General features: G+C 44.0%; 3 protein-coding genes and 1 pseudogene across 7 annotated transcripts in view; 2 read left to right on the forward strand and 2 right to left on the reverse strand.

Moving 5' to 3' along the window:
• TGS1 (trimethylguanosine synthase 1) overlaps positions 1-64,052 on the forward strand; it is a 123,763-nt gene extending 59,711 nt beyond the window's left edge. For 2 of the 3 annotated variants that reach the window (XM_069731360.1, XM_069731358.1), the window contains exon 14: positions 12,967-14,884. In XM_069731360.1, coding sequence (XP_069587461.1) covers positions 12,967-13,074 — 108 coding nt within the window. In that variant the 3' untranslated portion in view covers positions 13,075-14,884. Of the gene's footprint in view, positions 1-12,966; positions 14,885-63,899 lie in introns of those variants that run through there. The other variant, XM_069731359.1, reaches the window with a different exon arrangement.
• A 43,527-nt stretch (positions 64,053-107,579) lies between these two features.
• LYN (LYN proto-oncogene, Src family tyrosine kinase) lies at positions 107,580-233,833 on the forward strand. 3 transcript variants are annotated; one of them, XM_069731365.1, is made up of 14 exons: positions 107,611-107,715; positions 107,982-108,072; positions 165,023-165,156; positions 181,831-181,873; positions 181,969-182,074; positions 182,771-182,869; positions 182,947-183,050; positions 209,189-209,338; positions 209,797-209,949; positions 211,859-212,041; positions 212,471-212,547; positions 226,105-226,258; positions 228,839-228,970; positions 231,805-232,974. In XM_069731365.1, the coding sequence occupies exons 3-14, from the start codon at positions 165,028-165,030 to the stop codon at positions 232,005-232,007; spliced, it is 1,533 nt and encodes a 510-aa protein (XP_069587466.1). In that variant the 5' UTR covers positions 107,611-107,715; positions 107,982-108,072; positions 165,023-165,027; the 3' UTR covers positions 232,008-232,974. The 3 variants fall into 3 exon arrangements, with proteins under 3 accessions (XP_069587464.1, XP_069587467.1, XP_069587466.1); XM_069731363.1 differs by lacking the exon at positions 107,982-108,072 and having other exon boundaries at positions 107,580-107,715; positions 231,805-233,833; XM_069731366.1 differs by lacking the exon at positions 107,982-108,072 and having other exon boundaries at positions 107,580-107,715; positions 165,023-165,093; positions 231,805-233,833.
• A 22,857-nt stretch (positions 233,834-256,690) lies between these two features.
• LOC138643413 (uncharacterized) lies at positions 256,691-257,059 on the reverse strand. Its single transcript, XM_069732328.1, has one exon. The coding sequence runs from the start codon at positions 257,057-257,059 to the stop codon at positions 256,691-256,693; it is 369 nt and encodes a 122-aa protein (XP_069588429.1).
• A 7,521-nt stretch (positions 257,060-264,580) lies between these two features.
• LOC138641445 (kinesin-like protein KIF20A) overlaps positions 264,581-288,358 on the reverse strand; it is a 74,180-nt pseudogene continuing 50,402 nt past the window's right edge.

The following is a 288,358-nucleotide window of genomic DNA, read 5'->3' on the forward strand; positions in this document are numbered from 1 at the left end:
ATGGCTGCAGATCACAGCATCATTGGTATAGGTTTATTGTATTAAATATCGCCTGAAACAGAGGCCTCAGCCTTTAAGCATAGAACAGCGCCTTTTACACAGGGGAAAGAAGAGAAGTAATATGTTGTGAATATTTTTTTAACATCATGTCAATCACTTCCTTATTTAGAGAAATAGGTCTTATAACTGAGAACTGAGACATTAAAACCTGTTTATGTAGCACCACACTAAAGTACTCCAGTGTCAGCGTCTGTGGCCTTGTAATTGCCGCCTTAAAAAAGGGTGTACATGAATCAGAATTACAGGTTTTTGTAATTCCGCCTTGTTAAATGACTGGCAAAAATGTGAAAACTGTTTTTCTTTGAAAAATCAACAAAAAACTCACTATGGAATACTAGTGTAAAAAGAGAAAAGACTTGTCAGCTCCCTGACATCTGTTTCAGTAAGTAGCCTTTTAATAAATCATGGCTATAGGGACAAGAGTTATTGACAAGTCATTTTCAGGAGGAACAGCACAATATACCATTTTAGGGCTGTTTCAAATGTCCGTGATAACTGGTCGATTTTGGATCGCAATGCACGAGCTGGATACACATTTCTTGATCCAAGTGTGGCAGCTTTATAGAAATATATGAAGCTGTCACGCTCGAGTTAGATGTGCAGCCTGTCCGTGCATTGCGATCCAACATCGACCGACTATCATGGACATCTGAAACAGCCCTTAAGAAAAGACGTTTGCTAACAAACAAAATCCTGTCTGTTGTACCCGGCACCAGTCATTGACTGCTCCTGCCAGAGATTCAGCTGATCCCTGTCAAAAGAGCAGATATTTCTCTACCTGATGACAGGGTGGGACTTCTGGTGTCCTGTAGTGATGAGCGAGGAAGCTTGTTAATCGAGTTTCTCTGAGCACGCTCAGGTGGTCTCCCGAGTATTTCAGCGTGCTCGAAGATTTAGTTTGTTGACGCAGCTGCATGATTTGCAGCTGCTAGACAGCTTGACTTCATGTGGGGATTGTCTAACAAACAGGCAATCTCCACATGTATTCAAGCTGTCTAGCAGCCGCGTCGACATAAACTAAATGTCCGAGCACGCCAAAATACTCGGAGACCACCCGAGAATGCTCAGAGAAACTCGAGTAACAAGCATACTCGATCATCACTAGTGTCATGCTGATTGACAGCCATCTTTCCAAATTAGGCAGTGGAGAGACTGCTGTCAATCAGCATGATACCAGTAGTCCCAGAGGCGTAGCTAGAGCTTTTGCCGCCCGGGGCTGTTCCCGAGTTTGGCGCCCCCCCCCCCGGCTCAATACACACAAAGGTTACCAAAAACGGTTTTCCTGTTTTGTAGAACTTAAACTGGGCCTAATGGTGTCACCCCCACATGCCACACCTGTGACTTAATACCACCACACCATGACCAGGCCACGTAGTGACCGAATAATACTACATACAAGGGACAAATACCACAACACCATTTCCAGACCACATATTACCACCACATAGTGACTGAATACTACAATACTGATCAGTAATAAAAAAAAACCCACAATACTATCACCATAAGTGCCAGTATTCACAGGAGATCTGTACTTAGTATGCAGTGTCTGTGTAGAGGTAATACAGAGATCACTGGTGACATTATACACAGGACCTCTATATAGTATACAGTGTATAGTGTCAGTGTATAGGTAACACTGACTCACCAGTGACGTCTCTAGGTGAAGTCCTTCATCTTTCAGCCAGCACAGACCGCCATCATTCCTTCCAGCCAGGACTCGTTTCTGCAGGAAATAACACAGTTATCTCGAGCTCCGCTTGCAGAACACATTACTTAATTTTTCACAACTTCTACATTACATCACATGAAGAAAAAAAGGTGATATAGTGTCACTCTGCACAGTAACAGGACCGCCCCCCCATTTAAAACAGTATACTCAAAAAATAAAATAAATACATCACTGCAGTAATAATATCCCTTAATTAGCCCCTATGGTAATAATATTCCCCACCCTGGCCCCGTTTCTCATTCCTGGCTCCAGCCATATGTTCTCGCATCCTGCCCTCATGAGTATCCATTCTAACCCATATGATCTCCACATCCTGCCCCACCAGCCTCCATCGTATCCGTCCTGCCCCATGATCCAATCCTGCCCCGTGTCTCCAATCATGCCCCGTATCTACATTCTGCCCATGCCTCAAGTCCTGCCCCCAGTGTGTCCAGCATATTACCCCCATGTTGTCCAGCAATCTGCCCCAGTGTGTCCAGCATATTACCCCCATGTTGTCCAGCAATCTGCCCCAGTGTGTCCAGCATATTACCCCCAGTGTGTCCAGCAATCTGCCCCAGTATGTCCAGCACTGCCCCCAGTGTGTCCAGCAATCTGCCCCAGTGTCCAGCCTTTCCCCAGTGTGTCCAGCAGTCTGCCCCAGTGTGTCCAGCATATTACCCCCAGTGTCCAGCATTGCCCCAGTGTGTCCAGCATATTACCCCCAGTGTGTCCAGCAATCTGCCCCAGTGTCCAGCATTGCCCCAGTGTGTCCAGAAGTCTGCCCCAGGGTCTCCAGCATTGCCTCAATGTGTCCAGAAATCTGCCCCAGGGTCTCCAGTATTGCCCCAGTGTGTCCAGCAATCTGCCCCATGGTCTCCTGTATTGCCCCAGTGTGTCCAGCATTCTGCCACATTGTCTCCTGTATTGCCCCAGTGTGTCCAGCAATCTGCCCCATGGTCTCCAGTATTTCCCCAGTGTGTCCAGCATTCTGCCCCATGGTCTCCAGTATTTCCCCAGTGTGTCCAGCATTCTGCCCCATGGTCTCCAGTATTGCCCCAGTGTGTCCAGCAATCTGCCCCATGGTCTCCTGTATTGCCCCAGTGTGTCCAGCATTCTGCCACATGGTCTCCTGTATTGCCCCAGTGTGTCCAGCATTCTGCCACATTGTCTCCTGTATTGCCCCAGTGTGTCCAGCAATCTGCCCCATGGTCTCCTGTATTGCCCCAGTGTGTCCAGCATTCTGCCACATGGTCTCCTGTATTGCCCCAGTGTGTCCAGCATTCTGCCCCATGGTCTCCAGTATTGCCCCAGTGTGTCCAGCAATCTGCCCCATAGTCTCCTGTATTGCCCCAGTGTGTCCAGCAATCTGCCCCATGGTCTCATGTATTGCCCCAGTGTGTCCAGCAATCTGCCCCATGGTCTCATGTATTGCCCCAGTGTGTCCAGCAATCTGCCCCATGGTCTCCTGTATTGCCCCAGTGTGTCCAGCAATCTGCCCCATAGTCTCCTGTACTGCCCCAGTGTGTCCAGCATTCTGCCCCATAGTCTCCTGTATTGCCCCAGTGTGTCCAGCAATCTGCCCCATGGTCTCCAGTACTGCCCCAGTGTGTCCAGCAATCTGCCCCATGGTCTCCAGTATTGCCCCAGTGTGTCCAGCATTGCCCCAGCCCCAGACAGTCAGACATAAAGAAAAAAAAAAAAAAGTAAAATCCTCACCTCTCCCGTTCCTAGCGCAGGTCCGGTGCAGTCAGCGTCTCTCCGGCTCTGCGACGCTCAGGACAGAGAGGCTGAGCGGCGCGCACAGTAGTGACGTCATCGCGCCCTCTGCTCTGAGACGTCGCAGAGTCAGAGGACGCTGCAGCTGCCGGCGCCGCAGGAACCAGGAGAGGTGAGTATAGAGCGGGGGGCGGGGTCCGGTGGTGGGGGGAGCTGGCCCTGGTCGTGGCGGCGGACGGCGCCGCCCGAAGATTTAAAGGGGCGTCTTTTTTTTTTTTTTTCTTCTGCAGCGCCGGCCGCCCCCTGCATTGTGCCGCCCGGGGCGGACCGCCCCCCCCGCACCCCCCTTCCTACGCCACTGAGTAGTCCTGCCCTGTCAACAGGAAAACAAACTGCCGCTCTGCTAACCTGACATCATGGGAAGTCTCTGACCGCTGTGAAATACTCTTAATAAATAATTTATTACGTGTACCATTGTTCTGTAGACCTTTTGAAAAATGTCTCTTTTTATGTTATCATATATGGTCCTAAAGAATATCAGAAAATTGCCTATGGTTTATATCAGAACTTTATGTTCAATGTATTTGTTTTAAAACTTTTTTTTTTTTCATTTTCTATATCAATATATAAAAATACTAGCTTTAAAGGCATTTTGAAGTGTCTGTACGTGACAATATTCTAACAGAGCTAATAAAGTCTTCTGATGCAGCAGTCAGTGTAAGAAGGGAGATGCTATGGCAGTGGAAACAATCGTACTATTGCACTCAAACCTCATGCCTCCAAAATACTACTGAATAACCTAAAAAAGACTGTTACTGCCTCACTTTGACAAAGACCTGACGGAAGAACAAGCAGGATTCAGAAAAGGCAGAGAAATAAGAGATGTAATGGAAAAGACCTAAGAATGCAACAAGGAGATCTATTTTTGCTTCATCGACTACAGCAAAGCCTTCAACTGTGTTGATCACCAGAAATTTTGGAATAACATGAAGGTTATGAGTGTGCTGAACCATCGGATTAGCCTCATTAGTAACTTTTACACTGACCAAGAAGCAACAGCCCGATCAGAACATGGCGACACTGCATGGTTCAAAGTAGAGTGAGGCGTCATTTATCTTCTATTTATGTGTAGAAGCTATTGTCAGGAAAGCTGAACTTGCTGGAATAGAAGGAATCAGATTTGCTGGATAAATTGTGAACAATCTTAAATATGCAGACGATAGAACATTGATCGCAACAAACGTAGATGGAATGAAGGACTTATTACAGAGTGTCCAGATGGAAAGCTGGAACATGAGACGGATTCTCAATACAAAGAAAACAAACATATTGACCAGTGTTATGTACGGCCGACATTCATTTGAGATGGACGGCGACAAACTAGAAGTTGTAAAGGACATCAACCTACTTGGATCAATGATTACTCAAGATGCTGCTATGTTATCAAGTCAATAGGAGAATGGCTATGAGAAAATCAACAATGAAGTCACTGAACAAGGTCTTCAAATCAAGGAACATTTCACTGGCAGTGAAGACACATTTTCTTTTCTGTGGCAACATACAGATGCGAAACCTGAACAATAAGGAAACAAGAATCAACACATTCGAAATGTGGTGCTAGAGAAGGATGTTATCAATACCATGGATGGCAAGAAAAGCAAACAAATCAATTTTGGAACAAATCAAGCCAGACATGTCACTCGAAACAAGTAGCACCAATTTATGACTTGCCTACTTTGAGCACATCGTAGAAAGAGAGCAATTACTTGAGAAGGACATCAAGTTCGGAAGAATAGAAGGAACAAGACAATGACCAGCAACCCAATGGATTGATACTATCAAAATAACGGCGGCGAAGACCCTGGTGAACCTATCTAGGCGTGCATAAGATTGATCTTCCTACAAATCGATCATCCATCAAGTCACAATGGCTAGAGACTGAATACTGGGCTCATACTTTCTGTTGTTTTCTAGCTGTATGGTCATAGGCAGCAATAGACTGGCTCTCAATCATTGATTTTTGACAGGAGAGCCAGACATACTTTGATCTGTCCAAAGGTCATTGTGAAGGGAGGGAGAAAAGGTGAGCTGTGACTTCTGAAGTGTTTGTACAGAACAGGAAGTATGAGACTAGTATTAGTCTTAGTAACCAGAATTAAAACCTGCAAGTTTTCTGCTGTTTGGATCAGGAAATTACACATATTGTGTGAATGAGGGTGCCCACCTAGTGAGGGTGAGAATAATGCGGCTCAGCTGTTTTTTTTTGTTTTTTTTGTCATATATACTCACTAGAGATAAAGGAAAACAATATGGCAGCCATATCACGAGGCAGGATTTGAGGCAATGGGTCACTGATTTTGGCATAGGGTGCCTTGTATACCCAGTACAAAAGTTTTTCAGCATATGAATGTTGCACATATTTGCGCTTGAGTCTTTGGCTCAAATGCAACCAAAGGCAATATCAGCAAGGAGTTGGTATGTTCTCCCCGTGTTTGTGGTTTTCCTCCAGGTAATCCAGTTTCCTTCCACACTCCAAAGACATACCAATAATGAATTTACTGATAAATTCTGATCGAGTCCCAATGGGGAAAGTAATGGCAATGTGTGTAAAGCTCTGTGGAATTAATGGCACTACATAAGCAAATAAAATAAATATTTTAGTTCAGGGCAGAAAGAGAAACCTAGTAGATAAGTACCTGCCTGTCCTGCAATAATCTGTATCGGCTGAGGTGGTGGTTCTCTGGCTTCGTTTGACCTCGTCAACAGAGCAGCTCTTTCTCTTCCGCTCTGCTCTGTCAATGGGGCGTCACTGTCTGCGTCATGTTAGTTGACAACTGGTTTCCCGTAGTCTTGCAGGAGAGCCAGCTATCAGTCACCTGACATTGGCAATGGCACCCCATCAACAGAGCGGCGGAAGAGAAGGCACATGATTTATGTCATCTGAAGTAGAAAAGTCATTGGTATGATGGGTCTATGACCATTCTAAGCTGGAATAGTGCAGAATAGGCAGGTAGCTATTTTATGGCACAATATTGAGAAAACCTCAATGTTCCAGATAACCCATTTAATATGAAGTTCAACAACCAAGAACTGGCTGAAAAAAAATATTTAGTCAGCCACCAATTGTGCAAGTTCTCACACTTAAAAAGATGAGAGAGGCCTGTAATTGACATCATAGGTAGACCACAACTATGAGAGTCAAAATTGAGAAAACAAATCAAGAAAATCACCTTGTCTGATTTGGCAAGATTTATTTTTCAAATTATGGAGGAAAATAAGTATTTGGTCATTAACAAAAGTTCATCTCATTATTTTGTTATATATCCTTTGTTGGCAATGACAGAGGTCAAACATTTTCTGTAAGTCTTCACAAGGTTGGCACACACTGTTGTTGGTATGTTGGCCCATTCCTCCATGCAGATCTCCTCTAGAGCAGTGATGTTTTGGGCCTGTCGCTGGGCAACGCGGACTTTCAACTCCCTCCAAAGGTTTTCTATGGGGTTGAGATCTGGAGACTGGCTAGGCCACTCCAGGCCCTTCATATGCATCTTACAAAGCTACTCCTTCGTTGCCCTGGCAGTGTGCTTGGGGTCATTATCATGCTGAAAGATCAATCCATGTTTCATCTTCAATGCCCTTGCTGTTGGAAGGAGGTTTACACTCAAAATCTCACAATACCTGGCCCCATTCATTCTTTCATGTACAAGGATCAGTCGTCCTGGTCCCTTTGCAGAGAAACAGCCCCAAAGTATAATGTTGCTACCCCCATGCTTCACAGTAGGTATGGTGTTCTTTGGATGCAACTCAGCATTCTGTTTCCACCCAACACAACGAGTTTTGTTTCCACCAAACAGTTCCACTTTGGTTTCATCAGACCATGTGACATTCTCCCAATACTCTTCTGGATAATCCAAATGCTCTCTAGCAAATGTCAGACGGGCCTGGACAAGTACTGGCTTAAGCAGGGGGACATGTCTGGCACTACAGGATCTGAGTCCCTGGTGGCGTAGCGAGTCCCTGGTGGCGTAGCGTAGTTTGTTACTGATGGTAGCCTTTATTACAGTGGTCCCAGCTCTATGCAGGTCATTCACTAGGTCCCCCATGTGGTTCTGGGATTTTTGCTCACCGTTCTTGTGATTATTTTGACCCCATGGGGTGAGATCTTGCCCCAGATCGAGGGAGATTATCAGTGGTCTTGTATGTCTTCCATTTTCTTATTATTGCTTCCACAATTGATTTCATCACACCAAGCTGCTTGCCTATTGCAGATTCAGTCTTCTCAGACTCGTGCAGGGCTACAATTTTGTTTCTGGTGTCCTTCAACAGCTCTTTGGTATTCACCATAGTGGAGTTTGGAGTGTGACTGTTTGAGATTGTGGACAGGTGTCTTTTATACTGATAACAAGTTCAAACAGGTGCCATTACTGCTGGTAATGAGTGGAGGACAGAGGAGCCTCTTAAAGAAGAGGATACAGCTATGTGAGAGCCAGAAATCTTGCATGTTTGTAGGTGACCAAATTCTTATTTTCCACCATATTTTGCAAAATACATCTAGCCAAATCAGACAAGGTGATTTTCTGGATTTGTTTTCTCATTTTGACTCTCATACTTGTGGTCTACCTACGATGTCAATTACAGGCCTCTCTCATCTTTTTAAGTGTGAGAACTTGCACAATTGGTGGCTGACTAAATACTTTTTTCCCCACTGTATATGTGCTGACAAATGATTTGACTGTGCAGTTACATTGTGTAATGACTTTTATTGTACTTATGTGACTTTCCTAGAAGTCACAGTCCATTTCAACTAGCTCCTTCTATATTTATCTCAGATAATGTCTTCCTTGGAATAATGACTTGCACACCAACAGATCTGCCTCTAAGGACTTAGAAATTACCAGATGAATGATATCAGAGGGAAATTCCCATCTTTTAATGTATTGACATATCACTATTTCTGGGGAGAATTTCTGGTAATCCAGTCCAACTTTACTAGAGCAATGGCTTCACTTAGATATATGCAATCACATTTTCTTATGGGAAAACCCTAATACCGTATGTATAAGATCTGTTGGCTCCTGAACAAAAAAGCACATTATGTTTCAAAGGAACAGCAATGAGAAAATGAGATTAATCTGAAGCAATATATTTCAAGTTCAAATGAATTTGGGGATTTAGATGATATTTTAATACATTGGTAAGAACCATGTGACACCTATGTATAGTGAATATAGAAATTAGGCTTTTATGGTTATTATTTGACGATCGGTTCAGATTATAAAAAGAAAAAATTACCAGACTACTCTGTTAATATTTCCCTATAAAGCTTTAGAAGTCCACCCTTATGCCATATTGCAATAAAAGAGGACTACCTTGTTGGCCGTTAACATTTTTCTTTGTTTCATCATCTCCACTAAGACCTGTGGAAGTCAGTAAGCCAACTTCTCATGCTTTTTTTATATACGCTCACTCCAACGTCATAAATGGCTCACGTATACTAATTAGTAATGACTGCAGCAAAATGGTAAATTGATCAAAACAGATTGTTTTATTAATACAATTTCTAAACTTTGCTAAATTTCTAATAAAGTATGAGTCCAACTTCAAAATACAGAATTTATTAAATGCATTAGCTTGTTAAAGTCAGTACATTACAGCCACTTTTGACTCTACCAAAAACTGACCCTGACTCTACTGCCTTGGCCATTTCATATATCTTCCATCCATTTATCTTTTCTGACAAATCTGATCCTGTTATTTTCTGTTGTGTCTCCATCAGACACAATAGACTATTGACTTCTCCTTGATATGAGTTTTTAGAAACTTTCTCTATCTACTGTGGGTGGTGGACATGTTCCGAAAGCGCACAACTGTTATCATTTGAGTACATTTTAAAATGAAAAGATTGGGATTGTCGTTTAGGAATATAAACCAGCTCGCCCGTGATGCATAAGCTGAGTTTCGGGAGCACGGACCCGCTGTGTCCAAGCGTGTAGAATCCAAAAGAAAAAAATGTCCAGCTTCACCGAATCCGTGAAAAAAAGTTTTCTTTATTCACAAACTTAAACATGGAGGATACAAACTTCAGAACAAACCATATGGGTACGAATCTCAACGCGTTTCTGGAGACTAAGCTCCCTTAATCATGACATTGTCATTAGGCCTTAGACTATATCCAACTTTGTTCTCTGCATCAAACATAAGTATATTTGTTTGCTTTATTTTTTATTTGTTTTTTATAAATTAAAATCGCATGCTGCAATGTTGATTGATGCATTAAATGGGTTGTCCTGTTTCAAATTTTATGTAGAAGATCATTGCGTTTGGCTTTGCAAGCACCTTCTTGATTTTCAGGAGTGATATCCTTCTCCAATTAGGACCTAGCAGCGACCTCCACCTTCTGCTGCTTATTGACACACCCTTGCTAGATGTTTAAATACCCTGAGTCTCTTCAGCTAGATGCTGGTGTTAGCTCTATTTACCTTCTTGTTGGAAGTGCTAGAAGTCAACTAGTTTCTTCCTGGAGCCTCTCAAGCGAAGTGTATTCTCTCGCTTGTCTTCCTGGTTTGCCTTTAGTGGTAATGGGGGCTGACAAATGCTAATGCCATCCCTTCCCTATCCAGGGTCTATGTTTAGGGGCAGTCAGGGATTAGGTTCCTGCTCGGCGATAGGTGTGGAACCTATTTAGGGACGCTGTCAGATCTGCCTAGGGGTCTCCACTCCCCCCTTTCCTAGTGTTTGGGCTTACCCTCCCTCTTCCCATTGTTGTGCACCTACCTTCTCCCTCACCCAGTGTGACAGCCACATAACTTTGCATACATATTTAAGGTACAAATATGTATACCATAAAGTGATGTAGATCAAAGCCATCATATGATTAGCACCTAACCATTTCATAATGTTGTTGTCACGAGGGTATCACTTTCCCCTGGAAGACCTGAAGTTAGATGGTCACGTCGGTTAATGAATCGCAAGTCTTCTTTAGACATTATGTGATTTGTGTCCCATATTAGATGGATTTAGTTTCCTCTGGTGCTGAAGATGTTAACAACCCTTTTTATTCTGGTCCAAAACACGCAGCTCCATTTCAGCTGCTTCTGATCTGATCATTACCTCTTTCTAGAAAAACTGGCCAGACCTTCTTGTCCCTACCGGTGAAAGAATCATCTTCCTGGGCTGAGTGCTAAAGCTAAGCCGTTGGAGTAGTGATCTGTAGTTTGCTGTACTACTGTGTGCTTTTATTTCCTGGTCCCTGTTCTCATTTAGTTTATTCCTCCCTGTACCCATCCTCCTTCTTATTGTGGATTTGTGCTTTTGTATGATAGAGGTTTTCTGTTATCGCTGTTTTGTCTGTGTTTTGTTTACCTTACATTTCTGTCTCATGCCTCATGGGGTGAGAAAGGGGACAGATCAGGGTTTAACAGGAGCATAGTAAGGTTGAGACTCCAGGCCTCTCTACCTTCAAGGGTACCCCCGGGACCGGGATTGTTAGGGTCCCAGTTCCAGAGACAGTTTGAGGCCTCCCTTCCTTACCAAAGACCGTCACAGCGTGACAGTTGTATTAACATATGCTGTATTTTCTCTATGGTATAGAGTACAATAATACAGTCATGGCCAGAAGTTTTGAGAATGACACCAAAATTATATTTTCACATGATCTGCTGCCCTCTGGTTTTTATTAGTGTTTGTCTGATGTTTATATCACATACAGAAATATAATTGCAATCATATTATGAGTACCAATAGGTTATATTGACAGTTAGAATGAGTTAATGCAGCAAGTCAATATTTGCAGTGTTGACCCTTCTTCTTCAAGACCTCTGCAATTCTCCCTGGCATGCTCTCAATCAACTTCTGGACCAAATCCTGACTGATAGCAGTCCATTCTTGTATAATCAATGCTTGCATTTTGCCAGAATTTGTTGGTTTTTGTTTGTCCACCCGTCTCTTGATGATTGACCACAAGTTCTCAATGGGATTAAGATCTGGGGATTTTCCAGGCCATGGACCCAAAATCTCTATGTTTTGTTCCATGAGCCATTTAGTTATCACCTTTGCTTTATGGCAAGGTGCTCCATCATGCTGGAAAAGGCATTGTTGGGCGCCAAACTGCTCTTGGACGGTTGGGAGAAGTTGCTCTTGGAGGACATTCTGGTACCATTCTTTATTCATGGCTGTGTTTTTAGGCAAGACTGTGAGTGAGCCGATTCCCTTGGCTGAGAAGCAACCCCACACATGAATGGTTTCAGGATGCTTTACAGTTGGCATGAGACAAGACTGGTGGTAGCGCTCACCTCTTCTTTTCCGAATAAGCTGTTTTCCAGATGTCCCAAACAATCGAAAAGGGGATTCATCAGAGAAAATAACTTTGCCCCAGTCCTCAGCAGTCCACTCCCTGTACCTTTTGCAGAATATCGGTCGGTCCCTGATGTTTTTTCTGGAGAGAAGTGGCTTCTTTGCTGCCCTCCTTGAAACCAGGCCTTGCTCAAAGAGTCTCCGCCTCACAGTGCGTGCAGAAGCACTCACACCAGCCTGCTGCCATTCCTGAGCAAGCTCGGCACTGCTGGTAGTCCGATCCCGCAGCTGAAACAGTTTTAAGATACGGTCCTGGCGCTTGCTGGTCTTTCTTGGGCGCCCTGGAGCCTTTTTGACAACAATGGAAGCTCTCTCCTTGAAGTTCTTGATGATGCGATAGATTGTTGACTGAGGTGCAATCTTTGTAGCTGCGATACTCTTCCCTGTTAGGCCATTTTTGTGCAGTGCAATGATGGCTGCACATGTTTCTTTAGAGATAACCATGGTTAACTGAAGAGAAACAATGATACCAAGCACCAGCCTCCTTTTAAAGTGTCTAGTGATGTCATTCTTACTTAATCATGACTGATTGATCGCCAGCCCTGTCCTCATCAACACCCACACCTGTGTTAATGGATCAATCACTAAAACGATGTTAGCTGCTCCTTTTAAGGCAGGACTGCAATGATGTTGAAATGTGTTTTGGGGGTTAAAGTTCATTTTCTGGGCAAATATTGACTTTGCAAGTACAGTAATTGCTGTTAAGCTGATCACTCTGACATTCAGGAATATATGCAAATTGCCATTAGAAAAAATGAAGCAGTAGACTTTGGAAAAATTAATATTTGTCTCATTCTCAAAACTTCTGGCCATGACTGTACACCCGTATGTTGCTAGACTAAAGGGCTCAAGTCACCTCCTAGGTAAATACATTCTTAACCTTTCTATATGCTGCATTCTTTCTATATATATTTGCTTTAATGTTTCCAGAGACCCAGCATTTACCTTGTCCAGAGTGCATCAGGCGTCAGCAGTGCCCCAAGTGCACAGTATGCAAGGTGGATTAAACTGATTATTTTTTTAGTATACGGTACAGATTTTGCTAATCGAACTGCTTACTCATAAGAATCATCATTTTCAGCTGTGCGGATGATTGTCCTAATAACATGTCACCCTTGTCCTAGGTGGCGTCCCTCGCTGGCCCTGGTGGACAAGTTGAAATAGAGCAGAATTTCCTAAACAAGAAGTTGAAGACCATGACTGTCTATTTTGGAGAATTAATTCGAAAATGATGAATGCAAATGTCTCTGGGAAGCCTAGTTCTGACCTGACTTACCACAGAGTAGGGTTTTGTTTTTGTTTTTTTTAAGGTCTGCATTAAAGCGGTTTATAAAAATTGGTTTTAATATTCTATTTTAAAATAATGTTATCACCCTGAGACATTTTACTAGCCGTTCACCAAAACTATCGCAGGATGCTGTTTCTGGGAGTAATTTACTTGTTGAGCTTGTAGTATGAAGTATATGATATGCTTTCAGTCAAAGTCCCATCTTTCACCGTTCAGAAACTGAGTTTTATAGGGCGAGAGACTCCGGCTGCACACTGTTGTCTGCCCATATCCATCCTGTAGCTCTGTGCACAAGCATCAGGAATAGACTTCAGTATATACATCCACTCTATGGATATGTGTAAATGGGAGGCATAGTACATCTAGACTCGCTCACATCCTGACTTTTGGCTAAGGCAGCTAAAACATGGATGCTTTCTTTGAGAAACAATGTCACTTTTGACCGTAGGTTGTGTGTCTGTTCAATCAAATGGAGCAGGGCTGCAACGTTTCCCACAGCCCATAGACAGAAGTAGGGCTTCTTGAAATAAACATGTTTATTAGAGATGAGCGAACATGCTCAGATAAGGCGTTGTCCGAGCATGCTCAAGTGCTAACAGTGTCTTCAGCGAGCTTGAAAAATATGTTTGAGCCCAGCGGCTGCATGTCTCATGGCTGTTCGTCAGCCTCAACACATGCAGTGATTACCTAATAATAAGGAAATCCTGTTTGCGGGACTCGAACATAGTTCTCAAGCCCGCCGAAGACACTCTGATAGCGCCCGAGCGTTCTTGGATAACACCTTATTCCAGCACGTTCGCTCCTCACTAATGTTTAACTAATCTCACTCTGCTCCTTTAAAGAATTTATTTTACAAAGCAACAACATTTACATTATAATGGGACATCATTAATATGAGAACTGATTTAGATATGATTCCAAAGAAATAGTTTATTGGGATAAAAGCTCAAATAAAAGATCCATTCAACTGCGTTTATAAGCCTGAATGATGTAACCCCCCATCTGAGATTGCCAGCCGTCAGCAGGGGAGAGCTGGGCTTGTGAATACAGTGGGCTCACAACTAATTTATGACAGACTGGCTTTAAAAGGAATCGGCCACCAGGATTTTGCCACTTTCAGAGCAGCATATTGTTGAGACAGAAATCCTGATACCAGTAATGTATCACTGAGATGCTTGGTGTAGTCTTTGATAAGTTCCTGTTGATAAAACAGTGATTTTATCAGTAGAGGACTACTAAACCCGCAGCCATGCAGTCCAATCCCACCCTCCCACCACCACTGATTGGCAGCTATCTGCCAAACACAGTGTTCACCTAAAGCTGCCAATCAGTGCTGTAGCGGGGTTATACAGAGCTCAAGATTCAGAGCACTGCTAGATCTGCAGCAGACAAAACGGTATCAAAACTGCAGAAGCCTGTAAAGTAAGTGATACATCACTGGAATCAGCTCTGTCCCTACATCATGCTCCTCTCAAAACCTGGTGGCCCATTTGTTTACATGCATTAATAGAAGATTTGATCATATTTGCCATTGGCATTTCACTGGTACAGTTCCAGCAAATGGTTACATCTAGTTTGCATTTGTGTATGTTTTTATTGTTTAGTGTTTTTTCTTAATAGATTGTACATGTGACTGTTTTATGGTGGATAAGCTTTATCTTACAACCATGGTGTTTTCATTTTGTAAAAAATATTTTGATATGTTGAAAAGTAACATTTTTGCAAATAAATGGTTATATTGCCTGTTAAAATGATTACTTGTGTAGTCATTCTTCTCATGTTATTTTTTAATACTATTGCAGATTTTAGCTATTTTGGCTGCAGTATTCATATCTGATAAGTCTGTTATTGGTATATAAAATTGATGTAACAAAAGGAGACAACAAAAGGACAGGAGATCCAACACTCTCCTTATCCACAGGTATCCGACAGGGGATAAGCCATACGAATCCAAGATAGAGGAAAATCAGTGGGGATTGTATTATTCTAAAGGTACCTTCACACTGAACAACTTAACAACGATATCGCTAGCGATCCGTGACGTTGCAGCATCCTGGATAGCGATATTGTTGTGTTTGACACGCAGCAGCGATCAGGTTCCTGCTGTGATATCGCTGGTCAGAGCAGAAAGGCCAGAACTTTATTTCGTCGCTGGATCTCCCGCAGACATCGCTGAATCGGCGTGTGTGACGCTGATTCAGCGATGTCTTCACTGGTAACCAGGGTAAACATCGGGTTACTAAGCGCAGGGCCGCGCTTAGTAACCCGATGTTTACCCTGGTTACCAGTGTAAATGTAAAAAAAAACAAACACTACATACTTACATTCCGGTGTCTGTCCCCCGGCGCTGTGCTTTCCTGCACTGACTGTGAGCGCCGGCCGGCCGTAAAGCACAGCGGTGACGTCACCGCTCTGCTTTACGGCCGGCCGGCCGGCGCTGACACAGTGCAGGGAAGCTGAGGCCAGGGGACAGACACCGGAATGTAAGTATGTAGTGTTTGTTTTTTTTTACATTTACAATGGTAACCAGGGTAAACATCGGGTTACTAAGCGCGGCCCTGCGCTTAGTAACCCGATGTTTACCCTGGTTACCCGGGGACTTTGGCATCGTTGGTCGCTGGAGAACTGTCTGTGTGACAGCTCTCCAGCGACCACACAGCGACGAAACAGCGACGCTGCATCGATCGGCATCGTTGTCTATATCGCTGTAGCGTCGCTTAATGTGACGGTACCTTAACTTAACTTTTATGGTTTTTTTTTTTTTTTTGTAACTTATTTTTATTAAAGCTTAACAAACCTCAAGAACACAGTAAAATTACACAGCGTATGAGACCAATTAATCCAAATATAATGCTGATAAGGAACATTGCAACAGACCTTTAGATCCCTACACGGTCTTCATGAACCGGTTTGTCACGCGGGTGTTGCTGGCGCGGGTTCAGACCCTGACTGGCACTGTATTGGGGCCGGCTGTCAGTCTGTATCGGGGGCCGGCTGTCAGTCTGTATCGGGGGCCAGACTGAACCAACGCCGCCCCATGACTGAAACCGGAACACTGACGAGGAAGGTGGGGGGATTTCCCCGCAGCGTTCAGCTAATTGAAGATGCTGGGCAGGTTAATTACGCTATTACCCTGCAGATTAACCCCATATGTGCAGGTCTTTACTTCACTCCATGGGGTGATTACTAGGTTGCTCTTTGCTGGCCTTCTCCACATCACAACTACTGAGAACAATTGGCTAAACACTGCCTTGTTGCTGACTGCTACATTGTACAGGATGACAGGGTCATTTTTATAGACAGATAGATGGTAATTTCAGCAGTAAATGCAGATAAATTGCTAATGGACTCTGACCTGAAAAATTCTTACCTTGTTGACATTGGTTTTGCTGCAGAAAATGCTGGGTAATGGCCAATTTATAGAAAGCTACCTCCACAAATACACCTGGACTGATGCAGTATCGCCAGACATGTCTATCTAGTAATTATGTGTATATTCAATTTGTCTTTTTTGTATGAAGCTTTGCTAACAAATCACTTAAAGGGAACCTGTCATGTCCTTTTTAGCATGTAAACTGTCCCCAGTGCGTTGTTAGTGATGCAGTGTGCATCACTAACACATTTTGTTCATTAAGAATGGTGGTCTAATCATGAGCAGAAAGCACTTTATATAGTTAGATCGTACCTGCTCATTTAGTCATAGAAGTGTTCTTCATTTTATTCAGTCACGGTTGGCACCGCTCTCGTTGCATCACGCATCGGAGACAGTTTACATGTTGAAAAGGACATGACAGGTTCCCTTTAATGACGTGTCTCCTGTGGTGTTTGGAATGGATACAAATATGTGAACAATGCAGAAGAGGCACTTGATCATTTCACCTGGAATTTCCCTTATTTTCTATTTCCTTGTTGAGAATAGCATTACTGTATGTTCCTTAAGAAGCAGAACGTACAGTTTGGAGCAAATATTCTGAAGAACACAGCTTTGGTCGACTACAACAAACAGGACTATCTGCTGTCTAATGCATCATGTCCTCCTTCTATTTGAAACTGAATTTTATTATGAAACTAAACTTCTTTTCTACTATTGTATCTGAACCTGATATTTCCATGTCCATGTGGCAGTACCACAGCTCCCATGCAGCATGCTCAGTCTTGCAATTATTTTTGATTCATATATTTTCTTCACATCTGAAGTCAGTCGCATGATCATGTCGCCTGCAACTCCAAAACCATCTCTAGAATCATCTCTTTTCTTACCAAATTGATCTTCCTTTCACTACACTCTCCCCTCTCAAATCTGTCTCAGGCCTATGTAAGTCATTGCACTGGTTGCCCATCTGCTTCATGATACAATATATAATGTTATCATAATTGCTGTGGTAGATCGGCTCACTCAGCTGTGCACAGAGGTAGACTCGGGAACACTATCTCTTTAAGATCTTCACTGGTTTAGTGGTAACACAAAGCACATTCCTGGTGGTAGCTGGGATCCGCCTGCTCATGGTTAGCAAAAAGAACACCTGGTTCAGATCAGCACAAACACTTCTCTGGAGTTAGCCTCTCGAGACACACCGAACACAGAATGCCTCAGGAGGCTGACTATTGAAACCCCAGACCACACCCTGGGGTGAAGATAAGGTGGGCAGCCTCCCACCTGCTCTATGGTTGTCCACAAAAACCCAGCCCTTAAAAACACGATTAAACCTTCTCAACACAGTGTGTTGGATTTAACTTATGGGTTTTAAATCACAGAAGCTAATAGCCTTAATGAAATGTATCTCCCCTCCAGAATTTTGTCACATCCCCCCCCCCCCCTCCTGCTCAAAGACTGGGGTTTTGGCACCTTTACTCACTAATCGTGGAAGTCTGGACAGGGCATCTGTGTTATGATGTAGATTCCCTAGCCCATGCTGCACATGGGAATTGAAGTCCTGGAGTGCCAGAAACCACTTGGTCACTGGGGAATTTTTTCTCTCATTCATCTCAGGGGTGCTTGGTCTGACACTAACCTGAATTTCCGGTCTGAAAGGCCAAGCACTCTTTTTTTTTTTTATATGTTGGCGTAGTTTTTCTCACAGGCAGAGAGTTTCCTGCTTAAGTATATAATGGGATGTTCCTTGTTTACTTCCTGGAACAACACGGCCAACAACACGGCCTCCAACCCGACCTCTGAGGCGTCAGTCTGGACCACAAATTCCCTACTGAAGTCAGGTGCGATCAAGACCAGCTGCTTAGACAGGATGAGCTTCAACTCCTGGAACACCATCTCTGCTTCAGAGGACCATTTGGCCATTGACGTCTTTACACCCCAAAGATCATCAGTTCAGCTTCTGGTGTTGTCTATTGGCCATGAGTGGCTTGACAAAAGGAATGCGACATTTGTAGCACTTGTCCTGGATACGTCTTTGTGTGGTGGCTCTTGAAGCAATGACTCCAGCAGCCGCCCACTCTTGTGAATCTCCCCCAAATTTTTGAATGGCCTTTTCTTATCAACCTTTCAAGTCTGTGGTTATCCTGCTTGTGCACCTCTTTCTACCACACGTTTTCATTCCACTCAACTTTCCATTAATATGCTTGGATACAGCACTCTGTGAACAGCCATCTTCTTTAGCAATGACCTATTGTGGCTTGCCCTTGTGGAGTGTGTCAATCACTGCCTACTGGACATCTGTCATGTCAGCAGTCTTCCCCATGATTGTTGAACCTACTGAAACAGACTAAGGGATCTTTTTAAAGGTTTAGCAAGCTTTTTCAGGTGTTTTTGTTAAGTATTCTAATTTACCGTACTGAGATAATGACTTTTGGGTTTTCATTGGCTGTAAGCCATAATCATCAACATTAACATAAATAAACACTTGAAATAGATCACTCTGTTTGTAATGACTCTATATAATATGAGTTTCATTTTTTTTATTGAAGAACTGAAATAAATTAACTTTTTCATGATATTCTAATTTTGTGAGAAGCACTTGTAATTAGTGCCTTGCATGTGTTTTTTTTTAAAAAAAAAAACCAACATGCAGGTTCAACATAGTCCAGGGAATCTGACATAGTCCACAAATCTGGAAATCTGAAAAACATAAAAGTGAGAAATAAAAACCAGACACTGTCTATTGTTCACCAATTTATTATATAAAAAAAAAAAGTTCTGTGGTGGTTACTGGATGTAGTGCAACAGCAATGATCTCTTTTTGGGAGCCAAACTGGGACCCCTGCTATATATCCTCTTTATAGACCCCTCACTATACCACCTATTGCAGACCCCTAGTTTTAGGGAACTTATGGTGGGCTCTAGCGAGTTACCGGTTGCTGCATTTGCAGATGATATTCTGCTGGTAGTAAATAACCTCAAACAGGTCCAACATTCCCTTATACGAGAATTAGATGTGGGAGGCTTATTGGGCTGTCAGTTGGGACAAGACAGGTGATGATGCTACGTTGCCCCTCCAAACCGTTATGTGCATCGGAGTTCCCCTGTCAATGGGCTACTTGCTCATTAAAATACCTGTGAGTACAGGTGATGAGGCATCCAGCTAAATTGTACAAAACAAATATCAATTTACCGTATATACTAGAGTATAACCCGACCCGAGTATAAGCCGAGACCCCTTATTTTGCCACGAAAAACTGGGAAAACTTATTGACTCGAGTATAAGCCTAGGGCGGAAAATGCAGCAGCTACTGGTAAATTTCAAAAATAAAAATGGATACCAATAAAAGTAAAATTAGTTGAGACATCAGTAGCTTAAGTGTTTTTGAATGTCCATATTGAATTAGGAGCCCCATTTAATGTGCCAGAAAGTTCATGATGGGCCCCATAAGATGCTCTATATTAAAATATGCCCCATATAATGCTGCATAAAAGGTTAATGATGACCCCATAAGATGCTTCATAGAATATTATGCCCCATATAATGCTGCACAAAGGTTGATGGCCCCATAAGATGCTCCATAGAATAATATGCCGCATATGCTGCTGCTGCGATAAAAAAAAAAAAACATACTCCCCTCTCATCGCTGGGCGCCGAGTGCCGGGGGCCTTAGCAGGTGGGGACACCGGCGCACTATGGGCACCAGGTGTGGGAGTCGCCGCTGGCTTAGGACACCGACACTTGCGATATTCACCTGTCCCCATTCCACCACCGCACACCGCTGTGCTTCTGGGTCTCTGCAGTGACTGTTCAGGCAGAGGGCACGCACTAACCACGTCATTGCGCCCTCTGCATGGCTCACCCTCCCCGTCATACTCGCCCCATCCTGGCGTGGTCTCTCTATATCCCTGCTTCTCCGATGGTCTCCGGCGCGCGCCAGCAGCTTGTTCCTGTGTTCAGCGGTCACATGGTACCGCTCATTAAAGTAATGAATATGCGCTCCACCTATAGGAGTGGAGTCGCGCCCATATTCATTGCTTTAATGAGCGGTACCACATGACCACTGAACACAGGAAGAGCTGCAGGCACCGGAGACCATCGGAGAAGCAGGGATGTGCAGAGATCATGCCGTGAGCAGGTATGATGTGACAGCCGCCACTCCTGCCGCTCCCTCTCCCCCGCCAACCCCCTGGGACAATGACTCGAGTATAAGCCGAGAGGGGCACTTTTAGCCTAAAAAAAATGGGCTGAAAATCTTGGCTTATACTCGAGTATATACAGTATGTTAAATGGAAGGATTTTAGTCTGTCATACATAGGTGTAGCCAATTTAATTAAAATGACTGAATCTCTGCGTCTTCTCTCTCTTTTTCATACTCTCTCAATCTAACTTCTAACGAGGAGAAACGGATCAACTTTTTATACCGTTTATTTTTCTTGGAGGGAAAAAAGCCCCATATAACCTTTAAATTACTCCAACAGCTGAAGGGAAATTTGGGGATAAATTTCCCTGATGTTAGACACTACAACCTACTTTAGCATCCCTATTCCTGGTGGTGGTGGTGGTGAACTGGCTTGGAGGGACATTCTGCTTTGCCCTATACGACCTGGAGGGACATTCTGCTTTGCCCTATATGACCTGGAGTGCTGTCTCACACCAGGGCTGGCTCTTCCTGCCATCTTACACCTTGTACTGAATTGCCAACTGAGGTAAGAGCAAACCCACTCCTGGTGTCTACATGGAAGGCATGGCAGAAAATACACCGACAGTTTCAGCTATCCCCCCGGGCATCTCTCTTCCCACTCAATAGTAACCCCCATTTTCAATATGGACATTCTCATCCTGTATTTTATAAGTGGCTCTATCAAGGTATAATATCTATTATACACCTGGTCCACTTAGAGGAACACCACATGTGCTGAATAGAGGAGATACAGTCTAAATACTCTACCGCCATATTCCCATCTTTCCAATACTTATAAGCTAAGAGTTATGTAACACAAATACTAGCACATCATCCTGAGCAGGAGTAGAGACCATTAGTGATGAGCGAACATACTTGTTACTCAAGATTTCCCGAGCATGCTCGGGTGTCCTCCGAGTATTTGTAAGTGCTCGGAGATTTAGTTTTCATCGCGGCAGCTGAATGATTTCCAGCTACTAGCCAGCATAAGTACATGTGGGGGTTGCCTGGTTGCTAGGGAATCCCCACATGTAATCAAGCTGGCTAACATATGTAAATCATTCAGCTGCTTGTTGTGAATTCTGTGGCAGAGCTCCCTCCTGTGGTCACAAGTGGTACTTCGGCTGATTCTCTCTGGGAGCTTCCGTTTGTGGAGGAAAGTGGTACTGCGGCTTCTGAGTTTCCTCCCTCAGGTGAGGTCGTTAGGTGCTTCTCTACTTAACTCCACCTAATGCTCTGATCCATGCTTCCTGTTAATGTTCCAGTGTTGGACTTGTTTTTCCCTGGATCATTCCTGTGGCCTGCTGCTCTGCATAGCTAAGTTCTTCTTTGCTATTTGTTTGCTATTTTTTCTGTCCAGCTTGTCTATTTGTTTTGCTGGAAGCTCTGGGACGCAAAGGGTGTACCTCCGTGCCGTTAGTTCGGTATGGAGGGTCTTTTTGCCCCCTTTGCGTGGTTTTCTTTAGGGTTTTGTGTAGACTGCAAAGTTATCTTTCCTATCCTCGCTCTGTTAAGAAAGTCGGGCCTCACTTTGCTGAATCTATTTCATCCCTACGTTTGTCTTTTCATCTTAACTCAGTCATTATATGTGGGGGGCTGCCTTTTCCTTTGGGGTATTTCTCTGAGGCAAGGTAGGCTTATTTTCTATCTTCAGGCTAGTTAGTTTCTCAGGCTGTGCCGAGTTGCATAGGCAGAGTTAGGCACAATCCACGGCTGCCTCTATGTTGTTTGGAGAGGATTAGGGATTGCGGTCTGCAGAGTTCCCACGTCTCAGAGCTCGTTCTATTATTTTGGGTTATTGTCAGATCACTGTATGTGATCTGACCGCTATGTCCATTGTGATACTGAATTGCCTATCACAACAGTACAGGAAGCCAAAAGTGCTAATGATTCTCAATAGAGGGAAAAAAGTTCTGATACCATTTTTTTTTCTTTGCACTGTGTTTTGCCCTTTTTTTCCCCTAGACATTTGGGTGGTTCAGGACACAGGTGTAGCAATGGACATTAAAGGTCTGTCTTCATGTGTGGATCAGCTCACGGCAAGAGTTCAAAATATTCAAGATTTTGTGGTTCAGAATTCTTTGTTAGAACTGAGAATTCCTATTCCAGATTTGTTTTTTGGAGATAGAACTAAATTTCTGAGTTTCAAAAATAATTGTAAACTATTTCTGGCTTTGAAACCTCGCTCCTCTGGTGACCCAGTTCAACAGGTTAGGATCGTCATTTCTTTTTTGCGTGGCGACCCTCAGGACTGGGCATTTTCTCTTGCGTCAGGAGATCCTGCATTAAGTAATATCGATGCGTTTTTCCTGGCGCTTGGATTGCTGTACGATGAGCCTAATTCAGTGGATCAGGCAGAAAAAAATTTGCTGGCTCTTTGTCAGGCTCAGGATGAGATAGAGGTATATTGCCAGAAATTTAGAAAGTGGTCCGTGCTCACTCAATGGAATGAATCTGCGCTGGCAGCTATATTCAGAAAGGGTCTCTCTGAAGCCCTTAAGGATGTCATGGTGGGATTTCCTATGCCTGCTGGTTTGAATGAGTCTATGTCTTTGGCCATTCAGATCGGTCGACGCTTGCGTGAGCGTAAATCTGTGCACCATTTGGCGGTATTACCTGAGATTAAACCTGAGCCTATGCAGTGCAATAGGACTATGACCAGAGTTGAACGGCAAGAACACAGACGTCTGAATGGGCTGTGTTTCTACTGTGGTGATTCCACTCATGCTATCTCTGATTGTCCTAAGCGCACTAAGCGGTTCGCTAGGTCTGCCACCATTGGTACAGTACAGTCAAAATTTCTTCTGTCCGTTACCTTGATCTGCTCTTTGTCATCATATTCTGTCATGGCGTTTGTGGATTCAGGCACTGCCCTGAATTTGATGGACTTGGAATATGCTAAGCGTTGTGGGTTTTTCTTGGAGCCCTTGCAGTGTCCTATTCCATTGAGAGGAATTGATGCTACGCCTTTGGCCAAGAATAAGCCTCAATACTGGACCCAGCTGACCATGTGCATGGCTCCTGCACATCAGGAGGTTATTCGCTTTCTGGTGTTGCATAATCTGCATGATGTGGTCGTGTTCGGGTTGCCATGGCTACAAGCCCATAATCCAGTATTGGATTGGAAATCCATGTCGGTGTCCAGCTGGGGTTGTCAGGGGGTACATGGTGATGTTCCATTTCTGTCAATTTTGTCATCCACCCCTTCTGAGGTTCCAGAGTTCTTGTCTGATTACCGGGATGTATTTGATGAGCCCAAGTCCGATGCCCTACCTCCGCATAGGGATTCTGATTGTGCTATCTATTTGATTCCTGGTAGTAAATTCCCAAAAGGTCGACTGTTTAATTTATCCGTGCCTGAGCACACCGCTATGCGCAGTTATGTGAAGGAATCCTTGGAGAAGGGGCATATTCGCCCGTCATGTCGCCATTAGGAGCAGGGTTCTTTTTTGTAGCCAAGAACGATGGTTCGCTGAGACCTTGTATAGATTACCGCCTTTTTAATAAGATCACTGTTAAATTTCAGTACCCCTTGCCATTGTTATCTGATTTGTTTGCTCGGATTAAGGGGGCTAGTTGGTTCACCAAGATAGATCTTCGTGGTGCGTATAATCTGGTGCGAATCAGGCGAGGCGATGAATGGAAAACTGCATTTAATACGCCCGAGGGTCATTTTGAGTATCTAGTGATGCCATTCGGACTTGCCAATGCTCCATCAGTGTTTCAGTCCTTTATGCATGACATCTTCCGAGAGTACCTGGATAAATTCCTGATTGTGTACTTGGATGACATTTTGATCTTCTCGGATGATTGGGAGTCTCATGTGAAGCAGGTCAGAACGGTTTTTCAGGTCCTGCGTGCTAATTCTTTGTTTGTGAAAGGATCAAAGTGTCTCTTTGGTGTGCAGAAGGTTTCATTTTTGGGGTTCATCTTTTCCCCTTCTACTATCGAGATGGATCCTGTTAAGGTCCAAGCCATCCATGATTGGACTCAGCCGACATCTCTGAAAAGTCTGCAAAAGTTCCTGGGCTTTGCTAATTTTTATCGTCGCTTCATCTGCAATTTTTCTAGTATTGCCAAACCATTGACCGATTTGACCAAGAAGGGTGCTGATTTGGTCAATTGGTCTTCTGCTGCTGTGGAAGCTTTTCAAGAGTTGAAGCGTCGTTTTTCTTCTGCCCCTGTGTTGTGTCAACCAGATGTTTCTCTTCCGTTCCAGGTCGAGGTTGATGCTTCTGAGATTGGAGCAGGGGCTGTTTTGTCGCAGAGAGGTTCTGATTGCTCAGTGATGAAACCATGCGCTTTTTTTTTCCAGGAAGTTTTCGCCTGCTGAGCGAAATTATGATGTGGGCAACCGAGAGTTGCTGGCCATGAAGTGGGCATTCGAGGAGTGGCGTCATTGGCTTGAAGAAGCTAAGCATCGCGTGGTGGTATTGACTGATCATAAGAACTTGACTTATCTCGAGTCTGCTAAGCGTTTGAATCCTAGACAGGCTCGTTGGTCGCTGTTTTTTGCCCGTTTTGACTTTGTGATTTCGTACCTTCCGGGCTCTAAAAATGTGAAGGCGGATGCTCTGTCTAGGAGTTTTGTGCCCGACTCTCCGGGTTTATCTGAGCCGGCGGGTATCCTCAAGGAAGGAGTAATTGTGTCTGCCATCTCCCCTGATTTGCGGCGGGTGCTGCAAAAATTTCAGGCTAATAAACCTGATCGTTGTCCAGCGGAGAAACTGTTTGTCCCTGATAGGTGGACGAATAAAGTTATCTCTGAGGTTCATTGTTCGGTGTTGGCTGGTCATCCTGGAATCTTTGGTACCAGAGAGTTAGTGGCTAGATCCTTTTGGTGGCCATCTCTGTCGCGGGATGTGTGTACTTTTGTGCAGTCCTGTGGGATTTGTGCTCGGGCTAAGCCCTGCTGTTCTCGTGCCAGTGGGTTGCTTTTGCCCTTGCCGGTCCCGAAGAGGTCTTGGACACATACCTCTATGGATTTTATTTCAGATCTTCCCGTTTCTCAAAAGATGTCAGTCATTTGGGTGGTCTGTGATCGCTTTTCTAAGATGGTCCATCTGGTACCCTTGTCTAAATTGCCTTCCTCCTCTGATTTGGTGCCATTGTTCTTCCAGCATGTGGTTCGTTTGCATGGCATTCCAGAGAATATCGTTTCTGACAGAGGTTCCCAGTTTGTTTCGAGGTTTTGGCGAGCCTTTTGTGGTAGGATGGGCATTGACTTGTCTTTTTCCTCGGCTTTCCATCCTCAGACTAATGGCCAGACCGAACGAACCAATCAGACCTTGGAAACCTATCTGAGATGCTTTGTTTCTGCCGATTAGGATGACTGGGTGTCCTTTTTGCCTTTGGCTGAGTTCGCCCTTATTAATCGGGCCAGCTCGGCTACTTTGGTTTCGCCATTTTTCTGCAATTCTGGGTTCCATCCTCGTTTCTCTTCAGGACAGGTTGTCTTCGGACTGTCCTGGTGTGGATACTGTGGTGGACAGGTTGCAGCAGATTTGGACTCATGTAGTGGACAATTTGACCTTGTCCCAGGAGAAGGCTCAACGTTTCGCTAATCGCAGATGCCGTGTGGGTCCCCGACTTCGTGTTGGGGATCTGGTTTGGTTATCTTCTCGTCATATTCCTATGAAGGTTTCCTCTCCTAAGTTTAAACCTTGTTTCATTGGTCCGTATAGGATTTCTGAGGTTCTTAATCCTGTGTCTTTTCGTCTGACCCTCCCAGATTCTTTTTCCATACATAACGTATTCTATAGGTCATTGTTGCGGAGATACGTGGCACCTATGGTTCCATCTGTTGACCCTCCTGCCCCGGTTTTGGTGGAGGGGGAATTGGAGTATATTGTGGAGAAAATTTTGGATTCTCGTGTTTCAAGACGGAAACTCCAGTATCTGGTTAAATGGAAGGGTTATGCTCAGGAAGATAATTCCTGGGTTTTTGCCTCTGATGTCCATGCTCCCGATCTTGTTCGTGCCTTTCATGTGGCTCATCCTGGTCGGCCTTGGGGCTCTGGTGAGGGTTCGGTGACCCCTCCTCAAGGGGGGGGGTACTGTTGTGAATTCTGTGGCAGAGCTCCCTCCTGTGGTCACAAGTGGTACTTCGGCTGATTCTCTCTGGGAGCTTCCGTTTGTGGAGGAAAGTGGTACCGCGGCTTCTGAGTTTCCTCCCTCAGGTGATCTGGTGAGGTCGTTAGGTGCTTCTCTACTTAACTCCACCTAATGCTCTGATCCATGCTTCCTGTCAATGTTCCAGTGTTGGACTTGTTTTTCCCTGGATCATTCCTGTGGCCTGCTGCTCTGCATAGCTAAGTTCTTCTTTGCTATTTGTTTGCTATTTTTTCTGTCCAGCTTGTCTATTTGTTTTGCTGGAAGCTCTGGGACGCAAAGGGTGTACCTCCGTGCCGTTAGTTCGGTACGAAGGGTCTTTTTGCCCCCTTTGCGTGGTTTTCTTTAGGGTTTTGTGTAGACCGCAAAGTTATCTTTCCTATCCTCGCTCTGTTAAGAAAGTCGGGCCTCACTTTGCTGAATCTATTTCATCCCTACGTTTGTCTTTTCATCTTAACTCACAGTCATTATATGTGGGGGGCTGCCTTTTCCTTTGGGGTATTTCTCTGAGGCAAGGTAGGCTTATTTTCTATCTTCAGGCTAGTTAGTTTCTCAGGCTGTGCCGAGTTGCATAGGCAGAGTTAGGCGCAATCCATGGCTGCCTCTAGTGTTGTTTGGAGAGGATTAGGGATTGCGGTCTGCAGAGTTCCCACGTCTCAGAGCTCGTTCTATGATTTTGGGTTATTGTCAGATCACTGTATGTGCTCTGACCGCTATGTCCATTGTGATACTGAATTGCCTATCACAACAGCTGCTGCAAGGAAAACTAAATCTCCGAGCACTTACAAATACTCGGAGGACACCCGAGCGTGCTCGGGAATTCTCGAGTAACGAGTATATTCGCTCATCACTAGAGACCATGCTTGCTTAGATGGTTCACTAAATCTAATTCCACGTCTGGCAAAATAGCTACCAATTACAAATTCATCCATGTCGCCCTAGATTATGAGAAATCCCAATTTCAGCTAACAAAATGGCAAGATCGAAGATCCTACCTTGCCCTGCAGCGCTATTCTGAAAGCTCTAGATAAAGTCCACAAATTCCCACCTTCAGCTCATTTTCTAAAAAGGAGACTGAAAATCTGTTGTGGATTATTTAACTCTGCAAAAAAGTTATAGAATGGGGCTGTATACAATCTCCATGTGTTTTAAATGCCACTCCCCCAAAGCCAATTTGTTACATTGCCTGTGGACTTGCCTGGCCATTCGACCCTTCTGGGTCAGAGTGCGATAATTCACCACCATGCATCAGACAAACTTTGCTCCTGTTGAGCCTCTACAGGCCATCTTTGGATATTTAAAGCCAGATAAATATACATGCTGTCCAAGGGCCCGTAAACTACTACATTTGATGGCGTCAGACAGTATTAAATCCATTCTGCAGGTATGGATCCACAATCAACCTCCTCCTTTCAAGAACTTCCAAGACAAACTGTCATTTCTGCTTCAGATGGGTTGGGCTGAGGCCCCCTTGCATAAAGAGGAAAATGTGCAATTCTTTTTTCAAATTTGGGAAAGTTTCATCTCCATGCTTTCACAATGCATTTAAGATGACATTCAACCAACAGTGTGGTATCAAAAGCAACTTCTACTAAAAGCACCTACATAGAAATATTTTTAGGAGAACCACTGTGTAGAGACAGTTCTGGGTGTTAGGAGTCTACTCTGGTGTTGATGGGTCCTGCACAGAGTTTAGGTTAAGCACCCATGTTGGGAGATCAATATGTAAGATATGTACCTGTTTCAGACATATTCTTTTCTCCAACCAGTTTTTAGTTTATTTTCCTTTTGAATCAATGTAATTATGTCTGGAATAGGCATTTTGCTACCCACCATCTCATAACAGCATAGCATGCATATGATAGGTTTTGGTTAATCCTTGTCATTAGCATGTATGCTTCAGGTAAAATATTTGCAATGAGGTATGCAAATTTTTCTATTCAATTAAAGCAAAGTTTTTAAAAAAAGTTCCCAGCAGGTCTGGAATAGTCCAGTGATTCCCAAGACTTTCTCCTAATCCGGCTACTGAAATTAGCAGTAAGGCGGGGTCACACTTGAGAGTGCAATCCGAGAAACTCGCGCGGTCAGCTTCAAAGAAATACATGCAGCTGCGCGCTCCGGTCCCGAATGCTTGCGGCAGTGCCAAGTATTGATGCACGAGCTTCTCGCATTGCACTCGCAAGTGTGACCCTGGCCTAATGCTATTCTCAGTCGCCAGGTACTGACATCATGGCACTTCAGAGTCGACAGCTCAGCGACACCTGGAGACTGAAGAGCAGTAAGGGATAGCAATAGTGTTTTTTAAAAAATTTGAAGACATTATACAAATTCAACCTTTTATATACTTGTTGTAAAATTTACTTTGGTAACAGTACATCCCACAACAATACTTTGGACTGCGGCAGCATTTTATGCAATGTTATTACCTACTAGCATTTGTTGTTAAGTCGCCCTTTTTGGGCAGAGGGAGTTAATCTGCCTTATGTATCCTTGACCAAGAAACTGCAAAAACGCTCGTGCACACCCCTCATCTCCCTTCTTGACTATTGCAACCTCCTACTCATTGGCCTCCCCTCTAGCACTCTTGTACCACTCCAATCTGTCCTAAACTCTACTACCCAACTAATCCACCTGTCTCCCCGTTATTCCCCAGCCTCTCCTCTCTGCCAAGCCCTTCACTGGCTTCCTATTGTCCAGAGGCTCCAGTTCAAAACTCTAACTATGACATACAAAGCCATCCACAATCTGTCTCCTCCATACGTCTGTGACATGTAGTGATGAGCGAGTGTACTCGTTGTTCGGGTGATCTCTGAGTATTAGTGTTCGGAGATGAAGTTTTAATCACCGCAGCTGAATGATTTACAGCTATTAGCCAGCTTGATTACATGTGAGGATTCCCTAGCAACCAGGCAACCCCCACATGTACTCAGTCTGGGAAGTAGCTGTAAATCATTCAGCTGAGGCGATAAACTTAATCTCCGAACACTAACAAATACTCGGAGATCACCGGAGCGTGCTCGGGAAAACCCGAGCAACGAGTACACTCGCTCATCATTAGTGACCTCGTCTCCCAGTACTTACCTACACGCAACCTTCGATCCTCTCAAGATCTCTTTCTCTACTCCCCTCTTATCTTTTCTTCCCACAACCGCATACAATACTTCTCCTGTGCCTCCACCATACTTTGTAACTCTCTACCCCAACACATCAGACTTTCGCCTACCATGGAAGCTTTCAAAAAGAACCTGAAGACCCACCTCTTCCGACAAGCCTACAACCTGCAGTGATGCTCAGTCTACTGAACTGCCACACAACAAACTCTACCCTCTCCTAGTGTATCCTCACTCACCCCCTGTAGACTGTGAGCCCTCATGGGCAGGGTCCTCTCTCCTCCTGTACTTGTGTGTGCCTTGTATTGCTCATGTTTATTGTACTTACATATGTATGCCCTTTTTTCACATGTAAAGCGCCATTGAATAAATGGCGTTATAAAAATGAATAATAATAATAATAATGTAAAAACTTCCAAACAAATGATCACACTAAATTGAGACATTAAACAAAGTGAAGAATATGAACGGCACTAGGCGATCTCGCAACAGACGGTTCAATAATAAACGGATCCTTGTTAAGACTCGTATAGCACGTATGAGACCAGCAGCGTGCGGGTGGTGCTCCACAAAAAAGTAATAAACAATTGTCAAAAGTAGAAAAAAGCGCCGTGGAAGCGCACAAGCGCGAAACGGCCATTGTCCTCCTCTCACTCCCCGCACCGCTACCCTCAACCAGCCGCCTCTCCTTACCATGTCTGTTTCATTGTTATGATGAATAAAGGACATTGATTTGCAGCTAACTTGGGTGAGTGCCACATCTATTTTTTCTACTTTTGTAAATTGAGACATTTACCTGAACAGGTCTGTTTTGCCATACCTATTTTGTTGTCAAATTGGAGTGGCATACAAGTAACAGTGATATTCTGGTAATTCATGGAAATTAAGAAAAATTCTTGGAATTACATTAATGCTATTTTATTGAAAAAAAAATCTCAATTTTTGTCTAAACTGTTAATGATTTTTTGGGGTCAGGTGAAGACCTCTGGTAGAACACTGTTCAGGATATAGCCCCTCCAAATACACTGAACATCCATGTTACATGCAGCAGGATGTGGAGGAGGAGCAGCAGCTGATGGATATAGACCTGTTATTAAGGTGACACAAGCAGTGGACGAGGCTAACAGAGTAAAAATGATATTAACCCCTTCACCCCCGGAGCTTTTTCCGCTTTTTCATTTTCGTTTTTTGCTCCCCTCCTTCCCAGAGCCATAACTTTTTTATTTTTCCGTCAATATGGCCATGTGAGGGCTTATTTTTTGCGGGACGAGATGTACTTTTGAACGATACCATTGATTTTACCATGCCATGTAACAGAAAACGGGAAAAAAATTCCAAGTGTGATGAAATTGCAAAAAAAGTGCAATCTCACACTTGTTTTTTGTTTGGCTTTTTTGCTAGGTTCACTAAATGCTAAAACTAACCTGCCATTATGATTCTCCAGGTCATTATGAGTTCATAGACACCAAACATGTCTAGGTTGTTTTATATCTAAGTGGTGAAAAAAATTTCCAAATTTTGCTAAAAAAAAAAAAAAAAATTGCGCGATTTTCCGATACCCGTAGCGTCTCCAATTTTCGTGATCTGGGGTCAGGTGAGGGCTTATTTTTTGCGTGCCGAGCTGGCGTTTTTAATGATACCATTTTGGTGTAGATACGTTCTTTTGATCGCCCGTTATTGCATTTTAATGCAATGTTGCGGCGACCAAAAAAACGTAATTTTGGCGTTTTGATTTTTTTTCTCGCTACGTCATTTAGCGGTCAGGTTAATCCTTTGTTTTTATTGATAGATCGGGCGATTCTGAACGCGGCAATACCAAATATGTGTATGTTTGATTTTTTTTTAATTGTTTTATTTTGATTGGGGCGAAAGGGGGGTGATTTGAACTTTTATATATTTTTAATTTTTTTTATATTTTTAATCACTTTTTTTTTTTTAATTTTAGCATGCTTCAATAGCCTCCATGGGAGGCTAGAAGCATGCATAACTCGATCGGCTCTGCTACATAGAGGTGAAGTACAGATCACCTCTATGTAGCAGAAATGCAGGGTTGCTTTGAACGCCGACCACAGGGTGGCGCTCAAAGCAATCGGCCATCAACAACCATAGAGGTCTCAAGGAGACCTCTGGTTGTTATGGCGATGCATCGCTGACCCCCGATCATGTGACGGGGGTCAGCAGTGCGAGCACTTCCGGCCGCGCGGCCGGGAGTGCTAGTTAAATGCCGCTGTCAGCGCTTGACGGCGGCATTTAACTAGTTAATGAGCGCGGGCGGATCGCGATTCCGCTCGCGCTCATTGCGCGCACATGTCAGCTGTACAAAACAGCTGACATGTCGCGGCTTTGAGGTGGGCTCACCGCCGGAGCCCACCTCAAAGCAGGGGATCTGCCAGCTGACGTACTATTCCGTCAGCTGGCAGAAAGGGGTTAACAATGTTGGCCATGACTACCAACCATTGCAGCGTGGTGCAGAAAATGAACCAGCAGTGTCCTAGATCATTTACGTTTTCGCAGAGCGGATGCCTGACGTCTACATGTATGACCAGGAGACCCCTCTGTGCTCCATGCAGAGTCCACACTTCCCTGCATGTCCTAGCACTACAGCTAAAACATATACAGTTAGGTCCATATATATTTGGACAGAGACAACACTTTTCTAATTTTGGTTATAGACATTACCACAATGAATTTTAAACAAAACAGATGCAGTTGAAGTTCAGACTTTGAGCTTTCATTTGAGGGTATCCACATTAAAATTGGATGAAGGGTTTAGGAGTTTCTGCTCCTTAACATGTGCCACCCTGTTTTTAAAGGGACCAAAAGTACCGGTAATTGGACAAATGACTCCAAGGCTATTTCATGAACAGGTGTGGGCAATCCCTTCGTTATGTCATTCTCAATTAAGCAGATAAAAGGCCTGCAGTTGATTTGAGGTGTGGTGCTTGCATTTGGAAGGTTTTGCTGTGAAGTAAACATGTGGTCAAAGGAGCTCTCCATGCAGGTGAAACAAGCCATCCTTAAGCTGCGAAAACAGAAAAAAACAGAGAAATTGCTACAATATTAGGAGTGGCAAAATCTACAGTTTGGTACATCCTGAGAAAGAAAGAAAGCACTGGTGAACTCATCAATGAAAAAAGACCTGGGCGCCCACGGAAGACAACAGTGGTGGATGATCGCAGAATAATCTCCATGGTGAAGAGAAACCCCTTCACAACAGCCAACCAAGTTATCAACACTGTCCAGGAGGTCGGCGTATCAATATCCAAATCTACCATAAAGAAAAGACTGCATGAAAGTAAATACAGAGGGTTCACTGCACGGTGCAAGCCACTCATAAGCATCAAGAATAAAAAGGCTAGACTGGACTTTGCTAAAAAAAAACATCTAAAAAAGCCAGCACAGTTACATAGTAACATAGTAACATAGTTAGTAAGGCCGAAAAAAGACATTTGTCCATCCAGTTCAGCCTATATTCCATCATAATAAATCCCCAGATCTACGTCCTTCTACAGAACCTAATAATTGTATGATACAATATTGTTCTGCTCCAGGAAGACATCCAGGCCTCTCTTGAACCCCTCGACTGAGTTCGCCATCACCACCTCCTCAGGCAAGCAATTCCAGATTCTCACTGCCCTAACAGTAAAGAATCCTCTTCTATGTTGGTGGAAAAACCTTCTCTCCTCCAGATGCAAAGAATGCCCCCTTGTGCCCGTCACCTTCCTTGGTATAAACAGATCCTCAGCGAGATATTTGTATTGTCCCCTTATATACTTATACATGGTTATTAGATCGCCCCTCAGTCGTCTTTTTTCTAGACTAAATAATCCTAATTTCGCTAATCTATCTGGGTTCTGGAAGAACATTCTTTGGACAGATGAAACCAAGATCAACCTCTACCAGAATGATGGAAAGAGAAAAGTATGGCGAAGGCGTGGCACAGCTCATGATCCAAAGCATACCACATCATCTGTAAAACACGGCGGAGGCAGTGTGATGGCTTGGGCATGCATGGCTGCCAGTGGCACTTGGTCACTAGTGTTTATTGATGAGGTGACACAGGACCGAAGCAGCCAAATGAATTCTGAGGTATTCAGAGACATATTGTGTGCTCAGCAGTGGCGTATCTAGGGGGGGCAGCTGGGGCATGTGCCCCAGGTGCAGCCGGCAGGGGGGCGCAGTCGGGCCGCCTAATGCAGTGGCCCAAAGTGTCTCCGCTGGCGGCTGCATTCTGCCGCCCCCCGGTCTGGGAGTCAGCTGTTCTCTGTGCCGACTGTCAAGCTGACAGATGGCACAGAGAAGCTGCAGCGCGCCGGCTCCCGGAGATCAATTGTACTCACATCTAACAGCTGCGAATACAATTGAGGCTCTGACCGCTGGGTCAGAGCGACGCCAGCAGCGTGATGAAGTCATGTGATCACGCTGCTGACGTCACTATCCGACGCGCAGGAGAAAGAAGAGACTCGGTGGTAAGTGCTCCTGTAGTTGTGGAGCTGAAGACACCGAAGATTCAGCGTGGGGTGGGTTTATGGGGAATATTTATTCAGTGTTTGGGGGGGGATTTATTTAGTGTGTGTGTTGGGGAGTCAGGATTTAATCAGAGTGTTGGGGGGGTTAGGGATTTATTCAATGTGTGTGGGGGGGATTTATCCTCTGTGTTGGGGGGGATTTATTCAGTGTATGGGCTGGATTTAGTCAGAGTGTGTGGTGGGGGGGATTTATTCAGTGTGTGTGGGGGGGATTAGTCAGTGTGTGGGGGGGGATTTAGTCAGTGTGTGTGGGGGGATTTATTCAGTGTGTGTGGGGGGATTTATTCAGTGTGGGGGGGATTCAGTGTGTGTGGGGGAGATTTATTCAGTGTGTTTGGGGGGGATTTATTCAGTGTGTGGGATTTATTCAGTATGTATGGGGGGCTGGAATTTATTTAGCATGTGTGGGGCAGGGTGCATTTATTCTGTGTGGAGGGGGATGGATTTATTCTATCGGAAGGGGAGTGGATATATTCTGTGTGGAGATGGGGTGGACACAGTAGCGAGGGGAAAAATGTGTGCTGACAGTACTGGGAGCAACGGTGATGGGATGTGTGAGGACAGTATGGGGAGTCGGAGGAATGTGTGAGGGGGGAATGTGTGAGGAGGAAATATGGAGAGCAAAGGGGTATGTTAGCAGGGGGGGATGAACATGAGGAGGCTATTAGAAATGTGTGCAGACAGTATGGGGGGATGAAAGTGTGAGTGGACACAGAATAGATACTGAGTAGTGTGAGGGTAACAGCCAGGAGGAGACAGTATGCCAAGTAGGCACAGTAGAGAGACTGGGCTCTCTAGGAGGGACACAGTATGAGAAGGCAGTGTGAAGTATGGAAAAGAGAGAGGGTAGTGTGGATGGCATGTACCATAAGAGGGATAGTGAGGGTCATATTATGTGCTGGGAATAAAGTGAGGGGAAATTATTTACTCAGGAGCTCAGCCTAGGGCAGATATTTTTATTCCGGAGCATTATAATAACACTGCTATCTTTAAGACTAGGGTCACATTGCGTTAGTACAATCCGTTTAGCGCTAGCGAATTGCGCTAACGCAATGTTTTTAACGGGGCCGCGTCCCGGGGTCGCGGTAACGTCCCCGCTCGCGCAGATCCCCGATTTGCGAGAGCGGGGAACGGACCGCGGGCACGCCTCGGACGCTGCAAGCAGCGTCCGCGGCGTGGCAGGAAACACCGACGCGTCGCTAGCGCGTGCCGAACATAGCACGCGCTAGTGCTGCGCGTTCCCATTGCCGTGAATGGGCGCGCTAACGGATGCGTTGCACAGCGTTAATTTCGCCGTGCAACGCTGTCCGTTAGCGCGTTCCCATTAACGCAATGGGAACCAAGCCTAAGGGTGTTGTGTCAGGATTTGATGCAGAAGTCAGGAGAAGATGGAAGTCTGCAGAAACGAGCTCTACCGGTGGATGAGAAGCGTCATCATGGCATCTGGACAAGATGAAGATGAAAAGAAAGAGGCGACTCCACAAACAACGTCATCTATCAGGTACCTGGATGTAAATGTGTTTTTTTGTGATACTAATTCTCATATTTTTATTTATGTTAGGAACATTAAAGGGGATGTCCAAGGTTGTAATGAGTCTGCAGTCATACTATGTGACTGCAGACTTCTGAATTCTCACAGTGCACACTGCTATCATAGTTCTCTGATGTTGGTGATTTACATACATGTGGTCACGTGCTGACTAGACATGTGTGGCCTCATTCAATGAAAATGAATTGACTGAGGCCAGACACGTTAGAATGTGGCCAGAAGTATCCAAATCACATACTTGTGCTGGCATTACCGTCCACTCTGCCCACCGGCAATGGAGAATCCTAAAAGTGTGCAGTGCTTGCACTGTGAGAATTCAGAAGCCTGCAGTCACATAGAATGACTTCAGACTTTCATCTCAAACTTGGACGCACCCTTTCATTATAAAATGAAGCCCTGTAGCCAGTCATAACAACGTGTAATATAACAACTGTCAGGATTAAGCTCTGCTTTCAGGTTCCAGCAATCATCACATGGCCACTTCACTCATACGTGATTTTCATATTTGCTGTCATGTGACAATGAGGTGTTCTTCCTGCTTCTCTCAGTATTTCACTGAACATTGAGAAAATTAGGGAGAGAAGCTCGTTGGCGCGTGACTAAGTGTACAAATCACATATGTGCTGAGGGGAGGGAGGGGGGGGCGCCAAACTGAATTCTTTCCCCGGGTGCCAGAAAACCTAGATACACCTCTGGTGCTCAGATCCAGCCAAATGCAGCCAAACTGATTGGTCGCCGTTTCATACTACAGATGGACAATGACCCAAAACATAAAGCCAAAGCAACCCAGGAGTTTATTAAAGCAAAGAAGTGGAATATTCTTGAATGGCCAAGTCAGTCACCTGATCTCAACCCAATTGAGCAGCATTTCACTTGTTAAAGACTAAACTTCAGACAGAAAGGCCCACAAACAAATAGCAAATGAAAATCACCACAGTGAAGGCCTGGCAGAGCATCAAAAAGGAGGAAACAGCGTCTGGTGATGTCCATGAGTTCAAGACTTCAGGCAGTCATTGCCAACAAAGGGTTTTCAACCAAGTACTAAAAATGAACATTTTATTTAAAATTATTGAATCTGTCCAATTACTTTTGGTCCCTTTAAAAACAGGGTGGAAACATTTTAAGAAGCTGAAACTCCTCAACCCTCCATCCAATTTTAATGTGGATACCCTCAAATGAAAGCTGAATGTCTGAACTTCAACTGCATCTGAATTGTTTTGTTTAAAATTCATTGTGGTAATGTCTATAACCAAAATTAGAAAAATGTCTGTCCAAATATATATGGACCTAGCTGTACGCAAGGCAGCAGCAGCTGACATGGTGGCCCATGTTATATCTGCTGCACCAACTTTATGCATGTCAACAATCACACCTCCTGAACAGTCAGGTTTAGTTGTACTAGGTTGTCCTCCACTGGCGTGGAAAACCTTATATATGTCAAAATGAATCAGGCATGGATCAGTGCCAACTTTCATTTACCTACAGCTGATGCCAATGATGACATCGGCCTTACCTTCTGCCTGTCCATGTCTCATTGCCTACCCGTCCTATCTTTCAACCGTGTGACTTCTGCCACTGCACAGCCACACATCTCTTGGCTATACACTGTTTTCTGGGGCTATGCTGTACTGCTACCAGGGCTGCCATCGCATACCCTACAATGCCAGACATCTTTTGGCTGATTCATCATTTTTTTCTACCATTCAACTTCTGTAACGCCAACCACACATCTCCAGGCTGCCCACTGTGTTTTCTAGCTGTACTGTATTGCTGCTGAGTAAGGTGCACAGAATTCCGCTCCCATATAGGGCTTAATTTTGCGTGATTTGTTGACAAGCCATTGCTTCTTCACTTTAAAAACAATTAACCTGTTCCTGTTCTAAAAGAAGGGATCATATTTGGATGACTTCAAGAATAGACATTATAATTGTTTAGTAATTTTGAATATAGAACACCTCAAAAAGGGTGAATATTTTTTTTACTCCTGGTTGAGAAGCCATTTATTCTTGAATTGTAAAATAGCACACCTGTTACTGATCCCTAAATAAGAGAATTTTTGGATGGTCGTGTGAAAAAAAAAATCATTTAGTTAAGAACGAAGCTCTTTATATTCCCAATCTGAGATAATTTTAGCACCACCCCATGTGAAAAAGCCATGGCTTTTTCAATTTGAACCACCTGTGTTTAAACATCTTATTTTTGGTCTATTTTTTTTATCATTTAACCCCTTAGCGACCGCCGATACGCCTTTTAACGGTGGCCGCTAAGGGTACTTAAACCACAGCGCCGTTAATTAACGGCGCTGTGGAAAAAGTGAATAGCGCCCCCCTGAGGCCGATTTTCTCCGGGGTCTCGGCTGCCGGGGGTAGCCGAGACCCCAGAGAACATGATTCGGGGGGGTTTTAACCCACCCCGCATTTGCGATCGCCGGTAATTAACCATTTACCGGCGATCAGAAAAAGAAAAAAAAACGCGATTTCTTTTTAATTTCTCTGTCCTCCGATGTGATCGCACATCGGATGACAGAGAAAAGGGGTCCCAGGTGGCCCCCCAATACTCACCTAGCTCCCCCGATGCTCCTCGTGGCCGGCCCCGCGAGAATCTTTGGGGTCTCGGCTGCCGGGGGTAGCCGAGACCCCAAAGAGCATGATCGGGGTCGGTTTTACCGACCCCTGTTTTGCGATCGCTGGTAATTAACTGTTTACCGGCGACCGCAAAAAACAAAAAGTAAAGTGTAATTCTCTGTCCTCTGATGTGATCGCACATCAGAGGACAGAGAAATAGGGGGATTCGGGGACCCTACAATACTCACCTGTGTCCCTGGATCCTCTTGCTGCTCCTCCTGGCCGGCCGGCAGGAGAACAGCAGTTGGGGCTAAAATTAGGGTTAGGGGTAGGGTTAGGGGTAGGGGTAAGGGTAGGGTTAGGGGTAGGGTTAGGGTTAGGGCTAGGGTTGGGGCTAAATTTAGGGTTAGGGTTGGGGCTAAATTTAGGGTTAGGGTTGGGGCTAAATTTAGGGTTAGGCTTCTTTCACACTTACGTCGGTACGGGGCCGTCGCAATGCGTCGGCCCGACATACCGACGCACGTTGTGAAAATTGTGCACAACGTGGGCAGCAGCTGTAGTTTTTCAACGCATCTGCTGCCCAATCTATGTCCTGGGGAGGAGGGGGCGGAGTTACGGCCACGCATGCGCGGTCAGAAATGGCGGATGCGACGTACAAAAAAACGTTTCATTGAACTTTTTTTGTGCCGACGGTCTGCCAAAACACAACTGATCCAGTGCACGACGGACGCGACGTGTGGCCTGTTATGACAAGGTAATTCAGTACCACAATGGACATAGAGGTCAGAGCACATACAGTGACCTGACGATAACCCAAAAACATTGAACGAGCTCCGAGACGTGGGAACTTTGCTGACCGCAATCCCTAATCCTCTCCAACCACACTAGAGGCAGCCGTGGATTGCGCCTAACGCTCCCTATGCAACTCGGCACAGCCTGAGAAACTAGCTAGCCTGAAGATAGAAAATAAGCCTACCTTGCCTCAGAGAAATACCCCAAAGGAAAAGGCAGCCCCCACATATAATGACTGTGAGTTAAGATGAAAAGACAAACGTAGAGATGAAATAGATTTAGCAAAGTGAGGCCCGACTTTCTGAAAAGAGCGAGGATAGGAAAGGTAACTTTGCGGTCAACACAAAACCCTACAAAAACCACGCAAAGGGGGTAAAAAGACCCTCCGTACCGAACTAACGGCACGGAGGTACACCCTCTGCGTCCCAGAGCTTCCAGCAAGCAGGAAAAAACAAATATACAAGCTGGACAGAAAAAAACAGCAAACAAAATAGCAAAGCAGAACTTAGCTATGCAGAGCAGCAGGCCACAGGAACGATCCAGGAGGAAACAGGTCCAATACTAGAACATTGACTGGAGGCCAGGATCAAAGCACTAGGTGGAGTTAAATAGAGCAGCACCTAACGACTTCACCACATCACCTGAGGAAGGAAACTCAGAAGCCGCAGTACCACTTTCCTCCACCAACGGAAGCTCACAGAGAGAATCAGCCGAAGTACCACTTGTGACAACAGGAGGGAGCTCTGCCACAGAATTCACAACAGTACCCCCCCCCCTTGAGGAGGGGTCACCGAACCCTCACCAGAGCCCCCAGGACGACCAGGATGAGCCATATGAAAGGCACGAACAAGATCGGGAGCATGGACATCAGAGGCAAAGACCCAGGAATTATCTTCCTGAGCATAACTCTTCCACTTAACCAAATACTGGAGTTTCCGTCTTGAAACACGAGAATCCAAAATCTTCTCCACAATATACTCCAACTCCCCCTCCACCAAAACCGGGGCAGGAGGATCAACAGATGGAACCATAGGTGCCACGTATCTCCGCAACAATGACCTATGGAATACGTTATGTATGGAAAAAGAATCTGGAAGGGTCAGACGAAAAGACACAGGATTAAGAACCTCAGAAATCCTATACGGACCAATGAAACGAGGTTTAAACTTAGGAGAGGAAACCTTCATAGGAATATGACGAGAAGATAACCAAACCAAATCCCCAACACGAAGTCGGGGACCCACACAGCGTCTGCGATTAGCGAAACGTTGAGCTTTCTCCTGGGACAAGGTCAAATTGTCCACTACCTGAGTCCAGATCTGCTGCAACCTATCCACCACAGAATCCACACCAGGACAGTCCGAAGACTCAACCTGCCCTGAAGAGAAACAAGGATGGAACCCAGTGTTGCAGAAAAACGGCGAAACCAAGGTAGCCGAGCTGGCCCGATTATTAAGGGCGAACTCAGCCAAAGGCAAAAAGGACACCCAGTCATCCTGATCAGCAGAAACAAAGCATCTCAGATATGTTTCCAAGGTCTGATTGGTTCGTTCGGTCTGGCCATTAGTCTGAGGATGGAAAGCCGAGGAAAAAGACAAGTCAATGCCCATCCTACCACAAAAGGCTCACCAAAACCTCAAAACAAACTGGGAACCTCTGTCAGAAACGATATTCTCTGGAATGCCATGTAAACGAACCACATGCTGGAAGAACAATGGCACCAAATCAGAGGAGGAAGGCAATTTAGACAAGGGTACCAAATGGACCATCTTAGAGAAGCGATCACAGACCACCCAAATGACTGACATCTTTTGAGAGACGGGAAGATCTGAAATAAAATCCATAGAGATATGTGTCCAAGGCCTCTTCGGGACCGGCAAGGGCAAAAGCAACCCACTGGCACGAGAACAGCAGGGCTTAGCCCGAGCACAAATCCCACAGGACTGCACAAAAGAACGCACATCCCACGACAGAGATGGCCACCAAAAGGATCTAGCCACTAACTCTCTGGTACCAAAGATTCCAGGATGACCAGCCAACACCGAACAATGAACCTCAGAGATAACTTTATTCGTCCACTTATCAGGGACAAACAGTTTCTCCGCTGGGCAACGATCAGGTTTATTAGCCTGAAATTTTTGCAGCACCCGCCGCAAATCAAGGGAGATGGCAGACACAATTACTCCCTCTTTGAGGATACCCGCCGGCTCAGATAAACCCGGAGAGTCGGGCACAAAACTCCTAGACAGAGCATCCGCCTTCACATTTTTAGAGCCCGGAAGGTACGAAATCACAAAGTCAAAACGGGCAAAAAACAGCGACCAACGAGCCTGTCTAGGATTCAACCGCTTGGCAGACTCGAGATAAGTCAAGTTCTTATGATCAGTCAAGACCACCACGCGATGCTTAGCTCCTTCAAGCCAATGACGCCACTCCTCGAATGCCCACTTCATGGCCAGCAACTCTCGATTGCCCACATCATAATTTCGCTCAGCAGGCGAAAACTTCCTGGAAAAGAAGGCGCATGGTTTCATCACCGAGCAATCAGAACTTCTCTGCGACAAAACAGCCCCTGCTCCAATCTCAGAAGCATCAATCTCGACCTGGAATGGAAGCGAAACATCTGGTTGACACAACACAGGGGCAGAAGAAAAACGACGCTTCAACTCTTGAAAAGCTTCCACAGCAGCAGAAGACCAATTGACCACATCAGCACCCTTTTTGGTCAAATCAGTCAATGGTTTAGCAATACTAGAAAAATTGCAGATGAAGCGACGATAAAAATTAGCAAAGCCCAGGAACTTTTGCAGACTTTTCAGAGATGTCGGCTGAGTCCAATCATGGATGGCTTGGACCTTAACAGGGTCCATCTCGATAGTAGAAGGGGAAAAGATGAACCCCAAAAATGAAACCTTCTGAACACCAAAGAGACACTTTGATCCCTTCACAAACAAAGAATTGGCACGCAGGACCTGAAACACAGTTCTGACCTGCTTCACATGAGACTCCCAATCATCCGAGAAGATCAAAATGTCATCCAAGTACACAGTCAGGAATTTATCCAGGTACTCTCGGAAGATGTCATGCATAAAGGACTGAAACACTGATGGAGCATTGGCAAGTCCGAATGGCATTACTAGATACTCAAAATGGCCCTCGGGCGTATTAAATGCAGTTTTCCATTCATCGCCTCGCTTAATACGGACAAGATTATACGCACCACGAAGATCTATCTTGGTGAACCAACTAGCCCCCTTAATCCGAGCAAACAAATCAGATAACAATGGCAAGGGGTACAGAAATTTAACCGTGATCTTATTTAGAAGGCGGTAATCTATACAAGGTCTCAGCGAACCATCCTTCTTGGCCACAAAAAAGAACCCTGCTCCCAATGGCGACGATGACGGGCGAATATGCCCCTTCTCCAGGGATTCCTTCACATAACTGCGCATAGCGGTGTGCTCAGGCACGGATAAATTAAACAGTCGACCTTTTGGGAATTTACTACCAGGAATCAAATAGATAGCACAATCACAATCCCTATGCGGAGGTAGGGCATCGGACTTGGGCTCATCAAATACATCCCGGTAATCAGACAAGAACTCTGGAACCTCAGAAGGGGTGGATGACGAAATTGACAGAAATGGAACATCACCATGTACCCCCTGACAACCCCAGCTGGACACCGACATGGATTTCCAATCCAATACTGGATTATGGGCTTGTAGCCATGGCAACCCGAACACGACCACATCATGCAGATTATGCAACACCAGAAAGCGAATAACCTCCTGATGTGCAGGAGCCATGCACATGGTCAGCTGGGTCCAGTATTGAGGCTTATTCTTGGCCAAAGGCGTAGCATCAATTCCTCTCAATGGAATAGGACACTGCAAGGGCTCCAAGAAAAACCCACAACGCCTAGCATACTCCAAGCCCATCAAATTCAGGGCAGCGCCTGAATCCACAAATGCCATGACAGAATACGATGACAAAGAGCAGATCAAGGTAATGGAAAGAAGAAATTTTGACTGTACCGTACCAATGGTGGCAGACCTAGCGAACCGCTTAGTGCGCTTAGGACAACCAGAGATAGCATGAGTGGAATCACCACAGTAGAAACACAGCCCATTCAGACGTCTGTGTTCTTGCCGTTCAACTCTGGTCAAAGTCCTATCGCACTGCATAGGCTCAGGTTTAAGCTCAGGTAATACCGCCAAATGGTGCACAGATTTACGCTCACGCAAGTTTCGACCGATCTGAATGGCCAAAGACATAGACTCATTCAGACCAGCAAGCATAGGAAATCCCACCATGACATCCTTAAGGGCTTCAGAGAGACCCTTTCTGAAAATAGCTGCGAGCGCACCTTCATTCCATTGAGTGAGTACGGACCACTTTCTAAATTTCTGACAATATACCTCTATCTCATCCTGACCCTGACACAGAGCCAGCAAATTTTTCTCTGCCTGATCCACTGAATTAGGTTCATCGTACAGCAATCCGAGAGCCAGGAAAAACGTATCGATATTACTTAATGCAGGATCTCCTGACGCAAGAGAAAATGCCCAGTCCTGAGGGTCGCCACGTAAAAAAGAAATAATGATCCTAACTTGTTGAACTGGGTCACCAGAGGAGCGAGGTTTCAAAGCCAGAAATAGTTTACAATTATTTTTGAAACTCAGAAATTTAGTTCTATCTCCAAAAAACAAATCAGGAATAGGAATTCTCGGTTCTAACATAGAATTCTGAACCACAAAGTCTTGAATATTTTGTACTCTTGCCGTGAGCTGATCCACACATGAAGACAGACCTTTAATGTCCATCGCTACACCTGTGTCCTGAACCACCCAAATGTCTAGGGGAAAAAAAGGCAAAACACAGTGCAGAGAAAAAAAAATGGTCTCAGAACTTCTTTTTTCCCTCTATTGAGAATCATTAGTACTTTTGGCCTCCAGTACTGTTATGACAAGGTAATTCAGTACCACAATGGACATAGAGGTCAGAGCACATACAGTGACCTGACGATAACCCAAAAACATTGAACGAGCTCTGAGACGTGGGAACTCTGCTGACCGCAATCCCTAATCCTCTCCAACCACACTAGAGGCAGCCGTGGATTGCGCCTAACGCTCCGTATGCAACTCGGCACAGCCTGAGAAACTAGCTAGCCTGAAGATAGTAAATAAGCCTACCTTGCCTCAGAGAAATACCCCAAAGGAAAAGGCAGCCCCCACATATAATGACTGTGAGTTAAGATGAAAAGACAAACGTAGAGATGAAATAGATTTAGCAAAGTGAGGCCCGACTTTCTGAACAGAGCGAGGATAGGAAAGGTAACTTTGCGGTCAACACAAAACCCTACAACAACCACGCAAAGGGGGCAAAAAGACCCTCCGTACCGAACTAACGGCACGGAGGTACACCCTCTGCGTCCCAGAGCTTCCAGCAAGCAGGAAAAAACAAATATACAAGCTGGACAGAAAAAAACAGCAAACAAAATAGCAAAGCAGAACTTAGCTATGCAGAGCAGCAGGCCACAGGAACGATCCAGGAGGAAACAGGTCCAATACTAGAACATTGGCTGGAGGCCAGGATCAAAGCACTAGGTGGAGTTAAATAGAGCAGTACCTAACGACTTCACCACATCACCTGAGGAAGGAAACTCAGAAGCCGCAGTACCACTTTCCTCCACCAACGGAAGCTCACAGAGAGAATCAGCCGAAGTACCACTTGTGACCACAGGAGGGAGCTCTGCCACAGAAGTCACAACAGTGGCCATCCGTCACGATCCGTCAGCAATACAAGTCTATGGGCAAAAAACGCATCCTGCGGGCACATTTGCAGGATCCATTTCTTGTCCAAAACGACGGATTGCGACGGATGCCAAACGACGCAAGTGTGAAAGTAGCCTTAGGGCTAGGGTTAGGGTTGGGGCTACAGTTAGGGCTAGGGTTGGGGCTAAAGTTAGGGTTAGAGCTGGGATTAGGGTTAGGGTTTGGATTAGGGTTGGTATTAGGGTTAGGGTTGGCATTAGGGTTACGCTTGGGATTAGGGTTAAGGTTAGGGTTGTGATTAGGGGTGTATTGGGATTAGGGTTAGGTTTGAGGTTAGGGTTGAGATTAGGATTAGGGTTGTGTTGGATTTAGGGTTTTGATTAGGGTTATGGTTAGGGTTGACATTAGGGTTGTTTTGGGGTAAGGGTTGGGATTATCGTTAGGGTTAGTGATTAGGATTATGGATCAGGTTGGGATTAGGGTTAGGGGTGTGTTGAGCTTAGGGTTGGAGCTAGAATTGGGGGGTTTCCACTGTTTAGGTACATCAGGGGGTCTCCAAACACGACAGCCAATTTTGCGCTCAAAAAGTCAAATGGTGCTCCCTCCCTTCTGAGCTCTGCCGTGCGCCCAAACAGTGGGTTACCCCCACATATGGGGCATCAGCGTACTCGGGATAAATTGGACGACAACTTCTGGTGTCCAATTTCTCTTGTTACCCTTGTGAAAATAAAAACTTGGGGGCTACAATATCTTTTTTGTGAAAAATAAAAAATATTTTTTATTTTCACGACTCTGCATTCTAAACTTCTGTGAAGCACTTGGGCATTCAACGTTCTCACCACACATCTAGATAAGTTCCTTGGGGGGTCTAGTTTCCAAAATGGGGTCACTTGTGGGGGGTTACTACAGTTTAGGTACATCAGGGGCTCTGCAAACGCAACATAATACCCGCAGACCATTCTATCAAAGTCTGCATTCCAAAACGGCACTCCTTCCTTCCGAGCTCTGCCGTGCGCCCAAACAGTGGTTTACCCCCACATATGGGGTACCAGCATACTCAGGACAAATTGGACAACAACTTTTGGGGTCCAATTTCTCTTGTTACCCTTGTGAAAATAAAAACTTGGGGGCTAAAAAATCTTTTTTGTGGAAAAAAAAATATTTTTTAATTTCACGGCTCTGCATTATAAACTTCTGTGAAGCACTTGGGCATTCAAGGTTCTCACCACACATCTAGATAAGTTCCATGGGGGGTCTAGTTTCCAAAATGGGGTCACTTGTGGGGGATTTCTACTGTTTAGGCACATCAGGGGCTCTCCAAACGCGACATGGCGTCCGATCTCAATTCCAGCCAATTCTACATTGAAAAAGTAAAACGGCACTCTTTCTCTTCCAAGCTCTGCGGTGCGCCCAAACAGTGGTTTACCCCCACATATTGGGTATCGACGTACTCAGGAGAAATTGCACAACAACTTTAGTGGTCTAATTTCTCCTGTTACCCTTGTGAAAATAAAAATTTGTGGGCAAAATATCATTTTTGTAGAAAAAATGCAATTTTTTTTTTCACGGCTCTACGTTATAAACTTCTGTGAAGCAAATGGGGGTTCAAAGTGCTCGCCACACATCTAGATAAGTTCCTTAAGGGGTCTAGTTTCCAAAATGGTGTCACTTGTGGGGGGTTTCCACTGTTTAGGCACATCAGAGGCTCTCCAAACGCGACATGGCGTCCAATCTCAATTCCAGCCAATTCTACATTGAAAAAGTAAAACGGCGCTCCTTCACTTCCAAGCTCTGCGGTGCGCCCAAACAGTGGTTTACCCCCAAATATGGGGTATCGACGTATTCAGGAGAAATCGCACAACAACTTTAGTGGTCTAATTTCTCCTGTTACCCTTGTGAAAATAAGAATTTGTGGGCGAAAAAATCATTTTTGTGTAAACAAAAGCGATTTTTTATTTTCACGGCTCTACGTTATAAACTTCTGTGAAGCACTTGGGGGTTCAAAGTGCTCACCTCACATCTAGATAAGTTCCTTAAGGGGTCTAGTTTCCAAAATGGTGTCACTTGAGGGGTTTCCACTGTTTAGGCACATCAGGGGCTCTCTAAACGTGACATGGCGTCCGATCTCAATTCCAGCCAATTCTGCATTGAAAAACTCAAACGGCGCTCCTTCACTTCTAAGTTCTGCGGTGCGCCCAAAAAGTGGTTTACCTCCACATATGGGGTATTGGCGTATTCAGGAGAAATTGCATAACAAAATTTATGGTTACATTTCTGTTTTTACACTTGTGAAAATAAAAAAAATGGTTCTGAATTAAGATGTTTGCAAAAAAAAGTTAAATGTTCATTTTTTCCTTCCACATTGTTTCAGTTCCTGTGAAGCACGTAAAGGGTTAATAAACTTCTTGAATGTGGTTTTGAGAACCTTGAGGGGTGTAGTTTTTAGAATGGTGTCACACTTCATTATTTTCTATCATATAGACCCCTCAAAATGACTTCAAATGTGATGTGGTCCCTAAAAAAATGGTGTTGTAAAAATGAGAAATTGCTGGTCAACTTTTAACCCTTATAACTCCCTAACAAAAAAAAAATTTGTTTCCAAAATTGTGCTGATGTAAAGTAGACATGTGGGAAATGTTATTTATTAACTATTTTTCGTGACATATCTCTCTGATTTAAGGGCATAAAAATACAAAGTTTGAAAATTGCAATATTTTAAAAATTTTCGCCATATTTCCATTTTTTTCATAAATAATCGCAAGTAATATCGAAGAAATGTTACCACTATCATGAAGTACAATATGTCACGAAAAAACAATCTCAGAATCAGCGGGATCCGTTGAAGCGTTCCAGAGTTATAACCTCATAAAGTGACAGTGGTCAGAATTGCAAAAATTGGCCTGGTCATTAAGTACCAAATTGGCTCTGTCACTAAGGGGTTAAGCAGTCTATAAAGACTGTTATCAGAGTGTGTTGTTAAATTGCCTCTTGGTTGCGACCATTATTCCTTTAGCCAGAGAGGCTGCGGTCACTTGGTCATTAATACGGCTATGTTTGTATTACAGAGCTCAGAAGGGTTCAATATAGTTCTGGGAGACAACGGAGCGTTATAAACATCTTTTCCAGTCAATTAAAGACTTTACAGTATTCAGATTTGCGGTGAGGAAATCAAATTGTTGGGGAAAATTTGGTGAATCTGGCAAATTCGAATTTCGAAAGATTTGCTCATCTCTAATTTGAACATATAAAAATACTAGCTGGGGCTTAGCTCATGCAGCTACATGAATACTTTTGTTTCCCATACATTACAGGCACTATTTACCTTTTGTGTCACCTATTTCCTCATAGATGGTAAACTCTTGCGAGCAGGGCCTTCATTACCTTTGTTTGAGTTGTTGAACTATGTGTTAGTCTAATATCTGATATTGTTTGTACATGTAATGTGCGTAGGCCTTGAGAAAGTGTGTTTACACGTGAAACAGCCATAGATCATCTTGGAATACTACTCCTCCCGTACACCTCCTATTTGTCAAATAATAATTGGAATTTGATATTTGAGTGCCGTGGATTATATCTTTCTCATTGTTTGTAAATGTACCCTCCGAATTGTAGAGTGCTGCGCAATATGTTCACGCACTATAATAAAATTATTTTTATTAGTAGGAATAGTTTACACAATGATTATTTGTGGTTGCGGGAACACACTGACCATTCACATTAGACACGAGTCACTAATACACTCCTCAACATTGAAATTGCAACATCAAAATTGAAAAGTCTTGAATTATGTAAATCACAGGATCAATGGAAATGATATGCAAGTTATGAAAAAATGGAAACAAAGTTTTCAAAACATCTCACAATTTTCAAACTTTTAATTTTTATGCCCTTAACCCCTTTATATCATATGACGTACTATCCTGTCGAAGTGACCTAGGACTTAATTCCCAGTGACAGGATAGTATGTCATAGGCGATCGGCCGCGCTCACGGGGGGAGTGCGGTCGATCGCCGCCGGGTGTCAGCTGATTATTACAGCTGACATCTGGCACTATGTGCCAGGAGCAGTCACGGACCTCTCCTGGCACATTAATCCCGGAACACTACACTGCGATCAAACATGATCGCAGCGTTCCGGCGGCAAAGGGAAGGATCGCGCAGGGAGGGGGCTCCCTGTGTGCTTCCCTGAGACCCTCAGAGCAACGTGATGTGATCGCGTTGCTCCGGCGGTCTCCTTCCTCCTCCTCCCTGAAGGCCCGGATCCAAAATGGCCACAGGGGGCCTTCCGGGTCCTGCAGGGAGGTGCACTGCAAAGTGTCAGATCAGCGATCAGTCACTATAATGTGATGTCCCCCCCTGGGGCAATGTAAAAAAGTAAAAAAAAAAAATATTTACATGTGGTAAAAGAAAAAAATATTGCTCCAATAAATACATTTCTTTATCTAAATAATTTAAAAAAAAACAATAAAAGTACACACATTTAGTATCGTCGCGTCCATAGCGACCCGACCTATAAAACTGTCCCACTAGTTAACCCCTTCAGTGAACACCGTAGAAAATAAAAAAATAAAATCACGAGGCAAAAAACGACGCTTTATCACACCTCCAAACAAAAAGTGGAATAACACGCGATCAAAAAGACGGATATAAATAACCATGGTACCGCTGAAAACGTCATCTTGTCCCGCAAAAAACGAGCCGCCATACAGCGTCATCAAGGAAAAAATATAAAAGATAGTCCTCAGAATAAAGCGATGCAAAATAATTATTTTGTATATGAAAGTTTTTATCGTATAAAAGCGCCAAAACATAAAAAAATGATATAAATGATGTATCGCTGTAATCGTTCTAACCAGAAGAATAAAACAGCTTTATCAATTTTACCAAACGTGGAACAGTATAAGCGCCCCCCTCAAAAGAAATTCATGAATAGTTGGTTTTTGTTCATTCTACCTCACAAAAATCGGAATAAAAAGCGATCAAAAAATGTCACATGCCCGAAAATGGTACCAATAAAAACGTCAACTCGTCCCACAAATTACAAGACCTAACATGACTCCGCTAAAATACCCGCTATAAAAGTAAATCAAACTCCCCTTCATCACCCCCCTAGTTAGGGAAAAATAGTAACATTTAAAAAAAAGGGTTAGGGTTGGGGCTAAATTTAGGGTTACGGCTACAGTTAGGGTTGGGGTTAGGGTTGGGGCTAAAGTTAGGGTTTGGATTACATTTACGGTTGGGATTAGGGTTAGGAGTGTGGTTGGGATTAGGGTTAGGGGTGTGTTTGGATTAGGGTTTCAGTTAGAATTGGGGGGTTTCCACTGTTTAGGCACATCAAGGGATCTCCAAACGTGACATGGCGTCCGATCTCAATTCCAGCCAATTCTGCGTTGAAAAAGTAAAACAGTGCTCCTTCCCAGCTCTCCCGTGTGCCCAAACAGGGGTTTACCCAAACAATTGGGGTATCAGCGTACTCGGGACAAATTGGACAACAACTTTTGGGGTCCAATTTCTCCTGCTACCCTTGAGAAAATACAAAACCGGGGCTAAAAAATAATTTTTGTGGAAAAAAAAAAACATTTTTTATTTTCACAGCTCTACATTATAAACTTCTGTGAAACACTTGGAGGTTCAAAGTTTTCACAACACATCTAGATAAGTTCCTTAGGGGGTCTTCTTCCCAAAATGGTGTCACTTGTGGGGGGTTTCAATGTTTAGGCACATCAGGGGCTCTCAAAACACGACATGGTGTCCTATCTCAATTCCAGTCAATTTTCCATTGAAAAGTCAAACGGCGCCCCTTCCCTTCTGAGCTCTGCCATGCGCCCAAACAGTGGTTTACCTCCACATATGTGGTATCAGCGTACTTAGGACAAATTTTACAACAACTTTTGGGGCCCAATTTCTTCTGTTAGGCTACTTTCACACTAGCGTCGGTACGGACCAGTCACAGTGAGTCGGGCCGACGTACCGACGCATGCTGTGAAGTAAAAGCACAACAGGGGCAGCGGATGCAGTTTTTCAACGCATCCGCTGCCCCTTTGTAAGGTCCGGGGAGGAGGGGCGGACACGACGCACAAAAAAAGTTACATGTAGCGTTTTTTGTGCCGACGGTCCGCCAAAACACGACACATCTGTCGCACGACAAATGCGATGTGTGGCAATCCGTCGCAATGCGTCGCTAATGAAAGTCTATGGAGAAAAAACGCATCCTGCGGGCAACTTTGCAGGATGCGTTTTTTCCCCAAAATGACGCATTGCGACGGAGGCCAAACGACGCTAGTGTGAAAGTAGCCTTACCCTTGGGAAAATACAAAATTTGGGGTGAAAAGATCATTTTTGAGAAAAAATATGATTTTTAATTTTTACAGCTCTACATTATAAACTTCTGTGCAGCACTTGGTGGGTCAAAGTGCTCACCACACATCTAGATAAGTTCCTTAGGGGGTCTACTTTCCAAAATGGTGTCACTTGTGGGGGGTTTCAATGTTTAGGCACATCAGGGGCTCTCCAAACACGACATGGCGTCCCATCTCAATTCCAGTCAATTTTGCATTGAAAAGTCAAACGGCGCTACTTCCCTTCCGAGCTCTCCCATGCGCCCAGACAGTGGTTTACCCCCACATATGGGGTATCAGCGTACTCAGGACAAATTGTACAACACCTTTTGTGCTCCAATTTCTCCTGTTACCCTTGGTAAAATAAAACAAATTGGAGCTGAAGTAAATTTTGTGAAAAAAAGTTAAATGCTCATTTTTTTTTAAACACTCCAAAAATTCATGTGAAACACCTGAAGGGTTAATAAACTTCTTGAATGTGGTTTTGTGCACCTTGAGATGTGCAGCTTTTAAAATGGTGTCACACTTGGGTATTTTCTATCACAGGAGTCCCCAACCTGTAGCTCGCAAGCCACATGTGGCTCGCCTGCCCCTGACATGTGGCTCGCCGACGATCAGAGAAAAAAAGTCCCTAGGGAGCCGCCCCGCTGCCTGTAATACCCACCCAGGGCGGGCGTCTGCACCCGGGCAAGTGGCGGGGGTCCTGAGCAGGCAGGTGGCCCCCTCGCCATCGGGGACACTGGCGCGCTATAGTGCCGGCCCCCACGAGTGGACCCCCCGCCTGCTCCGGGCCCCGGGACTTGTGATTCTTACCTCTCCCGGTTCCAGCGCTGCAGCATCTTAAATCCTCTGACTGATGTTCAGGTCAGAGGGCGCGATGACGTCACCAGTGTGCGCCCTCTGCCTGAGCAGTCACAGCACAGAGCAGGAAGACGCCGACGGTGAAGAGTCCAGAGCAGCGACAAGCAACGAGAGATGAGTATTTCATTTTTTTATATTTGGAGCAATATATGGGGCCAGTAATATAGGGAGCATCTTATGGGGCCAGTAATATAGGGAGCATCCTATGGGGCTAGTAATATAGGGATCATCTTATGGGGCCAGTGATATAGGGAGCATCTTATGGGGCCAATAATATAGGGCGCATCCTATGGGGCCAGTAATATAGGGAGCATCCTATGGGGCCATTAATATAGGGAGCATCTTATGGGGCCAATTTAATATGGAGCATCTTATGGGGCCAATTCTATAGGGCGCATCTTATGGGGCCAATTTAATAGGGAGCATCATATGGAGCCAATTGTATAGGGAGCATCTTATGGGGCCAATTTAATAGGGAGCATCATATGGGGCCAATTCTATAGGGAGCATCTTATGGGGCCAATTCCATATGGAGCAGTATATGGGGCCAATTCCCTATGGAGCAGTATATGGGGCCAATTCCATATGGAGCAGTATATGGGGCCAATTCCATATGGAGCAGTATATGGGGCCAATTCCATATGGAGCAGTATATGGGGCCAATTCCATATGGAGCAGTATATGGGGCCAATTCCATATGGAGCAGTATATGGGGCCAATTCCATATGGAGCAGTAAAGGGGCCAATTCCATATGGAGCAGTATATGGGGCCAATTCCATATGGAGCAGTATATGGGGCCAATTACATATGGAGCAGTAAAGGGGCCAATTCCATATGGAGCAGTATATGGGGCCAATTCCATATGGAGCAGTATATGGGGCCAATAATATATGAATCATCTTATGGGACTGTTAAAGGGTATTGACTTTTAAGATTGCTACTTCCAATAGGTGGCACTAGAGTTCAATTTGCATAACAATAATGTAAAATACATAAGAATAGAGTGAAAGCGAAAATCTACATGTTATTATTTGTGCCTACTCTAGGTTTTTCTATGAGTATCTGCATTGTGGCTCTCGACCAACTTTCATAGCGGAATGTGGCTCTCAAGGTAAGAAAGGTTGGGGACCCCTGTTCTATCATATAGACCCCTCAAAGTGACTTCAAATGTGATGTGGTCCCTGAAAAAAATGGTGTTGTAAAAATGAGAAATTGCTGGTCAACTTTTAACCCTTATAATTCCTTAACAAAAAAAAATGTGGTTCCAAAATTGTGCTGATGTAAAGTAGACATGTGGGAAATGTTACTTAGGCCTCTTTCACACTTCCGTCTTTTCAGATCTGTTGCAATGCTTCATTTTTGGAAAAAAACGGATCCTGCAAATGTGCCCGCCGGATCCGTTTTTTCCCATAGACTTGTATTAGCGACGGATCGCGACGGATGGCCACACGTCACATCCGTCGTGCGACGGATCCGTCGTGTTTTGGCGGACCGTCGTCTGGAAAAAATGTTCAATGTAACGTTTTTTGTCTGCGTTGGGAAAACGTGTCGCGACGGATCCTGCGGCATACGTCGTTGACTAGAATGGAAGCCTATGGATGCAGGATCCGTTTTGACACGTCGTATGATGGAATCCAGCACTGGAATCCGTTTTTTTACACTGAGCATGCTCAGAATCAGGAATTTGTAGCCAATTGGCCAGACAGTCCCCAAATCTATATAAACCTGGCCTGGGGCGTCACCCCCAAATTTGCCAGCAAGACTCCTGCCAGCCCGAAGACAGCCAGCTAGTCAATATATTGTTTCCCTATTTTCCAGTAGCCAATCACTTTTGGGAGACTCCCATTTTTAGGCATGGAAAACGAATCGGTCAAAAAAAATGGATGGTAAAAACGGACAAAGCGGATGCAACGGATCCAGTTTTTCGACGGAACAGTCTAGCGGATCTGTCTAAATACTGGATGCGTTGCATCAGTTTTTAACTATTTTTGAGGCATCCGTCGTGCCGACGCATTGTGACGGATTCAAAAAACGGAAGTGTGAAAGTAGCCTTATTAAGTATTTTGTGTGACATATCTCTGATTTAAGGGCATAAAAATTCAAGTTGGAAAATTGCAAAATTTTATAAATTTTCGCCAAATTTCCATTTTTTCACAAATAAACGCAGGTAATATCAAATAAATTTTACCACTATCATGAATCATCAGGATCCGTTCGAGAGTTATAACCTCATAAAGAGACAGTGCTCAGAATTGTAAAAATTGGCCACGTCGTTAACGTGCAAACCACCCTTGGAGGTTAAGGGGTTGAAACAAGAAAATTATGCCACACAAAATAGTTAACAAATAACATATCCCACATGTCTATTTTATATCAGCACAATTTTTGAAACATTTTTTTTAGTTAGGAGTTTGAAGTATTAAAAATTTACCAGCGATTTCTCATTTTTCAAACTAAATTTACAAAACCAATTTTTTTATGGACATCACATTTGAAGTGGCTTTGAGGGGCCTATATGACAGAAAATACCCAAACCTGACACCATTCTAAAAACTGCACCCTTCAAAATGCTCAAAACCATATTCAAGAAGTTTATTAACCCTTCAGGTGTTTCACAGGAACTTAAGAAATGTGGAAGAAAAAAAAGAACCTTTAACTTTTTTTCACAAAAATTTTGCTTTACACCCACATTCGTTTATTTTTAAAAAGGGTAATAGGAGAAAATGGACCCGAAAATTTGTTGTAGGGCTCGGAAGGGAAGGAGCACTGTTTGACTTTTTTTTTTATCACAAAATTTGCTGGAATCGTGAGCAGATTCCATGTTGCATTTGTTAAGCCCTTGATGTTCCTAAAAAGTGGAAACCCCCATAAGTGAAACCATTTTGGAAACTAGACTCCTCAAGGAATGTATTTCCATGTGTGATTAACATCTTGAACCTTCAGGTGCTTCACAAAAATTTATAACGTTGAGTCATGAAAAGAAAATATCACATTTTTCTACAAAAAATGTTCTTTTAGCCCCAACCTTTTTTTTAACAAGGGTAACAGGAGAAAATGGAATCCCAAATTTGTTGTGCAATTTCTCCTTATTACTCAGATACACCATATGTGGGGGAAACTACTGTTTGGGAGCACAGCCGGGCTCAGAAAGGAAGGAGTAACGTTTTCGAAAGCAGACTCTGTGGTAGTGATGAGCGAATGTGCTTGGATAACGTCCAAAATTTGTTGTGCAATTTCTCCTGAATACAACGATACCCCAATAGTCGTCAAAAACTACTTTTGAGGCACAGTGCAAACTCAGAAGGGAAGGAGTGCCATTTTGAAGTCCAGATTTTACTGGAATGGTTTGAGGGTACCTTGTCACATTGGCAGATCACCTGGCAGTGAGAGCTAGGTGTCAGCTATGATGTTAGCTGAAAGCCTTGCAGCGATTGCGCATGCACAGCTTCTGTGCGTGTAAAATCACCATGACATACCCAGTACGTCCAAGGTCAGGAATTCATTGCCCTTCATGATGTTCAAGGTCAGAAAGGGGTTGAAAGACAAAAATCTGGACTCATCGGTGAAGTGCATAGACCTCTATCCAAGCCTCCAGTGCGACCTTGATTAGAACCATGATAGCCTATGAGAGTCGTGGAGTGAGTTCAATGGAGCACTTGTAGTTGAACGCCTGGCTCCTTGCTCAATTTTGTAAAAACACCTTTTGATGTTTTGTGGAAACACTGTTTGATGCCTTAGATTTGATAAGTGACATCCTTTTTCACTTGTACATAATCGCTATGCTCCTTTCTTCTACTTTGGTCATCCATCCATGCAGAGGTTCGCTACTGTGCATCTCTTGTCATCATTTCAGTTCATTGTTGTTCTTCCAACTACTGGGGCTTGCAATGATGAACAGTTCTGACATTTTGGCCAATGTGCTTAACAACCTGATAAACTAAGGTCTCTCAATTCAAGGACTCAGTCCCTTTCAGCTTGCAACAAGTTGCAATAACTGGTGGACTGACAATCAAGAGACATCACACAATCACAATAGACTTGATAAAAAAAATGTAGGCTTCATATTGTGAAAAAAATATTCTTTCAATCTGGGTTTTATGCCTAAACCACAAGGTGCTTCCTAGATTTGCATAACCTTATGGCTTCATCTTCTTGGTGCTGCAATTTGTTTGTTGAGAAATGTATATGTAATGGAATCTATAAATCAATGGTGAAACAGCTCCCTATTTATAGACTTCTGTAGCTTGGTAGCATCACCACTAAAGTAAGAAATCAATCGAAAAGATTGTAATTGTCCTCAAATTTTTAAAAAGTTTTAAATCATAAAGGGATTGTCTGAATTAGAATTGTCTGCTTTAATCCACAAAAAAGCTACTTTTGTCCTTATGCTTCGGTACTGCAGGTCACCCTCATTCACTAGTAGGCTGGAGTCACACACAACGTATAAAAATACGGTCCGTTTTTTACAGACCAAATACGCAGAAATGTTCCCAGAACAGTGATCCGTACGTCATCCGTAGGCAAGGCGTGGCAAGGTATGGCTGTGTATTTTGCGCATGTAAACCTCCGTATGGCATCCGTATGGATAAAATGGACATAGAATGGATCCATGGGCTCAAATATTTGTGAAAACATATATACAGTCATATACATATATATATATATATATACATATATATATATATATTTATTTTTATATATATATATATTTCATACAGAGCTAGATAGCAGAAAAGCCCGTAATTCAAATTGCAATTCAACCCGTATGAACTGTAGCGTGGGAAAATATTCAGAAAAATTCCCACGCTAGAGTTCATATGGGTTTATGCCACCATGGGGCGCATCACCGCAAGTCTACAAAGCTACGTTCCCCTGCATTCTATTCATTCCCCAGTTTTTACAGCCAGGGGCAGCTGCATTAGCAGTCTCCTGGTTGTAAAATGATTTAACCCCTTCAGATGGATTTACATCGTGGGACATGAGTGTACGGTGGACAGGTATGGGATATTGTTGCTTTTTTATTTTCCCTTTTTCAGAAGACAAGGGTCGTCAGTTGGATTGAGAGTACAATAAAGATGTTAAAACCCCATGTGTATTTATTTCATTAAAATACTTTATTCATAATGTGTGTGTGTTTATTTAACCCTTTATTAATATTGGATTAATAATGGATAGGTGTCTTATTGACATCTCTCCATTATTAACCAGGCTTAATGTCACCTTACATTAGCAAGGTGACATTAATCCTTTATTACCCGATATCCCACCGCTACTCGGGAGTGGGAAAAGAGAGGCAAAGTGCCAGACTAGGCGCATCTTACAGATGTGCCTTTTCTGAGGTGGTGGGGGCAGATGTTTTTAGCCGGGAGGGGGGCAATAACCATGGTCCCTCTCTAGGCTATTAAATTGCGCGGGAGCCCACACCAGTTTTTTCCGTGATTTAACCCTTTATTTTAACACCTAGAGCTCCCAAGTTTTGCACACAGATACTTCTTACATTATTAGTGAGGAATATGTAAAAAATAAGGGATATGAAATGGTTTACTCTACGTAAACCATGTCTCATATCCTGTTGGGTTTGATAAGAGATAGCAAAAGCCGGCGATTGAATTACCGGCTTTTAGGCTATCTAGCTCTGTTTTAAAAAAAAAAATATATATATATATATATATATATATATATATGTCAATGATTATATATATATACAGTATATATATATATATATATATATATATATATATATCTATACACACACACCTATTCTATGTGTACACATTTTTTTTATCTGTTCTATTCTAACCTGTCAGTGTGATTTTACTGTACACCGCACTGAATTACCGGCTCTTCTATAGAACACCGCTGCGTATTTCTCACAAGTCACACTGATAGTCCATGTGTAATCCGTATTTTTCTCGCCCCCATAAACTTTCATTGGCGGATTTTTTGTGCAATACGCTGACAAACGCAGCATGCTGCGATTTTCTCAGCCTGTAAAATACGGTCGAGAAATATACGGCTGCCCCATAGAGAATCATTGGTCCGTGTGCAATGCGTTGTTTTTGCGCCTCTCGCTCATCCATATTCCTCTCTAGTGTGACCCCGGCAGTAAGGGTTTCCTTAGATTTATTTTTGTTGGTGACGATTTGACTCCCAACAACCCAACCCATCAGCTGATTAAAGGGGCTGCAATACTTTGGAAGTGTCTTCTTTTACTGTGTAATGACTATTAATGGTACTGCAAGCTTTCTCCTATACAAATTAATTGCAACCTGATGAATATTTTGTTATCGGAGACATTAAGAAATGATTATGTGTTATGTTGTACTTTAACCCATTAAACAGCCTACATTTGGGTTCAGGTGATGTGGCCACAATACAGACAAAATTGGCAGTTTTCAAATTAAGGAAAGCGCCACATAACTTGGGATGAGGATCACAACGCAATGCTCAGAATTGCCCTAACCTGAACGTGACAGCTTTGCAATCCTCATCCTAGTTATACGGCCTTGTGACTTTTTACCTAATTGTGAGCAACTGTGTAGATAATCTGCAGTATCAGATGCAACATAAGAAGCTTTCTGTACATGAGGAGCTGCGGGCATCAGCGGAGTGTACGGCTGGAATGTTTGACAACAGTTTTCACGTAACCTATGAAGTAAAATTGTTGTAAAATCCAGCGTTTTCTTAGTTTTGTAAAGGTTCCTCTTTTGATGGAACATGTTACTATGGTTGGTATCTTTTGTAATATCCTGTTTAATTTTGACATCTGAAGTTAACATTTTCTTCCTCAATTTATACAATATGAAGAGTGTAACAGTAAGATAAACCTGTTCTTCATTCACAAATCCTGAGATAACTGCAATAAATTAATTTACTGACTAATTAGGATAATGCAATATCAAGCTCATCCAAAGGGAAAATAAACTCCAAGCAAATGTGGCGCTAAGCACCTTGGGATTTTTTTAATGCATCCACTTCCAGTGAAAAATGTTAATAAAAATGAATTTATTTTTTCAAAACAGAAAAAGTAAAAAAATGAATAAATTATATTTTTAAAATATTTTTAAAATACAGTACAACGCGTTTCGGCTGCTATTTTTTACAGTGCAGCCTTCATCAAGTAGCAAAAACTGTTGGTAAAAACGTATTACGCTCAGAAGAAGCGCCGCACTTGTCTCTTTTTTTCCCTCTTTCCCTAAACCAGGGTATTTCTAAAGAATATCAAGCTCATGTTACTCTTGGCTGCTATAGTTTACCACAGTTCTCCCCCACCCGTAGTGGGGCTCAGGCTCACTGTATGGGGATGCCCACCTGATGACAGATGCTGACACTGTGGCATAGTGTGTTATAGTATTACGTGAACTTGGTACTAGAAAAAAAAAGGCCATACTTATCAACACCTGGTCACAATACCAATACACTGCAGGATGCAGACCGACCCCCGTGATATGAGGCGGAGGTGTACAATACTGATGATCACTCACATATCTATCATCCATGAGGGGGGTGGCAGCTTAGTGTTATAGATGCACACAGATAAGGCTTGTAAGAGGAGCCAGTCACACAGGTACGTGTAGTGCACCATGCTGGCATACAGCCTATTAGTGACACCCATGCTATTAGGTCAGGTGTGCTGCGAAGCAGTGTGTAAGTGCACCCCACAAGGACTGACATCCTATGCCCCATCCTCCCCCAACACTTCAGGGCCTACCTGCATCCTGCAAAGGTGAAAAAATACATGAGGTATTTAGTTGCTATTATGCCCAAAATACACAACAATTGGTGATAGATATGTGAGTGGTTGTGCTTCTTGAAACACTGTAGCCTGTTAACGTCCGGCAGCATATTGGTGTTGTGACCAGGCATTAGCAAGTATGGTGTGTTATTGTTGCTGAGTTTTTTTGGATTTAATGTCCCGTATCTTTCAGTTAGTTGTTTTTTTTAGCGTAAGGACTTGAAATGAGGAACACTGATGTCGGTTGCAAGCTTGTGTATTTTGCCCAAATATCAACTATTACCTTATGTATTTTGTATCTTTGCAGTATGCAGTCAAGTTATATAGTATTGGTGGGGGAATCGGGGTTTCTGTCCCTGTGAGGTGCACTTACATAGTATTAGTGTATTCGATCAGCCTATTGATCCAACAGTAATATGTGCTGCCAGCAAAATGTAAATCCGTCTGTATCACTTATTGCTAACAAGAGCAGTGAAACAGAAATCTTTATTCACCAATAAAATCATTTTTTATTAAATAATTTTAAAATATAGGCACCATAATAATAATAAATCAAAAACCATATACCTCAGATGTGAGGGACTGATCCGCTACTGATCTCTTTATGCACCGAGTATATACAATTAGTACAAAAAATATATTAGCAATATCATAAGCTGAACAATGGGGTAAACAATAATCTCTTAATACACATGGTATCAGAACAAAAACCAATAGATACATGGAGGGGTATGCACACATACCTTATCCAGGTTAGAAAGAATCCCTACTGCTTCAACATTAAATACCTTGGACTACCATATTGACCTCCAATAATCTGGGGCCCCCTGAAGAAGCAAGGACGAAACACACGTCGGGGTGGAGGGACTGGGCACTCTTCTCACACTTTGTAAGTATGGCAGTTGTTAGCTTTCCCTGTTTTGGGCAACAGAGGACAGTTTGCCCCAGATTACTGGAGGTCAATATGGTAGTCCAAGGTATTTAATATTGCAGCAGTAGGGATTCTTTCTAAGCTGGATAAGGTATGTGTGCATACCCCCCCCATGTATCTATTGGTTTTGGTTCTGATACCACGTGTATTAAGGGATTATTGTATACCCCATTGTTCAGCTAATGATATTGCTAATATATTTTTTGTACTAATTGTATATACTCGGTGTATAAAGAGATCAGTAGCGGATCAGTCCCTCACATCTGAGGTATATGGTTTTTGATTTATTATTATTATTATGGTGCCTATATTTTAAAATTATTTAATAAAAAATGATTTTATTGGTGAATAAAGATTTTGTGTTTTTTCTGTTTCACTGCTCTTGTTAGCAATAAGTGATACGGACGGATTTACGTATTAGACAGTGTGCCTGACCTCATAGTATGGATGTAATTCATAATCTATGTGCTGGCATGATGCACTACACGTATCTGTGCAACTAGCACCTTATATGTCTTATCCGTGTGCATCTATAATATAAGCATTGTAAGCAGCCATCCTTCTTATGGTGTCATGAGGGTGTCACGTATTACTGGAAGACCTGGAGTTAGACGGTCAAGTCGGGTAATGAATCGCAGGTCTTTAGCGATTGTGTGATTTGTGTCCCATATTGAATGGATTTAGTTTCTTCTGGTGTTGAAGAGACTAACGACCTATTGTATGCTGGTCACGAGCTCCATTTCAGCTGCTTCTGATCTGGTCATTACTTCTTCCTATATAAACTAGCCAGATTGTCTTGTCCCTACCGGTGAAAGACTCCTATTCATGTGCTGTGTGCTAAAGCTAAGTGTTTGGAGTAGGGTTGTTGTAAAAGTGTTCTGTGGTTTGCTATAGTACGTTTGTGTTTATCTCCTGGTCCCTGTTCCCGTTTAGTTCATTCCTCCCTGTACCTATCCTCCTCCCTATTGTTGGTTAGTGCTTTTGTATGATAGAGGTTTTCTGTTAACCCTGTTTTGTATTTGGTGTCTTGTTTACATTACATTTCAACCCATGCCTCATTGGGGGGGACACACCAGGGTTTAACAGAAGCATAGTAAGGTCGGAGACCCAGGCCTCTCTACCTTCAAGACTACCCTGGGACAGGGATAGTTGGGGTCGGTCCCAGGTCCAGAGACAGTTTGAAACCCCCTTCCTTACCAAAGACTGTCACAGGGTAACACATGGATCATAGGTGTGTGAGTGGTTGATCACCAGTATATTGCATCTGTGCTACCTCTGTCTTTTACCACAAAGGCCTGTCTGCATCCTGCTGTTCATTAGTTTTGCCACCTGGTATTTGGAAGTATGGACTTTTGTGTGTGATGTTTTTGGATTTAGGGCTAACATTATTCAGTTGGCCATAGGACTAAAAAGTGGGCATATTCGTTCACCTGCATGAGGCCTCCTGTTTATGATCGGTAAACGTCAAGGAGGTTAGAGAGCACACATGTTACATCTGTCAGAGGCCAAAGGCTCAAAAAGCTACCTGACAGACTTGGCACACACTATTCCATCTGACAGTTTTCAGAGGATCCCAGACTTTCAACCTTTATTATTATTAACCTCAACAAGAGTACATGCTTAGGAAAGGCAGCTTTTACAATAGATAAATGCATCCAAAAAGAGAACAAGAGAAAGCTATAGCCTTAAAATTATTAACATACTTTATTTCAATAAATTTATAAACAAAAGGAAACAGTATAATAAAGATTAAAAGGACTATGCGGATACAAAGTGCAACTGATACAATCGAACCAGACTAAAACAGGCAAAGTCATGGGTCATGGAATATGAGGTATATAAAGTGAAAAGTGCAGCCAAGAGCGTATAGACGCTTCTGATAGACAGTAAAAGTGCTAATGTGCTATAGTGCACGAATTCTAAGCAGCAAAGAGAGGCTGGTAGGAAAAGGACTATGGGGCTTCACATAAATGAAAGTGATCTTCGTAGGATATGCGGCCTAGCTAGGCTCCAGGAAAGTGAGCAAGTCCTAATATACCAAACATGGGTGATGACCCTAAAGGAGTAAAGCACAGTGGCGGAGACACATTACCTGTTAGCCGTGGAACGATTCCCCGACGCGCGTTTCGCGTGTAGCTTTTACGAGGGGTGAGGTGCAGAGGTGGCGTGTTCGCAGCTTTTATCATGTGCGGACATAATGGGCAGCGGCTGAGGCGGCGCTCCCGTCGGGAGAATCCACAGACGTCACTGGGCCTCTCTAAGCATCTCCCAGATCGCCCCTCTGTCACCTACAAAAAATCTCCAAACCTCAAAGACCAACTGGTCCGGAGCTATTACTCTGGTCCCACTCCAGACAAAGCATTTTCGTCAAAAGGACCCAAATGGGGTTTTTACCCCTGTGGCAATTGCATCGCTTGCCCCAATATGCTACGTTCTACCACCTTCAAATCTTGGGATGGAAAAACCACGTTCTCCATTACGCAGCACATCACATGTGATACCTTTGGGGTGGTCTATTATATCTTCTGCCCGTGTCCGAAAATATATGTGGGCCTCACATCGAGACCTCTGAAAACAAGAATTAGGGAACACTACCGGGATATTATAAATGCCCGTGAAATCGAGGATCTCGCCCTCCTAAAACCGGTACCTAAACATTTTAAAGTGGCACATGGCTGCGACGCATCCCTTTTAAAAGCAATGGGCATAGACAAAATTCACATAGATGCCAGAGGAGGTAACTGGAGGAAATCCCTTGCCCAATTAGAGGCACGGTGGATTCACAGGATAGGTTCGGTTCAGCCTTCCGGTTTAAATGAAATTCTCAGTTTCGCCCCATTTCTCTGATACATTTTATTATCCTTTTTAGCTGTTTTATCATGATTTTAATGTCTGTACTTTTTCTTCTGAAATAGATTCGCACTCCATTACCCATATCCTATTCATGTCCTCCTTCCCATTGCTGAACATTGTGGACACACTGGATATACGCTGTTGGCACCTAAAGACTGTACCGAACTTTAATGGCAGAATCTACTCTTCATGGGGGCCACATCTTCCTACTGTGGAATTCTGGAAACGCTTGCGCCATGCTGTCTATATGTTTTTTTATATGTTTTTATATATGTTTTTCTATACACTTTTCATATGTTTTTTATATGTATCAGGATTTATATAAAAACCTCTCTATGTAACATAATATGGCATATTTGCCATTACTCTCTTCACCTTTTCTATTTCCTTACACCTTCCTTAGTGTTGGCAGGCAGTTCTCCTTTTACAGTTCTGCTTTTCCCATAGTACACAAATTCTTTTACTCTCTCCTATCACCCCTTTCCTATTGGTCCTATGCACTTTAACCTTAAATGTAGGCCCACTTACGGACCCTTATTTAACATGCCCTTCACTCTGTGTTCACACTATCTGGCCTCCCCCGATAGAATTATCTCCCTCAGACAGCAACATGCTCTCCTCCTTTTTCAGCCCCATGGTCTCTGTGCTCCGTGCATACTTGCATATCCAGAAGCCGCTCTTGCAGCGGTGTGCGCTCCCGCTGGGCTTCCTGCTCTGGCGTTGCTGGGGCAACGCGTCTGCCGTGGTGCGGTGCCGCCTCCCCGCTGACACGTCGAGTGGGGAGGAGCGCCGCTGCCGCATGACGCCGAGGCCCAGTGACGTCTGTGGATTCCCCCGACGGGAGCGCCGCCTCAGCCGCTGCCCATTATGTCCGCACATGATAAAAGCTGCGAACACGCCACCTCTGCACCTCAACCCTCGTAAAAGCTACACGCGAAATGCGCGTCGGGGAATCGTTCCACGGCTAACAGGTAATGTGTCTCCGCCACTGTGCTTTACTCCTTTAGGGTCATCACCCATGTTTGGTATATTAGGACTTGCTCACTTTCCTGGAGCCTAGCTAGGCCGCATATCCTACGAAGATCACTTTCATTTATGTGAAGCCCCATAGTCCTTTTCCTACCAGCCTCTCTTTGCTGCTTAGAATTCGTGCACTATAGCACATTAGCACTTTTACTGTCTATCAGAAGCGTCTATACGCTCTTGGCTGCACTTTTCACTTTATATACCTCATATTCCATGACCTTGCCTGTTTTAGTCTGGTTCGATTGTATCAGTTGCACTTTGTATCCGCATAGTCCTTTTAATCTTTATTATACTGTTTCCTTTTGTTTATAAATTTATTGAAATAAAGTATGTTAATAATTTTAAGGCTATAGCTTTCTCTTGTTCGCTTTATTATTATTATTATTTAACCCATGCACATGTATCTTATGGTCTTACAATATAGTCCACTGGATTGCTTCCATGAGGAAGGGCTGAGGTTTGGAGGAGCGAATCAGGGGCAAGAGGGGTCATCCCGAGATTAGCAATGAGTGTATATACCACTCTAGGTCATAGAATTCGTAGCAGAAAAAGTGGTCATAAAACTTAACTTTTAATTCAAGTATATCTGAAAATAACCCAAACGAAGAAAGTTCAAATAAGTGCAGCCCTGCACTCAAAAAATACACAATAAAAAGTCAACACTGACCAACATATAGGACCATTCCGGTCCTGGCAGTAAATTAACTATTCATAGTATAGAATTAGACCGTGTACCATAAACATATCAAGTCAACACTGACCAACACATAGAACCATAAAGGTCCTGGCAGTGAATTGGCTATATAAATATATATAAGTATAAAGTTAGACCATGGACCAAAATCAATACAGAGCCCAAAGTTTTATCCTTAGTAAACAGATATCATATGTACCATCACTTTAAACAGAATAAATCAGAACAATCTTACCCAAATCAGCCGGAAGGAGGGACTGTCAATTCAAATGGTGATGGGCACAGTAAAAAGGTACGCTACTCCCAACGTGTTTCCTCTGGTCAAGATTCTTCAGGGGAGAACCAAAACAGTGGGACCACCCCACCATTGTAACAAATCGCATCCGCTGATATGGTACATTGCAGTCCACAAAGCGGTGCAGGAGAATTAAAATTAATTTCCTCACGGTAGCCAGGCTTTCAGTGTGGTGGCCAGGCAGCATCACAATGTTATTAAACTGCATATTAACCCCATATCTGCAAGTTATTAGCATTTTGTCATATGACAGGTTCACTGTAACCTGTTCAAACTGGTGAAAGATAAAAAAATATATAGAATTTTTTAAAATTTGACATTACTTCTTGAATTTTCATTTTGCATGGGAAAAACAGTAATTTCCATTGGTGCCAGTTTGGGGTACACAGGACTTGATTTCTTTCATTGCTTCTTTTGTATGGGAGATGATAAAAACAATGATATTTCATAGTTATTGCTTTTAAATTATTTTTTACAGCAACCACCTTGCAGAATAAATAACACATTGATTTGAAACTGTGAATTATTGCTATAGTTTAGTGTTTTAGTCTTTCTGCATTTAACTTTTTTCATGAACTTCAGTCTGTTCTTTAATCCATCGAGACGCAGACATTGGTTTTCAAATATCTGGGAATTTCCCATTGAGAAACTTTTAAGGATAATTATTCACCAGTTCAGACCCAGTCTGAATTTACATAGTAAAATCCACTGAAATGTAACCTTTGAGCTGTTCCATTTATATGCTTAGATAAGTACAGGCTTTATTTAAAGGGACACTATCATCAATAAATGACTTGTTTAAATCAGATTTCCGTGTTATTTATTTTTTAACAGACTACAATCTGCATTAAAATATTAAGTAGAAGTCTTGTGAAATTCACACTGCCCACTGGGGCTTTTTAGATTCTAACTTCCTGTTGTTCCCAGGAAAGTCATAGTTACTCACCGATAACGGTGTTTCTCAGAGCCCATGACAGCACCACGGAGCACCACGGAGAGAGGGGATCTGCCCTTCAGGGACAGGAAACCTACAGATAAAAGGGCGGTACCTCTCCCTCGCAGTTGGTTTACAGAGCATCGGAGGACCTCCAGGTTAATGACAACAAGAAAATTGTATGCACATTATATTTGTTTAACAGAATATACACCGTGTTTATGCAAAACACACACAACTCAAAAAATAAAAGGTGCTCACCACACACGTGACAGGAGGGAATAAGCGGGTGCTGTCATAGGCTATAAGAAACACCGTTATCAGTGAGTAACTACGACTTTCTCAGTCCCCCATTACAGCACTACGAAGAGAATTACAGAGACTATAAGCTTAGGGAGGGACCACGGCCTGAAGAACCCTTCTCCCAAAGGTCAAGTCAGACACAGAGGCTAGATTTAATCTATAATGTTTGAAGAAGGTTGACGGTGATGACCAGATGGCCGCTTTATAGATTTGTTCTATTGATACCTTTGACCTCTCAGCCCATGAGGTTGCTATTGCCCTTGTGGAGTGAGCTTTTAAGCCATCTGGGATGGTATTCCCCGTGGATGAATATGCCAAGGCTATCGCATCCCTTATCCACCTTGCCCTTGGAAGCTTTGAATCCCTTCCTGGGTCCATGGAAGCAGATAAACAGAGAGCCCTCCTTCCTATACCCCTGGGTAAATTCTAGATATTGAACCAGACATCTTTTAACATCTAATGTGTGGAATTTTTGCCCTTTCCTATTTTTTGGATCTGGACAAAAAGATGGAAGGGATACCTCTTGAGATCTGTGGAATTTAGATGCCACCTTGGGTAAATAGGCCGGGTTGCGTTTAAGGATGACTCTATCATCTCAGATCTTTGTAAAGGGGGGGGGGTTGCAGATAGGGCTTGAATGTCACTTACTCTGTGTGCAGATGTTATAGCTACCGGGAGAATGTTTTTTAAGGATAAGATCTTAAGGGGAATTGTCTCTATGGGCTCAAATGGAGGACCTGTTAGAGCGGACAGGACTAAATTCAGATCCCATGAAGTTAGCTTTTGTGTGACTAGAGGTTTAGATCTTGCTGCAGCTTTAAGTAACCTTGTTACTGATTGTATAGTGCACCTATGGCTGCCACCTGTATCTTTAAAGTACTGATTGCTAAGCCTTGCTCCAGACCTTTTTGTAGGAATTCGAGTATTTTACTAATTGAAGCCCCATCCTGAACTTTTAGTTTGGAGATAGATAGGAACTTTTCCAGGTTTTCCCATAAGCTTTAGTAGTAACTGGTTTCCTACTTTTTAATAACGTAGACACTAAATTCTCCGAAAAACTTCTCTCTCTCAGCAGCCCCCGTTCAAATTCCATGCTGTTAAATGGAGGTTCGCTGCATGAGGATGGAATACTGGTCCCTGATATAGAAGGTCCGGAAGATCCGGTAGGATCCAGGCGTCGGAGATCGATAGTATTCTTAGCCAGGAAAACGAGGTTCTTTTTGGCCAAAATGGGGCTATAAGTATAATTTTTGCTTGGTCTTCTCTGACTTTCCGTATAACTGCAGGAATCAGGATAATCAGGGGAAAGGCATATGTTAGGTTGTGAGTCCACGGAATTATGAAAGCATCTAGCGCCCGAGGATGCCCCTTGGGGCTTAGGGAGCAGAATGCCCTTCCTTTTTTGTTTTTGAAATTGGCGATCAAATCTATTGCCGGAGTTCCCCACATTTTCGTAATTTGGTAGAAAATGGACTGATTTAGAGTCCACTCGCCCTGTTTCAGTTGAGTATGGTTCAGATAATCTACTTTCTGATTCTTTGATCCTCGTATATGTAGTGCAGAGAGGGATAGTAGGTTTTCCTCTGCAAAGCTGAAGATCCTGGAGGAAGAATCCATCAGACATCGAGACCTGGTCCCCCTGATGGTTTATATATGCCACTGTTACTTGGTTGTCCGAATATATACGGACATGATGTCCGCATATGTAAGGCAGAAAAAAATAAAAGAGCTTGACCCACAGCCCAAAGCTCTTTCTGGTTTGAGGAGACTGTTAGTTCCTGACTTCCCCAATCCCCCAGAGCAACTTTGTTCCCCATGTGAGCTCCCCAACCCGTGTGACTTGCGTCGGTTGTTATTATGTGGGATACTTTTGTCACCCAGGAGATCCCCCTGGATAGGTTGTTGTGTTTTCACCACGAGAGTAGGGAATGAGTAGAGGAGGAATTTAGAGTTATGTGGCCCTCTAGATGATTTTTTAGTATTGATTTATTTTCTAGTATATCCCATTGAAGCTCTCTTGTGTGTGATTGTGCCCAGTGTACTGCTGGTAGGCATAATGGAAGGGAGCCCAATAGTGACATTGCTTTCCTTATTGTCATGGAGGGATTGTGTAGAGTTCTTGCTACCATTCGCATAATGTTCTCTTGTTTTGCAGACTGGAAGCCGGCACTCTTGGATGTGAGAGTCCAATGTTAATCCCAAAAATTCTTGGATCCTGCAGGGCTCTAACCTTGACTTTTTTACATTTATAAGCCAGCCCAAGTTTGTCAAGGTACATATTAATCTGTCCTTCTGCAGCTTTGGGCCGAGTTGCTTGCTATGAGAAAATCGTCTAAGTAAGGGATTATTAATATGTTCTACTCCCTTAGATGAGCCATCATTTCTGCCACTATCCTTGTGAACACCCGGGGAGCTATCGATATCCCAAAGGGGAGGGCTTTGTACTGGTTTGTACTGGAATTCTCGTATTTGTCCATTTATGGAGACTGCTAACCTGAGAAATTTTAGGGATTGTTTGTGGATAGGAACGTGGTAATATGCATCGCTGAGATCTAACACGATCATGAAAAAGTTCGGAAATAGGATTTTTATGATGGATCTTATTGATTCCTTCTTGAATTTTTGGTTTCTGACATATTTGTTTAAATTATTGTTCGATAGGTGCCATCTGGTTTTGACACTAGAAATAATTGGGAATAGAGTCCCCTCCCTGTTTCTTGGGGGGGAATTTCCTGCATTACTGATTTCTGTAGCAGGGTTAGTATTTCGTTTTCTATAGCTTTTTGTTCTGTCACTGAGGATCTTGGTTGGGTTACCACATAATTTTGGGGGGTAGAGAGGAAAAATCTATTCTCAACCTGGACTTTATTAGATTTAGAATCCATGAGTTGTTTGATATTTTTTCCCAGGCCGGAAGGAACGAAGTTAGTTTTCCCCCCACGCTGGGGAGAATGTCACTTAGGCTGTGTGCACACGATGCAGATTTAGTGCGGATCCGCAGCCTTTTTTTCCACGCAGAAACGCTGCAGTTCCGCAAAGTGATTTACAGTACAATGTAAATCAATAGAAAAAAAAATGCTGTGCTAATGGTATGGAAAAATCCGTATGAAAACTGCTGCGGATCAAAAGAAATAGCATGTCACTTCTTTTGTGCAGAAATGCAGCGTTTCTGAACCCTTCCATTATAGAAATCCGCAGGAGTAAAAAACGCAGAAAATCCGCATCAAATCCGCAACAAAAACGCACAAAATCCGCATAAAAAACGCGTCATATCCGCACCTGCATTTTCTGCCAGGAGATGCGGATTTTGTACAGAAAATTCTGCACCCCAATCCGCAACGTGTGCACATAGTCTTAAAGGGTTTTTTGTCTCGAGAAGAGTTACCAAAAAGGAAGCCCCTTGTCCTTCCTTCATCCCATCTATTTTGCTCTCTGGGGGGGGGGGGTCTTCTGCGGAAGAATTTTCTTTTCCGAAAGGACTGTTTAAATGGTGTCGGTCACAGGTTCGGGAACCCCTTTTTCTTATCTCCTGCTTTCTGGAGTATATCATCCAGAGTTTCACTAAACAAGAATTTTCCCTCGCAGGGAATGAAACATAATTTAAGTTTTGTTTTAAGATCCCCTTGCCAGGTTTTTAGCCGTAGGATTCTCCTGGCTGCATTAGAGAGGGCTGCGGACGTAGATGTTAAGCGGACAGAATCTGCTGATGAGGCCGCTAGAAAAGCCGCTGCAGCCCTTATTACAGGAATAGATTCTAATATTTTGTTTCTGGGTGCTCCATCTTTAATCTGTTTCTCCAACTGGTCTATCCATACCATTAGGGATCTGGAGGTACATGTTGCTGCTACAGCTGGTTTCAAATGACCCCCTGCTGATTCCCAAGCCCCTTTAAGAAAGGTGTCAGCCCTTTTATCTAAGGGGTCTTTAAGTGTACCCATATCCTCAAAGGGGAGGGCGATTTTTTTTGAGGCTTTGGCTACAGTAACATCCAGTTTAGGAGCTTTGTCCCAGGATGTGGACGCTTCCTCTTCGAAAGGATATTTCCTTTTAAGAGAAGGTACTGAGAAATTTCTTCTGTCTGGCTTTTCCCATTTCTTCTTTTTTCGGACATTCAGATTTAAGGGAAAAGCTCTCCTTTTTTTATTCTGTCCAAATCCCCCAAACATTATATCCTGCGCAGTTCTATCAGGACGAGGGTCTTCTACTCCCATAGTAGATCTCACAGCTTTCACTAGGGTATCTACTTCATCTAAGGGAAAGCAGTGGCGACCTGATTCTTCATCTGAGGAAGATGAGGAGAAATCGGATCTATCTGAGTCAGCGTCTTCCAAGGTAGAAGAGTCAGATTGAGAGTATACTGCTTCCTTTTTCTTTATTTTTCCCCTTTACTAAGGGATCCAAAGACACTCTGAACTTCTGATCTAATTACAGACATTAGTTCAGAGGCAAAATCCGGGGTTTCTTCACATAACAATTGTTGAATACAGCAATTACAAAGCTTTTTATTCCAAGATACCAGCAAAGCTTTGTTACAGGTAGGACAGTACCTATTTTTCATTTTCCCCGATCTCTTCTTTCCCTAGTAAGGGAAGAGAAGGAACCCCATTATAATAGTAAACTTTCTCGATGATCACTCACCATTCAGATGCTGACATAGGTACCGGTTCTGGAGGGGGATAGGTTGTTGCGGAGGAAGATCCAGGGATGGTGGCTTGCTCACTGCAGCAGATCTGCTGCGCTGTGTAGAGTGGCTGCTGGACCCACTTCTCCTGTCTTTGTCTTTAGGAATCTCCAATTGCTGTTTGTGGTGACGCTGGTGCTGCTGCCTAAGCTGCTGTTCCAGGTTTTGCTGGTTATCGCTGTCCTCCATAGCTTATAGGGGACTGTGTGCAGCAAGAATGTGCGCACTCTCCCCCTTTTTAAATCTGCCGCCACCTCCAGCGTTTTCTGCCGCCCCTCCTCCTGTACCGCATCAATAGGGGAGCGTTTTTACTGCGCGGGCCTCGGACCTGGAAGCTCCGTTCTACTTCCGGAGCGGCAGCCATCTTTGTGCATCTTCCAGAGTGAACGCTGATAGACGTGTGCTCCCTGGGGTCCCGAGAGCCCCTATCTCCCTTTCGGAGCGGTGGCATGCTCCCCCCGTTCACCCTGAAGAACCCATCGGTTCCATCGGTGGCGGCTTCAGACACCAGACCAGCCGTGGCAGGAGCCTCCTCGCTGCCAGATTTTGACTGGCCGGCCCCGGTCCCATTTCTTCATCAGACGGCGTCTTCATGCAGGTACCGCACTGAAGGTTCCCCGTCAGGGACAGGAAACCAACTGATGTGAGGGGAGGTACTGCCCTGTTATCTGTAGGTTTCCTGTCCCTGAAGGGCGGATCCCCTCTCTCCGTGGTGCTGTCATGGGGACTGAGAAATAAACATTTATATAGTCACAACAGTCAGAGCCAGACCCTGTGCTTCGTATTGAAGTGTCTAATAGCAGGTACAAAGGTCATTGTGAAGGAAGGAGGAGCAGGGTCAGCTGTGACATTGCATACTGTGATTGGTGGATCCCAAGTTAGAGGTATTACACAGGGGTGGGATTCAGCCGGTTCTCCTCTTTTCGATGGAACCACTTGTTAAAAAAGCAGCCGGTTCCCCGAACTGGGGAGATTCAGAGCCGCGATCCGGTACCACACCTCCCAACCTTCCCGTATCCCGCTGGGGAGTCCCAATTTGAGAGTGCCCCGTGGTCCAGCACTGTAGAGCTGCATCCCTCCACCCGCCGAGAGCCGCACATCACATGTATGACTGCCGCTGTTCTGTGCACACAGGACCTGTGATGAGGTCACAGGAGGGGAGGAGTCAGGAGTCACATGATCAGAGGCCTCCGTGTATTGCAGGACTCTGCTGTGCTGTCATGTGCTGGACGGTAATCTTATGTGTGGGGTCAGGAGTTGTTTACAGTGTGGATGTAGCAGAGCCGTGTGTGTGTACGAGGTGTGTGTGTGTGTATGAGGTGTACAGAGCGAAGCCGTGTGTGTATGAGGTTTATGGAGCGGAGGCGTGTGTGTATGAGGTGTACGGAGTGAAGCAGTGTGTATGAGGTGTACGGAGCGGAGCCGTGTGTACGAGGTGCATGGAGCAGAGCCGTGTGTGTATCAGGTGCATGAAGCGGAGCCGTGTGTGTGTATGAGGTGTATGGAGCTGAGCCGTGTGTGTATGAGGTGTATGGAGCGGAGCCGTGTGTGTACGAGGTGTACGGAGTGGAATCGTGTGTGAATGAGGTGTACGGAGCGGAGTCATGTGTGAATGAGGTGTAGGGAGCAGAGCCGTGTGTGTGAAAGAGGTGTACGGAGCAGAGTCGTGTTTCCGAGGTGCACGAAGCAGAGCTGTGTGTGTGTATGAGGTGTACGGAGCGGAGCCTTGTGTGTATGAGGTGTACAGAGCGGAGCCGTGTGTGTATGAGGTGTACAAAGCGGAGCCGTGTGTGTATGAGGTGTTCGGAGCGGAGCCGTGTGTGTGTATATGAGGTGTACAGAGCAGAGCCGTTGTGTGTATGAGGTGTATGGAGCGGAGCCATGTGTGTATGAGGTGTACAGAGCGGAGCCGTGTATGTATGGGGTTCACTGAGTGGAGCCGTGTGTTTGAAATTTACAGAACGGAGACGTGTGTGTGTATGAGGTGTACGGAACGGAACCTTGTGTGTGTATGAGGTGTACGGAGCAGAGCCGTGTGTGAATAAGGTGTACGGAGCAGAGCCGTGTGTGAATAAGGTGTACGGAGAGGAGCCGTGTGTGAATGAGGTGTACGGAGCAGAGCCATGTGTGTGTATGAGGTGTACAGAGCGGAGCCGTGTGTGTATGAGGTGTACAGAGCAGAGCCGTGAATGAGGTGTACAGAGCAGAGCCATGTGTGTGTATGAGGTGTACGGAGCAGAGCCGTGTGTGTATGAGGTGTATGGAGCAGAGCTGTGTGTGTGTATGAGGTGTATTGAGTGGAGCCATGTGTGTACAAGGTGTACGGAGTGGAGCCGTGTATGCAAGGTGTACGGAGGGGAGCCGCGCGTGTATGGAGCGGAATCGGGTGTGTACGAGGTGTATGGAGCGGAGTGGTGTGTGTAGGACTAACTATGTGTGGCCATTATACTGTACACAATATCATGTGTGGCCATTATACAGTATGGAGCATCATGTGTGGCCATTATACAGTATGGAGCACTATGTGGGGCCATTATACTGTACCCAGCATCATGTGGGGCCATTATACAGTATTCAGCACTGTGTGGCCATTATACAGTATTGAGCATCATGTGTGGCCATTATACAGTATGGAGCACTATGTGGGGCCATTATACTGTATGCAGTATCATGTGTGGCCATTATACAGTATGCAGTATCATGTGTGGCCATTATACAGTATGCAGTATCATGTGTGGCCATTATACAGTATGGAGCACTGTGTGGCCATTATACAGTATGGAGCATCATGTGTGGCCATTATACAGTATGGAGCACCATGTGTGGCCATTATACAGTATGGAGCATCATGTGTGGCCATTATACAGTATTGAGCACTGTGTTATCATTATACAGTATGGAGCATCGTGTGTGGCCATTATACAGTATTGAACACTGCGTGGTCATTATACAGTATGGAGCATCACGTGTGGCCATTATACAGTATGGAGCATTATGTGTGGCCATTATACAGTATTGAGCACTGTGTGGCCATTATGCAGTATGGAGCGTCATGTGTGGCCATTATACAGTATGGATCATCATGTAGGGCCATTATACAGTATGGAGCATCATGTGTGGCCATTATACAGTATGGAGAATCATGTGTGGCCATTATACAGTATGGAGCGAGCATCATGTGTGGCCATTATACAGTATGGAGCACTGTGTGGTCATTATACAGTATGCAGCATCATGTGTGGCCATTATACAGTATGGAGCATCAAGTGTGGCCATTATACAGTATTAAGCACTGTGTGGTCATTATACAATATAAAGCATCATGTGTGGCCATATTTTTTTGTTTATAATTATTGTTTATGAAACAGTGTTATCAGCAGTGCTAAATGGGTGTGCTTGGGATGTGGATATGGGTGTCACTAGTTGTGAAATGGGTGTGGTCAGAGGAGTGGCCTAAAATTTGCCGCGAGCCGCAAATTTCTCCCCATTTCCCTTCTTCAAAAGTTGGAAGGTATGGTTTGACTGCGCCCCTACTTGTATATGTTTGAGGAAAAAATGTGTGTAAATGGGTGTGGCTTAAAAAAATGGGTATGGTTTTCCTACACACAAACACAGAACCTGTTGTTAAAAATTTGAATCCCACTCCTGGTATTACCTGTCATTTTAATCTTGCCTCTGACGATATGGAGCCTTTCTAAAAACTCTTCCTGAAATTACAGGAAGTATAAGTCTAAAAAAAAGCCCTACTAGCCAGTGTGAAAGTTGCTAGATTACGTATTTTACAGTTATTTATTATTTAACCCCTTTCTGCCATTGGACGTACTATTCCATCCATGTGGGGTGGGCCCTAATTCCCAAGGACGGAATAGTACGTCCAGCGCGATCGGCCGCGCTCACGGGGGGAGCGCGGCCGAGTGTCAGCTGCCTATCGCAGCTGACATCCGGCACTATGTGCCAGGAGCGGTCACGGACCGCCCCTGGCACATTAACCGCCCGCGCACCGCGATCAAACATGATCGCGGTGTGCCGGCGGTACAGGGAAGCGTCGCGCAGGGAGGGGGCTCCCTGTGGGCTTCCCTGAGACCCCCGCAGCAACGCGATGTGATCGCGTTGCTCCGAGGGTCTCCTACCTCCTTCCTCGCTGCAGGCCCGGATCCAAAATGGCCGCGGCATCCGGGTCCTGCAGGGAGGGAGGTGGCTTACCAAGTGCCTGCTCAGAGCAGGCGCTTGGTAAGCCTGCAGCGCTGTAAGTCAGATCGCTGATCTGACAGAGTGCTGTGCAAACTGTCAGACCAGCGATCTGTGATGTCCCCCCCTGGGACAAAGTAAAAAAAAATATTTCCAAATGTGTAAGAAAAAAAAAATTCCTAAATAAAGAAAAAAATATATATATATTGTTCCCATGAATACATTTATCTAAATAAAAAAACAAATGATAAAAGTACACATTTAGTATCGCCGCGTCCGTAACGACCCCACCTATAAAACTGTCCCACTAGTTAAAGGGAACCTGTCACCCCGTTTTTTGAGATTGAGCTATAAATACTGTTAAATAGGGCCTGCGCTGTGTGTTCCTATAGTGTATGTAGTGTACCCCAATTCCCCATGTATGCTGAGAAATAACTTACCAAAGTCGCCGTATTCGCCTGTCAATCAGGCTGGTCAGGTCGGGAGGGCGTGGTGACATCGGTGGTTCTTCCTCAGCTTTACGTTGGTGGCGTAGTGGCGTAGTGGTGAACAAGCAGCGCGCGATCTGCGCTGTAATCCCTTGCATCGGTGGGGGCGGCCATCTTCCTGGGGCCGCGCGTGCGCAGATCGAGTGCTCTGCTGCACGGGGCTTCAGGAAAATGGCCGCGGGATGCCGCGCGTGCGCATTAGAGATCGCGGCGGCCATTTTCCCAAAGCCGAGATGCAAACTCGGCTTTGGGAAAATGGCCGCCGCGATCTCTAATGCGCACGCGCGGCATCCCGCGGCCATTTTCCTGAAGCCCCGTGCAGCAGAGCACTCGATCTGCGCACGCGCGGCCCCAGGAAGATGGCCGCCCCCACCGATGCAAGGGATTACAGCGCAGATCGCGCGCTGCTTGTTCACCACTACGCCACTACGCCACCAACGTAAAGCTGAGGAAGAACCACCGATGTCACCACGCCCTCCCGACCTGACCAGCCTGATTGACAGGCGAAAACGGCGACTTTGGTAAGTTATTTCTCAGCATACATAGGGAATCGGGGTACACTACATACACTATAGGAACACACAGCGCAGGCCCTATTTAACAGTATTTATAGCTCAATCTCAAAAAACGGGGTGACAGGTTCCCTTTAACCCCTTCAGTAAACACCGTAAGAAAAAAAAAAAAAAGAGGCAAAAAACAAACGCTTCATTATCATACCGCTGAACAAAAAGTGAAATAACACGCGATTAAAAAGACAGATATAAATAACCATGGTAACGCTGAAAACATCATCTTATCCCGCAAAAAATGAGCCACCATACAGCATCATCAGCGAAAAAATAAAAAAGTTATACTCAGAATAAAGCGATGCAAAAATAATTATTTTTTCTATAAAATAGTTTTTATCGTTTAAAAGCGCCAAAACATAAAAAAATTAAATAAATGAGGTATCGCTGTAATCGTACTGACCCGAAGAATAAAACTGCTTTATTAATTTTACCAAACGCGGAGCGGTATAAACGCCTCCCCCAAAAGAAATTCATGAATAGCTGGTTTTTGGTCATTCTGCCTCACAAAAATCGGAATAAAAAGCGATCAAAAAATGTAACGTGCCCAAAAATGTTACCAATAAAAACGTCAACTCGTCCCCCAAAAAACAAGACCTCACATGACTCTGTGGACTCAAATATGGAAAAATTATAGCTCTCAAAATGTGGTAATGCAAAAAATATTTTTTTGCAATAAAAAGCGTCTTTCAGTGTGTGACGGCTGCCAATCATAAAAATCCGCTAAAAAACCTGCTATAAAAGTAAATCAAACCCCCCTTCATCACCCCCTTAGTTAGGGAAAAAAAAAAAATGTATTTATTTCCATTTTCCCATTAGGGTTAAGGCTAGTGTTAGGGCTAGGGTTAGGGCTAGGGTTATGGTTAAGGCTACAATTAGGATTGGGGCGAAAGTTAGGGTTAGGATTACATTTACGGTTGGGAATAGGGTTGGGATTAGGGTTAGGGGTGTGTCAGGGTTAGGGGTGTGGTTAGGGTTACCATTTGGATTAGGGGTGTGTTTGGATTAGGGTTTCAGTTATAATTGGGGGGATTTCCACTGTTTAGGCACATCAGGGGCTCTCCAAACGCGACATGGCATCCGATCTCAATTCCAGGCAATTCTGCGTTGAAAAAGTAAAACGGTGCTCCTTCCCTTCCGAGCTCTCCCGTGTGCCCAACCAGGGGTTTACTCCAACATATGGGGTATCAGCGTACTCAGGACAAATTGGACAACAACTTTTGGGGTCCAATTTCTCCTGTTACCCTTGGAAAACTACAAAACTGGGGGCTAAAAAATAATTTTTGTGGGAAAAAAAAAAGATTTTTTATTTTCACGGCTCTGCGTTATAAACTGTAGTGAAACACTTGGGGGCTCAAAGTTCTCACAACACATCTAGATAAGTTCCTTGGGGGGGGTTTAGTTTCCAATATGGAGTCACTTGTGGGGGGTTTCAATGTTTAGGCACATCAGTGGCTCTCCAAACGCAACATGGCATCCCACCTCAATTCCTGTCAATTTTACATTGAAAAGTCAAACCGCGCTCCTTCCCTTCCGAGCTCTCCCATGCACCCAAACGGTGGTTTACCCCCACATATGGGGTATCAGCATAATCAGGACAAATTGTACAACAACATTTGGGGTCCAGTTTCTCCTGTTACCCTTGGTAAAATAAAACAAATTGGAGCTGAAGTAAATTTTTTGTGAAAAAAAGTTAAATGTTCATTTTTATTTAAACATTCCAAAAATTCCTGTGAAACACCTGAAGGGTTAATAAACTTCTTGAATGTGGTTTTGAGCACCTTGAGGGGTGCAGTTTTTAGAATGGTGTCACACTTGGGTATTTTCTATCATATAGACCCCTCAAAATGACTTCAAATGAGATGTGGTCCCTAAAAAAAATGGTGTTGTAAAAATGAGAAATTGCTGGTCAACTTTTAACCCTTATAACTCCCTAACAAAAAAACATTTTGGTTCCAAAATAGTGCTGATGTAAAGTAGACATGTGGGAAATGTTACGTATTAAGTATTTTGTGTGACATATCTCTGTGATTTAATTGCATAAAAATTCAAATTTGGAAAATTGCAAAATTTTCAAAATTTTTGCCAAATTTCCGTTTTTTTTCACAAATAAATGCAGGTAATATCAAAGAAATTTTACCACTATCATGAAGTACAATATGTCATGAGAAAACATGTCAGAATCACTGTCATCCGTTGAAGTGTTCCAGAGTTATAACCTCATAAAGGGACAGTGGTCAGAATTCTAAAAATTGGCCTGGTCATGAACGTGCAAACCACCCTTGGGGGTAAAGAGGTTAACCCCTTAAGCCCCGAGGGTGGTTTGCACGTTAATGACCGGGCCAATTTTTACAATTCTGACCACTGTCCCTTTATGAGGTTATAACTCTGGAACGCTTCAACGGATGACAGTGATTCTGACATTGTTTTCTCGTGACATATTGCACTTCATTTTAGTGGTAACATTTATTCGATATAACTTGCATTTATTTGTGAAAAAAATGGAAATTTGGCGAAAATTTAGAAAATTTTGCAATTTTCCAACTTTAAATTTTTATGCCCTTAAATCACAGAGATATGTCACGCAAAATAGTTAATAAGTAACATTTCCCACATGTCTACTTTACATCAGCACAATTTTGGAACCAAAATTTTTTTTTGTTAGGGAGTTATAAGGGTTAAAATTGACCAGCAATTTCTCATTTTTACAACACCATTTTTTTTTTAGGGACCACATCTCATTTGAAGTCATTTTGAGGGGTCTATATGATAGAAAATACCCAAGTGTGACACCATTCTAAAAACTGCACCCCTCAAGGTGCTCAAAACCACATTCAAGAAGTTTATTAACCCTTCAGGGGTTTCACAGGAATTTTTGGAATGTTTAAATAAAAATGAATATTTAACTTTTTTCACACAAAATTTATTTCAGCTCCAATTTGTTTTATTTTACCAAGGGTAACAGGATACAATGGATGCCAAACGTTGTTGTACAATCTGTACTGAGTACGCTGATACCCCATATGTGGGGGTTAACCACAGTTTGGGCGCATGGCAGAGCTCGGAAGGAAAGGAGCGCCATTTGACTTTTCAATGCAAAATTGACAGGAATTGAGATGGGACGCCTTGTTGCGTTTGGAGAGCCCCTCATGTGCCTAAACATTGAAACCCCCCACAAGTGACACCATTTTGGAAAGTAGACACCCTAAGGAACTTATCTAGATGTGTGGTGACCACTTTGACCCACCAATTGCTTCACAGAAGTTTATAATGCAGAGCCGTAAAAATAAAAAATCATATTTTTTCACAAAAATGATTTTTTGCCCCCAATTTTTTATTTTCCCAAGAGTAAGAGAAGAAATTGGACCTCAAAAATTGTTGTCCAATTTGTCCTGAGTACGCTGATACCCCATATATGGGTGTAAACCATTGTTTGGGCGTATGGCAGAGCTCGGAAGGGAAGGAGCGCCATTTTACTTTTCAATGCAAAATTGACTGGAATTGAGATGGGATGCCATGTTGCGTTTGGAGAGCCCCTGTTGTGCCTAAACATTGAAATCCCCACAAGTGACACCATTTTGGAAAGTAGACCCCTTAAGGAACTTATCTAGAGGTGTGGTGAGCACTTTGACCCAACAAGTGCTTCACAGAAGTTTATAATGCAGAGCCGTAAAAATAAAAAATCATATTTTTTCACAAAAATGATCTTTTCGCCACCAATTTTTTATTTTCCCAAGGGTAAGAGAAGAAATTAGACCACAAAAGTTGTTGTGCAATTTGTCATGAGTGCGACAATACCCCATATGTGGGGGTAAACCACTTTTTGGGCGCATAGCAGAGCTCGGAAGGGAAGGAGCGCCATTTGACTTTTCAATGCAAAATTGACTGGAATTAAGATGGGACGCCATGTTGGTTTGGAGAGCCCCTGATGTGCCTAAACATTGAAACCCCCCACAAGTGACACCATTTTGGAAACTAGACCCCCTAAGGAACTTATCTAGATGTGTTTTGAGAGCTTTGAACCCCCAAGTGTTTCACTACAGTTTATAACGCAGAGCCGTGAAAATAAAAATTATTTTTTTTTTTCACAAAAATGATTTTTTAGCCCCCAGCTTTGTATTTTTACAAGGGTAACAGAATAAATTGGACCCCGAAAGTTGTTGTCCAATTTGTCCTGAGTACGCTGATACCCCATATGTGGGGGAGAACCACTGTTTGGGCGCATGGCAGAGCTCGGAAGGGAAGGAGCGCCATTTGGAATGCAGACTTAGATGGATTGGTCTGCAGGCGTCACGTTGCATTTGCAGAGCCCCTGATGTACCCAAACAGTACAAACCCCCCACAAGTGACCTCATATTGGAAACTAGACCTCCCACAGAACTCATCTAGATGTGTTCTGAAAACTTTGAACCCCCAAGTGTTTCACTACAGTTTACAACGCAGAGCCGTGAAAATAAAAAATCCTTTTTTTTCCCCACAAAAATGATTTTTAGCCCCCCAAATTTTTATTTTCCCAAGGATAACAAGAGAACTTGGACCCAAAAAGTTGTTGTCCAATTTGTCTCGAGTACGATGATACCCCATATGTTGGGGTAAACCCGTTTGGGCGCACGGGAGAGCTCGGAAGTGAAGGAGCACTGTTTTACTTTTTCAATGCAGAATTGGCTGGAATTGAGATCGGACACCATGTTGCGTTTGGAGAGCCCCTGATGTGCCTAAACAGTGGAAACCCCCCAATTATAAATGAAACTCTAATCCAAACGCACCCCAAACCCTAATCCCAACTGTAACCCTAACCACACACCTAACCCTGACACACCCCTAATTCTAATCCCAACCCTAATCCCAACCGTAAATGTAATCCAAACCCTAACCCTAGCCCTAACCCTAGCCCTAACCCTAATGGGAAAATGGAAATAAATACATTTTTTTTAATTTTATCATTTTTCCCTAAGGCTAGGTTCACATTGCGTTAGGGAAATCCGTTTAGCGCTAGCGGATTGCGCTAACGCAATGTCTTTTTAGGTGTCGTGTTTAGTGGTCGCGTTAACATCCCCGCTCTGGAAGATCGGGGATTGGACCTCGGGCACGCCACGGATGCTGTAAGCAGCGTCCAAGGCGCGCCACAAAAGAACGGCACCTTGCTAGCGCGAGCCGAAAATGGCACGCTCTAGCGATGCGCTACACCCGAAAATCACATTGCTGTCAATGGGTGTGTCAACGGACCCGTTGCACGGCGTTGTGACATTTTCGCCGTGCAATGCTGTCCGTTAGCGTTAACCCATTAACGCAATGTGAACCTAGCCTAACTAAGGGGGTGATGAAGGGGGTTTGATTTACTTTTATAGCATTTTTTTATATCGGATTTTTATGATTGGCAGCCGTCACACCCTAAAAGACGCTTTTTATAGCAAAAAAGTTTTTGCGTCTCCACATTTTGAGACATATAATTTTTCCATATTTTGGTCCACAGAGTCATGTGAGGTCTTGTTTTTTGCGGGACGAGTTGACGTTTTAATCGGTTACATTTTTGGACACGTGACAGTTTTTGATCGCTTTTTATTCCGATTTTTTGTGAGGCAGAATGACCAAAAACCAGCTATTCATAAATTTCTTTTGGGGGAGGCGTTTATACCGTTCCGCCTTTGGTAAAATTGATGAAGCAGTTTTATTCTTCGGGTCAGTACGATTACAGCGATACCTCATTTATATCATTTTTTTTTATGTTTTGGCGCTTTTATACGATAAAAGCTATTTTATAGAAAAAATAATTATTTTGGCATCGCTTTATTCTGAGGACTATAACTTTTTTATTTTTTTGGTTATGATGCTATATGGCGGCTCGTTTTTTGCGGGACAAGATGACGTTTTCAGAGGTACTGTTAGGACTGGCGGAACGCACCAAGACAGATGGTATAGATGCGTTCGCAGTCCGGGGTCCACCGTGCAGGTGAAAACCTGCTGCTAGCAATTAGCAGACTATATGGCGGTACACTAGAGTATACATGCGTGGGTTAACCTCACCCAGCGTGAAAGAAGCAATCCTGTTAAGGCACAGGACCGCGGTACCGCACCTAAAGCGCGAGCAAGTAGTCAGCGAACTCAACCCCAACTGGGATTGAAGTCCGATTAGACCCTTGCTGGCGCAACACCGCAACTGGGTGTGAAATGAAACAGAAGAGCATGCAATGCCGCACTGACGAACGCCACTAACCACCCAGGCTTGGGTAAGGAAAGCACAGAGGAAGTGCACGGCGCCGTACTGGCGGTCACAGCAACTGGACGCTATAATGTGTGACTAGTGCTGTAGGATAAGTCGGGCGCTAGGTAGCAGCCATACACCTTCCGCGAACAGTCATACTATAGGGTAGGGGTATCCAAGGACGACTTGCACTCACAACATACACACATTAGCAATTGTTTGACAATACTAGCGCATGGCCGTGCGGTCATGCGCAGTTTATATAGCAGCAGCACAGGAAGTGGCCACAGCACTTTTGCCCTTCTAGGACCTGCCAAGAGGACCAATGGAATGTGCTGCAGAGCCTGAGCACATGACCCTCGATCTCCAATGGGAGACCTTACGCTGGGCATGCTCAGTACGTGCAGACAAGGACTTAGTCCCAGAGAAGTCCGCTCGCTGCTGACCAGCACAGACTTTAATAGCAGAGACTGGAGAAGCAGCAGTAACTCTCAGAACAGAGTGAGAATGAGCAAGACGCTGGGACCGACGTCCTTGCTGAGCAGACTCCACTGCGGCTGGACAAGAATGGGAGACCGCAGCGGAGGTGGCCCGAGATTCCCCCTGTGCAGAAGCGGGAACTCGACCCCTAACATTACCCCCCCCTCCTAGGGCCCCCCCCTCCTTGGGCCTCGCTACGTTCGAAGGCAGCAATGAGCTGCGGAGCCCGAATGTGCTCAGCAGGCTCCCAGGACCTATCCTCAGGGCCGTAACCCTTCCAGTCCACCAAAAAAATTTTTTTGCCACGTACCACCTTGCACCCCAAGATAGCGTTCACCTCGAAATCGTCCGTAGACGAACCCGATGTCCCGGCAGATGACTCAGAAAACCGAGACATGTATACGGGCTTAAGGAGGGACACATGAAAGGTGTCGGTGATACCAAGGCGTGGAGGAAGGGCCAGATGGTAGACCATAGGATTAACCTGTTCGAGGACCTTGAAGGGACCCAAGTAGCGAGGAGCAAATTTAGTGGACTCAACTCGCAGCCTGATGTTACGGGCGGAGAGCCACACCAAGTCGCCAGGAGCAAAGGACGGGGCGGGGCGCCGATGAGCATCGGCGGAGGAACTCATTCTCTCCTTAGAGGCCCGAATGGCATCCTGAGTGCGGTCCCAAATATCCCGTGCCTCCACAGCCCAGTCTGCCACCCTGGAGTCTGTGGAAGACACGGGCATAGGCACAGGTACCCGTGGATGTTGACCATAGTTGAGGAGGAATGGGGTTTGTCCAGTGGAGTCGGCTACGGCGTTGTTCAGCGCAAACTCTGCCCATGATAGCAAGGATGCCCAGTCATCCTGCCTGGCTGAAACAAAATGTCGCAGGTATGTGACCAAGGTCTGGTTGGCCCTCTCTACCAACCCATTCGTCTCGGGATGATAAGCGGAAGAGAGATTCAACTCAATACTGAGAAGACGACACAGCTCTCTCCAGAACCGAGACGCAAACTGGGGACCCCGGTCACTGACAATTTTGTCAGGCATACCATGTAGGCGGAAGATGTGCTTAATGAAGAACGCAGCCAAGGCCCGTGCAGAAGGTAACCGTGGTAGCGGCACCAAATGCACCATTTTCGAGAAATGATCGGTGATGACCCAAATGATGGTACAGCCGCGAGACTTGGGCAAACCCACGACAAAGTCCATCCCGACCATCTCCCAGGGCCTATCTGCCACCGGCAAGGGACAGAGCAACCCAGCTGGCCTTTGACGCGGAGATTTATTTTTGGCGCAGGAGACACACGCCAGAATATAATCCCTGACATCCCAGACCATATGCGGCCACCAGTACGTCCTCGCCAGTAGCTCAGATGTCCTCTTTGTCCCAAAGTGTCCACCCACTCTGGACGAATGAGCCCAAGAGAGAACCTCCGGTCGCAAATTAATGGGCACAAAAGTCTTGCCCGGAGGCACAGACTCAAGCGAAACCGGTGCTACGGTTCTCAGGCTCTCAGAGGGAACAATAAGCCGAGGCTCCTCTTCCTCCTCTTCAGTTGACATAAGGGAGCGAGAGAGAGCATCAGCACGAATATTCTTCTCCCCGGCGAGAAAATGAAGAGAAAAGTGGAACCGGGAAAAGAACAAGGACCATCTGGCTTGGCGAGAATTTAGCCGCTGGGCTGTCTGTAAGTAGACCAAATTTTTGTGGTCAGTGTAAACCTGGAAGGGAAACCGCGCACCTTCCAGAAGATGTCTCCACTCTGAAAAGGCCAACTTCATTGCTAGCAGCTCCCTATCCCCGATGGAGTAGTTTCTCTCCGCTGGCGAGAAAGTCTTAGAGAAGAAGAAGCATGGATGCTTCCGACCTTGAGCATCCTTCTGGTAGAGGACTGCTCCAGCACCAACGGACGAGGCATCCACCTCCATTAGGAATGGCTTATCCACATCGGGACGATGTAAGATGGGAGCGCTAGCAAAGTGGGACTTAATAGAAGTGAAGGCCTTGGAGACCTCTTCTGACCACAATTTAGGATTCGCTCCCTTCTTGGTGAGGGCTACCAAGGGAGCTACCAGAGTTGAGAAGTGGGGAATGAACTGGCGGTAATAGTTAATGAACCCCATAAAGCGCTGCACCGCTTTAAGAGAATGGGGCTCTTGCCAGTCCATCACAGCCTGAAGTTTGGCAGGATCCATAGCCAATCCCTGGGCGGAGATGATATAGCCCAGGAACGGCAAAGACTCCTGCTCAAACATACACTTCTCCAACTTAGCGTAAAGAGAGTTTGCCCGTAGGAGGTCGAAGACTCTGCCAACATCTCTCCGGTGGGAGTCAGTATCTGGAGAAAAGATGAGAATATCATCCAGATAGACTACAACTGAGGTGGAAAGCATATCCCGGAAGATGTCGTTGACAAAGTCTTGAAAAACGGCTGGGGCATTACAGAGCCCGAAGGGCATCACCAGATACTCATAGTGCCCATCTCTGGTGTTAAACGCCGTTTTCCATTCGTCCCCCTCACGGATGCGAATCAGGTTGTAAGCACCCCGCAGATCTAATTTAGTAAATACCCTTGCTCCCCGAAGCCTATCGAAGAGCTCAGATATCAAGGGCAAAGGATACTTGTTCTTAACGGTGATAGCGTTAAGACCCCTGTAGTCTATGCATGGACGTAGCTCCCCATTCTTCTTCTGCACGAAGAAGAACCCTGCCCCAGCAGGTGACACTGACTTCCTGATAAACCCTCTTGCCAGATTCTCTTGAATGTACTGAGACATGGCCTCCGTCTCCGGGAGAGATAATGGATAAACTCGACCCCGGGGAGGCTCCGCACCAGGCAAGAGATCGATAGGACAGTCATAGGGGCGATGGGGCGGAAGGGTCTCCGCCGCCTTCTTGGAGAACACGTCTGCGTAAGACCAATATTGCTTGGGGAGAGAGGATAGATCTGCGGGTACCTCAGTAGTAGCAACCTGAACGCACTCTCGGTGACACCTACCCCCACATGATTCACCCCATCCCAGAATTCTGCCTGAGGACCACTCGATGTGAGGAGAGTGGTACCGTAGCCAAGGTATCCCCAACAGGACCTCATCAATACCCTCAGGAATGACGAGCAGAGAAATAATCTCCTGATGGGATGGCGACAGGAACAGAGTAACAGGGATGGTCTGATGTGTTATCTGTGCGGGGAGTGTCGACCCATTCACCACTCATACCGTTACTGGTTGAGATAGCATAACCAGGGGTATTGCGTGACGTTGGGCGAAGGCAGAAGACATAAAATTGCCCTCCGCCCCAGAATCCACGCAGAGGTCTACCGAGTGGGAGGATGAGCCAAAGGTAATTGTCCCCTTAAAGGACAATTTGGAGGCAAACGTCGCAGTGTCTAGTGCACCTCCACCTACTACCACTAGACGCTGACGTTTCCTCGACCGCTGATGACATCTGGTGGCAAGATGTCCTGACTGTTGGCAAACATGGCAACCCTGGAGTGCACGAGCAGTCTGGAACTTAGATCCCGCTCGTGACACCACCTTAGGTTCCTGGAACTCAGGAGCCTGGACTGGAGATTCCAAAGGTTTGGCGAAGGTGGGAGCCAGCCGAAACCTCTGCCTACACTGGGCTCGCTCTAACCTCCGCTCGTGAAAACGGAGGTCAATGCGAGTAGATACTGCTATTAACTCCTCCAGTGTGGCGGGAATCTCCCTAGTGGCCAGAGCATCCTTAACGTGGTCAGCCAGCCCCCTCCAAAACATAGGGATAAGGGCTTTATCCGACCACTCCAGCTCAGATGCCAGAGTGCGGAAATGGACGGCAAAAAGGCTGACCAATGACGAGCCCTGAGTCAGTGCCAACAGTTGGAGCGCCGTGTCATGGGTGACACGAGGTCCTAGAAAGACCTGTTTCAGAGTGCTCAGGAATAACGGAGCACTCTGCACCACATGATCGCCACGCTCCCACAGCGGCGTAGCCCACTGCAACGCCCTGTCCGACAATAAGGAAATTATAAAGCCCACCTTAGCCCGCTCTGTAGGGAAACGAGAGGCCAGAAGCTCGAGATGTATTGAGCACTGACTCACGAAACCCCTACAGGACTTACTGTCACCAGAAAATTTCTCTGGTAGCGGGAGGCGAGATAGCGTCGGTACAGGGGCGGCAGTGGACAAGGTAGCTGCAGCCACATTTGCAGCCTGAACAGCGACAGCAGTGACATCCACAGCTGACATAGAACGCTCAAGAGCCGCCAACCTTCCCTCCAGCTGCTGGATGTACCGCTGTAAACGCTGGTCGTCCGCCATTTACTAGCCAGACCCTGGCGCTAGTATTCTGTTAGGACTGGTGGAACGCACCAAGACAGATGGTATAGATGCGTTCGCAGTCCGGGGTCCACCGTGCAGGTGAAAACCTGCTGCTAGCAATTAGCAGACTATATGGCGGTACACTAGAGTATACACGCGTGGGTTAACCTCACCCAGCGTGAAAGAAGCAATCCTGTTAAGGCAAAGGACCGCGGTACCGCACCTAAAGCGCGAGCAAGTAGTCAGCGAACTCAACCCCAACTGGGATTGAAGTCCGATTAGACCCTTGCTGGCGCAACACCGCAACTGGGTGTGAAATGAAACAGAAGAGCATGCAGTGCCGCACTGACGAACGCCAATAACCACCCAGGCTTGGGTAAGGAAAGCACAGAGGAAGTGCACGGCGCCGTACTGGCGGTCACAGCAACTGGACGCTATAATGTGTGACTAGTGCTGTAGGATAAGTCGGGCGCTAGGTAGCAGCCATACACCTTCCGCGAACAGTCATACTATAGGGTAGGGGTATCCAAGGACGACTTGCACTCACAACATACACACATTAGCAATTGTTTGACAATACTAGCGCATGGCCGTGCGGTCATGCGCAGTTTATATAGCAGCAGCACAGGAAGTGGCCACAGCACTTTTGCCCTTCTAGGACCTGCCAAGAGGACCAATGGAATGTGCTGCAGAGCCTGAGCACATGACACTCGATCTCCAACGGGAGACCTTACGCTGGGCATGCTCAGTACGTGCAGACAAGGACTTAGTCCCAGAGAAGTCCGCTCGCTGCTGACCAGCACAGACTTTAATAGCAGAGACTGGAGAAGCAGCAGTAACTCTCAGAACAGAGTGAGAATGAGCAAGACGCTGGGACCGACGTCCTTGCTGAGCAGACTCCACTGCGGCTGGACAAGAATGAGAGACCGCAGCGGAGGTGGCCCGAGATTCCCCCTGTGCAGAAGCGGGAACTCGACCCCTAACATTTACCATGGTTATTTATATCCGTCTTTTTGATCGCGTGTTATTCCACTTTTTGTTCAGCGTTATGATAATAAAGCGTTGTTTTTTGGCTCGTTTTTTTTTTTTCTTACGGTGTTCACTGAAGGGGTTAACTAGAGGGCCAGTTTTATAGGTCGGGTCATTACGGACGCGGCGATACTAAATATGTGTACTTTTATTGGTTTTTTTTTTAGATAAAGAAATGTATTTATGGGAATAATATTTTTTTTTTCTTCTTTATTTAGGAATTTATTTATTTTTTTTTTTTTTACATGTGTGGAAATTTTTTTTTTTTTACTTTTTCACTTTGTCCCAGGGGGGGGACATCACAGATCACCGATCTGACAGTGTGCACAGCACTCTGTCAGATCGGTGATCTGACATACAGCTGGGCAGGATTAGAGCTGCAGCTGCAGCCTGATCCTGACCCGGAAGTGCTCCCTGCAGGACCCGGATGCAGCCCCGCGGCCATTTTGGATCCGGGGACTGCAGGGAGAAGACGCTCGGTACACGGTGAGTACATCACCGTGTACCGATCGTCTCAGGGAAGCCCGCAGGGAGCCCCCTCCCTGCGCGATGCTTCCCTGCACCGCCGGCACACCGCGATCATCTTTGATCGCGGTGTGCCGGGGGTTAATGTGCCGGGAGCGGTCCGTGACCGCTCCTGGCACATAGTGCCGGATGTCAGCTGCGATAGGCAGCTGACACCCGGCCGCGATCGGCCGCGCTCCCCCCGTGAGCGCGGCCGATCGCATATGACGTACTATCCCATCACTGGGAATTAAGTCCCAGGTCACCTGGACGGGATAGTACGTCATATGGGATTAAGGGGTTAATAAAAATCTTGGTATGAAAAAAAAATCCTAAAAATGTAAACAGTAGTTATTTTTTTCTGGTGAGCAGCTTTCCTTTAGAAAGGTTTTAAGTGGTAATTTAACCTGAATGTCTCACCAGCTGAACTAGAGGAGTGTGAAATTAGTTATCCTCTGATTTAACTGAGTGACCATTAATCTTCCTCCTATGTCTTTTCATTTGTCAGAGTGATGACTTGAAGATGTCTCCAGTCGCATACCCAGTTAGGGAAAATGGACTATATAAATGGTGGTCTCCCTCAGGGCCGGACTGGCCATCTGGCAATTCTGGAAAATGCTAGAAGGGCCTGTCTGTTTGTGGGCTGCCTTGTCTGCTACATTGTTAACAGAATCGGTGTTCTCAAGATACCCATACTGTTAAGAGTTGTGATGGAGCACAAAGTTGCGGACTCCGTCACTTACCCCTGCAGGCCACGGGTATCATTAGAAATATTGGTCTTATAGAAAATCTTCCTTTCCTCCATCCAGGGTAATATTAGTAATATATCCCATCTGGTTCATGGGGACGGGGACAACATGGACCTGTGTGATTTCAAATGCCAGGACTGAATTTCATCCCCAGTCCGTACCTGGTCTCCCTTGAGTAAGAACAAAAAAAAAAACAGTTCTGGTTGACTTTGTTCAACCATGAAAATGCAATATTTTCTTTTCAGTGCTGATCTTTGAGGTTATAATAACTAACAAAACCCAAGGAAAAACATAATTAGTATATGCTCTATAGCATATTGATATAGAGGCAGGTATTTGGTTGGATCTTGTTTATGTTCATTACACCCATTGATACCTGTTTTTGTGCTTACCGGCCAACATTTTTTATCTTTGGGCAACTGTGTGATTGTATCACCTCCATCCTTTATGTATCTGATCTTACTTCATTATGATGTTGCTTGTTCCACATTGTGTCTTTTTGTATTTAAAATAAAATTTAGATTTTTTGTAGCTTTGACTCATCTTCTCCTGCATTTTATACTTACTTTTTTGAGTCTACTCTACTCTATTTTTTCTTGGGTCCTATTTGCATACAAATGCATTACTTTGAGTCATGTTTAGTTGGAGACTTTTTGCATTCTTATTATGAGGTAAATTGCAAAGTCGCTTGTTTTTACAAGCCTTTTGATACTTTACCCATTTAAGAAGTTTATATAATCCCTTAACCCCTTAACAACCACCGATACTCCTTTTTAACTTCGGCAGTTAAGGGTAATTATTCCTCAGCGCTGAGGGAAAAAAAAAAAAGTGTACAGCGCCCCCCAGCATCGGAAAATTACCGGGAGTAGCTGAGACCCCGGAGAACATGATTCGGGTCGATTTTTACCATCCCCAGTTTCGTGATCGCTGTTATTCACCGAATAACATCGATCGCAAAAAAAAGTCAGATTTTCATTTACTTTCTCTCTCCTCTGATATGATCTAGCATACCAGAGGAGCGGGAAATAGGGTCTCCAGAGCCGCCCCAGCACCTCCGCCATCCCCGACCCACGTGCTCTGTCCCCTGGCCCTCCGCGCCGTCCTCCTGGAAGAAAACGGCATCCGCATGCACAGTGCGTCAGCCAAGATCTGCCGGCCAGTAACCAGCAGCAATAGATTTTTCCTGTTGATTCATTTTGATCACTGCAATAGACCCAACCTATTTGGCCATCTGGGAGGAGATTTTGAAAGCACTCTACAAAGTTTTTTTCACATCATCACTCTGTAAACTGAAAGTCCATTTGGGTGGAAAGAGAAATCAAATCAAGGGAGGAAGGCAAATCTCTAACAGCAATTTCATCTTTGATCCAACTGGATAGGATGGCATAGAAGACAGTCAAGACAGCCTTATTGTTCCAGACTAATTCAGCAGACGGAACTGTATGGGACTATGTCCCACAGAGTTAGCCACTTGTCTGAGCCACAGTATGGAAACTGTGACTGAGTAAACCTGACCTGGTGAAATACTCTACGGGAGACAGACAGGAAGGATGGTAGAGAATGCATTATAAGGATCGTCCTGCTCTTATTGTAGTCCAAGCTAAAACATCTCCTTATAAAAAGGAAACATGTATGTCACTTTGCTGGGAACATAACTTCAAGTGTACAGTGCTGTGGCAGGTGTTGAGGAGGCAGTGGTAAACCACAGAGGTTTGAAGCAGTGCATCCATATGGACTGAGAAATTTTGCACAGCCTGAACTAGCTTCTGTCAGCTCTTATCAAGTTGCAAAACCAGTCTAATCAAATCATCGGTATCTCACAGCAGTGGTGTTGTATCTGTTGTACCTTTTGTAGTCCATGATCCTATTAGGCTATGTGCCCACGTTGCGTTTTTGCCGTGATTTTCCACAACGGAAACGCTTATAAACATCATCCCATTAATTTCTAATGCATTCCGCAATTGGTGTGCCCATGCTGCATTTTTTTCTGCGGCAGAAACACATCGCGGTAAAAAATGCAGCATGTTCATTATTTTTTGGCGGAATCGCGGCAATTCCGCACCCATAGACCTATATTAAAAAAAAGCTTGTAAAGCGCATGGAAAACGTTGTAAAAATGCGTCTAAATCCGTATGCATATTTCCTGCCAAGGGTATGCAGAATTGAAGCAGAAAATTCTGCTTCTATTCTGCAACGTGGGCACATAGCCTCAGTCTGTTAGGCTCAACTGGGTCGGTGGACTCACGAAGCCGCAGGTCAGTGTGGACACATGGACCTAGGGTGTTGGTGCAGTGGGCTGGAGGGCACATGAGTAAGCAAGAACTTGGGCACACTGGAAACCACAGGGCCAGTGTCACGAAGTGACTGTCCTAGCGTGACACGACCCGATCAGTGGACAGTCACCAAATGGCGAAACACACAAGGGTACACCGGGGACACTTTTACAATGGTGGTCCCTGTCGGTAGGGAACAGGAAATGGACACCTCCTGCACTCACCTGAGGATGTGCCCTGCTCTTACTAGCGTCCCTATATGGGTTCTTTCACCCCGTCGCCGAGCAGGAAACCTAATCCTGCTCCTATCCCTAAGTAGGGATCTGGCAGATGAGAGCACTGATCCCACCTCTGCACTAATACAACCCAGGGGAAGTTACAGACAACAAAGGGACAAAGCAACAATAAACACCACACTTGCCTTTCTCTGCTGCAATGCACCGCACAGCAGAGTAAGGCACCAGATATCAGTATTCAGCTAAAGAACCATTGCACTCAGCAAGCTCCTGTCTCCAGCTAGGTTGGTCTCCAAAAGGACCTGTATAACCAACAGTCAGCTGATGCATCAGGTAACCTTTTGAAGGAAGGTGGGAGTGGTCACCAACCACATCAGCAGACTAGGCAGCAATGTAATTACACCAGCAGCCAACAGGGGGAAAACTGCATTAACCCCCAATATCCTGAAAGGAAAAAGGTTTTAACCTGAGAGGCCAGATCCGCCACAGATCCAAAAATGAATTGTGATAGTCAGGAGGACAGACCAGACAGAAATGGCAAGTCTGAAACAGCACACAGAGAAAGACAAGGAACCACAGGCGTTTTGCAAAGATAAATACACAACATGAATAGAGCCCAATAAACATTATTTATGCTTATTGCAAATGATGGGTTAATCCAGAAGTTGGCTAGTAGAGGGTCAACTGTCAGGACTGAGGGTATGCATAAATCACAGAAATGTAAAATTAATGCACAATGCACAATGTGAAACGATGGTGGAGTACTCCAAACAATAACTGAGCTTTAGAGGAGTCTCAATACTAGCACTCAGGTGTGTCTAGACCTGGACTTTAAGAGACCTAGGGAAGTGAACATATTGGGCAACTTGGTAAACGTAATGTTGAGCACAGAAAAGGGTGATGGCCATAGGGAAGTTAGCCTAGCCGGGACAGGTGCATAACATTTATGTAATTCTTTCTAGAGTATATACTGTAATTTTATGATTATGACATGAATCTCTATAAATTTCTGAAATGGATCTCATTCTTCTGTAGGCTTGTGAACAGCTTGGCATATCAAAGGATAGAGGGACTAGTAGTTTTGAAAATAGTCTTTAGAGATGTTATGTGGCCTTTTTTGATATATTACACCCATGGGATATATTAATACATCAATATTTTTGGACAGTTTGGAAAAGTTACAGTAGCTATGAAGTAATTTTACAAGATGCTACATGTTGCAGTAATGATATATTTGGTATAATGTTCCTGAAAAATTATGAAATTGATATGTAAGCTTTTACAGACTGGTGAATAAAATAAAAAATATTTGTATATCTTCTTATTTGTATATCTGTATATATTCTCATTTGCACAAGGAAAGACTAGAAGCAATGGGATGAAACTGAATGGGAGGAGACACAGATTAGATATTAGAAAAAACTTTTTGACAGTTAGGGTGATCAATGAGTGGAACAGGCTGCCACGAGAGGTGGTGAGTTCTCCTTCCATGGAAGTTTTCACACAGAGGCTGGACAGACGTCTGTCTGGGATGATTTAGTGCATCCTGCTTTGAGCAGGGGGTTGGACCAGATGACCCGGTAGGTCCCTTCCAACTCTACCATTCTATGATTCTGGGCCTTGAACCTACAGTTCATGTATGAAGACCTAGTAATGTGAAGGAAGGATAATAATTCAGTAAAGGACACTGACAGGTATTTTTGCAACGCGTATAGTAGCCAGATATTTGTTATGACCTGGTCGTCAGGACAATAATGGACCTGGTGGTTAAGAGCACACGGAATGACCTGATAGTTACTGATAATAAAGGACGAGCTCTGGGACGTGGGAACTCTGCTGACCGCAATCCCTAATCCTATCAAACACACTAGAAATAGCCGTGGATTGCGCCTAATGCTCCCTATGCAACTCGGCACAGCCTAAGGAACTAGCTAGCCCTGAAGATAGAAAAATAAAGCCTACCTTGCCTCAGAGAAATTCCCCAAAGGAAAAGGCAGCCCCCCCACATATAATGACTGTGAGTAAAGATGAAAATACAAACACAGAGATGAAATAGATTTAGCAAAGTGAGGCCCGACTTACTGAACAGACCGAGGATAGGAAAGGTTACTTTGCGGTCAGCACAAAAACCTACAAAAAGACCACGCAGAGGGCGCAAAAAAGACCCTTCGCACCGACTCACGGTGCGGAGGCGCTCCCTCTGCGTCCCAGAGCTTCCAGCAAGCAAGACAACAATAAAAATAGCAAGCTGGACAGAAAAATAGCAAACCAAAGAAATACAAGCTGGAACTTAGCTTCTGCTGGGAAGATAGGTCACAAGAACGATCCAGGAGTGAACTAGACCAATACTGGAACATTGACAGGTGGCATGGAGCAAAGATCTAAGTGGAGTTAAATAGAGCAGCCAGCTAACCAATTAACCTCGTCACCTGTGGAAGGAAACTCAGAAACACCCACCAGAGGAAGTCCATGGACAGAACCAGCCGAAGTACCATTCATGACCACAGGAGGCAGCCCGACAACAGAATTCACAACAGATATTATGAAGCCTGTGACTTTTTTTTTTTGGTTGCTGAAAGTATGTGTTACTTCCATAAACAGATAAAGTGATAAATAAAAAGGCCGTGGCCCAGAACTGTATACTGTAATGTAAAAGGAAAAAGGAACAAAGAATTAAAAAGGAGAAATAAAAATGCTGATATTTTCCATTCAAAAATCTTTAATTCTTATTAGTGCAATGTCTGCTGAGAATAAAATTGAAACTTTTTTTTCTTTTTTTTCAGGTCATGTGTCTTGCAACAGGATAATGACCCAAAACACACAACTAAAAACACCCAAGAATGGCTAAAAGGAAAACATGGGACTATTCTGAAGTGGCCTTCTATGAGGCCTGACCTAAATCCTATTGAGCATCTTTGGAAAGAGCTGAAACATGCTGTGTGGAGAAGGCAACCTTAAAACATAACACAACTGGAGAAGTTTGCTCTTCAGGAGTGGCCAAAATACCTGTCGAGAGGTGCAGAAGTCTCATTGACAGTTACAGGAATCATTTGATTGCAGTGATTGCCTCAAAAGGTTGTGCAACAAAATATTAAGTTAAGGGTACCATCATTTAAATGGTGACATTGAAGAAGACTTGTAGATGACTCAGTCTCAGGGTTATACCAAAGAGGGTGAAAAGAATCTTGTTTGCAAACTACAAAAATCTCTGTATGGCCTTACGCTATCGGCAAAAGCATGAAACACCAAAATGAAGATAGTCTTATTGGAAGAACGATTTAACTCCTTAGTGACTGGGCCAAATTTTTGAAATTTGACCAGTCTCACTTTATGTGGTCATAGCTCTGGAATACTTCAATATAACCCATTGATTTTGAGAATGTTTTTCAAGGCATATTGCACTTTATTATAATGATAAATTTGTAAATTTTCTGCATTTATTAAAATATCAGAAATTTCATCTCAAATCTCAGGGTGTTGATAGGGTTAAAGATGAAGCCCCCACACTCTGTTAACCATCTAGATGCTGTAGTCATTATTGACCACAGCATGTAAGGGGTTAAATGACTATAGTCGGTACCAGCACTGATTGTGGCTGATGCAGCAAGTTGTCAACTATAGTGGACAGCTGCTGGATTGTTGTAACAACTCTGCTTGCATCATGGCATGGCCTCTCATCTCTCACACTATCTTACCCACTGCTCCAGGTCATGATGTGGTTTCTGCATGCTTCCTGGCTGTGTATAGGGGGGCGGCGCCTGAACTCTCTGGTTCTTATAGGAATCAGGTGCACCTGTCTAATCTGTTCCTGACCAATTACCAAGAGGCCTCCAGTATTTAGTGCAGCTCCACCCAGTGGACTGGCCTGTGCAATGTGTTAGCTCAGTTTGTGTTTAGCTTCTGAGTTTGCCAGGCCTTGCTCTGTGTTACTCCCTCTCTAGAGGCTTTCCTCAGTGTTCTTGCCTTGATCTTGTTGTCCGCCCTCCAGACACAGGGACCAGGATATTCTTATCCTGGTCTTTGTTCTTGTTTCTTGTCTTGTTCCATTACCTTGTCTGAACTTAGTCTTATCTCGGTCTCCTTGTCTGTGGCTTCCTTTCCTGCTGTGTCTTTTCTTGTTTTCTCAGTCTGCTTATGCTCCACACTCTTACGGCTCTGCACCTTTGTGGCTTTACCTCTGCTCCGCACTCCAGCGGTTCTGCTCCTTTCTACTCTGCTCAGCTCCTGTTACTGCAGGAATCTCTTGCTGCAGCTCCTCTCCGCATTCCTTGCTGTTCCATCTCCTGCAGCTCTACCATTCCTATCTGCAGCCTTGCGGTTCTCTTTCTGTGTGAACAGGTCCCAACCTGTTCTTTCATACTTCATTCCTTTCTGCTTGTCTCCTTACCTGTACTTCCTGTGTGAACAGGTCCCTACCTATTCCTTCATACTACATATCCGTACATGCACCTCCTGTGTGAACAGGTCCCTACCTGTTCCTTCATACACCACACCAACCAGCCCTCTGTTCTCTGCCGTGCCTGCCAGCCCTGTGTTCTCTGCCGTGCCTGCCAGCCCTGTGCTCTCTGCTGTGCCTGCTTGCCTACTCGTCCAAGTTTCAGCAGTGCTCATCTGCCAGTCGCCCGCACCTGTCCTAGTGTTCCTGTCTCCAAAGTGGGATCAGCCGCCACAGCCAGACACCACCCTGGAGTAGCATCTGGCAGCTGCCTGCTGCACAAGCCTGACCTCACCATCAGAGGCTCCAGCGAAAACCCAGGCAGCTGTCATAGTCACGCCCCTTCCAGGGTAGTCTGGTTTGTGGCACAGTGTGGCCACAAACCCCCCCCCCCCTGAGCTCACGCCCACCAGTCGGGACATGGGCGTGACAATTGTCACCCGTAGTGGGGTGCTAGTCTCTTATAACGCAGGTCAGTAAGAAGACGTATTGGTGGTCACTAAGGAGTTAATAGGTCAAACATATCCGTGTTTATACACAAAATGGAAAGTGGATGTATATTCTCTTATATGTGGATGATGTGATTATGGATCATCAAAAGGAAACAGAAATTACAAAGATGACTAAACTTCAGAATCAGCATTTTAACACTAAAGAACTTGGATATGTGACATATTATTCTAGGAATCCAGGTCCAAAGACAAGGAAGTATTCTTCTAAATCAAAGTGCAAAAATCAACTCATTCTTGTATCAGTTTGGTATGTCAGACGCTTAAGGTATAGCAACCCCAATGGAACCATCCTACTTAACGTTGGAAGGAGAAGATGATCTCTTTCCTAACAATGAGAAATATGGACATACAAAGGGGGCACTTATATACATAGCAGCTATGAATCAGCTGGATATCACAGCAACAATTAGAATTCTACTCTTTACCATGTTGTATACAAGAAAACGGGAAAAAAATCCAAGTGCGATGAAATTGCGCTTTTTTTGCAATCCCAGACTTGTTTTCTGTTTGGCTTTTATTCTAGGTTCACTAAATGCTAAAACTGACCTGCAATTATGATTCTCCAGGTCATTACGAGTTCATAGATTAAAAATAACCTAGACATGTTTGGTGTCTAAGTGGTGAAACAAAATTCCAAACTTTGTTAAAAAAAAAACATTATGCCATTTTTGGATACCCGTAGTGTTTCCATATTTAGTGATCTCGGGTTGGATGAGGGCTTATTTTTTGTGCGTCAAGCTGATATTTTAAATTATACCATTTTGGTGCAGATATGATCTTTTGATCACCCGTTATTGCATTTTAAAACAATGTTGTGGTGACCCAAAAAGACGTAATTCTGGCGTTTTGACTTTTTTCTTGCTATACCGTTTAGTGATCAGGTTAATCCTTATTTTTATTGATAGATCGGGCAATTCTCAACGTGACGATACCGAATATGTGCAGGTCTGATTTTATTTTTATTGTTTTATTTTGAGTGGAGTGAAAAAGGAGGTGATTTGAACTTTTATATTTTTAAAAACGTTTATTTTTTACTTTTGGCATGCTTCAATATTCTCCATTGGAGACTAAAAGCTGCCACAACCTGATCAGCTCTGCTACATAGAGGCGATGTTCAGATCGCCTCTGTATAGCAGATTTACTCGCTTGCTATGAGCACTGACCACTGGGTGGCGCTTAAAGCAAGCCGGCACTGACAACCATAGATGTCTCCTGGAGACGTCAAGTTGTCATGCCAACACACCGGTGACCTGCAATCACGTGACTGGGGTCACCGGTGTGGGTATTTCCAGAAGTGTGATTTAAATGCCGCTGTCAGTTTGATACCGGCATTTAACTGGTTAATAGCCCACAATAGTGTGGGCACATGTCGGCTGTTCAAATACTGATTTGGCTTTTATCCTAAGTCATACTGCGCAACTCATTAAAGGGAACCTGTCACCCCCAAAATCATTCTGGAATGCTGTAGATAAGCCCCCGATGTATCCTGAAAGATGAGAAAAAGAGGATTATACTCACCCAGGGGTGGACCCGATGCGGTCCGATGGGTGTTGCGGTTCGGTCCGGCGCCTCCTATCTTCATCAGATGACGTCCTCTTCTTGTCTTCACGCTGTGGCTTCGGCGCAGGCGTACTTTGTCTGCCCTGTTTAGGGCAAAGTACTGCAGTGCGCAAGCGCCGGGCCTCTGACCTTTCCCTGCGCACTGCTGTACTTTGTTCTGCCCTGCAGACAAAGTACGCCTGCGCCGGAGCCGCAGCGTGAATACAAGCAGAGGACGTCATCATAAGAAGATAGGAGGCCCCGGACCGGACCGTGACGCCCATCGGATGAGACCGCCCCTGGGTGAGTATAATCTAACCTCCTTTTCTCATCTTTTACAATACATCGAGGGCTTATCTACAGCATTACAGAATGCTGTAGATAAGCCCCTGATGCTGGTTGGCTTAGCTCACCTTCGATTTTGGGGGGTGAGAGGTTCCCTTTAAAGGGTTGATTGTGACTTGTAGGATCGCTACTTCCAACAGGTGGCGCTATAGAGTTTAAGTCCTCTTTTTCTCTGAAGAGGCAATTTGCATATTATAATGCTTTTAGGCATCCAGCACAGTTCAGTATGGCATTTTCCTATCTTTCCAGGGAAAAATGATGTGATTATCAAAAAATCTATCAAGCAAAAAGGTGTGCTAACATTGAAATTACGCCAATATCTCACACAGTGGGTGTACAGTGAGGTAATAAATCTGTATATTTTATTGCATTGGTTGGTACCTATTTATAACACATTGGTATTTTCATAACATTTTATTGCCATTGCATTGTCGAAGATTCCCAGACATTTCCTTTACTCCTGTTTCTGTGCTTCATGCACTTGTTTTTCTGTGCATTTCCTGCAATTCTAACTCTATTGTGTCTTATATTGTGACTTGTACGTCAGCAGCAATTATCCCATGAGGATGTGACATCTATCTCCTGAAAACAAGGTCTCTGATTCCTCCATTTTGCCATATGGAGAATAACTTTCCTTAAGTTTGCTGTACGTGTCTGCAGTAACTACAGGACATCTGCAGTTTGCCTAATATATATGCAGTTTATTGATTTTATCACCGAATCATTCGTATGTTGATACAATGCTAATATATATGTAAACTGAGGTGCAAGGACAATGCTTGTCATCAGCATATGCGCTGGGAAAACCTCCCCACAAGTAGACAAGTGTACTTTTTTGAGCTTTTAGTAATTGTATGCCGAGGTAATCCTTGTGGCCAACATAAGTTGACATCAGGTAGTTCTGTAATCTTTTCCTCTTCATAACATTTTTTCTGATATGATTATATACGAGCACATAGCACCTCGTGATTTCTGCCTTTCATCGCGCTGCTTTTACACAGAGGTGATTACATTCTCCACAATCCAAATTTGAAAAAAGACCTTTTGATAGGGCAGAAACATCACATTTTGGGGGATTGCCGTACAAATAGTAAAAAGTTATATATTCTTTTGAATTTTGGGTGCCGAGTACTTTTTAATCTTATCAATACGAAGTGAAACCCTTACTCCAGCACAAAGATTTGAGAACTGTATATCTATTACTATTTTTTTCTGCTATGTACGACAGCAAATGGCAGAAATCCTGTACGCACGTGGGTGATGTCTATTAACTTAAACTGCAAACAATTTTCAGAACAAAGGGACTCTATGCATAAAGAGTTAGTGACATCTTTAGAAGTTATCACCTAGCCATATGATGTGATAACTTGCTGATCAGTGGGGGTCCGATCTCTATAACCTCCACCAATCCCGAGAATGGGGCACTACAGAGTCCTGTCTGAATGGAGCGGATATGCACCCACTGATCTATTCATTCTCTTTGTCACTGGTGGATACTGTCAAATACAGCACCCTGCTTTTTCCGGTAGCCCCATAGAGAATTATTGTAGAGGTGGAGTGCATACTCTTCCTCCTTTCCATTCAGATGAGGCTCCACAGAGCTCCATTCTCAGGATCAGACGGGGTCACCAATCGTCCAGCAATTCCTGAACATTTTGTAAAAAAGGGTTTTTTTCCCCCTGTTCCAAAAACATTTGTCCTTGAATTTTTTTAAGCTGGAAAAACTTGTATAGCTTATTATGAGTATAATTATCATTTTACAGTTCTCGGTAAATGCAGGTGATGTTGTCATATGAGAAATATGAGCTGTAGATACATATTTCTTACATTTACAATTATTTATTCTTTTTTTCCAATGAGTCCATACAAAACATTGGCTGTCTATTTTTTTTCCATAAGCTGTCCAGAAAAATACAAAAATTAATAAGGCAACCCTACTGGTGGGACCCTCACTGATCAGCAAGCTATGATTTATTTTAAACTGGGAATAACCCTCTTATAACTATGTTCTCATGATGAGCTTTTGGTGCTTTTTGTCAAAAGCACAGCATCTTACATTTCCTGCAAAGTGGATGAGATTTATAGAAATCTCCTGACCACTGTGCTAATTTTTAACACAGGTTAAACTGACCTGTGGTTCCTGTTTCAATTCCGTAATTTCTCTTGCGGATACGCTGAGTTTTCTGTGCAGAATTTCTCCATAGACTTAAATTAGGTACGGAAATTTTAAAGGTAAGAAATGCACATACGTTTTTAGTGCTTTTCAGCGGAGGAAATGCATAAAAGACGCATGTAATACACACCTAAGTATGTTAATAAAGTTTTTAAGTAAGCCAAATACCGGGAAATATAAAAAACAAAAGCAGCTTTACTATATTTAAAGCGTGACACTCCAACAAGAGACAAAAACCAAAGCGTCAAAACCGTGATGAAAACGCATGTTAAAAAATTGCAAGTAACCCAATTTAAATACTAGATGCATAAATTCTGCAACATCAAAAAGTCAACAGAAGCTCATTGTGGGATGTAGCCTAAGAGGTTGTCAAGGGACAGAAAAATATTTATTATCAATAAATAAAATGTACTAACAAAGTTTAATCACAAATACTTGCCAGTACCGGGTCCATCTCCACTTTCACATTCCTTCTGATGCAGCAGAGATACAGCTGTACTTTTCACATCCCCCACTGTTCTCGCACCAGCGATTCCCTAGTTCCACACTAGTCTTGGCATATGTTTACAGCAGCCAGTAAATGGTGACACAAGTAAGGGTAACTCGCCAATTTGACCAGTAACTGGATGCCAACGACATGCCGCTCGAGCGACATAATTAAAGTTAAAAAAAAATGGTTTTGGTAATTTTAATCCATATTTAATAGTATCTCAATTCGCAATCCAGAGCCTGTCACCTAGCCAAATTAGTTCTCATGCTTCGCACAGACGAGGGCCAACAGCCCAAAACACCGTGTCTGCGAATTGAGATACTGATTTGGCTCTTATCCTAAGTCATATTGCAAGACTCGTTAAAGGGTTGATTGTGACTTGTAGGATCGCTACTTCCAACAGGTGGCGCTATAGAGTTCAAGTCCTCTTTTTCTCTCTGAAGAGGCAATTTGCATATTATATTTCCCAGAGGAGCATTACACGGTGAATAAGCCTCCTTACCTTGACTAGCCAGAGCTGGTAAGTCACTCTCCATAAGGAGAAACCTTACCCCTTAGACCTCAATCCATATTTAATTAATTTGAAGCACATTCTCTTATAATATAAGGCATTGCAAGTTCCAGCTATTTTGTCTCCCAAAAATGCACTTGGGATTGTGTTTTCAAATTGCCATGGTGACTTCTTTTCCTTTACATTTCATTTTGATCAATGACTCATCCCTGTTTACTACGCCTTCCTTCCTCTCCTTCCGGCATTGTAGGCCACGACTTCCATCCGTTCAGTGCTCATCATAGGTATTTTCCATGTATTCCATATTTGTTTTCTTAGAAGAATATATAAAATAGATAATTTTAGAATGACTACAATAATCTACAGATACATGGTATATTTCGGAGTTACCTCTCATAGAGGTGACACATTTCTCCTAATTATCTTCATATTCTCTGCATAAGTTCTACTGCACCTCTTCCCTCTTTTGTCACCATGTAAATCAGAAGTCACACAATTGCAGATATTGTTTTCTTGATGGAAAATCTTCTGGACAAGCCATAAATATTTGGTGCAGGTCTGACTCCAACTACGTCCATGATTTATACATGAAGAGATGAGTTTAAAGGGACACTGTCACCTGCATTTGGAGGGAACAATCTTCAGCCATGGAGGCGGGGTTTTTGATTCACCCTTTCCTTACCCGCTGGCTGCATGCTGGCTGCAATATTGAAGTTCATTCTCTGTCCTCCGTAGTACATGCCTGCACAAGGGAAGATTGCCTTGCGCAGGCGTGTACTATGGAGGACAGAGAATGAACTTCAATCCAATATTGCAGCTAGCATGCAGCCTGCGGGTAAGGAAAGGGTGAATCAAACACCCCAAAACCCCGCCCCTATGGCTGAAGATTGTTCCCTCCAAATCCAGGTGACAGTGTCCCTTTAACTGCACTGGTAGGGTATGCGTGTCACACCTTAAGATGAATGTTCCCTTATTTACTGACTGACAACAGTATATTCAACGGGCGGCGCCATCTTGGTGGAGGACATTTTTTTCTACTCCAGCAAGATGGCACCTGCGTAACAGCAGCTATCAGCTCCCTATACACACCGATAGCTGCTACTGCGCAGGCGTCCTGGGGCGCCATTTTCAAAATGACTTTTTTGTTTTCCTCATGTTCCATCTTATGTCACTTCTGAACCCTTGAGCAGTTAAAAGAAGTAACATGTTCATTCTCTGCTAGGAGCCCACCCAATATTATAATGTGGTGAAAAAAAACAAACAAAGGAAAACAACCTGTAAGGCTATGTGCACACGTTGCGGACTGGGGTGCAGAATTTTCTGCACAAATTCCGCATCTCCTGGCAGAAAACGCAGGTGCAGATTTAATGCGTTTTTATGCGGATTTTGTGCGTTTTTGATGCGGATTTTGTGCAGATTTGATGCATTTTTTACCACTGCGGATTTCTATAATGGAAGGGTTCAGAAACGCTGCAGATCCGCACAAAAGAGTTGACATGCTACTTCTTTTGATCCGCGGCATTTTTTAAGCGGAATTTTCTGCACCATTAGCACAGCATTTTTTTTCTCTATTGATTTACATTGTACTGTAAATCACTTTGCGGATCTGCAGCGTTTCTGCGTGGGAAAAAAAAAAATCGCTGCGGATCCGCATTAAATCCGCATCATGTGCACACAGCCTTAGGCCAGTCTCACACGTCCAGATAATTCTGGTACCGGAAAAATCGGTACTGGAATTATCCGTGTACGTGTGTCTGTGTGCTCACGTGGCACATCAGTGTGGCACACGTGCGGCATCCGTGTGCTGCCCGTGTGCCGACTGGGTACCACACGCACTGTGCAGGAGACAGCGCTACAGTTAAGCGCTGTCCCCTGCATCTGGTGCTGAAGCCGCCATTCATTTCTTCTCTCCAGCAGCGTTCGCTGGAGAGAAGATATGAAAAATCTTCTTTTTTTTTGGGTGTTTAAAAAAAAGATCCCTGTCCCAACCCCCTCCCACCCCCTGTGCGCCCACCCACTGTTAATAAAATACTTACCCGGCTCCCTCGCTGCTTCTTCTCCTCACCGCAGCTTCTCCTGTATGAGCGGTCACGTGGTGCTGCCCATTACAGTGATGAATATGCGGCTCCACCTCCCATAGGGCACACGGTCCGTGAAAACACGCTGACATGTGCAGAGACACATTGATTTTAATGTGTCTACGTGAGTCAGTGTCTCCGGTACGTGAGGAAACTGTCACCTCACGTACCGGAGCCACTGACGTGTGAAACCGGCCTTAGGGTATGTGCACATGTAGGTTGGATGTCTGCAGATTTTTCCACACCTGTTTTTGTAAATGTGTGGATTTACCGCAGTTTTTGTGCGGATTCCACCTGCGGATTCCTATTATGGAGCAGGTGTAAATCGCAGCGGAATCCGCACAATTGACATGCTGCGGAATAAACACAGCGTTTCCGCGCATTTTTTTCTGCATGTGCAGTGCGGATTTTGTTTTCCATAGGTTTACATGGTACTGTAAACTCATGGAAAACAGCTGCAGATCCACAGCGTCAAAACCGCTGCAGATTCACAGCAAAATCCGCAGCGTGTGCACATAGCCTAAAGCCGCTTCATGAAAAAGACCATGGGAGCAAAGATGTCGTTTGCATATAGCCTTAGGGCAGGGGTGTCAAACTGCATTCCTCCAGGGCTGCAAACAGGTCATGTTATCAGGATTTCCTTGTACTGCACAGGTGATAATTTAATCACCTACACACATAATGATTGCAGCACCTTGTGCAATGCTAAGGAAATCTTGAAAACACGCATGGTTTGCGGCCCTCGAGGAATGCAGTTTGACACCCCTGCCTTAGGGTATGTGCACAAAGTTTTTTCAGTTGGGTCCACTCTGAAACTCACCTAAATGCTCAGAAGAATGAACATATGCGTTCCTATGGAAAAATGACTTGATGTTCCTTTTTTTTTTTTTTTTTTCGCCTTTTTAACTGCCAGTGGTTAAATGAAGCGAGCTGACCGTTTTTCCCACTCTAAAGACTCCGTATAGTTTATAAAAGGAGTCAATAAGACCAACTACAACTAAAAAAGAGCAAATAAGAGTATGTGCGCACGGCCTCATTTAGTTACCGGCGCTCTCTCAGGCCAGTCTCACACGTCCAGATAATTCCGATACCGGAGAAAACGGTATCGGAGTTATCCGTGTCCGTGTGCTCACGCAGGCCATCCGTGTGGGATCCGTGTGATGTCCGTGAGTACGTTTTAGGGTCCGTGTGCTGTCCGTTTGCTGTACATATGTCCGTTTATTGCAATAATTTTTACAATTTTAACCCTATGACAGGAAAAACGCACACGGACAGCATCCGTGTGCGGTACGTGTTTACACGGATCCATTGACTTTAATGGGTCCGTGTGATCCATGCGCTCCCACGAACACTGATATGTCTCTGTGTTTTGCACACGGACACACGGTCCGCGAAAAATCACTGACATCTGCAGAAGCACATTGATTTTAATGGGTCTACGTGTGTCAGTGTCTCCGGTACGTGAGGAAACTGTCTCCACACGTACCGGAGCCACTAACGTGTGAAACCGGCCTCAGAGTTTCACCAGGCGAACTTGTTCTGGAAAGTGGCGGTCATTTTTCAGAGGCGGCTTAGCAGGCGGTACTGCTGTTATTCTTGTGGCGGCTCCGCCAGCTGCGGCAGTCACGCTACACTATTGGGCTTCAGTCACACATCAGTATTTGTAGGCCAGAACCAGGAGCGTCTCCAAAACACAGAACATGTGCTAAAGTTTTTATCTGTAAGTTCCAAAGATGCAGAATACGGACGTGTGAATGAGCCCTTAATGGGGCTGTCCGGCCTGAGGGTACAAATCCGTGGCTGCTCTCGGTGACTCCTCACAGCACGTGCAATGTGGGGATTCTCCGGGGCTGGAACGGGGGGCACGTGACCACAAGTATGTGATAAGGCTACGTTCACATTTGCGTTGTTGGGCGCAGCGTCGTCGACGCATACGTCATGCGCCCCTATCTTTAACATGGGGGGCGCATGGACATGCGCCGGTATGCGTTGTATTGCGTTTTATGACGCATGCGTCAATTTGACGCACCAGACAGGGCGTGGAAGATGCTACTTGTAGCGTTTTCACTGCGACAAAATTCAAGACCATTACTAGTTTATGGCAACGCATGCGTCAAAAAACGCAGCGTTGTGTTTTGCGTTGTTGGTTGCGTCGACGACGCTGCGCTCAACAAAGCAAATGTGAACGTAGCCTAATATACATGCTGCGGTCACGTACCGCTTCCGACCTCGCTTTATACACTTGCATTGAGAGAAGCAGCACCCACCTAGTCAGCACATGTATGTAAGTCACATACTTGTGGTCATGTGCCCCCCGCTCCCAGCCCCGGAGAATCACCACAGCGCACAGTGTGGCATCTGGGCAAAAACTGCATTAAAAAAAAATGTAGGAAAACCACTCAAAATCCTCGCTGGTGGTCAAAACCGTCAAACGAGAACTCAGGAAATGATCAAAGAAATAAAAGAGTTGCTTGAGGACAAACCCGCCGCCATGTCCTGGAGTGTCTTCCTCTGGGAAACCTGCTGATAGTCCTTGTCCCCAATGTCACAGGTGTTAGTACCACCCTCATGAATTGGGACAGAACACGTGCGACATTTCAGCCTGCCCAGTGCTGCCGGTGACCGGGCCCCTCACCATGTTTCCCCGGTGTCGGGAACCTCCCGGTGCCTCTTGCCCGTTATGCAAATTCCGCTTCACACCAGGAAGTAAAGAGAAAAAAACCTCCCGAGTAACTGAGCGAAGTTCCTCATAGAGAGCGGCTGCAGCCGGGCGCAGCGTCCACGTCTGCTCCGGAGCGGTGCGGTCACCTGGCGGATACGGACCCTCTGGTGCCCGGGGAGGACGCGTAGGTGAGTGCGTCCCCCAGCCCTGAGCTGCCGCAATCAGTCTGGATGGGAGTGATGAGCCACAGCTGGAGTCACAAGTACTACTACCCCTATCTGCTGCCCTCCTCCCTCTGTGCCCATGCACTACTGCCCTCCGCCTTGTGCACTATTGAAGTGTTTTATTGTATTTGTGGAATTACATTATTGGACATTTGTGATATTTGATGAATTTGTCCTGTAATGCCCACCTTCTGCAGCCGCTCCCATATGTGATCACCGGCATATTGTAGGTCCGGCGCGGACCCCCGTGGCCTGGATCTGTGGGACACCGTGAGCCTTATAAGAAAGTGCCACAAGGGCTTGTAGACGCCATCATTTCAGGTTTGTGTTAATTTTATAGTTGACACAATAATCTACATTAAAAGGGTTTCCAGGGTAAAGCAACAAAGCTGGCCGATGTCCGCCTCCGCCAATCCTGCACCTGCTCTGGCCTCAGTGTTTTGGCTTGGGGATATCATGTTGACAGAACAGATTACCACTGCAGCCAATCACTGAGCTCAGCAGCTTGTTCTGTCTACATTGGCAGAGCCAGTGATTGGCTGCAGCGGTGATGTGCTTTGTTAACATAACGACATCACCACTGCTGCCGAAAGAGTCAGATTGGAGCAGAGGTCTGGACTAGTGATGAGCGAGTGTAGTCGTTGCTCGGGGGTCCTCCGAGTATTTGTGACCGCTCAGAGATTTAGTTTTCATCAGCTGAATGATTTACAGCTACTAGCTCTGCTTGATTACCCCCCACATGTACTCAGGCTGGCTACTAGCTGTAAATCATTCAGCTGATGAAAACTAAATCTCCGAGCACTAACAAATACTTGGAGGTCACCAGAGCAACGAGTACTCGCTCATCACTAGTGTGGACGACTGCGCCCCGGAGGGAGAACAACAGTTGGCTTTGTTATTTTACATGCTTGGCAGGGTTTGTGGTTCATATTGCTGAAAGTGCAAAGTTGAGTAACTTTGTGAGTGTATTACTTATTTTTTAGCGCTTTGAGTTGTAGACTGTCACATGTCCGCAGGCTTCAGAGCTGCAATCTCCCAGCATTCCTCGCTGGCTCAATGTCTGCTGTTTTGTATGCTGAAAATCAAGTGTAAAATCACCGACATTGTACAGTAATCTATGGAAAACCTAAAGGGTTATTCCCACTTATTTAATGCATGGATTATAACAAACTGATCCATGATGGCCGAACGCTGAGACTCCACCAATCCCGGGAATGAGCCCCTTCTCACTGGCTGTGTAAGTGCACCACGCTTCACTCCTTTTCTGTGGCGCCACCAGAGATATGTGATGGCAGGGTTCAACTTTTTCCAGCAGTCCCATTGAAAAATAGAGTGGTGGTGCTCATGTCCTGCCATTGTTCCATTACGATAGTTCAGATCGGTAGGGGTCTACCGTCTCGGGGACCCTACCACACCAATCAGCAAGTTACCACCTATACTATGAGTGAGATGGGAATAAGGGTGATTTCACATTGTCCTTCTCTCCACGTTCATGGGTCCCGTCAGGGCTTGTGTCCAATTGCCCTCCACAAAACAGAATTTGGACTATGCACCGACGGGGCCGTAGACTACAGTAGTGCCAACAAAACGAATGTGTGCTCGGACATGCATAATTTTTGAGTGTATATGCCTACTAGAGGCGGACACACAGACGAATCTTGGATCTTCATTAGTGATTAGCATCTTGGGAAAATCCACAGGTTTACTCCTTTTTTGGGAATGTGTATGGCAGATTTAGGAAAGATGGCTGTCAGTCAAACGGGCTTTGTATGTGCATGGAGAGTCTGTTCGTTGTGCCTGTCACACAGCCCCGACACAAGCAGCCACAGCTCCGGACAGCTGACTATCGGCAGCGCTCCAGGTATCCGGGTTCCCGATGCAGCTATTCAGGAAGCACTATAGCTAGTTGGATAAGCATTTATCCGACGCTATTCGATCATCCCTAATAGCGATCTGATGTGTACAGTCAGCTTCACATGTCGCACTTTGTGACTGCCGACATCTTGACTCCACTTAGCAGCCTCATAGGCAGGTATGATGCAGTTAGTTTGAGTCAAGAGACCCTCAGCTGGTCTAGGCAGCTGCGGCCTGAACACATACCGTGAAATACATGTGAAGGCGACCATACACTAGATAGTTCTCAGACAAACTGTTAGGGATCTGCTTGTTGACCGTTTGTAGAAAAAAAACAAAAACCTGTGCATCTCTGGAGTACAAAGTCCATGGAAAAGTAATACAATGTATCTACAAGCTATGTCATATTTATTTCTAAAATGTAATACTATTTAACCACTTCACGACCTATGACGTATGGGTACGTCATAGGTCACCTCTCCCTGTTTGATGCAGGCTCCGGTGCTGAGCCTGCATCTCTTCAGGTGCATGACAGCTGACAAAAATCAGCTCTCATGTGCCCCTAACAGCCGCGGGTGGAATCGCGATCTATGGGTTCGCATGACAACCGGGGGTCTGGAGGAGACCCCATGCCTGTCATTGCTGATCTGCTATGAGCGCCACGGGCCAGCGTTCATAGCAGATGATCATTTCTGCTACACATAGCAGGACTGATGGCAATCAGACTATCGCGGCATCAAGTCTTTTAAGGAGTCTATTGAAGCAAGTGGAAAAAAAAATGTTATAAAAATATAGAAGTTCAAATCACCTCCTTTTTGCCCTATTCAAAATAAAATGAAAAATACGCTTATTTGATAGGGCGTTTCTGAATGCGGCAATATCTATCAAAATATAAAAATAATTAATCCGATCGATAAACAGTGTAATGAGAGAGAAAATTCAAAACACCAGAATTATGTGGGGGTTTTTTTTTTGGTTGCTGCAACATTGCAATAGCAAGCAATCAAAAGACTGAATCTACCCCAAAATGGTAAAAAAAAAACATCAGGTCAACACGCAAAGAATAAGCCCCGAAAAAATGAGATGCTACGGGTCTCGGAAAATGGTGCCTTTATTATATTTTAACAAACTTTGGATTTTTTTTCACCACTTAAATAAAAAATACCCTATACATGTTGGTGCCTGCAAATCATATTGCCAGGTCAGTTTTAGTATTTAGTGATCATGGTGAAAAAAAGAAAGAAAAACAATTGTGTAATTGCACTTTATTTGCAGTTTTACTGCACTTAGAATTTTTGTTCCCACTTTCCAGTTCACTGTAAAGAAAAAGCAATTGTTTCATTCAAAAGTACAACTAGTTCCGCAAAAAAACGTCCATATTTAAAAAAAAACATTATGGTTCAAGGACGAAGGGGACTGAAAAACGAAAAGGCAAAAACTGAAAATCCCAAGATGGTGAAGGGGTTAATTGTGAACATGCACTCTCTCTACTGGATGTGTTTTGACCAGGGTTTAGCATAGCAATGATTATAACCTGGCAACAATAAGGGATCATTATAACCTGGAAATAAGTGTGATTGTCATTGTGTGTAAAGGCTCATACTCATTTGCCAGAAAAACAGACTGGAGGAATCGGATAAAAAATTGGATTGCACACTCTAACCAATCTATGAGTCCCTGCTCATCTGCAATATTTTATTTATTTTTTTCCTCTGCTCAGATTGGGCTGATGCTAATGCAAGACAATGGATGTGATAAAAAAAATCACACGTCACTCAGACCATGCGAGTGCCATCTGATTTTTACAGACCTATGTTCTTGGAAACGGTCATTTCATCTGCCGCGTACAGTAAAATCACAGCGTGACCCGACAAAATAAAATAGACAGAATAGATATATACATAGAATAGATAGATATAAATATGCGCATGCCGCTTACTGTACATGTATTTTATTACTAAACTAGATGGTGGCCCGATTCTAACGCATCGGGTATTCTAGAATATGCATGTCCACGTAGTATATTGCCCAGCCACGTAGTATTTTGCCCAGTCACGAATTGCCCAGCCACGTAGTATATTGCCCAGTCACGTAGTATATTGCCCAGACACGTAGTATATTGCCCAGTCACGTAGTATATTGCCCAGTCACGTAGTATATTGCCCAGTCACGTAGTATATTGCCCAGACACGTAGTATATTGCCCAGTCACGTAGTATATTGCCCAGTCACGTAGTATATTGCCCAGTCACGTAGTATATTGCCCATCCACGTAGCATATTGCCCACTCACGTAGTATATTGCCCACTCACGTAGTATATTGCCCAGCCACGTAGTATATTGCCCAGTTACGTAGTATATTGCCCACTCACGTAGTATATTGCCCAGTCACGTAGTATATTGCCCAGTCACGTAGTATATTGCCCATCCACGTAGCATATTGCCCAGCCACGTAGTATATTGCCCACTCACGTAGTATATTGCCCAGCCACGTAGTATATTGCCCAGCCACGTAGTATATTGCCCAGTGACGTAGTATATTGCCCAGCCACGTAGTATATTGCCCAGCCACGTAGTATATTGCCCAGCCACGTAGTATATTGCCCAGTCACGTAGTATATTGCCCAGTCACGTAGTATATTGCCCAGTCACGTAGTATATTGCCCAGTCACGTAGTATATTGCCCAGTCACGTAGTATATTGCCCAGTCACGTAGTATATTGCCCAGTCACGTAGTATATTGCCCAGTCACGTAGTATATTGCCCAGTCACGTAGTATATTGCCCAGTCACGTAGTATATTGCCCATCCACGTAGCATATTGCCCAGCCACGTAGTATATTGCCCACTCACGTAGTATATTGCCCAGCCACGTAGTATATTGCCCAGCCACGTAGTATATTGCCCAGCCACGTAGTATATTGCCCAGCCACGTAGTATATTGCCCAGCCACGTAGTATATTGCCCAGTCACGTAGTATATTGCCCAGTCACGTAGTATATTGCCCAGCCACGTAGCATATTGCCCAGCCACGTAGTATATTGCCCACTCACGTAGTATATTGCCCAGCCACGTAGTATATTGCCCAGTTACGTAGTATATTGCCCAGTGACGTAGTACAAAAGGTGGCTACTTTGAAGAACCTAGAATATAAGACATATTTTCAGTTGTTTCACACTTTTTCATAGTCATGAAAATACAGAAAAATCTTTAAATGAGAAGGTGTGTGCAAACTTTTGGTCTGTATTGTGTGTGTGTGTGTGTGTGTGCGTATATACGGTATATATATATATATATATATATATATATATATATATATATATATATATATATATATATATATTATTCCTTTGAAAATTATGTGTAAATGGCATAGAGAATTAAGGTCTGATGTAATTCGGTTGCTAGGTGACAATCATCGCATTGTACTCGCAAGAAAATCGCCTGACACTTGTCCCACTTTTGTGGACCGGATTATCTTGACGTTCACATGTAAATATCTCTGATTGTGAAGGTTTAGCATTAATGTATGACTTTCTGTGAAAAGGAGAAGTAAAGAATCTTTGCTGGAATAGTTTATGCGACATCCAGCCACCTGTTTCTTTTTTTTTTGTTAGAAGCTTATAAAACCTGGCACCTATTATGTTAGGGTTAATAACTAATTACCGTAAGTACATTTCAATCACTATGCAGTTATGACTATGACATGACATGGAAATGTGACTGTTTATGGCGTCTTATCCATATTCCTTTACCATAGGAAACCTTTCCTCTGGATTTGCATGTGCTGTCATATAAGCAAGTTGATTATCCAGTTGTTAAAGGTCATTTTTCAGATCTATTAATAAAAAAAATGCATGTGTTTGGTGCTCACTGAGTTCTCCATGTTTGTTACACTAGTCATTAACCCCTTAGTGACAGAGCCAATTTGGTACTTAATGACCGAGCCAATTTTTACAATTCTGACCACTGTCACTTTATGAGGTTATAACTCTGGAACGCTTTAACGGATCCCGCTGATTCTGAGATTGTTTTATTGTGACATATTGTACTTCATGTTAGTGGTAACATTTCTTCAATATTACTTGCGATTATTTATGAAAAAAACGGAAATATGGCGAAAATTTTTAAAATTTTGCAATTTTCAAACTTTGTATTTTTATGTCCTTAAAACAGAGAGATGTGTCACAAAGAATAGTTAATAAATAACATTTCCCACATGTCTACTTTACATCAGCACAATTTTAGAAACAAAATTTTTTTTTGTTAGGGAGTTATAAGGGTTAAAAGTTGACCAGCAATTTCTCATTTTTACAACACCTTTTTTTTTAGGGACCACATCACATTTAAAGTCATTTTGAGGGGTCTATATGATAGAAAATAACCAAGTGTGACACCATTCTAAAAACTGCACCCCTCAAGGTGCTCAAAACCACATTCAAGAAGTTTATTAACCCTTTACGTGCTTCACAGGAACTGAAACAATGTGGAAGGAAAAAATGAACATTTAACTTTTTTTTGCAAACATCTTAATTCAGAACCATTTTTTTTATTTTCACATGTGTAAAAACAGAAATGTAACCATAAATTTTGTTATGCAATATCTCCTGAACACGTCAATACCCCATATGTGGGGGTAAACCACTTTTTGGGCGCACCGCAGAGCTTGGAAGTGAAGGAGCGCCGTTTGACTTTTTCAATGCAGAATTTCCTGGAATTGAGATCGGACGCCATGTCACGTTTAGAGAGCCCCTGATGTGCCTAAACAGTGGAAACCCCCCCATAAGTGACATCATTTTGGAAACTAGACCCCTTAAGGAACTTATCTAGATGTGTGGTGAGCACTTTGAACCCCCCCAAGTGCTTCACAGAAGTTTATAACGTAGAGCTGTGAAAATAAAAAATCAAATTTTTTTTCTACAAAAATGATCCTTTTGCCCCAAAATTTTTATTTTCACAAGGGTAACAGGAGAAATTAGACCACAAAAGTTGTTGTGCAATTTCTCCTGAGTACGTCGATACCCCATATGTGGGGGTAAACCACTGTTTGGGCGCACCGCAGAGCTAGGAAGAGAAGGCGTGCCGTTTTACTTTTTCAATTGGCTGGAATTGAGATTGGACGCCATGTCGCGTTTGGTGAACCCCTGATGTACCTAAACTGTAGTAACCCCCCACAAGTGACCCCATTTTGGAAACTAGACCTCCCAAGGAACTTATCTAGATGTGTGGTGAGAACTTTCAATGCCCAAGTGCTTCACAGAAGTTTAGAATGCAGAGTCGTGAAAATAAAAGATTTTTTTTTTTCCACAAAAAAGATTTTGTAGCCCCCAAGTTTTTATTTTTACAAGGATAACAGGAGAAATTGGACCACTAAAGTTGTTATCCAGTTTATCCCGAGTACGCTGATGCCCCATATGTGGGGGTAACCCACTGTTTGGGCGCACGGCAGAGCTCAGAAGGGAGGGAGCACCATTTGACTTTTTGAGGGCAAAATTGGCTGTCGTGTTTGGAGACCCCCCTGATGTACCTAAACAGTGGAAACCCCCCCAATTCTAACTCCAACCCTAACCCCAACACACCCCTAACCCTAATCCCAACCCGATCCATAATCCTAATCACAACCCTAATGATAATCACAACCCTTACCCCAAAACAACCCTAATGTCAACCCTAACCATAACTGTTGTGAATTCTGTTGTCAAGCTCCCTCCTGTGGTCATGAATGGTACTTCGGCTGGTTCTGTCCATGGGGCTGCGGCTTCTGAGTTTCCTTCCACAGGTGACGAGGTTAATTTGTTAGCTGGCTGCTCTATTTAACTCCACTTAGATCTTTGCTCCATGCCACCTGTCAATGTTCCAGTATTGGTCTAGTTCACTCCTGGATCGTTCTTGTGACCTGTCTTCCCAGCAGAAGCTAAGTTCCTGCTTGTTTTTCTCTGTTTGCTATTTTTCTGTCCAGCTTGCTATTTTGATTTTTGTCTTGCTTGCTGGAAGCTCTGGGACGCAGAGGGAGCGCCTCCGCACCGTGAGTCGGTGCGGAGTGTCTTTTGCGCCCTCTGCGTGGTCTTTTTGTAGTTTTTTGTGCTGACCGCAAAGTTACCTTTCCTATCCTCAGTCTGTTCAGTAAGTCGGGCCTCACTTTGCTAAATCTATTTCATCTCTGTGTTTGTATTTTCATCTTTACTCACAGTCATTATATGTGGGGGCTGCCTTTTCCTTTGGGGAATTTCTCTGAGGCAAGGTAGGCTTATTTTTCTATCTTCAGGGCTAGCTAGTTCCTTAGGCTGTGTCGATTTGCATAGGGAGCGTTAGGAGCAATCCACGGCTATTTCTAGTGTGTGTGATAGGATTAGGGATTGCGGTCAGCAGAGTTCCCACGTCTCAGAGCTCGTCCTATATTATTTGTAACTATCAGGTCGTTCCGTGTGCTCTTAACCACCAGGTCCATTATTGTCCTTACCACCAGGTCATAACACACAACCCTAATTAAAACCCTAAATCCAACACACCCCTAATCCTATTCTCAACCCTAACTTCAAACCTAACCCTAATCCCAAGTATAACCCTAACTTTAGCCCCAACCCTAACCCTAAGGCTACTTTCACACTTACGTCATTTGGCATCCGTCGCAATCCGTCGTTTTGGACAAAAAACGGATCCTGCAAATGTGCCCGTAGGATGCGTTTTTTGCCCATAGACTTGTATTGCCGACGGATCACGACGTGCACTGGATCAGTTGTGTTTTGGCGGACCGTCGGCACAAAAAAATCGTTCAATGTAACGTTTTTTTGTACGCCGCGTCCGCCATTTCCGACCGCACATGCATAGCCGTAACTCCGCCCCCTCCTCCCCAGGACATAGATTGAGCAGCGGATGCGTTGAAAAACTGCATCCGCTGCCCACGTTGTGCACAATTTTCACAACGTGCGTTGGTATGTCGGGCCGACGCAAGTGTGAAAGAAGCCTAACCCTATAATTTGCCCCAACCCTAACCCTAAATTTAGCCCTAACCCTAATTTTAGCCCCAACTGCTTTCTCCTGCCGGCTGGCAGATGGCGACAGATGGCGGGCGCACTGCGCATGCGCCCACCATTTTGTTTCCCAAAGAAGACGCCGACGGGCAGGAGAGGACCCAGGAGGACCCAGGGACACTGGTAAGTATAATAGGGTCCCCCGAATCCCCCTATTTCTCTGTCCTCTGATGTGTGATCACATCAGAGAACAGAGAATTACACACCACTTTTTTTTTTTTTTTTGCGATCACCGGTAAACAGTTAATTACCGGCGACCGCAAAACAGGGGTCGGTAAAACCGACCCCGATCATGTTCTTTGGGGTCTCGGCTACCCCCGGCAGCTGAGACCCCGGAGAAAATCGGACTCTGGGGGGCGCTATTTACTTTTTCCACAGCACCGTTAATTTACGGCGCTGTGATTTAAGTACCCTTAACTGCCGCCGTTAAAAGGCGTATCGGCGGTCGTTAAGGTGTTAAAAGTTGACGTACAGTTGCTGTTATATTGGAGTATTTACATGTTGGCTAAATCTAGAGGAAATGTAAATGTACGTAATCGCATGCATTTTGCCATAGACATTGCTTGTATGTAATGAAGCCTTTGTCCAGAGCTTTGACTTCTCATGTCCCCACACTTTCTTATCAGGATCATAAAGATATGAATGATTGACTATTTACTATCCAAAGCCTTAACTGTAGGCCACAGCTGAAGAAAAGAAACTGTTTTCTGCTGAACCCATGAAATTGTGAAAAACAAAAAAACAAAAGCCCCCTGGTCTCCAGTAGAATCAGGCCTGGGGGCAAGCCTGAAACCATGCATGGTCAAACATGGCAGCATCAATAGAAGAACATTGATATTTCTCAATATTTTTATTAGCGCATGATATAATACGAATATAAATAATGTATATAACATATTCACAGCAGAGAATTTACTGTGAATAACGAACATTATTTAAAAATAAAAATCCCTTATGTGACCAACCTTTTTGGCTTTTTCTGTTGGCCTAACATCTACTTAAAAGTAACTTGTCAGAAACTTTTACCCCCAAATCATAAATCTGATTGTGCTTAAAAGATAAGCTAGTCAATCCTTTTATGATCTCAAAGAATTTCTCCAACAGCTAAGAAATGGCATTGACAGGCCTGGTACACACCATTCGCCTGTTGATCAGCCAAGGTAGGGTGCTGCTAGGTAGGAAATACAGCATGAGGCTAAGGAGCTGGAAGTGCATCGTCACGCCCCAAAGCACCTTCAGGCCCGGCTTGAAAATGCAATTTTTCCATGCTGGAGCAGTGGTTTTGGGTCATACTAAGGCTTACTCATTCATATAAATGACAGGTTCCCCGTGTACCAAATTTAGAAGTTATCTCCTATTGGATAGAGGATGACTTTCCAATTCCAGGGGGTTTGACCAATTCTGAGAACTGGAGCTTTGAAGGGTTCCATGTGAATAGGGCAGTGGTCGATCATGCACACCTTCCCTCCATTATTCTTAAAGAAGCACTCCCATGATTTTTTTTTTCATTAGTGTATGTATATGTGCATGTAATGTAAAGTGTATGAGTTTAATATACTTCCCTACCTCCGTCTTCTCCGGAATCCAGCGTTGTTCCTCTCCTCTTATCAGTGATGTCACCGCAGATCAGACTCTCCCGTTCACTCTATGCTCTCTCTGAGCCGGAAGTCTCTTGTACAATGAAAGCCTATGGAATCTCGTTCTGGCGCTCCATAAACTTGCATTATAAAAGCCATTTACAGGTCACATAGAGCGCAGCATGACCCCGAGGATCTGTAGAGCGGTGATGTCACTGAGAAGAAAAGCAGAGAAGGCGGCAGTAGTTAAGCGTATACACTCACACTACGTTACATGCACATGTACATAGGGATCCCAGTAGTGGGAATGCCCAGTGAACAGGAAATTATCCTTTATCTCATGGAAAGGGGATAATTTCAAAACTTAGTACGACCGTTTTAAAGGGTGTGGAAAATTCGAAATATTGGAGTCATAAGATCTGTCATAAGGATATATACAAGAATATTTTTATTGGTACACAAACATAATATAAGCAGCAAAATAGTCAATAAAATACGTCAATACAAAAAAAATTATATAGGTAAATTTCAATGCGAAGGACACAGGACAAAAATAGTCAAGAGAACACCACTAGTAACAAGTATATGACCGGTGGGATCAAGTTCTTGTGGCTATTGTGCCATATTGTACAATGTTGTACAATGTATTGTACAATGCTTTTAAGAGGCAAATAGTATAATGAAAAATTCAGGATTGATTCTTTCCCATGTCGGTCACCATGATGTCTCCTGACTGCCAGCCCTACGCGCGTTTCATGTAGGCCTCTTTTGGGGGCCGTGCCCCTTTGAAAGAGGTTGTCCACTACTAGGACAACCCCTTCCTAAGCTAAATATTCGGCCCCGAAAAATAATAAAGCTTATACTCCCCTCCCATGCAGGCTCCGTTCCCGCAATGTTGGCACTCGTGGTCCCAGGGCTGTGATGCGGTGTTGTCACACGTGAGGCCCGGCACCCAATCAGTGCTGGCATCACTGCCTCCACCTTCGAACAAACTGAACATGAAGAGGAAGTCCGGAATGAGCTTTAGCCCTGGCTTCCTCTTCATGTTTAGTTCGTGCAAAGGCGGAGACAGTGACGCCAGTGCTGACTGGGCACTGGCGTCACGTGTCACAACACCGGATCACAGCGAGTGCCGACACTGTGGGAACTGCATCGGCACGGGAGGCGAGTATATGCTTTATTTTTTTATCAGGGCCGAATATTTACTTTAAGAAGGGGTTGTCCACTACTAGGACAGTTTAATTTAAAGTGCATTTAGGGTATGTTTCCACGGTCAGGATTGCATTTGGATTTGCTCAGGATTTGACGCTGGTAAAATCTGCACCTGAGGTCACTGGCAGGTCACCTGGGTTTTTCATGCGTTTTTTTCATGCGGATTTGTGTGTTTTTGTAAGCTAGATAAAGATGTACAAAAAAAAATTGTGATGTCATTTCTTGTCAAACCTCTTCATTTACATACTCCATTGAAGAATAATGTTTAGACAGATAGATATGATAGATGATATGATAGATAGATACATCTATCGTATCTGTTATGGATCTGCAACACAGGACTAAGGTAGAAGGGGGGAAAACTGCACTATGACTAGGCTGAAACCCAACGATGGAGTGGGCGACCCATTCCTTGAGAATAGACCCACCGACGATCCTAGTCTAAACTCAGCGAAGACCTATAGATAAGGGGAAGGGGTTCCCTAAAAGAACTAAGGACTGGGTACAAAAACGGGTCACCTCCTAATAGAAAATAAAGAGAAGGCTGCAGAAACCAATAGAAAACAGAAACTAAGGCTAGCAGAACCAGAGGTACCAGCACTGCACAGATAACACAAACAAAAGACAAAGCAAAGCACCAAGCTAGAGCTCAAGCAGATGTAGTGCTGGAGTCCTGGGTTCAAATCCAACCAAGGACAACATCTGCAAAGAGTTTGTATGTTCTCTCCGTGTTTGCGTGGGTTTCCTCCGAGTAGTCCGGTTTCCTCCCACATTCCAAAGACATACTGAGAGGGAATTTAGATTGTGAGCCGCATTGGGGACAGCGATGATAATGTCTGTAAAGCGCTGCGGAATATGTTAGCGCTATATAAAAACAAATTTATTATTTTTATTATAAACACTGTTGTCCAGCAAGGACTAGGAGGCAGGTGCTGGTTAATAAAGAGTGAAACAAACACCTGACCCAAGACGAACCCACACCAGAGGAAAAAGACCAGCAGCCAGAACTCCACAAGAAAATGGCGGATAGTCAACAACTAAACAGATTCTAACAGTATCTATCTATTATCTACCGATATACAGTACAGACCAAAAGTTAGGACACACCTTCTCATTTAAAGATTTTTCTGTATTTTCATGACTATGAAAATTGTACATTCACACTGAAGGCATCAAAACTATGAATTGATACATGTGGAATTATATACTTAACAAAAAAGTGTGAAACAACTGAAAATATGTCTTATATTCTAGGTTCTTCAAAGTAGCCACCTTTTGCTTTGATAACTGCTTTGCACACTCTTGGCATTCTCTTGATGAGCTTCAAGAGGTAGTCACCGGGAATGGTCTTCCAACAATCTTGAATGAGTTCCCAGAGATGTTTAGCACTTGTTGGCCCTTTTGCCTTCACTCTGCGGTCCTGCTCACCCCAAACCATCTCGATTGGGTTCAGGTCTGGTGATTGTGGAGGCCAGGTCATCTGGTGTAGCACCCCATCACTCTCCTTCTTGGTGAAATAGCCCTTACACAGCCTGGAGGTGTGTTTGGGGTCATTGTCCTGTTGAAAAATAAATGATGGTCCAACTAAACGCAAACCGGATGGAATAGCATGCCGCTGCAAGATGCTGTGGTAGCCATGCTGGTCCAGTATGCCTTCAATTTTGAACAACTCCCCAACAGTGTCACCAGCAAAGCACCCTCACACCTCCTCCTCCATGCTTCACGGTGGGAACCAGGCATGTAGAATCCATCCTTTCACATTTTCTGCGTCGCACAAAGACATGGTGGTTGGAACCAAAGATCTCAAATTTGAACTCATCAGAGCAAAGCACAGATTTCCACTGGTCTAATGTCCATTCCTTGTGTTCTTTAGCCCAAACAAGTCTCTTCTGCTTGTTGCCTGTCCTTAGCAGTGGTTTCCTAGCAGCTATTTTACCATGAAAGCCTTCTGCACAAAGTCTCCTCTTAACAGTTGTTGTAGAGATGTGTCTGCTGCTAGAACTCTGTGTGGCATTGACCTGGTCTCTAATCTGAGCTGCCATTAACCTGCGATTTCTGAGGCTGGTGACTCGGATAAATTTATCCTCAGAAGCAGAGGTGACTCTTGGTCTTCCTTTCCTGGGGCGGTCCTCATGTGAGCCAGTTTCTTTGTAGTGCTTGATGGTTTTTGCCACTGCACTTGGGGACACTTTCAAAGTTTTCCCAATTTTTCGGACTGACCTTCATTTCTTAAATTAATGATGGCCACTCGTTTTTCTTTACTTAGCTGCTTTTTTCTTGCCATAATACAAATTCTAACAGTCTATTCAGTAGGACTATCAGCTGTGTATCCACCAGAATTCTGCACAACACAACTGATGGTTCCAACCCCATTTATAAGGCAAGAAATCCCACTTATTAACCCCTTCATGACCTTGGGATTTTTCGTTTTTCCGTGTTCGTTTTTCACTCCTCTCTTTCCCAGAGCCATAACTTTTTTAGTTTTCCGTCAATTTGGCCAAGTGAGGGCTTATTTTTTTCGTGACGAGTTGTACTTTTGAACGACATCATTGGTTTTAGCATGTCGTGTACTAGAAAACGGGAAAAAAATTCCAAGTGTGGTGAAATTGCAAAAAAAGTGCAATCCCACACTTGTTTTTTACTTGGCTTTTTTGCTAGGTTCACTAAATACTAAAACTGACCTGACATTATGATTCTCCAGGTCAGTACAAATTCATACACGCCTAACATGACTAGGTTATTTTTTACCTAAGTGGTGAAAAAAAATTCCAAACTTTGCTATAAAAAAAAAATGCGCCATTTTCTGATACCCGTAGCGTCTCCATTTTTCATGATCTGGGGTCGGTTGAGGGCTTATTTTTTGCGTGCCGAGATGACGTTTTTAATGATAACATTTTGGTGCAGATACGTTCTTGTGATCGCCCGTTATTGCATTTTAATGCAATGTCGCAGCGACCAAAAAAAAAGTAATTCTGGCGTTTCGAATTTTTTCTCACTACGCTGTTTAACGATCAGGTTAATGCTTTTTTTTAGTTGATAGATCGGGCGATTCTGAGCGTGGCGATACCAAATATGCGTAGATTTGATATTTTTTTTATTGATTTATTTTGATTGGGGCGAAAGGGGGGTGATTTAAACTTTTATATTTTTTTTCACATTTTTTTTTTAACTTTTTTTTTTTTACTTTTGCCATGCTTCAATAGCCTCCATGGGAGGCTAGAAGCAGGCACAGCACGATCGCCTCTGCTACATAGCAGCGATCTGCTGTTCGCTGCTATGTAGCTGAAAATCAGGTGTGCTGTGAGCGCCGACCACAGGGTGGCGCTCACAGCTGCCGGCGATCAGTAACCATAGAGGTCTCAAGGACCTCTATGGTTACAATTCTGAAGCATCGCCGACCCCCAATCATGTGATGGGGGTCGGCGATGAAGTTATTTCCGGCCGCCCGGCCGGAAGCAGTAGTTAAATGCTGCTGTCTGCGTTTGACAGCGGCATTTAACTAGTTAATAGGCGCGGGCAGATCTCGATTCTGCTCGCGCCTATAACGGGCACATGTCAGCTGTTCAAAACAGCTGACATGTCCCTGTTTTGATGCGGGCTCACCGCCGGAGCCCGCATCAAAGCAGGGGATCTGACCTCGGACGTACTATCCCGTCCGAGGTCAGAAAGGGGTTAAGCCTGACAGGGCACATCTGTGAAGTGAAAACCATTCCCGGAGACTACCTCTTGAAGCTCATCAAGAGAATGCCAAGAGTGTGCAAAGCAGTCATCAAAGCAAAAGGTGGCTACTTTGAAGAACCTAGAATATAAGCCATAATTTCAGTTGTTTCACACTTTTTTGTTAAGTATATAATTCCACATATGTTAATTCATAGTTTTGATGCCTTCAGTGTGAATGTACAATTTTCATAGTCATAAAAATGCTGAAAAATCTTTATATTAGGTGTGTCCAAACCTTTTGTCCAAACTTTTTGTCTGTGCTGTATCTATCTATAAATATATCTATCTAGATATAGATATCTCGATAGATAATAGATATGCGATATATAGATATATGGATACAATAGATGGATGCGATCAAAAGATGGATACGATAGTTAATACCAAGCTCGATGTTTATTAACATTTTATTATGCTTAAAGAGATAGGTCGGGATCACACATGCGAGAAACTCTGACGAGTCTGGCACCTTAGTACCCGGCTCTTTGGAGCAGAGCATGCAGCTGCATGTATTTCTATGCAGCCGCACGCTCCACTCCCGAGTGCCGGTGGCAGTGCCAGGTATTAAGATGCGAGACTCGTCTGAGTTTCTTGCATGTGTGATCCCAGCCTTAAATTAAAACACACACACACAAAATCTGCGGCGTTAGGCCGGGGTCACACTTGGAAGAAACTCACACGAGTCTCTCGTCTCAATACCCGGCACTGTTACTGGCACTCGTGACCGGAGTGTGCGGCTGCATGTATTTCTGTGCAGCTGAATGCTCTGGTCCCAAGTGGCGGCGGCGACAGTGCCAGGCATTGAGGCGAGAGACTTGTGTGAGTTTCTCGCAAATGTGACCCCATCCTTAAACGCAATATCTGTTTAATTTTTTTAAAAATTTGGAGAAAAAAATGGCGTGGGCTCCCGCACAATTTTCTGTGCTAGAGAGGGAAAGCCAGCGACTGGGGGACTGATGTTTGTAGCCTAAAGGGGTTAATACCTATGGTGCTTCCCAGGCTATGAGTATCAGCCCGCAGCTGTATATTTTCCCTTTACTGGCTATAAAAATAGGGGGATGCCCCCAAAAAATGATGTGGGGTCCCCCTATAATTTTTAGACAGGCTACGCAAACAGCTGCAGGCTAATATTCATAGCCTAGGAAGGCACCATGGATATTGCCTCCCCCCCCCCCCCCCGGCTACAAATACCAGCTCCCAGCTGCCCCAGAAATCTGTGAGATGCGCCAATTCCGGCACTTAGCCTCTGCCTTCCCACTGCCCTGTAGTGCCGGCATATGGGGTAATAAGGGGTTAATGTCACCCTTGTAGGGGACATTAAGCCGGCTTAGTAATGGAGAGACGTCAATAAGATACCTACCATTACTAATTCTATAGTAGTGAAAGGGTTAATAAAACACATGCAGAATAAAATATTTTAATGAAATAAAACGCCACACAGTTTTGATATCTTTATTGTACGCTCATTCCTGCGACGCCCTTGTTCTCCTGGAAAAGAAAAAAATAAACCAACAGTATACTCCATGAGTCCGACGTAGTCCATTTAATAATGAGTATCCCATGACGAGTCCAGCTCTGCTATATTTGGATGCCTGACATCCAGACATAGCAGAGCTTGTAGATGAGCGCTGGAGATAGCTCTCCAGCAATCACCTACACTGATCAGCTAACCGTGAGAATCAGCCTAGTGACCGGAGATACCGGTCACGTGCACGGCAGTTCTCACGCTAAGCGAAGTTATCGCAAAAACTGCCGTGGATGCGGATTTCCGGCGGCGGGACAGGTAAGCCCGTATGTAAATTAGTAGACATGCGTAGTAATCTGCTTTTATGCAGTTACTACGCATGTGACTAATCTTTAGATGCAGTTTTACGACAGAGCATCGCCGCACTGAAACAGACAAGCCGTATGTTTACATGGGTCTGCCGCCTGCGTCTTTTAATGCATAATGGAGACTCGATTTCATGAAATCCTCTCCAATATGCTGTAACATCTGGACGCTGCGTGTTTGGCGCTGCGGCTTTACGGAGCGTCAAACACGCAACATTTCCTGACCGTGGAAACACACCCTTATGATCTCAGAAGAACTTGCAGCAGAACGCCTGTGACTACTCCTAGCTCCTCTCTCCATAGAACTTTGAGCACCAACTGCCATTTCCTATCCAGTAATGGAAAAGTCTTAATTCACAGGAAAAATCTGTATTCAGTGAGTAAAGAATGAAAAATTTGAGAATGAAAGATCAGTCCAGAATGAGAATAAAGTGGATTTATCTGATCATATATTATCAGTTTCTTATTATCATGTGTTCTATTGATTTAGGGAAAAAAATAATTTACAATGAGTTACTGTAAGTTTCTGCCTGCCCATCAATCTGTGAGGTCCTGCTTCAAAACCCCTGCCATCACCAAAGGAAGCTGCAACTGACCACAGATTTACATTACAGGGATAATGTAATATTATCACCAAAAGGTCTTCAAATTTAGCAATCGGAATAAATATTTTGATCTATGCCACTTATAATGTGCAGAATTTACTATTAATAACTTTGTACATTGAAAGCGTCTGGGACCTTCTTGGACCTGTTCAATGAATCCGAGATTAAAACATGGACAACACTGTGGCTCAGTGGTTAGCTGGAGTCCTGGGTTCAAATCCCAACAATGACAACATCTGCAAGGAGTTTGTATGTTCTCCACCATGTTTGTGTGGGTTTCCTCCCACACTCCAAAGACATACTGATAGGGAATGTAGATTGTGAGCCCCATCGGTGACAGCAATGATTATGTCTGTAAAGCGCTGCAGAATATGGCGCTATATTAGTAAAGTTATTATTATTATAATTATATGCTGCTCAGACAAATGAACTGCCCAACCATGGAATGCTAACATGTAAGTGCTGGGTCCTTCTTAGCAATTTTCCTAACTGGGATGTGTATAAGACTTTTATACTATCTAGTTCTTTTTAAGTCAATGGTCTAGGCTTAAGACAAGCCATCAACGTTTGATCTGACTCGCGTCATCATTTAGCTCACATATTTGGAGGATCCATTCTTTAAAGGCTGGTTCTGAATTATACAGACATGCCACAGGTTGGAGAATGTCAACATAGATGTTGTCAGTTGTGTTGGTGCTTCCCTTTATTGTTTACTAGTCCTAGCTATTAATCTTTTAGGGCTCATGCAAACATCAATTAATTTTCTGAAACCCAAAAAGAAAAAAAAAACTGATTTGGTCAATGTTTCAGTTTCTACTATGAGAGTTTCATCAACTTCTTTATACGTATGAGAAGCTCAAGAAACTAGAAGCTCAAACAAACATGAGATGACCCCTTGCTGTGACACTGGTATTGGCACCCTTTACATTAAATTACAGTGGGTACCGAAAGTATTCAGACCCCTTTAAATTTTTCACTCTTTGTTTCATTGCAGCCATTTGGTGAATTCAAAAAAGTTCATTTTATTCCTCGTTAATGTACACTCTGCACCCCATCTTGACTGAAAATAACAAATGTAGTAATTTTTGCAAATTTATTAAGAAAGAAAAACTGAAATATCACATGGTCATAAGTATTCAGACCCTTTGCTCAGTATTAAGTAGATACACGCTTTTGATCTAGTACAGCCATGAGTCTTCTTGGGAATGATGCAGCAAGTTTTTCACACCTGGATTTGAGGATCCTCAGCCAATCTTCCTTGCAGATCCTCTCCAGTTCCGTCAGGTTGGATGGTGAATGTTGGTGGACAGCCATTTTCAGGTCTCTCCAGAGATGCTCAATTGGGTTTAGGTCAGGTCTCTGTCTTGGCCAGTCAAGAATGGTCACAGTTCTGCAGCCACTCCTTTGTTATTTTAGCTGTGTGCTTAGGGTCATTGTCTTGTTGGAAGGTGAACCTTCAGCCAAGTCTGAGGTCCAGAGCACCATGGAAGAGGTTGACAACCAGTCGTCCTATCCCTGCAGCTGAAAAACACACCCATAACATGATGCTGCCACCATCATGTTTCACTGTTGGGATTGTTTTGGGCAGGTGATGAGCAATGCCTGGTTTTCTCCACACATACCGCTTAGAATTATCACCAAAAAGTTCTATCTTCGTCTCAGACCAGAGAATCTTATTTCTCATAGTTTGGGAGTCCTTCATGTGTTTTTTAGCAAACTCTATGCGGGCTTTCATATGTCTTGCACTGAGGAGAGGCTTCTGTCAGGCCACTCTGCCATAAAAGCCTGACTTGTGGGGGGACTGCAGTGATAGTTGAGTTTGTGGAACTTTCTCTCTTTCATCTCCCTACTGCATCTCTGGATCTCAGCTACCATGATCTTGGGTTCCTTCTTTACCTCTCTCATCAAGGCTCTTCTCCCACGTTTGCTCAGTTTGGCTGGATGGCCAGGTCTAGGAAGACGTCCGGTGGTCCCAAACTTCTTCCATTTTAAGAATTATGGAGGCCACTGTGCTCTTAGGAACTTTGAGTACTGCAGAAATTCTGTTGTAACCTTGGCCAGATCTATGCCTTGTCACAATTTTGTCTCTGAGCTCCTTGGCCAGTTCCTTTGACCTCCTGATTTTCATTTGGTCTGACATGCACTGTGAGCTGCGAGGTCTTATATAGACAGGTGTGTGTCTTTCCAAATCAAGTCCTATCAGTTTAATTAAACACAGCTGGACTCCAATGAAGGAGTAGAACCATCTCAAGGAGGATCACAAGGAAATGGACAGCATGTAACTTAAATATGAGTGTCTGAGCAAAAGGTCTGAATACTTATGACCATGTGATATTTCAGTTTTTCTTTTTTATTACATTTGCAAAAATTTCTACATTTCTGTTTTTATTCAGTCAAGATGGGGTGCAGAGTGTACATAAAAAAATGAACTTTTTTGAATTTATCAAATGGCTGCAATGAAACAGAGTGAAAAGTTTAAAGGGGTCTGAATACTTTCCGTACCCACTGTAGTATGGAAACAAATTTTGACTGTTCCTTTGTCACAATGGTGGAGACAAAGGAGCTGTCTGAGCACATCAGATCTACTTTTATTAGAAAACACAAGACTTCCTAACGGTATAAGGTTATCCCAGTTTCAACAGTGCGCAATGTTATTAAGAAATTTGTCAAGCATGGAACTGTCAACAACCACCTTGGACGCAGGGAAAGAGGAAAATTGACAAGAGATGTCTTCGAAGGTTGTACCGATTGGTGAAAAAACCACCATGTCAAACATCCAAAGACCTGAAGGCTGAACAGTCTGGGGTCATGGTTTCAACAAGTATCATATGCTGCACACTAAACCAAGCAGAGCTTTATGGGAGAAGGCCAGGGAAGAAACCATTCCTGAAGAAAAGACCTCTCTTTGCCATAGAGTACCTTGACAAACCACAATCCTTTTAGGAAAATGTTCTGTTTACAGATTGAGCAAAAATAAGGCTTTTTCACAATGCAAAGCAACAGTTTATTTACAGATGGCTCAATTAAACTTAAAAGGAAAATAACACCATACCAACAGTTAAGCATGGGGGAGGATGCATAATGCTGTGGAATTGTTTTGCTGCATCTGGTACTGGGGGTCTTGACCGTATCACAAAAATCATGAAATCTGAGAATTATCAAGGGATTTTAGAGCGAAATGTCTTACCCAGTGAAAGAAAACTTGGTTCGAGTCAAAGATCATGGGTTCTCCAACAAGCCAATGACCCATAGCACACATCCAAAAGTAAACATGAATGGTTGAACAAGAATTTTTTTTTATAAAGGATACAAGAAACGATTGGAGGCTGTCATCAATGCCAAAGGGTGTTCAAGTATTAGGGATGCATTTATTGCTGCACATGCTGTTTATTCTGTTTCTTCTTTGAAATTGCAACATGTAAGTTGAAAAACAATGTTTTATTGTTGAATTTCTTTGAACCACTAATTAAAAAATCCTGAGGATATAACTTTGGTACATTTCCATGTATTTCTGAAGATATTGTACAGTCTATGAAAAAAAAAATGAAGGGGCACCAATAATGGTGAGCAGGACTGTAGGTCTATGTGTTGCATTTATGGCTATGACATGTTAAAAGGCTCACAATATCAGTAATCCTTGAATTTTACTCATGAGGTGTGTGTGTATGTGTGTGTATGTACAGTCATGGCCAAAAGTATTGACACCCCTGCAATTCTGTCAGATAATACTCATTTTCTTCCTGAAAATGATTGCAAACACAAATTATTTGGTATTATCTTCATTTAATTTGTCTTAAATGAAAAAACACAAAAAGAATTGTCCTAAAGCCAAATTGGATATAATTCCACACCAAACATAAAAAAGGGGGTGGACAAAATTATTGGCACTTTTCGAAAAATCATGTGATGCTTCTCTAATTTGTGTAATTAACAGCACCTGTAACTTACCTGTGGCACCTAACAGGTGTTGGCAATAACTAAATCACACTTGCAGCCAGTTGACATGGATTACAGTTGACTCAACCTCTGTCCTGTGTCCTTGTGTGTACGACATTGAGCATGGAGAAAAGAAAGAAGACCAAAGAACTGTCTGAGGACTTGAGAAACCAAATTGTGAGGAAGCATGAGCAATCTCAAGGCTACAAGTCCATCTCCAAAGACCTGAATGTTCCTGTGTCTACCGTGCGCAGTGTCATCAAGAAGTTTAAAGCCCATGGCACTGTGGCTAACCTCCCTAGATGTGGACGGAAAAGAAAAATTGACAAGAGATTTCAACGCAAGATTGTGCGGATGTTGGATAAAGAACCTCGACTAACAACAGTGTCAACCCGTACTATCCATCGGCATCTGAATGAAAAGGGACTTTATGGTAGGAGACCCAGGAAGACCCCACTTCTTACCCCGAGACATAAAAAAGCCAGGCTGGAGTTTGCCAAAACTTACCTGAAAAAGCCTAAAACGTTTTGGAAGAATGTTCTCTGGTCAGATGAGACAAAAGTAGAGCTTTTTGGGCAAAGGCATCAACATAGAGTTTACAGGAGAAAAAAAGAGGCATTCGAAGAAAAGAACACGGTCCCTACAGTCAAACATGGCGGAGGTTCCCTGATGTTTTGGGGTTGCTTTGCTGCCTCTGGCACTGGACTGTGTGCATGGCATTATGAAGTCTGAAGACTACCAACAAATTTTGCAGCATAATGTAGGGCCCAGTGTGAGAAAGTTGGGTCTCCCTCAGAGGTCATGGGTCTTCCAGCAGGACAATGACCCAAAACACACTTCAAAAAGCACTAGAAAATGGTTTGAGAGAAAGCACTGGAGACCTCTAAGGTGGCCAGCAATGAGTCCAGACCTGAATCCCATAGAACACCCATGGAGAGATCTAAAAAATGGCAGTTAGGAGAAGGCACCCTTCAAATATCAGGGACCTGGAGCAGTTTTCCAAAGAAGAATGGTGTAAAATTCCAGCAGAGCATTGTAAGAAACTCATTGATGGTTACTGTGAGCGGTTGGTCGCCGTTATTTTGGCTAAAGGTTGTGCAACCAAGTATTAGGCTGAGGGTGCCAATACTTTTGTCTGGCCCATTTTTGGAGTTTTGTGTGAAATGATCAATGTTTTACTTTTTGCTTTATTCTCTTTTGTGTTTTTTCATTTAAGACAAATTAAATGAAGATAATACCAAATAATTTGTATTTGCAATCACTTTCAGGAAGAAAATGAGTCTTATCTGACAGAATTGCAGGGGTGTCAATACTTTTGGCCATGACTGTATGGATGTGTGTGTGTGTGTGTATATATGTATGTATGTATGTATGTATATATATATATATATATATATATATATATATATATATATATATATATATATATATATATATATATATATATATATATCTATCAGCAATAGTGCAAGTTCCACCACTTAAAAAGATGAGAGGCGTCTGTAATTTACATCATAGGTAGACCTCAACTATGGGAGACAAACTGAGAAAAAAAAATCCAGAAAATCACATTGTCTGTTTTTTTAACATTTTATTTGCATATTATGGTGGAAAATAAGTATTTGGTCAGAAACAAACAATCAAGATTTCTGGCTCTCACAGACCTGTAACTTCTTCTTTAGGAGTCTCCTCTTTCCTCCACTCATTACCTGTAGTAATGGCACCTGTTTAAACTTGTTATCAGTATAAAAAGACACCTGTGCACACCCTCAAACAGTCTGACTCCAAACTCCACTATGGTGAAGACCAAAGAGCTGTCAAAGGACACCAGAAACAAAATTGTAGCCCTGCACCAGGCTGGGAAGACTGAATCTGCAATAGCCAACCAGCTTGGAGTGAAGAAATCAACAGTGGGAGCAATAATTAGAAAATGGAAGACATGCAAGACCACTGATAATCTCCCTCGATCTGGGGCTCCACGCAAAATCCCACCCCGTGGGGTCAGAATGATCACAAGAACGGTGAGCAAAATTCCCAGAACCACACGGGGGGACCTAGTGAATGAACTGCAGAGAGCTGGGACCAATGTAACAAGGCCTACCATAAGTAACACACTACGCCACCATGGACTCAGATCCTGCAGTGCCAGACGTGTCCCACTGCTTAAGCCAGTACATGTCCGTGCCCGTCTGAAGTTTGCTAGAGAGCATTTGGATGATCCAGAGGAGTTTTGGGAGAATGTCCTATGGTTTGATGAAACCAAATTGGAACTGTTTGGTAGAAACACAACTTGTCGTGTTTGGAGGAAAAAGAATACTGAGTTGCATCCATCAAACACCATACCTACTGTAAAGCATGGTGGTGGAAACATCATGCTTTGGGGCTGTTTCTCTGCAAAGGGGCCAGGACGACTGATCCAGGTACATGAAAGAATGAATGGGGCCATGTATCGTGAGATTTTGAGTGCAAACCTCCTTCCATCAGCAAGGGCATTGAAGATGAAACGTGGCTGGGTCTTTCAACATGACAATGATCCAAAGCACACCGCCAGGGCAACGAAGGAGTGGCTTCGTAAGAAGCATTTCAAGGTCCTGGAGTGGCCTAGCCAGTCTCCAGATCTCAACCCTATAGAAAACCTTTGGAGGGAGTTGAAAGTCCGTGTTGCCAAGCGAAAAGCCAAAAACATCACTGCTCTAGAGGAGATCTGCATGGAGTAATGGGCCAACATACCAACAACAGTGTGTGGCAACCTTGTGAAGACTTACAGAAAACGTTTGACCTCTGTCATTGCCAACAAAGGATATATTACAAAGTATTGAGATGAAATTTTGTTTCTGACCAAATACTTATTTTCCACCATAATATGCAAATAAATTGTTAAAAAAAACAGACAATGTGATTTTCTGGATTTTTTTTTCTCAGTTTGTCTCCCATAGTTGAGGTCCACCTATGATATAAATTACAGACTCCTCTCATCTTTTTAAGTGGTGGAACTTGCACTATTGCTGACTGACTAAATACTTTTTTGCCCCACTGTAAATAAATATATATATATATATATATATATATATATATATATATATATATATATATATATATATATATATATATATATTAATATTATACAGCTCTGGCAAAAATTAAGAGACCATTGCCCAGTTTTATAAACATCAGCTTCTCTACATGTCTGACAGCCGGTCCATACCGGTGTCAATTGAATTCCAACCAGAGTACACCTCATTCTACTTAATCTACTTCTGATCAGGTGATCACCTGAACCAAATCTCATTTAACAAAGGAAAGTATAAAAACACTGCTGTGGTGTTTACAATCCTCTTGCAATAGGACAAGCTGGATGGCCAAATATGTGCTAGAAATATCCCAAAAGTAATAGGAATGAAAAAATATCTTTTAACCATGCCAAAAGAGTTGAAAAGAAAAGTCTTGAGTGAGGAAAAGAAGGGCTCAATTCTGGCTTTACTAGCAGAGGGACACAGTGAGCGTCATGTTGCCTCCATACTTAAAATTTCTAAGATGTCAGTCCATTAGAACAAAGTCAAGCAGCAGACATTGGGGACAACAAAGCTACAGACAGGCAGAGGGCGAATACGACTCTCAGTGGACCGGGATGACCGTCATCTTATTCAAGTGTTACTTAGCAACCGCAGGATGACATCAAGTGACCTTCAAAACGAAAGGCAAATGGCATCTGGGGTGAAGTGCACGTCAAGAACAGTTTGTAACAGGCTCCTAGAGGCAGGATTCAAGTCATGTAACACTAGAAAAAAAAGCCTTTCATCAATGAGAAGCAAAGGAGAGCTGGGCTGAAGTTTGCCAAAGACCATAAGGATTGGACCATAGAGGACTGGAGTAAGGTAATCTTCTCTGAGTCTAATTTTCAGCTTTGCCCAAGACCTGGTCATCTAATGGTTAAACAGAGACCTGAAGAGGTGTACAAGCCACAGTGTCTTGCATCCACTGTGAAATTTGGTGGAGGATCGGTGATGATCTGGGGATGTTTCAGCAAGTCTAGAACTGGGCAGGTTAATCTTTGCGAAGGACATATGAATCAAGCCGCATATAAGGTTATCATGAAAATCAGTTGATTCCTTCTGATCAGGCAATGTTCCCCAACCCTGAGGACTGTTTTTTTCCAGTAGGACAATGCGCCATGCCACACAGCCAGGTCAATCAAGGTGTGGATGAAGGACCACCACATCAAAACCCTGTCATGGCCAGTCCAATTTCCAGACCTGAACCCCATTGAAAACCTCTGGAATGTAATCAAGGAAGATGGATAGTCACAAGCCATCAAGCAGAAGAACTGCTTACATTTTTGTGCCAGGAGTGGCATAAGGTCACCAAAAGCAGTTTGAAATAAAAGAACAATTTTACATTTTACCCAAAAATATACCTATAAAGAGAAAAGTCAGACAAACTGAAAATTTTGCAGTGATCTCTTAATTTTCATTAAAGGGAACCTGTCCCCCCCAAAATCAAAGGTGAGCTAAGCCCACCAGCATCAGGGGCTTATCTACAGCATTCTGAGTATCCTGAAAGATGCGGTCCGATGGGTGTTGCGGTCCGGTCCAGCACCTCCCATCTTCTTATGACGACGTCCTCTTTTTGTCTTCACGCTGCGGCTCCGGCACGTGCGTACTTTGTCTGCCCTGTTGAGGAGACTTAGGTATGCCATGAAAATACATGAACACTCAGATGGATATTGGGGGAGATAACGGTCATCTTATCGATAATTTGGCCTACAGCTATGTAATGTGTACCGCCAACATTATTCTGTTCACGCCCCAAGTGGTGAGCTGTAGCAAGTCACGTCATCGGTGACTTTACAACCTGAGGAGAGGAGAACGGAAGAACCAGATAGAAGGAACTCAATACTTCTTACAAACCATTTATACATATTGGTCCAAAAAGGAGAAATCCAGAACACATTCACTATATCAATACATCAAAAGCTCAACAGATATATTAACAAGGCCACAGAATGTTTACGTTCAAAAAGTTGAAAATTTATTAACATTAAATAGAATAAAATGTATTTTTACACATAACAATACAACAAGATGCCTCCAATCCAAAAACCGGTACTGAAAGTGTTGCAGATATATAGCCAATGATGGCATTAAACAAAATATATAAAGAACATTTCTATTACAGTCATATGACTTATATCCTGTGGCTAAAATGTATATTTATGGTCTGATAGGTTGCTGAGGAGTAAACTACTATGCTCCGGTGCCAATAAAGCTATATGCAAAAGCTAAAAAAAAGGCCTGTCATTTATATCTGTATGATGAATGAACATCAATCTTATTTATGGCCAGTGCACCATGTGTACCAAGGCACCCGGATTCTGTGCATGCATCCTGCTAGCAGAGGTGTAGCTAAGTAATGAATAACATCAATCCAAGTGATAGCCAGAGCACCATATATACAGAGGCACCCGGATTATATGCCACCTGCTTGCAAAGTTATAACACAAAAAGAACCCCAGCAGTAGCCTAATCGAGATCCATAATTACCTCTGCACACTCACAAAACCTGTAAGATACCCCGCCATTGCAGCTGGTCACCACAAAATCATATATTCAATACATGTCTTTATTGTGTAGTTTTGTGCAGTAGCCTCTCCATTGTCAGTGAACATATTCTGCCTGTTCTTAGCCTTGGTTATAGACCGAGTAAGAAATTCATTTTATTGGGAAAGGCCTTTATTACAGACCTCGAAAGCTCCAGGGCCATCTGTATGTATCCAGGGGTATAATTAAGCCAGTTTCATAAAATATGACTGCAAAACTCATTAAAGTCAGAGTTGTTCTAAAATATAGAAGAGTCAGCATATGAAAACTTGCTATTTGTATGCAATACAACGGCACAATCAGCTCAGGAGCAAAGGTAATAAATGCCAATATGGTAACTGAAATATGAGATATCAATAAATCCCACAGGCTGCATGTTTGTGATGTTAAATTAAAGGGAACCTGTCACCCCCAAAATCAAAGGTGAGCTAAGCCCATTCTGTAATGCTGTAGATAAGCTCCCGATATATCCTGAAAGATGAGAAAAAGAGATTAGATTATACACACGCGGGCGGTCCAATCCGATAGGCGTCGCGGTCCGGTGCGGGGCCTCCCATCTTCTTACGATGACGTCCTCTTCTTGACGCTCCGGCGCAGGCGTACTTTGTCTGCCCTGTTGACATGCCAGACTTGGTTTGTCACTTTCCACAAGGAGAAACGTTACCCCTCAAATTCTTCTGGGAGAGAGGCGCTGCAAGACTCCTCTGGCACCAGCTTATCTTCCTCTCAATGTCCTGCGATGTCTTTGAATTTCAACTGGTCTTTTCCTTATGGGGAGTTTCTGCAGATCAGCTCCAATTATCTGATTAATTGTATCCATCAGCAGCCGCTAAACAATGTGACAGCGCTGTGCTGTTTTGCCCTGCTCCATGCACTGTTTGCAGGCTGCTTACGCTAGTAACAGCTGGTCAGAGGGGCTGCTAGATGTCGGACCCCGACCAGTCAGATATTGTTGACCTGTTCTACAGATAGTTCCTCAATATTATACTAATTAAAAGCCTGCTCAACAACAGCTGGAGTGAGAGGTATACTTTACATGTTTTCTAACAGTTTATATTATTTTTGAATTGTTATGTGCTGTTTCCTGATGTATGGAAACCAGTCTTATTAGAAATAAGAAATTTTTAAGTATGCCTTTTAGTCCGATTTCACACATCAGTATTCCTTGGTACATGTACTACCCGTTCTTTTTACAGATCAAGAACCCATTTCAATTACTGTGACTTGTCAAATGTACGTTTTCTATTGTTTTTTGCTGTACTAATTGTCATTAAAAAAATAAAGTTACACTTCAATGGCCCTATGAAAAAAAAAAATTGCACACAGATGTCAACCATGTGTTGTCAGCAGTGCTGAGGAGTCAGGTTCCATTTTGGTGGATTCGGTAAAAAATGCACCGACTTCGACTCCTAAAATATAAAAATATTTAATATATTGGGTACAGTAATACAATGCAGGATGTGCTGTAAATGTGTTCGTAATAATTTGGCAAAATTTATATTCCTATAAATGTCTGCTCTGTTCCTAATCTAAGGATCTGGGCTTTTAGTTAAGATGAATCTGTGCTGCACTTTATATACATGCTCAGTAGTGAGGCAGGGCTGTGGAGTCATGGGTAAATGAATCTGTGCTGCACTTTATATACATGCTCAGTAGTGAGGCAGGGCTGTGGAGTCATGGGTAAATGAATCTGTGCTGCACTTTATGTACATGCTCAGTAGTGAGGCAGAGCTGTGGAGTCAGAGTTGTGAGTCAGAGTTGGAGGTTTGCCTTACCGACTCCACAACCCTAGTTGTCGGTATTTTCTGGTCCTTTGGTTCGGAGATGCAAGTTTTTAGTTTTTTTTTTCCACATATATGAAAAATGGATGTAATATTATGTAATATACATGTGATTATTGCTTGTGTAATCTGCTATCTTAAGTGTGGGTGTAATAATACACATCGTTAATCGTGGACATAGAAGTTAACAATTAACAATTTCTTCATCTGTGCTACTTGTCACACTAAAAAGAAACTTAGGCCTATAACAGACACATATTAATAATTAATAGACACCAGTAATTAACCATTAGTTAATACAGCATCCATTTACTGTCATAGGGACTATAAGGATGTAAAATCTAGTTCCTGTTTTACTGCAATTTGTATTAAGCACATGTTTCTAATGCCTAGAAGACTGACTTGTTTTAATAAAAGAACTTTAAAATTGCTGGTTAAACTTTATTTTTTTTTTCTTTTGTTTTTTTTTGTGTATATTGCTGCTTTTCTTTGTCATATAACACAAACCTCACCCAAGACTCAGTCATACTGGTTTTTGTCCAGCAAAGATCCCATAACTGAAGTTGCCACCCGCTTGTGTGTAAATCTTCCCCATAACTTGCCGTTTCCATTAGTGTGACAGTCCTGTGAAAATTTTTTTAAAGGATGAGAACAAACAATTCTTTTTTTTTTTTTTTTCAGATTGATACATTTTGGTAATTTTTGTTTTGTCGGGAAAATTCATGAATGGCTGATGGTTTTTCTATACGGTAAATGCTGCAACTTTCAGCTTTCCTAAACTCGCATGTTGTGAAATTTACAAGACGCAAATGATGTTCACTTCTAGTAAATGTTCGTGAGCCTCTACGTGAACTTCTCTAAAATATATCTAGTACTTTTCCTCTTAAAGTACAGCTGCACTTTCACAAAAACTCTAGATACGTCACAGGAACGTGCGAGAAGTTTTGGTTGGTGGGGCTCTGAGTGCTGAGACCCCTCTGCGCACCAAAATAAAGGTATAATAGCTCAACAGTGGACTGTCTCTCAATTGGGGCTGAAGAGGGGCACATTGGCCCTGATTAATCAACAATAGTGTTTTCGTTAATGAAGCTTCTGGCAACACTATGAGAAATGTACGTCAGTCAGGTGCGGAAATCTATTTCTTTTGTAGTTATGATTAATTTGTTGGCCAAACTCAGCAATACCCCGCTTGCAAAGCTTTGCTCCTTTTCCAAAATGAGTATAGAGCTGACCATGACTGGTGTGTAAAAAAAAAAAAAAAAATAAACAACCAAACAAAAACACTAAAAACTGCATTTTTTTTAGCTCCCCTTTGAATTACTCCCCAAAAATTGCGACATCTCATACTTTTATGACAGAATTCTGCCTAAAACTCTTTGATGAATCGGGGGCTACAGACATTTATTTGAGTCTTGAAAGATGGCAGCCCTCGACTGATCCCTTCTGCCCCTTCAGTTCCCATTTCGACGTATCAGTTTAACAGAAGCTGTGACAGTCTAATAATGCAAATTGTCACCTAAACTTTACAATAGTGTCCATTCAACTGATGTCATGTTTTTTTTTTATAATGTATCCATTAAATAGGTGTCATTATAGCCAAATCGTTATGAATTCTTGTACTAGGCATCGTCACAGACATATATATACATGTTAATCCAAAAACGACCTAAAACTCAAAAGAGCCTGGTCACATTCCGTACTACAATCTATACCACAAAAAGCTACGTATAAAGATAACACGTTGGCTCAAGGAATGAAAAAAGTCAAAATTCTTTATTTATAAATTTTTAAAAAACATAACACCAGAGTACCTCATATTGCAACAAAATCATCCAGACAGAGGCAGAAAAAAACACAAATGGCAACAATAGTGCATATTATATCCTACTCCTAAAGCCCCTCTAATAGAAATGGCTTAAGGGCTCAATAAACTCCTGCATACAGCGTCACATACGCCACCTGGACTGAAGAGGACCTAAGTGGAGAGAGCACTAAGCAAGAAAAACCCCTGCATGTGTAATGGAGCTCAATAGGAGCAGAGTTCCGTAATGCAAATAGAGATAAATATAATTGTAAGTATATTACCGAGTGGTGTGCCTTTGTCTGGATGTACATCCAGACGCGCGTTTCGCCAGTTCTTCTTCCGGGGGCCGACGTCCAGCCTCTGTTTGAAGACTTCCATTGAAGGAGAACTCACCACCTCTCGTGGCAGCCTGTTCCACTCATTGATCACCCTAACTGTCAAAAAGTTTTTTCTAATATCTAATCTGTCTCCTCCCATTCAGTTTCATCCCATTGCTTCTAGTCTTTCCTTGTGTAAATGAGAATAAAGATGATCCCTCTACAATGTGACAGCCCTTGAGATATTTGTAGACAGCTATTAAGTCTCCTCTCAGTCTTCTTTTTTGGAAGCTAAACATTCCCAAATCCTGCAACCGTTCCTCATAGGTCATGGTTTTCAGACCAGTCACCATTCTGGTCGCTCTTCTCTGAACTTGCCCCAGTTTGTTGATGTCTTTATTAAAACGTGGTGCCCAAAACTGGACGCAGTATACCAGATGAGGTCTGACCAAAGAGGAGCAGAGGGCAATAATGGTAACCGTGTAACCGATACTTATGAAAAGTTTTAATGCGTGTCTGCGGTGGGTGCCAAACAGTGGAATCCATCACCCAAAGTCTTCTAGATGTTTTAAAAGAAGTAAACATTTAGCATATACTTGTTTTATTGTCTCCATGAGGTAGAATACCATAATCTACTATATTCCATACCTCAAGGCCAAAAGTCTGTGACAATGGCCATATGGACAATTGTGGCTTAAATGTGGGAATTACATTGGCCTACACACTAAATGTAAAAAGGCCATAATGATATTGATTTTTAATACAGGAGACAGAATATTCATTTCCAACAGAATTTGACAGATAACATTTCCGGATCAAATAGAAGGTAAATAGAAGTTCAGTAAGAGGACTTGCGCTTCTTTTAGAAAACCTTTTATGACTTCTTACAAAACAGCCACAATATGACTTTTTTACAACAAGCCAAATAAGCTGAAGTGAAGTGTATAGTTATTTGTAATAGTCTTTATATTCAGTAGTGGAAATCTATGACATTTACAATTAGAGGTTAGAGATAATCTCCAGCTATCCAAATAAGTGATAACTGAGTGATTGCTGGAGGTAAAATCTCTGGGATTCCCTGTGTTGCGGAGAACAAGGCTCGGTAGTGACCTCTCTGTGAAAGTGGCCACCTCTCTATTCAGTCTTTGGACTGATATGAAAAGTTGAGACTGGACATCACTCCATTTTTGTAATTTTTTTTTCTTATTTGGTAGCTTATAATTATTTAGTCTGTAATCGGTGTTCCTGCTGTAGTGCATCGGTAGCACACTATGCAGTGACCCAGCAAAGTTCAAAACAAAAGTCTCTTTAATGCATTTACTTCACAGCATTAATGTCCTACTCACAGCACTACACAGTACATGATATACTCCGGATCGCAGCCCAGCACATATCCTCTGGATTACAGTCAATAAACACACCAGACCAACTCTGACCTGTTGCCGTGGGCGACTGCACCACCGTGTTAATGTCTTTTACTCACAGCATTACACAGCACACGATACCCTCCGGGTCGCAGCCGGGAACCATATTCTCCAGTTTCCAGTCACTAAACATGCCAGTCCACCTCTTGAGACTGTTGCAGTGGGCGACTACACCACTGTGTGTGCTGTGGGTGCCAGGCTTTTCATCTGCCTTAGCCGTTTGGCTCCGCTGGCCTGTGTTGCCTCACACAGGTGGAGCTTTGCAAAGTCTCCTGCTCTGTACTGCTGCCAACACCAGACTGTCACTCACTCTGAACTTGACACACCCAAACCCTATACTGCAGGGTTTTTAAAATGAATCTGTGGCCTTCAGCTACATGGAAAACCCAGCCCGGAATTAAACAGACTTCACCACTACCGTCCTGTAGTCCGTTTCAAAACACGAAAAGCCCAGAGCAGGCTTTCCTTAAATCTGCTTTGGACAACCAGCATGTCCAAGACCTATACTCAATTTAGTCCATATTGCAGCCACAGCTACGCCTGTCACTGCAATGCACTCTCATGGCCTCAATATGCCTCCGTGCGCATCCTGGGGGGAACATACTGTGACCCCTACATATAACACCGGTCACTGTCATCAATGTGATGACTTTGTATTGTCTGTGTTTTGTAACATGCAATCCTTCCTGATATGATAAATATCCATTCCTGCTGTAGGACCTGGTAAAGCATCCTTACTGCATGTTGTTCCTGTGTCATTTATAGACTTGCACATGAGGATGTTATGGTTGTTTAATAAGTAACCTTTAAAAGTCCCCAATGTTGTAAGAAAGGGAGAACACTATTTTTGTTGCAATGTACAGTACTTGAACTATGTCACTTCCTAAAGCAGAATTTACAATGACCAGTAACTCTCCACAATGTCCCTTCCAAGTTGAATAATGGCATTATGTCTTACAGTTGCTGTACTTTTAAGCTACATTCCCCTTTTTAACCCATTATCTACCAATGTCATTTTTTTGGGACGCCTAATCTTTTGCTTCTAGCAACTAAGATTTTATAATTGGGTCCAATTTTTTGTGTTGTGTTTTGTAAAATGAATGTTTTCAAAATAGGAAATCATGTCATTGTCATTTTTAATTGAATATTGGGACGCCCTTTTCTGAAAAATCCGTAAAATGAAAATTTCTAATTAGGCAAGTAATGGGTTAATAATAATTTTGCATTTGCAAATTAAACTTGCGGGTTCTGTATCTACAAATATGCAAAAATGTATCACAATGTTTATTCCTAATATTGTCATACGGAGTTTCAGTATTCAAAGTCCATATGTGCAAGTGTTATAAAAGTAATATAGTAAACTCAACTAGGGTTGGAAATTATCCTCCTAATTTTATAATTTTCCCGGAAGTGTCTCCTTGCATGCTGTGTATAGTATATACTGTGTATAGACTAGACTTGCCACACTAAATATTTTTGTTAAAATTTGCTTCAATATTTCATATTATGTTATCATATTATAAAATTTCATATTATGTTATCATTGTCTGAACAGTTTCCCTTAGGCTGAGAGCAGACTAGCAGCTACAATATTGAGGGCTTTGTAGAATTGAAGCTGTTCACATTATCATTAAGAGCCTTTATCGTTATATTAATAGTAAGAATTGCGCTTCATACTGCACAGTTCTTGCCGTCACCTAATATAAGGCTATAAGTTACAATGTACCAGCCAAATCTATCCTGTGTGAGCTCTTAAACAGGACCTGTCATCAGATCAAAAGTTGCCAGTTTTTTGTCGTATTGGTCCTATTTTACTCCTGCAGCTCCCCTGAAATTTTAACTACCACTATAATTCCAGAGATATGGGCCTTTTTATTGTCAGCTAATTTATTTGGTCTTTACAAAGGGGGCGAGACTTAACAGGCTTATCTGGGGGGCCTTTATTTAGGATGTTCTGCTTTACCCTCTGAGCACTGCCCACTTCGGAATATCCTTTAAAAAAACCCTAAATAAAATGCTCATATCTATGGAAGTATTTGGCAGATTAAAAGAATGGATTACTCAAGAGAGCGGCATGAATTAAATACAAGCAAAAACTGTCCACTTCTGACCTTGTTTCAGGTCCTCTTTAAATTTTCTATACATACTTATTATTTAATGGCCTTCGACTCAATCTCGAGCTATGACGACTTGCTGTATGAATGCTCTGTAGGAAGAGCGATCATGTGCAAGCCAAAATAGGTTCACCAGGCCTTCTCCGCGATTATTTCGATTGTATCAAGCCATCTGGTTGCTGGTCTTCCTCTACGCCTTATTCTTTCTATTCTTCTGACCATGATGTCCTTCTACACTGACGCTATTGGACAACTTATTTATCCTCCTTTGCAGATTCTGTAATGTTTTTTACCAAAAGAAATGGCGTAGCATACTGCAGTATTTTTTATGTGATATGATAAACTCAAAGGGATTTGTGCTTATAACTGAACGGAAAAACAGAATTCACAGTGCAGATGTGCAATTAAACTGCTCTTACTATCAGTAGTTAAAGAGAACTTGTCAGCTGGATTTTGTAAAGTACAGATGTGGCTATATTGGCGCCGTAATAGTGATTAAAATGATACCTGTGATGAAGAAATAATTTTTTGTGGTTGTTGTGTAATCAGTGTTCGAAATTCTCCTGTAATCATATCTTCATGCATCGGGACAGGCCAATGGGCAAGGTCTTTTCTTGGTGCTCTTGGTCATTATTCATCTTCCTGTTCGAATGGCAGGGCACTGATTCACCATGGAACTCATCGTAAGAGCTCGTTCACATTACCGATTTTCTTGGACGAGTGCTATCCGTGGTTTACACGAATAGCACTCGTACCAAGAATATTCTATGGGGCTGTGCACATGTCCTTTTTTTCCCCTCGTACTGAGTATCTGAGGGCTGCCCGATTTTCACGGACTAACAGTCTGATCAGAGTAATTGGACCATTTTTTCTCAGATGGAAAGAAACTGGTCATGTGAACCTACCCTCAGACTGAATTTCTGCTGCTGCTGAGCATGGGAAACACAATTCCTCCAGAGACTGGGAAGGGAGGGACTTGGGGATCAATGGAGATAAGTCAAGTCCTTTGCAACCGGAGAGGGGAGATACCCAAATGTTCACAAAGTAGAATACTTGCACCAGGAGCATGGTTATATAGCTCCAACGCACCTTATTTTAGTAAACGATTTGTACATACTTTTAAACATAAAGACTTTTATTATTTAAGGATATTTTGTCCATCTGAAATAAAGTATACATTCTGTCACCATACCTGTTAATAATACACCATTAGAGCAAGTGGATATTCTAAATTAATATATGACAAACCTACAAAAGGGAGTGTGTAACCACAGAAAAAAATAAAATAAAAATAAATATATACATAAATTACACACAGTCATGGGCGAATGTGTTGGCACTTTTGAAATTGTTCCAGGAAATAAAGTATTTCTCCCAGAAAATTATTGCAATTACACATGTTTTATTTCTACACACGTTTATTTCCTTGTGTGTATAAAAAAGTGCACAAGAACTTATCAAAATATGTAAGGTATTAGTTAATATTATGGCCACAATACGTAAGCTGGCAACCCACGTCACGGGTCCTCATGCTTGCCAGTCCTAGTCTAACCGCAAAAACCACAACAGGAGGGGAAAAAAAAGAGGAAAAAACCTCCATTATTCTAGAAAAATGCCTCAAATCAAATGCACTATCATGGCAAATTTTACGCACAACCCAAAAATGGGCCGGACAACATTGTTGACATCTTCAACTCTTAATATTTGATTGTACACCCTTTTGAATAAATATCTGCAATCAGTCACTTTCTATAACCATCAACAAGCTTATTATACCATTCACAAAAAAAGAGCATAAACCGCACATCCAAAAATCATACATTGATCTAAAGCAGCTAGGCAAAAATTTATTTAACTGAACATGAGGTTCTTAAGGTACTGTCACACTAGACGATATCGCTAGCGATCCGTGACGTTGCAGCGTCCTCGCTAGCGATATCGTCCAGTGTGACAGGCAGCAGCGATCAGGCCCCTGCTGGGAGATCGCTGGTCGGGGAAGAAAGTCCAGAACTTTATTTCGTCGCTGGACTCCCCGTAGACATCGCTGAATCGGCGTGTGTGACACCGATTCAGCGATGTCTTTGCTGGTAACCAGGGTAAACATCGGGTAACTAAGCGCAGGGCCGCGCTTAGTAACCCGATGTTTACCCTGGTTACCATCCTAAAAGTAAAAAAACAAACACTACATACTTACCTACAGCCGTCTGTCCTCCAGCGCTGTGCTCTGCTCTCCTCCTGCTCTGGCTGTGAGCGTCGGTCAGCCGGAAAGCAGAGCGGTGACGTCACCGCTCTGCTTTCTGGCTGCCCGGCGCTCACAGCCAGACCAGAGAAGCAGAGCGCCGAGGACAGACAGCGGTAGGTAAGTATGTAGTGTTTGTTTTTTTTACTTTTAGGATGGTAACCAGGGTAAACATCGGGTTACTAAGCGCGGCCCTGCGCTTAGTTACCCGATGTTTACCCTGGTTACCGGGGACCTCGGGATCGTTAGTCGCTGGAGAGCGGTCTGTGTGACAGCTCTCCAGCGATCAAACAGCGATGCTGCAGCGATCCGGATCGTTGTCGGTATCGCTGCAGCGTCGCTATGTGTGACGGTACCTTTAGTTTAACATTCTGATCAGAGTGTATGAAGCCCACTGCCATGTCACGACAAACCTCGTAGTGGGTCCTACCGCCCTAACGGACCGGAGCAGTGTGCTGACCACCGCCACAGCGGCAATGCTCCAGCAGGGCAGACTGCCTTGTGCCCCACAGCACCCATGCTGTAGGACTGAGTCCCCATGACTCCAGACTATGCCACCCCAACAACTCAAAGCCACAGCATCAATGGCCACCATACAGCATCCACACCAATTGAAAGGAGTACTGAAACTCGCCTTCCTCCATCTCTTCAGTGAGAGCAAAAATGGGCTAGACTCCTTACTTTTGCAGTCTCCTGCTAATTAAAATCGCACATTATTTTAGTAACTGGAATTTTGGACCACTCTTTTTTTGCAAACTGTTCCAGGTCTTTCATATTTGAAGGCACCATCTCCCAACAGCAATTTTAAGATCTCTCCAGAGGTGTTTAATGGGATTTGACTCATTGCATGCCACTTCAGAACTCTCCAGCACATTGTTTTCATTCATTGTTGGGTGCTTCTTGAAGTATGTTTGGGGTCATTGTCCTGTGGAAAGACCCATGACCTAGGATGCAAACCCATCTTTCTGACACTGGGCAACTACATTGCAACTCAAAATCCTTTAATTTCATGATGTCTTGCACACAGTCAAGGCACCCAATTCCAGAGACAGCAAAACAACCCCAAAACACCTTTGACCCTCCACTATATTTGACTGTAGGTATTATGTTCTTTTCTTTGAAGGCCTCATTATGTTTTTGATAAGGAGTAGAAAGATGTTGTGATGACACAACATTTAATCTTAATTATCCAGACTTAAATTCCGTGGGCCAGGATACATACTTTATTAGTTTTTATTTTGACTTTTGAATGTATGTGTCTTTCTTTGGTTAAGAAACACAGACTATTGTGCGTACTAGACTGAATATGATGCTGAAGTCGCTGTTTGCTCCAAGCTAATTGTGTGCTATCTTTGTGGGATAATTGAACAATAGATGTTTGATAATATGTTGATTGATCATTGTGTGGGACCCTCTGGCTTGTTAACTTTCAAAACAGGAGTAAAAACTATGGAAATTGATTAAATACTCAAACAATGCGAGTTAATCTCCTCACACCTTCCTCTTGACCTCTGGATGGTGGCTTGAAGGACAACAGTTGCTAACTATATAAAGGGATATGCCTCTGTAACAAAAGATCCAATGAACCAAAGACTCTTTACAAAACCACAGCCAAGAACACTCTACATGACAGCAGCCAGGACTTCATGGCTCCGTCACGAGGGAACCAGATTTGACGTTCTATAGGATACCAGCTTAGGGGACCACGGTCCCGGCTGAAAGAAAATGGATTTGCTCCGTTGATCATCACATCATTGAACCCATGGATACATTCGGGGATTGGGACCCACCGGTCACCTGGCTTCATGGAGATGTTTGGAGAAGCCAGACTGGGACCCTCCGGTCACGTGACCTCGTAGCTCAATGGACTGTCCGCTTCCTAAGCTTATCGTTACCTCCTCTCTGTTCATGTGACAGGTGGGGATAATCGGCTACTGCTTTAATCCCGGCAAGTCAATGGAAAGGTGAGACTCTGTAATTTTGCACCATCTTGGGTATTTTGTTGGGATTGTTCTGTATTATTGTCTGTTTGTGGTTCAATTAAAGTATTGCCACACTGTTTACCCCTCACATTCTGTTGTCTGATTAGTACTATGCTCATGGTAAAAGGAGAGTGGGAGTTCAGTGAGATGAACCCTGGTCCATGTGGTCTCGAGCCAGTGTGCCTTCACAGATGTGCTTTACCAAAAAGCTTTATCTTGGTCTCATCCATCTATTAAAAGCTTTCCGAGAAGGATATTGAGTTACATATATTTTGGCAAACTTCAGTGTAGGTTATTTATGTTTGTGTCAGCAGTGGGGTCTCCTGCCCAGTGTTTTGCTTCAGTAAAATGTTAACGGATATTTTGCGCTGACACTGTTTCACCCTAAGCCTGCAGGACTGCTTGAGCTTCTTTGGAACTTGATTGGAGCTGGTTATTTGCCATCCAGACTATCCTGTGTTGCAGCCTTACATTTTTCTCTGTTGTCCACGTCCAGGGAGTTTAACTATAGTGCCATGGGTTGTAAACTTCTTGTTTATGTTGTGCACCGTGGAAAAAGGAACATCAAGATCTCTAGAAATGGACTTGTAAGCTTCAGATTGTTGATATTTTTCAACAATTTTGGTTCTCAAGTCAGTTTTCTTTTCCTCTTTCTGTTCGCCATGCTTAGTGTGGCACACACAAACACACAATGCAAAGATTGAGTCAACTTCTCCCTTTTTTATCTGATTTCAGGTGTGATTTTCATATTGCCCACACCTGTTACTTGCCACAGGTGAGTTTGAACGAGCATCACATGCTTGAAGCAAAATTGTTTATATACAATTTTGGGAAGGTGCCAACAATTTTGTCTGGGCCCCGTTTTGGGGGTTTTGTGTGAACTTATGTCCCATTTGCCTTTTTGTGTTGTTCCAATACAGACAAATTAAATAAACATGTAAATAGAATGGCAACCTAATAAGTAATTTTATTTAATATACATTAAGCAAAAACATTGTTTAAACAAATTAAAAGGCCCATGGCTGCAAGGCCAAACTGTATAACCCTTAGTAAGGTTATGTTAATCCCTAGCTGACCAGAAATGTGTATGAAATATTAAGAAACACGGTGGTATATTATTGAGATACCAAATGACATCTATAATACCAAGTTAGTTTAAGTATGTCCCACCCAAATACCAAAGATGGTAATACGCAGAAAAATGTGTTGCCTGCACAATACACATAATCAATTCAAGTAAGGCCTCCTTTACACGTCATGGTGAGGAAAAACCAGTACTGGTGAGATTCGTGGTTCATGTACTTATGTGACATGCGTGTGTCCTTTTGCTGTCCGTGTTTCACATCCATGTGGCATCAGTGTGCCCTTGTGACATGTACCGACACCTGGGAAAAGCAGTACAGTTCAGTCTGATCCCAGGCACGGCTGCTGATGGCAGCTCTCATCACTGTCGCTTGGTATTAGGCATTGTATCATGCTACAGCACACGTGTGGCTGACAACGCCATTTTGATGAATGTCAATTTTTTTTGCAACCGCACAATATGATATGCAGTATGTAAAATAGGGGACGGATCAATGGCTAGTCATAATCCCATAAGGATGTATATGTAAGCAGAGCAGCGCATGAAGACCCCCCACCACCACACAGGCCGCCCTGCAGCACCAGAATCTCATTAACTGAAAACTGCAAATGAAGATTAAAATGATATCTGCAATCCAATGCCTTATTCCCAAAAAATCCAAGTTTTTCTTATATGCAAATGAGCTGTTAAAATCTATGGGCCGGACACTGATCTGCATGAGAATCTGCCTCCAGAGTTAATTGTAAATGAATGAAAGCCTGTGCTCCTGATCTACACTGCTTATACTGGTAATGCCCCCTTTTAATTTAAAGTAAGCTCTGGAGGCAGATTCTCTGAGAGATCTATGTCCGGCCCATAGATCTTAACAGATCATTTGTATTTTTTAAAAATGTGGATTTCCCTGGATTAAGCCATCAGAACGTAGATATTGAGGTATCATTTTTATTTAACTTCCTGTGACCCACATTCCCATATAGACGTCATGGGAGGGTTGATCTTACTGACAGATGCTGTTTAACAGGTGACTTCTCGCTTTTGACCTGTGATGGATCTGTTCAGTTCCGTACTCCCTGCTAGGTTCAGAAATGGCTGTGTGACAAATTTTCCCTAGCAGATTGTATTTATTTCCTTGTTATTCTCAGAAAGTGAACGTCTTTATTTTCAGTTGGAGCATCATTAAAGGGAACCTGTCACCCCGTTTTTTGAGATTGAGCTATAAATACTGTTAAATAGGGCCTGCGCTGTGTGTTCCTATAGTGTATGTAGTGTACCCCGATTCCCCACCTATGCTGAGAAATAACTTACCAAAGTCGCCGTTTTCGCCTGTCAATCAGGCTGGTCAGGTCGGGAGGGCGTGGTGACATCGCTGGTTCTTCCTCAGCTTTACGTTGGTGGCGTAGTGGTGAACAAGCAGCGCGCGATCTGCGCTGTAATCCCTTGCATCGGTGGGGGCGGCCATCTTCCTGGGGCCGCGCGTGCGCAGATCGAGTGCTCTGCTGCACGGGGCTTCAGGAAAATGGCCGCGGGATGCCGCGCGTGCGCATTAGAGATCGCGGCGGTCATTTTCCCAAAGCCGAGTTTGCATCTCGGCTTTGGGGAAATGGCCGCCGCGATCTCAAATGCGCACGCGCGGCATCCCGCGGCCATTTTCCTGAAGCCCCGTGCAGCAGAGCACTCGATCTGCGCACGCGCGGCCCCAGGAAGATGGCCGCCCCCACCGATGCAAGGGATTACAGCGCAGATCGCGCGCTGCTTGTTCACCACTACGCCACTACGCCACCAACGTAAAGCTGAGGAAGAACCAGCGATGTCACCACGCCCTCCCGACCTGACCAGCCTGATTGACAGGCGAAAACGGCGACTTTGGTAAGTTATTTCTCAGCATAGGTGGGGAATCGGGGTACACTACATACACTATAGGAACACACAGCGCAGGCCCTATTTAACAGTATTTATAGCTCAATCTCAAAAAACGGGGTGACAGGTTCCCTTTAATAATTATATATAGTGCATGGGTGAAGGGGTGTTCAATTTTGAAAAGTGCAAAAGCTCTAGTCTACCATGTAGGCCAATAATGTCATCGGCACTAGGGATTGTTCGAACACTTAAGCAAAATAAATATTTGTTTTACCAACTATTCAGTTTTTCCTTTAACAGGAACTAAATGGTTCCTCTTTGGGGAAGCTAATGTCTAAATGTAAACTTTTGCTGACATTTTTTTTGTGCTAACCTTGTATTCACAAGGATCGTAATACAGGCTTTGTCCCACTATAATGTAAAGTCTTGACTCACACTGTAAATAATAGAAACAAAAAACATATTTAGGGTAAGCTCACACTAGGCGTTTTTTTCTGTAGCAAAATCTGATCTCTTGGCGGGAAAGCAGCTGAAAACAAAACCATGTTTTCCTTGGGTTTTCTTGTTTTGATTTTTTGCTGCGTTTTGTGTGCTTTTGTTGTTGTTGTGGTTTTGGCATGCTAGATTTGTCTCTTGTGCATGTTGATAAAGTTTAGTGTTTCTAAAGAGGTTTGGCACAAAAAACGCAGCAAAACCTGTTACTTGAGTTTTTTTTCAGTGTTTTTTCTCCACCCATTCATTTCAGTGGGTGAAAAACGCTGAAAGAAGTGATATGCTCCATTGTGCAAAAAAGCATGCAAAGCACAAAATACTGATAACAAAAAAAACCAAGCTGTGTGCATGAGATTTCTGAAATGTGATAGTTATACACAGGTCATCATTCTGACCACTGCTCCGTGTATACAGAAGCCCTCATCTCTAATCTCCTCCTTGCTCTATATTAAAGGGTTTGTCCAGGCCATGCATAAAATATATGTGTATAATTCTAGTTAGGATTCCGCTCTTTCTCACTCCTGGCGACCGTCACATGGCCGCTTATGCGATTTACCTCCTTGTGAACACATGCTGATCTCTTTCTCCACTACATTTCTCAATGCTTTAAGCCTTTACCAGAAAGAGAGAAACCTGTGAAGTCAGCCACATGCATGATATAGAATATAGATAATTTCATGGGAGCATGATTCTGTGGATTACTGGAGTCTCCGGTATGCTCCTGTATTTTAGCTTTTATTTGTTAGTAGTGCACTTACATTACATTGTGTAATATGCATCGTATTTTGTAAGTGATTTACAATTTATTACCGATTTAGGTTTTGTAATTCTTATTGTCAATAGTATTTTTAGTTAAACATATTCACAACAAGATAATTTTTTACAGCATAGTTCAATTGGACTTGAAAAATAATTACCTGTACTTGTTATGTTTCCTTTTTTTAATGAAACTACTCCCTAATGTAAAAGTTTTTTTTTCAATGAAAAATTATACCAATTGCTACTTTTTTTAGTACATTATCCTGATGTAACAATTTAATATGCTAATTATCTTTTTGAGCATTTTCCATGCTAAAAGTGGTAGCAAATATAGACTTATTCATATTTATTCCCTAACTATTATGTTTTTAATACTTTAGCAAATCCACTTTCTGATTTTGTTGGACACATTTCCCCTATTAACTAGTTTTTTGCATACGTTCTCGTTCCTGTTGAAAGGAATAACTAGCTGAGCGATTGCATTTTGCATTTTTGAGTACTGTACATCATCTTCTCTTGCCATGCTTCGGATGACATGAGTTTGCACTTACAATGTTTTTTTCCTACTGTAGATTTGCAGAATGTTTTAGTTGTTCTACATCATGTGTTAGTAGTAAATGTAGAAATGCGATTTGATATTAATTCCATGTATATGTAAAAGATAAGTTAAAAGGATTCTTGGTTATTGGACAAATTTTGGCACGGCCACCAGACCCAACGATGACTAGATTATCAGTGTAGTGACCCTACCAAGTCATGTACATAAGGATTGCTGCCTGTAGGTAAAATGATTGTCAACACAAATGTTTTAATAAATGGTCTGAATTGTGTTGATATATCACACCTATGAGTACTGTGGTAGGCCAACTACATCTCCCCCCCCCCCCCCCCCACAATTGTCACTGATGACCCTGGATTCTTTCAGTGGAATAACGTGACCTGCCACACTGCATTGTTCTTGAATGGTTTGAAGAACATAACTCGGCCTATCTATTCCCCGGATGTCAGTCTGAGCAGCATCGGGAGGTGCTGGAAAAACAAGTCCAATCCATGGAGGTTCTACTCATCATGTAGGACCATCTTAGAATGTCTTAAAGTCAGAAGCACCAGAGATATGGTGGAGTCCGTTCCTCAAAGAGTCAGAACTATCGGTGGCACAAGTGGAACGTTCACAATAAAGGTCAGATTTGAACATGTCAGCCCTTAGGGCTATGTTTTACTCAGACATGCTGCAGCTTTCAGAGAAAACTGCTTAAACAGCAAACTGGGCACAAGTAACAAGTGGTTGACAGTGCTTTCCCTATTGGTATGTAGGGAGAGACATTTTAACGAATCATCGTATGATGAACAACAGCCGGAGAGAGATGCCTAGTGGTTTCCAGTCCTAATGCCCAAGCATTAGGAATGTGAAACATTGCAACGTTTCTTAGTAAAACCTAACTTTCTGTAATGGAGTCATCTGTTGTCTGTCTTTTGAGCAGCATGAACTGGTGCTTGTGGCATTCGAGTCCGAAGTCACATGGACAATAAATGCAGCTCTGAGTGTGAAAGCAGAAGACCTGATGAAGGTCAGGACGAGCCTCTGATGAGTGTTCTATGTGATGTCATTTTATTTATTATTTCTTATTTCTACTCTCTTATTTAGCATCATTAATTCCATAGCTCTCTACAGGCTTCATCATCACTGTCCCCATTGGGGCTAAATTCCCTATCAGTATGTCTGGAGTGTGGGAGGAAACCATAGAACCCTGACAAACAGGTGGGATTTGAACCCAGGACCCCAGCACTGCGGTGCTGACCACTGGCCCACCGTGCTGTCATTTAGTTGTAAACAAATTAAGATTGATCAACAAAGAACAATTTCTCAAACCTTTGAGTAAGGGTACCGTCACACAGTGCCATTTTGATCGCTACGACGGTACGATTCGTGACGTTCCAGCGATATCCATACGATATCGCTGTGTCTGACACGCAGCAGCGATCAGGGATCCTGCTGAGAATCGTACGTCGTAGCAGATCGTTTGGAACATTCTTTCGTCGCTGGATCTCCCGCTGTCATCGCTAGATCGGTGTGTGTGACACCGATCTAGCGATGCGTTCGCTTGTAACCAGGGTAAACATCGGGTTACTAAGCGCAGGGCCGCGCTTAGTAACCCGATGTTTACCCTGGTTACCAGCGTAAATGTAAAAAAAAAACAAACACTACATACTTAGATTCCGGTGTCCGTCAGGTCCCTTGCCGTCTGCTTCCCGCACTCACTGACTGCCGGCTGTAAAGTGAAAGCAGAGCACAGCGGTGACGTCACCGCTGTGCTTTCACTTTACGGCCGGCAGTCAGTGAGTGCGGGAAGCAGTCGGCAAGGGACAGACACCGGAATGTAAGTATGTGCTGTTTTTTTTTTTTTTTACGCTGGTAACCAGGGTAAACATCGGGTTACTAAGCGCGGTCCTGCGCTTAGTAACCCGATGTTTACCCTGGTTACTCGGGGACCTCGGCATCGTTGGTCGCTGGAGAGCTGTCTGTGTGACAGCTCTCCAGCGACCACACTACGACTTGCCAACGATCACGGCCAGGTCGTATCGCTGGTCGTGATCGTTGGTAAATCGTATAGTGTGACGGTACCCTAAGTCTCAGTTTGTTTCTTCTTGAAGACCTTATTGACATTTCTAAGAAGTTTTTCAACTAAACGAGGAGCAGTGTTCTCTTGGCCGGGTAAGGCGTGCCGTCGTTGCCTAGCACCAGCAAGAACGCTCTGTGCTGCATTACCTATTGTGAATATCACTCCGGCCGCCATTTACATTTACAGATTGTGCCGACAAATATATTCTGTGTACAATTGTGTTTCTCATAAAGTCATCTTGAAAACATCTGACCTTTTTTAAAGTCTATTTTATGAAATATTTTCTGACACTTGTTTCCTTAACCAGATAGTCCCTTTCTTGCTGCGGTGTCCTATATGGTATGTGTCCCAGAACTGGTTCCACTAGTTTTAGAGGTTTCAGGTGACACAGATTAACAGAAGCCCTTCAGTGCACTGTGTAAACCTTCTAGCATAGTAGGCTATTGTAGCTAGCATGTCGTATTGTTTGTACAGTATATACTTTAGATGGGTAGCTCTTTCCAGTATTGTGAATAATTAGGGGAAAATTTGCTGAGAAATTCTAAAGCCTTGTTAGACGATATGTCCTTTTTAACCCCTTTACCCCCAAGGGTGGTTTGCACGTTATGGACCGGGCCAATTTTTACAATTCTGACCACTGTCCCTTTATGAGGTTATAACTCTGGAACGCTTCAACGGATCCCGGTGATTCTGACATTGTTTTCTCGTAACATATTGTACTTCATGATAGTGGTAAAATTTCTTTGATATTACCTGCGTTTATTTGTGAAAAAAACAGAAACATGGCGAAAATTGAAAATTTTGCAATTTTCCAACTTTAAATTTTTATGCAATTAAATCACAGAGATATGTCACACAAAATACTTAATAAGTAACATTTCCCACATGTCTACTTTACATCAGCACAATTTTGGAACCAAAATTTTTTTTTGTTAGGGAGTTATAAGGGTTAAAAGTTGACCAGCAATTTCTCATTTTTACAACACCATTTTATTTTAGGGACCACATCTCATTTGAAGTCATTTTGAGGGGTCTATATGATAGAAAATACCCAAGTGTGAGACCATTCTAAAAGCTGCACCCCTCAAGGTTCTGAAAACCACATTCAAGAAGTTTATTAACCCTTCAGGTGTTTCACAAGAATTTTTGGAATGTTTAAATAAAAATTAACATTTAACTTTTTTTCACAAAAAATTTACTTCAGCTCCAATTTGTTTTATTTTGCCAAGAGTTACAGGAGAAAATGGACCCCAAACCTTGTTGTAAAATTTGTCCTGAGTACGCCGATACCCCATAAGTGGAGGTAAACCACTGTTTGGGTGCATGACAGAGCTTGGAAGCGAAGGAGCGCCATTTGACTTTTTAATGCAAAATTGACTGGAATTGAGATGGGACGCCATGTTGCGTTTGAAGAGCCACTGATGTGCCTAAACATTGAAACCCCCCACAAGTGACAACATTTTGGAAAGTAGACCCCCTAAGGAACTTATCTAGAGGTGTGGTGAGCACTTTGACCCACCAAGTGCTTCACAGAAGTTTATAATGCAGAGCCGTAAAAATAAAACAAAGATTTTTTCCCACAAATATTATTTTTTAGCCCCCAGTTTTGTATTTTCCCGAGGGTAACAGGAGAAATTGGACCCCAAAATTTGTTGTGCAATTTGTCCTGAGTGTGCTGATACCCCATATGTGGGGGGGAACCACCGTTTGGGCGCATGGGAAGGCTCGGAAGGGAAGGAGCGCCATTTGAAATACAGACTTAGATGGAATGGTCTGCAGGCGTCACATTGCGTTTGCAGAGCCCCTAATGTACCTAAACAGTAGAAACCCCCCACAAGTGACCCCATATTGGAAACTAGACCCCCCACGAACTTATCTAGATGTGTTGTGAGAACTTTGAGCCCCCAAGTGTTTCACTACAGTTTATAATGCAGAGCCGTGAAAATTAAAAAATCTTTTTTTTTTCCCACAAAACTTATTTTTTAGCCCCCAGTTTTGTATTTTCCCAAGGGTAACAGGAGAAATTGGACCCCAAAATTTGTTGTCCAATTTGTCCTGAGTACGCTGATACCCCATATGTTGGGGGTAAACTCCTGTTTGGGCACATGGGAGAGCTCGGAAGGGAAGGAGCACTGTTTTACTTTTTCAACGCAGAATTGGCTGGAATTGAGATCGGACGCCATGTCGTGTTTGGAGAGCCCCTGATGTGTCTAAACAGTGGAAACCCCCCAATTATAACTGAAACCCTAATCCAAACACACCCCTAACCCTAATTCCAACGGTAACCCTAACCACACCTCTAACCCAGACACACCCCTAACCCTAATCCCAACCCTATTCCCAACCGCAAATGTAATCCAAACCCTAACCCTAACTTTAGCCCCAACCCTAACTGTAGCCTTGACCCTAACTGTAGCCTTGACCCTAACTGTAGCCTTGACCCTAACTGTAGCCTTGACCCTAACTGTAGCCTTGACCCTAACTGTAGCCTTGACCCTAACTGTAGCCTTGACCCTAACTGTAGCCTTGACCCTAACTGTAGCCTTGACCCTAACTGTAGCCTTGACCCTAACTGTAGCCTTGACCCTAACTGTAGCCTTGACCCTAACTGTAGCCTTGACCCTAGCCCTAGCCCTAACCCTAACCCTAGCCCTAATCCTAACCCTAATGGGAAAATGGAAATAAATACATTTTTTTTTAAAAAAAATTTATTTTTCCCTAACTAAGGGGGTAATGAAGGGGGGTTTGATTTACTTTTATAGCGGGTTTTTTAGCGGATTTTTATGATTGGCAGCCGTCACTCACTGAAAGACGCTTTTTATTGCAAAAAATATTTTTTGCGTTACCACATTTTGAGAGCTATAATTTTTCCATATTTGAGTCCACAGTCATGTGAGGTCTTGTTTTTTGTGGGACGAGTTGACGTTTTTATTGGTAACACTTTCGGGCACGTGACATTTTTTGATCGCTTTTTATTCCGATTTTTGTGAGGCAGAATTAGCAAAAACCAGCTATTCATGAATTTCTTTTGGGGGAGGCGTTTATACCGTTCCGCGTTTGGTAAAATTGATAAAGCAGTTTTATTCTTCGGGTCAGTACGATTACAGCAATACCTCATTTATATCATTTTTTTATGTTTTGGCGCTTTTATACGATAAAAACTATTTTATAGAAAAAATAATTGTTTTTGCATCGCTTTATTCTGAGGACTATAACTTTTTTATTTTTTTGCTGATGTTGCTGTATGGCGGCTCGTTTTTTGCGGGACAAGATGACGCTTTAAGCGGTACCATGGTTATTTATATCTGTCTTTTTTTGATCACGTGTTGTTCCACTTTTTGTTCGGCGGTATGATAATAAAGCGTTGTTTTTTGCCTCGTTTTTTTTTTTTTTCTTACGGTGTTTACTGAAAAGGTTAACTAGTGGGCCAGTTTTATAGGTCGGGTTGTTGCGGACGCGGCGATACTAAATATGTGTACTTTTATTGTTTTGGTTTTTTTATTTAGATAAAGAAATGTATTTATGGGAATAATAATTTTTTTTTCTTCTCATTATTTAGGATTTTTTTTTTTTTTTTACACACTTGTAAAAATTTTTTTTTTTTACTTTTGTCCCAGGGGGGGACAATACAGATCGGTGATCTGCCAGTTTGCACAGCACTCTGACAGATCACCGATCTGTCAAACAGCGCTGCAGCGTTACCAAGTGCCTGCTCTGAGCAGGCACTTGGTAAGCCACCTCCCTCCCTGCAGGACCCGGATCCGCGGCCATTTTGGATCCGGGACTTGCTGCAGGAGGGAGGTACGCAGACCCCCGGAGCAATGCGATCACATCGCGTTGCTGCGGGGGTCTTAGGGAAGCCCGCAGGGAGCCCCCTCCCTGCGCGATGCTTCCCTGCACCGCCGGCACATCGCGATCATGTTTGATCGCGGTGTGTCGGGGGTTAATGTGCCGGGGGTGGTCCGTGACCGCTCCTGGCACATAGTGTCGGGTGTCAGCTGCGACAAGCAGCTGACACTCGGCCGCGCTCCCCCCGTGAGCGCGGCCGATCGCCTATGACGTACTATTCCGTCCTTGGGAAGTAAAGCCCACCCCACATGGACGGAATAGTACGTCTGATGGCAGAAAGGGGTTAAAAACATTTGGCTACAACATATCTTGTAATTGAAGAACACAAATATGATTTCATTTACTAAAAAGACTCCTCCCCCCAGGCTCAAACATACTAAGACTAATTTGCCCCAGTAAATATGCAGAAAGTACCTGGCATTAGATACTCCACATACTTTAGATCCATCCTACCCTTTCTTAATACATATTCAGTTATATGAAAAAGTTTGGGCACCCCTATTAATCTTAAGCTTAATGTTTTATAAAAATTGTTTTTTTTGCAACAGCTAATTCAGTTTCATATATCTAATAACTGTTGGACACAGTAATGTTTCTGCCTTGAAATGAGGTTTATTGTACTAACAAAAAATGTGCAATCTGCATTCAAACAAAATTTGACAGGTGCATAAGTATGGGCACCCTTATCATTTTCTTGTTTTAAATACTCCTACCTACTTTTTACTGACTTACTAAAGCACTTTTTTTTTGTTTTCTAACCTCATTGAGCTTTGAACTTCATAGCCAGGTGTATGCAATCATGAGAAAAGCTACTTAAAGTGGCCACTTGCAAGTCGTTCTCCTGTTTGAATCTCCTCTGAAGAGTGGCATCATGGGCTCCTCAAAACAACTGTCTAATGATCTGAAAACAAAGATTATTCAACATAGTTGTTCAGGGGAAGGATACAAAAAGCTGCCTCAGAGATTTAACCTGTCAATTTCCACTGTGAGGAACATAGTAAGGAAATGGAAGAACACCGGTACAGTTCTTGTTAAGGCCAGAAGTGGCAGGCCAAGAAAAATATCAGAAAGGCAGAGAAGAAGAATGGTGAGATCAGTCAAGGACAATCCTCAGACCACCTCCAGAGAGCTGCACCATCAACGTGCTGCAGATGGTGTCACTGTGCATCGGTCAACTATACAACGCACTTTGCACAAGGAGAAGCTGAATGGGAGAGTGATGCGAAAGAAGCCATTTCTGCAAGCACGCCACAAACAGAGTCGGCTGAGGTATGCAAATGCACATTTGGAGAAGCCAATTTCTTTTTGGAAGAAGGTCCTGTGGACTGATGAAACGAAGATTGAGTTGTTTGGTCATACAAAAAAGCGTTATGCATGGCGGCCAAAAAACACAGCATTCCAAGAAAAACACTTGCTACCCACAGTAAAATTTGGTAGAGGTTCCATCATGCTTTGGGGCTGTGTGGCCAATGCCGGCACTGGGAATCTTGTTAAAGTTGAGGGACGCATGGATTCCTCTCAGTATCAGCAGATTCTTGACAATAATGTTCATGAATCAGTGACAAAGTTGAAGTTATGCAGGGGATGGATCTTTCAGCAAGACAATGATCCAAAACACCGCTCCAAATCTACTCAGGCATTCATGCAGAAGAACAATTACACTGTTCTGGAATGGCCATCCCAGTCCCCAGACCTGAATATCATTGAACATCTGTGGGATCATTTGAAGAAGGCTGTCCATGCTCGGCGACCATCAAACTTAACTGAACTGGAATTGCTTTGTAAAGAGGAATGGTCAAAAATACCTTCATCCAGGATCCAGGAACTCATTAAAAGCTACAGGAAGCGACTAGAGGCTGTTATTTTTGCAAAAGGAGGATCTACTAAATATTAATGTCACTTTTCTGGTGGGGTGCCCATACTTATGCACCTGTCAAATTTAGTTTGAATGCAGATTGCACATTTTCTGTTAGTACAATAAACCTCATTTCAAGGCAGAAACATTACTGTGTCCAACAGTTATTAGATATATGAAACTGAAATAGCTGTTGCAAAAAAAAACAATTTTTATAGAACATTAAGCTCAAGATTAATAGGGGTGCCCAAACTTTTTCGTATAACTGTAATTACATACAGTATGTGGTGACTACAAAGCACTGGCACATAACATATTCTTTCCAAAGACCTTACCGGGGGACATTTATTGCGTATGGAAGGAAAGGGATTCCGGTAGCCAGATAGGAAAGGGATCTTTACAGTTAGAGCAGTCAGACTGTGGAATTGCCGACCACAGGAGGTAGTAATGGCAGACACTAGCAGCAAGGCTGGATCCATTTCTCACAACAAATGGCATTGTGGGTAATAAATAATCAAGCAAGAGACAATGTATAACTGGAGGAGAGAGAGGTTAAACTTGATGGACCGAAGTGTTTTTTCATCTTTCATTACTACTTAATAGAAATTTGCCGTCTACATACGGACTCCCTAGTGAGCCTGTGATTGGCTTGTGTTTGTAAACTGAGAGAGGAAGCAACAGCCTGGACCAATGATAAGACAGGAGGTGTGTCTCCGACTACTGCAGACTCCCTCTTGCACTGTAGATAAGCTGAAGTTGTAGATCACAGCTCCGAACTTACGGCTAAGTTCACACTGGGCGTTTTTGCTCCATTTTTTTAATGCAAATTTTCAGCTGTATTTTACAGTACCAGCGAAGTCACCGGCAAAGTCTATGAGATTTTAGAAATCTCATGCATACTTTATTTTTTTGTCATCAGGATTTTGTGCTTTGCTCGTTTTGTTGCACAATGGAGCATGTCTCTTCTTTCAGCGTTTTTTACCCATTGAAATGAATGAGTGGTGAAAAAAGCACCAAAAGCGCAGGCATTAGTATTTGCCGTATTTTTTGTGCCAAAAACTGATTCTATAGAATAGGACTTTTTATTTTCAACACTAAACTTTATCAGCATGCACAAGAGACAAATCAAACGTGCCAAAACCACAGCAATAAAGCAGAAATAAAACAAACAAATCTAGACAACCCAACAAAAGCATATTTTTTTCTGCAGCTTCTTTCCTGCCAAGACATAAAGTTTTACTGCAGAAAAAAACGGAAAAAAAAAACACCTAGGGTGAACTTACAGTAAGCAAGTAGCAAAGAATGAGGAAAGTAATTCTGGAATAATCATAGGTACAGTCTAGCTTGTGACCTTTAAATTCCTGTGTAAACTGTTGCTATAATAATAATAATAATCTACTTTGCTTATTCCTCACATGTGCAGAATCCATTTCTTGCATGGATATTTCTCCTCTAACAGAGGGTCATGGTGGAGATATTTGACGTTGTGATTCACATTTGGTAGGGTCCTATAAATATACTTAAAACACTTGTGCTTGTGAGACCCCTTTTAATATTGTTTTTTTTTTTTAATGAATTGATGTCGTTTTCCAGTTAGGATAAAATTGATATGGGTTGTCCTGTGAAAACAACTTCTAGATTTCCACAGCATAGGTGAGGTGATAACGGATTATGGGGGCTGCTGGGATCCGCACTGAATATCAGAATGATTAAAAATCCTCACTTTTAGCCCCAGTAGAATGGAGTGGCAGTGCTTAATCCATTCTCCATGGGGAAAAACCTGGGGACAGCACTCTGCAGCCCCCTAGGGCATGAATGGAGCGGTGGGGAAGCATGTACACTGCTGGTCCCAGTGATTGGACCCCCTCTGATCCTGTGGTAGGTGACAACTTATTTTCATCAGCCAGCTGAGCATAGTACTCGATCTTTGGCAATCCTCTGAACTTCGTAGTAGTATACAGGCTCCACCACGGTTCCTTTCATAAAGTCTCTACATAACTCTGCCTCTTGTGATAGTATCTTATCTCGTGTGACCGTGGCAGGTAATTGCAGGCAACAGTGGTAAGTCACATGAGGTGTTGCACAGAGAGCCACCCTAAGGAGTCACAGTTCCGCAACTCAATCTGCTGCGGATGTGGAACTGCAGATGTCTCTGATTTCTGGTGGAATTTTCCCACTACGGTTCAGCCCCTTGTCAAACCCTTCTCTCCCGCTAAAGTCAACACTTACAGTACTTGCAGCTGATGACCTTCCATTATTGGGTGAGTCGGTGACTATTTTTTCTAGCAGGTTTTTGTTTCTATCCTAATGTGGAAATGTCCTTTTAGCTATAACACTTTGAGTCTAGATCAAAACTTCCTGTTTCAGTGCCATCAACCCTATCGGTTCTACAAAACAAAAAAAGGAATTGAAAATATTTTGTATGAAACATTTGCATGTACACAGAATGGTAAAAAAACAGGGTGTGGAGAGAACTTACCAAAGATGTTGGCGAGATCGTGAAAGACTCGAGATGTATTTTATGGCTTTTTAAAACCTTGTTGTAAGTATTTATTATTGTGGCTCAGTTTAAGTGTTAGAGGGGAAAGAAGCTTTGTGTCTACGCGTTTTAGGGTCATGTTGTAGATCTCATAGCACTGACATGTTTTTATAGGAAAGGTAGCCATTGCAGTCACATTGCTTTAATTACATTGCTGGTATTTGACAGAAAGGTATGTAGCGTGAGAGCATGTAATATGAGGAACAAGATAACCATTCACAGATCACTGGTGGGAGTTTAAAGAGTAACCGTCGTTTCAATTTTTATTTAATAAATGAATAATGCCCAGGAAAAGGACCAACTATGTAATATATCTATCAGAGAAACCTTCTTTTTTTATCCTACTTGTTTGATCTTCACTCTCTCTTCATGGGGTAACATGTGTATCCAGCTAACCTATCTAATGTTGGTGGAGGACCTCAGGACCAGACTCTGGCAGAGGGTCCTTGAGTAAGAACAATCTATGGGCCAATTGCAGTCCAATATCTCACCATAATGCACAATTCCTTCTGTTATGGAGGGGGAAATGGGCCCGAATGCTGATGTCAGATGAAAGTCAGGTTTTTTGTATTTTTTGGGGGGCGATAAGTGGGTACCAGAAGTTTTATATCAGTGCATGTGATCTGTAATTCCCAGGATACTGGGTATTACTCTATCCATACACTTATCACGCTCAGTGGGAAGTAGGTTGTGGTGCTCATTGAGGAAGATGATCATACAGGCTTGAAGAGTATTTTATTTATTTATTTTACCAGTATTATTAGGGCACTATTTAAAACTGAAGTTGAACATTAAGGGGGATTTAACAGCATATCCATGCTGCTTGGGAAAAAGACAGCATGATTCAGACATTGGTTGCATTATTATAGCCGTGTCATTTATGTTTTACTCGGAAACACTGCAGCGTTTCATACAAAACTTTGAACAATAGAATAAGGGCTATGGTCCAGATTCATAATTTTTTCATGCTGTTCTTTATGAGGGGTCGTGCTGGAGTCAGACGCTCCTGAGTCAGTAAGATGCACATTCTTCTTCATGAACCAGGAGCATCTGAAGCGACATGCATCACACCACAAATCTTACTCCAGTTGTGGTAATAAATACCACACCTTGCCATGAATTCGAGGAGAGTTGCTATGCCCTTGACTCGCTCCAGCTCTGCCCACTTTGCCAAAGTGACAATGGCAAAAGTTGCAAAATTTTAGTGCAGCTTGGTGCCAAAATTTTGCAAGTTTTCAAAGCTTTTTACACCAGAATTTCTGGCTTAAAAACCTTCATGAATCGAGCCCTATGTGTGTTGGATGATTAGTCCAGAGGCCAGTCTCCTTCTGCTTCTCTCTTGGCCACGTCCCTTGTCTGATCGGTCTTATGTGTGTCGAGAGAGAGATTTGTCAGCTATAGGGAGCAGACGGGTTTTCAATGTATGTTTTATTTGAAATACAGTGATTCAGAGTAAAACACACTGCTGCAATAATGTGTTATGAACATAACACACACTAACGGGTAATGGAAAAAGGGAAGACCTACTACAGGAGATGCCCTACCCACACCCACCTGGTCCCTGTACAAACTAGAAAATACCCTAGTTGTACAGGAAGTGCAAGAAGATACAAAAACCCAGGGTGAGAAAACTAAAACATTTTCATATAGGGGAGAAGGGGAAAGATAAGGAGAGCCAAAAAAGGCAGCATGGTGGCGCAGTGGTTAGCGCTGCAGCCTTGCAGCGCTGGGGTCCTGGGTTCTAACCCCACCTTAGACAACATCTGCAAAGAGTTTGTATGTTCTCTGTGTTTGCATGGGTTTCCTCCGGGCACTCCGGTTTCCTCCCACATTCCAAAGACATACTGATAGGGATTCTAGGTTGTGAGCCCCATTGGGGACAGTGATGATAATGTGTGCAAAACTGTAAAGTGCTGCGGAATATGTTAGCGCTATATAAAAATAAAGATTGTTATTATTACTATTATTATTATTATAAGTAAACAGAACAAGTATAACCTTCCACAAACCTAAAGAGTAACTGGGAAGAAAAACAAACTGACTCCCTGCAGGACTTCAGTTGGTATTTACTATGCAAGGTAAACCCCATATGGCTGGAACTCCTAAACCCAAGTTCAGCTAGAGGTATAGCCAGCAAGGAAGTGCAGTGAAGGGTGAACATATAAAACCTAAACCCAAAATATGAAAAGGCAAATCAAAAAGGGAAAATGTGAAAACTCCTGTAGAGGAACAAACCAAGAAAGGGGAACAAAGACAATTGGAACCATCAGCATTAGGACAGGGAAGAAAAGGCAATAGATCAGCACACAGGGGAACCGACCACAGAACAACAGGGCAGCTGATCGAATCCCAAAACTGAGCCATGACATAATGCAGGCAGACACTGATTCAAGCTGCCTGTATTTCCTGGGTTTCCATCACTATCTCTGTTATTTCTTAGGCTGATCTTAATGCTTTATTCCATATTTTGATATTATAAATTAAAAGTGATCCATGTGAGATTTTTGTGAGCCATGTGATTGTATTTTTTTTCTATATACATTGCAGGGACTATAAAGAATAAATACACTGTAATCGTGTATCTTAAAATATTGTTCCCTGAAATCTGCACTTGAAGTCGTTTTTACTCATCGGACATAAACCTTAGCTTTTAGCATTGTTCATCCTGAGCTTTTTTGTTTCATAAATTGAATGTCAGATCCACAGTCAAGTCTATAATTTATGTAAGCAATACAGTAAGAATAACAACTCCTGCTAATAAGCTGAAAAATGCTATAAGTGGTCTTGGTGGCAATGAAAGATTGTCGGTCATAGTCAAATAGGTTTGTTATTTTAGTGCTATTCTCAAAGAAGATGGCCTTTTTGCGTCATACATAGTCGTAGGAAATCTTGTCTGGATAAAGGAGTGGTCTTTTTGGGAAGGTTTCACTGTATTTCATGTGGTTGTCTCCTAATAGAAAATCCCTTAAAATATGAGTGCAGCCACACTCATCTCTCCGACTTTTACATTGGGTTCCCTGTGAGAGACCCCACCACCCTTACCTCTGTGATGCCAGAATAGGGACAATAGGCTGGAGTTTGTCTTGATGGGACAAATGCTTTAACGTAAGAAATATACAGATGTGATTTTCCAGTGAGCTATGATCTTTACATGCCTTTATCTAAAACCAATTTCACTGCTTTTATTGTTTCAGGAAATATGGGATGTATCAAATCAAAAACGAAAGACCCAACATCTACGAATGGAAACGAAAAGAGCTATCCAGTACGTAAACCTGAACCAACTATTTATGTACCAGATCCAACGTCCAATAATCAGCAAAGGCCAGTAAGTAGATAGACGAGGAGAGAATGAATTCAGTGGCACCCAATATTTTTTCATACTGTTGCCATTCTTTTCTTATGTGTAGGATTTTTGAGCAATATCTGGCTGTCTAGCTGCTGGTGCTTTTTGTCTTCGCGGGTTGTATTTTAATCTCTCTATACAAATACTTAATCCCTGAATCTTTCTATTCAAAGGTATCTCAGCTACACCTATAAAACATGGATCGTTGATAAAAAAAAATAAACAAAACGCTCACACCACATTTTGTTTGGCCATAGGTGACCAAGAACTCCTATTGTTAGTAGTTAGATTTCAGTTTTAGTCAGAATTCAACTTTGCTGATATCCTCATCCATCCGTGCACTATTCAATATACAGAACATGGTGTTTGGTGCATGCTCAGCTGCCCTGTGGTTGTACACTGCGTCATGTGACACAGAGATCGCACATGGGGGTATACAGGCTGTGTAATAAAATAATCTGCTGATGCATTAAGATTTATTAATGGTCAAGCGCAGACATGGTAGTTGTATGATCTTCCATAAATGTTTGATTACTGATGCTAATCCCAAGAACAGGGACATTATGGCCATTACTGTGATCTGTCTCTATTATAAGTGAGTAAAAAGAAAATACACTATTAATGAGGATCTGTCAACTTCCTCAGGCCCCTCGCAAGTCATCACCACTGGAACTTTGCAAATTTCCGCATGCCTGACAATAGGCCATGAGAACGCACACCAGCTTCATTTGCACTTGTGCATGCCCAGGGAGTAGCAGTGAAAAAGTCCGTCTCGAGATTTGTAGAACCAGCGGTAGCGACTGGCTGAGTCCTGCATAACCTATGGCTCCTTGCATAGGCAGATTAGGCATAAGAGGGTGCACATAGTTTCATTGTGCATTGTCAAGAAGGCATAGATTTGCAAAAAGCCAGAGGTGACAATGCTCTTGGAAATCATGTCACTCATGCCCACAAAGGTGTGACAACATGAAAAGTGGGAGAGTCAGTCTGGAGAAAATAACGCACCTACGACTAGTCACCCAAAGATTAGCATATCATGGGCCAAGTTATAAAAAATTGATTTATGGTCGTAATAGACAATGCAATAAACTGACAAAAAAGGGCTTGTTTAAAAGTATTTACAAGGTTGAATAAAGATATTGTGGCTGTTTAAGGCATAAGGATGTTGGCAGGCTTCCTTTAACCCCTTAGTGACAGAGCCAATTTGGTACTTAATGACCGAGCCAATTTTTACAATTCTGACCACTGTCACTTTATGAGGTTATAACTCTGGAACGCTTTAACGGATCCCGCTGATTCTGAGATTGTTTTTTCGTGACATATTGTACTTCATGTTAGTGGTAAAATTTCTTCAATATTATTTGCGATTATTTATGAAAAAACGGAAATATGGTGAAAATTTTTAAAATTTTGCAATTTTCAAACTTTGAATTTTTATGCCCTTAAATCGTAAAGATATGTCACACAAAATAGTTAATAAATAACATTTTCCACATGTCTACTTTACATCAGCACAATTTTGGAAACAAAATTTTTTATTTTTGTTAGGAAGTTTTAAGACAGAAAATACACAAACTTGACACCGTTCTAAAAACTACACACCTCAAGGTGCTCAAAACCACATTCAAGAAGTTTAATAACCCTTGACGTGCTTCACAGCAACTGAAACAATGTGGAAGAAAAAAATGAACATTTAACCTTTTTTTTGCAAACATTTTACTTTAGAACCAAATTTTTTTATTTTCACAAGTGTTAAAAGAGAAAATGAACAACAACAATTTGTTGTGCAATTTCTCCAGAATATGCCGATACCCCATATGTGGCGGTAAACCACTGTTTGGGCGCACGGCAGGGCTTGGAAGAGAAGGAGCGCCGTTTGACTTTTTCAATGCAGAATTGGCTGGAATTGAGATCGGACGCCATGTCGCGTTTGGAGAGCCCCTGATGTGCCTAAACAGTGGAAACCCCCCACAAGTGACCCCATTTTGGAAACTAGACCCTTTAAGGAATGTGTCTAGATGTGTGTTGAGACTTTAAACCCCCAGGTGCTTCACAGAAGTTTATAATGTAGAGCCTTGAAAATAAAAAGTCGCTTTTTTTTGACAAAAATTATCTTTTCGCCCCCAAATCTTTATTTTCACAAGAGTAACAGGAGAAATTAGACCCGAAAAGTTGTTGAGCAATTTGTCCTGAGTACGCCGATACCCCATACGTGGGGGTAAACCACAGTTTGGATGCATGGCAGAGCTTGGAAGAGAAGGAGTTCCGTTTAACTTTTTTCAATGCAGAATTGGCTGGAATTGAGATGGGACGTCATGTCGCATTTGGAGAGCCCCTGATGTGCCTAAACAGTGGAAACCCCCACAAGTGACCCCATTTTGGAAACTAAATCCATTAAGGAACTTATCTAGATGTGTGGTGAGCACTTTGAATCCCCAAGTGCTTCACAGAAATTTATAACGTAGAGCCGTGAAAATAAAAAATCCTTTTTTTTCCTCAAAAATGATTTTTTTAGCTCGCAATTTGTTATTTTCTCAAGGGTAACAGGAGAAATTGGACCCCAAAATTTGTTGTCCAGTTTGTCCTGAGTACGCTGATACCCCATATGTAGGGGGGGTACCACTGTTTGGGCACACATTGGGGCTTGCAAGGGAAGTAATGACATTTTACAATGCAGACTTTGATGGAATGGTCTGCGGGAGTCATGTTGCATTTGCAGAGCTCCCTATGTACCTAAACAGTAGAAACCCCCCACAAGAGACCCCATTTTGGAAACTAAACCCATTAACCTTCGTCAGGCTGCATGATTTTACAACGTTAACAGGCTGCAGAGGTACAATTGTACCTTCATAAATATTTTATTGAAATTTGGCCATTATATTCTGGACCAAAACTGCAGAGATGTCACGAAATTTCAGCCCTCTACGGCTTTTCGAAAAAAAAAGTTATTGCAATTTTAAAACGGAATAGTTACAATTGTACCTACTCAGCCGGACGAAGGTTAAGGAACTTATCTAGATGTGTGGTGAGCACTATGAACCCCCAACTGCTTCACAGAAGTTTATAATGTAGAGCCATGAAAATAAAAAAATTATATTTTTTTTCCACAAAAATGATTTTTCACCCCCAGATTTTTACTTTCACAAGGGTAACAGGAGAAATTGGACCCCAAAATGTATTGTGCAATTTATGCTGAGTACGCTGATACCCCATATGTGGGGGGACTACTGTTTGGGCGCATGGCAGAGCTCGGAAGGGAAGGCGCGCCGTTTTGGAATGCAGACTTTGATAGAATGGTCTGCGGGCATTATGTTGCATTTGCAGAGCCCCTGATGTACCTAAACAGTAGAAACCCCCCACAATTGACCTCATTTTGGAAACTAGACCCCCCAAGGAACTTACCTAGATGTGTGGTGAGCACTTTGAACGCCCAAGTGCTTCACAGAAGTTTATAATGCAGAGTCATGAAAATATATCTATATTTTTTTCCACAAAAATGATTTTTTTAGCCCCCAATTTTTTATTTCCCCAAGGGTAACAGGAGAAATTGGACCCCAAAATTTGTTTTCCAATTTGTTCTGAGTATGCTGATACCCCATATGTGGGGGGGACCACTGTTGAGGCACACATCAGGGCTCGGAAGGGAAGTAGTGACGTTTTAAAATGCACACTTTGATGGAATGGTCTGTGGGTGTCCTGTTGCATTTTCAGAGCCCCTGATGTACCTAAACAGTACAAACCCCCACAAGTGACCCTATTTTGGAAATTAGATCCCCCAAGGAACTTATTTAGATATGTGGTGAGCATTTTGTACGCCCAAGTGCTTCACTGAAGTTTGATGCAGAGCCATGAAAATAAAAAATCGTTTTTTTCCCCACAAAAATGATTTTTTTAGCCCCCAATTTTTTATTTTCGCAAGGGTAACAGGAGAAACTGGACCCCAAAAGTTGTTGTCCAATCAGTCCTGAGTACGCTGATACCCCATATGTGGGGGTAAACCACTGTTTGGGCGCACGGCAGAGCTCAGAAGGGAGGGAGCACCAATTGACTTTTTGAACGCAAAATTGGCTGTGTAGTTTGGAGACCCCCTGATGTACCTAAACAGTGGAAACCCCCAATTCTAACTCCAACCGTAACCCCAACACACCCCTAATGCTAATCTCAATCCAATCCATAACCCTAATTAAAAACCCTAACTCCAAAACACCCCTAACCCTAATCCCAACCATGTGGTTATCAAAAAAGAAAGAAAAACGGTGGAGCAGCACTGCTGGGGCACAAGGAGAAAAAAACAAGATGCGTGCTGCACCAGCTGAAATCCTGACCGCTGATCACGGGTGCTCGCATGAAACATAGGTGAGTAATGAATCCTGTCATAGAAAAATGCGGCAGCACTCACCGATCCTAGAGTTAGGAAAGTCTTTATTGAGACATGTGATAATACATCTTCACGGCTCGGGGGATGTGCAGTGACAGCAGGAATGTGCAGGGGTCGACGACGGCCGTTTCGTAATGTATCTAGCGCTTCTACGGGTCCATAACCCAACCATAACCCTAATCACAAGCCTAACGCCAAAACACCTCTAACCCTAATCCCAACCCTAACACTAATCAAATCCCTAAGCCCAACACACCTCTAATCATACTCTCAACCCTATCCTCAAACCTAACCCCAACCCTAACCTTAACCCTAATCCCAAACGTAACCCTAATGCCAACCCTAACCCTAATACCAACCCAAACCCTAATACCAACCCAAACCCTAATCCCAACCCTAACCCTAATCCTAACCCTAACTTTAGCCCCAACCTTAACCCTAACCCTAATTGGAAAATAGAAATACATACATTTTTTTATTTTATCATTTTTTCCTAACTAAGGGGGTGATAAAGGGGGGGGGGGGTGTTATTTACTATTTTTTTTATTTTGATCACTGTGATAGGAACTCACAGTGACCAAAATAAAACAGGAGGAAGAATTTTCCTCTGCCGGCCGGCACATCAATGCGCATGCGCTCGCAATTTTCTTCTCGGTGGAAGAAGCCGGCGGCCAGGAGGGGACGAAGGAGGACCCAGGAGGCACCAGTAAGTATGATAGGGTCCCCGAATCCCCCTATTTCTCTGTCCTCTGATGTGCGATCACATCAGAGGACAGAGAATGATACGTCATTTTTTTTTTTTTTTTTCTTTTTGTGGTCGCCGGTAAACAGTTATTTACCGACGATCACAAAACAGGGGTCGGTAAAAAACGACCCCGATCATGTTCTTTAGGGTCTCGGCTACCCCTGGCAGCTGAGACCCCAAAGATGATCCGGGTGCCGGCCGGCAGGCGCACTGTGCATGCCCCTGCCATTTTTTTCCCGGAAAAAGATGGCGGCGTCCATCGGGAGCCACAAGGAGCATCGGGGAGACTGGTGAGTATCAGGGTTATTTACCGGCGATCACAACCCGGGGGTCGGTAAACCGCGACCCAAATCATGTTCTCTGGGGTCTCGGCTACCCCCGGCAACCGAGACCCCAGAGAAATTCCAACTCTGGGGGGTACTATACACTTTTTCCACAGCGCCGTTAATTAACGGCGCTGTGGTTTAAGTACCCTTAACTGCCGCCGTTAAAAGGCGTATCGGCGGTCGTTAAGGGGTTAAAGCCCATACACGTTACATTAAAGTCAACCAAACCCAATAATTTTTCAGCAGGTTCAGTCAACCGTTTTGTCCAGAAACAGATAATGTTGGCGAAAATAAGAATTGGGCATTTTGAATTGAAATGCCCTATCCTTTTGTTCTCCAACTCCATAAACCACTACCAGAGGAGTGTGACTACATCTTACTCCATTACACCCATAAAGCAAAACTAGCATTCGTGTGGAGAAGTCATGAGAGATAAAGGGTAGCTTATTGAAGGTGTGGGGGTACCTTTTATGAAAAATACACCAAATTCAAGTCGTTTTAGAAATTTCAAGACTCTCCATGGTTTTGTACCCAAGAGATATGGGCTCTTCTAAGCATTTTAAATGACAGATACCGTATTTTTCAGACTATAAGATGCACTTTTTTCCCAAAAATGTTTTGGGGAAAATGGGGGTGCGTCTTATACTTGGAATATACTTACAAGTAGTGTGGCGGCATTAGGAGTTGGGTGATTCTGTGGCGGTCCCTGTCTGATGCTGCAGGGTGATGATCACACTCCCTGCACACCCTTCCCAGGCTGGTGTGGCAGGTTTGGCAGTGCTCTGTGGTGCGGAGGGGTTCCGCCAGCATTTTGTGAAGTCTTGGAGACCTCCGCACATCCATTGCTGCGATGCGGCCGAACCAGCCTGGGAAGGGAGTCATATCACCGGACCACTGAACACCCCCTGTGACGACGCTCCACCTGTGCTGCCGATTCCCCCCCCCCCCCTCTCTTTAAGCTGAATTCGGACTGTAAGATGGGCTTCCATTTGACACATTACTTTTTCCCTATTTCCTTCTGAAAATTTGGGGTGCTTCTTATGGTCCGGTGCGTCTTATAGTCCAAAAAATACAGTAATAATAGTCCAAAAAATACAGTAATAGACTCTTTCAAAAATACAAAAATTAAAAAGGTTTTTTTCGGAGCACTGTGAGCCAGGCTGTAGATGTGACTTCTGTGTGGACATCTGCTTTTCCTGGCCAATCACAACAGCCATGTTGTGATTGGCCAGCATCATAGATGAGAAAAAGCAAACTGTGGTATTAACCACCTGGGTGTAAGGGAAAACTTTGAGATGAGGGGGCAAAAAACAATGAAAACTTTTTTCCCAAAATCATTGGAACAGCACTAACTGAATGATATACTCAGTTTAAAAAATCTTCTTTAAATTTTAGAATCTATCTTTGGCTGCAATTTGTGTATTTTGAAAGAAAAGGAAAATCCTCTGAGGGAATATGTTATTTGGATGACAGTAAAAATGGATTCTGTTAAATATTGCCAACACCAAGAAGCCATTGTTAGTGATGGAACTGGAGCTGAAAAGAAAATTTATCAGCATCTTTTTAATACATTCAGATTAATAATAGAAATGTTTTACTTTAAGAGAACCGGTCATCAGGACTTTATACCCATCACTAATGGCATGTAGGTAAAGGTGCTTTAATGCTCAGTAAATCCTTACCTTTCTTCGTATACTAATGAGGTACAAGTGCAATGGGCGGGCACTGCACTTACAGCTCTCCAGCTTCTTGCCTAATCTCCACCCGCTGCCTGCGGCTTCATATTTCAGTGACCTGTTGGTCAGAGATTAGAGGTGGCACATAAGCAGACCTGTGAGTGCAGTGCTCGCCCACTGCATTTTCAGCTCATTAACATAGAATTTCAACTATTGAATTTTCTAAAATGGCAAAATGGATTTCTACAAGAAAGGTAAGGATTTACTCTGCATTAAAGCACCTTAACATACATGCCATTTAGCGTTGGGTGTAAAATCTTGATGGCAGGTTCTTAAGCTTTTTTTATATTGTCCTGTAATGTACAGTGGTGAAGGAAATGGGCACAGTCAGTAAGAAATCTAACGAAACCTCGCTATTTATAACATGCTTGGTTGGGGAAGTACACTTTTTTTTCTGTAGAGATCAATGCGGAAAATTAAGTTCTGCAACCAGGAGCATTTCTTTGGCCTTTTTCTGAGAACGGCTGTGGGAGGTTGCATCAATGAGTACAAGATGACTCTTGTGGACGTGATCAGGACTTTATTCCATCGAGGAGTTTTTCTATCAGCTTTAATAAGTGGAACATTATGGATTTGATGCAGGTTGGATTTCACTGATGAGCTCAGAAATAAGTGACCACTCCTGTGTTCTGTCCTGAGATATTGGATTTCTTTTAATTGGTAGTGGTCAGACTACAATAATTTGAGGATGCTTACATACTCTGTGTCACAGGCATTTTGGCCACCCTGGTTCTGTATGAATCTCAGGAAACAGCTGGCGAGGCATTTAATGCAGCTTCTATTAACTACTTTCAAGTGGCTGGATCGTGGCTGTTAGTAAGTCTGTGTAAGGGAAGTAGACTACAAATTATTACCATGGAGGAAATACCGTAAGTATCATTGTGGGGACACTGTGGCACAGCCACACATGCACTGGTGGGATTATTGGCATTGCACGCACATTACTTACTGCTATACAACAATACAATTGAAATCCTTTTATGGATGTTGTACAATGTTTTGTCTGACGTTGCCACTTTTCCATATACTACAATCTCTAATGGGCACACTAGTGTGGACATCTGTGCGGTGGCACCTGTATATAAGCGCCGTTTGGGTCCATTCTGAGGATAGAATTACTGTAAGATCTACTTTTTAGAACATGTACTCAGTGACCTTTTCATGTGAAAACCATTCTGAGAAGTAGTAAGGAGAATATATGAAAAACTTGTGCATATGCTACGTTTCATTGACTGGCAGCTAGTCATTATTGTGGCTCTTAAAATTAACAGTGGGTTCTTCACCAAACTAGCGGTGCTCTTTGGAACAAACATACTCACTACTGATGAGCGAATATACTCGTTATTCGAGATTTCCCGAGCATTCTCCGGTGTCCTCCGAGTATTTTTTAGTGCTCGGAGATTTAGTTTTCATCGCCTCAGCTGAATGATTTACAGCTATTAGCCAGCATAAGTACATGTGGGGGTTGCCTTGTTGCAGCAAAAAAAACTAAATCTCCGAGCACGAAAAAATACTATATTAAGTATATATTAAGACCCTATATTAAGGGTCACCAATCTAACCCAAGAAGAGGTGCGAAACCGGCTAAATAAGATTAAAATAGATAAATCTCCGGGTCCGGATGGCATACACCCACGAGTACTAAGAGAACTAAGTAATGTAATAGATAAACCATTATTTCTTATTTTTAGGGACTCTATAGCGACGGGGTCTGTTCCGCAGGACTGGCGCATAGCAAATGTGGTGCAAATGTTCAAAAAGGGCTCTAAAAGTGAACCTGGAAATTATAGGCCAGTAAGTCTAACCTCTATTGTTGGTAAAATATTTGAAGGGTTTCTGAGGGATGTTATTCTGGATTATCTCAATGAGAATAACTGTTTAACTCCATATCAGCATGGGTTTATGAGAAATCGCTCCTGTCAAACCAATCTAATCAGTTTTTATGAAGAGGTAAGCTATAGGCTGGACCATGGTGAGTCATTGGACGTGGTATATCTCGATTTTTCCAAAGCGTTTGATACCGTGCCGCACAAGAGGTTGGTACACAAAATGAGAATGCTTGGTCTGGGGGAAAATGTGTGTAAATGGGTTTGTAACTGGCTTAGTGATAGAAAGCAGAGGGTGGTTATGAATGGTATAGTCTCTAACTGGGTCGCTGTGACCAGTGGGGTACCGCAGGGGTCGGTATTGGGACCTGTTCTCTTCAATATATTCATTAATGATCTGGTAGAAGGTTTACACAGTAAAATATCGATATTTGCAGATGATACAAAACTATGTAAAGCAGTTAATACAAGAGAAGATCGTATTCTGCTACAGATGGATCTGGATAAGTTGGAAACTTGGGCTGAAAGGTGGCAGATGAGGTTTAACAATGATAAATGTAAGGTTATACACATGGGAAGAAGGAATCAATATCACCATTACACACTGAACGGGAAACCACTGGGTAAATCAGCCAGTGCCAGGCAGCAGCTGCCAAGGCAAACAGGATCATGGGGTACATTAAGAGAGGTCTGGATACACATGATGAGAGTATTATACTGCCTCTGTACAAATCCCTAGTTAGACTGCACATGGAGTACTGTGTCCAGTTTTGGGCACCAGTGCTCAGGAAGGATATAATGGAACTAGACAGAGTACAAAGGAGGGCAACAAAATTAATAAAGGGGATGGGAGAACTACAATACCCAGATAGATTAGCGAAATTAGGATTATTTAGTCTAGAAAAAAGACGACTGAGGGGCGATCTAATAACCATGTATAAGTATATAAGGGGACAATACAAATATCTCGCTGAGGATCTGTTTATACCAAGGAAGGTGACGGGCACAAGGGGGCATTCTTTGCGTCTGGAGGATAGAAGGTTTTTCCACCAACATAGAAGAGGATTCTTTACTGTTAGGGCGGTGAGAATCTGAAATTGCTTGCCTGAGGAGGTGGTGATGGCGAACTCAGTCGAGGGGTTCTAGAGAGGCCTGGATGTCTTCCTGGAGCAGAACAATATTGTATCATACAATTATTAGGTTCTGTAGAAGGACGTAGATCTGGGGATTTATTATGATGGAATATAGGCTGAACTGGATGGAAAAATGTCTTTTTTCGGCCTTAGTAACATAGTTAGTATGTTACCCTGAGGACACCCGACCGTTCTTGGGAAATCTCGAGTAACGAGTATATTCGCTCATCACTAATCCTCACTTATGGTAGTACAGACGATTATCAGCCTATGCAAATCAGCATATACTTATTCAAACCCCCCTGCAGCAGCTCATCTAGACAAGGGTCTCTCAACAATAGTGTTTGTTCAGGAAAATACAATGTTTTTTGCAATGCTTCTGCGCTTTCCAGTGACACTGTGTCCTATTGATGTTTAGCGATAAGTCAGCCATCCAGCCCGAATTGGAGCCAATTTCCATTGCGAAAATTACTTTTCTCTCATTTGAAATAACAGTGCTTTGCAATATGCCTTATCCTTCACAGCTGCCACCGACTTCCCGTGTCATTGACCACACACTCTTCGCATAGAATAGGCACTACAGCTGTGGTCATGCGCATCCTGTATGTCCGGCCAGGACTAGAAGTAGAAGCCTGGTGAAGTATGAGTTTAATGCAGACTGAATTATGAAAATATCTGCACTTTTTTCAACCCTAAATTCTTGGATTTTCTATTTCACAAGTTGAAGCCTTAGTTAGTGTATATTTGACTTTCATTTCCCAGCACAAAAGAGGAACATCTTCTAATCTTATGAAGGAAGTATGTATTTTTTTCCACTTTGCAATAATTACGTCTAACATTCATTTCACCATAAGACTTATTAATGGCCCTGAGAGAAAATGTATTGACCCATCACTTATCAATACATTACGGTCTCGGAGTATAATCTTTTGATATTTCCTTCACTGTCTAAACCTTTAATTATGGGGTAAAAACATTGGTTTCTTCTTTTTAGTTAATAGACTTTGTACATAAGTCTAGTTCGCATGGCATTTACAGTATATGCCCACATAGGGCCAACACATAAGGGTTATTCATATAAGACATTCTACTGGGAAATGTCTGGAAATATGATTCATGGGACAGTAGCAGCTTTTCATTCCGGTACAGGAAGCTGAGTGGCAGACCCATTCTCTGATGTTTTTGTTTTAATAAGGCATATGGACAGGAGCTGTGCTACTTGTTAGATAGGTCCCTTTTGCAATAAGCTGATCCCAAAGTTTCAATCCACAGAAGTTGTTCAGTTTTCCAGTACCTTCATAACAGGAAAAATCAATGTGTGGACTGTGTAATGAAGGATGTCTGATGATTTTATCACTGGCTCTTAGGAAAAAACTGAGTCCGACCCTCACTTGTGGTCACTATTTCTGAATTTGCTTGACAGCTCTGCTTGAAATGGACAACCATAAACTTGTCTACTAGACAATAATAAATAGGAATGGATATTGGCATAAGAAAATGGCAGTACTATAATGGTTATTACTACTACCATCATTTCTATAATGGTTGACAGCCATAAAATACCTTTGCATCAATCATGCATCCCAAATGTTTTAAACCGGAAAGGGGGTCAAATACTGTCACGACAATTTTTATATTGAGCTAAGCCACTTTTCTAACTTTGCCCAGTCCATTATAAGTGTCCACACTGAAATATTTCTCTTAGTGAATGCCATTAGTGTTTCCACACAGTTTGGTACCCTTTTTTTTCATTGCCTTCATATTGCTCTCCACACAGTATGATGCCTCCCTCAGTATTTCCCCCACACAGTATGGTAATCCTTTCATTGCCCCCAGTCAACCCTCCTACAACACGCATGTCCTCCACAGTGTCCCTTCACCACACACACCCACCGTATGAAGCTTCACAAACAGTATAATGCCATCACAGTCATCCCCACCCTCACAATATGATTAACCTCACAATCCAGCCCCCCTCCACACACATCGCATGATGCCATCCCACATATCTGTCCGTTCTGTTACATGTTTGTTCCTCTGGTGCCTAATCACTTGATCTGAGAAAGTCAAATTACCTGAAGGTCCTTGCAGATCCTTCAGAATCGCTTAGAAAAAAAGGTGCAGAGATCCAACATCTCCCTGCTCCACCTTTATCTTCAACTCAATCTGTGTTCAGAAGACATGGGTACAGTTGAAGTTGGGATGCACGTCTACCCTCCTGGAACAGCTCCCCAAATTCAGGATTGTTCCCCAGAATCCAGGATGTTTACGATGTATGGCATCATTAATGATTATAAAACAACTCTAGTCAGACATGCTGAAGTAGTAGTGGATGCTCACATCTGGTAGACTTGTTGCAGAAGTTTTTGCAACTGTATTATACTTCTTCAAAATCAGATAAGGACTACTGTCTAACACCCTCTGAATATGCAAGTAAACAGGTAACACAAACCGCACATGGAAATGGGTGAAACTTGTCAGCAGCACCCTATGTGCAAATCTGACCTGTGATGAAGATCGCATGCTTTAGCTGACACTAAAATTGAAATGTGTAACACACTCCAGAGACCATTAATAATAATAATTTTTATCTATCTAGCACTATCATATTCTGCAGCACTTTACAGTTTAAGGGGACATGCACAGACAATATCAGACATTACAGAGTCACACATTTTTCACCAGTTCAAACAAGGAGTGAAGGCTCTGCTCACAAGGGCTTATTGTGTGAAATGCTGTTGACTAGCTTAAAAAAAAAATGTATATGCTTGGCAGAATGTAGTCCTCTGTAAACAGGTCCCGTGCTGCCGATAACAATATATTATTGATTGTTCTACGCTCATTATTATTATTATTTATTTATTTGTATAGCACCATTAATTCCATGGTGCTGTACATATTATGTGTTCTACCTGTCTAAATAGGCAACTAATTGACTACCCAGTGAATGTGTACTGATTGGCAGGTTTTTAATATCACAGATTTCATAATATAAAAGGACCCTTACTTTTTTCTGCTTAGATAGCAATCAGGTCACATTTTATTTGTCATCAAAGTCCACATTATAGACAAACACAATTTATCCAAACCACTAACACAGAAATGGTGGTACTGGTCATGTCTTTTATTGAGCACAAGAAGGATCTCATCTTGCAGAGGCAACAAGTAAATTTTTGTGTTAATGCCTCTCCAAGAGTTAATTGGCAATATGTGTGTCACAACTCTGTTGTTGGGTGTCCCAGGTCTCCTTCCCTGTCCCTACCACTAGAGCAGGGGTGTCAAACTGCATTCCTCGAGGGCCGCAAACTATGCGTGTTTTCAAGATTTCCTTAGCTTTGCACAAGGTGCTGTAATCATTATGTGTGTAGGTGATTAAATGATCACCTGTGCAGTACAAGGAAATCCTGAAAACATGACCTGTTTGCAGCCCTCGAGGAATGCAGTTTGACACCCCTGCACTAGAGGTACCCTAGCTCGCCCTGTTCCCCAGATTAATTCTGATGGTGAATACACCGTGGCCACGTACCTTGCCTTAGCCCCTGAATCTGCCCTCAGTCTGTACTCTGTCTACACCAACCAGACTAACAAGATAATATGAACAGGGATAAGGGAAAATACCAAACATACAAATATACACACATAAACAACAGAGGGATGCATCTGGAAGTAGAGGACGGGGTTAAACCAAAGTAGGAGAAGAAAGGGAATTCTCACACACTCAAAACATTATAAGTGTCACAGATAAATCCACCAAATGGCTTCTCCAATAACCACTAACAACCTCCAGCCATGTAGCAAAAGATACCTCTGACAATGAGTGCTAGCCAGGACCCATATTATGTAGGAGATGGGAGTGGCTAACAGTGTACATCTGAGAGCCTTAATGCAGGAAATCTTCCAGGAGCTCTCAACTGAGCAGATTAACTCCTGCATCCCTTCACCGTTTCATGTGAAGTGCTTCTAATCAGTGCAGGAATAGGAGAAATTGGATCCTGCAGTCTCCTGGCTCCTCTCTGTCCTGGTACACCTGTGACAATGTGTTTCCATTCAAGAGATGAGACTGGAAGTGCGGGGTTCACTGGTGCTTTGGCTATTGAAAAAAGGTAAACAAAGCCTGGTTACTGACAAAATTGTTATTCTCATGAGATTGGAAAGTGATTGAATTGTGACGAGTGAATGTGCTTGGATAAGTTGTTATCCGAGCATGCTCGTGTGATAACCGAGTGACTTCGGCGTGCTCGAAAAAATATGTCCCAGTGTCTGCATGTCTCTCAACTGTTCGAAACCCGCAACACATGCAGGGATTGCCTGTCTAACAGCCGCAACACATGCAGGCGCAGGAACCAGAACATATTTGAGCAATCCAAAGGCAGTCGGTTAGCACACGAGCATCCTCGGATAACACCTTAGTCGAACATGTTCACTCATCACTAATAAATGAACTATGCCACAAGGCAAACAACGGTCAGAAAACCACAGGAGGAATATTGGATGCATAGAGCTGGAGAAGGCTACAGAAGCATTACTAAAGATTTGGCTCTACGTTAGCCACAAATTAGACAAATTGTCTTCAAATGGAAAAAAAAGTCATGCTATTGTCCCTAGCAGTGAACATCCTTTTAAACCTCTTTCTGACATCCCCTGGGATTCGCAGCATGCCCATGGGTTACCATGACAGCCGATCTACTAAAGGCCCCCAAGGCGCCATCTTAGTACCTCTTTGGAGCCCCAAAAAAGTACCAATAAAGCATTTTTTTAAGCATGAGTGCTATAAATACAAAACCCCTAAACAGTATCAGGATTTAGTTTTTACCATTTCACCTTACTTAGAATTAGTCATTTAAAACTACAACTCCTTTTACAAAATACAAGCCCCCATATGGCCATGTCAATGGGAAAATAAGAAGTTATGGCTCTTGAAAGAAAGGAAGGAAAAAGAAAAATGGCCCTTTCAAGAGGAGTTAAGATTCCTCAAAGGATTTGTCCACACATCTTTTTCCGTCTGATTCCACCTGGAATCCACCTGAAAAAGCACTAAAAAAGTTAAAAAGAATGAACATATGTGCAGCAATGTCAAAGCAACTTGCTGTGTCTATGTTCTTTGTGTTCTTCCTTTTGTCGCTTCTTTTAACTGCTTCAAGCTTCAAAAACTGTTGGCTAAAAGAAGTGACCTGTCCATTCTTCTGGCTGCTTCCACTTGAAAGCTGCCATTATTTTATATATAGAATGTAAAAAAGAAATAAAGAAACATGACGGTGGCAAAGCTTTTGCAAAAGACGTCCGGAAACACCAGAAAAGAAGCTTCAGGAAAAACACTGCCAGAGTTTTCCTGAAGTGTCTTCTGCTTCAAAAACAATGCTGGTCCGCCGACATCTATAAGTCGCCATGTGCACATACCATAAGACCACAATAGACAATCCTAAAAGTGGTAAGAAAAGCCCGAAGGTTATCAGCAAGTGCCCACTGAAGACCTTATAAACAATCCTTTATTACTGCATCCACTACTACACCACAATTTTGTCCGAATAAGCTATGGCAGCCTATCTCAAGTTCACCCTAGACTACCAGTATATAAGAAACGTGAATGGTGATAAAACTCACATGTGCACAAAGCCTTGGATCGGGGAGTAGAAGTTGTCTACAGATTGGCTGTGTTAATACTTGTATTTGAGAAGCAAAATAATTTTTTGTTACCTAATGTCCATTGTGAGGAAGACTAATGACATTTGTGTATGGTGGCTACACACATGAGGTCAGATGGCCTTTTCTCTGAACATATTGTTTACCAGTTGGTCTGTGAAGGGAATTGTATGTTACGTGCAGTGATTTCTTGGCAGACATCTGTAAAAAGTCAAGTTATTGCCTATTCTGCAATATTCTGTATTGGTGTATCTGCAGAGTTATCCGGAATATGTCACCATGTTTGTTCCCCTTGTGAATATAATATATATATATAGATTTGGTATGTGGCTTGGTTACATGTCAGAGACAATTAATTTTCAAGGTACTTTCCACAGATTATTTCCCATAACATTTCATGTGGTAAATGCAGAGCGTTCGAATTTTTGGTATTAATCAGAATTATGTGTAAGGGGTCATTAATGACTACACGAGTGTTCATTGTCAGGAATACCAACCTATTACTGGATTTATTTGGACAATGAATACCATATAGAGGGCCATATGCACCATGATGGGATGATGGAAGAATGGATAGCGGATTATAGCTATGGGGTAAATGATTATCAAGAATATTTGACATTATTTGAAGCACCTCTTCCCTATCATTTGGAATGTATAAAAACACCACAGTCTTTCCCCACTCCTGTGTTATCAGTTAGCTTTCAGCATGTGATACCTTTTGGATTCGTTCTTTTTCCTAAACCTTGGCCTCTTTTTGGTGGATTGGGTTACTAACTAGCTATCCCTTTCTAATGGTCACTCTCCATGCATTTTAATGGTCATATCATTGCCCCTTGCCCCATAATTACAATGTTGAATTTGTTTTTTAGCCACAACGTTCAGGAAGCGTGTTACCCGGGCTAAGGATCCAAGGTACGTGTTGTGCATTTGGCTAAACCTACAATATCCACAATGACCTGAATTACATGGGGGAAATGAATACCACTCTCTTGTTTCATCCCTTTCAGAAGCGGAAGAGTCAGGGAATTTAGTAGTAGCTTTATATCCGTATCAAGGAATCCATCAAGATGACTTGTCTTTCAAGAAGGGAGAAAAATTGAGAATAATTGAAGAGTAAGTGCTATTAATGATTGGGGTACTGCAGATTTATAACTCACACTTTGAGGATGTTTTTTATTTACAATTAAGTGTAGGGAATATTAGGGGATTACTTCGAAAAAAATAAAAATAGAGTTTAAAGACAAAGAACAACTGGACAAATCCATTAAATGAAAAGTGGGTGCAACAAATGGCGTCGCATCAAATTTGAGGCAATGGTGCATATTTTAATAGACTATACTGACTAAATCCACTTCAATTTTTTTTTATGTATTTTTTTTTTCCTGTTTGTAAAATAATTTAGATTTTTCATTTAATTAAAGTTATGGGCTAAGCTTGTGGTGCAATTTAAAGGGATGGTGCTTGGATGTTTGTACATGGTTCCAGAACAGGGAACATAAAGCTTAAAAAGATCCGAATTCCTGCTTTGTCATTTTGCTAATCAATCAGGTCTTCTACTTACACAATCATTATGATGTGCACATTTTAGTCCAGTTCACCTGGGCCGAAAAGGCCGTTCAATTGTCACTCATAATCTGCCCCAGACAAACAACTCTTGGCATTACCACTTTTTTTTTGTTTTATTTCCTAAATGTCTCTGTGTAGTTAATTCATCTGTCTGTTTTGTTGCAAGACAACAATGCCTATAGGTTTTTTTTTTTGTAAAGACTTTATAACTTTTTCATCCCTGATTATGTGCTCATTTTACAGACATGGAGAATGGTGGAAAGCAAAGTCCTTATCTACAAAAAAAGAAGGATACATACCAAGCAACTACGTGGCCAAAGTTAACACGTTAGAAACAGAAGAGTAAGTTCTGTGGATTTGTGTTGCGGCTATTTCCTATTGACTCTCCTCAGATGCTGAATTTACCCTTTATTTCTCAGATGGTTTTTCAAAGATATAACAAGAAAAGATGCGGAACGACAGCTTTTAGCTCCAGGAAATGCTGCCGGCACTTTTCTCGTCAGAGACAGTGAAGCCCACAAAGGTAAGTCCAGTGACAAGTTCATTGTAATGATACCAGTAAGCACCAAAATGGTGACTCTGTGGTTGGCACCATAACTTTGCAAATCTAGAGTGTGGGATTCAAATCAGATGAAAAACAACATCTGCATGGAGTTTGTATGTTCTCACGATGCTTGCCAGATTTCTTATGGATTCTTTGGTATCCTTCCACACCTCAAAATACGTACTCTAGATCAGGGGTCCCCAACTCCAGTCCTCAAGGCCCACCAACAGGTCATGTTTTCAGGATTTCCTTTGCATTGCACAGGTGATGCAATTATTACCTGGGCAAGACTAAGGAAATCCTGAAAACATGACCTGTTGGTGGGCCTTGAGGACTGGAGTTGGGGACCCCTGCTCTAGATATAGGAATTTCAGCTGCAATCCCATGCTGTAATGTCTGTACACTCTTTTGCTTTCTCCCCTGGTCAGGAGATGTATGATCAGACCATATCCCTGTATGAGTTGCAAAATACTCCGGTCACATGGAAGCGCACAGGACACAACGCGTTTCAACGGAACAGCTCCGTCTTCATCAGTATACTGCCACCTGATGAAGACGGAGCTGTTCCGTTGAAACGCGTTGTGGATTTCAATAAACAAAGAAACTTTTAATCCTTTCATCTGTGTCCTGTGTGCTTCCATGTGACCGGAGTATTTTGCAACTCACTGTTTATTCCTCTCCTGAGGCACCCGGCAGGAGCTGCATCGGACCTTTCTCAATCAACATCTCCCTTGACCGCCAACCTGGTGCTCCGTTAGCTTGTCCTTTCTGTATCTATTTGCATATCCCTGTATGGTCAGACACAGCCATTACACAGAACACAGCAGGGCATATTTATAAGATGTTGTAGAACTTTTATTTTTATTCCAAGAACTATTAATTGAAATGTGCTTTGTTCATGGGCAAAGCCCTTTAAATTAATATACATTTGGGGGGGGGGGAAGTAAGGTGTCATTCTTTTTTTTTTTCGGTAGCACAATCTGTAGTAGATTAAAAAAATAGAAATCTTGCACCTTTCACACTGGCCATTGGGGCTTTTTAGACCATAATCTCCTGTTTCAGGAAACAGCAAATGTACATAGAGTTTCAGTTTGGTCATTGTAGCTATCTTTTGTATTGAAACATTTAATGACAAAAGATCATTGTGAAGGGTAAGCTGTAACATCGCCTACTGTGATTGGTGGTGTTATCAGCTGTGTATAGGTGTTACCTGTCAATGTAATCCTGCCACTATTAATGAGTCTGCTGAAAACTTTCTGAAAGGACCGGAAATATGAGTCTTGGGGTATGTGCACACGTTGCAGATTTGCCTCTGGAATTTTCTGTGCGGATTCTGTATCTTTTGGCAGAAAACGCAGGTGCAGATTTGATGCGTTTTTCTTGCGGATTTTGCACCATTTTACTGCAGATTCTGTGTGGATTTCATGCGTTTTTACCCCTGCGGATTTCTATAATGGAATGGGTGCAGAAACGCTGCAGATCCGCACAAAAGAAGGGCATGGTCCTTTTTTGAATCTGCTGCGTTTTCCGTGTAGATTTTTCTGCACCATTAGCACAGCATTTTTTTTGCCGTTGACTTACATTGTACTGTAAATCACTTGCAGATGTGCAGCGTTTCTGCGCGGAAAAAAACACTGTAGTTCTGCAAGAAATCTGCAACGTGTGCACAAAGTCTAAAAAAAAGCCAGTGGTCAGTGAAAATTGCAAAATTACATCATGGGTAAGGAAGGGATTCATGATCTATGACGTAAACTTACATCATGGCCATAACAAGTATAGTAGCAGTACCCATGCTATTGCCACAGGAAACATGGTGTAATTAATAGCTGTGACCCACACCGCCATGTGCCATTTAACCCCCCGAAATGCTGTGATCGATATCTATGACAACATTTAGTAGATGGAGGAGGCTCCCTTCCCATTGACGACCCCACAACGTCATTGCGATGGCCCGATAGTTGCCATGATAGCTTAGCTTGAGATCATCATGACCTTCGGGTCTGCCAGCTATGGTGCCTTGTTAGACCATACCAGGAGCATCGTCTAAGAGGCTTCTATCAGTACAGCACTAACAGGTATATGGCATTGCAATGCTGGTGCAAAATATTTTTAAAAAATACCAAAATATGATAAACAATTTATGAAAAATCTATGAAAATTTGCTTGAGTCAAATAGCGCTCCTTCCCTCCAAGTCTCGCCATGTAGCTAATCAGTACTATACAGCCAAATATGGGGTATTGCCACGTAAATCTGGGGCTAAAACTAAATTTTTGTGGTAAAAATGCAATTATTATTTTCTTCACCGTCTAATGGTATAAAATTTTGTGGCACACCCATGGTGTCAATATGATCACTGCACCCCTAAATGAATTCATTGAGAGGTGTAGTTTGTAAAATGGGGTCACTTATGGGGGTTTTGCGGTTCTGGAACCTCAGGGGCTCTCCCAGTGGGTTATCATACCTGCAAACTACAACAAAATCTGCACTATAATATGGCGCTTCTTCCCTTCTGAGCCTTCCACTCTTAATGAAAAGTATTTCCCGATTACACATAGGGTATTGGCACACCGCAAACTGAGATACATTTTTCCTCTTAGCCCTTATAAAAATTAAAACCTTGGGGCTAAAACAAGATTTTACTGATAAAAAAATGTAATTATTCTTTCCAATGGTATAAACGTTTGTGAGGCCCATGTGTCAATATGCCTACTGCACCCCTAGATGAATTCATTGAGGGGTGTAGTTTGTAAAGTGGGGTCACTTATGTTGAAGGTATGCGTTTCTGGCATGTAGGTTTGACGCCCAGGAGACCGGGATACCCAGCACCGGACCAATGGGGTCTGTCTCTTGAGGGGGATGTCACGGGTGGCTTGACCCGGTGCTGTGGCCTCAGGCAATGCACAGTGTAAGGGGTATCGTGAGGGGACAGGCACTTACTTGATCAGCAGCAGGTTCTCCCAGCGGCGATGATCCCGATCCCGGATAGATGGCTATTGTCCAAATGAAAGACTGAGGCACTGAAACGTTTAACCAGTTTACTTTAACATAAAAGGATTTACAACCAGTCCTGTCACCGGAGTCTGTATGGGAACTCTGAGTTACTTTGACCCTGCCGGGGTCTTCGCCTCTTATTGTGCGCAATTTCTGTGTGGCCCTGCTGCTGTATGTGAACTGGCTGCCGGCCCAATCTGTCCCCTCCGGGTCCTGGTTCGACGGGCAACCCGAGTCCTTTTATCGGCTTACCCCCTCCGGGAGTACCGCTGAACTCTGTGTCTGTTGTTGTCTGTGTCTGTGTCCGGCCCTAGTGAAGCTGATATCACCTCACGTTTTTCCGGTTGCTGTATTATATATAATGAATACAGCCACGGATCCGGTATCCGTCTTTTCTCTAGTAGCCTTCCACGACAGCCACCAGGAGGTTGTCTCCATTCCCTAATGGGGGACAGGAAGCACAAGAGGTTAAAAACCCCTCCCACCTCCCATTAACCAGTGTCTTTCCTGTCCCCCATGGGGCATGGAGAGGTTCCTGGTGCGCTGCTGCGGCGGCTCTAGCAGAGTACCTGAATCAGATCTTTCGCCGGGCACTTATGGTCGGGTCCCCCGCGGCTTCCTCCTGCTTTGTGTCTCCCGTCTCCTCCGGATTCTGGGACCGCGTTCCCGGTCCTCCTGCGTCCTCTCGCGGGGACAAAGCTGGCCGGTGAGCCCACCCGGAGGCCTCCCTGAGCTCTCCGGCGTCTCCCCCTCCAGCGCGCGCTGTTCGGCGACCCGGAAGTCAGTGGCTCCACTTCCGGGTCGGCGCTCCTGCACAGGAGCGACACAAGTCCAGAGCAATGGATTACCGAACGGCGTGCGAGGCACGCTGCATCCTCGCACGCCTGCCTGGGACTGCGGAGGGGGAGGGGCGGCTAATTGCACACGCTGGTTGCAGACTTATTTTCTATATAAGCTGCGAAGACGTCTCAGGTAAGCCTGCTGTAAGCATGGACTCGTCTTGCCCTGCAGCTGCAGAGCCCAGCGCTCCTCAGGCCCTAGTAAGTACGGCAGAGGGTGTCCCATTTAAAGGCACATAATATACCTTTTCTTACACGGCTTCCTCTCTCATTGCAGGGAGTCAAGCCAGGCCCTAAAAACATTACCAAGCGTAGATGTGCTACCTGTAATGCGAAAATGCCACCAGATTGGGAGAAAAAGTTATGCCAACCTTGTACGGATAAAATCGTCAGAGCGGAACACCCTTCTTTGATTGATGAAATCCGCTCCTTGGTTAGGCAGGAGGTTCAAACCTCCTTGGCTACACTCGCCCCACCTCCACCTCCGCCACCATCCTCACCTGGTCCATCTCTCCCCAAAAAGAGGAAAATCCAGGAGTACTCTGAGTCAGAGTCTGAGGAGTCCTATACGTCCTCCTCTGTCAAGTGGGAAGACACGTTACCCCATAAATCTGCGGAGATCAGGAAATACCTTTTTTCCTCAGAATATATTGAGGATTTGGTATCGGCTGTGAGGAACACAATGGGGCTAAAAGAGGAATCAGTGCCTCAGTCTATACAAGACGAGCTGTTTGGTATACATACTGAAAAGCAGCCCGGGTTTCCCGTCCATAAAAGCATAATTGATATGATTAATAATGAATGGGAATTACCCGAGAAACGGCTAACAACGCCTCCAGATTTTAAGCACCGATTTCCTCTTGATGAAAACTCAATAAAATTGAACATTCCAAAAATTGATGTCCAAGTGGCTAGAGTGGCTAAAAAGACGGCTCTGCCGTTCGAGGATTCTTCCCAATTAAAAGACCCCTTGGATAGGAAGATTGAGAGTCTTCTCAAAAAATCCTGGGAAACGTCTACCTCAGCCCTCCGGTACAATATAGCATCCACATGTGTTGCCCGCTCGCTCTTCCGTTGGATAGAAGAGTTAGAAAGCCACATCTCTCAGGGTACCCCAAGAGAAGAAGTACTGGACTCTTTGCCTATCTTGCACAGAGCAACAGGGTTCCTTGCAGACGCCTCACTGGAATCTATCCGTGTGGCCGCCAGATCCTTGGTCCAGACAAATTCAGCCAGAAGAGCTCTCTGGTTAAAAATGTGGAGCGGAGATGTTACGTCAAAAATAAAACTGTGTTCTATTCCCTTTAAGGGTGAATATGTGTTTGGGCCCTCCTTAGATGATATCTTAGAGAAAGCCACAGACAGAAAGAAAACCCTCCCTGAACAGAAGCCTCCCAGGAAGCGTTTTTTTCGGCCCTCCCAGCCCCACCCCTCCCAGGGTAGAGGGAAAGGAAAATCCGGAAGGTGGAGTTATGCTAAGGGGAAGCCTAAAAACATCCTTATTCCCCAACAAACACAACAAGAGAAGCAATGACTCCGATCCGGTAGGGGGGAGGCTTTCGGACTTTGTCCACAGTTGGCAGAATATCTCCAACAGCCCCTGGGTGGTGAGTGTTATCCAACAGGGTCTGCTGATAGAGTTCGATGCGCCTCCTCCCAGGATCGTAAGAGTCACCTCCCTGTCATCTCGGGAGACTCAAAAGTTGATGATGGCCGGAATTCAGGACTTGCTAAACTCAAGAGCTATTTCCTTGGTTCCAGTGAACGAGCGGGGGGAAGGCCACTATTCCCGTATCTTCATAGTAAAAAAGCCTTCCGGACAATCTCGGATTATAATAAATCTGAAGGCTCTCAACAGATACATAACATACCGCAAGTTCAAGATGGAGTCAGTAAAAACAGCCATCCCTCTAATAGCTCCTCACTCATATATGGCAACAATAGACCTCAAGGATGCCTATTTCCATATTCCAATACATCCTTGCCACAGGAAATACCTGAGATTTGCGGTTCAATTCAACCAAAAGATCTTACAATTTCAGTACAACGTTCTCCCCTTCGGGATCTCCTCAGCCCCAAGGGTGTTCTCCAGAGTCATGGCGGAAGCAGTAGCCCATATCAGGAGTCAAGACATCGCCATAGTCCCGTACTTAGACGACCTGTTAATAATTGGTCCTTCCGCCGAAGTTCTCAATCAGAGAGTTTCCAAAACTCTGAACATCTTACAGGGGTTGGGTTGGATTCCAAACCTGAAAAAATCTCGGCTGTCACCATCAAAGGTGAGGAAATTCCTTGGAGTCCTCCTGGATTCAGAAGGTCAAAAGTCCTTCTTACCAGAGGAACATCGGATAAATTTAATTTCCAAGGTCTCACACTTCAGGAAACAACGTTCTCCGACCTTACGAACTGCGATGTCTCTTCTGGGATCGATGACGGCCTGTATACAATCAGTCCAGTGGGCTCAGAGCCACTCCAGAGTTCTGCAGGCGCACATCTTAGGGAACTGGAACGGGAATCCAAATTCCTTAAACAGAAGAGTTTACACTCCAGGGAAGGTAAAGGCCTCGTTAACCTGGTGGTCGATCCAATCAAACCTGCTGAAGGGTGTAGACTGGGTGCAAGATCCGCTAATTACGGTGACAACAGACGCCAGTCAAAAAGGTTGGGGAGCAGTGGTCTCACAAATCCCATTCCAGGGTCACTGGAATCAGAGAGAAAGTTCCAGTTCCTCCAACCTCAGAGAATTGTTGGCAGTGGAGAGGGCCCTTCTGGCAGCCAGCAGTCTCATTATAGGTCAACATGTCAGAATTTATTCGGACAATATGACGACTGTCGCGCATCTAAAACACCAGGGGAGTCCAAAGTTCAACCAACTAAAAGCAATATCAAACAGGATATTTTGCTGGGCAGAGAAACATCTCCTCTCACTTTCAGCGTTACACCTCAAGGGGTCGGTGAATGTCCAGGCAGATCGCCTAAGCCGTCACGACTTGCATCCAGGAGAATGGAGCCTGAAGACGGACGTTTTCAAAATGTTGACAGACAGGTGGGGTCTTCCCGATATAGACCTTCTAGCGTCCAGCCAGAATGCACAGGTCAAGAACTACTTCTCCCTAAACCCCAAAGACAGGTCTCAGGGAGTAGACGCCTTCGCTCATACTTGGAAGTTCCATCTGGCTTACGGGTTCCCTCCAATACCGTTACTTGCGAAGACCCTCCGGAAGATCCGGGACGATCAGGTCCAGACTATCCTAGTAGCTCCAGCGTGGCAGAAGAGGAGCTGGTACCACCTCATCGAAGAATTAAAGGTGGACGGTCCAGTCTTTCTTCAGGTATCAGAAGATCTTCTCTGCCAGGGCCCCTTTTATCACCCGGAGCCACAGAAGTTCAAACTGGCAGCCTGGCTATTGAAGCCCAGGTACTAAGAGCTAAGGGCCTTTCAGAGTCAGTAATCTCTACTCTACAAAAATCTAGGAAACCTATTACCAATGCCATATATGGAAAAATCTGGAAAAGATTCTCCTCGTGGTGTCATCCTCATAAACCTGACCCTTTTTATCCTAATATTTCACAAATATTAGATTTTTTACAAAAGGGATTAGAATTAGGGCTGAAGCCAAGTACCTTGAAAGTTCAAGTGTCAGCCTTGAGTTCCGTCTTCGATCAGGATCTTGCAGGTCATCGTTGGATAAAGAGGTTTATGGTCGCGGCATCAAGACATTGTCCAAGAAAACAAATTTTTGTGCCATCCTGGGACCTTAACATAGTTCTAAAGGGTCTTACGGCTCCTCCATTTGAGCCACTATCATCTTGTTCCTCGCATCTTCTGTCCTGCAAGACGGCCTTCTTGGTTGCAATTTCTACCGCAAGAAGAGTGGGGGAAATACAAGCTCTCTCAATTAGAGAGCCTTATCTTACCATAAGAGATGACTCCATCGTATTCCGTCCAGATCCTTGTTTCCTACCGAAGGTAGTGTCAGAATTCCATCGATCACAGGACATAGTCCTCCCATCGTTTTGTCACAATCCTTCAAATCCGGAAGAACACAGGTTCCATACTTTGGACGTACGACGTATAGTTTTATACTACTTAGATTATACTAAATCATTTAGAATTGACAAAAATCTCTTCGTTCATCTTTCTGGCAGAAACAAAGGCAAGAAGGTAGCGAAGAGTACCATTGCCAACTGGATAAAAAAGGCCATTTCTGAAGCATACCTAAATCAGAATATTGCTGTTCCTGCGGGCCTAAAGGCTCATTCCACCAGATCTACTTCCGTCTCTTGGGCTGAAAGGGCTGGCGCTTCTTCGGAGCAGATTTGCAGGGCAGCAACATGGTCTTCTCTACACACATTTACTAAACATTATAGATTGGATTTCTGGTCCAATCAGGATCTTGCTTTTGGCCGAAAGGTTCTTCAAGCTGTGGTCCCTCCCTAAATACAGAATTGGTTGGCATCCCTCCTGGTGGCTGTCGTGGAAGGCTACTAGAGAAAATAGAATTATTCTTACCGTTAATTCGGTTTCTAGGAGCCTTCCACGACAGCATTAATTCCCTCCCGATGTTCTTGGATATTTTTCTGAGAACCTAAAGGTAACCGGTGCTATGGGTTCAGTTGTAAGTCACTGGTTAATGGGAGGTGGGAGGGGTTTTTAACCTCTTGTGCTTCCTGTCCCCCATTAGGGAATGGAGACAACCTCCTGGTGGCTGTCGTGGAAGGCTCCTAGAAACCGAATTAACGGTAAGAATAATTCTATTTTCGCCTGTTCTGGGTAGTGATTAATGCTACCCGGTTCTCACAATGTCCTTTTTCTCTATCCCTCTTCTCCTCAGGCCGGTGATTTTGGCCTGGAAACCGTCATAGGGCTGTTAGAGATTCAACTGTATGACCTCTCACTATCAGCTCCTTAGCCCAACTGCCATTTCTTCTCTCAGACCAGAATGGATCAAGGGGAGTCTCTGGAACTCCCCCTTCTGGCCGGAAGTGGTAGTGCAGTTTTGCTATCTTAATATTTGTATTTAGTGTCAGTAACTATTTTTGTGGCAAATACCCCTAGGGGTGCCACATTCCCCCTTAGTTAAGAACAGTACTCCGGGACTGTGGGACGATAACATTTTGACATAACAATTAATATGTACAGAGTCTTAAAAATGAAAAGTCACAAAAATCACTCAAGGAAACAAAAATAGAGTTCTGTAAAAAGTCACTTCAAATAGCGTCTATTAATACAGTTCTATCCTTGAATGTACTAGGAAAGGCACTGCACTTAGTGTCCAGGAATATAGTTCCATTGTTCCAACAGAGTTATCAATATAAAGTCTAAAGAAAGTTCAAAAAGAGCAAAAAGCAAAGTTCAAAAAGCAGTCTTTCCAGAGCTTTGATTTAGTGCCTCTGGGCTGATAACAAGTTCAAGAATATGCAAGAAGTTCATACAGAGAAGTCTCTGTAGGTACTGGGCTTAAACGTTGCAGACTGATAACAATGACTATACTACATTTTCTGTTTATATACGGCATAACATATATACAATTCACATTACGAGCTTTATAGTTGGTAATCTGCATACCTGGCCGGTAATTGACCCTGGGTACTACGCTGTGATCTACGTAATAGCGGTGTCTCTTCATGTGGTGTACTACTGTCTACTGTGGATGTAGTATCTGCCCGCTCTGCTAAAGATAATTCCACGACTATGGAGTTGGCAAGTCCACCGTGAATGGGATTACTCTGATCAGGAATCTGTTCTTCCTGGCCTGGAACCTCCTGTAGTACGGGGTCTTCCTGTCTTGGGACTTCTGGTATTGGGTTCGGTGTTGGGTAAAAGGCCACCATGGGAACCACTACTGCACCATGGTATGTTAGTAGGGTTTTGGGAAAGTCTCCTATGCAGGTGTGATACATTTCCTCTTCTTTTTCCTTTACTGGTTGGACCTGCATGGGTTGAATAACTTCTGGTTCTGGCTGGACAACTTCTGGCTCTTTCAATGCTTCCGGACATAATTTAAGATTGTCTCTTGACACTAGTACAGATGTTAAGCCTCCGTTTTTGCTAATGAGACACATTTTAGGATTATCCATTCTTGTTGGTAAAACTGTGTAGGGTACGGCTTCCCACTGATTGTCTAGTTTATTGGTTCGACGATTTCTCTTGAGCACTTGGTCACCCGGTCTTAATGGGGTCGCTAGAGCATTCTGGTTGAAAGTTCGCTCTTGTCTTTCTCTAGTTTGCTGAAGGCTTCTTTCCACACTCTCTTGCACTTGGCGATACTGCTTTTGCCGTATGATATCCCAATTGGAGTCTTGAACTTCTGCGTCTGGTTTCAGAATTCCCATTTCTAGATCGATCGGTAATTGGCCGGGTCTTGCACGCATAAGGTAAGCTGGGGTGCAGTTGGTGGAGCTCACCGGGACATGATTATACAGATCCACCAAGTCAGGCAATTTCTCTGGCCATTGATTCCTTTCTGTCTCAGGTAAAGTCTTTAGTAGGTCTTATTACAATATGGTTCATCTTCTCGCATAAGCCGTTTGTTTGTGGATGATAGGCCGTCGTCCGGATCTTTTTGCAACCATACATATTACAGAATTCTCTGAAGATCTCTGATTCAAAGGCTGTACCTTGGTCGGTGAGAACCTGTTCCGGATATCCATGGGGTCTACAAAAGTACGTTTGGAACGCTTTGGCTGCTGTTATTGCTGTCAGATCTTTTACGGGTACTACTACCAAGAAGCGTGAATAATGGTCCACGATGGTCAAGGCATAGACATAGCCGGACCGGCTTGGTGTCAACTTCACGTGATCTATGGCTACAAGTTCAAGTGGTTGTTTGGTGATAATGGGCTGCAGTGGTGCTCTTTGGTTCTTTTGATCGTTTCTTCTGAGGTTGCACGGGCCACAGTTTCTGCACCACTGTTCGATTGATTTTCTCATCCCGACCCAATAAAATCTTTCTCTTAGAAGTACTTCTAACTTTTTCCAACCGAAGTGACCAGCACCATTATGGTAAGCTTCGAGGACCATCTTCACATCTTGTTTAGGCACGATAATCTGCCAAACCAATTCATGTGTTTTCGGATTGGTGTACCTTCTACAGAGCTTCCCTTGATACAGGAACATTTTGCCTCTCTCTTTCCAGAGTTGATGCGTCTCTTCTGGGGCATCCTCATCGGGATATGCACTTTGCTCGGTCAGCAGTTCCTTCACCAACTTCACAGCCGGATTGCTGTCTTGGGTGTCAGCCCATCTATGGTGTGCTAACGGATTAAAATTCACCTCTTGTTGTTTCTGATAGGTACTTGACTGATGATGTTTTGCCTTGGGATGATGGAAGGCTGGTAGTTCAATTTCTTCAAGCTCCCCCGTTTCTTCTTCTACATCTCTCAAGTGTGGCATCCGGGATAGGGCATCGGCATTTCCATTCTTGCGACCTGCTCGATACTTGATTATGAAGTTGTAATTAGATAACCGGGCTATCCATCGCTGTTCTAACGCACCTAATTTGGCTGTGTCCAGATGGGTCAACGGATTGTTGTCAGTATAGACCATAAATTCTGCAGCGGCCAGATAGTGTTTGAAACGTTCAGTCACAGCCCAAACTACTGCCAGTAGTTCCAATTTGAAGGAGCTGTAATTTTCTGAATTTCTTTCAGTTGGCCGGAGCTTTCTACTTGCAAAGGCGATGACTTTCTCCCGACCTTCTTGCTTTTGTGACAGCACCGCTCCTAGTCCCACATTACTGGCATCGGTGTAGAGGATGAAAGGTTGATGGTAATCTGGGTATGCCAGAACCTCTTCTCCGGTTAGTGCCTTCTTTAATTGTTCAAAGGAGTCTTCCCTTTCGTCGTTCCACTGAAAAGGAGGGTTTCGGTTTGAAGGTTTCTTCGTCTGCCCTACCAAGGTGTCTTGCAAGGGTGCTTCCAACTTGGTAAATCCTTTTATAAATCTGCGATAGTAACCCACCAATCCCAGGAATTGTCTCACTTCTTTTGCGCAGGTAGGTCTTGGCCAATCCCTTATGGCGCTTATTTTCTCGGGATCTGGTGCTACTCCCTCCGAACTCACGATGTGTCCCAGGTACTGTACCTTTGGCTTGAGAAGGTGACATTTGGATGGCTTGACTTTCATGCCATACCTGGATAAGGCTTCGAACACTTCTGCCAGGTCTATTAAGTGTTGTTCGTACGTCTTTGAGTAGACGATCACATCATCTAGGTACAGGAGGACGGTCTCGAAGTTCTTGTGTCCGAGGCAGCATTCCATCAGCCGCTGGAAGGTACCGGATGCGTTGCAGAGTCCGAACGGCATGCGATTAAATTCACATAGACCCATTGGTGTGGTGAATGCCGTCTTTTCCTTATCTCTCTCAGCCACAGGGACTTGCCAATACCCGCTTGTTAAGTCTAAGGTGGAAAAATAATTAGCAGATTTCAAAGCAGTTAAGGACTCTTCTATCCTAGGCAAGGGGTAGGCGTCTTTATGGGTGATGTTATTAATCTTCCGGTAGTCTACGCACATTCTCATGGTTCCGTCCTTTTTTTTGACAATCACTAGAGGGGCCGCCCAGGGGCTACAGCTGTCTCTTATTACCCCGGCCTGTTTCATCTCCCTCAGCATATCTTTTGCACACTGATAGTGAGCGGGCGGTATGGGTCTATATCTTTCTTTTATTGGGGGATGGTCACCGGTGGGGATTGTGTGTTCTACCCCTTCTATCCGTCCGAAGTCCAATGGGTGTTTACTGAAGACTTGTTCATATTCCGTCACTAGCCTATACACCCCTTGTTTTTGATGGGTAGGTGTTGAATTTATGCCCACGTGTAGCTGTTGGCACCAATCCTCCAATTCTCCGTCTGAGCCGTTGCCTTCCACCTGACAGGTTGGTTCTAAGGGCTCAATGGTTGTGATGGCATTGTTGTCAACAGTATATAGCTTTGCCATTGTAGCATACCTTGGCAAAGTGACCTCTTCCTCTCCACAGTTCAAAAGTCGTACCGGCACTCGTCCCCGGTGTACCTCGACTATCCCTCGTGCTGTGAGTATAGTGGGCCTGCTGTCGGTGTGCACTGGTTCTATTAAGGCTTGATAATCTCGTCCCTTAGTACCAATGGCTGCTCTACACCATACCAGCATTTCTGTTTTTGGTGGGATTACAATAGACGTTGAATCACTTACCCTCACACTGCCGATTTCTCTACCTGCAACTTCTACCTGTTGCCTTAACATCAATACTTTTATTTCCCTCCGGAGAACTCTCTGCTGGCAGGATTGGGCAGTTTCAGCAATTTGCTGTAAGACAGAAATGACTTCGGAAAAGCAGTTCTCTAACACATTCATTCCTATCAATACAGTTGGTTCACAGTTCCGCCGGTCAACATCAACAACAATTATACCCTGTTTTTCCCTTCCCCCATGACGGCACACCTGAGAGAGGGGATCCGCCCAGCCAGGACAGGAAACCCTACTGAAAATAAAAGGGCGGTACCTCTCCCTCGCTTCAGTTGGGTTTCCTGTCCTGACAGGGACCCTCTTACTGAACACGGCGGTTCACTTACCCAGGTCCCGTCCCGGCGTGGAAGAACAGGCAGCGCCTGTGCGTCGGGTTCGGGGGTCTGGAAGCGCCGTCCGCAGGTCCTCCGGGTCTCTGCGTCCGAGCGGGCGTTGAGCAGCATGGTCAGAGGGCTGTGTTCCCTTCCATGGCTGCCACGCCGCCCTCCCCTCTCTGCCGGCGTCCAGGTGCGGTGGCCGCTTCCGGGTCGCTCGCCTGACGTCACGCGCAAGGCACGCTGGGAATGGGCGTGCCCGCGTGACGTGGGGGGCGGGCGCCGGATCCAAGATGGCGGCGCCCATGATGAGAACGCCGGCCGGTGAAAGGGAACTCCGGCGGCACGGCAGAGAGTGGGAGGGGGTTAATTTGGGCACCGAAGGAGGCGGGGAGTGCAGTGGTCCCCCCATAAAAGGGGGTTAGACCACAGAAGACGCGCTCATGTCCATAAACTTCACCATGGAAGTAGGACAACAGGAGCAGCAGCAGCAGCCGCCTTCACAGCAGCAGCAGCAGCAAATGGAGCTCTCACCAGATGCCTTGCCGAGCCACCAGCATACCAAGAGCAGCCGCTCAAGTGGTAGGAACAGCAGTCGCTCTGTCCGGCAGGATTCGTCGGCGTCCAGGAGGGACGCTTCACGTGCATCTGTCCAGCCTCCAAAATCGGTACCCTTGATTGTCGGTGGTGGTGAGTGATCTACGTGAATGTAACCCTTATGGTAACAGGGTCCATTTTTGTCTGTTTTGATCACTAGGGGTCCAGGAAAGCGGTTGGTAAAACAAAGAACCGAGAGTGTGCCCTTTGTAGAAACCCGCTTGCAGTTCAGTGGCAGAAGGATCTCTGTGCTGACTGCATTACGAAAACCATACAAGAAGAGACCCCTAATTTTGCCACTAGCCTAAAAGCCATAATACAGGCTGAAATAAAAGACTCCTTAAAATTGGCCCTTAGCGAACCAAGAAGGAGAAGCCGTAAGGCGTCCACAGACTCAGATGCCTCTGAGACAGGGGAGTCATAAAACATCCCGGTCTCCCTCTACCTCCTCGGCCTCTGTCCAGTCTTCAGATTCCTCCTCGGACAGTGATTCAGGAGGTCGTCCATGTTTCCCAACTGAGGACGTAGATAAACTGGTCAAAGCAGTTAGATCTGCAATGGGGCTTAAAGAGGAGAAAACACCTAGGTCACTAGAAGATGTCATGTTTGGTGGCCTAGAAGAGAAAAGGAAACGCACGTTTCCAGTTAATGCAAAAATAAAAGCATTAATTGATAAAGAGTGGAAAAAGCCCGAAAAAATGGGTTCCTTGCCCTCTTCATCCAAAAGGAGATATCCTTTTGAGGATAAAGACTCTGAGTCCTGGGAGAAAATCCCTAAGATTGACGGGGCAGTAGCCAAATGTTTAAAAAAATCATCCCTTCCGTTAGAGCAGGGGTCCCCAACTCCAGTCCTCAAGGCCCACCAACAGGTCATGTTTTCAGGATTTCCTTTGCATTGCACAGGTGATGCAATTATTACCTGGGCAAGACTAAGGAAATCCTGAAAACATGACATGTTGGTGGGCCTTGAGGACTGGAGTTGGGGACCCCTGCGTTAGAGGACTCTGGTGTTCTCAAAGACCCGCTTGATAAAAAAGCAGATAGTTTCCTGAGACACATCTGGGAAGCCTCAGCGGGGGGCCTTAAGCCGGCGATTGCGGGAACATGTACGGCCCGTGCCCTAATGGTCTGGCTACATCAGGTAGAAGATCAACTGAAAAACAAAGTACCCAGAACTGACATCCTTGCAAATATTTCTTTGCTACAAGGAGCAGCAGCTTTTTTGGCAGACTCTTCTGCGGATTCCGCAAGACTAACAGCTAGAGCCGCGGGTTTGTCCAACGCGGCAAGAAGAGCCCTCTGGCTCAAAGGTTGCCCGGGGGATTTGCCATCTAAACACAAACTGTGTTCTATCCCATGTGACGGCCAACTTCTCTTCGGTAAAAAACTTGAAGACATCCTGGAACATGCAGGAGATAAGAAGAAAGGTTTTCCCAACATCCCTAAAGATCCTAAAAAACCTTTTTTTCGGAGGAGAAGATATAATAGAGGTCGCCCCCCAGGGGAGAGGAAAAATTGGGACTTTAGAGATAAAAGAGGATCGGGCTATATGTTTAAAGGGCCCTCCACATCGGCAAAAAAATCCCCCCCAATGACATTACGCCAGAAGTGGGAGGAAGACTCTCCCTCTTCTTTCCGGCCTGGGTAAATATCTCCCCCAGTATCTGGGTCACAAACATCATCAGAGACGGCCTAAAAATAAAATTCGTCTGTCCTCCCAGACGAAACTTCATAATAACTCCCCGACGGAAGTCTCAGCAGGAACAATCTGCCCTAGAAACCGAGATCTTGGGACTTGTCCACAAAAAGGTTCTTCAGGAGGTCCCGGTTCAGGAAGAAGGAGAGGGGTTTTACTCCCCCCTCTTCTTGATCCAAAAACCGGATGGTTCTTGGAGAACTATTATAAATCTAAGAAAGCTCAACCAATCCATAGAGAACTACACTTTCAAGATGGAGTCTATAAACACGACCATAAAACTTCTCTTCCAGCACTGCTTCATGGCAGTAATAGACTTAAAGGATGCTTACTACCATATACCAATACATCAGGAATATCGGAAATACTTGAGGGTAGCTCTCTATATTCAAAATCAGGTAAAGCATTTTCAATATACAGCTCTTCCATTCGGCCTGTCTACAGCCCCCAGAGTTTTCACCAAAGTGATGGTGGAAGTGATGTCATACCTCCGGTCCCGGGATGTAGTAATTGTCCCATATCTGGACGATTTCCTGGTAATAGGGAGGTCAGAGTCCCACTGCACTCATCAAATATCAGTGGTAACATCAACTCTAATGGAGCTGGGTTGGATAATAAACATCCCCAAATCCAGACTACTGCCAGTAAAAATACAGTCCTTCCTGGGGTTAATACTGGACTCCGAGCGTCAGCTCTGCCTCCTTCCACAAAACAAAGTGGACAAGATAATAAACCTGACCAGTACAGCAATACGTCAACCCGCAATGACTCTCAGAAAGGCGATGTCCCTTCTAGGCTCATTAACATCGTGTATACCGGCAGTAGAATGGGCACAATTCCACCTAAGACAATTACAGTGGGAAGTTCTCTCAGCTCAAAGACTGTTAAGAGGGCATTTAGAAGGAAATCTATGTCTCTCCCTGAGCGTAAGGGATTCCCTAGCTTGGTGGACTGTAGAACACCACCTGACAAAGGGGGTCCGGTGGAAAAATCCGGTCATAGACATCATCACGACCGACGCAAGCGGTACAGGTTGGGGAGCTCATCTGAGATCTCACTCTGTACAAGGTACCTGGTCCATAAGAGAAAAAAACTATGGATCAAACGAAAAAGAGCTATGGGCAGTGGAGAAAGCCCTAAGACATTTTCTCCCTTTACTCCAGGGTCGCCATACTCGAATCCTAACAGACAATCGAGCAGTGGTGGCGTATGTCAATCATCAGGGAGGAACGAGGTCCAAAGGCCTCATGAATGCGTCAAAACTCCTCTTCCAACTGGCGGAACAACACCTGTTATCTCTGTCGGCACTACACATCAGGGGCATAGAAAACACTCAAGCAGACTTCCTGAGTCGCAGAGGCTTAAGACAGGGGGAATGGTCCTTAAACCCCCAGATATTTCAGCAAATAGTCCAAGCCTGGGGCTCACCAGAAATAGACTTGTTTGCCAATTCTCACAACAAAAAAGTCAGAAAATTCTGCTCCTTGAATCCAAGAGAACATCCCTTCGCAGTAGATGCCCTACTAATACCTTGGAAGTTTTCTCTGGCCTACGCATTCCCCCCGATAGTGATGATCCCAGCTGTGATCCTCATAGCTCCATTTTGGCCAAGGAGACCATGGTTCTCCCTTCTAAGACAGATGTCGTTAACAGATCCATGGATTTTGCCAGAAATTCCGGACCTACTAACCCAGGGCCCAGTAACCCACTCTCAGGTGAAGGGCTTCCATCTGGCAGCCTGGAATTTGAGAGGGCGTTACTAAGTCGCCATGGATTCTCACCAGGTTTAATCTCCACCCTGTTGAAAAGCAGAAAACCCATAACTTCTAGAATCTATGGTAGGACATGGAAAATATTTCTTGACTTCCTGGGTGAACCATTGGGGGAGGTGGCTCCAGTGGGTCCTATCCTAGAATTTCTGCAAGCAGGATTACATCTTGGGTTAGCAACCAGCACCCTTAAAGTTCAGGTTTCAGCCTTGGGGGCCCTGTATAACTGTAATCTTGCCTCAAATAGATGGGTTTCACGATTCATAAAATCTTGCAGTAGATCTCGGCCGGTCGTTATCCCAAAAATCCCTCCTTGGGATCTAAATTTGGTCTTAGAAGCTCTAACTAAACACCCGTTCGAGCCCTTACAGGAGTTATCACCTAAATTACTTACCCTTAAAACAGTTCTTCTAGTAGCCCTAACATCGGCACGTAGGGTAAGTGATTTGCAAGCCCTGTCAATATCCCCTCCTTATACTCAGGTTTTTGATGACAGGATCGTTCTAAGACCGGACCCGGCTTATCTCCCCAAGGTGGTTCAAAAGTTCCATAGGAGTCAAGAGATTACCTTACCATCTTTCTGTAGTAATCCCAAAAATCCAGGGGAACAAAAGTTCCACATGCTAGATGTGAGAAGATCTATGTTACAGTACATATCTATGACTAGTCAGTGGAGGAAAGACCAAACCCTATTCATAGCCTTTCAGGGTAGCAAAAGAGGGTGTGGGGTAGCTAAAAGTACTATTGCTAGATGGATTAGGGAGGCCATTAGTTTATCCTACTCTGCGGGTGGCACTCCGGTTCCTGAAGGCATCAAGGCTCACTCTACCAGAGCCATGGCTACCTCCTGGGCGGAAAAGGCTGAGGTATCAATTGATCAAATTTGCAAGGCCGCTACCTGGTCCTCACCCTCAACTTTTTTCAAGCACTACCGGCTAGACCTTTCCTCCTCTGCTGACCTAACCTTTGGTAGAAGGGTACTCCAAGCGGTGGTCCCTCCCTTAGGTTTCATTCTACAAAAGTCTCTCAGGTGTGCCGTCATGGGGGAAGGGAAAACACCAGGGTTACTTACTGGTAACAGGTTTTTCCGGAACCCATGACGGCACCTGTATATTCCCCCCCTTTATCACCCTTTCGGTGTGCACTATTGTTTTGGGTGCTTTTTTAGTTAATATGATGTGGTGTTGGATTGCCATGTGTACTAACCAGGGGGGCCTCTCATGCTCTGAAAACCATCTGAAGCGAGGGAGAGGTACCGCCCTTTTATTTTCAGTAGGGTTTCCTGTCCTGGCTGGGCGGATCCCCTCTCTCAGGTGTGCCGTCATGGGTTCCGGAAAAACCTGTTACCAGTAAGTAACCCTGGTGTTCTTCAATTCTACTTTACCAATCTTTATGGTCATCTCCCTGAATCCTAGTTTCGGTACCAACTTACCATTGCTGGCCCATATATCTAGTTCAACATCAGAGGACCCTTTATCAATATCTGCATCAGCCCAGTACCTCTTATAAAGGATATACGGTATAGATGAAATCTGGGAACCTGTGTCCAGCAAAGCGTTGAGGGGCATTCCGTCCAGCACGATAGGGATAATGGGTCGTCCTCCGATGTACCTGTCGTGCCAGGGTGTTGGGCCTTGAAAGTTCATTCCTGCGAAGCGGCCCGCATTCCCAGGGGATTCCCGTTTAAATCACAATCTCGTGCAAAGTGGCCTGGCTGCTGGCAACGGCGGCAAATGGGCTGTCCATCCGGTTGGTAGCGGTCGCGGGGTCGTCCTCTCCATGTCGGGTATCTCCGGGGTCTCATCCATGGAACACCTTCTCTACGGTTTGACAACTCCATCTTGGGTCCTCTCATCTCCTGCATGGTTTTAGCCATTGAAGCAACAACATCAGTTAAAGAGTCAAGCTTTTGTTGAAGAGCCTCATTAGTACTGGGCCCCAGGGGCTTAGCAATGGCCCCGGACATAGCTGATGTCACTGGTCCTCCATGTTGTTGAGGAGCCTCTGCCATGAGTTGCGCAGGCTCCTGATCCCGAGGTGCCTCTGCCAGCTGGAGACGTATAACGCTCTCCTTTAATTGGGCAAATGTCAATTCAGGGTTCTTAAAAACAAGCATGCTCACATGCCCCCGGTGAGAAGGGGTGTAGAGTCCCTCAATAAATTGATCTCTTAGCAGTTTATCCGCTCCGGTGTTAAAAATGGGTTCAGCCAGTGTAAGTGATTTAAGGGCTTCCTGCAGGTTTAAGGCAAAGTCTCTCACGCCCTCATTAACTTTTTGTTTGCAATTAAAGAATCGTACTTTAGCTTTGCTGCTGGCAGTGGTTTCAAATGTAGCTTTTAATCCAGCAAATATGCGTTCAACAGTGCCTTTTAGATCAGCTGCCCATGCTGTGACTTCTCGCTTAGCATGGCCACTTAACTGCATCATCAGGAGACTAACACGCTGAACTTCACCCACAGGGAACATGTCAAAATGGGCCAGCATCTTTTCTCTGAAATCGTCAAGGGTATTAGGCTCACCTTCATACATTGGAAGCCATGGGCCACCCGGGGTATATGGCATCAGCACCGGCATGATGGGCGCCACTCCTTGCACTGCTGCGCTACCGGACTCTCTATCGACACTCTGTCTTTCAGCTGCATTAGCGTCGCCGGGTGCTGCGGCGTCTCCGTGCTGCGACATACTGTGCCCCCTTAGTTAATCCGGACCCTTCCGGTCCTCCGCTTCCATCGGGATAGTGTAGATTCGTTCCGCTGTGCAGCAGGATCGATTTTCCCCTTGCTCTGATGTCAGAGCGCTCAGCTTGGTGCCGCCCACAATGACACCCACCCACCGCGCTCTGTAATGGCGGATTGTGAAGTTTTTCAGTTAGACTGGGGCTCAGGTGATGGCGTAGCTCAATTAACAGTCTCGTGCCTAACGGTTATGAAGTGATTACCTCAGGGGATGGCGGCCATCTTTACTCCATGATAACCAATGGGGAAAAGTCACTTTCAATAGTTTTCAATGGGGAATGGATTTTTCTTTAATAAAGTCAATTTTCAAGATTTTTCATCCAAGTTTTCACAGTTTTGGGCTCCAATCACAGCACACAATACCCGGTATACGGGCTGGCTAGATCCTGTTCGTGACGCCAATTGTGACGCCCAGGAGACCGGGATACCCAGCACCGGACCAATGGGGTCTGTCTCTTGAGGGGGATGTCACAGGTGGCTTGACCCGGTGCTGTGGCCACAGGCAATGCACAGTGTAAGGGGTATCGTGAGGGGACAGGCACTTACTTGATCAGCAGCAGGTTCTCCCAGCGGCGATGATCCCGATCCTGGATAGATGGCTATTGTCCAAATGAAAGACTGAGGCACGTTTAACCAGTTTACTTTAACATAAAAGGATTTACAACCAGTCCTGTCACCGGAGTCTGTATGGGAACTCTGAGTTACTTTGACCCTGCCGGGGTCTTCGCCTCTTATTGTGCGCAATTTCTGTGTGGCCCTGCTGCTGTATGTGAACTGGCTGCCGGCCCAATCTGTCCCCTCCGGGTCCTGGTTCGACGGGCAACCCGAGTCCTTTTATCGGCTTACCCCCTCCGGGAGTACCGCTGAACTCTGTGTCTGTTGCTGCGTCCGGCCCTAGTGAAGCTGATATCACCTCACGTTTTTCCGGTTGCTGTATTATATATAATGAATACAGCCACGGATCCGGTATCCGTCTTTGCGCCTGTTCTGGGTAGTGATTAATGCTACCCGGTTCTCACAATGTCCTTTTTCTCTATCCCTCTTCTCCTCAGGCCGGTGATTTTGGCCTGGAAACTGTCACAGGGCTGTTAGAGATTCAGCTGTATGACCTCTCACTATCAGCTCCTTAGCCCAACTGCCATTTCTTCTCTCAGACCAGAATGGATCAAGGGGAGTCTCTGGAACTCCCCCTTCTGGCCGGAAGTGGTAGTGCAGTTTTGCTATCTTAATATTTGTATTTAGTGTCAGTAACTATTTTTGTGGCAAATACCCCTAGGGGTGCCACATAGGGCTCTGGCAATGTGACATGCTACCCTCAAACCATTCCCGCAAAATCTGCACTCCAAAATGCTGTTCATTCCCTTCTGAGCTTTGCAGTGTGCCTCAAAAGTAGTTTTCAATCACTTATGAGGTATCAGTGTACTCATGAGAAATTGTGGAACATATTGTACTATTTCGTTTCTCCTATTACCCATTCAGAAAATTAAAAACTTGGGGCCAAAGCAACATTTTAGTGGAAAAAATGGTAATTTTCCATTTACTCATGTTATACAATTGTGTGTATCGCCTGAGATTTAAAAATGTTGACTACACATCAAGATGAATTTCTCGAGAGGTGTAGTTTCCAAAATGGTGTCACGTGGGGGGGGGGGTTTCCCGTGATTGGCCCCATCAAGGGCTCTGCAAACGCAACATGCCATCCGCTGTCTATTACAGACAATTTTGCACTACCTAAAGGTACCATCACATTTAGCGACGCTGCAGCGATCTAGACAACGATGCCGAAGTCCCCGGGTAACCAGGGTAAACATCGGGTTACTAAGCGCAGGGCCGCGCTTAGTAACCCGATGTTTACCCTGGTTACCAGTGTAAATGTAAAGAAAAACAAACACTACATACTTACATTCCGGTGTCTGTCCCCCGGCGTTCTGCTTCCCTGCACTGTGTGAGCGCCAGCCGTAAAGCAGAGCGGTGACGTCACCGCTGTGCTTTACGGCCGGCTGGCGCTCACAGTGCAGGGAAGCAGAACGCCGGGGGACGCGACAGACTCCAGAATGTAAGTATGTAGTGTTTGTTTTTTTTTACATTTACACTGGTAACCAGGGTAAATATCGGGTTACTAAGCGCGGCCCTGCGCTTAGTAACCTGATGTTTTTTTTTAAAATTCGTTTTAGTAACCTGGTGTTTACCCTAGTTACCAGTGAAGACCTCGCTGAATCTGAATCGGCGTCACACACGCCGATTCAGCGATGTCTGCGGGAGATGCAGCGACGAAATAAAGTTCTGGCCTTTCTGCTCCGACCAACGATGTCACAGCAGGATCCAGATCGCTGCTGCGTGTCAAACACAACGATATCGCTATTCAGGACGCTGCAACGTCACGGATCGCTAGCGATATCGTTGTTAAGTTGGTCAGTGTGAAGGTACCTTTAGTTAAATGGCACTCTTTCACTTCCAAGCCCTGCCATGCACCCAAACAATAGTTATCCACCACATATGCAGAATCTGTGTACTCAGGAGAAATCACAGGAACAGATTGTATGGTACATTTCCTCCTGTTACCCTTGTGAAAATGAAACATTTCAGGCAAAACCAACATTTGTGAGGGAAAAGTATAATGTAAAAATATATTGTTTCAATTTCATGACTCGCCCTCAAACCAGTCCAGCAAAATCTGAATATGCCACTTCTGAGCTTTGCACTGTACCTCACAAGTACCGTAGTTTTTGACCACATATGAGGTATCGGCATACTCAGAAGGAATTGCACAACACATTTTGGGTTCCATTTTCTCTTATTACTTTTGTGGAAATAAATTTGGGGCAAAAATAACATTTTTGTGGGAAAATGTGATTTATTTTTATTTATTTTTTTTTCCATGCTCTACATTATATAATTCTGTGAAGCGCCTGGGAGTTCAAATTGCTCAACACCACCTCTTCATAAATTCATTGAGGGTTGTAGTTTCCAAAATGGGGTCACCTGTGGAGGCTTTCTACTGATTAGGCACATCAGGGGTGTCCGCTATCTATTCCAGCCAATTTTGCGCTCCAAAAATTAAATAGTGATCCTTCCCTTCCGAGCCCTGCCATGTACCCAAAGAGTAGTTTGTTTGCCATATATGAGGTATCGGTGTACTCAGGAGAAATAGCTCAATACATTTTGGGTCCATTTTTTCTTGTTACATTAAAATTTGGAGCTAAAGCAACATTTTTGTGAGGAAAAGTAAAATTTTCATTTTTTTCCTTCCAAATTGCATTAATTCCTATGAAACACCTAAAGGGTTAATTAATTTAACTTACTGTGGTTTCAAATACTTTGAGGGGTACAGTTTTTAGAATAGCATAACCTTTGGGTATTTTCTGTCATATATTCCCTCAAGCCACTTCAAATGTGATGCGGTCAGTAAAAAAAAATTGGTTTTACAAATTTTGTTGGAAAAACGAGAAATTGCTGATTAGTTTTTAACTCTTCTAACTTCATAAGAAAAACAAATTACGTTTAAAAAATAATGCTGGTGTAAAGTAGACATGCGGTAACTGTTATATACTAAATATTTTGTGTGATGTCACTATCTGGTTTAAGGCCATAAAAATTAAAAGTTGCAAAATGTTTAAACTTTTCGCCATAATTCCGTTATTTTCACAAATAAACGCCAAAAAAAGGTCTGAATTTACCACTAACACAAAGTACAATGTGTCAGAAAAAAACATTCTCATAATCATTCAGTTATATTGAAGAGTTCCAGGGTTGTTACAACATAAAATGACACTGGTCAGAACAGTAAAATTTTGTCAGGAAGGTCAAAACAGGCTGGGGTTGTGAAGGGGTTAAACTAACTCTGTTAACCTGGCTGTACCACAATACATTAAAACTGTGATGTGGTAAATACTGTATGTATTTGAGTATAAGTTGACCCAAGTATAAGCCGAGGCACCTAAATTTGCCACGAAAAACTGGGTAAACTTATTGACTCGAGTATAAGCCAGGTATGCATTGTCCCCTCATCCCTATCTGATATGCATGGCTCCCCCGTCGCTGTCCTTGTATGCATGGCTCCCCTGTCGCTGTCCTTGTATGCATGGCTCCCCCGTCGCTGTCCTTGTATGCATGGCTCCCCCGTCGCTGTCCTTGTATGCATGGCTCCCCTGTCGCTGTCCTTGTATGCATGGCTCCCCCGTCGCTGTCCTTGTATGCAGGTCTCTTCGTCCCGTCCTTGTATGCGTGGCTCCTTATCCCCTATCATTGTATGCGTGGCTCCTTATCACCTATACTTGTATGCATTTCTCCTTATCCCTTATTCTTTTATGCATGGTTCCTATAAAAAAAAATCCTACTTACCATGCCTGCGCGCCCTCGCTGCATCTCGTTTCGGCGCCAGCAGCTCTTCCAGCCAAGGGATCACGTGGCCCTGCTCATTAAGGTAATGAATATTCACTCCAGGCCTATGGGAGTGGAGAGGCATGAATATTCATTATCTTAATGAGCAGGGCCACATGATCGCTCGGCTGGAAGAGCTGCTGGCGCCGGAACGAACGAGATGCAGTGAGGACACGCAGGAAGGTAAGTAGGATGTGTGATGGAAGCCGGTGGCTGTCGCTGTGCACTATTACAGAGAAATTAATATTTATATCTCTTTAGCAGCGGCACAGGCTTTAGCCACAGCCGCTGTCTCCTGCCTCTGTGATCTGCCGCACCCCCTCCCCCACCATCCCACCATCTATCTGGGACAATTGACTCGTGTATAAGCCAAGGGGGGCGTTTTCAGCACAATAAAAGTGCTGAAAAACTCAGCTTCTACACGAATATATACAGTAAGTATGCATTTGGCTGACTAGAGTTAGGTAAAGGGGTGCCCATCTGTTTAGGTGCTCCAAAAGTGACATGACTTGTCTCATTCATTAGATCACAAATATTCTTATGTTTGGGCGAGTCACCAAATATTTTCATAGAAATGTCCTAATTACTTCTACCCTATATACAATTGCAGTATTAAAAGAGGAACTGTATATCTTTAGTAGTGTAGTGCTCTATTCAGAAGGTTGCATTGCTTAAAAGGAATCTTCCAGTAGGATGAACCCTTCTAAGCCTTCTCTATGGGCATGTAGGTCATAGGAAGCTGAATGAAATGATATATAGACACCTTTTTCTTATATATTTAAATTACATCTTCCAGGCTCTGGGGTGGATACTGCCTGGAAGATAACTTCAGAGCTTATTTTACATGGAGGGGCATTACCAGTGTGAGAAATGTAACTAACACAGAACAGGAGAAATTAAACTTGTCTTCTTTCAAGCACATTTTTTTGCAGCTCTCTGAGCTCCGCTGTATTGTAACAATATTGCAGCCCTGTCTGCCTGTGAGATGGAAGCTGAGAGGAACCTGCAGATGTGTCCGGTATAATCACACACAGCTCTGCAGTGAGATCAGGAGAGCAGAGAGTGGCCATGACACATCACACTGGTATCTCCTCCTTCATGTAAAATAAGCTCTGGAGGCAGAGTTATCTTCCAGGGAGCGTCCTCCCCAGAGCCTGGAAGAGGTCATTTATATAAAGTGATCAAAGATGATTTATCCACAAGACATCTGATATGAGGCATGCAGGGATCACTTTCCTCAGCAGACTATAACCTGTATGCCCATATTAATAGTTTGTGGTGGCAGATTCCCTTTAACAAAGACAGAATGTATTTACATTTACATTGCATTTACTTATGCATTGTATTATCTGGGTTTCTTTTTTTATAATCTCACTTGACTTTCTAAGGATTTGCCGCCCATTTCCTTATAGTATAGTGCATGATAAATCTCAGAACACTAGAGCACTATAGTTTAGTATTATCTGCCTATGTGTTATATCCGCCACACCTGAGATCAGTTCATCTGCTGTCAGATACTGTTGTCCAGCTAACTCAGTGTAAACCCATATTTGTCTCCTTATCAGGCAGCTACTCCTTGTCAATAAGGGATTTTAGTGCAGAGTCCGGCGATGTCATCAAGCACTACAAAATCAGAACCCTCGACAATGGCGGATTTTACATTTCTCCTAGGATTACATTCCCGTGCATCAGTGACATGATCCAGCATTACCAAAGTGAGTGGTTTATGGTCGTATTTTATGTGAGCCTGCCTTGGTCAACAGATAATGTGAATCATGCAGTAAAGTTGGTTTATGGTTCTTAGTATAGTTTTATATAAAACAACTTTGGAAGTGACTCTGTAGCTGTCTGCTCTTTTACACAATGAGTGCAGATTTTTTTTTGCTTCCACTTTTATCCTGTCTCATAAAATAGAACTCATATCATTTCACCCTACTTCAGTGATCTCAATCTGTTGACCTCTTCCAGGAGGTAGCTAAAGATCCTTAAAACCCAGTACCATATAATACATATGAATATCTAGTAGTCGTCAGTCATTTGATGTTGTCACAAAAAAGGCCCAACGTTTCAGGACCGTGATATTTTTTGGCACGGAGTTCTAGAGTTCTTCAATTTTTCAAGCGCTACGCCTCTTTCTTTGATTTTTGAACCATTGTCTATTTTGATGTTTTAGAACAAGCAGACGGCCTATGCAGGAAATTAGAAAAACCCTGTTTTAGTCCCAAACCACAAAAGCCATGGGATAAAGATGCTTGGGAGATTCCAAGAGAGTCAATTAAACTAGTGAAGAAACTTGGAGCTGGGCAGTTTGGCGAAGTCTGGATGGGTGAGTATGCAAACATATTTTGAAATGCTTACAAAAATGCAGCCATGAAAACAATACAAATGCAGTAATGCTAAAAGCAAGCACATGGCCGGGGACCATAGCAAGAGAAAAGACTAGTCCGGCTCCTCCCCCAGACAGCTTTAACCGCCTCCATTCTAGGTGATTGACAGGTCATTCCCATAGCGAGAGACCTGTCAATCACCTTGCAGCTGCGCTGGGAGAAGGCTAGGGGTGTAGATGGACTGTTCCGGGCTCCAGCTGGATCTTTAAAGTAATTTTCTGAAACTCTTGAACATTTCAGAGAAAAATAGCTGTCTGCAGTTGTGCAGTCAGGCTCTGATTCATGCTGCCCTAGGTTGGACAGCATGATTCAGGTGATGGGTTCCCTTTAATGAGTGCTGCTGTCAGATCCTAAGGGCTGTATATAGATGCTTATTTCATCTATATATAAGTAGTCCCATTTTTTGTTCCTTTTCTACTTCCTTCAAGGAAGGAAGAGTATTTAGTCGGAATTAGGGGACTTGAGAATAAAATGTTAATAACTTTGTGTGTGTAGTGGATGGATGTTTATTTTTATGAACTTGGTATAATTATTTAAAAAGGATTTATAAATAAATTAGTAGGCTGCAGGCAGAGTTGTGTTTCAGTACCTGAATTTGTAGAAGGTAATGTTGGGTATGATCCAACCACAGAAGAAGTGAATGGCCTGTAATACTTAAATGCAAGTTCTACTTAACCCATCTACCCATTCATCTCTTACGATGCAGATAAAGTGGCCAATACCTTAAATGTTTACACTGGCCTAATCCACAATTTAAAGAAAGGTATACATTTTGTAACCAGCCCAGAAACCAATGGAGCATGGCCATAAACCTACCTAAAAAGTATCTGCCATGTGAAAGACTGATATCATATACTTTCCACAGCATGGTGTACTTGATGACTGCAATGGGTGCGCGTGAGGCCACTTTCACAAACTAGTATTTCGGTCAGTACTGTGCATCAGTATTGGTAAATTTGAACCAGGGAACTTAAGATTTCCACCTTTTTCTATGTTTTGGATCCTTTTCTGTTTTTTTGTCTCACAAACACTGGTGTAGAACATTGATCAAAATATGAAAGTGTGAAAGTGGCCTTAAAGTAAAAAAAACGTAACCCAGAAAGGTTGTGAACAATGAAATCTAATTGTCATCAAAATGCATCAATATTTTGAATGTGATTTTCTTTCCAAATGCCAATGTAAATGACAGATTTGAAGGTAAATGATGCAGTCCTATTAGAAAGTATTGTGATTAACGAACATGAAAATATTATTAATATCCTAATAATGAGGTTAACATAATAATGAAGATAAAGGTATCACTCATTAAAAATCCCCCAAAGCCTGTATTGGATTGTAAAGGACACTTGCTGCTTCTTCCTTTCTACATTTACAGAACAGGAAATGACTTGGGCAGTTTTGCAAATAGTCTGAAATATGAGTTTCAAGATGTTTCCTTTTGCTATGTACGGAGATTGACGTTCTACACAAAATATTGTGTCATTTATGTAAAAAGGGTTGCTTTATTAGGGCATGTGGACCTCATGGGGGTGGTCCCATATTTTATCCCAGCATCTCTCATTCTGACAGACTACGGTAGTTATCAGAATGGCTGCCTTGTAAAGCAACATTCAAACCTCAATGGCTGCTGCAGAGAAAATGCCTGCTGGCAGTGGCTTTTCCTGGCAAAACCCACTGTTTGCAGAGCGTACCAGCAGGGAGATGAGTCAACCTAATTTCTGTGCATTCGTTCGTTGGGTTGCAATGTATTTTATGTTGTATGTTCGAATACTTCAATTATAAGACTTCTTCCAAGTACCCATAACTTTATTTTTTAATTTCTGCTCATCTTTCTATGTTCCACTTTAGGTTTTTATAATAACAATACAAAAATCGCAGTTAAAACCTTAAAGGCAGGATCCATGTCTGTAGAAGCATTCATGGAGGAAGCCAACTTGATGAAGACGCTCCAGCATGACAAACTAGTGAGACTTTATGCTGTGGTCACTAAAGAAGAACCAATTTACATCATTACCGAATACATGGCAAAGGGTAAGTATTTTGTCTAGAGACGTCATATTTCTATAAACCAGAACTGAGTACTGAAGCTGATACATTATTTAGTAAATGAAGTAAATACATATTAATGTAACTATTTAGTATGTAATATACTTTATATTAAAGGAGTTGCATATTGGCTTCTATTCAAGAGAACAGGCTCTGATCTGCAGTACTCGGCAGCGTTCATTATGCGTAGAACAGAGCTGTAGAGTGCCGCTAGGATCAGTGTTACTATCTGGCCTCCAGCAGAGCAAATAACAGAGTCCCAATGTCGGACCTCCACCAATCTGATATTGGTGACAAATCCACTATATAGGTCATCAGTTTCATATGAACGTCAATCCCTTTCATTTGCTATGTACTATAGCCACAATGTGTTATCATTGGATAATCTCTTTTTCACCTTTTGTTATTTATCAGGAAGCCTGCTAGATTTTCTCAAGAGCGACGAAGGTTCTAAAGTTCTTCTTCCAAAGCTGATTGACTTCTCCGCTCAGGTATGCATAATATGGTGTCCGCATTGTGGAGTTTCATGCAATCTTGTGGACTGCAGCTGTCATGAAGTTGTTGTTGAGTTGTGTTTTTTATTTTTTTTTTATTTTAGCTCTACAGTGGTGTCACTAATCTTAGTTCCCTGCACTTTGTCTCATACGTACCAGCCACCATCTTTTCTGTTCTCTGTGCCGCTCCAGTCGGTCTCAAGCAGTTTGTGACCTGCCGGATCTCACCAGAGTTTGCAGGGTGATCCAGAAGTCACAACTCAGTGTAAGGTTATGGGAGTCAATATGAGGCCAGATCGAGGCTCTCCTACACTTAGATTGAGAGGGTTTGACCATGGCCTCTGACTTCCAGTCCGTCAGACGTTGCGGTCACAAGATAGCAGCACGAGACCAAAGCAGCACAGGGAACAGCTAAAGACAGCAGCTGGTAAGCATAATATCCGGCTCAGTTACCATGCATTGGTGGCACCACTCCAGCTCTCAGATAAGAACAACGCTGACGTGGTGCTTTGAATAGTAGAAAATCTATTGCAAAAATGTATCTTATCCATCTAGGACAACATTAGTATGTGTAGGCCTGGCCTAAATATGGTTGTCATATGGTTGGTAAGTGATGATGAGCGAGTATGCTCGTTACTAGAGTTTCTTCGAGCATGCTTGATTTGTCTCCGAGTATTTCAGCATGCTCGGATATTTAGTTTGTCGACGCAGCTGCATGATTTGCAGCGGCTAGACAGCTTGAATACATGTGGGGATTCCCAAACAAACAGGCAATCCCCATATGTATTCCAGATGTCTAGCAGCCGCAAATCATGCAGCTGCGTCGACATAAACTAAATCTCCGAGCACGCTGAAATCCTCAGAGACAACCCAAGCATGCTTGGAGAAACTTGAGTAACGAGCATACTCGCTCATCACTCCTACTTAGCGGCTCCCAGTTCAGACTCCTAATACTGAGTCAGAATAGAAGCCCCCCCATCTTGGGGTATTGGTATTTTCCAGGTATTTGATATATTTCTGATTCTTTTAGATATGTCATGAACATCTAAGGGCTTGTTTAAATTATACAACTTGCTGTGTTGAAAACAACCAATCGGCTACATATTTGCCTATCAGTGATCATTTAATATCTTGCTAAGACAGGCAGATCACATCTCCAATTCGCACAGAATGATCAGTAATAGATCGTTCTTTGTGCATAGAATATTATTGTTCTTGTCAGCACGTCCTATTTACATAGGACAATGTGCTGCCGAGAATGGTGATCCTTCTTTTTTTAAGCCAATCATATGATCATTTTACCCAAAAAGCATTTTGCTTTCATTTGATGATCGTCTGGCTGTTTATACCCCACAATTACTAGGAAATGAGCATTCCTAGGAACTCTCGTTCCCAATGATCCTGAGGTATAAATGCACACTAAGGGTATGTGCACACAACCACTTTTTCGAGACCCCCTTGAACCCATCAAGTTTTTCAAACAGATGACCCTTCAGGAAAAACGCAGACAGTGTTTTCCCTTCACCCATGACAGCACACTTGAGAGAGGAATCTGCCTTCCAAGGACTGGAAACCCACTGAAATAAGAGTGGCACCTTTTCCCCACATAAGTTGGTGTCCTGTACTTGATGGGAACCTTGTGCTGAGATACGGCGGTGAAGATAAAATGAGAAAAGCTTACCCAGCCCTGTCCCGGCATCCGGAAAAGCAGGTGGCATGCCGGTGGTGCCGGCTTTCAGGGTCCCGGAAGCGCCATCCACGGGGGGGCTCTTCTGTAGGTGCGGGTGGCAAAGACAGAGATGCTGAGCATGTCTCGGACCGCCGCCCCATCGTCCCCCTCCTCCTCCCCTCTGATAAATGCTGATTGCGGCCGTGCAGGAAGTGCACTGATTCCACTGATGTCAAGGGCGCAAGGCACGCTGGGAAATGGCGTGCCTGACTGACATCATAGGTGGCATGCCGGGCAAGATGGCGGCGCCCTATACAAGTATCACCAACCGGGGAGAGTGGGGAAATAGCACGTCCTGGAGGTACTGGAGGAGGCGGACCAGGAAGGAGGCACTGTGGGTTGCACATAAATTAGGGACAGACCACAGAGGAGAGCGCTCACGCTCCAGCTCTCCTTCCTGAAGTATCATGAAACAGCAGCAGCAGCAGCCACACCGTCTACAGCGTGGACACAGCAAAAGGGACAGCCATTCAGTACTAAAATCCAGGCACTCATTAATAACGAGTGGAAACGACCTGAAAAAAATATGCCTTACCCTCGTCTTCTAAAAAGAGATATCCTTTCGAGGAGAAGGATTCTGAGATATGGGCCAAGGTCCCTAGAATTCACTGTGTTGTATCAAAATCCTCAAAGAGATTGGCCCTCACATTGAAGATTTGAGGCTAAATCCAGTAAGAGTACAGAATTTAGAATAAGGCCCAGAAATGAATGAACTTCAGACTTGTTCGATAACAAAATAAACAAGGTGGTAGATCTTGCCTCGGCAGCGAGCAAAGTACCTGTCCCTGCAGCTTCTGTGGGAAATTCGGTCTGCATGGAGGTTGCTAAAAGGACATTTAGAAAGGAAAGTGGATCTTTGTTTAGAAACCAGAAACTCCCTCTCATGGTGGACAGATAGGAGAAGCCTAATATCAGATGTCCAATGGATAAAGCCAGTGAGCAACATGGTCACAACCGATGCAAGCAATTTAGGTTGAGGGGCACACCTGAGAGATCGCATAATTCAGGGTTCTTGGTCACTCCTCGAGAGGCGTGGACCCTCCTGAAACAGATGGCTTGTGCATGCGCCCTTAGTTGGGTTTACCCTGGAAAAGTTGTTTGTGTTAAAATGACCCCTTCTGGCAGAAGAGAATGATTTACATGATAGGCAGATTCTTACCCGCTGTTTATGGTACAGGAAACTGTTTACAGTGACAATATCTATCTATTAGAGAGGAGCCCATAGTCCTCTGCTTTATCCACTAATATTACTGAGAGTGTGAGTCTTTGGCTCCCAGCCATCAGTTTATATAAACCTAGGATGCAAACTTGAGTCCTCTACCTGTCCTCACTTACAATGGGTCATTGTGTGCTGCGTGGGCAGCGGCGGCCCCGTAATATGCCCTCAAGAAGATGTTGTCTGTTTATATGTAAAGGAGAACACACAGATGCTCAGACAAAGGGCTCGCAGAGAAACTAGGAAGTGGAGATAGGCATGCAAATTATATATGTAATAACCCACAAAAATGTGGAGGTTTGATAAAACATGGAGGAACGCTTGTCTCCTTTATCTCGGATAACTCAAGTGGAAAGGAATGAAGTTTCAGCCTCTCTTTTTATCCTGGGTTAATAATTGTCTGCTATTGATTCATGTTTGTTCCTGTACGGAATTCATTGCACAACTTTGTGTCTGACCGGCTGATGTCTTCTCCACTTCCGCATTCATAAGGGCACTTTTCTAATGTTCCCTTTTATATTATACGAAGGTGTAATGGAAATGATTTATGAAATATCATCATACACAGACCAGCTAGATATGATTTCTATGTATCCTCTGCTGTGTAGTGTACAGGAGGCATTTAGGGCAGTGGTGTAAAAGCTGAAAATCCTTGTCACAGTGAATGGTAGTAATTGCCATTGCATGATGCATAAACTACGGTATGTATGGTTTCCATATGAAGTTATGTATTTTCAGATACAACTGAATCTTGTGTGCTAGAAATTCTGTGTCCGTTTTCGTGTCCTTCATCATCATCATCATCGCCAATTTGTACTATTGGGAGAACCTTGGAATCCCCGGTGTCCAATAAGGAATATTAGTTAGTCAACAACAGATCTCAATTGGTCCTCGTGGCGGACCTCCCTATAGTTACATACTGGAGCAAACTAATATTCGTGTCTGCGTTCTCCCACTGATGTGTGTCCTGTCTGTTCCTTCCTCATTTCTCGGTTTCTGGCTTTTCCATTATGTGTTTGCGTTCATGTTGGCTTTGATCAGAAGGAAGAGGAAAGAGGGAATAAAAAGGAGCTAGCCAGAGGAAGTCATGTTGAAGAAAATTGGCAATCAGTTACTGGATAGCATTATATGGAATTGTGCCGCTGACTAGATTAGCCCCTTAGTCCATGAGGTGGAAGCTCTCTTTCTCTGATCGCCCATGACGGCACCACGGAGAGAGGGGATCCGCCCACCAAGGACAGGAAACCCACGGACAAAAAGGCGGCACCACTCTCCCGCATCAGTTGGTTTCCTGTCCTTGATGGGAGACCTACGGACTTACCAGTTCGTCGTTGGATCCGGGGCCAACCAGTCCGATTCAGGCAGCTGGGGTCCCTCTGCCTCGGCTAGGGTGGTGACCCGAAGCGCCACCGCTGGGAGCCAGTGGGCCGACAGGGTGTGCGGGGGAGGTGACAAGGAGTTCGCGGTCACCTCCCCAGGTAAGATGCAGCAGCAGCAACATCCAGGGGGGTCCCTCTGTGGTTGCGGGAGGTGCAGCACGACCCTCCCTAAATCAAGCGTCAGTCTGCACACTGCATCGCCATCAGGCGTGCAGGTATTGTGCTACTGGGGCTGCATAGGACCGGGGGTGCCGGTCAGCAGCGCATATCTGCTTCCGGGCGCTGCTTTGCGCAGGCCCGGTATCCAGCTGGGTCTCGCGAGGTCTGCAGAGCGCCGGTATGCGCAGGCGCCGGCGGTGCTTCCGGCCGGGCGCTTGGTGCGCTCTGCGCAGGCGCCGGCGTGGCTCCAGCCGGGCGCTTGGTGGGCGCCGGCGGGGCTTCTGGCCGGGGCGCGCTCTGCGCAGGCGCCGGCGTGGCTCCAGCCGGGCGCTTGGTGTGCATTGCGCAGGCGCCGGGGGTGCTTCTGAAGCCGCCGGTATGTTTCGGCGGGGCGCTTGATGCGCACTGCGCAGGCGCCGGCGGGTCTTCCGGTCGGATGGCGCGGATTACCGCTAGAGCGTGTTTTTTGAGTCGGATTACTGCGCAGGCGCCGACCGCTCCTCATATGATCAGTCGCTACTGCGCAGGTGCAGGGAAGCGGCGGGAGGGTTCAAATAGTAGAACCCTCATCCTCTTGGTGGCTCTGCAGTAATAGGCAGGAGCTTCAAGGGGAATAGGAGCGACAACTCAGCCGAGTTCAAGGCACGCAGACCAGCAGCAGTATGAGTGACCCAGCATCACCTCCGCCCGAATCACCTCCACCTGCAGTATCGCCACAGCAGCAGCAGCAGCAAAAAAGGCGGCAGCAGAAAGTGCACCAGGACACCAGCAAAGAACGCCAAAGGTCTCAACACAGTAAGGAGTCCAGTACGGCGTCGGGGAGAAAGCCAGAGGCAGAGAACCCCCAATCGGTATTTATGGGTCCTGGAGGTGGTAAGTGGATCTTCGTGAATGTCAGAGACAGTAAGATTGTTATTTGTCTCTTTTTAGGGGAGGAAAAGCGTAGCTAAAACTAAACACAAAAGTTGCGCCATCTGTAGAGAGGACCTTCCACCTACATGTGATAAAAGACTATGCAATACTTGCATTCAACAAACTGTGTCTGAAAACCTTCCAGGGTTTGCTTCAGATCTTAAGAGCCTAATTAAAGAACAAGTAGAGGACACTTTTAGGTCACTAAAAAGTGGAAAAAAAAGGAGAAAGACCAGGCATAGGTCTCCATCTCCAGCCTCAAAATCCGAAAGTGGTAGTGAGAGTTCAGCGTCCTCCGTCTCCTCCGACTCATCCTCATCATCTACTTCTTCCTCGGGGGGACATAACTGTTTCCCACTAGAGGATACTGATGGCCTCATAAAGGCAGTAAGAAGCACCATGGGGTTGGTAGACTCCCATCCTAAAAAAACAGTACAAGACATTATGTTTGGAGGCCTAGAACAGAAAAAGAGGAGAGCTTTTCCGCTTAACGAAGCAATTGCAGCCCTAATTAAGAAGGAATGGAAAAAGCCCATGAGGAAGACTCTCTTAACTCCAAAAAGGAAATATCCCTTCGAGGAAGAATCGTGCTCCTTTTGGGAGAAGGCCCCGAAATTAGACGTGGCAATTGCTAAAGCCTCAAAGAAATTCGCCCTCCCGTTTGAGGACATGGGGGTTCTGAAGGACCCAATGGACAAAAAGGCAGATGCATTTCTCAAGGGCTCTTGGGAGGCAGCGGGAGGAGGCCTGAAGCCGGCAGTTGCAGCTGCATGCACTTCGCGCTCCCTGATGATCTGGCTGAACCAGCTAGAGGGTCAGTTAAAGGGGAAAACTTCCCGAGACTTAATTCTGGATACATTACCCGTAATGAGGGGGGCTGCGGCCTTCCTAGCCGATGCCTCGGCCGACTCCATCAGGCTATCCGCCAGAGCAGCAGTGTTTGCTAATGCGGCCAGGCGCGCCCTCTGGCTTAAGAATTGGCCAGGCGACCTACAAACGAAAACGAAACTCTGTACCATCCCCTGTGAAGGGGAGTTTCTGTTTGGGTCGACTCTAGACGACATCTTAGAGAAAGCCGGGGACAAGAAAAAGTCCTTCCCCTCTCTGGGTCTCCCCTCTTATCGGAAGCCCTTTCGGAACAAGAGGTTTTTCCGTAAGAACCCAGGGAAAGGCCAGGGGAAGTGGGACGATAAGAAAAATAAAAATAAAGGATTTATCTTCAATAAAAACCTCAATGACAGCAAGAAACCTCCACAATGAAGGTTCACCCCAGGTGGGAGGGAGATTATCTCTCTTTCTCCCAGCCTGGAAAAAGATCACCTCCAGTCATTGGATCCTAAACATCATAGAATCAGGACTGAGGTTAACATTCAAGAGGTACCCTCGTCCCTCCTTCAAGGTAACATCTACCAGATCCTCAGCAGAAGAACAGTTAACTCTAGAAAACGAGATTGTGGGGTTAGTAAAAAAAGGAGTACTCCTAGAAGTTCCCCCTCAAGAAAGAGGGCAAGGGTACTATTCCCCTCTATTCCTGAGGAAAAAACCAGATGGTTCCTTCAGGACCATTATCAATCTGAAGAATCTAAACAATTACTTAGAGGTTCAAGCATTCAAAATGGAAACGATAAAGTCATCAATCAAAATGCTGTTTCCTCAGTGTTTCATGGTGGTCCTGGACTTGAAGGACGCATATTATCACGTCCCAATACACAAGGATCACCAGAGATTCCTCAGAATGGCAATCCACATCAAGGGAGTCCTAAGACACTTCCAGTTTACAGCTCTTCCATTCGGCCTAGCAATAGCCCCGAGGGTTTTTACAAAGCTGGTCGCGGAGGTAATGGCTCACCTCAGGGAAGAAAACACCCTGATCGTTCCATATCTGGACGATTTCCTGGTGATAGGCTCCTCCCAGCAACATTGCAAGAATCAGCTAGATTTAGTGATTCAATCTCTAAAAAACCTGGGCTGGCTAATAAACCTAGAGAAATCCAAACTGGTGCCTTCTCAGGTTCAGGAGTACCTAGGTCTCACTCTAGACTCCAGAAAAATGGAATGCCGGCTCCCAGAGGGCAAATTACAAAAGATAAAAAGCTTAGCATCAAGAGTACAATCTCTCCCCTCTATAACTCTCCGACAGGGCATGTCACTGTTAGGCTCTATGACCTCTTGCATCCCGGCAGTCCAGTGGGCCCAACTACATTCCAGGGATCTCCAATGGCAGCTACTGTCCGAGCAAATCCGCCTAGGAGAGCATTTAGACGGGCGGTTAACATTGTCTCCTCGCACCAATCTCTCTCTAACTTGGTGGACATTGCAGGAAAATCTTTCCCAGGGAGTTCCATGGGTAATCCCGATATCAAAGGTCCTAACAACGGACGCAAGCCCCTCAGGGTGGGGGGCTCATCTGGGCGACCTTGTAGCTCAGGGCATTTGGTCCCCGTCCCTTGCAAACAATTCCTCCAATATGAAGGAACTCCTGGCAGTAAAATTTGCCCTTCAGGAATTCCTGGGGGTCCTTCAATCTCACCATGTGAGGGTGATGTCGGACAATCAGGTGGTAGTATCGTATATAAACCATCAGGGGGGTACCCGTTCCAAAAGTCTAATGGAAGTGGCCAACTCGATCCTTCAGATAGCCGAAAACAACCTTCTATCCCTGACAAGTCTACACATAAAAGGGATAGACAATTACAAGGCAGACTTCCTCAGTCGTTCCAGCCTAAAACAGGGAGAATGGGAACTAAATCCAGGCATATTTACCCAGATCACTCAGAAATGGGGGGTTCCCAAAATGGATCTCTTCGCGAGCCATTTAAACAAAAAAGTAGCCGCCTTTTGCTCTCTATCTCCCATGGGGAACCCAGTAGCCCTGGATGCTTTCCTGATTTCTTGGGGTCACCATCTGGTCTATGCCTTTCCTCCTCTCATTTTGATTCCAGCAGTGCTGAGGAAGATTCGGGAGGACGGGGCGTTGGTCATATTAATTGCCCCGTTCTGGCCGAAGAGACCTTGGTTCTCATGGATGAGAAAGATGTCGATATCCGACCCTTGGGTATTGCCAGACCTACAGGATCTGTTGTCACAGGGCCCAATCTATCATCCGCGGGTCAAGAACCTACACTTGACAGCCTGGCTCTTGAGAGGAAAATATTAGAAAGCAGAGGGTTCTCTTCAGGGTTAATTTCAACTCTGTTGAAAAGTAGGAAGCCGGTTACAACAAAACAGTACGGCAAAATATGGAAAAAGTTCCTGTCCGTTTCAGGCGCTAAAATAGGGAAAGAAATTCCTATTAATGCCATTTTAGAGTTCTTGCAAAACGGGTTGGAAATGGGGTTAGCCACCAGTACCCTAAAAGTCCATGTGGCAGCATTAGGTGCTCTATTTAATTTTGACTTGGCTTCAAATAGGTGGGTCTCTAGATTCATTAGGGCGGCAGGAAGATCTAGGCCTCTGCCAGTAAAAGTGGTTCCTCAGTGGGACTTAAATTTGGTCCTTAAAGCCCTGACTAGTCCTCCATTTGAACCATTACATGAATCTACAATAAAAACGCTATCCCTCAAGACAGCTCTTTTAGTCGCCCTTACTTCTGCCCGTAGGGTCAGCGACTTGCAGGCCTTTTCAGCCAGGCCCCCTCACACACAATTTCTAGAGGATAGGGTTGTTTTAAAAACAGACCCAGCATATCTCCCGAAAGTGGCTTCAAAATTTCACAGGTCTCAAGAGATATCTCTTCCCTCCTTCTGTCCCAATCCTAAAAATAAGGAGGAACAAAATCTACATACACTAGATGTAAGGAGATGTCTCTTACATTACCTAGAAGTCACTAGAGAGAGTAGGGAGGATTCCTCTCTGTTTGTGTGTTTCCAGGGTCCCCGGAAGGGGAAAAAAGCATCTAAAGCTACCATAGCAAGATGGATCACGGACGCCATCAGCCTAGCATACTCAGCAAGTGGGATGCCCGTTCCCGGGGAGGTTAAAGCTCACTCAACAAGGGCAGTAGCAACTTCCTGGGCGGAGAAGGCCGGAGCTTCCATAGACCAGATATGTAGAGCTGCTACCTGGTCCTCACCATCCACATTCTATAGGCACTATAGATTGGACCTAATCTCCTCTTCAGACCTTACTTTTGGTAAAAGGGTTCTGGAGGCAGTGGTCCCTCCCTGAATGTACTATCTATGTAATTCTCTCCGTGGTGCCGTCATGGGCGATCAGAGAAAAATATAGTTCTTACCGATAACGGTATTTCTCTGAGCCCATGACGGCACCCGTACATTCCCTCCCTTCACTTATGGGTGCACACATGGAATAGTGCCATAGTCTATTATAATTTAAAGTCACGCGGTATCTTGTTATGCTAAACAGTTAAAATTTTTACAAATGTCTTAGTAGTCTCCCATCATTATCTATGTAAACAACTGATGCGGGAGAGTGGTGCCGCCTTTTTGTCCGTGGGTTTCCTGTCCTTGGTGGGCGGATCCCCTCTCTCCGTGGTGCCGTCATGGGCTCAGAGAAATACCGTTATCGGTAAGAACTATATTTTTTAGTTCCTTCCTTGTGGGCTTTTTAAAGTGACAGTGCCTTCGTAAAGACTGTATTAGACTGTATTACACCAGCAATTCTAGTAACCAAAAAATAGCAGATATCCACCACATTCACCCTCAGAGTTGTAGCAGGTATAAAGTAATAAAATCCTGTGGCACAGCTAGTAGTCCTGGAACATACAGTAACTTTTTCTTCTGGGAAATTCTTAGTGGTAGTAGCTAAGCGCCTCTCTGACCCATGGAGGTGCCTTCTATGTGGCTTATAAGCGAATGCAGGATTTGGTGAAGCTGCATGAAATGGTTGAGGGCTCATCACCTGTTAATCACCTGCTCCACCTCTATTAAGCTGTTATTATCAAGGACATGCCTAGTTTATAGTCAACAAGTTTGATATTAATTTTTGTTAGGGGCCACGAATTCCTTGGTGTCCAATATATGGCAAGTGGTTGTAAAGCCCCCATAAATGTGCACCCAGACAAGAGCGTGAATGTTTCTCTGAATAGGGAGAAACCGTTACAGCTAAAATTAGCACGTTTCACCTCGTTTTATCTAATGTGTATGTTGGTTATTTGAATCCTCTGTTTTGTGGTGTCCACTTGGGGGTAATTTAATCTGAGAAATAGGAATTGGTGTCTAAAAGTCCCTGATGGAGAGCTTCATACACATTAGATGGCGGTCGTTCGACCAACTGCTATCTCTAACTTCCCTATACTGAGCCGAACGGTCATATGTTTTCAAAGGGGAGAATGGAGAAAGCCTCTACCAAATCACTCTGACAGTGGCTTTTCTCCTGAAAAAGGTTGTGCAATGAATACAATATGTCCAACCCTTTTCTCCCCTGCATCATTGGTCAAGAAAGAGTCAGGAGGCCTCCATAAACATTATACTGTTTGATCCTGACGATATAGGCATTTTCAGCCAACTTTAATCAGCAGTGTAAGGAGGCTTTTAGTGGTGATAACATCAAGTTTATATAGTAGAATAAAGGCGATAAGTTGACATTTGGCATAATCGTTACTGTGAAAGCTGCAGTATGAAAGAGGAACTGAAAGTCTTCACGGTCAGCATGTCAAAAAATATAATGCAGCCCTGGAAGGGGAACTAACATTCACAATGTTGCAAAAGATAAATATGTTCATAATTTTTATATATATATCTGGCAAAAATGAAGAGACCACCACATCGAAACCCTGTCATGGGCAGCCCAATCTCCGGACCTGAACCCCTTTGAAAACCTCTGGGATGTAATGAAGAGGATGATGGATAGTCACAAGCCATCAAACAAAGAAGAACTGCTTACATTTTTGCCCCAGAAGCAGCGTGAAAGACTGTTGGAAAGCATGCCAAGACGCATGAAAGCTGTGATTAAAAATCATGGTTATTCCACAAAATATTGATTTCTGAACTCTTTGTGAGTTAAAACATCAGTATTGTTGTTTCTAAATGATTATGAACTTGTTTTCTTTGCATTATTTAAGGTCTGAAAGCCCTGGTTTTTTTTTTTAATTTTGACCATTTTTCTTTGCCAGAAAAAAAAAATATTGCTTGGAAATTCGGAGTTGTTGTCAAGTTTATAGAATAAAAGAATAATTTATATTTTACTCAAAAATATACATATAAAGAGAAAAATCAGACAAATTGAACATTTTGCAGTGATCTCTTAATTTTTGCCAGAGTTGTATATTCTGAGTAACAAATTATAAGCCACAGTTAAAATTGTTTATTTAGATGTGGTCCTGTAACTCTATTAGTGGAACGAATGCTGGCCATACCTGACATAGCTGATGGATGAACTCTCCATCCAAATTCCATCATAAACCTGCGCTGAGAGTTGAGCATGAATGTATATCCTAATAGGGGGAAATCAGTGCAGCGTAAAGGGATTGTTCAGTAATTGACAACCCCTGCTTAATCTCTTCAGGACTTGTATATAAAGAAAAAATAAACAACAATCTATACTCCCCTCCTGCAGTGGTGCAGTTCCAGCGATATTAGTGCCACTATTCCTGGCAAGTCAAGTGACATTGTCACACAATTGCTGCAGCTAATCGGCTACCACTGATCAGCTACATTATTGTCAGGCTGATCATCCACCCTCATGTAATATTGATGAGCTGCAGCCATTTAGCAGTCTCAGCTGCCGCTGATCGGCTGCAGCTCATCAGTATTCCATCTGATGACAAAATATAGGTTGCAGCTGATTGGCTACAGCAGTTACGTGACACAACAATGTCATGTGACAACATTGCTGGAGCGGCACCGCTGCGGGATTTCAGTAATGAATTATTTTTTATTTTCTAAATAATTACCGTATTTTCCTGTGTATAAGACTACTTTTTAACCCCTGAAAATCGTCCCAAAAGTCGGGGGTCGTCTTATACGCCGGTACGGGTGCAGGGAGCGATCCTGGATGGTTCCCAGGGTCTGAAGGAGAGGAGACTCTCCTTCAGGCCCTGGGATCCATATCCATGTAAAAAATAAAGAATAAAAATAAAAAATATGGATAAACTCACCCCTCCGATGGCCCCCGGCTCTCAGCGGTGCAAGCGTCTGCCTCCGCTCCTAAGAAAGCAGTGAGTGAAGGACCTTCGATGACGTCGCGGTCACGCGACCGGTTACGCGAACGCGACGTCATCGCAGGTCCTACGCTCAATGCATTCTTTGGAACGGAGGCAGACGCTTGCACCACTGAGAGCCAGGGTCTGTCGGAGGGCAAGTATATCACATATTTTTTATTCTTTATTTTTTACATGGATATGGATCCCAGGGCCTGAAGGAGAGTCTCCTCTCCTCCAGACCCTGGGAACCATACGCACCTCACACGCCGTATAAGATGACTGGGCGTATAAGATGGCCCCCATCTTATACAGCGGGTATATCCCAAATTCCATATTTTATATGGAAGAGTTGGGGTTGTCTTTTTCGCCCAGTCGTCTTAAACACCAGAAAATACGGGTACTTTTATCTTCTGTTTGGTGATATCCACTTGGTGGAAATTTAACCTTGCAGCTTCCTGAAACTGGTGGCCTCTAACAAAAGCAAATCTTTGTTCTGCTTGTAAAGTCCAGCATGTTAGATTCGCATTTCCCCATTGTCTGCTTAGATTGCCAGCAGATTACACTGAAATGTTTTGGATCTGCCAACGTAAATCTCGTGCATATGGACAGTTTTAGACTTGCCTTGTGAACTGATGCTTGTAGTGCATGGGTGTTTTTAAACCAAAAAAATACTTGGTTACATTGCCCTATTTATTTTAGGTATTTTCTTTACATGTATTATATAGATTTTCTTTCCGCATTGTGGGGCATATTTCATTTAATTCTGAGTTCTTCAAGTTACTAGAAACGTGTTTTACCAGATCACCCAGTGCACAAAAATGTGAAGTAAGCTGTGGGTCAGGTTTCAGGAGAGCCACCAGGTTCTTGCAAGGAAATAACCCATCATGGTATCAAGAACGACACAGCTGGGGGAGAAATAAAGCAGCATTGTACAGACATCACATACGTTTAATGCTGTGCTAATCAGAAGAATCTACACTACAGTGCGTCAGTCCGTGGGAAGGTATCATTTATGAGTAAAGTACAATATTAACTCTCATTATGTAATCTCTTACAGATTGCCGAAGGAATGGCGTACATTGAAAGAAAAAACTACATCCACCGAGATCTTCGAGCAGCGAACGTGCTCGTTTCCGAGGCTTTAATGTGTAAAATAGCAGACTTTGGTCTGGCTCGTGTTATTGAAGATAATGAATATACAGCGAGGGAAGGTATGGGCCTACTCAGTGCTGAATATCATGAAACTTATTCAAAAATACACACTACACCAGGGGTCTCAAACTCGACCAACGTAATGGGCCGCACATAGAAAAGTAAAGTTGACTAGCTGCATTCCTTACCATTAGTTTTCTATACAACTTTTTTTAATCAATTTTCTATTCCATTTTTACATCCGTATAATGAAGCTACATTTCTTGTATTTTTTCTAAAGTGTTGAGCATGTAGGCTGTAGTACAGTTTTATACCTTTGGTCGTTCCAGATGCAGTTGATTTAATTTTTATATAAAACAGAGTTTTCGTGGCAAAATATTTTGGTTCTTTATTTTATTCTTTTTTTTTTTTTTTAATTTTTACTTTTTTTTCCCTTCGTCCCTATAAGGGACTTTAACTTTTAGTTGCCTGACCGCTGATCTAATATATACTTCTGTACTGCATGATATTAGATCTGTCAGTTTTACACTGACACCTCACGTTAGACCCTGCTTATTGAATGGCCTTACAGGCCACCGTAGCGGAGCCAAATTCTCCTTTCCATATTCATTTATTATCAATGACCCATCAGCGTGGGAAAAAGGCACCTCCATTCCAACACACTGCGCGTCGAAACATTGTGCTTCAACGTGATGTCATTAATGGGGGATGGCATGTTCCCCTTCTAGTTTGGGCTCTGCCATCCTCAGAATGTATCGGGATCTTCTGTGCCCCATGGGCCACAGATGATGGCCTCAGGGGCCGCAAGTGGCCTCCGGGCCGCGTGTTTGAGACCCCTACTATACACCACTGCCTCATACACTTTTGTGTCAGATATGTTCCACCATGGATAATCTAGCCCCCTTGTAGGCTGCATGGTATATTAATGGAAAATAAGTCCAGCTCACCGTTGAAGACATCTTGGTGGTGTTTGGAGCTCAGAAACACTGTGTCAAGATGTGAGGCAATCACATGGATAAATGGGAAGTCCGGCTCAACAGACTGTGAACAGACTTTATTCACGGAAGAGTGTGATAGAGGATAAAACAAAATCAGCAGTAACGTTACATGATATGCGACATTGATGCGTTTCAGGTGACTGCGCACCCTTACTCATTCAGTCACCTGAAACGCGTCGATGTCGCATATCATATAAGCTACAATATTGTTCTGCTCCAGGAAGACATCCAGGCCTCTCTTGAACCCCTCGACTGAGTTCGCCATCACCACCTCCTCAGGCAAGCAATTCCAGATTCTCACTGCCCTAACAGTAAAGAATCCTCTTCTATGTTGGTGGAAAAACCTTCCCTCCTCCAGACGCAAAGAATGCCCCCTTGTGCCCGTCACCTTCCTTGGTATAAACAGATCCTCAGCGAGATATTTGTATTGTCCCCTTATATACTTATACATGGTTATTAGATCGCCCCTCAGTCGTCTTTTTTCTAGACTAAATAATCCTAATTTCGCTAATCTATCTGGGTATTGTAGTTCTCCCATCCCCTTTATTAATTTTGTTGCCCTCCTTTGTACTCTCTCTAGTTCCATTATATCCTTCCTGAGCACCGGTGCCCAAAACTGGACACAGTACTCCATGTGCGGTCTAACTAGGGATTTGTACAGAGGCAGTATAATGCTCTCATCCTGTGTATCCAGACCTCTTTTAATGCACCCCATGATCCTGTTTGCCTTGGCAGCTGCTGCCTGGCACTGGCTGCTCCAGGTAAGTTTATCATTAACTAGGATCCCCAAGTCCTTCTCCCTGTCAGATTTACCCAGTGGTTTCCCATTCAGTGTGTAATGGTGACATTGATTCCTTCTTCCTGATTCTGTTTTATCCTCTATCACGCTCTTCCATTAATTAAGTCTGCTTACAGTTCAATGAGCCGGACTTCCCATTTTTTTTTTTTGCGTGATGGAATATGAATGCTGTTGGCAAATCTTTAAGAAGATGTCACACACCAAGCTTCACATTTGCCCCAAAGAAATTGTGAAAGTATAATCCATACAATATATTGATTTCCACACTCTTGAAGTATTGCAATGTGTTATTGACAGCCAGGCTAACAAATGTACCCCACCAATATTCATGTCATTAATTATAGATCAACCTCCTTGTATTTAGAACAGTCAGTAGCTTGGGTCCATCCAACCACAGCCATATATTGGTGCCATAATCCCTAAGGATATGCCGTCATGCGATGAAAAAAAGTCACACGCTTAAAAGATTTTCTTACAGATTTGCTACCTATTAAACGTTATCCCTTATAAAGGTTGAAATTCCAAGTGAAAATCTGCAGAAAGAATAGACATCTTGAATATTGAAATTGAGCACTATCTTATCAATTCCTGCAATGATCTTTATCCCAGCTTATGGAAGAGATATGTTAATATCTCATGCATTTTGATGCCGCTGTAATATGCTACCAGTTTTTCTGCCTAGAAGTCCAGGATAAAATTACTTCCCAAGAGTCCGAAGTAAGAAAGCACTATAGAAATAGTGTATTGTACCATTTAGCAGCACACAAGGAATCTCTTCTTCTTCCTTCTATTTTATATGTCTTTTTTTTCACGTTTGTGATTTAATATATTTGCTGTTTCAGGTGCAAAGTTCCCTATCAAATGGACCTCCCCAGAAGCTATCAACTACGGTTCATTTACCATTAAGTCAGATGTGTGGTCATTTGGAATTCTGCTGTATGAAATTATAACATACGGAAAGATCCCATATCCAGGTGGGTGTTTAAAGGGGTTAACAATTTATTTATAACAGATAATGCAGGAAAAAAAATATCCAATGCAAATGTAATGCCTCAAACATTTAGAATAAATTGTTTCAGTCGGGCAACTACTTATAAAATGCCCATTTATAAAGCAACACTTTACACATGCATTAAAATACGTAGACAGCCCTTCCATTTCTTAAGTTTGGGGGTTCATAGATGTAAAGGGATTCTGTCACAAGGTTTTTGCCACCCTATCTGAGAGTAGCATGATGTAGGTGCAGAGACCCTGATTCCAGCGATGTGCCACTTACTGGCTATGTTTTTTTTAATAAGTTTTCTCTGCTGCAGATCTACCATTTCTCTGAATGCTGAGCTCTGTATAACTCTGCCCGCAACCTTGATTATCAGCTTTCTTTGTACACTGTGCATAGGCAGAAAGATGCCAATCCAATCTGGTGGCGGGGTTATACAGAGTACATGGCAGCAGGTTTGCTAATCCTCTGGTGATAATCTGCTGCTGATAATACTGATTTTATCAAAACTACATCAAGCGGCCAAGTAAGTGACACATCGCTGGAATCGGTCTATATCATGCTGTGCTCAGAATAGGTGGCAGGAATTGGATTACAGATTCACTTTAAAGAGGTTGTCCACTACTATTACATTGATGCCCTATCCTTAGGATGGGGCATCATTGTCTGATTGGCCAAGGTCTGGCACTTGGCACCCCCGCTGACCAGCTGCTGAAGGTGCCAGCAGCGGTGGCCGTCGGCCCGGAAGTATTTACTTGGGGAGCTGGTAGTCTACTTGTAGTGGTCGGGGCTTCTTGTTGCACATCCGCCTCCTATTAAATTGATTAAGAGGTGGATGTGTAGTAACCCACGGCTGCCACTATCAGCCAGCTCCGCAAGCGAGTACAGCCGGCTGATGCCCACCGCCGGTGGCACCGATTACAGCTGATCAGACCCAGCCGATCAGACATTGATGTCCTATACTAAGGCTAGGACATCAATGTAAAAGTAGTGGACAAACTCTTTAAGGCTGCAAGAAGACACGTCTAACTGAGTTCAATCTATAACCTATTGTGTTGTCCCAGAGGAAATTGTTGGAGATTAGCCTGCCATCAGCTAGTCATCTAGGCATCCAACAAACTAACGAGTCACCCCATTAATGAAACAACCCAGTAGGACTTACAGTCATGGCCAAAAGTTTTGAGAATGACACCAAAATTATATTTTCACATGATCTGCTGCCCTCTGGTTTTTATTAGTGTTTGTCTGATGTTTATATCACATACAGAAATATAATTGCAATCATATTATGAGTACCAATAGGTTATATTGACAGTTAGAATGAGTTAATGCAGCAAGTCAATATTTGCAGTGTTGACCCTTCTTCTTCAAGACCTCTGCAATTCTCCCTGGCATGCTCTCAATCAACTTCTGGACCAAATCCTGACTGATAGCAGTCCATTCTTGCATAATCAATGCTTGCATTTTGCCAGAATTTGTTGGTTTTTGTTTGTCCACCCGTCTCTTGATGATTGACCACAAGTTCTCAATGGGATTAAGATCTGGGGAGTTTCCAGGCCATGGACCCAAAATCTCTATGTTTTGTTCCATGAGCCATTTAGTTATCACCTTTGCTTTATGGCAAGGTGCTCCATCATGCTGGAAAAGGCATTTTTGGGCGCCAAACTGCTCTTGGACGGTTGGGAGAAGTTGCTCTTGGAGGACATTCTGGTACCATTCTTTATTCATGGCTGTGTTTTTAGGCAAGACTGTGAGTGAGCCGATTACCTTGGCTGAGAAGCAACCCCACACATGAATGGTTTCAGGATGCTTTACAGTTGGCATGAGACAAGACTGGTGGTAGCGCTCACCTCTTCTTCTCCGAATAAGCTGTTTTCCAGATGTCCCAAACAATCGAAAGGGGGATTCATCAGAGAAAATGACTTTGCCCCAGTCCTCAGCAGTCCACTCCCTGTACCTTTTCCAGAATATCAGTCGGTCCCTGATGTTTTTTTCTGGAGAGAAGTGGCTTCTTTGCTGCCCTCCTTGAAACCAGGCCTTGCTCAAAGAGTCTCCGCCTCACAGTGCGTGCAGAAGCACTCACACCAGCCTGCTGCCATTCCTGAGCAAGCTCGGCTCTGCTGGTAGTCCGATCCCGCAGCTGAAACAGTTTTAAGATACGGTCTTGGCGCTTGCTGGTCTTTCTTAGGCGCCCTGGAGCCTTTTTGACAACAATGGAAGCTCTCTCCTTGAAGTTCTTGATGATGCGATAGATTGTTGACTGAGGTGCAATCTTTGTAGCTGCGATACTCTTCCCTGTTAGGCCATTTTTGTGCAGTGCAATGATGGCTGCACATGTTTCTTTAGAGATAACCATGGTTAACTGAAGAGAAACAATGATTCCAAGCACCAGGCTCCTTTTAAAGTGTCCAGAGATGTCATTCTTACTTAATCATGACTGATTGATCGCCAGCCCTGTCCTCATCAACACCCACACCTGTGTTAATGGATCAATCACTAAAACCATATTAGCTGCTCCTTTTAAGGCAGGACTGCAATGATGTTGAAATGTGTTTTGGGGGTTAAAGTTCATTTTCTGGGCAAATATTGACTTTGCAAGTACAGTAATTGCTGTTAAGCTGATCACTCTGACATTCAGGAGTATATGCAAATTGCCATTAGAAAAAAATGAAGCAGTAGACTTTGGAAAAAATAATATTTGTCTCATTCTCAAAATTTTTGTCCATGACTGTACATGTAGGCTCAGTTAAGAAAACTATGCAGCAAATATGTTTGCTATCATCATGTACCTTTTTCTTCGTATTTCTTTAGGGATGAGCAATACAGACGTGATGTCTGCGCTGCAGCGCGGCTATCGATTGCCACGCATGGACAGCTGTCCAGAAGAACTGTATGATGTCATGAAACAATGCTGGAAGGAGAAAGCTGAAGAGAGACCAACATTCGATTACTTGCAAAGTGTCTTGGATGATTTCTACACCGCAACAGAAGCGCAGTATCAACAGCAGCCATAGATCACGGACAAACCCTCTCGATACTGTGTGCAAATACTGGCGATTCTCTAGATCCTGATGTCCAGGAGTGTACTGTGCTTTACAGTCTGATGTGCAGGCGTTAGATAATATATGGGTACATTACATGCGGCCGTTAGCTTCAGGCTGTATCCATGTGTGTGTGTATATAATGGACTAATTTAATCTGTTTTCTTTATTTGAGTATTTAAAAGATTTTCTAAGGCCTAGCTGTGAATTTCCACCTGTCGCCTATTGCAGCATGTACAGCCATCTGATGGGTTACTGCAGTGTAGGAGAACACGTAATTCATTCTTCTGTGATCTGTTAATATATAAGCTGAATAGAGATACATGTAAAGGTTTGCGGAACATTGAGATTGCCTGATATTTCGTAAGTGGCCACACTGTCCGTGCCGCTCACCTAAAGATAATGCGCGTGTCATATATTATGTCTGAGGTTACTGCAAATGCCATGCACATAGAAAGAAAGCTAAAATAAGGCTGGCTGGGACAATGCCGCAGGTTTATCCTATGCAAAACTGTTAATGACCTATTGTGAGTAAGCCGAGACACACTCTTGTCTATTGCAGATTTACATGCTGGGCAAATCCCTGGTTAGTTCAAAGATATGAGGTTTGCTAAGTGTTATACACTCAGGGACTGTAATAGAAAAACATTTGTTAATACCTATAATCTCCCGGTTATTGTATCAGAAGAACCCAAATGGTTCAGGAAGGGTCGTGCAGTGGAGACGTAACAGCTTTTTATTTTATTTCCATTTTTATTATGCAGATAATAGCAAAGTGTCTTTAAACATATGGGGCCAGAGAATCTGTTCCTGCCTCTCGCCCGCAGGCCATATTTCTTTTTTTTTTTTTAACGCCGTTCCACTTTCCATGTATTTTTCTTGCCTTTGGAACCAATATTTGATGCACAAATCCTGTATTAAACACACAAGTACTTGGTCTAAGGATGCCTCAGTTTGCTCCTGAAAGTGGCAGAAAATAATCCAAATTTTACCAAATTTGAACCACTTTTGCAAGAGAGCGACTCTCCCATTCTTTTATGTAATCCACCACTAGTCCAGGTCAAACTACCCCTACAACATCTCTGTGCCAAATTGGGATGTTCTTCAGCCGCCATTTTTACCCACCTCTACTAAAGTGTGTATTGTGCAGCATTGTGTAACTGTAAGGCTGTGTGCACACGTTGCAGATTTTTTGCATTTTTTCTATTCGCCACGACAGCACCCACTAGAGAGAGGGGATCCGCCCCTAGGAACAGGAAACCTACAGAGAGATAAAAGGGGCGGCCCCCCCTCGCTCCTCAGTTGGTTTCCTGTTCCCAAGGAGGGAACCCTCAGAGAGAATCTCTGCAGCTAAGAAGAGGAAAAGCTCGCCTGGAACACAGCCTGTACGTCTCTGCTGAGCGACAGGGGCCCCAGAGCGAGCATCAGAGACGGGGGTTCCTGTTGGTTCCCCCCTCATCTGGATACATCAGCATGCCGGGATCACAACAGTCTCCCTGTTGGGAGACGGTTGGTTTTTGCTCCACCGCCTAAAGAATCCCCGTCAGCACACCAAGTAAGTGTCGCTATGGAAAGCGCTTACCCTCCGGCCACAGTGGGGCATGAACGGCCGCGGTAGCAGGAGCTTCTCTTCCTCTGCAGCATAGAAGGAAGACGCGCGAGCGCACATGCAGGCGCTGTATGGTCGGCGTACCCGGATGTAAAGAGCAACTTCCGGGTATGCGGGGTCAGCTGAGCATGCTGGCGTGGACGCCTTGGCGCTCAACAGCGGTGGAGAGGACCAATAAAGTTAGTCAGGTAAAAAAAAAAAAAAAAAGGGGGGAGGAAACATGGGGGCGTGTATCCCTTGTAAGAACGGCTCTATATAAGGCTGAAGACACATGGCACTGTGCGCACCATGTCGTCTCAGGAAGATATTGAGCGCCCACTGGAGGTTGTAATCCTGCCTAGTGGTGATGCTAATAAGAAAATCAGCGGACACTCAAAAATGAGTGATTCCACGGATAAATCAGGGAAAAAATCGTCCCGTTCCAAACCCCAGGCCGACCAGACAACTCTGCAGCCGGTATATATTTTATTTTCCGGATAAGTGTATATATAGCTTCATATCTCTTACAGTAGTCTCCTCTGCTTGTGTCTTTTTTATAGGCTAAGCGGACTTCAAAATCTAAACATAAGCAGTGTAAGATATGTAATGAGCCCCTACCTGACTCATATATTAAGGAGCTATGTCAACATTGCATTGATAACACTTTACAGCAGGAGAGTTCGGTCAGGATGAATGACATACGTCTCATGATCCGGGAAGAGCTTCAGTCCTTGAGGGGTAGTCCGGCGGTTAATATGGAAAGGAGAAGTAGAAGGACTCTTTCACCTATAGCCGACACATCAGCAGAAAGTGGAGAGGTGGACTCAGACATCTCTCAGAGATTGGATTCCTCGGAGGAGGAAGATTATGTCTGTTTTCCTACAGACAATGTAAATAATTTGGTTAAAGCTGTAAGAGGAACAATGGGGGTGTCAGAGTCTAAAGATCCCCAGACACCACAGGACATCATGTTCGCAGGTTTATCGCAGCGAAAGGGCCAAGTATTCCCTGTGAATCAGGCCATTAAAGACCTTGTTAAAAAAGAATGGGCTAAAGGACAGAAGGGCTTTGTACCGGTATCATGTAAGAGGCGGTACCCCTTTGATGATGAGGACTTGGCAGTTTGGTCTAAAATTCCTAAAGTGGATGCGGCTGTAGCATCAACTTCTCGCCGATCCTCCTTACCCGTAGAGGATGCGGGCTCCTTGCCGGACCCCATGGATAGAAAATCAGACGCTCTGCTTAAAAGGTCATGGGAAGCTTGTGTCACGGCATTTAAACCGGCGATCTCAGCCACGTCCACTAGTAGATCTATGCTGGTCTGGCTGGAACAGTTGGACCAAAATATTAAGAGTGGTGTATCTAGGGAGAAACTACGTGCCTCTATTCCTTTGATTAAGGGGGCGGCAGCCTTCATTTCTGATGCCTCTATAGACTCTCTCCGCCTAGCAGCCAGAACAGCCAGCCTTACTAATACGGCACGGCGCGCTTTATGGTTAAAGAATTGGAAAGGGGATGCCCAGTCCAGGGCTAAATTGTGTACTATACCCTGCCAGGGTGAGTACCTCTTTGGAACAGTCTTAGACGAAATTCTCACTAAGGCAGGTGAAAGGAAGAAGGGGTTCCCTAATCCCTTTATTCCTTCTTACAGAAGGGCGTTCAAGAAGCCACCATTCGGAAGGAAGGGAGGCTTCAGGGACCGATGGAATAACAAGGATTTCAAACAAAGAGGAAATTTGTTCAATAAGCGCCCCTTCAAGCCAGCAGATAAATTCCGCTGATTATATTTCACCGGTGGGAGGAAGACTAAGACAATTTAGTAAGCAGTGGAAAGACATAACGGTTAATCCATGGGCCATTGATTTAATATCTTCAGGCCTCACATTAGACTTTATTAGAAGACCTCCGGACTCCTTCCTCCTTACCACCTTAAGATCCAGGCCTCAACAAGAGGCACTTGAAACCGAAGTTAAATCCCTCTTACTCAAACAAGTGCTGGTAGAGGTTCCATCTTCCCAGATAGGGAGGGGATTTTACTCTCCCTTATTTCTGATTAGTAAGCCTGATGGCTCTTTCAGAACTATAATTAACTTGAGAAAACTGAACTCCTTTATAAGACCCAAAACATTTAAAATGGAATCCATACGTTCGGCCATAAAAAATCTATTTCCAAACTGTTACATGGTAGTATTGGATCTTAAAGATGCTTATTACCATATTCCTATACACCATTTACATCAGCAATTTCTTCGGGTAGCAGTTTGTATAGAAGGGCAAATTCGTCATCTACAATACCGGGCAATGCCCTTCGGTTTATCTATGGCCCCAAGGGTTTTTACCAAATTGCTACTGGAAGTAATGTCCTTTTTACGGGTAAAAGATACCTTGGTCATTCCGTATTTGGATGACCTATTGATTGTAGGTAAGAACTCCCTACAGTGTGAGCAGAGGTTACAGGAGGTAGTGTCATCCTTACAAAACCTGGGCTGGCTGGTTAATTGGGAAAAATCTAGACTCCAGCCAGTAACGTGTCAGAAATTCCTTGGGCTCCTTCTAGATTCAGTTGATCAGATTTGCAAGCTTCCTGAGGATAAGAAAACTTCCATATTCGATAAAGTGTCCTTAGCGATCAGAAAGCGTAGTATGTCATTAAGGAATGTCATGTCACTACTAGGTTCTTTAACATCGTGCATTCCTGCGGTCCAGTGGGCGCAGTTCCATACTAGACATCTACAAAAATTTGTATTGGATGAGGATATTAAAAATAGAGGATGTCTGGATAGAACAGTTTTTCTAACGTCAGAAGTAGTACACTCCCTTATGTGGTGGTTGAATCGGAAAAATCTATCGAGAGGGGTTCTATGGGTAATCACTCCTTCTAGTATAGTGACCACAGACGCTAGTCCTGAAGGCTGGGGGGCACATTTTCAGGATCAATGGGTCCAGGGTCTTTGGTCCAGTTCAGAACTTAATAATTCCTCAAATGTCAAAGAGTTGAGGGCTATATACTACTCCCTACTTCACTTTCTTCCTCAGCTCAGCGGCTCACACACAAGAGTATTCTCCGACAACACCACTGCGGTGGCGTATCTGAACCATCAAGGAGGTACAAGGTCGGACAAACTCAGAGAAGTGGCTTCAGACATCATGGAGTTGGCCGAAGGTCATCTGCTATCCTTGTCAGCAGTGCACATCAGGGGCATAGACAATCTTCAGGCCGATTTCCTCAGCCGTCACACTCTTCATCAGGGAGAATGGATGCTGAACAGGAAGATTTTCAGATTAATAACAGCTCGATGGGGTGTTCCTCAAATAGACTTGTTTTCCACAAGAGCCAACCGTCAGGTCAGGAGGTTTGCCTCTCTATGCAGGGAGGACAAGCCGGACATACTCGATGCCCTCCAGGTACCATGGACATTCGACCTGGCCTATGCTTTCCCCCCATGGAATCTATTACCTATAGTAATAAGAAAAATAAGGGAGGAAGGCGCAAGAGTTCTGTTAATAGCCCCATTCTGGCCCAAAAGGCCATGGTTCTCATGGCTGAGGGCGATGTCAGTGTCAGACCCGTGGATTCTGCCTCAGTCCAAGGACTTGCTCTCTCAGGGACCATTCCTTCATCCTCAGGCAAAGGGCATGAACCTGACTGCCTGGAGTTTGAGAGGCAGTTACTAAGTATAAGGGGGTTTTCTAGTGGGTTAATTAACACTCTTATGAAGAGTAGAAAACCTTCAACTACTAGAATTTATGTTAGAATTTGGAGAAAATTTCTTCAATTCCATACTGCACAACTTTCATCTGAGGTTCCTATATTTCCAGTGTTGGAATTTCTACAAAGAGGTTTGGAATTAGGACTCTCCGTAAACACTCTGAAGGTCCAGGTTTCAGCTTTAGGAGCTCTTTTTAATTATGATGTTGCGGGTAATAGGTGGATATCCCGATTCATATCTGCCTGTGAGCGTTCAAGACCAATTAGCATACCGCAGGTGCCTCAGTGGGATTTATCCATAGTCCTGGAAGCATTGACACAGCCACCGTTTGAGCCTCTCCATACAGCCTCACTAAAAAATATTTCTTTGAAAACGGTATTGTTAGTGGCATTAGTTTCTGCTAGAAGAGTGAGTGATCTCCAGGCATTATCTATAGATCCTCCCTTTTTATCTGTAACATCAGATAGGATAATTTTGAAAACAGACCCTTGTTATCTTCCTAAAGTAGCCACTACTTTTCATAGAACCCAGGAGATCTTGTTACCTACCTTTTATGAGAACCACTCAACTCCAGAAGAAGTAAAACTTCATACTCTAGATGTAAAAAGAATTGTGCTAGCCTATTTAGAGAGAACCAGGGACTGGAGGAAGAGTAGGGCTCTCTTTGTGTCTTTCCAGGGTAAAACCAAAGGTACCAGAGTGACAAAGAACACATTATCTCGCTGGATCAGAGAGGCCATAATCCTGGCGTATAAAGCTGGAGGTAGAGATCCTCCAATGCATATAGGAGCACACTCTACAAGAGCCTTGTCGACTTCCTGGGCAGAAAGGGCGAATGTGCCAATAGACCTTATATGTAAGGCTGCAACTTGGTCTTCACCTAATACCTTCTATAAACATTATAGATTAGATCTATCCTCTGCTTCTGATCTGACTTTGGGGTATCGGTCCTTGACTCAGTAAACCCACCCAGTCTATAGTCTCTGAAATTCTCTCTAGTGGGTGCTGTCGTGGCGAATAGAAAATACCGGATTACGTACCGGTAATGCTCTTTTATAGAGCCCACGACAGCACCCTTTCACATCCCTCCCTTTTCTGTATATAGTTGCACGTGGTGCTTCTTTGGTGAGATGTAAATATTAGAAGAAAGTAGCATAAGGTTGTAAATATGTATATATATATATGAATATACCTGAACCTGTTAACTAAAACCTGGCGGCGGTTCCTCCTATTCTCTGTAAAACAACTGAGGAGCGAGGGGGGGCCGCCCCTTTTATCTTTCTGTAGGTTTCCTGTTCCTAGGGGCGGATCCCCTCTCTCTAGTGGGTGCTGTCGTGGGCTCTATAAAAGAGCATTACCGGTACGTAATCCGGTATTTTTGGCGCATACATTATGCATCCCATCATTTAGAATGCATTCCGCAATTTTTGTGCACATGATGCGTTTTTTTTCCGCGAAAAAAATCGGATCACGTTAAAAAACGCAGCATGTTCATTAATTTTGCGGATTTTTTGTGGATTTCCCACTATATTATTGCATTGGGAACCTCCGGAAAAATCCACACAAAAAAACACACCAAAAACGCAGTAAAAACGTATGCAGATTTCTTGCAGAAAATGTCCTGTTTTGCTCAGGAAATTTTTGCAAGAAATCCTGAACGTGTGCACATAGCCTAAGCGTCCCGTCAGCGGTGGCAGCATACTGTATGTGATCTCATTTCTTCCATTATGGGTGTATGTCATTACTTCGCTGTTTTGCTTTGGCTGTGAGCTACCTGAATTAATCACAGTCTCAGCGACTTTTCTAGACTTCACTTGAAAGTAATGTATATAATGTTTTTCATTGAGTATTGTGAAATATTAACTTTGTTATGGAAGTTATGCTTTTTATGTTGATTATAATATACATCATGCTGTATAAAAGGCTTGTTCAATTTTAAAAAAAGTCTTATGTAAATGTTACTGATAAAAAAAACAATAGTAAAGCTACTTCAATAGTAAAGCTACTTTTACCATTATTTATTTGGACTGTGCTTAAAGTGAATCTGTCATGATGAATAGTTTACAGGGGTTGCCTGGCTCAGTGACTGCAGACTTGTGAATCCCCACACCATGCGCACTGCGGGCTGTGAGGATTCTCCGTGCGGACCCTGGCTTCAAGTATGCTAACTAGAAGGGCGTGGCCTCACGCAATGCTCTTGTATTGAGCCAGGCCAGACCAGTCTAGAAGTCTAGTCGGAATGTGGCTGGAAGTTGCAAATCACATACTTGGAAGTTACACGACTCAGCAGCAGAGAATCCTCCCAGCAGCCTGTGGGTCGGGGCTTTATATGGTGCTCTGCTTATATATTCATTTGTATCTGCCCCCTATTTTGCATAATGCATATAATATTGTTGATAATAGCTCTAATGTTGTGGCTATTATGAGGCTTATAAAAACATTTTTTACAAACAGCAAAAATGGCATCGGTGCCTGCCCTTTAGCATCTGTCTCTTACCAGTAGATGCTATTGCACATGCATTAGCTCCATTTTTGTGGTGAAAAAAAATTTGGCTGCAGCAAAATGTAAGGTAAGAGATAGATGCTACTGCGCAGATGCCGGTGCCAAATTGCTGGATGTAAATCACAATAGCCACAATATTATAGGTAGTATTAATAATGTTACAAATCAACAATATTATCAAGAATGTTATCAACAATATTATATGAATTATGTAAAATAGGGGGGCAGGTCAGTGAAGCATCAGTGAGCTGTCCTAAGCCATACAGATGAATATGTAAGCACCAAAAAAAGACCCCACACAGGCCGTCCGGGAGCAGGACAATCTCATTAACTGAAAACTATAAATAAAGATTAAACAACCACAAGACGGATTTCATCAACCCAGGTATCATTTTAATCAGTATAACAGTGCCAACTTGACAGTGTCTGTAGGTTACTAGGCACAATCCTACTGACAGGTTCGATTTAGAGGGAATCAGCAGATATGGCACACCTCTTTACCTCCTTTCCAACATTGGGCGTAATAGTATGCCCATGTCGGATTCCCACTGTTTCCCCCTGTTTGGTCCAGGCTCCGGCGCTGAGCCCACACCTTTCCGGGCACATGACAGCTGATCCATACAGCTGACATGTGCCCACAACAGCCGCAGGTGGAATCGCGATTCACCCGCAGCTGTTAACTAGTTAAAAGCCACTGTCAATCTCTGACCCTTAACTTGCGCTTACCGGAAGCGCATAGCTAATCCAACCCATCGGTGACCTTGTCCCATGATCGCGGATCCACGATGGGTTGGCATGACAATCAAAGGTCTGCAGCAGACCTCTATGGTTGTCATTTCCAGATTGCTATGAGCGCTGCCCCTTGATCGGCACTCATAGCAAGTGAGCATTTCTGCTACACACAGGCAATCTGATCATCGCCTGTGTGTAGCAGAGGTGATCAAAGTACTGCAGCTTCTAGTCTCCCATACTATTGAAGCATGCAAAAAGTTAAAAAAAAAAAAAAGAAAATTTTTGAAAAACAGTAAATAATAAATATAAAAGTTCAAATCACCCCCCTTTTGCCCCATTCAAAAGAAAATAAAGAAAAATCAAATATACACATATCTGGTATCGCCACGTTCAGAATCGCCCGATCTATCAATATAAAAAAAAGAATTAACCGGATCGCTAAATGGTGTAACGAGAAAAAAAAAATAAACTCCAGAATTTCATTTTTTTTGTTTGCCACTACATTGCAATAAAATACAATAACGGGCGATCAAAAGATTGTATCTACACCAAAATATCAGTAAAAGTGTAAAAAAAAAAATAAGCCTTCAACCAGCCCCAGATCACGAAGAATGGAGGAGCAACAGGTTGCGGAAAATTGCGCCTTTTTTTTTTTTTTTTACATAATTTTGCATATTTTTTTTTTCCACCACTTAAATATAAAAGAACCTAGACATGTTTGGAGTCGATGAACTTGTAATGACCTGGAGAATCATAGTGGCTGGTGAGTTTTAGCATTTAGTGAACCTGGTAAAAAAAAAAAACAACTGTGGAATTGCACTTTTTATGCAATTTTACCGCACTTGGAATTTTTTTCCCGCTTTACAGTACACAATATGTTAAAACCAATGGTGTTGTTCAAAAGTTCAACGTACAACTTGTCCCTCAAAAAATAAGTCCTCACATGATCATATTGACCAAATAAGTTATGGCTTTGGGAAGAAGGGGAGCAAAAAATGGAAATTCAAAAACTGAAATACCCCTGGTCCTTAAGGGGTTAAAGTGTAACTGTTATTATGCTAATTCTTTATATATAAATGCAGTGCAAATAAATGCTGATAGTTGGGGGTAGGGCTGAGCGACTTTTACTTTTATAGGATTGGGTCGGGTTTCACGAAACCCGACTTTCTCAAAAGTCGGGTCGAGTGAAATCGGCCGATCCTATAGAAAAGTCGGGGTCGAGGTCAGCCGAAACACGAAACCCAATGCAGTGCAATGGGATACTATGGTTCCCAGGGTCTGAAGGAGAGGAAACTCTCCTTCAGGCCCTGGGATCCATATTTAAGTGTAAAATAAAGAATTAAAATAAAAAATATTGCTATACTCACCCTCTGACGCGCCCTGGTACTAACCGGCAGCCTTCCTTCCTTAGAATCAGCGCGTGAAGGCCCTTAGATGACGTCGCGGCTTGTGATTGGTCGCGCGACCGCCCATGTGACCGCTCACGCGACCAATCACAAGCCGCGACGTCACCGAAGGTCCTTCAAGCGCTGATTCTTAGGAAGGAAGGCTGCCGGAAAGAAGCAGGGCGCGTCCGCGGGTGAGTATATTCCTATTAGGTATATACTTCACGCGCTGATTCTAAAGAAGGAAGGCTGCCGGTTAGTACCAGGGCGCGTCAGACGGTAAGTATAGCAATATTTTTTATTTTAATTCTTTATTTTACACTTAAATATGGATTCCGATACCGATTTCCGATATTGCAAACATATCGGAACTTGGTATCGGAATTCCGATACAAGATTCAGAAGATCGCCGACCTCATGGCCGACCCCACACGGGTCGGGTCGGGTTTCATGAAACCCGACTTTGCCAAAAGTCGCAGACTTCTGAAAATGGCCGACCCGTTTCGCTCAACCCTAGTTGGGGGTCCATGTCCTGAGACCTCAACGGACTGCACAAGATATCCTCTAAAGTGCACAGCTCTTGCATGCAGTACACACACAGTAATATAGAGGCTCAGTAGTATATTTATGTCTGTACACCATTTTAGAGTTGTGACTGGACCCTTAGGCTGCCGTCACACTATCAGTATTTGGTCAGTATTTTACATCGGTATTTGTAAGCCAAAACCAGGAGTGGAACAAATAGAGGAAAAATATAATAGAAACATATGCACCACTTCTGCATTTATCACCCACTCCTGGTTTTGGCTTACAAATACTGATGTAAAATACTGACCAAATACTGCTAGTGTGATGGCATCCTTAGGGCTCATTCTCACTTGCGAGAAACTCGGATGAGTCTCGCACGTCAATACCCAGCACTGCACCCGGCACTCAGGAGCGGAGCATGTGGCTGCATGTATTGCTACGCTTCCGCATGCTACGCTCTGGAGTGCAGGCGCCAGAGCTTGTATTTCACATGCGAGACACGGACGTGTTTCTCGCAAATGGAAACAAGCCCTTAGACTTACTGTTCAGCCAGTACCACTCTGGGTGTTATCTGCATACAAGAGCTGTGCACCTCAGAGTAGTGAAACTGTGAATGGTTATTAAATTAGTTAATTTTGCGTGTTTTTAATATTTTTTGACTAGAGGTCACCGTAAAAACATGAATCTGTCAATGAATGTATGGAAAGAAGCTATCAAGTTATGGACTGTGAAAGAGAGCTATTACAGACACACTGCACCAGCCTGTATTATGGACACGCTCCACCAGGTAGTATTATCGGCACGCTACACCAGCAGCACCACGGCCATATCCTTGTCCCCTATTTGATGCTCATTTTTTTTTAAAAGTGTTTTATAGTACTCCCACAGTCATGGGTACAGATTAGAAAAATGCGTTTTTACGCATAGTACTATCACAGACATGGGTGCATAAAAGTAGAAGAATGTGTTTTCAAGCACAGTAATATCATAAACATGGGTGCATACTAGTGATTAGCGAGTGAACTCGTCGCCCGGGTTTTCCAGAGCACGCTCGAGTGACCTCCAAGTATTTGACTGCTCGGAGATTTAGTTTTCATCACGACAGCTGAATGATTTACAGCTACTAGCTCTGCTTGATTACATGTGGGGATTCCCTACCAACCAGGCAACCCCCACATGTACTTAGCCTGGCTACTAGCTGTAAATCATTCAGCTGCCGGAAAGAAAACTAAATCTCCGGCGATCTTCTGAATCTTGTATCGGAATTCCGATCTCCGGGGAAAGGCCTGGCTATTCACTGCTTGCGTCGAGAAACACGTGATGGTGTCTCCGCAGCTTCTTTACATGCATCTGCATATTTCCCATAAGGGATGGGGGCAGTGTTCTGGAATCACTGCGTTGAGAAACACGTGATGGTGTCTCCGCGGTGTTGGATGTTTTGGTCTCCCCGAGGCCAATCATCTGTGCCTTTATAGCCTTTTTACTAGGCACTGCTCCTAATAGCCAGATTCCTACTCCACACTGATGAGGGGCAAAAACCCCGAAACAGCTGTCTGTGGATGGATACCATGCTTGGCATAGGTGGCTTTCCTTCATAGGATGCTGCCCTTCCCGTGGTTGTTCCTTCCCGGGGAAAGGCCTGGCTATTCACTGCTTGCGTCGAGAAACACGTGATGGTGTCTCCGCAGCTTCTTTACATTCATCTGCATATTTCCCATAAGGGATGGGGGCAGTGTTCTGGAATCACTGCGTTGAGAAACACGTGATGGTGTCTCCGCGGTGTTGGATGTTTTGGTCTCCCCGAGGCCAATCATCTGTGCCTTTATAAATCTCCGAGCAGTCATAAATTCTTGGAGGTCACCCGAGCAAAGAGTACACTCGCTCATAACTAGTGCATACCAGTAGAAAAATTTATTTTACGCAGAGTACTATCACACACACGGGTGCAGATTAGAAAAGTATGTTTTTACGAATGACTCCCACAGATAGGGTTTCAGATTAGAAAAATTTGTTTTTAAACTCAATACTATCACAGACACGGTTGCAGATTAGAAAAAAAATTTTTTACGCTCAGTACCATTACAGACACGTGTACAGAGTACACACAGAGACTTTTTGGAAAACTGCACACACAAAACCTAATATTGTCCCTCACTCCAGCTACGTCCCATCTGTGCGCTAGGCAGATCAGAAATGTAAAAATATTAATAACCTTGACCCAGGAGGCGGATATTCAAGTGAAGGAGTAGGTGGAAGAGATGAAGATGGGCGTGGTGGTGTAGGTATAAGAGGCAGAAGTAGATTAAATTTTTTTGTTTGTTTGTTTTTATGGATTTTTTTTTTTTTAGGAAACTGACTTACAACGAATATACCATTATCCCCCAAAAATCTAGAATCAAGAGGCGGAGGTCCAAGTAGAGGAGGTGGACATGGCGGTGTAGGTGGAAGACGCAAAGAAGGAGTAATCTAACACTGTTTTTGTGGAGTTTTTTCCCTTTTTTGTGTTTTTCTTATTTTGTTGAAGTGACGTAAATCTAGAATTAGCAAAACAAAAAATAATCTACAACCAGGAGGTAGCTGTCTTAGTGAAGGAGGTGGACATAGGGGTGTAGGTGGAAGAGGCAAGGGAGAAGTAATCCATCAATTTTTTTTCTTCATGAAACTGACTTAAAACAGCCCAGAATTAACATAACAAAAAATAACAATCTAGAACCAGGGGGCAGCAGTCCAACAGGAGGAGGAGGTGGTGAAGGACATGGCAGTGTAGGTGTAACAGGAGGAAGGAGCCAACGCTTTTTTTTTTTTTTTTTAATTTGGGGAGGCACCCAAATTAACCAAATGGCAAAAAGAGTTGAAGACTGGTTGGGTGCGACTGGTATAGTTGTCTAGTCAGCCAAAGGTATGGGAAAGTCCTTTTGGATGTACACCTGGTTCAGTTTAATAAATGTTAGCTTCCGCATATTGGCTGTGGACAGGCAGATGCTCCTGGCTGTGATCACACCCCCTACACTGCTAAACCCACTTTACGACAGTACACTTGCCACAGATCAGGCCAGCACTTTCTAGGCATAAAGGCCATATGTCCAATTTGGAGACCCAGATATTAAATGGGGCAGACCCATCAGTTAGTATGTGGAGACGTGTGGACACGTACTCTTCTACCATGTTGTTGTAACACTGCCTCCTGCTAATACAGACAGTATCAGATGGTGGTGCCGGAGGTTGTGGTGCACCAAGAAAGTTTTGCCACATTTTCGCTATGCTAACCTTGCGTGCATTTGTATTCACGCATTATGCAATTCTGCTCCAGTGACGGACATAATGATGGTATGTTGTCCTTGTAGTAATCAGCACTTGTAACAATGCAGGCAACTCACCAGTCATTGTGCAGGCACAGCAGCATGTATTAGCTCGTGTGTGCCAGGCTGCTTTGAACACAGTTCCTCATCCTCCAAAACTGTCCCCGGCTGGACAGTTGTGTAGCCAGCCGCTGTTGGTACACCAACCCACCCTCTGAGCCATGTGTGGATGACAGGCCCGATGATGGTGCTACTCTGCCTTGCTCTTCTTCCTCCTGTGCCACCACATCATCCATCATCTCCTGAATTGTTTTTCCCGTCAGGCATGTAAGTAGTATAGTAATGCTGATGATGATGTCATCAGCGTTGGCTAGATTGGTGGAGTGTTCAAAGCAGCGCAACATGGCACAAACATCCCGCATGTGACGCCCACTCATTGGTGGTGAACTGGTGTTGTTCCGCAGAGCGACTCAGCCGTGCGTGCTGCAGCTGAAACTCCACCATTGCCTGCTGCTACTTTCACAGTCTATCCAGCACATGTAAAGTGGAGTTCTACCTTGTTGGTATGTCGCATATGAGACAGTAAGCGGGAAGGCAAAAGTGGTGTTGCCGCAAAGACAAGCAATTAACAGAAGGGTGAAAATGCCAAAAGCGCACACACACTGCCTGCACTTTTTGCAGCAGCTCTGACATGTGGGTAGTTTTTCAGAAAGCTCTGTAGCACCAAATTCACACATATGCCTGGCACGGGATGTGCATCGAACTGACTAGACCCAGAGCTGCTATGAGATTTCACGGGTTGTCGCACACCACCATGGTGGGCTTGAGGTCCACTGGCACCAACCACTCATCTGTCTACTGTTTGATCCCAGTCCACAGCTCCTGCGCATTGTGGGATTTGTTACCCAAGAAAATTTAGTTTCAGAATAGCCTGCTGTTGTTTCCCCCCTGGCTGTACTGAAGTTGGTTGTGCATTTCTTACTGTGACCAGATGAGGTGGCGATGGAGGAAGCAGAGAGTAGAGAAGGAAACCTGGACAGAGAAACGCAGTCCTTGGTGGTGGTAGGACATGTGCTAGAACACCTTTGTCTCTTTCCCAGCTGCTATTACATTTACCCAGTGGGCATTTAGGGAGATGTGGCTGTGCTCACTAGTCCACATATTGGTCATTATGTGGACTTTGTCACTGATGATGTTGAGCAGTGTTCACCTGATTTGGTCCGCAACATGTGTGTGCAGTGATGGCCAGGCCCGCCTGAAAAAATAGCGGCGGCTGGAAACAACGTGCTGCAGGACAGTCACCGTTATCAGTTTTTTTAAAGCTGTCTGTTTCCACCAGTTTTTCAAAGGCCTGGAATTTTGAAGTGCTGTCATTTAGGACCATGACATTATGGGTCGTTAGGTTGTTTTTCCTCTTTCTCGTGGGATTTGAGGGATGAAGAGCTGAACACTTCCATTCCATTGGGGAGATGCTTGGTGAGATTCTTGGTGGTGGTGCTGTCACATCCTCTCTTTGCGGGGAGGTAGCTGGCCCTGTTGATTGTGAGCGGGAGGAAGAAGCCGAGACCACACCAAAAATGGAGCAGGAGGAGGCTCAGATCTATTATTCTTTTTAAGGTGTGTACTCCACTGCACCTCATGCTTTGAATTCAGATGCCTCATCATGCAGATGGTGCTCAGGTTCAGAACATTCATGCTTCACTTCCGGCTCCAATGGCACAGCGTACAAACCACCAGTCGATTGTCGTTAGCACATTGCCTAAAAAATGCAATGCCAGCGATCTCCTTTGAGCTAACTTTGGTGTTCTCATTTCCTTGGCATGGTGGGCAATAGCAGCTGATGTACTAAGTTAAGGCTACCTGCTGTGCTTTTGTACCCTGTTTCCAATTTTTCTGTGCTGCTGGGGCAGCATGACCACCTCCTCTTCCTCCTCTGAACTGTGTCGATCACTAGGATGGCCTTTGCTCCAAGTGGGGTCTTGGACCATCATCCACCTCATCATCTTCAACCCACTCTTCATTGCTACCATCCTTTCCGGTCTGCACACTACAGAAAGACAGTGCAGTTGGCAACTGTGTTTTGTCATCATCAGATGTGCTGCAGTGGTCCACTGACCATGTTCACTAGCCCTCACACATACTGCTCCTCAAACCTAACGAGTGGTTGGGCATCAGCGCACTCAGTCTCTTCCTTTCCTGGGGTAGGGCCAGGTGGCTGGGCCACAGAAACCTAGCCAGCAAACTCAAAGGCAGAAGAGACTGCTGTGTGACTTTCAAATCAGCCAAGCAGTCTGAGCCCCAACGTGGTGAGGTGGAAGTCAGATGACTAGTGATGGGCGAGCACTAAAATGCTTGGGTGCTCATTGCTCGGGTCGAGCAAATTGTAATGCTCGGGTGCTTCACCCAAGAAACGAGCCCAATGTAAGTCTATGGGAAAGCCGAGCATTTTTCCGGCAGTCTGCAGAGAGACTAGAAATTGCGGAAATCGATGGGAACAGTGCTCAAATGACATGGCAATAGCATGGAGAAGACCCCTGGAAGCATTTATGACTCCCAGGTCACTGCTGTGAACAATGTTGTCAGAGTCTTACGCCACTTTTACAGACTCACAATAAAACATACAAAAACGAAACCAAAATTGATTTTCCTGGAAAATATGTTAAGGAACATCCTTTCCAGGGTAATGACTTGTATATATGTCAAAATAAAAAAACAAACACAAAAATGCTCCTCCCCCCCTTGGGCTATGTTCAAACGTAGCGTTTTTGAACTTTAGCATTGCTTTCAACCAAGACAAATGCTGGGAAATGTCATTTTAACATTTTACAACCTTATCTGGCCATTTTGTGTGTGACACACCATCAGACACATCCTGTTTCATTTATGAAGGAGGGACTCTGAAAGTCACAAAGCCTATTTTTATAGGGCCATCAGGCGACCTTTACTAGTCTTAGAGAGCCATCAGCCGGCTATGCTCTGTTCCCATAATTAAACAGTGGGTCTCCTATACTGTTATTGCGTATGCAGTGAGTGGCAGAGGTGCATGGGAATAGACCTCTCAAAAAAAGACACTGGATTTAAGGTTATGTTACGCTGCTATCATTCAGTGGTGTTGAGAAGTCTGGCCCAATCCAGCCCTTGTTCATTTTTATAAGAGTCAGCCTGTCAGCATTTTCAGTTGACAGGCTGACAAGAATCCCAGTATCATAGCAGTAATCTGAGCCACAGTACACAAAAATTTGGTGCCCCCAGACAAATCAAAAAACCTCCATAGAATATATATATAAACTGGATAAAAAAGGAGCATGAGATATAGGTTTTTTTTATATAATAAACAAGTGTCTTTATTAGTACAAAACAATGCTAAAAACAGTAGTAATACAGTCCAATGGTAGGTGTATCCAATCAAGCACAGGAAAGGGGACCACCCCCCCGTTACCCCCATACATATGCTTAGTAAATAGCAAGGAGGGAACAAAGAAAAAACCCCACATCAATTCAGATGGTAAGTAAACCCACCTGTCCCTAAGCCAATGCAGTGCAAAAGCCAAATGGCAGGCTATATTAGAGACTGCGCACAAGGCTCCGGTGTGTGGACGGGCGTCTGGGTGCCTTGTGCGCAGTCTCCGGGTCTTTGCCTGGCGCCTGCGCACTCGGCCTGACGCCTGGCCCCCATTCCTGACCTGCCCGCCGCAGTGCGCTGGTAACATAGTAACATAGTAACATAGTTAGTAAGGCCGAAAAAAGACATTTGTCCATCCAGTTCAGCCTATATTCCATCATAATAAATACCCAGATCTACGTCCTTCTACAGAACCTAATAATTGTATGATACAATATTGTTCTGCTCCAGGAAGACATCCAGGCCTCTCTTGAACCCCTCGACTGAGTTCGCCATCACCACCTCCTCAGGCAAGCAATTCCAGATTCTCACTGCCCTAACAGTAAAGAATCCTCTTCTGTGTTGGTGGAAAAACCTTCTCTCCTCCAGACGCAAAGAATGCCCCCTTGTGCCCGTCACCTTCCTTGGTATAAACAGATCCTCAGCGAGATATTTGTATTGTCCCCTTATATACTTATACATGGTTATTAGATCGCCCCTCAGTCGTCTTTTTTCTAGACTAAATAATCCTAATTTCGCTAATCTATCTGGGTATTGTAGTTCTCCCATCCCCTTTATTAATTTTGTTGCCCTCCTTTGTACTCTCTCTAGTTCCATTATATCCTTCCTGAGCACCGGTGCCCAAAACTGGACACAGTACTCCATGTGCGGTCTAACTAGGGATTTGTACAGAGGCAGTATAATGCTCTCATCATGTGTATCCAGACCTCTTTTAATGCACCCCATGATCCTGTTTGCCTTGGCAGCTGCTGCCTGGCACTGGCTGCTCCAGGTAAGTTTATCATTAACTAGGATCCCCAAGTCCTTCTCCCTGTCAGATTTACCCAGTGGTTTCCCGTTCAGTGTGTAATGGTGATATTGATTCCCTCTTCCCATGTGTATAACCTTACATTTATCATTGTTAAACCTCATCTGCCACCTTTCAGCCCAAGTTTCCAACTTATCCAGATCCATCTGTAGCAGAATACTATCTTCTCTTGTATTAACTGCTTTACATAGTTTTGTATCATCTGCAAATATCGATATTTTACTGTGTAAACCTTCTACCAGATCATTAATGAATATGTTGGAGAACAGGTCCCAATACTGACCCCTGCGGTACCCCACTGGTCACAGCGACCCAGTTAGAGACTATACCATTTATAACCACCCTCTGCTTTCTATCACTAAGCCAGTTACTAACCCATTTACACACATTTTCCCCCAGACCAAGCATTCTCATTTTGTGTACCAACCTCTTGTGCGGCACGGTATCAAACGCTTTGGAAAAATCGAGATATACCACGTCCAATGACTCACCGTGGTCCAGCCTATAGCTTACCTCTTCATAAAAACTGATTAGATTGGTTTGACAGGAGCGATTTCTCATAAACCCATGCTGATATGGAGTTAAACAGTTATTCTCATTGAGATAATCCAGAATAACATCCCTCAGAAACCCTTCAAATATTTTACCAACAATAGAGGTTAGACTTACTGGCCTATAATTTCCAGGTTCACTTTTAGAGCCCTTTTTGAATATTGGCACCACATTTGCTATGCGCCAGTCCTGCGGAACAGACCCTGTCGCTATAGAGTCACTAAAAATAAGAAATAATGGTTTATCTATTACATTACTTAGTTCTCTTAGTACTCGTGGGTGTATGCCATCCGGACCCGGAGATTTATCTATTTTAATCTTATTTAGCCGGTTTCGCACCTCTTCTTGGGTTAGATTGGTGACCCTTAATATAGGGTTTTCATTGTTTCTTGGGATTTCACCTAGCATTTCATTTTCCACCGTGAATACCGTGGAGAAGAAGGTGTTTAATATGTTAGCTTTTTCCTCGTCATCTACAACCATTCTTTCCTCACTATTTTTTAAGGGGCCTACATTTTCAGTTTTTATTCTTTTACTATTGATATAGTTGAAGAACAGTTTGGGATTAGTTTTACTCTCCTTAGCAATGTGCTTCTCTGTTTCCTTTTTGGCAGCTTTAATTAGTTTTTTAGATAAAGTATTTTTCTCCCTATAGTTTTTTAGAGCTTCAATGGTGCCATCCTGCTTTAGTAGTGCAAATGCTTTCTTTTTACTGTTAATTGCCTGTCTTACTTCTTTGTTTAGCCACATTGGGTTTTTCCTATTTCTAGTCCTTTTATTCCCACAAGGTATAAACCGCTTACACTGCCTATTTAGGATGTTCTTAAACATTTCCCATTTATTATCTGTATTCTCATTTCTGAGGATATTGTCCCAGTCTACCAGATTAAGGGCATCTCTAAGCTGGTCAAACTTTGCCTTCCTAAAGTTCAATGTTTTTGTGACTCCCTGACAAGTCCCCCTAGTGAAAGACAGGTGAAACTGCACAATATTGTGGTCGCTATTTCCTAAATGCCCAACCACCTGCAGATTTGTTATTCTGTCAGGTCTATTAGATAGTATTAGGTCTAAAAGTGCTGCTCCTCTGGTTGGATTCTGCACCAATTGTGAAAGATAATTTTTCTTGGTTATTAGCAGAAACCTGTTGCCTTTATGGGTTTCACAGGTTTCTGTTTCCCAGTTAATATCCGGGTAGTTAAAGTCCCCCATAACCAGGACCTCATTATGGGTTGCAGCTTCATCTATCTGCTTTAGAAGTAGACTTTCCATGCTTTCTGTTATATTTGGGGGTTTGTAACAGACCCCAATGAGAATTTTGTTACCATTTTTCCCTCCATGAATTTCAACCCATATGGACTCGACATCCTCATTCCCTTCGCTAATATCCTCCCTTAAAGTGGACTTTAGACAAGACTTTACATAGAGACAAACCCCTCCTCCTCTACGATTTTTACGATCCTTTCTAAACAGACTGTAACCCTGTAAGTTAACTGCCCAGTCATAGCTTTCATCTAACCATGTCTCGGTTATTCCCACTATGTCAAAGTTACCTGTAGATATTTCTGCTTCTAGTTCTTCCATCTTGTTTGTCAGGCTTCTGGCGTTTGCGAGCATGCAGTTTAGAGGATTTTGTTTTGTTCCAATCTCCTCGCTGTGGATTGTTTTAGAAATGTTCTTACCTCCCTTCTGAATATGTTTTCCTGGGTCGTCTTTGTTCGAGTCTAATGTTTTTCTTCCCGTCCCCTCTTCTTCTAGTTTAACGCCCTCCTGATGAGTGTAGCGAGTCTTCTGGCGAATGTGTGTTTCCCAGGTTTGTTGAGGTGTAGTCCGTCTCTGGCGAGGAGTCCATCATACCAGTAATTCACACCGTGGTCCAGGAATCCAAATCCTTGTTGTCTGCACCATCGTCTTAGCCAGTTGTTTGCATCAAGGATCCTGTTCCATCTCCTGGTGCCATGCCCGTCTACTGGAAGGATAGAAGAAAAAACTACCTGTGCATCCAGTTCCTTTACTTTCTTCCCCAACTCTTCAAAGTCCTTGCAGATTGTCGGTAGGTCCTTCCTTGCCGTGTCATTGGTGCCAACATGTATCAGAAGAAATGGGTGGACGTCCTTGGAGCTGAAGAGCTTTGGTATCCTATCGGTCACATCCTTGATCATCGCACCTGGAAGGCAGCATACTTCTCTTGCAGTTATGTCCGGTCTGCAGATGGTTGCTTCTGTGCCTCTCAGTAGTGAGTCTCCCACCACCACCACTCTTCGTTGCTTCTTGGCTGTACTTTTTGCTGTCACTTGTTGCTGTGTGCCCTTTTCTTTTTTGCTTGCTGGTATTGCTTCATTCTTAGGTGTGCCATCTTCATCCTCTACAAAGATTTGATATCGGTTCTTCAGTTGTGTGGTTGGTGATTTCTCCATGGTCTTCTTGCTTCTTTTGGTCACATGCTTCCACTCATCTGCTTTTGGAGGTTCTCTGACACTTTTTTCACCTTCTGTGACCAGTAGAGATGCTTCTGTTCTGTCTAGAAAGTCTTCATTCTCTTTGATGAGTTTCAAAGTTGCTATTCTTTCTTCCAGACCCCGCACCTTTTCTTCTAAAAGGGCCACTAGTCTACACTTCTGACAGGTGAAATTGGATTCTTCTTCTGGTCGATCTGTGAACATGTAGCACATGCTGCAGCTCACCATGTAGGTTGTCACATCTGCCATGTTGCTCCTAGATCCTGCTGACTTGCTGTGTGTTTTCCTTCTTGTGTAATCTACTCAGCCAAGCTCTCTTGCAATAATGTCCTACAGGCAAAAATTCGGTTTGGTGATTCTTTCCAAGCAGCTGGTCCCGGCTGTACCCAACGATCTTCTAGCTTAGGGAGACTTCGCTTCTCCCAGAAGGCACCTGGAATATGCAAATTAGCCTCCTGAAGCTTGAATCCCTGGTTTGGTGATGCTTTCGAAGCAGCTGGTCCCGGCTGTACCCAACGATCTTCTAGCTTAGGGAGACTTCGCTTCTCCCAGAAGGCACCTGGAATATGCAAATTAGCCTCCTGAAGCTTGAATCCCTGGTTTGGTGATGCTTTCGAAGCAGCTGGTCCCGGCTGTACCCAACGATCTTCTAGCTTAGGGAGACTTCGCTTCTCCCAGAAGGCACCTGGAATATGCAAATTAGCCTCCTGAAGCTTGAATCCCTGGTTTGGTGATGCTTTCGAAGCAGCTGGTCCCGGCTGTACCCAACGATCTTCTAGCTTAGGGAGACTTCGCTTCTCCCAGAAGGCACCTGGAATATGCAAATTAGCCTCCTGAAGCTTGAATCCCTGGTTTGGTGATGCTTTCGAAGCAGCTGGTCCCGGCTGTACCCAACGATCTTCTAGCTTAGGGAGACTTCGCTTCTCCCAGAAGGCACCTGGAATATGCAAATTAGCCTCCTGAAGCTTGAATCCCTGGTTTGGTGATGCTTTCGAAGCAGCTGGTCCCGGCTGTACCCAACGATCTTCTAGCTTAGGGAGACTTCGCTTCTCCCAGAAGGCACCTGGAATATGCAAATTAGCCTCCTGAAGCTTGAATCCCTGGTTTGGTGATGCTTTCGAAGCAGCTGGTCCCGGCTGTACCCAACGATCTTCTAGCTTAGGGAGACTTCGCTTCTCCCAGAAGGCACCTGGAATATGCAAATTAGCCTCCTGAAGCTTGAATCCCTGGTTTGGTGATGCTTTCGAAGCAGCTGGTCCCGGCTGTACCCAACGATCTTCTAGCTTAGGGAGACTTCGCTTCTCCCAGAAGGCACCTGGAATATGCAAATTAGCCTCCTGAAGCTTGAATCCCTGGTTTGGTGATGCTTTCGAAGCAGCTGGTCCCGGCTGTACCCAACGATCTTCTAGCTTAGGGAGACTTCGCTTCTCCCAGAAGGCACCTGGAATATGCAAATTAGCCTCCTGAAGCTTGAATCCCTGGTTTGGTGATGCTTTCGAAGCAGCTGGTCCCGGCTGTACCCAACGATCTTCTAGCTTAGGGAGACTTCGCTTCTCCCAGAAGGCACCTGGAATATGCAAATTAGCCTCCTGAAGCTTGAATCCCTGGTTTGGTGATGCTTTCGAAGCAGCTGGTCCCGGCTGTACCCAACGATCTTCTAGCTTAGGGAGACTTCGCTTCTCCCAGAAGGCACCTGGAATATGCAAATTAGCCTCCTGAAGCTTGAATCCCTGGTTTGGTGATGCTTTCGAAGCAGCTGGTCCCGGCTGTACCCAACGATCTTCTAGCTTAGGGAGACTTCGCTTCTCCCAGAAGGCACCTGGAATATGCAAATTAGCCTCCTGAAGCTTGAATCCCTGGTTTGGTGATGCTTTCGAAGCAGCTGGTCCCGGCTGTACCCAACGATCTTCTAGCTTAGGGAGACTTCGCTTCTCCCAGAAGGCACCTGGAATATGCAAATTAGCCTCCTGAAGCTTGAATCCCTGGTTTGGTGATGCTTTCGAAGCAGCTGGTCCCGGCTGTACCCAACGATCTTCTAGCTTAGGGAGACTTCGCTTCTCCCAGAAGGCACCTGGAATATGCAAATTAGCCTCCTGAAGCTTGAATCCCTGGTTTGGTGATGCTTTCGAAGCAGCTGGTCCCGGCTGTACCCAACGATCTTCTAGCTTAGGGAGACTTCGCTTCTCCCAGAAGGCACCTGGAATATGCAAATTAGCCTCCTGAAGCTTGAATCCCTGGTTTGGTGATGCTTTCGAAGCAGCTGGTCCCGGCTGTACCCAACGATCTTCTAGCTTAGGGAGACTTCGCTTCTCCCAGAAGGCACCTGGAATATGCAAATTAGCCTCCTGAAGCTTGAATCCCTGGTTTGGTGATGCTTTCGAAGCAGCTGGTCCCGGCTGTACCCAACGATCTTCTTGCTTAGGGAGACTTCGCTTCTCCCAGAAGGCACCTGGAATATGCAAATTAGCCTCCTGAAGCTTGAATCCCTGGTTGGTGCCGCTCGGATTGGCCGCAGATTCACATGTGACCGGGGTCGGGGGGTTATTACAAGGTCCTGCACCGCCGGATATTCATCCCCTTGAGAAAGCGGCGTTCTCTAGCCGCGAAACACGCGTCGGGGCGTTCTTCTTTTCCGGTGGGACCCCCTCCTGTGCCCTTCACTTCAGTGCCCTTCACTGGTAAGCCTACTCTTTAGCCCCACCATGCTATTTTATAGCATACACCATTACTAATATAGCCTGCCATTTGGCTATTGCACTGCATTGGCTTAGGGACATGTGGGTTTACTTACCATCTGAATTGATATGGGCTTTTTTTCTTTATTCCCTCCTTGCTATTTACTAAGCATATGTATGGGGGTAACGGGGGGGTGGTCCCCTTTCCTGTGCTTGATTGGATACACCTACCATTGGACTGTATTACTACTGTTTTTAGCATTGTTTTGTACTAATAAAGACACTTGTTTATTATATAAAAAAAACCTATATCTCATGCTCCTTTTTTCTCCAGTTTATATAACTCCAATCCAGCAGAGGCAGGGGAACACTGTTAAAGTTCTGGGATTTTTCTCAGACCCTCCCATAGCACAGGCCCTGAGGCGCGGGGTACCCTCACAAGGAGTTTGGGAAGATGCTGAGGGGAGTACCTTACTGACCATACCAATGTCCTTTGTGATTCCTCTGTGCCTTATAATTATTGGGTATCCAAGCTGGATACATGGCATGGTCTGGCTCTCTGCCGCTAGCGTCCTCTTCTTCCTCTTCCTCCTCCCCATCCTTTTCCTCATCTTCTTCCTCTGCCTTTTCCTCTTCCTCCTTCCTTTTCCTCTTCCAATCCTTCATCCTATCCTTCCTCTGGCTCCTTCCTCTCCTTATCCTTCCTCCTTTCTTTTCATCCTTTTGTTCTTCCTATGCTTCATCTTCCTATCCTTCCTCTTCCTTTTCTTCCTCTTTCTCCTTCCTCATCTTCCTCTTTCATATTCTTCCTTCCTCTTCTTCATCCTTCCTTTTCTTCCTCTTCCTTCTTCCTTCCTCTTCCTCCTTCCTCTTCCTTCTTCTTTCCTCCTCCCTCTTTCCTTCCTTTTCCTCCTCTTCCTCCTTCCTTCTTGTCCTCTTCCTTTTCATCCTTCCTCTCTCTTCCTCATTCATTTTCCTATTCCCTTTTCTCCTTTCTCTTCCTTCTTTCTCTTCCTCCTTTTCTTCCTCCTTCCTCTTCCTTTTCCTCCTTTCTCTTCCTATCCTTCCTTTTCCTCCTCCTTTCTCTTCCTGCTTCCTCCACCCTCTTCCTTCTCTTCCTCTTCTTTCTCCTCCTCCTTTCGCTTCCTCATCCTCCCTCCTCTTCATTCCTCTTCCTCTCTCATCCTCCTTCCTCCTCTTCCATTTTCCTCTTTCCTCCACCTCTTCCTCCTCCCTGTTCCTCCTCTTCCTTCCTCTACCTTCTTCCTCTTCACTTTTCTTTCTCTTCCTCCTCCCTCTTCCTCCTTCCTCTTACTCCTTTTTCTCTTCCTCCTTCTTATTCTTCCACTTCCTTCTTCCCTTATTCCTTTCTCTTCCTCCTTCCTGTTTTTCTTCTTCCTCTTCCTACTTCCTCCTATCTCTTCCTCCTCCTCATCTTTTTCCTCTTAGCACTTCCTCTTCCTCCTCTTTCTCCTTTCTCCTATTCCTCTTCCTCATTCATCTTCCTCCTATTCTTCTTCCTCTTCCTTCTCTTTCTTGTCTTCCTGTTTCTACTCTCTCTTCATCCTCCAATTCCTCTTATTCCTCTTCCTCCTTCCTCTTCCTTCTCCAATTCCACTAACTCTTATTCCACTTCCTCCTACACTTCCTCTTCATCCTCTACCTCCTTCCTTTTCTTCCTTCGTCTTCCTTCTTTCGCTTCTCTTCTTCCTCTTCCTCCTCTTGTTCCTTCCTCTTCCTCTTTCCTCTTCCTCCTCCTTTCTACTCTTCCTTTTTTCCTCATTCCTCCTCCACTTCCTCTTCCTCATTTCTCCTCCCTCTTCCTCCTGTTCCTCTACCCCCTTCGTCTTCCTCCTCTTCCGCTTTCCTCTTCTTTCTCTTCCTCCTTCCTTTTTCCTTATCCCTACTTCCTCTTTCTTCCATTCTCTTCCTCCTTCCTGTTTTTCCTTCTTCCTCCTCTCTCTTAATCCTCTTCCTCATATTCCTCTTCCTCCTATTCTGCTTCCTCTTTTTCCTCCTCTTCCTGTTCCTACTCTCTTCATCCTCCAATTCCTGTTATTCCTCTTCCTCCTTTCTCTTCCTTCTCCAATTCCTCTTCCTTCACTACCTTTCTCCTCTTCCCTCACTACCTCCTTTTTCCTTCTTCCCTCCTCCACTTCCTCTTCCTACTTCCCCTTTCTTCTTTCCCTCTTCCTCTTATTCATCTTCCTCCTTCTTCTCTCCTTCACTTCTTCCTCTTTCCCTCCTCCACTTCCTATTATTCCTCTCCCTATCCTTCCTCCTCCACTTCCCCTTTTTCCTCTTCCTCCTCCAATTCCTCTTCTTCCACTTCCTTCTCCAATTCCTCTTCTTCCTCTTCCTCTTTCCTTCCTTTTTCCTTATTCCTACTTCCTCCTTTCTCTTCCTCCTTCCTGTTTTCCTCTTCTTCCTAGTCCTTTCTCTTCTTACTTCCTCTTTTTTCTCTTCCTCCTCTTCATCTTCTTGCTCTTCCTACTTCGTCCTCTCTCTTCATCCTCTTTCTCCTTTTCCTCTTCCTCCTCATCCTCTTCCTTCTCCAATTCCTCCTCCACTGTCTTCTTCCTCCTTCCTCCTCTTATTCCTCCTCTATTGTTTTCCTCTTCCTCCACTACCTCCTTCCTCTTCCATCTTCCCTCTTCCTCTTTTTACTCTTCCTTCTCCAATTCCTCTTCCGCTTTCCTCTTCCTCCTCTGCCTCCTTTTTCCTCTTCTTCCTCCTCCCTTTTCCTTCTTCATCTTCCTCCTCTTCCTCCTTCCTTTTCCTCCTATTCCACTTCATCTTCCTCCTATTTTTCTTCCTCCTGTTCCTCTTCATCTTCCTCTTATCTCTAATTCTTCCTATTTCGCTTCCTCTTATTCCTATTCCTCCTTTTCCTCTAAAATTGAATAGGAGGCAGATGTGTAGTAACCCGCAGCTGCCACTCCAAGTAGACGGCCAAGCTCCGCAAGTAATTACTTACGGCCAGCGCCGCTGACACCTTCAGCAGCTGATCAGACCCAGCCAATCAGACATTGATACTAAGGCTAGGGCATCAATGTAAAAGTAATACAGATGTGATGTCTGTGCTGCAGCGCGCCTATCGATTGCCACGCATGGACAGCTGTGTAGAAAAATGTATGATGTCCTGAAACAATGGAAGGAGAAAGCTACAAAGTTTCTTGGATGACTTCTACACCGCAACAGAAGCGCAGTATTGCGGACAAACCCTCTCGATACTGTGTGCAAATACTGAAGATTCGCTAAATCCTAAATCCCCACGTCCAGGAGTGTACTGTGCTTTACAGTGACTGTCAGATAATATATATGGGTACATTACATGCGGCCGTTAGCGTCAGGTTCTATCCTTGTGTGTATATAATGGACTAATTTAATCTGTTTTCTTTATTTGAGTATTTAAAAGATTTTCTAAGGCCTAGCTGTGAATTTCTACCTGTTGCCTATTGCAGCATGTACAGCCGTCTGATGGGTTACTGCAGTGTAGGAGAACACGTAATTCATTCTTCTGTGATCTGTTAATATATAAGCTGAATAGAGATACATGTAAAGGTTTGCTTGGCGAGGCGTCATGGAACATTGAGTTTGCCCTATATATCGCAAGAGGCCACACTGTCCGTGCGGCTCACCCAGAAATAATACGTGTGTCGTATGTATATCTGAGGTTAGTGCAAATACCATACACATAGAAAGGAAGCTAAAATAAGGATGGCTGGGACAATGCAGCAGGTTTATCTATAGATTCACCAACAAAGCACTATTTTGAACGATAGAATAAATAACCGCAATAAAACTTAACATTTACTAATATTTTAGATAAAAATAATAATCTTTATTTATATAGTGCCAACATATTCCGCAGCGCTTTACAGTTTAACAGCTTCAAACACAACAGTCATAAGTAACAATGTTAACAATACAATAATTAAAGCAAAATAAGACGACCCTTCTCCTGAGAGCTTACAATCCACAATGAGGTGGGGGAAATACAAAGTACAGGTGTGTATTTACAATGATGTATTTACAATGATGGTCCAGCCATCTTCAGGGAGTGGGGGATAGAAGGAAGTGGTGAATGGGCTACACACACAAAATAACTGATTAGGGAACATGATAGGCCGCTCTGAACAAATGTGTGTTGAGGGAGCGCCTAAAACTATGCAAATTGTGGATGGTCCTAATTTCTTGGGGTAGAGCATTCCAGAGGATTGGTGCAGCACGGGAGAAGTCTTCTAGTCGGGAGTGGGAGGTACGGATTAGTGCAGAGGTTAGTCGAAAGTCATTTGCAGAGCGAAGAGGTCGGTTAGGCCGATAGACAGAAATGAGGGAGGAGATGTATGAGGGTGCTGCACTGTGGAGAGCTTTGTGGGTGAGAACAAGTACTTTGAATTGTATCATGTAATGAATGGGCAGCCAGTGTAATGATTGGCGAAGAGCGGACCCGTCCGAGTAACGATTAGCCAGATGGACGACCCTGGCTGCTGCATTAAGGATTGATTGGAGAGGGGAAAGTCGAATGAGGGGGAGGCCAATTAAAAGAGCGTTGCAGTAGTCCAGGCGGGAGTGGATCAGGGTGACCGTGAGAGTTTTTGTTGTTTCTATGGTGAGAAAAGGGCGGATTCTAGAGAGGTTCTTTAGGTGTAAGCGGCACAAGCGGGCAAGAGATTGTATATGGGATGTGAAGGAGAGATCAGAGTCAAACATAACACCCAGACAGCGCGCCTGCTGCCGGGGTGTTATTATGGTGCTACCCACGGAAAGGGAAACGTCAGGTTTAGGGAGGTTAGTAGATGGTGGGAGCAGAAGACGTTCAGTTTTGGAGAGGTTGAGTTTCAGATAGAGAGCGGACATGATGTCAGAGACTGCGGACAGACAGTCATTGAGGGCCAATAGATTTAGAGAGTTGTTCACAAAGTAGTTGTGCAGGAAAGGAAGCTTGTTGCATACAGACCGTGTATTCCAAAGGGCACAATTAAAAGAAGGAGGTGAGGGAGTGCAGGTAATAATAAGGTTAGAATGGTTTTGATTTAAGGTAGGGGTTGAGGTTGGTGGATGGTGGACCGGGGTTGGGGGAAATGTCCCCTGAGATCAGTAGGAGTAGGAAGATCAAAAGCAAGAAGTTTTTGGATTGGTCTCGCCAGCTATCTGTCATGGCTGCCGCGACCAATCAGCGACGGCCATAGTCCGATTAGTCCCTCCCCTACTCCCCTGCAGTCACAGTGCCCGCTCCATACTCCCCGTAGTCAATGACCCCGGCGCCCGCTCCATACTCCCCTCCGGTCACCGCTCACACAGGGTTAATGCCAGCGGTAACGGACCGCGTTATGCTGCGGGTAATGCACTCCGTAACCGCTGCTATTAACCCTGTGTGACCAAGTTTTTACTAGTGATGCTGCCTATGCAGCGTCAATAGTAAAAAGATCTAATGTTAAAAATAATAAAAAACGAAAGAACCTGCTATTCTCACCTTCCGTCGTCGGACGATGCGCTCGCTCCGGCCGCCAACTTCCGTTCCGAGAGATGATTTGCGAACTTACCTAGAAGACTTCACTGGATCCCAGGGGTGAGTATATACGGTAACTATTTTTTTATTTATTTTTTTTTATTTTTTTTTTTTTTACAGGGATATGGTGCACACACTGCTAAATACTGCGTGGGCAGTGTTATACCTACGTGTCTGGGCAATATACTACTTGACTGGCCAATATACTACGTGGCTGGGCAATATACTACATGACTGGGCAATATGCTACGTGGCTGGGAAATATGCTACGTGGGATGTGCAATATACTACGTGGGATGTGCAATATACTACGTGGGATGTGCAATATACTACGTGGGATGTGCAATATACTACGTGGACATGCATATTCTAGAATACCCGATGCGTTAGAATCGGGCCTATATATATATATATATATATATATATATATATATATACACACACACACACACACACACACACACACATATGCATACATATATGTACATATATACTAGCTATTGAACCCGTTCTACGCCCGGGTGGCGAGCATTTATATTGGTATATGGTCTCCATCCTGGTATGTGCTGCTCCATCCTGCGTCCCCATCCTGTCATGTGCTGCTCCATCCTGCGTCCCCATCCTTATGTGCTGCTCCATCCTGCGTCCCCATCCTTATGTGCTGCTCCATCCTGCGTCCCCATCCTTATGTGCTGCTCCATCCTGCGTCCCCATCCTTATGTGCTGCTCCATCCTGCGTCCCCATACTGCCTCTGACCCGCTCGGCGCCGAGTGCTGGGGGGCCTGAGCAGGCGGGGACATCGGCACGCTGTGGGGGTCAGGTGCCAGTATCGCCGCCAGCTCAGGCCCCCCAGCACTTCCTATACTCACCTGTCTGTCCCGTTCCAGCGCTGCGCGCCGCCATCTTCCCGGTCTCCTGGCTGTGACTGTTCAGTCAGAGGGCGGCGCCGGCGCGCATTAAGCGCGTCACCGCGCCCTCTGAACTGAAGGTCACAGACCGAAGACCGGGAAGATGGCGGCGCTCAGCGATGGAACGGGGACAGGTGAATATAGCCGATACTCACCCTCCTGGCGGTCCCTGCTTCTCTGTTGGAGATCGCGGTGTGCGTTCAGTGTGAACGCACACCGCGATCTCCTGGGAGCGTCACTCTGTGAGGCCCAGCTTGCGCCTGCGCAGTCTATAAAGGCTTCGGACAGAGTGACGCTCCCAGCGTTATATTATAGATATAAATATACACACACACATATGCATACATATACATACACACATACATACATGCATATTCACATACATATATACACACACATGCATGTATATCCTTACTCATCTGTCTACACACAAGAACATTCATTAATATGTCATAGAAAGGTCTTGTACTATGTGGTCAGTCACTATAGATTTAAAGTAGAATTTATGATGTAACAATAAATAAGGCCTTCCAATTACACACCATATTGTTACCACAACACAATAGTAAAAAAGGTGTATACCATAGGAGAGAGTTACATGGTATGGAACTTGGGTAACAGACAAAAAATAATAATAAACATGCAAACATGACGCCACTGCTATCTGTATTTAACCAGATAGTCTCATTTATTGAATCACTGGCTGCAAACAACCAATGTTACAGTTGAAAATTATCTAAAAGGGAATCTGTCACCAGGTTTTTGCCACCCACTCTGAGGGCAGCATAATGTAGAGACAGAGACCCTGATTCCAGCAATGTGTAACTTTTTGGGCTCCTTGCTGTACTTGTGATAAAATCACTGTTTTATCAGCAGATCATCACAAGAGATTAGAAACCTGCTGCCATGTAGAACAAAGCCAAAGGGCGGACGTCAGCACCCGGCGCATCAGGGCAGGTGCCAGGGCCCTGAGCAGGTGGTGGGCCCCACTCGCTGTCAGGGACACTGGCGCATTATGAGGCCCAGTGCCTGTGTCAGCACCTTTGGGTGGGGGTGGAGGTGACTGACAATCAGGTCAGAAGGCACTATGACGTCACTAGTGTGCGCCCTAAGCCAGAGCAGTCACAACGCAGAGAGCCGGAATATGCCGAGGAGTCCAGAGCAGAGCAGTGGCCAGTGAGGAGAGGAGAGGAGAGAATTTAAATTTTTTTTTTTTTTTTTAATTTTTGGAGCATCTTTTGGGGCCAATTACATATGGAGCATCTTATGGAGCCAATTTTATATGGAGCATTATATGGGGCTCATTCTGTTTGGAGCCATATATGGGGCCCATCATATACTGTATGGAGGATGATATGTTGCCTATTCTGTATCGAGCATTAAATGGGGTCCATCATATACTGTATAGAGGATTATATGGGGTCTATTCTGTATCAAGTATTATATGGGGGCCCATCATATACTGTATGGAGCATTATATGGGATCCATTATTCTGTATGGAGCATTATATGGGTCTCATTCTGTATTAAGCAATATATGGTGCTAATTATTCTGTATAGAGCAATATATGGGGCATGTTATTCTGTATAGAGCAATATATGGGGCATGTTATTCTGTACAGGTGGTATTTCCTGATGAAGGGGGCATGAGACCCCTGAAACGCGTTGAATAAAACCACATTATTTTCTCTGGTCGGTGAAGACCTGTGGATCTGCAGCAGCCGCTATCTATATGCTCTAATCTCATCCGAACCAGGTGAGCAAATTTGGTATATATTCTCCTCTGTGTAACAATGATAAGACCCTATTGCGCTCTTTGTCTCCCCATTGTTTTGCAAGATTCTGTATAGAGCAATATATGGGGCTCATTATTTCTGTATGGCGCAATATATGGGGCATGTTATTCTGTATAGAGCAATATATGGGGCTCATTCTGTATGGAGCATTATATGGGGCTCATTCTGTATGGAGTGCTATGTGGTGCCCATAGTACTGTATGGAGGGCTATACTGTCCGGTTTCTGAGCTACTGATATCATTAATGTAATGTAAGAGAAATCTTTGGCAATGTACTATACCTAGATTTCTCATCTGTGCATCATGAATTGTGGTATGTGTTAAAGGGGCCCACTGAGATTCTTTCGCCCGGAGCCAACAAAAACCTGGAGCCGGCCCACCCACCATAAGGAGTCTACGCTAAAATACGCAAAATCACTTCCACTTTTCTTGAACTATTGAACATAGAAAAAATAATATTGTGTGGGAACATAGAACGATGGTAGATTATCCATTTTTTGCTCTCCCAGTTCCCTTGATGAAGCTCTAATGTGTCACAAATTTTCACTCGTCTTAGGCAGCAGGAAAGCAAAACTCACCCTAGTACATTTGTCATGAAAGGTAATGTGGGGAAAGGATCTGCAAAAAAACAAAATATTAAAAGTTGAATTGTTTTATTTAATTACATACAAACACATACATATAATACATAGCCGGTTTATACATAGAAGTAGCTTAAAATAATAGGCTCCTCATTTACGAGCCAGCAAAGGTTTTTTCCTAGCCAAGCCAGTAGATTCCTCAGTTTTTTCCACACCTTTCATCTTTTTTGGAGTGACACTCATGGAATTTTTAATACTAGACAACAAGCCTCTTTTGGGTTTCGGTTCCCCCACGGCTGACACGAGCTTCCTGCTTTCATCCAGCTGCCCCTGAAGTTCTGTTATTGAAGCCTCCAGCTGGATAGCCCGCTCCGCCAGACTCTGGAGACCTTGGATCTCCTGGTCCTGTGAAAAGCCAGAATTTATCATTAAGACTTTATCATAAGGCTAAAACAGAATAACCACAAGTAAATATTAGTCACACCTTGATTTTCAAATGCTGCTTCAGCATCTCATTTTCTTCAGCCAGTCGTCTTCCATTCAGATCAGCTTCATCCTTAATGTTCTGTATCTGCACCCTTAAACCAATAATGATCTGTAAAAAGAACACAAATAAAAACATGTCTGAAGTGGAGCCTACACACATGGGCTCCAAAATGTTCTGAAACAAGTAAGGTGAAATACCGTAGATATTTCTCTAAACTATGATTTTACTCATCAGTACAATTATGGCAATACCAAACTTGTCCAGTTTTTGTTTTTGTTACTATTTTATTAAAAAAAAAAATTCTGAATCTATATAAAAAGTAACAGTCAAAAAAATTTTTTTATTGATTGTGTCTCCATTCTCCAAGACCCGTAACACTGTCGATTTTCAGTCGATAGAGCCCTCTCACGGCTCTTTTGTGGGGTGAGAAGGCGTTTATTGATACCATTTTGGGATGGATATGACAGTACCATGTAAACCTATGGAAAACCATATCTGCAGTGCCCATGCTGCGGAAAAGCTGCGGTTTATTTTCCGCAGCATGTCAATTCTTTGTGCGGATTCCACAGCGTTTTACACCTGCTCCTCAATAGGAATCCGCAGATGTAAAAACGCAGGTGAATTCTGCACCAAAAAAAAAAAAGCAGGAAATCCGTGGTAAATCGGCGGTTAATCTGCAGGTAAAACGAAGTGCGTTTTACCTGCGGATTTTTAAAAAATGGTGAGGAAAAATCCGCACACGAATCCGCAACGTGGGCACATAGCCTTAGGCTATATGATGCACTCATCACTTTATTAGCATTTATCTTTAGTCAATAACCACTAGGTATTTTGATCACCATCAATAGGCTACACGTGGTTAATATTTTGAATGCTTTGAGCTAAAGGTCTACTACTAAGACCTGAATGCGACTCATAAGGGGAAGAGACTGATGACAATTTGACATTCTCTACTACTAGGATGGATCTATGATTTTGTGTGTATTTTATATACAAATATATAAGAACAAATATTATTGTGTCTTGGCAAATAGATCACAACACGAGGGATCCAATTGCAAGAGTTGCAAAAATCTTATTTAATTGTGGAAAGGATTTTAATTAATTTGAATAAAAGTAAATTTTTATAATCATTTTCTTATATCTCATGCGGTTTTGTGTTCATCCACATGTTTGGCATTAACGTAGCCCACTCAACTTATAGGTACTTGCCTCCAGAAGCGCAAGCTGAGCACAATATATGGGTGCTATAATGACTTATTTGCAAGTTTAACTCTGCTACTTCCACTTCATGTTTGTTTCTGGAATACGCCCATAGAGTCAAAATCAATAGTCACTACAACCATAGATGAATTCCCAGAGGTGTAAACCAATAAGGGGGTGACTTGAGGGGACTTTCCACTATTTACGCACACCAAGGGTTCTGCAAATGGAGCCGGCAAACTATTCTAGAAAAATCAGCACTGCAAAAGTCAACTAGCGCTACTTTACTGTACAGCCACCTATGCGGTATGGCCAAGTTCAAGAGAAATTGTGTAACAAATTATGGGGCCTTTTTACCAATTTAAAAACAGTAACAGTCACTTAAACAGTATATTAGTGATAAAAATGTACTGTAATTATTCTTTTTTCACCACCCAATGGTATAAAATTTTGTGACACCTGTGGTGTCATCATCCTCACTGCATCACTAGATGTATTCATGGTGTGGTGCAGTTTGTAAATGGTGTCACTTATGGGGGAGGAGTTCTGCTGTTCAGGCACTTCAGGGGCTCTTCCAATGTGACACGCAAACCTGCATTTCAATATAGCACACATTCCCTTCTGAGCTTTGCACTGTGCCTGAAAAATAGTTTCCAACCATAGAGGATATTGGCGAACGCTGGAGAAATTGCACAACAAATTATATGGTCCATTTTCTTCTGTTACCCTTGAGAAAAACAATTTGGGGCTAAAACAAAATTTTCACGGTTCAACTTAAAATTCTGTGAAGCACTTGTGGGTTCAAAGTGCTCACCACTAGGGTTGAGTGAAACGGGTCGAAAATTTTCAGAAGTCGCCGACTTTTGGCAAGGTCGGGTTTCATGAAACCCGACCCCTGTGTGGGGTCGACCATGAAGTCGGCGATCTTTTGAATCTAGAATCGGAATTCCGATACCGATTCCCGATATGTTTATATCGGGAATTGGTATTGGAATTCAGATTTAAGTGTAAAATAAAGAATTAAAATAAAAAATATCCCAATACTTACCCTCTGACGCGCCCTGGTACTAACCGGGAACCTTCCTTCCTTAGAATCAGCCTTCCAGGACCTTGCGGTGACGTCGCGGCTTGTGATTGGCCGCGCGGCCGCCCATGTGACCGCTCGCGCGACCAATCACAAGCCGCGACGTCACCGAAGGTCCTGGAAAGCTGATTCTAAGGAAGGAAGGTTCCCGGTTAGTACCAGGGCGCGTCAGAGGGTAAGTATTGCGATATTTTTTATTTTAATTCTTTATTTTACACTAAAATATGGATCGTGGGCCTGAAGGAGAGTTTCCGCTCCTTCAGACCCTGGGAACCATAGAAACCCAATGCACTGCATTGGGTTTCGAGTTTCGGCCGACCCCGACTTTTTTATAGGATCGGCCGATTTCACTCGACCCGACTTTTGAAAAAGTCGGGTTTCGTGAAACCCGACCCGATCCTATAAAAGTAAAGGTCGCTCAACCCTACTCACCACACCTCTAAATAAATTACTTGAGGGGTATAGTCTTCAAAATGAAGTCAATTGTGGGGTTTTCCACTGTTTAGACACGTCAGGGTCTTTGCAAATGTAACATGGCATCAGCTAATAAACCAGCTAATTTTGCACTCCAAATGTCTAATGGTGCTCCTTTCATTCCGAGCCCTGCTGTGTGCCCAAACAGTAGTTTTCCCCCCAAATAAGTGGTATCTGCATACTCAGGAGATATTTCACAACAAATTATATGGGCCATTTTCTCCTGTTAACCTTGTGAAAATGCAAAATTTGGGTATAAACATTTTGATGAGAAATTTTTTTGGGAATGGGAAGTCTGGGAATTATAGTGCTTCAAGAATGTATGCGGACTGGACAAACCTGCAAGCTTGCAGGTGTGCTGTGCCGACGCCTGGTGCCTAGAATCTAAGAAACCTCGATAGGCAGGGAGATAGGCTGACATCTAACACGGAAGGACTCCTGGATGGTGTAACAAATCCATCAAGCTAACATGGCTGATGAAAACAGCTAAACCCTTCCTGTAACAGTCAGGAAGCCTTCCTCTTACAGTGAGGTAGCCCAAATCAAGTGTCCAACCTTCGGAAGGATGCCGTCCTCGAGACGTACCTACTCAGAGCATTCACCATGTCCAGTAAATGGGGAACCCATTTCGCTATGCGGACTGGTGCAGAAAGATGAGGGAAGAACAATGTCCTCATAATAGTGGGAATACAATACCACCTTGGTAACAAGGGGCAGGGATGGCCTGAGGACAAACTTGCTTTGATGATAATAAATGAAAAAAGTCTGAAAGAACAGAGCGGCTAGCTCCAAAGACTCGTCAGGATGAGGGGATCGCAGAGGAAAAAGGGCAACCTTCCCTGATAGTAAAGTCTGTTCAGATCAAAAGGAGTCTACTGTAAGACTCCCAGGGTCATTACGGTCCCAAAGATATAACGGTATGCGATACGGAAGAACCACATGTGAAGACTACCTGCCAGGAATTCCATATTTGCAGTTTAGTTGCAATAAGACGGAAAAATACTAGTTTCGCAAACGAGAAAACCTGATATGGTCAGTGCAGATCTCCCAGGATCACTGGGGCCCTTCCTGCTTCCGAAAAGATCTCGGAAGTAGTGGAAGAAGGGTGAAAAAAACTGGTACCATGGAAGAACCAGAGCATGCACTGCGACGGCTTTTGGACCTGGAGGCCAAACCATGAACTTAGAGTACATTGGCGTTCAGTCTGGACGCCATCTGACCTACATCTGGAGTGCTTCAGAGAAGACAGAACTGATGGAAGACTTCCGGGTGAAGTTCCCACTCACATGAGGTGGGACCCCGACGGTGTCCGCTGCCCAGAGTTCTACTCCTGAGATGTGTAGTGCCGAGATCACCAAATGATAGATCGTGGCCCAACAGAGAATGCGAGGTACCTCGGCCGTGATGCCTGACCATTGGTGCTTGCTAGATGATTGATGTATGGCACAGACGTGGGATTGTCCAATTGAATCTGATGGGGTGAACCACCAGAAGGCAGTGGACCAGCCGTAGAACTAGCCGTATCGTTCAGATCCCCAGAACAATGATCAGGAGAAGAGGACTGGCATCGGTAGACACTAATAACCATTGAACCGGGAGAAAGGATCTCCCCTAGATGAGGAAGGAGCTCAGAGGCTATCCTCTGAAAGCCTGATTGACCTGCAGAAAACGAGAGGAGCAAAGGAAAATGATTCCATTGTCGTCACAAATTTTTCTCAGAACCCTCCTAACAAATCGAATGGAATGAGGGGATGAGTGAAGAAGTGCACAAGCTCTCTGTTGAACGGGCACGGCCTTGTCTCAAGGGAGAGTCACCAACCACCTGGAAGATTCCAGGATCATCCTCAAAAGAGATATCTGCTGGGCTGGAAACGAGGAAAAACTTGTCTAAGTTTAGCTGCCAGCCCAGGAGAGAGAGGGTATAGTAAGAGATATAGACGACTCAGCGCAGGGCTGGAAGAGCAGCTAGAAAGTCGCAGGGCAGGACGACCACACCTCTAGGGTGCAAGAGGAACATGACAGCCGCCATACCCCCTGCAAACACTCTGGGTGCGGTAACAAGGCCTAAAGACAAGGTTGTGATTTGAAAATGCTTTTCGGGAAAGCAAAGGAATTTTGAAGAGGGGAAAAACACAGGAATGTGAAGGTAAGCATCCCAAATGTCGGTGGATGCGAGAAACTCCACCATTTTTCCGTTGAGGTAATGGCTGAGCGGAGGAACTCCATCCGAAAAAAGGGGACCTTGTCAAGCTTGGTAGAAGTTTGAAGTTCAGGGTCGGTCTTACTTTTCGGTCCCCATTTTGGAACCAAGATCCCTTAGATCTAGACCGTCCTGGACAACTGATCCACTGCTGGTTGAGTCTATAGGTATTCAAAATAGTTAAGGTCTCTGACCAAGAGACCATTGCTCTAGCAACACATGCGGCGGCTGAGGAAGGGTAGAGCGCTGAACTGGAGGCCGCAAGACGGATGAAACTAGATTTGCTATCTGACAGTCCGTTGTATTTTTAATTGAGGACCCATCGGGTAGGGATACTGGTAGGTATACCACAGGAGATTCTACCCAGTTTATCTGCCAAGTGGCAGAATACGCGGCTGCATGCAGAAGGTCAGGAAAAAACGTCTCTTACTATTGCCACTCTCTTTTGATGTTGCGGAGTTAAAATGATGAACCATCGATCCACCATCCTCTTAACAGGGAAGTGGAAAGGGATTGTCCACCTTCTTGCATCATCTGCTAAATAGTGGAGATGCAGAGGGTCTGTTTGGATGGCAAAAAGGGAGCCTCTGTACATCCACAGAAGTAAGGTCCCTGGGTGGACAGGACTGGTTGTCCCGCATTAGGCCTGGCTGTAGAAGAGGATACATGGAGGTGACACTCCATGTGCTCATCTATCGATGGTGTGGGGAGATTGGTGCCCTTTAAAAGGACCCGTTGCCCTTAAGAATCAGACCAAGCATGGCCTGTCACGTCTTAGGTGGGTATACGTGGAGTGGACACCCCGCGTGTTTGCATATTGGCTGAAAAAGAATACTGCGCTTGCAGAGGTTTCTGTCCAGTGGATCGCTCATCCAGACGCTCCGTGTCCGCGTGAATAGCAAATGCTCTGCTGGGAGTTTAGTCTCCTTATGAGGGACACTGCGTGATCTAGAGTGGCGAATCCATCCTTTAATGAAGTTCAGGAGAGTCCAGAACCAAGGCAATATCCGATCGATATTCAGAGACTAGTTCTCAGCCAATCATTGGTGAGGGTTCAGGAAATGAAACTTCTGTTTTCTAGGCGCGCGTACGTTTATAGACGCTTGTACATTTCTAGAAAACCTGCGGCTCCTGCTAGCCGACGGCTCGCATGAAGGAAAGGGACCATCTATATTGGTCCTGCGAGCACTCCGAGCCACAGAGGGTTCACGGAGGGATTCAATCTCTTGTCAGAGAATCCATGGGTTGCGGCAGTAACGAAGCCCACTCAGGGAACTAGGTACTCTGGGATAAGCTGGGGTCAGTGGCGCAGGGTTCCTGAGCTCATTTAGGGTGACCGGCTTTGGACTGGTCATGTGCCTTTAATACCAGGGAATACTGGTCATGCACCTTTAAGACCAGGGAATACTGGTCATGTGCCTTTAAGACTGGTCATGTTAAGTACAGGGGGAAGATGCAGGGGAAGAGTGCACTACTTCCTTACTCTGTTGCAGAGTCGTTGTGCCCCTTTAATGCAAAACCATAGCCCCTGTGTGTGCCGACAGGGTGGACCAAGATGGCCACTGGGAGTTGCAGAGGTGGTAAAGTCTCGCAGAGAGCGAGAGGCGCCAATTTGTGGGCGGTGCCACATATGTTATGTGGGCGGAGCTTCATGACTTCCATGAACAGGCCCAAGCCGGGGCCTACATTTCTGCGTGAGCAATACCAGTGTTGCCGAGGGAAGCGAACACTCCCGTACCAGGGAAGAAGCGCCAGAAAAGGTGGGTGGAGCCGCCTTAGTGCGCCATAGTGCGGGCGCGGCTTCTGGGATGCGGCCTACACATCAGCCGAAGCCGGGGGCTAAATTTTTGCAGCAGGACGGAGTGTTACCACAGGAAGGTGGGCCACAGGGAAGCGGAGGCTGCCTGTCAGCATGTGAATATCCCACTGCAGAGGCCCATCGCTGACTGGATCCACTCGCCATCGGTGCGCATCCCGGCATGGAGCCTCCGCGATGCAGGTGGAGGGATAGAGGGATAAACCTCAATCCACCATCCCTTTGTTACGGAGGTGGAGAGGAACTGTCCGCCTCCTTGTGCCATCTTATTTTACAGTGGTGGGACAGTGGGGGCTGCTCGGACGCCATAGAGGGGGGCCTCTGTACATCCCCGGAGTTCAGCTCCCAGGTGGACAGGGCCAGTTGTCCGGCATTAGGCCTGGCTCCAGGAGAGGATACATGGAGGCAACACTCCATGTGGTCGCCTGCTGATGGTGTGGGGAGATCGGGACCCGAAGGAACAGTCGCCTCTGAAGTGAGATCAGGCATGGCTTCCCACATCGCAGGAGAGGGTACGGGGAGGTATACTCGGCGTTCTCACCTGTTGATGATTCGGGGGAGATCGGAATCTTGAAAGGATCAGTCACCCCCTTCACTCCATTAATTAAAAAATAACAGAAACGTAAAAAAATTAAATAAAAACGTTGGGGTCTGAACCAAACCCAAGTGCCTCCTGCAGACACTAAGCAAGAACTGGTTAGCTGAGAGCCAGCAGGAGGGTGTATACTGCAGGGAAGGAGATAACTTTCTTTGTATGACTTAGTGTCAGCCTCCTAGTGGCAGCAGTATACACCACGTTCTGTGTCCCCCAATGAGGCGTAGGAGAAAAAGTGGTTTTGTAAATCTTGTTGGAAAAATTAGAAATTGCTGATAAACGTTTAACCCTTCTAACAAATTAGGTTTTAAAAATGAAACAGATTTAAAGTAGACATATGGGAAAACAGTTACTTACCGATAATGGTATTTCTCTGAGCCCATGACGGCACCATGGAGAGAGGGGATCCGCCCCCACAGGGACAGGAAGCCTACAGATAAAAGGCGGCAGTACCCCTCTCCCGCATCAGTTGGTTTACAGAGCATTAACGGAACTTCAGACTGCAACTTGAACGGCTGTACAAAAATATTTAACATTAAAATAAGCTTAATAGAGGCACGGCGCGGCTATTTTCCAAACTAATTTCAGTGTGCACACCCACACGTGAAGGGAGGGAATGTACCGGTGCCGTCATGGGCTCAGAGATATACAGTTATCAGTACGTAACTATGTTTTTCTCTTTCCCCCATGATGGCACCACGGAGAGAATTATATAGATTGCACATTAAGGGAGGACCACTGTCTCCAGAAGCCTTCTCCCAAAGGCAAGATCTGAAGAAGAGGCCAGGTCTAGCCAATAATGGTTAAAGAAGGTAGAGGGAGAAGACCAAGTAGCGGCTCTACATATCTGCTCTATTGAGGCACCGGCTCTCTGACCAAGAAGACGCCACTGCTCTGGTCGAATGGGCTCTTATCTCCTCCAGAATAGCTGCTCCACATGAGGAATATGATAGTGTGATAGCGTCTTTTATCCAGCTTGCCAGCGTGACCTTCGATGCTTTCTGTATTTTCAGTGGACCCTAGAAGCATACAAAAATACCTATCCTTCCTACACTCCCTTGTAGCTACCAGATACTGGATTAGGCATCTCCTTACATCTAATGTATGTAGGACTTCTTCCCCCTTATTTTTGGGATTGGGGCAGAAGGGCAGGAAGATTTCTTGCGACCTGTGAAACCACGATGCCACTTTCGGAAGATAGGCTGGGTCGGTTATAAGGTCAACTCTATTCTCCAGTATCTGTGTGAAAGGCAGGTATGCTGACAAAGCCTGGATATCGCTAGCTCTACGTGCCGATGTTAAAGCTATGAGCAGGGATGTTTTAAGAGATATCATTTTCAGCCGGGCTTCTGACAGAGGTTCAAAAGGAGCCTTAGTTAACGCAGAAAGGACTAAATTTAAGTCCCAGGGTGGAGTAGCATGAAGGGAAATCGGTCTAGATCTACTTGAAGCCTTTATACACCTCGCTACCCAACGGTTCCCAGCAAGGTCAGTTGTACAGGGCCCCTTTATTATTATTATTATTATCATTTATTTATATAGCACCATTGATTCCATGGTGCTGTACATGAGAAGGGGTTACATACAAGTTACAAATTTCACATACAGTAAACAAACTAACAATGACGGACTGATACAGAGGGGCGAGGACCCTGCCTTTGCGGGCTTACATTCTACAGGATTATGGGGAAGGAGACAGTAGGTTGAGGGTTGCAGGAGCTCCTGCCCCTTTGGCTGCAATGTGAACTTTAAGGTGCTTGTGGACAGACTCTGCTCCAAATCCTTCTGTAGGAATTCTAAGATTTTGTTTATTGGAACTTCCCCAACTAGATTGGCACCTGAGAAATACATTTTTCCCAAACCCTCCCATGCGCCTTGGTAGTTACAGGTTTCCTACTTTGTAGTAGAGTGGTGACTAGGGTTGAGCGACTTAGTTTTTTAGGGTCGAGTCGGGTTTCACGAAACCCGACTATCTCAAAAGTCGAGTCGAGTGGAATCGGCCGATTATCGCGAAGAGTCAGGGATCGACCAAAACACGAAACCCAATGCAAGTCAATGGGGGAGCATAGTCGGCAGTGAGTGGAGGCCAGGAAAACATGTACAGTGCCCATTTTAATGGCAAAAACATACATTTTTGTTACTGAAGCTTGTCAATCTTAATTTACCTTATAATAATAGTAAGGCATTGGAAATTGGGGGTCATTTGGCTAAAGTTGTGGGGGGTGGGGCTGGTTCAAGTATTTAGTGGGCCCAGGAAATCTGGACCACATCACGGCAGTGGAGCAGGGAGAGGTAAGTATTTCCACTTTGCAAGTGCTGTGATCCTGAGCAAGCAGGGGGGGCCCACTCGTTGGCATTGGCAATGGCACAGGGTCCCTCAAAGTACAGCGGTGTGTTTGCACGGCGGGGGCGCCTCCCACCGGCAGCGACACTTTTGCGCACTATGAGGGGCCCTGTGCCAGTGACGTCGCCAACGATAATTCCTCCCCCCACCTGATGAAGGAACCTGCACTTTCATCTGCACCTTCCTGTTTGTCCCCGTGTAAGGTGGTATGGTATGCGGGAAGGGGAACCTGACTTTCAGCAGGGTCACAATCTTGCTGTGTAGCATGCACGGGGAATGTTGCGTTATGGGTCAATGTACCAGCAGACTCATCTATCACTGGCTGGGCAATGGGCAGGATGAGGAGGAAACACAGATATAGGCCCAAAGAATAAAGTGGGCTAAATGCAGTTCAAAATTGGTAACAGGACTAAACAGGGGGCATTGCTTTGTTCAGTGGAGTACAACTGTAATGAGAGGCTGACACAGTGAGTAGGCCCAAATCAGTAAGTAGGCTAAATGCAGTTCAAAATTGGTAACAGAAGTAAGCAGGCGGCACTGGTTTGTTCAGTGGAGGAGAACATCAAGAAGCGGCAGACACCGATAGTAGGCCCCAACCCAACTAGTAGGCCCCAACCCAACTAGTAGGCCAAATGCAGTTGTTCCATTTAACAAGAGCCTGAAGATAGAAGCTCAGGAAAGGCAACCAGGAGAACACCTTGGAGCGGCAGACACCGTTAGTAGGCCCCAACCAAACTAGTAGCCCCACTGCAGTTTTAAAATTCCGATAGGCTGAAAACCTGATAATTGCAGGTCATTTTTTTTTAAAGAGGACAGCTGTATTGAGTGGCGCAGCCAGACACTGCAAGTAGGCCTTACACCACAAAGTTGGCTCGACGCAGGTTTAAAAAAGGTTACATGGGTACACGGTCTTCATTGGTGTGCTCAGTGGAGGACAATTGGAAGGAGGGACCGCAGAAAGACTTAGTAGGCCTAAAATAACAAAATGGGCTCTATGCAGCTTCGATTATGTGGCAACCTGGAGAACACCTTGGAGCGGGAGACACCGTCTCTACAAGCCAGACCCAACTTGCAAGCCTAATGCACTGTGGTTTCAGCAACTACTTAACGAGAGCTAGAAGATAGAAGCTATGGAGAGGCAACCTGGAGAACACCATGGAGAGGCAACCTGGAGAACACCTTGGAGCGGCAGACACTGTCTCTACAACCCAGACCCAACTTGTAGGCCTAATGCAGTGTTGTTTCAACAACTACTTAACAAGAGCTTCAAGATAGAAGCGAAAGAGAGGCAACAGAGAGAACACCTTGGAGCGGAAGACTCAGTATGTAGACCACAACGAAACTTGTGGCCCCAATGCAGTTTTATAATTCTGACAAGCTGAAAATCCGCCATTTTTTTTTTTAGAGGAGGACAGCTGTATTAAGTGGCGCAGACAGACACTGCTAGTAGGCCTTACACCACAAAGTAGGCTCACTGCAGGATGACAAAAAGTTACATGGGTACACAGTCGGCATTGGTGTGCTCAGTGGAGGACAAATGGAAGGAGGGACTGCAGACAGACTTAGTAGGCCTAAAATAAAAAAATTAGGCTCAAAGCTGTTTGAATTATCTTGCAGAGGTACACAGGCAGCATTGGTGTGGTCAGCGGAGGACGATTGGAAGGAGTGCCTGACAGTTAGTAGTCCCAAAAAATAAATAGATGTTAATGTCTCACAAAACAACAAAACCAAAAAACAAAAGGGTGGCATACTTAGGTACAGGGGTGGGCTCCTCTGCTGAGTTTCAAACATAGTAATTTGGCGCTAAGTATTTACTGGTGTCAATATAGGACACTGACCCTGACTATTTTAACTAGCATCATACATGTCAACAAATTGGTATTGTCAGTGCCAGGCATTGAAGGATGTCAGCGCATAGACTAAACATTGGTGGAGCTGTGAGAGATAATTTTGCAAGTGGTAGAGCACTGTTTGAGCTGGGGGGGGGAACTCTCTTGTGGCCGGCGGTACAGGCCCAGGGCCCCTCATGTTACAACAGTGTGTCTGACGTTGGGTGCGCACCACCACCGCCAGAGACACTTTATTGTACTATGAGGGACCCAGTTGCAGTGCCGTTGACCAAAAGCGGGCACACCCACCTCTTCAGACAAACGGCACTCTCACGGGTGCTTGCGCCAAGTGGCGCGACCACAGCCCCGTGGGGGGAGTTAGCCCATTTAGGGAGGTGTAAACATGTTGTATGCTGGACAAACAGCTGCTGCAAATTACATAGTTACATAGTTATTAAGGTTGAAGGAAGACTATATGTCCATCTAGTTCAACCCATAGCCTAACCTAACATGCCCTAACATGTTGATCCAGAGGAAGGCAAAAAAAAACCCCATGTGGCAAAGAGTAAGCTCCACATTGGGGAAAAAAATTCCTTCCCGACTCCACATACGGCAATCAGACTAGTTCCCTGGATCAATTAAGAGATTGGAACAGTCAGTAAGACGAGTTCACAAGCAAGACCTTTTTATAGGAAAGCTAGGTGTCAGACGGGAAAGGTGAGGCAAAATAATTCAAAATCCATGAGTGGTTCATTTTAATGAAGGTTAGATCATCAACATTTTGGGTAGCCAGACGAGTCCTTTTTTTGGTCAATATTGAAAAAGCAGCACTGAATACTCTTTCTGATAGCACACTAGCTGCTGGGTAAGCAAGCTCCTGCAATGCATATTCTGCCAATTCAGGCCAGGTGTCTACTTTGGATGCCCAGTAATCAAATGGGAATGACGGTTGAGGGAGAACATTGATAAGGGATGAAAAATAGTTAGTAACCATACTGGACAAATGTTGTCTCCTGTCACTTTGAATTGATGCTGCAGTACCCGTCCTGTCTGCGGTCATTGCGAAATCACTCCACAACCTGGTCAGAAAACCTCTGTCCAACGCCACTTCTGATTTGTGCAACTCTAACACCTCTGCCCTGTTGCCCCCTACAGCTCGTGTGAGAACCATCACCGGCGCTGTGTGCTGGGAATGCCTGAATCAAACGGTCTACAAGAGTTGCTTGTTTGGTTGCTAATATTTGTTCGAGGTTCTCATGTGGCATGCTATTTTGCAATTTGCCTTTATAGCGAGGATCAAGGAGGCAGGCCAACCAGTAATAGTCATCGGTCATCATTTTAATAATGCGTGGGTCCCTTTTGAGGATACGTAAGGCATAATCCGCCATGTGGGCCAAAGTTCAAGCTGGCAAATCTGCGGTTGTGCTGGGTTGAGGGGCAGTTTCAGGCAAATCTACATCACTTGTCTCCCTAAAAAACCCTGAACCCGGCCTTGCAACGCCACCAGTTGCTATTGGCCCCGGTGACGCTTCTTCATACAAAAAAATACTCATCCCCATCATCCCCCTCGTCCTCTTCGCCCGCTACCTCGTCCTGTAGACTGCCCTGACCAGACAATGGCTGACTGTCATCAAGGCTTCCCTCTTCCTCGGCTGCAGACGCCTGCTCCTTTATGTGCGTCAAACTTTGCATCAGCAGACGCATTAGGGGGATGCTCATGCTTATTATGGCGTTGTCTGCACTAACCAGCCGTGTGCATTCCTCAAAACACTGAAGGACTTGACACAGGTCTTGTACCTTCGACCACTGCACACCTGACAACTCCATGTCTGCCATCGAACTGCCTGCCCGTGTATGTGTATCCTCCCACAAATACATAACAGCACGCCTCTGTTCGCACAGTCTCTGAAGCATGTGCAGTGTGGAGTTCCGCCTTGTTGCAACGTCGATGATTAGGCGATGCTGGGGAAGGTTCAAAGACCGCTGATGGTTCTGCATACGGCTGGAGTGCACAGGCGGACGGCGGATATGCGAGCAAAGTCTGCGCACTTGGAGGAGCAGGTCGGGTAACCCCGGATAATTTTTCAGGAAGCACTGCACCACCAGGTTTAAGGTGTGAGCCAGGCAAGGAATGTGTTTCAGTTGTGAAAGGGCTATGGCAGCCCGTTATCACTCATTACCTTGCCTGCCTCAAGATGTACAGTGCCCAGCCATGACTGAGTTTTTCTGCAAGAACTCGGACAGAACTTCCGCGGTGTGTCTGTTGTCGCCCAAACACTTCATTGCCAATACAGCCTGCTGACGCTTGCCACTAGGTGTCCCATAATGGGACACCTCGTGTGCAACAGTGGCAGCTGCGGATGGAGTGCTCGTGCGACTGCGGTCTGTGGACGAGCTCTTGCTTCTGCAGGAGGATGAGGAGGAGGAGGAGGGGGGGCGAATGCCTACAGCCAACTGTTTCCTAGACCGTGGGCTAGGCAGAACTGTCCCAATATTGCTGTCCCCTGTGGATCCTGCATCCACCACATTAACCCAGTGAGCCGTGATGGACACGTAACGTCCCTGGCCATGCCTACTGGTCCATGCATCTGTTGTCAGGTGCACCTTTGTACTCACAGATTGCCCGAGTGCATGGACAATGCGGTCTTTTACATGCTGGTGGAGGGCTGGGATGGCTTTTCTCGAAAAGTAGTGTCGACTGGGTAGCTCGTAGCGTGGTTCTGCGTAGTCCATCAGGGCTTTGAAAGCTTCGCTTTCAACTAACCGGTAGGGCATCATCTCTAATGAGATTAGTCTAGCAATGTGGGCGTTCAAACCCTGTGTACGCGGATGCGAGGACGAGTACTTCCTTTTCCTAACGAGAGTCTCATGTAGGGTGAGCTGGACTGGAGAGCTGCAGATTGTGGAACTAGCGGGGGTGCCGGTGGACATGGCAGACAGAGAGGGTTGGAGATGGTATTCTTGCTGGTGCCCTACATGCAGTGTTTCCTACTACGAAACTGGTGATTCCCTGACTGCTTTGGCCTGGCGACGAAATCTGCACATTTGCTGCAGGTGGTGCGGGAAATGGTGGGCTTACAGTGAGGGAAGGGATGTAGCGTTGCTGACTAGCTTCATTGGCCGAGGGTGCTACAACCTTAAGGGACGTTTGGTAGTGAGTCCAGGCTTGCAAATGCATGGTGGTTAAATGTCTACGCATGCAACTTGTATTTAGACTTTTAAGATTCTGACCTCTGCTTAAGGTAGTTGAACATTTTTGACAGATGACTTTGCGCTGATCATTTGGATGTTGTTTAAAATAATGCCAGACTGCACTCTTTCTACTATCGGATACCTTTTCAGGCATTGCAGACTGAGCTTCTTTAACCGGATGTCCACGCTGTCCTACAACTGGTTTTGCCACGCGTTTTTGGCCAGATACGGGCCTGGCAGATGGAACCTGTTGCGATGTTGATGCCTTCTGTGGCTCCTCCTCCTCTGCTTCAGAGCTACTGCCGCCTGCACCCTGTTCCCCCAATGGCTGCCAATCGGGGTCAACAACTGGGTCATCTATGACCTCCTCTTCTATCTCGTGTGCAACTTAGTCTGTGTCACCGTGTAAGCCTGTGGTATAGCGTTCGTGACGGGGCACCATAGTCTCATCAGGGTCTGATTCTGGATCAGTACACTGCGAGGGCAATGTTGTGGTCTGAGTCAAAGGATCAGCATAGTAATCTGGCTGTGGCTGTACATCTGTGCACTCCATGTCCGATTCAACTTGTAATGGGCATGGCCTGTTAACCGTTTCACTTTCTAACCCAGGAACGGTATGTGTAAAGAGCACCATGGAGTAACCCGTTGTGTCGCCTGACGCATCCTTCTCTGTTGTTCTTGGTGAAGAAGACAAGAAGCGACTTCTCCCTGACCGTGAACATCCACTAACGACGCGCTGCTTTTACATTTAGCAGTTTCAGAAGAGGAGGCGAAAGAGCTAGAGGCTGAGTCAGCAAGGAAAGCCAAAACTTGTTCTTGCTGCTCCGGCTTTAAAAGCGGTTTTCCTACTCCCAGAAAAGGGAGCGTTTGAGGCCTTATGTAGCCAGACGACAAACCTAGCTCAACAACTCAAGACTTAGGTGCTATATTGCTTTTCCCACGACCACCTGATGCTCCACCACCACTACCATCATTACTAGCTGGCAATGACCGCCCACGGCCACGACCTCTTCCACCAGACTTCCTCATTGTTTGAAAAACTTAACCAAACTAACAGTATTTGTTACTGTAAAACCAGTTACAACGTGAACTCAAACTTCTGTTGGATTTATATATCCCTTTATAGGTGGGTCAGACTGCAGGGAAAATCAGGCCCAATGTATAACAGTACACAGCTTCAGTGGCAGACAGATATGCCACTAACAGGAATGACGCTGATGCAGACACTAACAATTCAAATCTCCCCCTTTTTATTTTTTCTGGGAGAATATTGAAGAAATGTGGCCCACTCTTACAGTATATGTTCTGTGGCACAAAATTTGAGACAGGTGGCACACACAGGAGTGGCACTGAAGCAGAAATGCCAATCTTAATCTCCCACTATTTTTTTTTTCAAGAAGAATTTAAAAGAAATCTGACCCAGTATTACACACTAGGTTTAATGTGGCACACAATTTGAGACAGGTGGCACACACAGGAATGGGACTGAAGCAGAAATGCCAATTTTAATCTGCACTCTTCTTCTTCAGGGAGACTAGTGAATAAATCTGGGCCACTGTATTATAGTATATTTTCTGTGGCAGAAAGTGGCTTGAAGAGATATAACGAAACAAAAAAAAAGGGACTGTCCTACAATTACCATCTCCCTGCAGTAATCTCAGCAATGTATGGCAGGCAGCAATAACAAGGAGTGGACTGCTGCACCAAAAAAGTCAACAGTGTGGACAAACAAACAAGAAAGCTGTGCAGAAAGGAAGGAGCAACAGGACTTGTGCTTTGAAAAAAGCAGTTGGTTTGCACAGCGGTGTACAAACAGCAATGCAGCTATCTGGGAGCCTTCTAGGGCAGCCCAATGAGCTACAGTGCTGAGGAAAAAAAATGTAGCCTCCACTGTCCCTGCAAACAAAAGGTGGTGTTGGACAGTGGAAATCGCTACAGCACAAGCGGTTTGGGGGTTAATGGACCCTGCCTAACGCTATCCCTGCTTCTGACGGAGCGGCAGCAACCTCTCCCTATGCTCAGATCAGCAGCAGTAAGATGGCGGTCGGCGGGAACGCCCCTTTATAGCCCCTGTGACGCCGCAGAAAGCAAGCCAATCACTGCAATGCCCTTCTCTAAGATGGTGGGGCCTGAGACCTATGTCATCACGCTGCCCACACTCTGCGTCCACCTTCATTGGCTGAGAAATGGCGCTTTTCGCATCATTAAAACGCGACTTTGGCGTTTAAGTCGCGTACCGCATGGCCAACCCCACACAGGGATCGGGTCGGGTTTCATGAAACCCGACTTTGCCAAAAGTCGGCGACCTATGAAAATGACCGACCCGTTTCGCTCAACCCTAGTGGTGACTAAGTTTGACGATAACCCCCTATTGCTCAGTAGTGCCCTTTCAAGTTCCAAGCTGTCATATGCAAGTTTTTTTTACCTGCGGATGAGCCACCAGCCCCTGGGACAACAGATCCGGGATGTCCAAGAGAACCCAAGGGTCTGAGATGGACATCATCCTCAGCCACGAAAACCATGTCCTCCTCGGCCAGAAAGGGGCTATTACAATCACTGCACCCTCCTAATGCATTTGTCATTTGACAAGGTTTTGGTGAGTCTGCTTTTCATGATGTGGTTTTTTGTTTCTCTATGTTAGCTGGTTTTGCCATTATGATCACCCCCGCGTTGTCCTCCCAAATTTTCCTCAGCCCTAAGGGAATCAGGGCTATTGGCAGGAAGGCGTAAGTTAGATGGTAATTCCAAGGTATCGAAAAAGCATCTAGAGCAACTGGGCTCCCCAAGGGATCAATTGAGCAGAAAGCCTGCATTTTCTGGTTCCGGATGTTTGCAAACAGGTCTATTTCTGGCCAAACCCCAATGTTCTGCGATCTGATTGAATACTGTCTGATTTAGCTCCCACTCCCCTTGTCTCAGTCGTGTTTGACTTAAGAAATCTGCTGTCCGATTTTCTGTGCCCTTTATGTGGAGTGCTGACAATGAGCCTAAGATGCTAGATGAAAGATGACTGTCATGTCCATCAGAGACAGCGATCTTGTGCCTCCCTGGTGGTTCAGATATGCTACTACCACTTGGTTGTCCAAGAACACCCTTACAAGGTGGGACTGAAGGGAGCCTAGAAAGTGATCGAGGGCAAGTTTTACCGCTAATAGTTCTTTCATTTTTGACGAAGCTGAGTTTTGTTCCTCTGACCAAGGACCCTGGGTTATTTGATCTCCTAAGTGCGCTTCCCACCCCAAAGGGCTTGCGTCTGTGGTTAGGGTTTTGGATATTGGCCATACCCAGGGGACACCCCTGGCTAAATTGTTTGAATCTGCCCACCATGCTAGAGAACCGGCCGTTCCTGATGAGAAGTTTAACCGCCCTTCTAAATTTCTGCCTAGAGATGCTCCTGCTGCTAATATTTCCCATTGTAGATCTTGAGTTTGGGCTTGAGCCCACTGGACCACCGGAATACAAGCTGTCATTGATCCCAGCAGAGACATTGCCCTCCGCAAGGTGGTGACAGGGGAGTCTCTTATACGTGATACCAGCTGTATCATGTTCTGAATTTTTCCCTGTGGGAGATGACATTCTAGTTTCAGTCTAGGATTATTCCCAAGTACTGTTGCACCTGACTCTGTATGATTCGGGATTTGGATAAATTCGTCGAGATATGGAACTATCAGAATGTTTTGTTCTCTTATGTGGGTCATAACTTCCACCATTATTTTTGTAAATTCCCCTGGGGGCAATTGCCAGGCCGAATGGGAGTGCCCTGAACTGGTAATGTTTTAATTGCCCCTGAATTTTTACTGCCACTGAGAAATTTTCGATGGTCCTTGTGGATGGGTACATTGTAGTATGCGTCCCTCAAGTCTAACACAGTCATGAAACAGAACGGAAAAAGCATTCTCACAGATGATTTTATTGTTTCCATTTTGAAGTGTTGGGTTTTCAGAAACTTATTCAATATTTTTTGTTTCCTAAGCAGGAAAAGAGGGGAATAAAACCCTTTGCCTCTTTCTTGGGAGGGAACTTCTTGGAGTACGTCTTTCTCTATTAGACCTAAAATGTCTTTTTGAAGAGCTAATTGTTAGTCTTTTGCTGCCCTTTGCAGAGTTACTATGAAGGAAGGGGGAGGGGAGAATGAAATTTTAGTTTTAGAACTATTTTTATTATGTCCAGGATCCATGTACTTCTGGATATTTTTTTTCCAGACCGGGAGAAAGTAAGCCAACCTCCCTCCAACCTGGGGAACACCTTCATTGGGGTTGCATTTTGTTATCGGAGGGCCTATTGAACATGAATCCCTTGTTTCTATTTCTTTTATCCTCCCACTCATCCTTGTGGCCTTTTGGGGGGTTTCCTCCGCATGAACCTTCTGTTCCGAAAGGACCATCTCCTGCTTTGTCCAAAATATCATCTAGCTTCGGTCCAAACAGGAACTTGCCCTCGCAGGGAATGGAGCACAATTTAGATTTTGTTTGCAGGTCCCCTGGCTAGCATTTGAGCCATAGGGCTCAACTTGCAGTATTCAAAAAGGAAGCGGACCTGGCAGCTAGCTTGACCAAGTCTGCTGATGCGTCTGCTAGAAATGCTGCTGCTCCTCATTACAGGGACCGAACCCAGAATTGTTTCTCTAGGGACTTTCTCTTTCAATTGTGACTCCAAGCGGTCTAGCCATATCATAAAAGCTCTGGCTGTGCATGTGTCAGCTATAAGCTGGTTTCAAACCCCCCCCCCCCCCCCCAGCTGCCTTCCAGGAGCCTTTTACAGTTTTTGCCATGGGGTCCTTCAATGTCCCGATGTCTTCAAAAATTTGCCCTGATTTTTGAAGACATCGGGACATTGAAGGACCCCATGGCAAAAACCTCTACAATTTTTGAATTTCTTCTTGCGGCAGCGCGGGGATGATCCTTTTTTCTCCTATCTAAGTGTGCACATCCTGCTTTGGCGCTTTTCCCCAAAAAGAGCATACTGGGTCATCAAAGGGGTACTTTCTCTTTGGGGTTAGAAGACCCTTTTTCCGGTCTCTTCCACTCCATTTTAATTAGGGACTGGATTATTTCAGTTACTGGGAATGCTCTCCGCTTTTTTTGCTCTAGACAACTAAACATTAAGTCTTGGATTGTTTTCTTAGGTCGTGAGTCTACCAGCCCCATGGCTGTTCTGACAGCTTTAACAAGGGTCTGTCTCTAATTGGGTAGCAGCTGCAGACCCCTTCTGAGGATGAGGAAGAAGGGGAGGATGACGAATTGCTTGAATCGGACAAGTCACTCCCCGCCTCACTAGCACTTGATTCAGGGGACCTATGCCTGGATCTATGTTTTTTCCTTGAGCCCTTAAAGCCTTTGAGAGAGTCTTCTACCTTATTTTGATTAGCATTCTCAGGTCTGATGCAAACTTTGGAGACTCTTCAAGAATGATTCTCTCTATGCAGGTAGTACAGAGCCTTTTTCCCCCACATGGTGAGTAGCTCTTCTGTGCAGATCGCACACATCCTGTGTTCGGACTTTGCTACACATTTCTTCCTCTATGAGAGAGACAACAGACCCTAATTAAAGGGTGGACTTTCACGAAGTTCACTTACCCTCCTGTAGAAAGATACCGACTTTGGCCCAAAGACCATTTCCACAGATGGATCCACTTTTGGCCCAGTGGTTCTGCTGCGCTGAGACCCCAAATGGCTGACACCACTGCGCTGCTGGGAAGAAGCCTCTCCATGTTGCTGCGGATGCTTGCATTGCTGCTGCCTCTGCTGCTGTTGCCCATGATGAGGGGGACTGATCTTGCAGGACCTGCTCCTTCGGCTGCTCCTAATCACTCATGGTGCCTCGAAGCTTTGTTTCCCACGAGTTTGCGTGTTTAAATCCTATTCAGGGCCCTCCCCTTGCTTCCGGTGATGCAGTATGTCGGAATCACTGGATTTCCCAGTGATGCACAGTGCTAACCATGTCACTGCCCCGAACATGCGCACTACTGATTTCCCAGTAGTGCCTTGCAGTTGCTCGCGTCATAGGGTGCGCCGGTTCACTAGCTCCCCGCGGCCTCCCAGGCATCATTTTTTTGTGTGCCGAGCTGACTTTTTATGCCATTTGGGGGTAGATGCGATGTTTTGATTGTCTCTTATTGCATTTTATTTCAATGATGCAAAGGCCAAAACCCCGTAATTCTTTGTTTGATTTTTACTTTACTCCATTTACAGATTGGATTATTTTATAGTTTGATAGATCGGACTTTTACAAATAAAGCAATACCAAATGTGTAGTTTTTTTTTTAATTTGTTTTATTTTTAATAGGAAAAGAAGGAGTGATTTGAGCTCTCATTTTATTTTTTTCATATTTGGGAAAAACAATGTATTTAACTTTTTACTATATTTAATAGTCCCCTCAAGGAACTTAAAGCTGTGATCTTCCGACCACCAGTGCTATATACAGCAGTGCACTGATGTGTATAGTGAAAATAATGAGCTGTGAACACCAGCCACAACTTTCGTAGGAATATTGTAATGACATTCACGGTGCCTTCAACAGACTATTGGCTGTCATGACAACCCATTGGCACCCCACAAATACGTCATGTGCTCGCCAATGGGAGCGTGGAACAACGTATGCAGTGTTGGCAAATGGTAAATTCCACTGTTAATACTGACAGCGGGGTATAGCAGGTTAACAGCCGTGGGTGGAACTCCACTCAACACACGGCTGTTAGAGGCACATGATGGCTGATTAAATCAGACATCATTTGTGGAGAAAGATGTGGGATTGGCATGTGAACCCGCATCAAAGTCAGGGAAACTTCATATATCGTGAAGGCGTTCGTAAAATCAGTAGCATTTATGAAAAATAATCAACTTTCTAATATATCTTACAGAAATCTGCTTTTATTCTCCCAGACTGTTCGATCATTTTCAATGTACAGATAAAATCTGTTTCTCGGTCGCTTCATTGAGAGACAGAAGAACCTTGGGTTATTCTGCTGCCACCTGGAGGCCGACACTAACAATACAACTTTAAAAATGTTGGCTCCTCCCCAGTAGACTATTCCTTGCCTACTAGCACCAGACCGTCTCAGTTTAGCTTACTGTCATTTGGAGGAAGAAATGAGGTCATGGTCTTAGCTTTTGTAGGTTAGGCGCTAACATTTTTTTTTCTTTTATTAATCCCAACCAGCAACAGCTTTAGGATGTTTCATTTTTGTGTCCCCCAATGAAGTGACTGAGAAATGAACATTTTTCCATACTCACCGTAAAATATTTGATGTCTTCATTTGGGGTCACAGAACTCACCCTTGGCTTCCCAGTTGGGCATTCATTTAAAAAAAATATTCTCTTGGGGTACTTTTTCCTTCATGCTTTTATGCTTTAGGGTTTTATTTCTTCTGCTGCTGCGGCCTTCTCACTAATTGAGGTCAAGCGCTAGCAGGCGAAGGATAGTTTGCAGGGTAGGAGCCAACTTTTTTTTTTAGTTAATTTCTATGTATGTAGCAGCAGGCTAGCCCATGGTTCCAGCATACTCTTATGAACACTAAGATTTTATATAGAGAGTCCCAAAAATCTTCATATTCATTGAGAACAGACTTTCCTATTACTGAGATAGGAGATGGCAATTGTTACTGATAAAAAAAATTATGTGGGCAGCACGGTGGCGCAGTGGTTAGCACTACAGCCTTGCAGCGCTGGGGTCCTGGGTTCTAATCCCACCCAGGACAACATCTGCAAAGAGTTTGTATGTTCTCTCCGTGTTTGCGTGGGTTTCCTCCGGGCACTCCGGTTTCCTCCCACATTCCAAAGACATACTGATAGGAATTCTAGATTGTGAGCCCAATCGGGGACAGTGATGATAATGTGTGCAAAAATGTAAAGCGCTGCGGAATATGTTAGCGCTATATAAAAATAAAGATTATTATTATTATTATTATTATTATGTAGAGGGGAAGGATGAGGAGGGAAGAGCTAGAGGGCAGATCTCCTCTTCCACTGCCTCCCATATTTCAGTAATGTAAAAATCTGTCTTCACTGAAAACAAATTTTACCCCAGAATAAAGAATTCTGAAACATGATTTTTTCAGTCCTGCAGGAGAAAGAAGCAGATTTCCCAATGCTGCTATTTTTTGTTATTTTATGGTCTGTGCCATAGACAATAGATAGTTTATGATGGTCAGCAGCCCCCATTTTGAGGAATCTGTATAAAAAAAATGCAGATTTTTGTAAAATTAAAGTGAACTTTAATTCCACTTGAACATATTCACTCATCTCTACTGTCCAGTTTAGCTTCCCAGACCCTTGAGAGTGACAGGTTATAGATTAAGTTGTTGGCTGGAGTTCTGGTATAATATTGAAACATTGAAATTGAAATTAAATTCCTGGGAAAAACTTCACAGGAGCTCTAGAAATTTCTGTTTCTTAGACAGCCACTGCCTTACTGACTATATATACCATAAATAGATCTTACCT

The sequence above is a fragment of the Ranitomeya imitator genome, chromosome 6 (genome assembly GCF_032444005.1).
Source record: "Ranitomeya imitator isolate aRanImi1 chromosome 6, aRanImi1.pri, whole genome shotgun sequence".
Classification (NCBI taxonomy): Eukaryota; Metazoa; Chordata; class Amphibia; order Anura; family Dendrobatidae; genus Ranitomeya; species Ranitomeya imitator.

Coding starts and splice junctions, on each gene's coding strand:
- LYN (XM_069731363.1), top strand. CDS start 165,028: ATGGGATGTATCAAATCAAAAACGAAAGACCCAACATCTACGAATGGA. Junction 183,051..209,188: donor AGACAGTGAAGCCCACAAAG/GTAAGTCCAGTG, acceptor TCTCCTTATCAG/GCAGCTACTCCTTGTCAATA. Junction 212,548..226,104: donor TGATTGACTTCTCCGCTCAG/GTATGCATAATA, acceptor AATCTCTTACAG/ATTGCCGAAGGAATGGCGTA.
- LOC138643413 (XM_069732328.1), bottom strand. CDS start 257,059: ATGAAGAGGAGGGAGGATGAGGAAGCGAAAGGAGGAGGAGAAAGAAGA.